The sequence below is a fragment of the Pezoporus occidentalis genome, unplaced genomic scaffold (assembly GCF_034315485.1).
Source record: "Pezoporus occidentalis ecotype Australia unplaced genomic scaffold, CSIRO_AGI_Poc_V1 ctg65, whole genome shotgun sequence".
Classification (NCBI taxonomy): Eukaryota; Metazoa; Chordata; class Aves; order Psittaciformes; family Psittacidae; genus Pezoporus; species Pezoporus occidentalis.
The window spans coordinates 118422-377995 of record NW_026915998.1 but is presented as its reverse complement, the minus strand read 5'-3'; the positions used below and the strand labels follow the sequence as shown (position 1 = coordinate 377995).

The window sequence follows — 259574 nt, the reverse complement described above, 5'->3', positions numbered from 1 at the left end:
ATATAAAAATATATATTTTATATATATATATATTTATATATATATTATATTTTATATATATATATATATAAACTTATATTGTGTTTAACTTGCAAATGGACTGGTCAAATGGAGGAGGAACTGCTGCTGGAACTTGCCACAAGTGAGTGCCTGCCATGCCACTTCCATGCCTGTTAGCTTACACAGCAAGGTTAGTGTGCAGAGCGTGGTTGGGCCTCTGATGCTGCTTGCTTCCAACATCCTCCTGCGTCTGTCTTGCCTTGACCCTGTATCAGGGATTTAACCCTATTTGTTTTGCAGCTACCTTACTGTGACTATCTTATCTCTACCTGTTTTCCTGAGGTCTCAGGGTTGGGTCCAGTGGTTTCAGAGCCCAGCTACCTTTCTGCTAATGAACTGTGTGATTTTTTTCTTTGTAGCTGCTTCCTACGTGCTTGTGAAGAGGGGCTTGGCAGAACCTCTGCCTTAGGGCTGCTGCACTGCAGAATAAGGCAGAGATTTCATCAGAATGTGTTAGTGCTCAGAGATCTGGAGCTAGGGGAGAAAGCTCAACTTGTCTATAAACAAAACATGAAGTGTGGGCCAATGGATACTTCTGCAGTCCCCACCAGGCAGGGCATGGATCCAGCTTCCATAGGTGGGGTTTTGTTCCTTCCAGGATTTCAAACTCCTGAACACCAGCAGAGGAATTGCATGCCTGCTTCAACGCTACTGCAGCCTTCAGGTGAAGACTGCATTGATCTGAGAACGTTGCTTTCACAGCTGGGGGGTTCTTTTGGCTTTTATGGTCCTTGCTTCTCAATGTACAATACCTTTCAGCTTGTGCTTAAATTTCTGGAGTCTCTGGGGTTTCTGCTTGCAGCCAGGTTACTTTTCTGCTGGAGTGGCCTGGCTTTCATGGCATTCCTTTGCTTGAATGTGTGGAGACTTAGGAGGCTTGCTGATTCTCCTGTTAGGTATATCCGTATTCAGTTTGTCTTTGAAGAAATGGAAGTGCAAAGCATTAAAGGCTGAACAATGCCCAAGTGAACATCCAGCCAAGTCATGGGTCTCTGAAAGTTAATAGTGGTTTAAGATGGACCTTCTCAGGCAGAATAAAGTGGGTATAGGGAAAAGTAAAGGAAAGAATGAGGATCCCTGCAAGAAGGGATATTGGGAGCTGCTGGAAGGGGTTGTACCTCTACCTTCTGTTGAGAATGCACTTACTGAGTAGTTTTCAATACGGCTTTCTGGTGAGCAGTGCTAGTTGGAAAATTACAAGCACCCATGATTGCTATTGTCTGTCGTGCATCATCTTTTAAAGCCAGGGTTGATCTTTAATCATCAAGATTGACTGAAGGGTCAAGGGGATGTAGGATATACTGCTCTTGAGCTGGGAGGTTACAGTGAAGGCTGTCTATACCCCACATGGAGCAGTGCTGCCCTCCCATCCATCTTTGAAGCATCCTTGACTGCCTGAAGGAGAAGCATCTGCAAGTGAAGGCCTTGGCTGGGGCAATGTAACTTCTCAGTGGCCCTCACCCAGCCAGGCAGCAGCTGTATTGCCAGAGGTGGCTGCTGTCAAGAAGCCCTGTTGTGGATTTGTGTTGGTTCCTTGTTGCAGTGTGCACCCACCTCTGGCTGCATCACTGCCCTCTTGCTTCCAGTGGGGGAAGTTTGCCCCTTGCTTCTTCACTGTGGTCATTCTCAGAAGGCTGCTGAACATGTAGAGAAAGGTCAGAGTGGGCAAATGGTCCTCTTGTTTGAGAGGTGTAGAAACTGAGGCACGTTTACAGGTCTCCCCTAAGCCTCCAGCCTCCATGAGGCAGTATCTAAGACCTGGGTCAAACACTTGAGTCTCAAACACTGGTTTGACAAAATGCTCCAGTATTGGAGCAAATGGGTGGTAATTCGCTTGCCTGATGACACCTGTTACCCTTTCTGCATGTGCTGCAGCTTACTCATGGATAGGGGCTGGGTGGTTTCTGACCTGTGTGTGAATCCCGTTTCTTTACTCTCCTGCTCTTATGGCTGCTCTGCTGCAGGACAGGCTGCGCCTCCTGATGCTTCCTGCTCCTTATGATTCTTCTCCTTCATAGAGAAACTTCTTCCTCCCTGTATTTATCAAATGGATCAAATCTTACTTATTATTTTAATCTGCTTTCAAGGAGGCAGCATGCTAATACTGTCATTTTAAACCTCCCATCCAGGGTCTCTTGGGAGCCGCGAGGTGTAGAGAAGAGCTCCTCTGGTCAGAGCTGTTTGCAGAGTGTTTTCAGCCCAAAGGAACTGATGCAAGTCTGCCTTGTTCCTATGTGTTTGCTGAACCAGCCCATGGAAAGACTGAAACTGAACAGTGGTCAGAGGGGCTGGGTCTGGTATCTCAGCCATCTGAGTGTGCTCCTGCCTGTGGAGGGCTGCAGTGGCACCGAGGAACTTCTTGTTAGACCTGTGCAGTGCTGACTGCGATCTGGGTACTGCTTGTGCACACATCAGGTGGAGTCAATGGCACCTTGTAGGTGTTTGTCCAACAAACCTCCAATTCGGGTGAGACTCGCTAGGCTGGGGGGAGAGGCGAGGGGCAAATTGTCCTCTGTGTGGTGCGGAAGAGCAGGGACAATGTATTTCAAGCTAGAAAACCACTTCCTTCCCAGCATGTGCTAACACATCACTAGACGTGTAGGCACAGCCACTGTGCTGGCAGCAGAGGTTGACCTGCTGGTGAGCAACATGGGGGACAGGGGTTGTGCACCCGTGGGCATGCTGCTTGAAAACTAGCTTCTGCCAAACTGTGAAGCAGAGCTAAAGGCTCATTTCAGCTGTGTCTGTCCCGCCCATAACACGTGTGCTGGTCTCCAAACCAACGTTTTGAGTGTCTTTTTCAAAACAAGGGTATTTTTGTGTAGTTGGAGTTTGTTTCTTGTGGGATGGCGGGGTGCTTCCTTGAAAAGCTGTCTGGTTTTGTGTCCTGGGCTAAATGAGCACTGGTGTAGTCTGGAAAGGCTGTATTTACCTCTAGCCTTACTGTTAGATGGAGCAGGGGAGAGGAGGAAGAAGGAGATCTTACTTCTGTCCTTTCTCCCCTGTTTCAAAGACCATAAAACAGGCTATCCAAACTCAGCGTGACTTTTTCCTACCCCAGCAGGGTTGTTTCTGCTTCCGCCAGAAGGCAGTTGTCCCCTTCTCTGCTTCTCATCCCCCTGCAGGACTGGACACGATGCTCTTGGACCCGACTTCCCTCTGTATTGGCCCCTCTCCCATTGGGTAGCATTGACCTGCCACTTGCTGTGCTCTGAGTTCCCGGCAAGGAGAGAGGTCAGTGCCAGGCAAACACACAAATGTCCTTGCTGTGAAAACCGCTGCACATATATCTCGTGTATCTCTCAATTCAAGGTTAGCTGGAGAGATAAGATGCTTTGTGGTTTGTTTGGATGTGCTGTGGCCCTTTTCCTTGCATCTCTCATGGCAAGCCTTGCTTTCCTTCTATGGAACTGACTGGGGCTGCCTACTGCATCTCTGTAGTGCCTGAAAAGCAAAGGCAGGACTAGGCAGTGTCTCAGCTGCAGAGGCTGCACAGGGTGAGTTTTAAATGCAGAGGTGAGCTGCAGCCCAAGAATTTGGGTTTGAAGGGTGAAGTGCTTGGGGCAACGTGCAGGAGGGAGAAATGACCTGAAAAAGCTTAGCTGAGAGTGAGGGGCCACAAAGCAGGGACACTGGTCAGAGCTGTGTTCAGCTAAAACAAACTGGTTGCCTCCCTGCCAGCTCTCCTCTGTGATAACGGCAAGGGTAGGAAGGGAAGGCTTCAAAGGGTATCCTACAAGTGACTGAAATTGGGAATTTTTACATGAACTACAGTCAAAGGGTGGAATTGGAGAAGGGCATGAACGGGGCAGTCTCATGTGCACCCATGCCTGTTGCGTAGCATCCCTGACTCAGCATTGCACCCCTGCCCTGCTGCTCCCAGGAGTGTACCCTGGGTGCCTCTCAGCAGGCAGCAGCTCTCACTGGCTTTGGACTCGAGGGTAGCACTCACTCTGGATTAAAATCCTACTGATACTCGGTGGTTTGGCCTCTGCTCACAGAGCTCTTGACCTGAACAAAACCTGAGGGGCAAATCCTGCAGCAGAAAAACACATTTGTGGGATGAGCAGGGGCAGGCATGAGGATGCTGCAAGGCTGTGACTGCTGGTTGCCCAGCCTGTTGCATATTGAGCTGGGAAGTGTCTCCTTGCTCCTTTTGTTGAATACGGGTGACTTTGGTCAGTGATGCACTGCAGACACGATTCCAAGTTATCTCGGATCACGTCCCTCCGTAACAGAGGGGCTGCGTGTTCCTTTTGCATGTGTCCTCTCATGGGAGCAGTAATGCCCAGCCTGCACTTGGAAAATAGGAGTGAGTCAAACGGAATACTCATCTGTGCTGCTTTATCGGGTGTAAAGTGAACAGAGGGAAGCAGGCGGGTGAATTTAGCAACCGGATTTCCACCTAAGAGTTTTCTTTTTCCTTTTTTAATCCTTTATGCATTGCCTATGAGGTTCTCTCCATTGAAGCTATCTCAGTTATGTGTTGGAATGCTTGGACACTTGCCTTTCAAACTTTATTGGACTGAAGAATAGGATTCTCTTCCCTGCTTATGGAAAACACTTGCACTCCTTAATGACTTTGATGCTTTTCTCAGAAAGCTTTGGCATCCCTTTCCAACCTGAAAGCTTTGGGTGGAAAACTTATATTTTGGGGTGAAAAGCCAAAATTTTCCTGTTATTTTAAACAATATGAATCCCCTCTGTGTGTGTGTGTGTGTAGGGGAACATTTTCCAGCCAGTTCTCATTCTTATGCTGTAGTTTCTCTCCCCTTTATGGATTGATTTTGAGAGTCGAGTTTCAAAGCTTTTTCCTTACACCAGCTACTAATATGTTATTGCATTAACTTGGTTAAAGCAAATGTCCTACTGAATGGTGAGCTGTTACATTGGTATTAGGGTATTTGGGCTCCTGAGATGAGAGCTGTTTTCAGACTCTACAAAACCCAGGCACTGAAACTCTCTGCTGTTGTGTTTTGGTCCTCGGGGCAACCTGATTTACTGTGGGAGGAGGGTAGACTAAGCTAGTGACAGTGTTTCTGGGAATAAACTGGCGAGTGTTGTGCAGAAGTCTCACTAGCATGGAGCACGAGTGTGAAATGAGATTTATCTGTGCCTTTATGGCACTTTTCAGCAGAGAATTCGGCAAATGAGCAAAGCGTGGCTGCTTCTCACCACCATCCTGCAAAGGAAGTGAATATTCCTGTTTTAGAGCTGGGAGCCTGTAGTGTTGGGGAAGGCAACAATGTGGATGAACAGCATCTATGTCATGAGCAGAATCCGTAAGTCTCACTCTCACCCTGTTGCTGTAGTACTGGCATCTCCCTCTGTTCCTGAGGCAGCAGCCATCATTGCTCCTGCCTGTCTGCTCTTCCAGCCCTCTGCTTTCAGCCCCTTGTACGATTAGACATTGCACTGACCACTGCTCCTGATGTTGGATTTAGGTCTAGTCCCTAAAGGGGAAGCCTGTAAGACCAAGCAAGGAGAGCGTTGCATGGGGACTGGTCTGTGGGGATGATGCTCGTGTTGCCATGCTTCACCCAGTTCCCATGCCCTGATGGGCTGGACTGCTGCAAGATCCAAACAGGGTCCTGATGTCCATCCTGCCCTCCTCCTTCCCCTCTCTCCTCCCTCCCTCCACCCCCAAGGAGGCTGTCCTAGTTGGTTCCCCCCCCCATTCCTTTCTCTCTCCTCCCTTCCCAATGTACTTATAACTCTTGATCTAGCTGGCCTTGTAACAAACGACAGCCTAGGAGGCACGGAACAGGACCCCCAGCAGCATGATAGCTCCAGGTATCTCAGCACTCATGCGCCCCTTGCTAAGTGGACTGAATGTGAGCAAGATTCGCTTTATTCATCTCTGTGGGGTGACTGAGCAGCATCGCACACCGCCTAAGCAGGGCTCGGAAAGAGGCTTCAGCTCCATGCAGAAGCTCCAGGATGCCCCTGGGGATTCGAGGTGAGTAAAATGCTGAACCCTGGCTCACTGCATCTGGAAGGGCCTTTCCAGGAGGGACACATGCTTACCTCTGCCTTGCCCCAGAAAAGGAGGGAGAGGGCCATGTGAAAGAAGCCCTGCAGGAGGTGGTGGTGGATGAAGATGCTGATGGGAGGAAGGTGATGCAGGGAACTGGTCTATGAGAGGTGCTTTTCCCTGCCTCTGGAGCTGTGGAGGCCACAGCTAGTGACCTGGATCCAGAGCGTGAAGATGACGACGTGGCACAAGAGTCTGTTAAGCAGCCTTTGAGGGACTGAGATGGTGTGCAAGGTGTGTTGGGCAGCTGGGTCAGAAGCCCTGATGTATTCCTGCTGTATGGAAGCTGGGATGGCCACTGGGTTGGTTGCCTTGGGAATTGCAAATTCTGGGATTCAAACTGGAAATCTAAGTGGAAATAAAGTGGAAATCGATCAGAAGCTTTTTAGAAATGCCTCTACATGCTAGGGTGGAGGAATCCCAGCTGGTCATCTGAAAGAACAGGCTTTGGCCTGTTTAGGGGCCTGGGTGCCAGAGTCCCTTGGGAAGCAGTCCTGGAGGGAAAGGAGTCTAGGTGGGCTGGGCATTCCTCAGCAAGGAAGGCTTAATGATGCAGGAGCAGCCGTCCCCCCGTGTTGGAAGGACAGGGCTGATGAGAGGCTGCCTGGCACAGTGCTCATCTGTATTCCTACAGCAGGATCTACTGCCAGTGTTTCCTCTCTGTTCCTTAGGGATAATTTGGAAGGAGATTGCATTTCTCTGAGCAAATAGAAGGAGTTTGTGCACCTCCTAGATTGGTGCGGTCTGGCTCAGACTGTAATCTGCTCGACATTGAGAAAAAGACCCATCCAACATCACAAAAAGTAAACCATTCTGCTATCTGACCTTAGAGCAAAGTTATGCTGATAACCCTGCTTGATGGGATTTATGAAGGCTCATTATCAGTGGGTTTTCTTTCCAATTGGTTTGTTCCTTCTGAAGTTATCTCTGGCCAAACTTGCAGGCATCTCGTTGTTTTGTATGGCCTTGGAAATACAAATCCCTTGCTTTTAGGGAAGAACACCAAAAGGGAAAGGACCCGCCTTCTTGGAACCCCTTCACCGCTTCCCTGTGTCACAGAAAGTCTGGGATTTAGTTATTTTTAATGGAATAATCAACTGGCAGATGCTGAACTGGTAGGGCTGAGCTTGTCGCATCTGGTGAGATCTTTCCAAAGCTCTGACGTGCGTCCTCCGGCAGTAACGTCATTGTAGAACAGGGCAGTCTAAATGCCGCAAAATAACTATGTAATTTGGGTTGTTTTCTTAACAAAATGTGAAATTAATTTTTTTCATAGCTTCAAAACCAACGGCAAACAAATGCAAAAGTAAATAGAAAGTAAAGGCTACAGCTTTTCTTTCCAGGCCCTCCTGAAGCGTTGGGTACCCAAAGCTGGTGGCCTCCAGAGGAGGCTTAAGCCTGGGACTGATCTGTGGGATATGAAGACAACAGCACCAGCAAGTGGTGCTGTGAGGGATGACTGAACTGAACAGTGAACACAGGGAGTAATCAGGCTGGGTTTATGCCCCCAACAGAGGCATCTATACGAAGAACACAGACAAACAGCTTAAATTTCCTCTACAGCCAGCAAAGAGAGGGAAGCTGCTTACAGGTGCTTTCTGTGCTGTGGTCAGGAGTGGTTGCCATCACCTTCTCGAGAGCAGGGATGAATTGTTGTACCCAGGCTTGTCCAGCATCATGCAGGGGGTCTGTGACAAGAGCATCTGTACTTCCTTGTATCTGACTGGGTGACCTGCGTGCTGCCCCTGGCTGCAGCTCAGCTGTCCCAGGGCCCATTTAGCTGACAGCAACAGTTCAAGCAGGGCTGTGTCCAGGAGGAACTGCAGGGATCTGAATTCCTGCGTTTGTAGGAGACTGCTATGGAGCTCTCCTGCGAGTGATGTGGGCTGAAGGTGCCTCAAAAGACAACACAGATGAAGCTTTTTGTCAATAAACACGCGTGTAGCATTGGCGATTGCTGGATCCAGTACTCTCTGCTTGCAGGCAGCCAGCTTGCGTTACCCTCTTGAAGAATGTAGTGAGCTACAGCTTTAAGTGGAGTCCTATGATTTTTGTGTAACAAATTATTTCACCCATAAGTGTAAAGCCAGCATTGCTTTAGGAATGGAAATAGGAATAGGAAACCTGCCTATTTGCCATAAAATGAACTATATGGGTGTAATCCATCAAAATATAGATGGGGTTGGGGTTTCTTTTTGCTTGACATTTGAGAACAAGTCTTTAAACTACTTGTTTACAGTGAAACGTCTGGGGGTGCCTCTGTGAAGGAGACTGTAATGTCTTAAAGATGTTCTTTGGCTGTTTGCTGTGGGAGAAAAGGGGATCTCTGACTGCAATGTGACCTTTCCACTCTGCATGTGGGAAATCTCCCCTCCGCAGCATGGTCCTGGTGCAAACTGCACAGCTGTTTTCCTAACCAGGGGACCCTGTTGTGGACTAATGGCCCAGGCATTGTTTTCTGTTGGAGCTTTCTGAAAAACAGGAAGCTGGGCTCCTCAGATGAAGGTACAGCGGCCCCTGTGTTCTGCTCCTGCTGCCTGAGTCGAGACCCAAACCAAAGGAGCAGAGAAGGCAGGCACAAAATGCTGTTTCGTCTCTCTTCTCCGCTTCCAAGTTTTAATGGAATGTGGGGATTGACTTTCCAAAACAGAGAGAATTGGTTGGGATTTTCTGCACCCGAAGTCTTGCTGATGATGTCTATGTGACAACGTTTTAAGAAACAGCATCCTTAATCGTTTTGAGACATACAGCAATGATTTGTCAGCAGGTAAATGGGATTAGATCTAGATGGTGGTTGTGGTTTACGTGAAGCTGAATGAACAAGACCTGCAAACTGGAAAGAGGAGAATTTCTTCCCCCTTTGCCATTCCAATTCCACAGGAATTCTTTCCTGTCTCCTATACATCCCCCGTACTCCACCTCTGCCTCTTGAAAGAGCAAAGGAAATTGTTTAAACTTGATCCTCATATATTTCTGTGCCTGATGTTAAAAGGAAACCAGCAGAGATTTCCAGATGCTTCATTTTCATCTGCCACAGAGCAGAGAGGGGTGAGCAGACACAATAAGTCCTTCCAGCTGCTGGTGTTGCTGTCGCAGGGGCAATTCCCATTTAACCAGCCTGTGACTTTCCAGGAGGATGGCTGGCACTGAGGAGCGCAGGTGTTTTCTCAGCTGGTAGGTTTGCTGTAACGTGTGACTGTGGGGCTGCGATAGCTTGTATGCAGTGTATATCGCAAATACATTGCAAGAAATCAGGAGATAATATTAGAAATGCTCAGAGCTCTGACACTTGCTGCTTGTTTCACTGGGCCCAGCTTCCAGGAGAAGTGTTACCAAGCTTTATAGCAAACAGCTCTTTTACTGGAAGAAGTTGGATGCTGCTTCACTCAGTCTTGTGTGAGTGAGATAAAACTAGGGGGTTGTGAGCACGGCCAGATCTCGCTATGAAATTCACTCTGCCTTCAAGGTTGTGATTCTTTCTTCCTATGCCAGAAATGGCAGCAGCAAAGCCATGGGGCAGCACTGATATTGCTGGTGCTTGGGAGTTTATCAAAGCAGTGGGAGACAGACGTGGGTCTTTCCAGAGATGTGGGAAAGTGTTGTGTGACAGGAGAGGGTGAACCCAGCTTCTGCCATTGGAGAATGAACTGTGCTTTGAGATGCTGGGCACTTGGAAAGTGCCACATTGAGAGGCACTGGGCAAAGCACCCACTGCCTCCAGCGTGCTGCCCTGTTTCAGCACAGGAGATGGGACCTCCAGCTTCTAAGTGACCATTTGGGGATGTGTGCTAAGGAAAAACACTCTTTGCTTGTGTGCTCCCCCTGGCAGATAGAACAGATTGTCTCAGAATGTTCTGTCTTGGTGGCAAATCCCTGACACCTCTGGTCAGGGTGGCAGCCTTCTACACACTAGTGGGGAAAGCCTGGTTTGCAGGAGGTGAAGTGGATGCTCTTTCCCTCTTTTTGTAGGTGATATATCTACAAGTCAGCACTCAGGAATGCTGGTGACCTTGCTCTTGACTCTTTACGAGGTGTAATCTTGCAGGCTGTCAGAATAACTAGCAGTTTCTCCTAAGCAAGGATCACAGCAGATCAGAGGAGGTTACTCAGCACAGTCACTCTGTAAGCTGGAGCTGAGCATGTCTCATCACAACAAGGCGCCCTGTGATTGAGTTCAGGGAAGGAGCGGGTGCTTCATGAAAGAACAAACAGCAGAAAAGCTAGAGTCACCAGGTAATCCTCTTGGGAATAAAATGTGGATCAAAACAGCCCTTGCTGCATATAATTAGTAGCTGATCCTGAGCACTTTTCTTGTTATTACTTCACTCCACCCTGTACTGCCATCTCAGGCCCAGGACGTTCAAATGCTTTGCCTGCCTACAAACGCTCCCTCCGCCAGCCAGCCCAAGCAGAGGCATTGGATGCAGACCATCTGCACTTGTTAATGTACAGCTCAACATTTATCCTGAGGGACGTTTGATAAAGTGGGGAATATTTTGGCTTGGCTCAGGTTTGCCTGCCTTTGAGAACTGACAGTGTGAATCTGTTCTGAGATGCACAGTGTAAGCCTCCTAGGAAGTGCTTGTGCACATTTCCTTCCAAGTACCATGTCTCTAGTGCTCAGGCAGCCGACCTCAGCAGTGGGCATATAGCAAAAGGTGGGCTCCTCTGATTCTTGCAAACTTGTCTTGTAGCTCTTCAGACCAGGTGACGGTGCATTTTATAAACCGGGATGGAGAGCGACTCACGGCCACAGCCAAAGAAGGGCAGAGTTTGCTGGAAGTGGTGGTCAATCAAAACCTGGCCATTGACGGATTTGGTAAGTGTTGCACAAGTGTATGTGCTCCTAGGACTGATGTGTCTGCTGTGACCAGTGGGTACCTGGGAACAGCGCAGCTGTACACATGTCACTGTCACTGGTGAGACAGTGAAGCAAGCTTATCTCCCAGCAGCTGCTCACTGAGCTGGTGGTGTGATTTCCACGATGTCGCCACTGGGATTCCAGTAGTATCAATACCTTTGCCTGATTCATAGAATCACAGAATGGTTTGGGTTGGAAAGGACCTTAAGATCATCCAGTTCCAACCCCCTTGCCATGGGCAGGGACACCTCACACTAAACCATCTCACCCAAGGCTCTGTCCAACCTGGCCTTGAACACTGCCAGGGATGGAGCATTCACAACCTCCCTGGGCAACCCATTCCAGTGCCTCACCACCCTCACAGGAAAGAACTTCTTCCTTATATCCAATCTGAACTTCCCCTGTCTAAGTTTGAACCCGTTAACCCTTGTCCTGTCACTACAGTCCCTAATGAAGAGTCCCTCCCCAGCATCCCTATCGCCCCCCTTCAGATACTGGAAGGCTGCTCTGAGGTCTCCAGGCTGAACAGCCCCAACTTTCTCAGCCTATAGATGTGAAAACTGATTGTGATCCTCACAGAGGAAAAGCAGGTGGAAACCTGCATCCATCCAAGGACTGCCTTTTCTGGGATCTCCTTTGACATGCTCCAGATCTGTTGAAGGACCTTTTCCCACGCTGTTTCTGAAGATCATCACTCATCAGCTAGTTTTGTACTGATTTGCTGTCATTCCCCCGTTTCTCCCCCAGGTGCATGTGAAGGGACATTAGCCTGCTCCACTTGTCACCTCATCTTTGAGAAGGACACCTTCCAAAAGCTGGATGCCATCTCGGATGAAGAGCTGGACATGCTGGACCTGGCGTATGGGCTCACAGAGACGTAAGCCTCCCTGCTGATCGCAGTACATTCCCAAGCCTCTGAGGCAGATTCCCAGCACCTGGCACCTCTTTCCAAGGGGTCAGGACTTATTCTGTATTAGTGTTGTGCCTCTAGAACTGCTTTCTCTAGGGGCATAAGACCTTTAACAGGAGCTTGAGTGAAAACCCAGCCTGGTCCAGATATCCCAATGTGGGTGGGGAATTTCTTCTTTCCCTATGGGAACAGATGAGCCTCACTTCATGTTTTCTTCTCAGATCTCGGCTTGGCTGCCAGGTGTGCGTTAAGAAGTCGATGGATGGTCTGACAGTGCGGGTCCCCATGGATGTATCAGACATGAGGAGGCAGCTGGAGGTTGGAAAGCAAAGCAAACAGTAACTGGAAACGGCTCCTGCACAGCTCCCATCCTCATTTTAGGCGTGGCAGGGTACTTTGCTTTTGACTAACGCTGTTGCTTTTTGTGGCTGGCTTGCAGTGGACCGTAGAGGTCTGATTCACTGTAAATGCCCATTTGGCAAATCTCTCCTTTAAACAAAGCTTAATTCTAGGGCCTTTGGTACATGTTTTAAGTGTCCTGCTGAATACAACTGGACTAAAGCACAACGGCTCTACGTTTTCCCTGGGAGGGTGGCAGTGAACATCTGCGCTGTATGTGACTCACCCTCTCCTTTGAAATTTAAGGAATTCTGCAATTCTAAGTAACTGCTGGGAATTTTGCAAGGCTTGGCTCTTTAACTGTAGAGCAGAATTTTCCCAGTTTGGGAAGCTTAAGAAGAGGTAGCTGTTCCGAATACAAGCCAGTGCGCCGATTGGCTTGATACAGGCAAAAGGAACTTTGTTAGCAAGAACATATTGATAACCATTTGAATGCTGACATTTCCTGTTAGAGGGAACCACCTTCAATAAATTCGAGATGTTAAATGAATTATGTGCCATGATCTGCTACTTTCTCCTAATATTGTGTTTTTCCATTGCTGTGTTACCACATATATCAAATAAAATTCTAATAATTGGACTTTTAGACCCATGTAGATGCACTTCTCTGGTAACATGAGCCTGGCTGGAACAATGTGAGTCTGATGGAAATTGAAGTATAATATCCTGCTGCCCCAGTTAAATAGACTGGATTTTTCCCTCATGTTTGAATGAATATGTCAAACTTGCCTTACAAATGTTGTAAAAGAGGGGGAGAGGAGGGTTTCAGATGTACACGTCCTTCTTAGATTTGGAATAAAAGCCAAAAACTCATGGTGCAAAGCGACTGGAAGGGACCTTTTAAAGGTCAGGATTATTACAAGTGCATTAATGGTTTTGTCTGGGGCCACCTTTAGGTCTGCCTCTTCCCTTTAGCCGCTGGGTTACTACGTTGGGTTTACAGCCTGGGATCCACATGGAAAAGAACATCACCTCCCAGCTCCGGTTTAGGTGCCAGCAGCAAGTGGTGAGTGGAGGCGACACGAGGTGGAGCTCTCGGAGCGCCCGCTTGCGCACAAGAGGAGCAGAGCGGGGGGATGCTGAGCCTCCCTCCCTTCCTCCCTTCCTTCCTCCTTCCCTGCCTCCCTCCCTTCCTCCCTTCCTTCCTCCTTCCCTTCCTCCCTCCCTTCCTCCCTCCCTTCCTCCCTCCCTTCCTCCCTTCCTTCCTCCTTCCCTTCCTCCCTTCTTTCCTCCCTTCCTTCCTCTAGAAGCTCTTGATTGGCACTTGTAAACCAGCGCAAGGCCAAACCAACAAGGTAGCCCTCGGAAGCCTCCCCCAACGTGTGCCTGTTTCTCGCAAACCTCCTCTCCTCCAGCTTGCCCCAGGTTTGTTATAATAAAGCAACGAGAATGAAAAGAGATCAAAAGAAAGCAGTAAAGACACCACCACCTTCGGTGCCACTTTGCGTCTGAGCCTGATGCTGCCGCTCTCTTGCAAAGCAGAGGTGACATGGAGCTTTGCAGTCCTGCTCCTCAGCCCCTCCTGTGTGTGTGTTTGAAGCTGGGCACAGGATGCTGCTGAAAGATGTCAGTTCTCTACACGCGGGTGCATTGCCACATGGAATCGTCGAATCAGCTAGGTAGGAAAAGACCTTTAAGATCATCAAATCTTGCCTTTATCCCAGGACTGCCAAGATAAGATCCATCACTAAACCCTAGCACTGTGGGCCGGCCTCATGTATACGTTTTGCATGCTGGTGGGATGGCAAGCTGCCTGCTTGAAAGAGCTGAGTGTTACGTTCCTCTTCAGAGTGTGGATGAGCTTTGAGGAAAAAGTTTCCAGGGCAAGCTGTCTGGATACGTAGGTAGCCAAAATAGCCCACACTACTCTTTGGCAAGGTTACCTGCCCTTCAAAGGTGCCATGGGGTAGCAGAAGGGAGTCTGTACCTGCAAACGATGGGGTAGAGTATGTCTTGGGAGACCGGCTTTCCTGACTCTGTTGGGATGACAGAAATAGGACTGAGACAGTGGAAACAAACTACAGCTGCCCTGGGCACTTCCATCGTGGTTTCCATCAGCCTGCAGCATAAGGGAACAAATCACACATGCCAAGCAGAAATGAGAAGAGGCTGAACTGAATGAGTCATTGTCTCTTCAAGGCAAATGAACTGGACTTGTCTGGCCTTGATCTGTACTGGGAGCAGGTCATGAAGGCTCCTCACTTCCCGGATGGCAAACTCACAACACGTCTTCCCGAGTGACTATCTAGCAGGGCACTGAGCAGGACATTCAGTATTTGAGAGACAACTTGAACTAAATCTCTGCTTTTGATCTGAAAAAGGGCAGAGAGAGAACAGAAATCTATTTGTGTCTGAAGGCTGTATATTAAGGGCAAATTTGGCCTCTCTGGGGCAGAAAGCCAACTGTCTGTATTTGGTATTTCTTATTATGAGCAAACTGGGTGCTGTGGGACTGCTTGGTGCCTTCCAAACACACGGCTGCATCTCAGGGAGCGACACATCCCACTTGGAGTTTTGAGAAAGGGATTTAAGTGGTAGCATCGCATGAGACACCTGCACTGGTGGGAGCACTGACAGCACATCTACGAGCTGCTGTGAGAGTGTGGAGTGAATCACAGCCCCGGGTGGCCTGGTGACCCACTGCTGGGTGTCTCCTGCCAGAGACTGACAACAAAGCAGGGGGCTCTTGCCAGAATTGTCAGATTTTTTTGGTGGTGGTGGTGGGTAATTTATACTTTTTATACTATTATACTATTGTTATACCATTTATACTTTTTATACTATTATTTATACTAAAATTTATACTTGTGGCCTTGAGTTTCCTGGGGCTAAAAGCAGCAGTTTGGCATGAAGCCAGGAGCTCCAGGACCTTTTTGTCTTTATGGCACAGTCCCAGGGGGCTGTGGCCAGGATTAGGGGGATTTGGAGGTGGGACTTTACATTAAGGCATTCACCTGTTCCTCGGTTACTGTATGGTGGCACAGCTCATAGGTATCCCAGCCTATCCCTGGGAAATCTATTACTGATTTGCTTTTGATGGCCTGGAAGAAAGTGTGGAACCTATCTGCTGACTTGGTGGGTGTAGGATTGGGTGCCAAAATGTGGGGAGCATCATTGCCTGGGATCATGGAAAAGGAGTGCTGCAGAGTTCCGACTCGGGCCTGGAGGCAGCAGGTAAGTGGGGTCTCCATGCCCTTGCAGAGGGGAAGTCTCCCTGTCTTGTGTAGCACCCTGCCTCTGCCGTGCATCACGTGCTCCAATGGGACCAGTGGTTTGTGCTACCTTTTCTGAGGAGTTTTGGTGGGTTTTGTTTTGCTTTAAATGAAGAAAATTTATTAATAGAGAGCGGGGTTAGAGCAGCTGCCCAGGGAAATGCGCCCTTATTAGGCAGCCCAGGATGAGGAGAGGAAAAAATGTGCCTTTTGCCCCGCCTCTCCCAGACTTTCTATAAACCGATCTCTTCAACTTGCTCATAATTCTTCTGGGTGACGCAAATCCTGAGCTCTTCCTCTGCATTTGCTCCAGGTCTTCCTCGTCTGAGCTGAGACCAGCGCAGCTCCTGAGTCAGTTTACAATCCATTAGCACGTTCAGAACACAGAATCATCTCTCTGCCAAGCGCAGGCACTTTTCTAATAGTCAATGCAGTTTCACCTCCCCAGAAAGACACAAATAAGAGCGGTGCCTGAGCCGACCTGCTGGCAGAAGGCTCAGCACGGCCAGGCTCTCGGATCTAGGGTCCGAAGCACGTGGCTCAACAGCACAGTTGGTGTTTTGCAAAGGCCACCACTCAAGCGCAGAAAAGAGGGAAGAGCGAGCAAGGGAACAAGAGGCGATCGGTGCACCCCAATGACAAACAAACACGTGTGTCTTTTATTGGAATAGTTACAACTGTAGCTCTGGAAGACAAAGACTGTGAATGCCACGTCAGTGTTCATGTGTGCGGGGAATCACGGTGGGGGGGTGTTGTATTACAACTATATACACCTTTCATCATACAAAGGTCACCAAGGTGGTTTGGGACAGAGAGTGCCGAATCTGACAGTTAAACACCCTGCATGGAGTTAATCAAACTATACACCTCGGAACGGTGGGCTCTGGGCTTCCCCCTCTCTCCCCTGTCCCAGCATTTGGCCACAGGCACTTGACAGATGAGCGGTGGCATCCGATACCTACTAGATCATTTTGCAGAGCTGGCTTCCCCCTCTGTGCAAGGACTGAACCACGGCAGGTGTCAAGCAACTCTAGATACAGCTATTTGCAGACACTCCGCAACTTGCAGGGGGCACTTACTCCGCAAAGGCGACCTTTCGATGGTTAGGATTCATGTATTTCTCTTGTCCTTCACCCATTCACTGTAAATTGAGTAAAAGGAGCAACTCTCTGAGAGAAACCACTTAAAAACTCTCACATAACTTTCAGATGAAATAGCCTGAACCTTTTAACCTCTGAGACTTTTCCCAACGTTTTCTTAATGCCTGTCAAACTAACGTGATGCTCTCAGCTTCTGTGTACCGCTCAGCTGGCAGCATCACAACCCTCTCAGCAAGTCCCATTATGACTGTGGCACTTCTGAGCACTGCTTTGAGTGGAATCACGGGGGTGCTCCAAGAGTCCACTGGCTGCATTTCTTTACTAGTGCAGCACTAGAAGCCTGCTTAGCACATCCCTGCCTGGCACTTCTCCAAACTTAATTCTCCTGGAACAACTCAGCCATGTGCTAAGCTGAGTGGGAATTCAATGCTTCTCTGAGACAGCATCAGCGCTGTTGAAGCCTGGACCATCTCAGCTTATGGACTGACAACTTTCTGGCCAGATGAGGCTTTGCTTCAGCATCCACTCGACAGCATTCTTGACAACTTCCACAACTCCTCTGACCTCGTGCTAGAGCCAAATACCGCTTAAGTCCCTCTCAGCATGACTAGGAATTTGATTAGTTGCCCCATCCATACTGCCTCTGGAAAGGGCTTTTTGACATGCTACCATCATTTACAGAAATATAATGTCACCTTTTACTAGGGGTAAAAGGCCCAACATTCCAGGTGTCCCAGAGGACACCAAAAAAGACAAATGTCATAGCTCTGCCAAAATGACAGTGCTAAAATCCTTTATAGTAACTGTGGCTCTGTCAAATACTAGCTTTAGGGGAGGTTTGAGAGAACCAATGCAAAATGAATTGGGAAAGGAAAAGCAATCTTGGGGTTAAAATATTACATATGCCATCTGTCAGTGAAAGCTGGGCTTTGGGCTCTGGGCTCCATCCATTTGGTGCCTCAAACAGTAACGGAGGCACACTGTGAGCTAGACCACCAGGGGCCAAATGATGAGCAGAGAGAAGCTGCAGTGATTTTTGGGATGGAGGTGAAGGGTCTTCCGTTGGGTGAGTGGTGATGAAAAGTGAATAGTGGAGGATTTTGTGCAAGCATAAGGATTTTTAACTAGTTCTGCTGGAGTATGAGCTGTCCCAGTTCTTCAGTCAGCCGCACGCATCAGCAGCTGACTGGAGAAAATAAAGCAGAGTTTCTCCTTTCCCACTTTACAAAGGAAGGGAGTCAGCCCCTGTACATGTCGGCTAATTCATGGACAGGGAGAGTCTGATGGCATTCAGCCCCCAAGACACCCAGCCAGTGATGCCTCTTCTGTAGAAAAAGGGCGTAAATTAAAAATCAAGAACACCCCCCCCCCCCCAATCCCAGCTAAAATGAATGTTAAACCCCAGCATTACGTACACATTAGTGTCACTTTACACTTACTGCCCCATGCAGCCTGCTAAATTCTTCACACCCCCATCATATCTTACACATTATTTTCTGCTGCACATACACAAAAAATACACTCAGTTCTCCCACATCCATCCTAGACAAAGGTCTCTTCTGCAAACGCCACTGTATCACGCTCCTCTGCGCCCACCTCTGCCAGTGGCTGGCTCCTGAGCCACTCCACCCTGCTCCGAAGGAGTTCATTCTCCACTGCTTCTGCCTCCGCTGCGGGACAGGTCTTGGTTTCGTCATGCTTGAAGTACTCCCTGATGGTGTTTCGAATGGAGGTGGGGAGGATGATACGGATGGTGTGGCTGAACGTGTTGAAGCCCTTGCTCTGGGTCGGCGCCTGCGCCATTTCCTCTGGCTTACTCTCCAGCTCCTCAGGAGTGGAGGCACTCTGGGGGCTCTCTTTGTGCTCTGCCTGTGGGGACGGGGTCACTGGTCCATGGTGGTAGCGCCTGGAGATGGACTGCAGGACAAGAGGGGTGTTCTGCCCATAGAAAACGGTCTGGGGGATATGGACTTTAACAGTCTGCAAGCTTTTGGACAGGCTTTGCTCACTGCTGCTGCTGGGCGAGTCGCTGCTGCTGGTGTTTGCCAGGGATCCCTCCTCTTCCTCTTCCACTGGAGACCTACAAGGACTTCCTTTATTTGGGGCCACGTAAAAGGTTATCTTGGTGCGCTTCAGGCTTTCCTGGCTTGGAGGGCAGGCATCAACGCTTTTCACTTCTATGTTCTTCACTGCCTTCTCCCTGTGCTGCTGGTGGCTGCTCTGCGGGCACTTCTCGCCGGCCGGGCTGGCAGCTGGGAGCTCAGGGGTTTGTTCAAACTCTTTGGTACAACCCTGGCTCCTGAGCCCGGGGCCAGGGGCCCCTCCACAACTCAGCTGTCTCTCCTCTTCCTCCCAGTCAATGTCAGTTAATGGGCTTCCCACAGCAGCTCTGCTGACGGGAGGAAAACCTTTCTTCTCTCCAGAGCAATGATTGCTCTCTGCAGCCTTGGGTTCATACTCATGGAAACTGTCCAGATCACATGGATGTAAAGGCACAGGAGACCTGAGGGACTTGTGCCACTCTTTCGGGGACCTCTGGGCAATCCTGGGGGACACAGCATGGAGCCTGGCAGACGTACCGAACATGAATGGTAGGGATGAGACGTCTGTGGGACTAATGGCTGATGACTCTGAGCAGTAGGAGAAAGCACTGTCTAAGGAGCTGAGTGAGGAGGCAGACGGGGAGGTGGTAGTGGAGGACAGGCTGGAGAAGCTGGACCTGTTGGACAGGCTGGATTTCTGAAAGCTGAGCTTCTTCACCGTAGAGCTGGTCCGAGGTGACTGCCACAAGTTTTGCCTGGCCTTATTAACCCCAGCGCTTAGGCCTTCATCAATCAACTTTTGGCTCTCTACCTGCAGCTGCTTGAGCCTGTGGATGTAGTCTGTATGGCTGTGCATGATGGTGGCATCACAGCTGGACTGGCGGGCCACCGGCTCATGGCTCTGAGCAGGGAGCTGGGAGCTGAGGCAGACGCTGGGCTCCGATGAGCACCGGTCCCTGGCCGGGCTGAGTGAGCGTATCGAGCCGATGGAGCAGAAGGAGCCATCCTCTTCCAGGAGGTCATAGCTGTCTGCACTGGCGTTCTTCCGGGCTTTGCTTTGGTAGCAGGCTGTGATCTCACTGAACAAGTCCCAGTCCTCCGGATCCTCATCGAGTAACAGGCTGCTGGATGGCTCAAAAATGGCATCTGCTTCAGGTACCAGGTGATGCTTTGATCCTTCTGGGTCGCAAGCAGAAAATTCCAGCTCATCAGAGGAATCGTCATGCTGAGCCAAGCCTATGCCCAGGGCAGAGAACACGAATTAATTTGTGGCTTGTGTCTCCTAACCTTACAACCAAGGCAGGGAAATACGCTCATGGAAAAGCAAAGTTGATCCGCTGTTTGCACAGGGACCAGAGCAGGACTGGGAATGATATCAAAAATGTTGGCTTGATGACCTGAGCTTTCACCACTGGCCTGTATTCATGGAGACAAATCAGCCTGTTTCCATTCAACCATTTGGTCTAGCTTCACAAAACTAATCTGGAAGAAAAGATTGCTGGGACATGGCATTGCTAAGGCTACACTAAATTCTTGTGATGGCTGGAATAGGTTGAACAGCATCCAAAGAGAAAGGCAACCAGGGACATTTCAAGAGATGCACCTCAGCCCTCTGCTTTGCCCTCTCTTCCTGCCTATGCCTTACAAAGGGAAAACCAAACTCAACTGTTTTCCAATGCTTTTCCTTGGAAGAGACACGAAGGGAAAGCAAACTCTTTAGCATGAGGAGTTTAACTGCTAGAAGACTTTAAATGTGTCTGGAAGACACAGTGCCAGCGACTTACCCAGAGATCCCTCTGAGGTTTTGGACTTTTTGTCTGGTCTTTGAAACAAGGAAGCAATGTCACCTCCAAAAATCTCTCCGGAGTTCTCAATCAGGAACTGCACTAACAAGGCCACCTGCCAAAGACATGAATTTACAGACTCAGTTTCATGAACATACAGCCAGCTGTATAAAGCAAGTCAAATCAGTCCTGGAATCTTCCTTTTCCTTCCACAAAGATGGAATTTCCTACAGAACCTTTTACCCAAGAAGCTGTTAAGGACATGGCAATGTGTCTGTACAGACTATAGCTGGAACAAGAATGTGAGCTCTGTGAACTGGTACAGTGAGCCAGGTACAGTATGTTCTACAATTTTCCTCACTATTGATAACACTTCATAAGCTACAAGCAAGCATTCCTCCCCTGCTGCACCATCATATTCATTGCTTACTTTGTCTCTGCAAAATGGCTTTAAATCCAGCTGAAGTGGCAGTGTCTAACTTCAGTTGCTCCGTCTTTTAGCTGCTGGACATGGTTTGCTTGACCATATAGAAGTTCATTTGCTAAAGCAACCATGGCTTGCCTTTACATCCTGGATAAACTGAGTGGTTAAATTCCCCTGCCAGCATGGCCACAACTGCACAAGGGAAAGGACAAAGGCTGGATGCCACTCAGCCAGCACTGTCACTAATCCTATGCCTTCCCTTAGTCTACAAAATACAGTGCCCATAAAAAGCAGTAAAAGGGGAAGACAAGCATGAGGCCAAACCCACAAAAGATTACCTTCTTTGTAGACCTGCTCTCCTCCTCAGGCCCAGTGGGACTTGGTAGCCACAGCATATTGGGTGCTATGCAAAGAGCCAGATTAAAGGCATTCATCTGATTCACGCCGGAATTCTGCTCAATATGATGGAGGACTCCAAAGAGGTGTCTGAGTAAAATGAGGTTGGCCTCTGGAAGCTGGTTGACTAGACTATTCAGGAGTGGAAACAAAGGAAAACAATGCTGTTCACAAACATCTGCTCTTCAAGTATCAGGAGTAGTCCCAAACCTTTTGCCCCCTTCTGCCCTTTTGCAACCACTTTGAGACTTTCACATTGGATAATGAAGTAAGCCCTTGTCACTCCCCTCCACCAGCTTTTGTGGGAGCAACAACTTTACATCCATGTCGCCTACCCACTCTGCTCACAGAGCTGGAGGGACCAAGGGACTTGTGTCCAGAACATGTGGTAGAAGCCTGTAAGGCCCTAACAAAACAATGCTTGCCCAAAAGCAACACGTACAGCTCGAGGCCAGCAGCACATGAGACAAAGCCATTGCCTGTGTCTCACGCTATAGAGACAATGGAGGAAGGAGGCCCAGGCCAAACAGTAAGGTTCAAAAACTGAGCCGAGCCACCGACAGGAAGAGGTTTGATATACTGCATATCCTACAGGATGCTGATAGACGGTTCTTGCTCAGGGCAGCAGCTTCAAGGCAGTAAAGCCATTTCCCAGTCACCACCTTGGTGGGGGTATTTCTTCTAATGGCCAATAAGATAATCAGCTTTGTTTTGTGCACGTAAGAAAAAAGTTACCATTGCTAAGGATCTAATTCCACTGACATTTGGCGTGCTCCTGGTGGCTGAATTACCGTGCCTGTTCAGTGCGCTGGTTCTGGTAACTTGAACTGGTAATCAGAAAAGAATTTCTAATGACATTTTTGGGGGGGTCAGAAATGTTCACAATGTTCATAAAAGACTCTTGAAAGTTAAATGTTCTGACCATTGACACCAGCAATCAGAACAGCTCTACTGTGGCCTGGAGCATTGCCAAAGCGTCTCCCAGAAGATGAAGTCTATGCTTAGGGCTGTGTGCTCTCCCTTCTCCCACCTAAAGAAGCTTTTACAAAGGCTTTTACAAACCTTTTGATAGCTTCAATCTTATGTGCCCGATTTTCTGTGTCCACAGCTTCCATCCACAGTCCGTGCATGTCTGAGGATAGAACACTGTCAGGTATATTTCGGAGAAAATCCTGAATTAAATATATATATGCAGAGCAGTCTGGTCAGTTTTGAAATCCTTACTTTGTTTTCATGATGCATATAGTCATTGTTCATTCATATTAAGCACAAGATAAAACAAGGCATGACACAAATACATTTCTCCTCCCCTCCCCACTTCACCAAGCTGTCCTCCTCAGGGCTCTTCCACTGCAGCGCTGCAGGACTGTGTTGCAGCCCTTGTGCCCTGTCCCTTCTCCAGGACAGGACTCATCTCCACTGCAGCAGGCAGAGGACTCATCCCTGTGGCTGTGCATAGTTCTGTTTGAAAGATTTCTCAGCTATGATTATTGCTGTTTTTTTTCCCTCAGGTGACTATTTAACAACTTAACGTATGTCTTGCATTGGAAAGGGTCTGAACATCCTCCCAGTCGACTGGTTTTTGTATTAGGCCATCAAGAGCAAGAGATGGGCATGGTTTTTGATACTCTAGGTGCCTGAATTTTTCTGACCAGATTTAATTGCAAAAGATAGGCTTTTTCTTACTAAAACTTAAATGGCATGAGTCCTCTCATATCTCCCTGCAGTCTCTTCTGTGTGTCCAGAAAGGACTGAGAGCATCTGTGCTGCCGCCAAAGGGTTTCCTGTTAGTGCAGCATCTGAATTGCTGACTCCAGACTCTGGCATGTTATTTGGCACTGTATAGATACCACGGTTGTCTTGGAGGTAGATGTTACTATATCACCTGCTGAAGGCTGTTTTGTACAGAGAGGTGTAAAATGAAACACTGGCCTGAAGGCCACTGCATGTATCTGCATGTGAAAGCAAGCACCACTCAGTCAGACAGATACCTTTGAGCACATAGATAGTCCAAGCCATCAAATGAGAATGTCTCTTGCTGGGAAAATGCTTTCTATACCTTCCCCAAACTTTCCTACCCATAAAGACTCATGTTGCTTCCTTAAAGAAGGAAGTTTCTATTAGCCCAGACAGCTGAGTTACTTGGCCAAACGTACCGTGATGACTGCTGCAGCCACAAAGACTGACTCTCCATCCACCTGGACATCATCTCCGGAGTTCAGCTTCTCTTTCAACTCCTTGCAAGTCTTGGCATTGGCAGAACGTCTGAAAATGCCCCTAGTAGAGGGACCTTCATGGTACAGCAGGAGCAGCATATCCTAAGAAAAAGCCCAATTGTACTTAAGAGCCTAACACTTTACCCTGTAGTTTGTGTATATTATATCTCACATAATTATAACAAGACCTAGTCAGTACAGGAAGAGGACAGACACACAAGAGATTTGTCGTGATTTAACCAGGGACAAGAGCCTGTCAGCTAAGTTGCCAGTACAGTTGATGTGGGTACGCTTATCCTGGGGCAAGTGTGAGTCCATTGGACTCTTTTAGTGAGTGAGGTCTAAGCTATGTAGCGTATGGACTATGGCATCGTCCACTGACATTGCCCCATGGCAACTTGTGATGACCTGGTTGGAGACACTCACTGAAATGGGATGGACATCTTTGCACGAAGCAATATGGATTACACAGGAGAGGGATGCTTTTACTCTTGTAACTGAGCTCGATCTGCATCACAAGCAAATGATGGTCTTTGTCATCCAACCCTCATAAATGCCACAAGTGGCTAAACACATAAAGTTTATGTCAGGACAACCAGTCCAGGCTGCTCCTTACCATGATTGGCTTGGGAAGGATCCCATCAGGACAGACAGAAGACAGAGACAGGCCAAAGAGCTTCCGTGGGGTGGTAGGTGACTGCGAAGGAGGGCTGCCTGTGGGGGTGCTGGTGCTGCGGCGCAGGGCCCAGTCAATCAAGGACTTTTTCCTCTTGGTGTGTTTCTGCAGTGACTCTGAAAGCAAACACAGACCTCCATTACACATCTGTCTGTCCTTCTACTGGCCAGTGAGTGATCCACAGTGGGGCAGAGTTCCCGGCTGAGCAAGGGGACCATCACTTGTTTAATAACTACACTGTAAATGGGGACGGTCAGGTAATACACAGCAGTGAAAACACTTGTTCATCGCCCAGCCATCAGCAAAACTTCTCTTCAATCACTGTTCTTCAGTGAACGTTGCTGCCTGTGCAGTGTAAGAATGGCTTGCAATTGAAAGCTAATCTAGGACTGAAAGCCAATTCTGAATATTTTCACAAACAAATTTAGCTGCTCTGCAATCTCTTCCTCTACGCATACATTCAGGTATGAGAATGACTCTGGGATATGTGTACAAAGTTAGGAAGAGTTTGGCATTGCCATGGAATGCAGCTGTCTCTGCTGGGTTGCAATGCACTCCTGCAGCCCCTACCTCTCCTCAGCTGCATTGGAGCTTGGGGCTTGGGTTTCAGAACAAACTGACACTGTTTTTCCTTTGGGAGCTGATCAAGGAAGGAAGCTTCTGTCCCATCAGCCAGAAGGGTGTTGTTGTTGATTCCTTGTTGCTGGTCAGCAGAGTCCCGGATACAGCTCAATGCGATGCTGAAAGGATGCTCATGCCCTGTGGAGCAGAGAGGTGTATAAAGAGCAAGAAAAGATGCAGAGCTACGTGAAAACAGCTCTAAATCTGGGCAGGAGGATGCAACCACATCCAACGGCTCCTACTGCAGCTGGGCCTCTAAGCAGTGTTGTTCAAAACCTCCACCTGTGGCCTAAAGAGGACAGGGCACACCTATGCGTACATATGATCATTGATTTACAAGTAAGTTCATCCAGTTAAACCTGGCCAGCCACTCTTCATTAGCAGCTCTCCAGCACATCATGCAACAAAGCACATAAATTGGGTTTATGCTTTTATTAATAGGCTTATGGGCCCCACTGCACTAACAAAATACTCTAAGCATTGCTCTGTGTAGGAGTTGGCTTATTATAACAGTTTAGTATGCATTGGACGGATACAAAAACTAAGCATGTGTCATGATGAGTTGGAAAACATCAAAACCCACCCAAAAATAAATGTGAAGTCTAAAGAGTCCCAGAATACAGTCTTATTATGAGAACATGGTCTTTGGAGCAAGATCTTGTTAATAAACCGACATGTATAAACATCCTGGGAGAGCCTGGGGATTTATTTATTGGGTTATCACTGAAAACCTAACAACATAACACAGAGTTAATGCAGAGATTACTCATTCAGCATAACTAAGCACTATGTTATAAGGCAAAGCAGTCGGAGCAATGGCTGCACCCTCTGTCAGAGAAGCAAGCAGCAGTTTAAACGCTTACCAATGAGAGGGTAAGCAGGGTCATCTTTTCCTGAGATCACCCAGAGGTGGTGTTCACTTGTCCTGCCCTGGAGGTGGAGGAACAGAGAAGAGAAAAACATTAGGTAAAGAGGGCCAGGGTGAGAGTCCATGAGGTTGCACTCAGAAAGCAACACACAGCAACAAAGGGCTGAACAGACCAAGGAGCCAGATGTACACAGCTATCTGTTACACGCTGTAATGGGCACTGCAATGGGCAAGGCTCATCTGATAACATCACTGCTTTGTTCAGTGTATCATTTCATTAATAAGCCTTTGACAAGCTTGACTCAATCCTAATGCTGGATTGCAAGCATGAAGTCCTCTGAAATCCAATGGACTTCCCTATACATGGTTTGAATTTAATGCAGGCGTATAAGCATGTCTGTGTTTCTGATACTTGGCACTCGCACAAACAGATTGCTTCATCTTGTAGTCCAGAGAGTATTAATGCCTGACTGGTTAGCTACAGCACATCGCCACATCTGCACTGTCCTGTCAACTGGATGTTGCCAGCTTCCTTAGCTAAGACCTGGCAGACTGTGCAACTGGCACTTACAGGGAGTCCAAGCTGTTCAAGGGTCTTCTTCATCACACCCTCTGCGGTTTCCACATTGGACACATTGACTGTGGTAGTCTAGAAAAGGAAACAAAGAAAACAGAGGAAGCTAATAAGAAGGGATGAAGTTTGGTTGTGGTTTCTTGTAGCTTGAAAGTTTGGGGGAAATGTCACTTATCTGTTTATTGACTGTCTTTACTACATGTTCATGGTTAGAAGAGTTGTACTGGAATCACTGTTAAGGGTGATGGCTACACATTGTGAAAACTGTTCTCCACTATTTCTTATATCATGGGTTTATTATACCATCCAAAGACCTAGTCGAGTAGAAATCACAGCATGAGGGTGGTGTTCAGATGCTGTATTTGATCACATCAGTATTTGACTGAGTGTAGTGCCACTGTTGCTCCAAAAGGTGAACACGGCACCACGCTAATAAACCACAAGCATCAGGGTTGCCCTCTGAGGGAAGAGTACCCAGGAAGTAAATGGCACTGGCTTGAAGCCTAGAAATGTATGCTATTAATATGAAGAGACTGGGGCACATTCCAGTCTAAATTAATTCAGAACACACCAGCGACTCTTTCATGATCGATTTCCTCATCTTATTGCACTGAAAATAGGAATGGCTGGACACTCAACCACAGACTTAACCACAGTTACCAAGTGAAGCAGAAGGAAAAGAGTAAAAAAGCAGGAGGCCAAGAATAATCTTAAGAATTAAATGCTTTTGGTAAGGGTCTGGCTACCTCCTCATTTCCTAAGCCAAAACTGAAGCCCATTCCAGGGGGAAGGATGCAGCTGCCCAGAGGCACACCCTCTAAAACCTTTTCATGGGACTTGAATTTCAAACAGAGGTGGCAGCAGCAGCCCCACAGCCCTGCCTTCCCACCCCTACCCCGCAGACCTCCATGTAGCGCTGGTCTAAAGAGCAGGTTCTTAGTTCTACTTACAGAAGAACAGCTGTCAGTATCCAGCACAAAGATCTGAAGCGATAGATTCTTCGGATATTCATTCTGTTTTACCTCATTGATATGCCTGGAAGTCAAAGAAAAGGGGAGGGAATATAACTTCCAAACCAAACTTGAGAAGGACCCTAAGAAGGATCCTAGAGATCCAAGGGACCTGCTCCTTGGCACTGTGATAAATACAGTTTAATTACAGCAGTAACAATAATGTACAATGCTCATAGTGTGGTCACATGCTCTTCATGGCTTATTTATTTGAGGTCCAAGACTAGTAAAACCCCACATGACAGCACTTTAATGCGGACAGATGTGTCTAGCGCAACACCTTCCAGCATCCTTAAGACCATTACTATTCCCCACGAACCAAGAGGCTTCTTCCCCTCTTTGTATCCATGTAAACATTTCTGCCTGGAGATGTTAGTGGAAACAGCATATAAAAACCTAACATGAAAAAGAGATAACTGTGGCCTCCAGATGCCACCAAATACAATCTTGAATCAAAAAAAAAGCCAACCCAACATTTGAAGTATCAGTAGCACTTGTGCCATTTCCATAGCAAAGTCAGCCTCCAGCTCCAAAGGAAAAAAGGTGCTCCATCAACGTTATCTTCTAGTGGTTTTCATCTTTTCTGGGCTGTTAACACCAATTTTGCTTTCAAGCAGGGCTTCTACATTCAGGTTTCAAAGGTGGACTTTTCGGACAGGAGCTAGACACCTCATGTACTGAAAATCAGAGGGCAACTTGACACCTAGCGTGACAAATGTCTCTGGGGACTGTAGAGGAACCACCCAGGAGGAGGATGAAAGGAGGGTCACTTACCACAGTAATGCTGACAGCCATCGCTCCTTCACGTCAGCTGAGCTGAAGATAAAAAGGGAGGCAGATGATCAAACAAGTGCTGAGCGGGTAACAGCCTTTGGAAACTCTACCCAGTTTCATTTATATATAGCTGCAAGTCAAAGTTCCTTCCTGCACAGCCCTGGAACAAAAGCACAGTCCTTTCCTGCCTCCGTCCTATTTTAACAAGTAACAAAAGTAATAATAACAAAAAAATTCCAGGAACAACCTGGACTGCATTTCCTGCCCAGGCTGGTGAGTGTTGGGATGAGGGACAAATGTCTTTCTGTGATGCTGGAGTTAACTCATCTTGTAGGCCCTTATTATTTTTGCAGTGACCTTTAGTTGCTATTTTCTTTCTCCTATTATTTCCTTCCCAGTGTCTGCCATTCCTAGAAGCTTCTGCTGCCAACATGGGTTACCCAGGTCTCAGTGACGTGAAGGAAATGGAACTGCTGTTGAGTTGGGACTAAGATACAAATGGCAAGTTGCATGTCAAGAGGATGAATCCTAACTGGGAATGCATCACCCGGGAGAGTCCATCCTGACCCCTGTAAACGATGAGACAGCATGTATGAAACCATGGGACGGTTCCCATTTCTTTTTTCCACCAAGGCAGCTGCCCCACAGAAGGGAAAGCATCTAGTGGGGCACAACTTCCTACGGGTGCCAGCATCCCTGAGGACGGGGTGACCCTGAAGATCGCTGACCTCTCTGCTTTGCAGAAGAGAGTATGAAGTGGAGATGCCTGAGCCAGCTGAGCTCCCTGTGGGTACGCCAGCTCTAGATTCAGCTTAGCCATGCTCCAGGTAAGAAAAAACTCATCTGCTTTTTGGTGAGCCTTATTAGCTCAGGCACAGCACAGGGACAGCCTTTGAGATGGAACTTGGATACGAAGGGCCTGTTCTTTAGCCTGCTCCATGCTCCACTGCATTTCTAGTTTTGGGGTTAGCAAGGGCTAAGTGAGCTCTGGACTGTGCAGCTTGTGTGCAGACCCATCCTGAAGAACCTTCCTAGTTTTACAGTTAGTTTGTTGTGTGGGCTTGGAAGGCCCTGGCAGATAGCGCAGAAGGAAGGTTTGCCCATGGCACACAAGGAGAGGATAAAGGTTTTAATCCTGGCACAAGGCAGTCCGGCATTTTCACTGACATAACTAACCTGTCCTTCGTAATGAAAATCTCTCAAACTAGGGCTAAGCTCCTACAGAAATGGCTGCTGGCAGGTGCTGAAACAACATGCTTGTAAGTTATGTGATGGGACAAGCTGGTTTGCTACGGCAGATTTGGTGGTGATGTTTCAGATGCTCTGCAGCAGGCTTAGCCATTCCTGTAACAACACTTGCAAGACCCATTGGTCCTCTAAAAGGCTCCCAGGGACCAACCTGCAGGTACCTTTCTAAGATGACCGACTCCCAGTGTCCAGGTCATTACCACACTGTCTAATGGGGGTGGAAGTCCTCTACTCAATGGGGAGAAGGGCTGTAGTAGAGTTTAGGGCCCTGCAGCCTCCGTCATCATTTCACTTAACAGGCTGCAGAGGGAGGTCTGGTGTCTGATGAGGTACCTGAAGGTGACAACATAGTTGGTGATAGGCCAGCCGATGACAAACGAATTCTCAGGACCCATCTTTTTCTCTGTCACTTCGCTGAGGCAGGTACCGGTCCACACTTCACTCAGATGCACCTGCTTTTTCAGCTTCAGGCTGGAGGAGGACCTGCAAGGCAAACGATGGATTTCTTAGGCCAGATCGTAACCTTTCAGTCAGGAGATGCAATGACAGCAGCAAGCCTCCCCAGAACTAAATGTCGGGGCATGTGGAGGGAATACAGGAGATGCAAATGGATTTTGGGGTTGGTGGCTGCAGTGGGACAGCTTAGGGCAATGTGATTCACTGCAGCCACACGGAGGTAGATGGTGATTTAGGCTAATTGCTGTACATGCTAATAGCTGGAGTTACCTAGGCTCTTAATTTATGTGTGGCAGAAGTAGCCAGGCCAGGAATCAATTGTCTGCCCTTACTGCTCATGCCCTCATACTGCTTTTTCCAGAAGCCACATGAGGGAAAGGGCAAAACCAATCAGACAACCTTTTCCTTCAGGAAAATAAAGGGAAGCATTAATACCAGGAAGACTTTCCAGAGGGGGAAAGGGGAAGCGCCGCATTTTAGACCCACATTTGTAAAGAAGAGTTGTTTTGATGCCCGCTCCACAAATAGCTCAGAGCCTAACATTAACAGCGCATACTGGGGCAGAGGAGCAAGTGTGAATTCCTCTTACTTGGACTTGGCGATGACCAGCACATCACTGAACAAGATCAGATGTCTTTCTTGGGTCTGCAGGCCCACAGTTAGCTGTACGCGCTCATCCAGGACGAAAGTGGAGCCTGGGCTGCTGAACACCCCACTTGGCAGCCCATTGTCTGAATGGGAAGAGGGAAGGGTAGATTCCCTAAGGAAGGAAGAAAAATCATCAGACTTTGTCAGAAGCTTTTCTCATACAGGTTCATGATTGAAGACAGGTTTGGAAGAGCCTCAGAGCCCCGTGCTTCTCCCAGCACTGCCTCTATATTGCTCTCCCTTCTGAACTGCATTTGCCTGCCTCTGCCCAATTAATTTTATCAGCCTCAGACAGATGGAAAACTGCCTAACTGCCCACACCAAACCTGGGGAGGCTGAGCTGCTGACGCATTCCTTTTTGAGTTATTTCTCACTCAGGTAAAACACTTACTTCCCACACGCGCATGTGAGCTATGACTCACGGAAAACCCATGGCTCGTGGCACTGCTCAGCCTGCTGTGAGGAGGGGCTACCATCTCTGCACATGTTTTCCATCCATTCTGAACTGCTTGTCAGTGCTAGGGCTGCAGCACAGAGAAAACAAACTGCATGTACCCATCTAATTCCATCCGTCTGATTGCCTGGCTGAAATCCAGCATCTTGTTTCTCCTAAGAAAGATAAAGGTGCTGACCACTTCCCCAAAACCACAGGGGTTTTTGCATGCTGACTGCAATCAATAAGTCATCATCGGAATTGAACCAGATCCTTTCCCTATGCTCTCCCCAGCTGGAATAGCTCTGCCAAATGCTAATCTCCCTGTTTGCCTCTCAGCACCCTCCTCTGCGCTGCTCCTGGCTCTGGTTGGCAGCGGCTAGCAGTACGACAGGTCCCATAGTTATTTCCTGCTTCTATCCTGGCTCTACAGGTGGGTTTGTGCTGAATGAACAAGAAACATTTCTTTGCTGAGCCTTGTTCAGAGCCGGTGTTTGCGTGCCCGACCCTACTGAATTAGTTAATCTCTAAGACATAGAAAACCCCTCACAACACAAATCGTCCTGTCTCTACACATAGACAAAGCCATGTATCTTGCTTTGGATGACACATGTGGAAGAGATACTTATCTTCCCTCCACCCCTCACAATACTCTAGTGTGAGGGCAGTCTCTACACATACAAAAAAACACATGAGCTTTAAGGGATAGTATTTTTGACACGGTTAGTCACAACTCAGCTTCCACTGCCCTCATAACTGGGGAGTGATCCCATGATTTCATGGGAGTGAGTTTAAAGCTCGCCAGCGTCTGCTTTTTAAAGTCATCCCACAGCCACAGGAACACCCTCACTGCTGAAGGGAGAAATTCCCTCTTCCTTCCTCACCTCTCCACAGCCACTAACAGGAGAATTCTTGGCTTATGCATCTGTTGCCTTTAAAAGTGAGAAGCTAAATCACCTTTAAACTTGGTATTAAAAGCTTTCCACGTGCGTCAATTGAGCAGTGGGAGCCACACCACCTCACAGTCTCAGCAGTGTGTTTCCTAAAGCTGGAGGGGTCACACAGCTCTGTAAGCACAACAGCAGGACAGCCAAAAAATCTCACCAATACTCTGGTGGCCTAAGCAGAGATGGCATTGTACCAGCTCCCTCCGTAGCAATCCGTCATGAGAAGTGTTTAAAGCCTCCCTCCCTCAGGAGGATATTCTCCAGCCAAATAAAGTCAAGAATTTGTTTCTCTTTGCTTCTTTTTTTTAGTGCAATTTAGAAAGGGGTGGGGGTGATGACAAAGAAGCCCAATAACTTGGTCAGGAAACAACCAAGCAAAAACCACTCCTGCCCTTTATAATCCTATGAGGCTGACCTCACGGAGACAGGTCCGTGGGGATGATGCTCATATTACCATGCTGCACCCAATTCCCATGCCCTGATGGGCTGCAATGCAGCAAGATGAATGTCTGGCATGTCTGTACCTGGCTCTACCTGCTGACTCTCCTGGTGCTTTACACCTGCAGGAGCAAAGCATCAGTAGAGCACTGGATGGCTCCGGAGTGGCAGGCAAGAGAGGGAGCTTTTCACCACCGAAGTTGGTAAGTTAGGGAAAGCTGCTGTCATCCGACAGGGATGTGACTGTCCTGGAGGATGGCTGGTACTGATGGCTCTCCCACCAAACATCCTGAGCTTATGCCACCCTACACAGCACAGGCAGGATGTCAGCAGAAAGGTGGAAAAAGGAGTCAGAAAGGTATTTCTTCTACCTGGAATGGCACTTTGACTTGCCAAGGGCTTTCGTAATGGCAGAAGGGGTAGATCGTCTTCTTTGGACTATGGGCTTCATCTTCTGCAAGACAAAAAGACATTCCAGTTAGCCTGGCCACCCTGGAAGCAGATCTGCTCACTGCACTCTACAAGGTCACTTTTTATCTAGTTAACACTCATGAAACCTCAGCACTGAAAGCTGTGATCTGTGTTTTCAGACACCTCCCTCCCCTTCCTTACTATTAAAGCTCTTGTCAACTCTCACTTTTATGTGGGACACTTAAAACTTTCCTAACTTGAAATGCTTCCAGTTTTCACAGCCAAAGCTCAAAGTTATGACATGAAATTAGGCAGAGAAAAAATCCCCACAGGCCAGGAAAAACTTCCTTATACTCATGCCATGGGACAGTTTGTTAAGGTAAGGTATAGAAATCCAACTTAAGACTGGACAAAGCTATATGAACAGTATATACATAGGGAGCCATATTATATAGGCTTAAGGAATGGATGAGGTTGTTTAGTAGTTACATTTCCAGATTCAGCAAATAGACTGTTAGTAGGCCACTCTCCACGTAATGTAACCTCAAGACACCTGTATCTTTTTGAGCAGCCGCAGCCACCAAGTCTTGTATAACACACAAATGATGTGACTGTAACGGTGACACTTGTGAGTTAGACATGATAACCATCCCAGTCAACACATACACATGAAGGTCTTCTTCTATTCACTATGATGAATTTTCTGCTGTAGAAAAATGAGAGGTTTCAATGTGGAAGAAAAATCCTTACATTGGTGGCTCTTGCTTAATAAACATGGGAAAAATTGGTTGCACAGCTCATTTCTGATTTCAGCATTTGCCTGTAGTAGAGCTTTGAGTATCAGGAAGTCTACAGTATGCTGAGAATTCCTGATCTTTTGATTTCTGAATGCATCAAAATATGGAATACCCAAAGAATAAAGGCAACCAGAGCTGCTGTTTGAAAAGAGGTCCTACAGAGAAAGCACGTTCCATTTATTAACCATATCTTTGTCAAACTCTGTGCTGAATGCAGAAATATTCATTAGTCCCATCTCTCACTACACAACGCTATTACAGCTCAGTATCTCATAACCACATTAACATGATGTTAGAGCAAGGTATTATCCTCATTTCACTGGTGGAAAGGTGAAGAACCAAGTCATCACAGTGAACTTGGATGCCTACTGTTCAACACATCAGACCTGAGTTTTCTGAGCAGCCAGAAAAGTTGGCTTAGGGGGTTGGTTTGAAGCACTGTTCATGCTCACTCTCACTGGAGCTACATGGGCTCAGCATGGCTACAAGTCTGGCTTCAGGGATTTATGGGAGGAATCCCAGAAATTAAGAACAGGGCATTAGACCACTTCAAAAGTCGGTGGACGTGATTTACCACACTTCAGATCATGTAACTCAAAGCTGGAGTGGGACTGCAAGCACAGTTTAATACAGTAATTTCCTAACATACTAATATTTAGCTTTGCAACATCCATAGTGCCCTCTAAGTAGATTCCTTCTGTACATGTATATAGTTGACAGCGACAGATGGGCAGCAATTTCTCTCTCATTCCCTGATATGACATTGCCAAGCAAAGATCTGTGCTTGGAAGTTTCACAGAGCGAACGGAATAAAAATAACATCAGCTCAAAACTGTTTGTTTTTAAAAAAGAAAGTCCTTCCTCACACAGAACATCTGGCTTCCAGAGGTGCCTTAATAGGATAAAATGTTCCTACAGAACATAGCACAGCATCAGTCATGCAATATCTCAGGGCAGGAAGAAGGCACGGGTGTGGTGGGAAAGCCCTGTCAGGCTATCAGCTGCAAAGGCCACTTGAATGAATACAGCAAGCACACAGGGCGATCGGATGCATCTTTGTGCCAGGGGTTCTGCATTAACATCTTGAATGGTATTGTAACAAAACCTTGCACATGGGTAGTATCTTCCTTGCCAAAGAATCCTATGGCACATAATAACCTTACTGTAGGTAAACCAATCGTTTTGGCCACCCCAAAACTAGCCTACCCTGTGGTACAATGTGGTAAAGAGCACCAATGACATAATGATGTGAGTGTAGTGTAGGAGGACAATTTACTCAGAATGTATTTCAGGGGAGATACCAGAGTCAGCACTGGTGGATTTCTTCTCCTGACCAATAGGAACGGTTTCAGATTGTATCTGACTGGTGGCAGCAATGTGTCCCAAGAAGCCTTGTCTTTGCCCACGCATCGCACTTCTCCAGAGGAATCGGAGGACCAGCACCACTTCCAGCAGGCACTGGACTACCTGTGGAAGTCTCACAACGACAGAACCAGTGAAATGCCGTGACTGCAGGGAATAAGGTATTCCCCATACTTGCTATCTCCAAACAAAACGCTGAGATCATCAGTTTCTCAGAGGTCCAATCGCCTGATCCCAAACAGACTGTAAGCAAACCAGAAAACTGCCTTCCAAGCCCCCACCTAAAGTCTCTTTGGCTCTAGCCAGTCAAGTACCCTTGCCGGGACATCCCTGAGATGATAGTCACAAAACCATGCAAGTGGCACCTTACTGAGGGAACGGGACACAAGCAATGGGCATATTTTCACAGATAACTGCTTTTTCTTGCAAAAGAAAACCCTCTCATCTCACTACACAGAAGAAACACCACGCAGGAGCTTCCTGCCCAATGGTTGTGCTTGAGCAAAGCTGGTACCGCACGGAGGGGGCAGCTGCTGCTCCACACCCTGGGGCTCCTTCATCCTTTTGGATGAAGAGGAGGACTTCACTGTGCTCCTCCATGTCAGAGCCAGGGAGTGCTTTTGCTGGAAGTCAGCTCTGCTCACACTAACCAGGCACTGGAATCAGAGAACCGCCAAAGGGACACCGCGTAATCTCTGCGCTGTTTTGATGCCATGGAAACAGATACTCGTTTACCCAACATACTCTGGAAGTGCTTGAACACTTGCAACACTCTGGACCATGTTTGTGCATTACTCATCTCCGAGCTGCCAATTTTAGCTGTGTATTTCTTGGCACTGGGCAGGTTGTGAGTCTAATGCCCCTCATTCCAAACCCATGTATGGCCTACACTATCGGCTCAGCTGGCCAGCAGGAGAGGGATTTTTTCGCCCACTGACCTCTGCACTTGAATGTTTTTCTTCAGACAGTTAAGGTGGGATGGAGATGAAATATAAGGGCACCTGCTTAGAACAGTGTGGATCTTCCTTCTGTCACTAGCTGGTTGGCTGCAGCGTCTGTGGCATGGGAATGCTGCTGTTTGGTTCAGGTCACATTCAGAAACCAAAATATGATATTTTTAATAGGGCAATTTTTCTGCAAAACAGAAGTTGAAGTATTTGTTTGAGAAACACTGATGTACTGTGTTTCAAAGCCACCACCTGCTTGCTTTAACCCTAGAATCTACTGAGAGATGACAAGACTCATGCTCATAGCTCGCGGCAGCGGGAAGCTGCCTGATCGGGGCAAAGCAGCAGGGAAACATGTCTCCGTCACTCACAAGCTGCCGATGCTATGGGAGACTGTAGGTTATGATGGCATGGACCAGAGACCCCGATGCTTCCAGACCCAAAGTAGGAGGAAAACATCACCAAGGAGCTGGTTGTGACATCTACAGGACTCCGAATTTCTGGCTTAATCCATATAATAGGGATGCTGCAAAGCTGCAAACCATGGGGCTGGGTGCATAAGCTGGCATGAATCAAGGGCAGTTTGCAGTGGGAAACTGTATGGCAGGAAGCTTTAAGATCCTGTGTGGCAGGAAGTTTTCCTTCAGAGACCTCACTTCATTTTACCAGAAGGCTCTTCCAAAGCAGGGTTTTCAATAAAATGTTTGTTTCCAATTCATCTGCATGTTCCAGGGTAAAACCATACACAAGAAGGCTCCTGGATAGTTCTGCTTTGGTTATTAGGTTGTCATCACTGAAAGAGAGATTAAAAAGCCAGTCTGAAAACAACTGGCAGTGTAGGGTGAAGCTCTGCAGAGGCTCTGCCAGGAAATGGGGCTAGCTAACATGTTTCAAACTAGCCAGGCACGTCCATACTGCCCTGCAGTCCATAGTGGAGATGTCCTTCATGAGGACTGAACACACAGCAAGGAAGATTTGTCAGTCAGTCTGTTTCAACCCCATATGCTCTCTGCTGAGCCAAGGAACGACAGTCATCTTTTCCCTTCTCTTTGGACGAGGGGGGGAATTGTGCACTGATTTTATTACTGTTGTCCCTTGCTAGATGGAGATGGACATCGTCTAGAAATCAAGACATGACTCCGGATCTGGGACATTCACCCATCACTGTCTAATGTGTGGTGAAGGAAAAGCCCAGCTGCCCCAATGAGCTCTGAATTTAGCTTGAGCCTTTCCCCTTCCATTCTCTCCAATGTGGTTGTTCAACAAGCCCCTGCACTTACTCTTGTGGCCATCACAAACAGGATTTAAGGAAGTCTGAAGCTGCTTTTTATTACAAACCATCACATGGAAATGAGATCAGCTTCACACTGCAGACCTGACACTGGCTTCCCTGTAACCAGGGAGGGTTAAAAGCAGTAAGATCAAATATATAGAGAGGGTTAATTTAGGTCTACCCCTATTCTCAGCCTGCTGATGTTTCTCCAGGAGTTCTTTGAGTGCTACTGAATGGAGCGACCCTACCAACACGTTGCAAGTATGGCTGCACAGATCCAGCTCACACTTCCAAGGGAAATCTTCTTTTCCCATTATTCCTAGCTGCCACATTCTGTTACTCTTGCTTGTGGAACATTTTGCTGTTGCTGTTGTTCCCCCCATGTTAGACACAGTGCACCTTCTAGCTGTGAAGATGGTGAAAGGGTATCATATACTCTCTAAAAAACCCCAAATCATACAAGTGGACTCAGTTCCATGCTGCCATTCAGATCAGCTATGGAGGCTTATGTTGCTCAAGGCACAGCCAGAAAGAATAAAACACAGGCCATGATGTCTATTTGGAGCACCATAGATTGTTCAGAGCCAGTAACACCAACAGGGATGGATCTTGTGAAACACTCTCTTCCTATGAATGCTCTCATCACAGTATTGGTATATTGTCCCAGAGCAGAGAGCTGATCACTGCTATTAATCAAGTGAACCCAGTAAAGGCACCTTTTTCAGTGGCCTAGTGGGACGGAGCAGAAGTTCCTGTATAAATGTAGCACATGGTTACTGAGCTCTCAGGCAACATTCAAAACACCACTTAAGAATCCAGTTAAGAGTACAGAAACAATTACCAATCGCTTGGCCTTGGATCCATCCCTGTGAAAACAACTGCTGCTGCTCTTCCATCCAGTAATGAGTTTATGTTAGCAGTAGCAGCAGCATTCCTACAGAAGTATCTCAATGAGATAATGTGAGATGCTTCTGCCTCTTGCTCTGGTACGTCTCTTGCTTACTGAGTGCAGGATGCTCTTACAAAGTGCCTGTGTAAGACTACAGTTGCATTTCTAGTTAGAAAGCCCAACTAGAGGGAGTCAAAGCAAGAGAAGGGGAAATTGTTCACTGGACAAAAGGAAATCAGGCATTTAGGTTACACCAACTGAAATCAGCTGGGCCTGCCATGTTGTGTTGTTTTGCACTTCAAATGAGTTTAAGGGAGAAGTGCACTTTTTGCATTGGCTGCTGTTTCCTCCTCCCTTGCTCCCAGACTTCATCTGCCATTTGGGGAACTGTACAAACCTGAGCCTGACCCCACACTCAGGAGCAGTTTCAGCAGGGGCTCCAAAAGCTGCTGCCTTGCAGTCATTCCCCTTTGCTGCCAAATGGGGAAATCCATTGCAGGGGCTCAGTGTCACCTTACTGGGAGGCAGCCACAGCCTGATGTGCTGGGCAGTCTCTGTCAGCCTGATGTTGGGTGATACTGGCTTGAAAAGCTACACTCCTTCCTACATCATGCCACCAGCTCCTTGGAAGATGACTTGTTTTCTTCTCAGCCTTGATTCCCTGCCCAGCTTGCCACCCGGAATAAGATAAAAACCTCTCCAGTTCTCCTCCAAGTATCCCTTAAAAGGTGAGCATTTGAAGTTCTAGACAAAAGCCTGGGCTGTGGCTTGGTTGCCACACTGGTTTCCCCATCTTTGCCCAGTTCCCAGCTAGGGGAAGATGCTATATATAGCAGAGATCTGTTGTTGTGATGGTGATCATGATTAGGCATTGCTAATCAGCTTCCTTCCAGCTCACTGCCAGGCAAGCAGGCCAGCATGACTTGACAGGGAGAAGGCTCCACAAACATGCTCTGTATGAACGAGTTTCCAAGAGAAGCAGCTCCTTCCCATCGGACCCCCAGACCTCCTCTGCCTCCCTCTGCTCTGGCCACCCAGCACTAAGGTAACTCCACCAGTGGTGCCAGGGGAACCTGACCTTGAGGGATGGGCTGCAAACACCCCCAGCTCTGATGCTCGCAGTGAGGAAGGTTCGAGGGGCATCTCAAGGGAAGATGGGAGGACAGGAGCCTGTCACAAACCTTGCCAAGTACCACTAGTACTGAGCAGAGTCCAGCAAAGACAACTGGATCCTCAGCTAGGGTAAATCAATGTTGATCCACTATGGTCAGTAGCTTTATACTCATGCAATGTGGGAAATGAGCCAGGCCAAGGTCACTGAACTCTCAGGAGAAGTTGTATACACTGCTTGTATAGCAACATAATGAATTTAGCTAGGATTGCAGCATGAAATACCTGCACAACGAACTAATTTAGGAAAGAGCCTTCTGTCTCTGCTACTAGAGTAATAGCAATAATTAACCTGCTGGAGCACTAGTCTGAAAGGTTTGACAAGTAACAGAGCTATTCAAGCATTAGATGCCTTTAGGAGACATACACAAATCATGCCATGCCTAAAAATTTAATCTCTAGAAGTGCAGTGCCTATTGACTTTAGACAACAGGAATGATGTGAGCAGACGCACTTGTAGTGCCTGTGCCGTGTGCTGTAAGGCATGTAATGAGGGAGTGAGCCTGCAGATGTAGTCAGAGCGAGACACTCAGGAGATGAAGACATTCTTGAGAGGACTGACTAGAGGAAGGGGGAGCAGGTTTCCTATGGGATCTCCCATGTCTGTCCTGTGCTTAGTTTCCTGCGAATCAGAGCGCATAAGATGACCATGAGTATAAGCACTGCAGGGTCTGGCTTTGCCAGAGGGCACATGAAATCTCATGTAGGGTAGAGGGCTGGACGTGTTGCTTTTCCTGTGCAATTTGGAGTATTTCCTGTAACAACCTCACCACTAGTGAACTGCTTGAGGTGGAAGTGTGTTAAATGCATCATTACCTGGCCAGCTGGAATCTCTGCCTGGGTCTGCAAGGCAGCACACCCAAACCTTCCTCCTCGGGACTTGGACTGCACAAGGAGCTGGATCCAGCTTTTAAAGCTGTGAGATATTCCACACCAGGACATCAGATGGGTCTTTTCCCACTACATGGAATGGCCAGGAGAAATTGAAGCAGCCTATGGCATGCAGCCGCAGTGCCGCCAGGTTTCTCATCCCAGGGACAGGAATGTTTTCGGCAGCTGTAGGAGCAGCTCTCATGTTGTACTGCGACACCACCCCATTCCCAGCTCCCAAACAGCTGCCACGTGAATACCCCTGTGGTACGTGAGGCCCTTGTGGCTGCTCTAGAGACATCTCAGGGCAGGGGAATAACGCAAGAGAAGCAAACCCTATGTGTCTAGAGGAATGCCCACCGCTGCATGTGCCCACACAGATGACTCACCCCACTTAATAAGGAGCAGTATTAACTGCTAATGCAGCCCAATTAATGCCACACTAACTGCCCTATGCCTTCTGCTGCCCCAAGACTCTGGCAGTCCATCCCGTTTTCTGACTAATGCAACCCTATTCCGATCCATCCAGGCTTGTTTTTCCATATTCCTTCATGGTTAGGTAAGGACACGTGTGTCTGTCCATTTATATTTTATAGTTCGTGTTACTTCACTTTGCAGAGGGTGAAAATTCAGCGTCCAGAAGAGAAGATTAAAAATGCAGCTGTTTTATGAGCTCCTTGGGGTGAAGTTCGGCAGCACACACATATGATAAAGCATTAACATTCCCTTCTGAATGCTAGGGAGAATCTTTAACTGCCCTGCCACCACTTTAACCCCTTCAATTCCTTACGATCCACAATCAGCCTAATTAATCAGAGAAGGCAGTGCAAAACGATGTCGGGTGGCCACAGCCCAGTGTTTTACTTGCGGATGTGAGTCCCTTCGGAGTGACAGGGCAGAGCTTAATGTGAACTCAGAGCTAGGAAAGCTGGGTGTAAATATTTATCTGAGCCATTTCACACACATTCGCTTTCCCGTGTTGTTTCACTGCTGTTTCCCTCTCCCTTACTGCTAAAACACGGCTCCAACCAAACTCAAACGTTTCCTCATATACGCAGAGCCTGATGGCAGTGAATCAGTTTGCAAGGACCCGATCTGAAGCATTTCCTTCTCCTTCCAAGAAATGGAGCCCTGCTGCTTTGTTTTATAATGCCCCATATAAGGGGGACTGGGAGAAACAATTCTCAGCGGCTGCCAAAGGCCAAGTGGGTTTTCCATTCAGAGGTGGCTGAGGACTACTTTGACTCACACTCATCTGTTCCAGGTCACTTTTTCCCCTGCTCCCATAGATTACTTGTGCCTGCAGGGCTTGCCTTCCTCTGGAGCCTGGAATAGCACCCACAGCGGATGGTAATGAGAGAGGATGTCCTGCAAAGCATGGAGGGGACTGCTGTCTCCTGGAGCACCAGAGTTCTTTTCTACTGAAGCAAGTCCTGAACAGCTGATGTAATGGTCTTAAACGACACTGGCCTGGACCTCAAACCAGGAAGCCTGGATTTGTCAAGGCTTGGGTCTGTGTTTCCAGCTACTGAGCACAGACTTGCCCACATGGCACTGTCCTCCACCAGGGCTCTCCATGCCTGGGAATGGGCACAAGGGTTTGGTGCCCTGATGCAGCTCTACCTGGGGTCCTAAACCAAAGTTAACTGTCACTCAGACAGCTGGAGAGGTACCTAAAACGGGGCCCAAAAGCTTTAAGAAGGGAGGTATAGCCACAGCTCCTGTTCTTCAGTTGTTCCTCTATAAACACAAGCATAAAAAATGAATACAAAAATAAAACCCCTCTGCTATTTCCAAGCCTCAGCCCAGTGGCACAGCGCTGGTGGACAGAATCTGCGAGAACTATGGGCAACTGCTACTGAATTCATCCACGGGTGGTCTTTTCCCTGCTAATCTGAAGGTTCAGCAGGAGGGGGGTGTCCATGTATCCTGGGACAACAACTGATAGAGAAGTACAGGATCAGGCTCTGAGCATCTGAAGCGTGCACTTGGACAAAGTCTTTGATGCATTGCTATAATCTGAGAAGCTTTGAGTGATACAAACGCAAGTCTCTTCTCTGTAGCCAGCACAGCAAATTGCCAACTGATGGCAACCAAAGCGATCAATAAGTATTGATGTTGATTTAGAAACGCTTCTGCACTTTGCGCTTCTGCCCTGGCGTGAAACTAAGAGCTGGCAGTGGAAGCACTTCCCGTCCCCCTTCTAGTGCTAGCACAGGAGGCCAAAAGTGGTGGGAAAAGTGAAACCTCGTTTTGTAAAACTTCTTCACCTTTTCTTGGAGGTTCCCCCTCCGTTTGGTTTCAATTCTGACATCCAGGGCTGAGCAAATCTGCAATACCTTAGATTCAGTGCATTAGAACAAACAGCTGCCACCTATTGGGATTTCCCTGCAATGTTTATTCCCGTGGTGAAAACCCACCGCAAGAGATTCCCCCTGTATGCATTGACAGGACTCTTTCCTCATCCCTTTCCTTCCTTTGAACCAATGCTGAAAGCTACCCCAGGAACCTCTCATGAGGAATCCTTGCCGCTATAGCTCTAAAGAAAACCTCTGCATAAATCTGCACACACAGATGGTCTCTAGCATCCAGCTGTGGTATGGTCTGATCATAAGCATAGCATCAAACATTTATGGGGTGACAAACGATAAGACTCATGGGGGAAATCAGTGGGGACACACTTATATAAAGCCCTTTAAACTGTTTAATTCAGGCTGGTACTTTGGGGTAGAAGTTTCTGTTGTAAAGTTGGATGTATATATAACATTGGAAGGGAACTTGCTGGGTTTCACAGTATAAGAATTCAACACTGAGGCCAAAGTAAATGAAGAATCATGCTCTTTCTTTAAAAATGCAAATAAATAGTTCACTGAATTGAGCTTTGGCAAAACGAAGAACTTGCAGAGCAGCCAAACCTGAGGAACAGAAAAATGTAACACATTCCTTCGTGTCTTTAAAATAATCCTGTTCTCTTCCTCTCTCTTGGTTCAAAACTACTCCTCCTGCCATATTAAATATTAAAAACTCATAGACAGTTGGGTCTGCCCAGCTACAGAATTACTCCAGCCTTTCCAAAGTAGGGTCTCTGAACTTGAGTGCGTTGGTCCAGCCCCTCCTAGGGCCCAGATAACAATCAGTGCAAAACATGCACAGTACCCACGCTCGGTGTGTGATATAGGAAGATATAAATTGTACAAGGAAGAGAAAATGTAAACTACAACCAGATTACGAGGCAGTGACTCTCCAAGTCCATTAAGCAGGCAGCCAATCGCTACTTGAACGCTGTGGTATGAATCCTCACCTCTCCCTGGACACACATCCAGTGCAAGCTGCCAAGTTGCTAGTGCTCCACCAACACACCCCTGACACCCACCACCTTGGCTTTCTATCTTAGGGAAGGAGGAGGCTTGTTTCCAAGCTAGCTTCCCCCAGCCCTAATGCAAACACATGCAGGAACTGTGCTCCCCAAGAAAGGTCTCAAGTTCCCACCTTACAAATGATGTTGTTGCGGGCAGAGGGTCAATGGGTGACCACGTCCAGGTAACTACCAGCAGCCCTTGGTGCCTGTGAGTGTAAGTACCTAGTGCATACTGCAGGTCTGGTGTTTCTCATCTATTTACACTGATTAAATAACTACATGCAGCTTGCCCATGGAAAAGATCTTGAAAAGAGACAGCTCTGTGCATCTGGACTTCATTAGAGCTGAACATTAATCCCTTTATGCCTTATAAGCATCCTGTTAGCATTATACAGACTTAGGGTTGTTAAATGGCATTCTCAGAGCTGGCTGGCTGAAGAATGGGTTAATCAACAGCACCTCTGCTAGTATACACACCATGAAATGCATTTTCCTTTTTCTGTTGCTTGCTCCTCTGCCTGGCAGCATCAGGACGGGTATCATACTTATTAAAACATTCACTGCCAAACTCCTCCTCAGAACTCATGATAGGTTTGTGCTGTGTAGGATTTAATCCTACAGAATTCTGCAGTCAATGGCAATGACAAATAGGCAGCCCAGCCTCAAATGAAGATGCAAACATCATGAGTTTCAGTGGAGCTGCAAGTTCCATGAGCTGGGAAAATGAAAGTAGGCTTTGGCTTAAACAGTTACACTTTTTTGACAGCTTTTGGAGTTGCAGAAAGACATAAAGGGTTGAGCAGTGACAGAGGCTGAGAGAGAGACACGGCTGAGCAGCTGAGCAAAGGTCAAGAATGGAAAGGCAAGGAGGGACCAGCATTATGTGAGCTGAGCCCAGGTGAAAAAGACACTGTGAAGGAGAGGTCTGAAAACCTGAAGAGCTGCCAATGGACTGAGAAAGGGAAGGAGAGCAGCTAATCATGGAGGCTGAAGAGCTCAGAGATCAAATCACCTGGAGGGCAGAGGGTAGTTTGCCAAATGATGCTAGCAAAGAAATATGCACATCCTTCTAGTAAAAAGCTCCTGCTATGAACTAATGCAAGTCATGTCGTTTTAAAGAACATGTCCCAGCTCTTTGATGTCACATGAGGCTGAAAAAGATAAGCAGTGGAATCAAACTGTTCACATGAGGTTCCTTCCATGAGGCTGTTATAATTACAGGAACAATTGCTGCAAGCTACCGCAGAAACTCATAGATGAGCCAAAGAGAGGAAACAAGGCAGAAAATGTCTCATTCCACTGAAGTTAATGATAAAATGCCAGTGCTTTGCAGAGGCTCAGATTTAAGAGTGGGCACAGCACCTCCAATTACCCAAAGGCTAGATAGTGCAATGACTCTTCATATCCCATGCAAGGGCACAGGCTGGGGTCAGGCAAGTGTTTTAACCCTGGGGACAAAGGGGTAGAAAGAAGGCACTATGGGACAGAGGTTGCATCTTCTCCTGGGAGCATCCAACCTGTGCTGGCAGTGGGGACAGCAAGCGGCCAAAGGGCTTTTCAGAGATGCTCCTCTCCTCTCTGTGCCTCTTTCTGCTGCAGCCTGAAGGGACAGGCAGTGGAAAACTCCGAGAGATGTTCTATTTAAAGGCACTTATTCTGATTCATACATGAGTCCCCGCCCTCATTTCTCCCAGTATTTCCTTTTATTTTTGCCTTAACCCCTTCAGGAGCTAGTGTGAAAACTGAAACTAGGCCAAACACAGGACACTTTATGTGGTACAGATGGTCCCAAAAGCTTCCTAAGCTGCCCTTTATGCCTCATTTCCCATTACTTCAGTTTAGAACACATTCATGTGTAAACTATTATCTCCAGTCAGGAGCATTTTTGTGGGTCTTTGATAAATACTCTATCATTTGATAGAATCTTTCCTATTTTGAGGTGTTCAGAGCAGAAAACAATTGTCCGGCAAGATGAACAGAAGAAGGACATAGATAGAACTCATATTTTTCATTTCTTAGCTGTCAGTCTCTATTGGTCTCATTAATTTTCAGGTAGAAAACCGTCCTGAGGCTGAATAGCAGCCTCTTCAGTTGCTCTCCCCATGCGAACACGTGCATGCACATCTGCATATACACACATACATGCACAAAGCTCTTTGACTGGTACATTTCCCAGTAAGCACAGCAGGTAACTTCCAAACCAAACCAAACCAAACCAAACCAAACCAAACCAAACCAAGCCCTTCAATAGGAATGATGAAAAATACGTTTTAAATCACAAAAACATCCTGTTTTGCTTCAGTTTCTCTCTCACACGCCACAAGCTGGGCTCCACCCTACCTGTTTTCAGAGGGGCTAACTATGGGCACCAGGTTTTGGAAACTTTCATGCCCTTATCTGCCCTGCCATTTGCTCTCAGGGGAACATGACGAGGGCAGCACTGTGGAGACAAAGAAGAGGGGTTGATCCCCTACTCCCATGTGCACCCATCCCTACGCCAGATCCCACAGGAGAAAGCGTGGAGAAGTGGAAGATGAACATAAGTGGGGTCTATTGGTTTTCTGTTTGTTTTTTAAATCACAGTGACTGCCACAGTCTCAACATCTGGCTGAAATATGCTGTTAAGCAGACTTGCTATTAACTCTACTCTGCATAAGGACTCATACTGATGACACTTTCACAGACAGGTCAAAGAGAGCATCCCCAGGTCCCTAACCAGAAGCACATGGAGAGGTGGGGAGCTGGCAAGGCAGATTTCCTGTCTTAGTTGAGAAACCAGCTGTGCAGATCAGATGTGTGCAGTATTTTAGTACCACCTCCATGTGACCCCTGCACGTCAGCTTACAGGCACAGGATACAGGCTGTCTCTTGAGCAGCATTGCCAAAGGGCTACTGATGGACTGCACCCTCTCAGATTCATTCGAGGTGGTGCAGTCTGATGTAGGTGTGACTGTACACAGCTGTAAGCAGGATACAGGAGCGTAACAGCGTGAGTGGCTGAGTGGTGCTGTAGGTGTCGTTGGAGATTTGGATCTGTTAGAGATTTAGATCTGATTTTGACTTGCTGTCATGGTGGCACTGGTGAGGGTTGAGGAGTGAGTAATGTGTGGATGAAGGTGAACTGAACAAATACGGTTGGAGTCTGGGAGTGTTTGTGATGGTGCTGGTGTGACACAGGGTGAAACATCAGAGGGGTGGTGAACCTGTGGCAGGCAGAAAGCTGGAGTCTGGCATGCTGGTGCAATGCTGTCCATAAGGGACTAGGAAAGAATCCACAAGAAGGATATCTACATCAGAGCTGCAAATCAGCATCTTCCATATTACAACCGGAGAGGACCTGAGATCCCTCATGGCTAGTCATAAAAACAAACATCCACTACATCTTCAGGCTAATTGAGAGAAACCATACCAATGGTACATTCCTGAACATCTCCCACTCTTATGAAGTAAAACCAGTCTGACTGCACAGATGCTCAAGTTGCATCCCTTGGGGTGCAATCTAAGGGAGTGATAGCCCCTGGAGCTAGCTCCTCTGCAAAGACATGGTCATACACTTCCCATTTCTGGAGCCAGACTAGCTGAATTAGAATGAACAAAGGTGAAGCATCAAGAAACATAAATGGTCCCTTCTGTGAACGCCAAGCTCACCTAGACCAGAGCCACATTAAGCAATCTACATGTGGGTTCAGCCAAAACCTAAAGTGCAGCAGTACTTAAAGGCAAGTCAAGAGAAAGCAGTCCAGTGCTGTTGATGGAAAGACCTTCACTGAGCACCCCTGAGAGTCTGCAAAGGAGGCAGAAACTATAATTAAGGCTAGAGATACCTGACCAAAATCAGGTTGTGCACCCTTCCAAAGCGTGCTACTGTGTTTGATAGGGATTCCCTCAAGCTGCTTTCAGAAAACGTCATCTTTTCAAACCAATAAACTGAAATACTCGTTTTCCTCCTGCAAAGAATCAATGTCAAGTTGTAAACCGTCACCAGAGGGCGTTAAATCAATGACCTTCCCAATCAAGCCAACTGCCTCTATGGGAAGTGAGATCCCGGAGAACTCTTCGCTGCAAACCTTGAGGGGAAGGTTTAAAAGGTCTACACGTATCAAAACGGCCTCCTGACAACTTCCTCTCTGGCTCACGAACTAAATGCTTTACTTCTCTTCAGGCGTGCCCTGAAGAGTATCAGCCCAGGGGCCCACGAAATGCACCCAGAACTGGCCTGCAGCTGGGCGTGAGCTGCACCAGGTCTCAGCAAGTTCCTAGAGCTGCCCCATGACCAGGAACACTGTCATTTATACATATCCCATCAAGTACCAACTGCTTAATGATGTTGAAGTCATGCTGGACAAACTGATGACCAGGTCCTTGAAGAAATCACTGGGAAGTATGAGGTGCAGTGCCTGGTGGTGCTCTATGCATCCCAGAGAACACAGTCCATGTAGGAGCTCCATGCTCCTGTGGAATCAGGTGTCTGTGACCCTACTGCTCCAGCTGCTGAAGCTGGCAACTGGCCACAATGCTGGGGGAAAGAACATACTGCTAAAGGCCCTCATATTCCATCTCTGCAGGTTATATGGAGTTAGGACATCACAGCAATGCTTTGTCTGGGTTACACAGAAGAATCAGCAGAGAGGTCTAGTTAGAAAAAAAGTTAAGGAATGTTCTAAATATAGAACAAGATGGGAAGTTTCTATGATTCTATGAAAGATTCTATGGTCCTGTGATAAGTTAAAGGGAAAACCAGACATCTGTCACAGGTAGGGCCCACAGGTAAAAACTGCGGGTGTCCCTCCAGAACTGGCAGCAAAAGCTGCAATAAAACATCGCTCTGGACCATAAGGATCTCTCTGGCTGTGGGCACCCTCCAGCCCCTGGCAAGCACTGTGAGCATTACAACTGCTTGCAGATTTTTTTTTTTTAATTTTTTGAACAGAACTTGCTATTTATTCCAGTGGAAACTCCCTGCAAAGAAAACAGCCCCGCTCAGCTACTGTTTGTCTTGGATGATCTGCTTGAGAATTTCAAACTGGCATTTTGAATGATGTTTACAGTTTTCTCCCCTCATTTTCCATTCTTTCAGGCCAACCCCATGCTAATACGACATTCTGTTCTTTGTTCTGTTGCGTTTAAAAAAAGTCACCACGGGCCGCTGCCGTTCAGCACAGACTGAGCATCTCTTCCCCACCAGCATCCTCCCTCCTCGGCTAGACTGAGCGCCACGACGCCGTACCAGAAGGACAGCTTTGCCTGCCACCGTGACCGGACAGGAACGCCGAGTACCGCGCACTTGACAGGTCTCCTGCAGTGACAGCGGGCTGCAGAAGCGCCGCGATTCTGCCACCGCTCTGGAAAAGCCACTCCGTGAACACGCCTCGAGCAAAGGAGCTCTGGGAACCCCTCGCCGCGGAGATCTCCAGGTTATTCCCTTCCTCACCCGTCCCAAAGCCAAGCTGCTTCCCCGCTCCTCTCCCACCGCCCCCCGCTTCCCGTCCCTCCCGTAGCCGTTCTGAGCAACCGGACGCCCTCGCCCCCTCCCATACTGGCGGTGCTCCCTCCCCAGCGCCACCCGACCCGGCTCCGCAGACCCTCCGGACACCTCCGGACACGCGCAGGAGCCCCGGCACATGCGGGCAGCTGCGGGCATGGGTCCGAACAGACACCGCGGTGCCCCAGAGACCCCGCTCCGCAGCCCCCGCCGGGAAGGGCAGCCCCGGCCCCAGCGCGGTACTTGCCTGGCTCCTCGCGGAGCCCGCGGCGCAGCTCGGGGCTCGGCCGCCTTGTCATGGCCGCGGCCGAGGCGCGGCACGGAGCATGGTCGGCGGCGGGGGCTCCGCGGTCGGTCCCGGCGCGGCGGCGGCGGCGGCCACCGAGTGGCGGGAGGCGGGGAGGAGAGGGGCGGAGCGATCAGGATGGACCCGCCGACCATTGGCTGAGGGCAGGGAGGGGCGGGGCTGGAAGGGACGGTCCCTCAGGCCATTGGCTGAGGGCGGGCCGGTGTAGGGCGGTGGCGCCCCCTCCCGGCGCGGGGCGGTGGCCACGGGCACGGAGCGGCGGTGGCTGCGCCGGGGCAGCGCATCCCGCCCGGCCGGAGCTGGAGGAGGAGGGAGACCGGGAGGAGGGACCCGTGGGTGCCCGCGCAGCCCCGTGGGGATGAATGCCTTGCGGAGCAGCCCGGTCCGTAGCTCCATCCCGAGAGACCCCGCAAAGTCACAACCCAGGCTCATCCAGCCTCTCCCGCTCGCCCAGAGTCCTGAGAGCGTTGCGCGGAAAGGACACGGAGCGTGGCTTTTCCTGGGAGAAGGGCAGGAACTGTTCGTTGGAAATCAGCGTTTCTGTGCGAGGTTGGGCATGCTGGGGAACCGAGAATCAAAGCGAAGCAAACCCGGCACGAAAGGATTCAGTAGATCCAGTCCCTGCTCCTGGTAGTGCAGAACCTCACTTCCAGGAAGGGTATTGCCAAAGAGCAGAGTGAGGAGCTAAGTATGGGGAAAGAGCCACCCAGAAACTGATGCTGAAAGATAGGTTTTCTGGGCAAGCTTGGTGGAAGAGCCAGGATGGGGACCTGAGACTGTCATTCTCTTGTTCTGGAAAGCAGCTGTTCCTGAACGGCAGGGTACCTGAGCAAGAGGGCATGAAAGTAACTTTGCAAGGTGTCAGACACAGTTCCCAACCTGCTTCCTTCCTTCACCTGGACCTCCAGACCTCCTGCCCCAGCTATCAACAGCGTATGTGCCCACCCAGTTTTCCAACTTCTCCTAAAAGCAGTCGGCTTCCCACTTTGCCTCATCCTATCTGTGTCATTCCTTACACCAATTTCCACAGAAAGCCCCCTCAAATCTTGTCCAATTTAGTGTTCCATCTGTTCCTTTGGGAGGAAGACTTGGGTTACAACTGAGTGGTATGCATGAGGGTATTTGGCCATTTCCTCGCCATGCTGTGATCTTTTCCTGATAGTCACTCTTCCTCCTTCCAGCTTTCTCACTTTGTTTCAAACTTCTCCCTTTTCCTGCATCTTTTCACCAAATAGACCACACTCGTTGGGAGAGAAACCACAACCGACTGGGAATTCTGACTACAGGCTATTGCGAGTACAAACACAAAAATAATGGTGAGAAATTTTCCATGGAATTTTCTTCTTCCAGTGGAAAGAGCTGAACGGTTCACATTTGGGGAAAAGCTGTTCCTTCTGGCAACTGCAACGGAACTCTGGCAAATGCAATGGAACTCAGGCCACAGGAAGGCCTTGGCATGGGCTGGTTTGCTGCCAACGCAGCTCAGCTTCTCAGATGAAAACTGTGTTTTTTGAGAGCTTATGATTACAGGCCAGGCTGTTATCTGGGGGCTGGTCAGATGCTGGAGGCTCTGCGAGTGTGGCTCCCACTGTCAAGGAAGACATTTGATGTCTGGCATCTAGGTTGGAAGGCTAAAGGTCTGTGACAAGCACGTCTCCAAGAGGGGTGTAAGAAGTGCAAGGGCTCCTTCGTGACTTACAGAAATGGACATAAATGCTGCCAGAGCCACTGCTGCCAGGTTAACCAAGTACTCCTGCTGTTCTTTGTCTTTGGTTTCCTGGCCAGGTAGAAAATCTGGACATTAAATCCACAATTCTACCATGATTGCTATGCAGTAACTACCATGGAAAGTAACTAAAGCATGCACTGACTAGGTACATACCTCTGAAATTATTCCTACAACTGTAGTGATGAGACCCATGTATTGATGAGACCCATGATTGAAGCACACTTCAGGGGATTGCAAACAACCTCCTGTGGCAGTCACCCAACTTTCCACTCTTCCGTGCCTTCCACAGAGAACTTGGTACCCATTTGCCCTTCTCTGCTATGTGAAGAAAATGCATGTTCTGTGTTCACAACGCTGTGATAAAGCTGATGGAAAAGAAACAGAGTGGATCTTAAAGGAAATGTTAGTAAAAGAGAAAAGACATTTAGTAATGCAGGTTCTTGTTTTGGAAAGATTTCCAGATTAGCCTATTGCCTTTTCCTTTCTAATTAGTATGAGGTGAATGTTTGTGGGAAGCCATCATCTATCACCAGTTTTGCTAGGTCTTTTTGTGTGCCCTGACATAGACTGTATCATTCCCCTTTCTATTCCTTTTCTCTTATTAAATATCTGCTTTGAACGTTTTGGCACTCCCTTACTATGAGCTTTCACCTGTATCATAGATCATCCCCTGCAACGTGTGGCCCTGGGAGGGGAGTCACTGTCTTGTTTTGGGAAAGACTTGCTTACCATCCTTACTGTATTTGTTTGACCTTTTCCTTGATCTTTCTGCAAGGAAGCCAGTTAATGGCAATTGTGCTAATAGATTTTATCTTGAAGTTATTTGTTAGTGTTGCTATGATGTACACGGCTGAAATTTTGTGAAGAAACCCCCTAAGTTGGGGCTTGGGTCCCACTGCAAGTTAAGAGTAACCGGGCAGCTAAAGGCAGTGGCACTCTGTAGTGTTCTCACTCCAGGATTTTTAACGTTCCTGCCACGGGAATGTTCTGGCATTGGGAACAGAGTTGAGAAGTATGTAAATTCCCCCAGAGACTAGCCCGGAGTCCTTGCTGTCCCCCATTACTGGCGCTGCTTGAAGTGGGATCTGCCTGGGTGGCTGTCTCGGAGGCTGAAGTATCTGGGAGCATTTATTATTGGGAAGACAGGAAAAGCAATAGGGGCCAAGTGTGTTCCCTCCTGCTCCCCCTCCTTTATTTGTTGTTGTTGTGTAGGAAGTTTCCTTTAGAAGGTTTTCTATCTGCACAGCGGGGAGATTTTGCCTCTGTGGGGAAGTCTGTTTGTGTGGAGAAAGAAGGCTCTTGAGAGGCTATTCCAAGGTAAACATGTACCAAGGGTGGATACTTTCACAGTTCTGTCACTTTGACAAATATCCGTGCTATAAAATCCTCTCTGGAGATGTGCTGAAAAGAATACATTACACAGGGAGAACGCACTCTAATCCACGCAATGATGTTTTCCTCTTTCACATCCTCGGTTCAGTCCTGCAAACAAACGCTTAAAGCATTAAATAAACAAAGTGTTTAAAAACCAAAAGAGCATCACATCTCAGTGACACCGCTGAAGTCAAATGATCATTTGAAACGGTAGACAAACACAAGGAATGCTTTATTTGACACCTGGCACACTGTGGTCTGGTCCTTGTTTTCTCTATGTATACAAGATTTGAGAAGTTGCAACCTTTTGGTTATGACATCTCCCCTGTCTCTAAACATCCCTTACAAATATCTTTGACACGTAAGAGAGACTTTTGGAAAAGGAAATGGCCACTCACCCACCCCCTCGTACCCTAAAGGTCTGTGTGGTTTGTCTTTAAAAAGACAAAATTAAAGCAGCCAGCCTCCCCCCAGCACACATTTGTGGCGTATTGCAAACCATGCAGACCCTCCCCATCAGCTCCCGTTCTCCTGGGAAATACCTCCGGAGGCATTTCCTGCAAGAGAAAAGGTACAAGTGGGCCAGAAAACGTTCAGATTGCAAACAACGCTAGTGCTTATGAGTGCTTTTCATTCACATTTTCTGTGTCTGGGGAAGTGGATCCACAATCCTCATTACAGCAGCAATACCTTAAGTACAATGGCACAGCCTTTTCCAAAGGAGCTCCCCAGATCAAGTTTCTTGAGCTTTTCTTTCCAAAGTACCTTATCCTCATCTAGTGAGCAGAAAGTTTCCTTTGCAGTTGCAAGTTCCTGTGAATTCTGAATTTAATAACACTCACTGTACTAATTAGAAATGCTTTAGAGCCTCTAGGCTTACTACACTCCCATTTGTAGCTTGATGAAATTCAGCTGTGGCTCTTTATCTCCACTGCATGGGCACAAGGCTTCAGGATACTTGTGTTTTATAGATCAGCAAAATGCATCAATAACCACGAGAACATTTCTCCTACATTTCTGAGCAACCTTAGACAGAAGATCCTCTTCCCTCCCCTTTGCCTTCTGCCCAGCAGACATCCATGAATGATTGACCATTTTCTGAGGAGCAGTTAATCTTCATAAGAAGAGGCTCAGAAACAGGCTGCTGTTTCCTCAAGCTGGTTTATGGTGTCCCAAGAGTCATATGGAGGATGGAAACAGTTGTATCATGCTAAGTAAGGTACAAGTGCTGGGTCATTTTCTCTGTTAGTGATAGAGAATTTAGGATGGTCATCTCTGCTTGGGTTGTCTTTGCTTGTGACTTTGTTGCTCCACTCTATCATCTGCCTTTCTGAATCACTCTGCAATGTTGCTGGTGTTTTCATTTTCCTGTTTTGAAATGCGAATATGCATCAAGATGGGATTTTTTTAAAGACACAACTGCTCCACGCCAACCAAATTGGCTGCAAGCCTGGATATTATAGGGAGGAATTCAGCCTTGGAAATTGGACAGCATCAACGGTTTTTATGTCCCTGGTGTCTTTCAGAGGGGCACAGGATGTCAGTGCTTCACCGAAGCAGCCTTTTCTGGCAAAGAAACCCATTTGCAAACAGATGAAACCCAACTTGTTCCAACTGTAGCCTTTAGAGTAACTTTTAAAAGAGTTATTCCAAATCATTGTGCTCTGGAATGAGGCAAACTGCTCATTATCACATGGGAGGCATCTCACATGGACTCCATTCCACACCTTTGGCCCATCTACATTAGAAAATAAAGAATCAGCCAAGGGATTCCGCTCCAGCACAGTTGTTTTCTTTGCTGCTTATGGATTCATTTCAAAATGTAGTGCAGTCCAGTCCTCATCTTCTTGTGCAGGCAGGGAAGAGCTTGGAAGGCTTCCTTTGTTCAAGGGCATGGCTGAAAACCTTGCTCAGCTGCTGTCAGGTCTCCTCAACACTGTTGCTTGAGCACCAATGAGGTCTCTGATGGGAGCAACCCAGAGACAGGCCAGTGCTGAACAGAAGATAATTGCTCCACAGATAGGAATACTTCATTTTAACTTTTTTGGAGGTCTTTTTTGGTAGAGCAGAGGAACTATTAGAAAGAGTTTCCAATGCACAGGAATAAGTTCACTGTGCTCCTGGGTTTGCTTTCCACACTACAGTGCTGCAGAAATGCTACATTTCTCACCATTTGCCACACCGTTGACACTGCTGCCTGCATGTGTAACGCACTGATGTCCAGTGGTCCTAATTAGATTTGTATTGAACAAATGCAGGGATCACCCAAGAAACTTTTCCATGTCTAGCAATGCACTGTCAGTGAGCTGAAACCCTGGGAAATTCCCTCTTCCCTTCAATCTTTAAGTCATAGGCCATGGCTGAGAGCAGGAAATTGGGTTAGCTGGGGCATGGATTAGATCTGTACAAAAGTCTGTATTCCTGTGCTGTGAATTTTGGTGATAACCTTTGATGTGTGAAGGCTAGTTCATCACATCCTCCCTACTCAGTGTCAGGCTGGATCTTGTTCTCAAGCTAAAGGTTGAGCTGGCCCCTGCTATAGAAAGAATACATCCTATAGGCATTGTGTACTCCTCTCCCTGATTTACATCGTGTTTCCTTTAGTAAGGCTTGCTGGCATCCTGTTTGCCTGGTTCCTTTGTCTGCTGTAGCTTCGTTCTGGGCTGAAAATACCATAAGGATGTCTGTACAATGATTTGACGTGTCTGAAGAGCATGGAGGCTACTAAAAGGAATATGTTTCCCAATGGCAGATACTCCTTTTTCTTTCCTTCCTCAGGGCAAGAAGTCAGTTTTATAACAGCCCTTGCCGCAGTTCTCTTAACCACCACTTCAGGTATGCATTTCCCATGCAGTTTCCGGTCATTGCCCTTTCTTACCCTCAGCCTGATGAGCCTTACCTCTCATGAATGACTTGCTGCCTTGTGAAAGGCTTTTTGCCCAATTAGCACAGGTCCCTTTGCTGCTTGGCTGGTACTCATTAAAGTGGAGCATCACACATTTTTGCTGCCAGGCCAGGAGAAAAATGTGTTCACAACGTATGTAATGTTCTCCCACAGGTACACCACCCCTACCCCTTCCTAGCATGCACGCAAACAGACAATACAGAGATCTTTGAAAGCCACCTCTAACTCGGAGTTGTGGTTGCAGTACAAACACACAGTGTGTCTTGCCATGCCATTAATCCAGCAAACAGCGTTAGAAAACACCTCACTTGTGCTATTTGGCCAAGGTGGTGTTGCTTTTGGAATCTCATCTTTTGTATTTCCTTGCACACTAGATTAGCCAGATTCAGTGTGGTTAAACCTCCATTTAGCCATAGGAGTAGCTGGAAATACCCATGCAAAAATCCACAACCTGCTGAAATCAGTGGGTTAACTCCTTGCTTGCTCCCTGCTCCTCTGTTTCAACGAAACATTAATCACATGAGTAAACCCAGTGAGATTTAGTCTATCATTTTAAGCAACATGATTAATTAGGTTTTGCCTTGCTTCTATTTCATAGACCCCTGCAGACTGAGAGGAGCAAGCCACTAGATTAGAAAAGCTGTGTTTTCTAAACAGTTTTGCAGAGATATAGAAGAGACTGGAAAGAACTGGAGAACAGGCCTTTAGATCTTTAACAGTGATGGCATGAGGAAGGCTCTCATCCCATGCCCGTTCTTGTTATTGCCTGTCTGGAAATAGCTTGACACAAAGCTGGTTTGAAAAGGCAGGAATATGACTATTTACATTGGGACTGTTTTATCTCAGGTAGAATAAAAGACGATAACTCAGAGCTGGATTCCCATCTGAAATGAGCATCTCTCCATCACTCTGTTCTCACACACTGTTGCTTGTTGAATGCAGCTCAATGTAGGAGTTATCTAGATGCTGGGAGACCTGTGGCTTTCTTTGATTCCTGAATAAAGAAAGGTCTTGTGAGGATTCTGCTTTGTGAAGCTGACGTTGAAGTCCTCTTCATGCAAACTATCCCAGCAGAAACCCTGAAGCAGCAATGACTTGGCCCCCGAGATGGAGGAGTGGAAGCTCTGTCAAGGTCCATTACAGAACTCTAACACATGCCCCAAAGCACACTCAGGGGGAATTTTCAAGCACTGGTAATAATTCCACTTCAGGTTCCACCCTCCTCCTGTCTCAGCACACATCACAGCCAGGGATTTAGTGGCCTTGGATTAAGTCCTCTTTCCAGACCTGGTCCTGAGCACTGCCTTTCATCTCTCCTTGCTGGAGGCCTATTGGAAAGCGTGCAGCCTCGATGTTTTCACAGAGGGGAGCCCCGCACACTGGGGGTTCGGGTTTGTTTCTTTTCACTTTCCTTGAACTTGAAAATACCGACTGGGATTTTGTTCCCAGTTTCAAAACAAAACAACCTCTCTTAAGAGAGACCAAGCATGGGAAATGGGAGGTCAAACGCTCAATGGAAGCATCCTAAGCAAACTCAGGATGACACTGGATGGTTTTGTGCAACCCTACATTGTGGTGGCTGGTATCTGCTGTAATAGCACACTCAAATGTGTGTCAATCACTTAGAGAGAAATCATGCTGAATGCCAGAAAGCTTTACAACGCTCACAGTGCACCAGAGCTTTCGAAAAATCACTTTAACAGGTTATTAAAGCTATACATTTTCTAAGATAGTTTAGAAAGGAGTTGCTATCATTGTTAGTAAGTATGCTGGTATGGTCCTTGCAGGTGGCTTGTTTAATTTGGGGTATACCATCACACACTGCTGGTGCCCAAGAGGGGCTGGAGTCGGAGGTGTGCCCTGCTCAGTCTGGACGTGAATGTCCCTGAAGGGAGGAGTTTCTGCAAACCTCCATGTGCTAAAAGGGGTCTCTAAATTGACCACCAGTGAATTACTCCCTGATACTTTCCCAAGCTGTTCTCATCTCACGATGAGCATGGTGCTGCCTGTCCCTGGTAGGGGAGCTTAACCTACCTCCAGCAGCGATGGCTGTGGTTTGGTTGCTCCATGTCCTTTGAGTTACATGGGGAAGGTGGAAGTCTCAAGCCCTGCGTGCTGGCTGCAGTGCCCAAGCACCATCTGTGTGTATTTCAGTGGCTGAAGCCACCTAGGATTTTATCCTGCGGTCCAAGCATGTCACAGATCTGCTCCCTCATCATTAATGAACAGAGCTCCTCCCTGTGCCCGTATCAGTTCATGGTGACTGGTTCTTAGTGACTGGCCATTTATGGGAAAATATGTGCTTTTGAGACTATGAACTTTTACCATGGTAGCACCCTGCCCACGCAGGCAGGGCTGTCCTTGCCAGCTTCCAGCCTTGGTCCTGCGTGCATGATTTAACCTTTGGAAAAGAAGAGGTCGGCGCATCCTGTGTGTGTTGAGGAATTCACAGCAGCTTGTGAAAATGACTTATTGCATGTGTTGAGCACCAAGAATGTGCAGGACCGAGGGCTCCCTGTGGGATCAGCCTGTGCTTTCCTCGCAGTCGTTCCTGGGAGCATTTCTGAGCAACCACCACCAAGTAGTCAGGGCTGTGAGGAGCACAGTAGTCACAAAACCCTGAGGATTTCCATTCTTTTGCTTCCCCTCTTTGTCAGCTTCTAGGATCAGATTCTTCTCATCTGAGCTGTGTGTTGGGGGACCTGTATGGTAAAATAGCGCTGACAGGTTGACTATGACTGCAGACCCCATATCTTCTGTGAGGAGCGTACATGAGTTTATGTGAGACACACGTGTGTTTGCAACTGTATGCAGCATGTGTTTTTGGATGGGTGTGTTTACAGATGGTTTTGGCCCACTTAAGACATCTTTGGCAAGAGGCAGTTCTGTGAATCTGAACCAAGCCAAACACATCTCTGAGGTCGTTCCTGCCATGAGATCACCACGTAGGCAGAATGCTCGGGACCTTTGAAGACTCCTTTTGTAGGTTCCTCTTAACATTTTCCTTCCTATTTGAAGCTGATCCAGAGCAATTGCAGTGCACCAAGGGAACAAGCAGAAACACTTTGCAAAGCAGAGCTTAACTGCTAGGCATGGAGATCGCATGCAGGGGCTAAAATAAAGTGTGTTGCTGTGCTCTGTTTTTTCGCAAGGGCTCCAGGCTCCTGAAGTCAGTATGACTGCCATTACCATGATCCTCTGGAATTTCGAGTACAGCCTTCTCCTAGGTCACTATTTCAATGTTTGCATAGAAGCAGTCTCTGCAGAACATTTATGAAGCTTGAGTTTTCTCTTCTATTTTGGCTTCACATGAGTTAATTTGACTTGTCAATCTACTTGGCACACACCAATTGTTGTTCAGGAACCCGGCTTAGAGAGGGATCCAATCATATATGTCAGATATGTTAGCACCCCTGGGTGTTGGGGGTCCAAGCCGTGTGGGCTGGGGCAGTTCCCAAGCCAAGTCAATGTCTGGGGCTTGTTTTGGAAACCAGAAGAAAAGAAGCCTTGAACTGCAAAGTGTGAGAATCGTATGGAAGAGCACGGTTGGAAGGTTACTGCAGTGAAGGAGGGAGCTTTTGATTTCCCTGTGGTAGCAGTGATGCCTGTGTATACATTTGGTTAGAAGAAGATGGCTTATGGGCTCCAAAAACAGGAGGCACTTTTCTGGGGTGTCGTTCTGCAATGATCATCAAACCAGAGCACTGCAGCAGCTCTGAAGTCTCTCTGTTCGCCCAAGGGAGCTTTGAGAAGATGCGATGTTTATTTGTTTGAAGGGGTGGACAGCTCTTGCTGAACCTTGGCACCCTCCCCAGGCTGGAATACTACAACTTTTCTGCTTCAGAAATGACACTGGATATATAGTGTTAACAGGGTAAAATAACTGTGTAGTCCGTGGGACTGGAAAAGGCGGTCAGAGCATCCGGGATGGGGTGTTCTGTTTGGCAGCATGGTGCAGACGCTGCATCCATCTCTGCGCCACCCACAGACATCCTGCCTCCCTCACATCTCCTCTTTGCAATCCTCTCACACACACCCTCATCCCCCAGTCCTCTTCAAGCGGACTCTCTCTTTACAGCCATACGCAGCCCCTTTTGTCCTGTTCCACTCCCTTGCCACCACCCACCCACTCTCTCTCAATTACTTTCTTCTCTGGTCTTCATGCAGACGCCTTCCCTCCATCCCCTGTCTCGCACAACATCCCCTCTTGCCCGACACACAGACACCCTCCCTCTCCAGAGCATATGCAGAGCAGAGGCATTTCCTTTTATTGTCCATACAGCCCCTGCAACCCCACCCATCTCCCGTTTATTCACTGCAGTAACACATTTGGAGTGGAAGTAGTCCTGCTGAGAGCAGCCACACAGGCAATGCAGGAGAGCCAAGTCTTCACCCAAAATTGCTCCCACTTGTAGACTACTGCTTCCTGCCTGCACACCCGGAGGAAGAGGCACGCTCAGGCTTGGGAGATGCGGTGGAGAGATGTCCTTTGCTGCTCAAAGACTCTGAATATGTTTGCAGAGCCCCTCTCTTCTCTGCCAAAACAAATCTGGCACGGGCAGCTTCAACAATGAGCTTCCCAGCGCACGCTTTCCTGTGACATCCACCTTGCCTGGGAAAACCACGAGCACGGAGGGGAACAGAGCAACATGGGACTGTGGATGGCAAAAGGTTGGAGAGGACCAGTGGTGAGACCACCAGCTTATGTTACACGGGTCACGGGCAGAACAGCTCCAAGTGCAGTCAAAGAAGTAACAGCAGCTTGTGCAAGCTGACCCCAGAAAGCAAATCTTCATGGGGCTAGATGATAAAAACAACCCCAGAAATGCAATCAGCAGGACACTGCCCATGTATTCTCTCTTCCTTAGAAAAGCAGATTTGAAGGTATGGAGCGTTTATGTGTTATGATAAGGTGCAGCCTACAGGACCATACTGGACTAAAACTGATTTCTATTAGTTCTTTCTTTCCTCAGGACCCCTCCATGAATTGCTCCTGTGCCAGTTATCACTTTTGGCTCTGCACCACTGCCCGCTCATGAGCAGCCAAACACAAACTGGGGACCACTACTTACAACAGAGCTCCTCAGCCCTCTCACAGCAGATCCACATTTCCCCTTACTTCTCCTCATTCCTAACAGCTCCAGACCTTGCACTGCGATGGCAGCTCCACACAGAGCCCAAGTGAATGTGTTACAAAGCCCTTAACACCTACTGGTACGAAGCGCTTAAGACTACAGGCTTTACCTGTAATGTTAGTGCATTTTATTAGCAAAGTGCACCTTGCCATTGAAGGATCAGTGATGCTGTACAGGGTCCAGGAACCCTCTGAAATCAATGATCCATCATGTTAGGGGCTGTATGCAGTCTATACATGGTATACATTTATACATACATATAAATATATAGATCACTTAGTCCCTGTCCCAGGTCCCTCAGACTCTAGCGTGGTAAGACGAAGGAACGGTAGCATAGTCACTGTGAGGTGGCTTACACATGTAATATATATTTATAATTTATATATATGGTTTTTTGGTGAGTTAATTCGAGCTGGGATAAGATCCCCCACTGGGAGCACCCTGACAGCCCTGCCAAGGGCTGCTTCTTCTGGTGCTGAAGCCAGCTTATGGCTTTTTAAAGAGACAATGAAAATGCAGGCAAAGTGTAGGACAGGACCCTCTGATGGTCAGTGTCAAGGTTAGGAGCGTAACAGCCCTTGCTGCTAACTCCTCATCCAGGGCCATAGTCACTCACTGAAGCTGGCTATAGAGATACAGAGGAAAAATAGCTGCAGCAGGGAAGCCGCAGAATGTGAAGACACAGCACGTCTGTCTCACCAACCTCTTCCTCTCCTCATTTGCCTTAGTACATTTGTCTAGGGATTAACTGCCAGATGAGATAAAGAAAGATGCACCCCCACCCCTTCATCTTCCCTTCATTGTTTACAGCCCTTCCTGAACCTGGGGACAGCAGCAGCAAGAGGAAAAGGCACGGAATGAAACCAGCCCCAGTCTTTGATATGCCTGAGAGTGATGAGGACAGAAAGCATGTGGATGAGGACAGTAGGCATATGGCAAACCTAATTGCTGCGCAGAGATGGTTTTAATAGAGAGACTTGGCGTCAGGACCAGTTCTGGGACATTAACATCACTGTGAGCTCCTACAGCAATGAAACATGAAAAGGGGCTGGTGGGTGGTGGGGAGGGCAGGAGGAAAAGGAGGAGTGGGTGTGAACTTTGAGGGATGCTCGGTGCTGTGTTCTGGAAATGCCTGACAGCCCCAGTCCTGTTTGGACTGCTGACTCTCTTTGCCATGGACCGCCACTGCCAGAACTTTGTTCGAAGTTTAATTGGTTAGGAGCTTAACTCCTTTTGGGCTACATGTTAAAAGAAACCCTGTTAGCAAGGGCCTTTCCCACACAGGCAGATGAGAAACCAACGTTTATCCAGCCAAAACTAATGAATCTGATGAAAACTCATGAAAATTCTCAAGGACTCAGATGTAAAACCTCCCAGTTTTAGACCTGATTTCAACTTCAGGCTTGCCAGATGTGGTCCACAACACTTTCCTTCCTGCTCTATTATCTGAGGGGTGAATAAATGTAGCTCTGAGCAAAGAAAATGTTCAGAAAAGTTGCTCTTGCAACATTTCCAGCCGTAGACCCAAAACTTCAAGAACTCACAGCAGAGCTTTTGACTCTCAGGAGCTTTTTTGTCCAGTTCTTCACAATCACATCTTTGTGTAGGGCTGGAGTTGATGATAGAGTAGCTCCATCTTCAGAGAAAGCTCCCTCTGGCCCTGAGGGGGCTTTTGGTTTGTACCTTATCTAGGAGGACCTCTCAGCTTTGAAGAGAGCTGTTCCACTTTGAATAAATCTTGAGATGCTTGTTAAAGTGGGGACTTCTGTGTTCATTTTTTTATGTCATCTTTGGTATTAAAAATGTAACTACAAAAGGCCACAGGAATTTTCTTTTTAAGTGTGAAGAAATGCAAGTCCTTGGAGTCTCACTGGGTATAATTCCACTAAAATGTATTAAAAGCACCATTTTCAGCTGACTTAGAACTTTCTGTTTTGTGTTGTAGTGGAATCGTGTGGTTTTCATGCTCAGAACAGGCAGATTTATCTCTTTATAGCTTCTCCCATCTCACATAAAGATATATTTAGGCTTTTTGGTAAAGTACTTTGCAATTCTTGAGTGAAAAGTTCAAAATACCAGGTACCACCCTGCTAATATTATCAGTCTGGTCCCCTGACAAGGACGTTGCGATATGCCTATTTGAGTGGGTAATCTTATCATAAGGATGAACTGGTCTCAATCTTTTCTTTTGGTGTGTTTGACTCCAGACTTCCCTTCTACATCTGACATATGGGTTTTATTATTCAACTGACTTTCTTCTTGTACAAACATCCTGACTGAAGCACGTGCAAAGGGAGGGCGGGAGACATTCTTCTCCGTATATGTTGGAGTTTCTCTGTTTTCTTGCTATGTGGTCCCAGGAACACATGGAGGACCCTGCCTACTTATAAGCTCTTCGTTTCCCCATTTCCAGAGCCAGCCTATCACATTCTGATGTTTTGTGGCACTTTTACCTTTAGGCCCTGAACTTGTTACAGACTGTGCCCTTACCATAGCTGTGGGCAGCTGAGGAATGTCTTACTAGTTACTGCTTTGGTAATAGGGCGAGGTGCACCAAAACTAAAGGAAGAACAGACCTTGGCAAGGTACTTTTCTTGCACTAACCTGCCACAGAATACTTTCCTAGTCGTCTGTGCATGAGATGGGGTAACATACACCTTGGTAACAGTCATGGCAAGGCTAATGGATTTGTTGTCTAAGGTCAAGGTCGTTGGACTGCACCTACGTTCACAGCTGCCTCCCACTGGATGTTGCACTTGGCTCTTTGTGCCCTTGTTAGCTAAAGAAATTGTCAGATGTTCCCGTCTGGTTTTGACATCACCTTTATTATTAATGACCTTATTACCAATTAGATTGTTATAATACCACAGTGATCAATTTTATATAAGCAAAAAGCAGGAGATGGTCCCTCATCATCTCATGCAAGACAAAGAGAAGGAGAAGAGGCAGAGTTCATTCATTTCATGGAGAATCCTCTTCTCCTCACTTTGGAAAAGTTGCTGCAAACTGTATATGATGAAGAACATGAGTTTGGCTGGAGTATATGAAACGATGAGGTTTCTGCTAATGTGAAGGAAGTAGGAGAAGGTACCCACTTGTCAACACAACGTCTTCAAGGTCTTGTCTGAGATTGTAAAGTATTGTTATAAACACTTTCTTTTTTTTTAAGAGGACAATAGGAGCCATGATCCACAGGGTAAGAGAATTCTTGTTTCTCTTTCAGTCACAATCTGCTGTGTTTTCTATCATGTCAAATCAGGGGTGAAGTGGGTTACATCTTTTTCTGAAACGAAATCAGCGTTAAGATCCCCCTGTTCAAGCCAGGTCCTCATGTTGTTAAAACCTGTAGAACTTCATTACGTTACAATGACAAATCTGAACAGGCTGAAACTTTTCCAAAGCTTAATTAAAAATTAACGTATTTGGGTTTATAGTAAAAGCTTTGTTTTACTACAAAACAAAGCTAAGAATACATTTGAGGTCTCTAAGGAACAATGAACTAGATCCCCTTTACCACTCAAAAAAGACAAAATCTGTGGGATGTCTTTTAGGTGTCTCTGCATGAAATAGTTCTCTGCTGATTTCTTTCATCTGGGTCTTATTGAAATTCCCCTAGGAGTAAGACCCATGGAGAGAGAATACTCACTTTATAGTTTTTGGCTATGGTTTATGATGTATTACAATTTCAGAGCACTTACTCTCCAGAAGAAGCCTGATCTTCTTTACTGTCCAAGTGCTCCAAGAGAGGACACTATATAGGCTGTGCAACTGTAGGTATGGTGAAACTGATGCATCTTTGCAAGTGCAGTCAATTCCACAGTTATTGCTGATGTGGCTTAGTTAGTCTGGGTCTGTATTTATGCTCATCACAGCTGGGTTGCAACAAAAAACCCAAGCACAAGAACTGAAACCACTCAAACCCTGGTGAAAAGACAGCATGTGCAGACTTAAGTCACCTTCTTCCTACTATCTTACTCTTACTGCTGCCATGAGACACAGGTCTACATAAACTGATGGGTGGGAAGGCCAGTGCTGACACTGGTGATCAGTTACCTGAGAAAAAGCTATACAGTCCTCAAACCTGGACCTGGTGTGGATGCATCACCAGAGATAAGCAAACCGTTCTGAAATGGCAGAGAGCTAGTGAGCTTATTTACATTGCAAATGGCACTTTTCCATATTCAAATTCAGGGACAGATAAAGATCATGAAGTTCTCTTCACTGAGCAGATATAAAGGCAGCACTTTCTAGAGATTGCTACTTGGCTTGTACCTGTGATACAGGTAGTGTGGCATTTGTTTGATATGATCTGGATGATTGGTCTAAGTTTTCAAAGGGAATTTGTGTTCTATATATAAATCTTGTAATCTTATATATATACACTTGGAATCTATATATAAATCTGTCTATAAAACTATATATATGTATATGTATATATATACACACATATATATGTATATAAACCTATACATAAACTTGTAATCTACATAAGTTCTGAAGATGTTAAGGCTTTTCCTGGCACCCATGTAGCAATTAAAGTGGAAGGATATGTTAGGACATATCTTCTCATGTATTGAAGACTGAAGATGTGGACTATGGAACAAATTTGACTGAGATTAACAATCATGCCCCCATCTACCAGAGGGCTAAGATCTTGGGATATGTATTTTTCTCCTTTTGAGTTCTTCTGCCCCCATGAAGGAGCACAATGAGATTCAATACTATTCGTATCCAAGCTTAAAAACAAAATTAGAAGGAAACAGTGCTGCTGAAAACTAATCATTAAAAATGCTCAGAGTCTTAATGTTTTGGCAAAAGCCTTTCTTCCTGTTCATTTGCCACTTAGGCTGCTGAAAAAGTTGTCCTGGAAATGAACGTGCTCACTATTAGCAGCAGTAAGTGCTTAATAGGCATTCTTTGTATCTCCCAATAGTCAGCGTTGTTTTTTCCAGCTGGGAAAGTTCACCCTGCTGGTGAATGATTCTCAGAATACAGATGCAATGGCACAGAGTGCTCTTGGAGTGACACCATTGATGGTCTTTGCCTTTCATGTGGTGCAGATGTTTTGCGACATCAGACCGCTGCTAGTAATGACTGGGGTACTGCAGGAGCTTTTCCAGGAACATCGTAAGAGCTAGTGCCTAATGACTTGCAATGTGTGCTGCAATGCCTGTAACACCTCACATGTATGACCCCCTAAAGATGGTCTCTGAAGCCCAACTCCACCACCTTTTGAATGTCAGCTGGCCAGCTACATCCTGCCCTTGCATGTGCAGATTCATCACATGGCCCTACTGACTGAGCCATCGCTAGCCGGCACAGTCGTGACAAATTCATCAAGCCCGGATTTCAAGCAGTAACAGTATGGAACATCAGACCATGGCAACAGGGCTGCTGATCTGCAAGCTGTGTACCGGGCTACAGCAGATTCTATAATCAAGTCTAGCCTGTGAGATGGAAAGAGACATACGTGTCCGTTTGGGTCACTAAATGGTGATTCCTTATTGCAAGGACTCTCCTGTACCTTCCACATGGTAAAAGCCCTGATTGTTCCTTGCTCAAGAGCCAAAAATCACATCCTTTTTTGGATACTTTCTGCGGTGTCACTGAGATGGACCGTTTCTGTTCTGCACCTGCAGAGCAAACTGTGCAACCCCACAAACAGGCAGGGAGGCGTTGGGAAGTGCACGATGCGAGAGGTACGTAGCATGGTGCCTGGTGGTGGTTGCTCCTGTTGTTGTTCTAGCTCAGACCTGGGCTGTGTTCCCTGATCCTCTTGCTCTAAGCAGCGAGCAGTTTATTTCCATGATTTGTCATTGATTCCAGATGAAAACCTGCTGGCACAGTGGCCCATGGAAAAGTAATTTCACAGCTGCCCAGCAGACTCTTCCAGGAGAGGGAGGTAAGCGATGGCTGGGATAAAAAGCATCTCTTAACTCTGTGAATTCAGCCAGCTTACATTCTAGAGGGTTAATGAGTTGAGAAGGCTTAAATGATGTTTTTATGGCCATGTCAAATGGCTGGAATGCAACAATATTCTCGTGGAAAACAGCGCTGTTGAAGCAAAAAGCACAAGTGCAGCGAGTCAGAACGAAGCCAATTATTTGAATTACATTTGTGGCACACGCCTTTGGCCTTGCGAAGGGATACCCTTGCAAGTCCTAGGGCAGCTGCAGCATCAGTGCCTTTGGTGACAGCTTGTTGATACAGACTGGTTCTACAGTCCTTGCCCTGGGAATCCAACCCAGTACAGAGCAGCGCTTCCTCCCAGAGCTGAGCTAAGGCATGAAGCCACTGCACACTTTATCTGGTCTGTTCCTCTCAGCTCAATGCTTTTAACTGGTGGGTAAAAGGGGTCCTGCACAGTTGTTTTTCATTTCCCAGCTGCTGGAAGAATTACTGAACCCTGAGTACTCCTGCACTGTGCATTTTTGGACAGTTTTAAGTCCTGATATAGATTCATATTTCTAGTATTGCCAAGGGTTGTTGTTTTTTTTTTTTTTGAGATGACAAGGAAGCATGAAAAAGCATCAAGAAGGTTTAATAGCAGAGAGGGGAAATATTCTGATCCTGTGCCAGCTCCATATGATTAATGGATTCTTCTAGAATGGCTTTCCAAGATCTGTTTTGCTACAGGAGTGGTGGGGATGGATTCTTAGAATCATAGAATAGTCAGGGTTGGAAAGGACCTTAAGATCATCTGGTTCCAACCCCCTGCCATAGGCAGGGACACCTCACACTAAACCGTGGCACCCAAGGCTCTGTCCAACCTGGCCTTGAACATCGCCAGGGATGGAGCATCCATTTGCCATCCTTTATTCTTTCACTCATTCTTGCAGGAATAAATGCCAAGTAATTATCAAAACATCGCCTATTGTCATTTTTAGGTACTATTTGTACAGTATGTTTCACCAAACATTTGAGAAGGAGGCAAGAACTGTCCCCCATCCTTCACAGAGCAGAGCATGGCTAAGGCTCAGGGAGCTGAAATCCTGGAGGGGTGGTTGCAAAAGAAGCACTGCTTCCCATGGGCTGCAGGGAAGTCACCCCAGACATGTGCTGAGCCGTGGTCCTCAGGACACACGCACCCATGCGTGCACGCTGCAGTCTGCTAGTGGCCCGGGTGCCCAGTCCTCCCTGAAAGAGCTTATTTAACATCCAGGCAGGAGAGGACAGAGAAGCCGTGGAAGCGAATCCAGGGAAGCCAGGCTTTCAGCTTTCCACCCTTTAAAGGATGAACACATAAGGGAAGGTGTCAGAAGTCAATTTGCTTTGGCAGAGAGAGGGGGGAAAAAAACCCACCCTGCGGCCTGGCTGGGAGCCAGAGGATTTGTGCTGGCTGCAGCCAGGATGACGCCGTGGACCAAGGAACAGAAAAACACTTGTGCGTGGTCCCAGTGACCTGGCTCTCGGTGCGGTGGGGGAGGCTGAAGGTGATGCTGGTGCAGGGCCATGGTGGGAGAGGGATGCACCAGCCTGTGGTGTCACCGGAGGTCCTGGCCCGTGTCCTGCCATCCGGCTGCATAGGGAATTCCTTTCCTCTTGCTTCAGGATGCGTGTGTGTGCCAAACTCTGTGTGTGTGTGAGTGTTGGGGGGGGAGAGATGGGGGTGGAGGAGAAAAAAAGAAGCCATTCAGTTAAATAACCTCCTCGGCATTAACCTGTACATTCCCGGCTTTTTCTGGACAAAGGAGCTTTCTGAGGGATGGGTAAGGGAAAATCCCATTCTCCCGTGCAGGGAAGCACACGGATCCCTTTGAATGGAAGCTCTTAGCAAGCCCTCAGCCCTGCTTTCTCTGTTTGTGCCCACCCCCTGCTTATGAATTTCCACATTCTGGATAGCCCTGAGCACCAGACCCGAGGGGACAGTCAAGGTTTTCATCCAAACCGGCAGTGAACGGTGCATCTGTCCAGGCTCCTTAATCAGTAAAATATGATCATCGTGTTGAGAGTTCAGTCCATGCCAACCCCTCCCTACCCCAAACCTCTAGCAAGAATTCCACCTCTGCTCACTGACATATCTGTCTTCAGCTGATTTTATTTTGGTGAGGTGGCACAGACCAGGATAGAAAACAGGATAGACCTTATTTTAGAGGAGATGGAAATCCTGCTGTCATCTAGCAAGCTGGAGAAGGCATCTCCTGACCTGCAGTTCTTGCTTTTGGGTCCTACATATGGAAATTGTTACTGTGAGTTATTACAAATCATTACTTAGTGACACTGGAATTCCTCAGCAGGGTATCACACCCATGTTAACGCTCCTTCCACCGTGCTGCACCGAGCTGGTTGCATTGAGGACATCACTGGGGCATGACCAGTCTCCTGTCGCAAGGTTTCGTCTGCTGTCTGCAGCCTGTGATTGCTGCTAGGAGGAAATGGGCTGTATGCAGGAGGGTTAGTCACAGGGCTTTGAACTGGGTGGAGGAGCTTTGCAAACCTGTCTCAGAAGCATCACGAGGACTGGATTGGCCAAAGTGGGATCAAAGTGTTTCCCTCAACTGGCTCCTGCCTTGGATGGTCATTTATTGGGGTGGTGAAACCCCCTCATAGGAAAATGACCGATGTGTGGAAACAGTCCTGATCTCCCTCCAACAACCTGCTGATTTGCCTGTGACCTCACTCACCCTGTGAAAGAGCATGGAAGAGTTCCCAGATTCTAATCTCCCCCTCTATCCCCATTGTCCTGCGCGCTTCCATAGGTGGAGTAGCACTGGGAGCTCCCCAGGAAACCGGGGATGCCCAAAAGGTTTCTGCAAAGACTGCCAACATCCCTCCTTGAACAGTGAGGCCCATTGCACTCTCTGTGCAAGTCCATCTCTGTGCAAGCCTTGGGGTACTGCGAGGCACGGAACATGCTCCTCAGAGAGATAAAGCACTAATGAGCAGTGTGAGTCTGTGGCAAGATGCTTGTGTTGACACCCTTCCATCACATTGGCATTTGGGTAGAAGGATCAATTCTCCTGCTGTCCATATTCCCAAGGATTTTATGGGATCACTGTGGGACACTCTAAGGTTAACAGATATTAGTTGGGAATGAAACAATCTCAGCAATGGATTTTTTGTGGCTCCTATGAGAAATGAACAAAACCAATAACATATTTGTTTTTGTTTTCTTACTTTTTTGCATCAAGGCCAAATCTTTCCAGAAATGTAGCAAAATGAGAGGAAACCAAGCCAAACAAATTTGCTTTCCCTTCTGGTTTGTTCACAGTTAAAAGCAAACAAACAAAAAACCCCACTCATGTGCTTCGATTGCCTTCAAATTAACCTTAGGTAGCTTGACGTTAAGCAATTAAAAGCCAAAAAATGACCGTCTTTTGACTTCTCTCAGTTTTCAGGTTTTCTGGATAAATAAATTGGATTCAGATGGCTTTGATTGCTGGAAATATTGGGGGCATTTGGTCTGAACAAGCCTTCCTAGCTTGCTCAGGATTGCTGATGCCTTCTGCCTGTCTTCACTGGCAAACTGAGGTTTGCTGATAAAAGGAGGAAAAGAGAGGATGAAAGAGAAATAAACTCTTTGGCTTCCATGAGGACTTTAGGACTCAGCACCTTGGCACATCCAATGCTTGGAAAGAAATGGTGAGGAAGGGGACAGTAAAGCCCAGGAGCTGAGCTGAGCCATTTGTTTAAGGGACAAGATGACATGAGAATCTCTCTGGAACCCCCCCACCCTCCATCCCTGAGTCAATGGGCATGGGAAGAAAGACATCTGACTGCAGCGTGTGCATGGGTGTGGGGGCACTGGGGAGGGGGAAGCTTCTGAGGAGAAGCAAATGTTTATTCTGTTCTGTTGTTTAAAGCCCATCCATCGGTTCACACTGAAGGGCCAAGGCTGCCTACGAGGCTGGGAATGGAGACAGCACTGCCCAAGGAGCTGCTGAAGAACAATGGAAGGAAATACAGATTTGGAGAATGACATGGATGGATGGGGGCTGTGGGTGTGGTGGGAGGATGTGAGCAGAGCAATGTTGGGGGAGCGGATGTGGGAAACTGCTGGACCCAATCCTCCTGGTTTTGCTCTCCCAACAACTTCCAGGAGGATTACGAGGGCCACATTCAGGCCCTGTCCTTGCAGAGAGCTCCTGGTGAGGCTTATGCACAGAGGGGTTCCCCTCCCTGGTGACCCATCCTGCAGTTGTGCTGTCAGCATTGGTATGTCTCTGCAGACAAGGCACCCACTCTCTGGGACAGCAGTTCTTCACGTTCTCCAAAGTATGAGCGAGCAACGTGTTTTACTGGAGCCAGTTCTGCAAAGTCCTCCTGAAGAAACTGTTTCAGCCTGCCTGGGCCTGCTGCTGATGTGCTCATGTTAAGGATGGCACAAAGCCTGAGAGGGCAAGGCTTCGAGCAGCAGATGCACAAGGCACGCATCGTGCTGCCTTCTACTCACTCACTGGTCGCCTGGGAGAGGCGGGCGTCTGGATGCTCCCCCAGCTCCTGCCTATGATTTGCACCTGACCATGGGGAAGGCACCCATCTGCCTGTTTATTTCCTCACCTGCCTGCTTGAAGGATGATTCACATCACTGTCAGTCTCAGAAAATGAGATAGGAGATTATTCATTGCTTCATCTGGAAGAAGGGACTATGGCCACCAGTCTGTAGGCAGCCAGCACATCCATTCTCTACTGTTCACTCTGCAGACTTTGTTATCAGGAAGCACCCAGTGATGCAAGGTTTCCTGGGCTTGGAGCATGGTGGGAGCATCTCCAGGAAAAGATGCAGTCTGCAAATGCTGCAGGCTCTTCTCCAGCTGAATCAATCCTTTTCCAATATGATTCCATTCATGAAAACATAAAGAAACAGAAAAGGATAATAAAAACACCTCAGAAATGGGAGAATGCAATAGCAGCCATGATTCTGGATTGTCTTCCTGATGGAAAGGCTTATGTTAACAGGTTAAGGTAGAAGTTGAACATATGCTTAGAGTTGATCCAGTTTTAACATCTCAGTGAAAAACTTTCTTCTGGAGCCCAGAGCAATCTGGTCAGATTAGGGATTGCTGCTGCGTCTCTAGGAAGTGCAAAGGGGAATGAATAAATCTTCAGCACTTGAAAGCACATGCAAGCGTGGTATAAAATATAAAGAATATCAACCCAGCGTTAATTGCATGAGGACTGCCAAAATGTTTATAAATTTCTAGTGAAGTGACACAAATCTTGCTGGAGAAGCTTCAGATTCTCCTCTATGCATAATAAAGACGTGTTAGGCTAAACAAATCAGGGAAGAGGGCACAGACAATGTTAAACAGACTCAATATGTATGCTCCTGGCTGCAGCCACTCTTGGGCTTGTTTATTGCTTCTCATGCACCTGAATAGTTGGGTGTCAGGGTTGCACTGAACTGTAGTCCCATGAGTCCTGCTTTATTCCTGTTCATTCCTTCCTGCAAAATGTCCATGGAAGGAGATGCCAGACTTGGAGAATCTGGGAGAAGACAAAGTTTATTCTCAGATGATATAAAACCTGCCCCCATCAGGCAAATTCATCTAACTTCACTCTACAGTGTTTTAGCACCCGTCATCAACAGCAGACCCAAGCAGAACTGAATAATTGCTTCTGCTGTCCCACTCGTGTTTGGTGAGGGAGCAAAAAGCAACAGACTTCCTTTAGTGGTGTTTTAAAAGTATTTTCTCAGAAGCATTGCAGCATTTTTGCATTTTATTTGCATGCATGCAAATAGTGTTTGATTTTCCAAATTAAATGGCACTTTTCATTTGCAGATCACAGCCCTTAACAAAGAACGAGTACATCTCAGTTTGCATTGCACAAGCAGGAAGCTGGACAAGTGCCCTGTCTTGAGAAAAAAAGATGAATGAGGGCGTCTTTGAGGGCTCCAAAAGTCTTCCCCTGAAAGGTAAAACTTTCCAAGGGCTCTCCACCAGAGCCACTTAACTTATCCATGCTCTGGCTGCAGCCCTGACTGCGCTCACGGCCCTGTTTAACACCATCTCAGCATTAAGCCCCACTGATGAAAGTGGTCCTGGTCAACAGTGCTGCAGTCCCAAGTCCTGGCTCACCTGCTCTCCTCAACTGTGGCACTTAACTACTGCTCTGTTTTGAGGTCCAGCCCCAGCACTTCTGCCAACACACCTCGTTCCAGAGGTACAGTGCTAACTTTTATCCACCATGCCAAATTAAAGAGTGGCTAAATGCCCTGAGTAAGCTTTCCACAAACACCAAGATGAGACCTACATTATGCATTGAACTTGAACAAAACAACTACTGAAGAGGAGCTTGTGCTATGGTTACTAACCTCTTGGCATTCTTTCTAGTACTAAAAACTGTACTTGTGATCAAAGATAAAACAGATGCCAAAGTGACTGACAGGTCAGGAGCATACAGGGTATTACAGCCCATGAAAAGCTCCTACAGCACACTAAGGAAGGCAAACCGCATAAGAGGGTATGCTGTGTCCTGTGCTTAGGAGACTTCCATCAATCCATTTCACCATTTCTTCATATCATCACTTTTCTATACTGAAAAAGCAGTCATCTGACCAGGGAGGGTCTAGAAAGGACAAAAATGCTGATTGGGGATTTTAAGGGAAAAACTTATGTGAAGGAATAAAAACAGATGGCAATGGGACCTCCCAATATACATAATCTCATCCTCTGCCTAGCTCCTGCAGCACACGTTATTGTTTCCTGGAAGGAGTTGGTAGAAGCTTCATCACATAGGAAATCTAAAACTTTCCTCAAGCAGACAATGCAAACAGTCACGCAGGGACCCATTCTGTGCTAAGCAAAACAGATCAGACCTATCAGCAGGTCTACCCTATATATAATTTCTGCGATATGTTTATGGAATGCTGCCCATGTGCCAAACCACAGGGAAATCTTTACACATTCCGAATTTAAAGAGTCCTTGCTGCAAACCCCAAAAGTCTCGAGCTGTCCAATTTAGATTCCAGCAGCAACACAGGCTTTGCTCAGTGTTGAAAACTCTTGGCTCCACGATTATTTTCCATTCAAATGCATCCTTGCTTGAGTAAAAAATCCCATATGGCAGTACAGTTTGGAGAGAAAATGGGCGTTAGCTTTCATGGATTGCCTTCCACAGGGCAGGTGAAACCTGGTTAAAGGCCGAGAGAAGAAAATTGACAGGTACCTCATGCACACATAGAAAATAGATAGCTCAGTTTCCCTTGCGGAACTTTCTTCCTTTATTACTCAAGGACTGCAGTTATTCATGAAACCGCCTGTGAATAAGCCAGAACCTGAAAATTACAAAGGGCTAAAGCATTCCAAGGAAATCAAAGTCTCATAATGGGCAATTAACTCATCATTAAAGGAAGCTGGGGGAGGGTGATGATTAGAGCGGTCTGATTTTGTCAAACTCCCTGAGCGTATTAAAGTTGATAAACTGCTTCAACAATTTGCATATAAGCTCAAGAGAAGGTAGAGTGGAGCTCTGTGGCCATCCCGGACCAAACTAAAGCCCTTTTCACTGTTTTTGTCTTCTTGTGTGTTTTCCCTTCATGCTGGGCACGCGTGTGTGTAAGCACGAGCATGGATCACTTCTCTAAGACCACTGCTTCCAACCCTGACAAAAAATTATACACTACACCTCTATTTTGAACCTTTTGCCTCTGATGGTGTTTTAATCAGTTTTAGTACAAATATCCTCTGAGAATACTCTCCAGGGACTCATTGAGCACAGGCCTGAAGGTCCTGAGAGATGGATTTTAAATTGAATAGTGGTTGCAATGGTGTGAAAAATGCACAGGTAAAATATAAAGGCTTTTGCTATTTCTCTTGGGACCTTATATCTCATTATAAGGATGTTTTACCTATTAGGTTACTAGTTAGCCTAGTGTCCCCTTTGCACAATCCTCATTTTCCTCTCAGCTGTAGACTTCCAATCAAAATATGTAATTCCTTCCCAGTCTTCATATCTCCAAGCGCGTGCCTGTGCTGCCTCCCTGGTTACTCTGCGTGCAGGGGCTGCACGGGGTGCATCTCAGTGTAGGAGTCAGCCACGTCATTTTATTTCCTGCGTTAGGATCTATAAAAAGTCACATTCCTGGAATCAGCTCCCAAGCCCATCCTGTGCCCAGTGCGACACAGATGCCTTGCTGTAAGGAAGCTCCTCCGCCCTCCTTCTCTAAGATCAGTAACAACAGTGTGGGAGTCCAAGAGGCCATGTTAAAAATAAATGACAAGTCCTAAATGGAGCGGTTTCCCTGTCCCAGAGCAGGGGACTTCGCTGCTGTGAGAATTTCTTATTTCCACTGCTCATCTCTTTCACTCTTGCTGGATCCTGACATGGACCCTGCAAGTGGCCCAGCAGCAGAGTAGCCTGAAACCTAATTGGGTTTCAGGGACCATACACCTCTCCCTTCCTCCTATTCCCTTTCCTCTCCTCATCTAGGCAGAGATGTGTGCTCAGGGGGTCCCAAAGAGACAAACTTCTCCTTGCTTTACTTTGACCTGGCTCCATGTGCCCAGTGCCTTGACAATCTGTCCCTCCCCAAGGGCAGAGGGGAGCTGGGGGAAGCCACCTGCCCATCACCCCCAGCAGGAGGAAGAGGTCGCCTCTGTCTCTGTCGCCGTCTCTGTTCATTTGAATAGCCACGTTCACCTTGGGAACTGTAGGAAAACCCAACAGTTCTTGCTTTTCGTGTCAGGGGCCACATTTTTACTGTCTCAAAGAAAGCGTGCTGTTTGCATTGGCGCATGCCTGTCACAGCCTGCAGGGAAGCTCACTGGGGACCTGGAGGAAAAGAGGGGACATCGCTGGGTCACGGCCACAGCGCAGCACTGACATCACACTGCAGATGCAGACATCTCTCGTCCTTCTTTCCTCACACTTTAACTTTGATCATTAAACCTTTGCAGAAGAGTAAAGATGCTCCTCTTGCATCTTGTCTGTTTTTTACAGTGGGTGCATTACGTGGAGCTGGATGGTGGCACCACGCACACAGGCGAAGGCGTAGATCTGTGCAGGGTTAAGGTAAAACTTAGGTGTTGATAAGCTCTGCTGAGTTTCATCTCTCATTGCCCCAGGCTTGCTAGCATTATCTTCTGTGACAGCGCCTCAGTGGCTTTGTAGATCTGCACAGTGGAAACCATTTCAGGCTCTTGAGTGGCTGATGCATGTACAACACTTGCTGGCATGGGTTTCTTGTCCTTAGAATCATAGAATAGTTAGGGTTGGAAAGGACCTTAAGATCATCTAGTTCCTTAAAAGGCATTGTTTTGAAATGCTATTGAAAATTATCTTGATTTTTGAAGAAGTTTGAGGACCCCCATCCTGTGCCATTGGTTATTTGGGGAGGAAAGAAGTAAAACAGCAGCTCAAACTATTCACTTTCTCTTGAGAAGCCTTACACATCCCAGTGCCCTTTTGCAGAGCTTTGGGCCTTGGTGTGTGTCAGAGCTATGAAGAGGACCTGAGATCTGGAGGAGGTCCTCAGGGCCTAGAAACATGGTTTGGTGAACTACAATCCTTCCTTTTCACACCCTGTTCCATCCAAACACATTCAGCACCTTGGTTTGCCCTGGTCAAGACACTAGCCTCATGGCTCACACACAGAAGCCAGTCGTACACAGAAAAGTAAACCAGTACATCTCTCACAGAAGGCAGAGCTGTAATACAGCTCTTCATGTATTATCTTTTATTCTAAACAATGGAATAGTTTCCACTGTTTGCTGTGATGAGCAATTGCACTTACCTAACCCGCTCCTGAATTTACTCAGCATCAAAGGCTCAGAGAACCTGCTTATCTTCCAAACTTTTAGCACCCCTTGGTGAAGGGGACTCTGTATCCTAAGCCACTCTTTCTCGCCTTGTGAATGGGGAAAACTGACTAGTGGGGATAGAGGACACAGGCAGCAAGAGGATGGGTGACAACATCCATCACTGGGTATACAAGAGCAGCCAAAGAGCTGTCAGGGCGTTAAGATGGTTTTGTGAGGGAGTGTATGAAGGTGGTTTCAAAAGACAAACCATACTGAGCTTTGCGCTCCCTTTTCACTGGCTAGTTCAATCCATCGGGGACTCACCGAAGGGGGCAAAAAAGAGATTTGATCCTTTGAAGGAATTAAGGAAGCAGAATTCCTCCTGAGCTTTACCCAACACTTCACTGACCTCCTGCTCTAGCACATCCCTCATTAAGATTGCTGGTCTTAGGTCAAAGGCCTTGACACCGGCGACAAGCTCTGCACAGACAGAGGTGTCCCTCCTCATTGCAGGACTGGGGCTCAACTGTTGTAAGATGACATTTCTGCGAGCTGTTGTGCTGCTGATGCTCCCCCTTCTGTGAAATGGGAGTTGAGAGACATTGTGTAACATCTGCCCTTTGATTTGCATGAAGTATGCATTGCAGGCAGACTCCCACCCGGACCCAGAAGTACACACAGCCCTCCAGGCACAACCGGACCTGCAGTGTTCCATTAAGAATTCATGCCCTAAGGCTTTTTAAACTGTTTTCATTTTCTGTGGGTTTCCCCCCTCCCATCTTGCACCAGTGCCACGCACTTCCTAGGGCAGGAATGAGCAGGAGGAAAAAAAGGATGATGGAGCCAGACGAGCAGAAACATCTGCCAGCCAAATGGTCTCAAGCCTGAAGCTCCAATTTTCAGTCTATGAACGGCACTTTTTGTCTCCTGCCAGAGGGTGAACCTGGATGGGTGCCCAGGAGTCAAACAAGATCTGAGCAGAGAAAGCATCAGCACAGCCAGTAATACAGGAAAAAGTGGAATTTTTGTGGAATCTTCACTCTTTCCTGCTGGTTTCCTGCTTACTACATGTGAGCAACAGAGACAGCTTTTGTATTGGAAACTGAAGCACAGCAGTTAATCTGGAATGACCAGATTGAGAAAAATAGCCCGTGGATACCCCACTTCAGCCTTCGTTGTGATGTACGGCTCTACGGTTCAGCCAACAACTGTTCTGACTTCCAGCAGTCTCATCAAAGTTCGCATTTGATTCCTTTTTATTTCTCTTGTTGCTTTGGTATAAGCCTGTCGGCCATCAAGCATCGGGGAGGATGGGCATGCTGGAAGTCAACGCCGTCACCAGATCTCACATACATGCACCCCAGAAGCTCTGCCTGCATGGTTTTTCCCCCTCGTGGTCCTAAGAGTTTCTGCTTATTGATGTATGTTGATTTATACGGTCTATTAATTCAGGAAAACCTTTACCTGGACCTCTCACAAGCTTTTGTTTTTCGGTGCGAGGACTTTCACTTCAGTCCTTCTGAAGGGAAATATTGAATTATTTCACTTCAGCTACTGAAGAACAAAAATTAAGATGCACATTCACCAAGATGTTTCTTCCATTCTGTTTTAGACTTGGTATGTCAGTGAGGGGGTGTGATTTCGGGCTGACGCTACACCCAGCACCAGGCTGCTGTATACTAAGTGTGTGTTTTTATAAAGAGATTACATTTATCTCCAAGCCAGAAGGCTGGTGGGGGAACTTTCCCAGGATCCTGACAGCATTTTGCATAGAAAGGAGGAAAAAAACCCATACAAAACCTTGCAAAAAATACATCACACTGCAGTTTTGGAATGGCTTACACTGCACAGGCCTCTCAAAGCAGAGAATAAAACTCAATCAGACTAAATGAGTCTGCTTCTTTTGAAAGAAAAGCTTGCTTTCTTTTGAAAGAAAACAGTCCATGCCCCATCCCAAGAAATTGGCCTATGAGCAACTGCCAGAGGGATGGGAGGCTTGAGAGATAATTCCTAACCAACACTTTGTTATCATTATGGCTCAAATGTAATTAATTCCAGTGGAATTTGTTGTAATAATATTAGTCCTGGTGATCTCATATGTTATACATGTTGCTGCCATTAGGACTCCAATGTGTTACCTAAAAGATACGGAACTCTCAGCCATCTGTGCTGTACATCTGGAGCTGTGAGGACATCTGGATCTCCTCATCTGCAATTGCAGCCCAATTCTTCCCCCTTGGCAGCTGAAGCTGTCAAAGGAAAACCACTGGCAGTGGTTTGGGGTTCAGGAATGGCCCAGTGTCTGTCCCAGCATGTTTAAACTTTGTTTTGCTGCTCCTACACTCACTGAGAAATCCCTGCTTTGTTTAATTTGTCTTTGCTGAGTCTTTGCATTCACTTTTTTGTCATCTTTCATCACCCTGGTCAAATCTCTGCTGTTTATCCATCTTCTTATTTCTCTTTCCTGACAGATATTGGCATCTGCTGATCTGGACTGTTCCTTCTGTCCACAGCATGACTCTCATCTGAACTTGAGTATTAAAAGAAGCAGGCAAGATTAAATCAGTTTAAAACTCTCTTTTGTTTGACAAATATATATGGGATGATCACAGCTACTGTCAGAGGTTGCTGGACTCTGATCTTCTACCCAGGGTTTAGAATAGTAACATATTTTCAATGAAGGGATCAGTACAATTCCCTCTATGCTGATTAACTTTCAGACAATTAAACAAAGTTTGACTTAGAGTCAGATTAATGTACTTTACCAGAGTCTGAGCCCTGCTCCTGAAAGTTGACCACTTGATGTGTACATCCAGCAAGGCAGAAGGTCCAGAAGATTCCCATGTGGATGCCCAGTGCTGGAGAAGACCTTCTGACTGTGCAGTGGCAGGTCTTGGGGCTGCTTGGTGCTTCACAAGATCTAGACACACACCCTGTAGTCTCATACCTTGGTTCCTGTGCACACCCTGCAGGTCTGCACTATAAGGCATATGGATACTGGCTTCACACAGTTATAAAACTTCTTCGGTGTCTGCACCATGAGATATATTATTAACAATCAATTATTTGTCCTCTCAAGGACATCTTGTTCTGTTCCCTGCTTGTGTCCTGCAAACATGAGTTCATGCATTTCCCTTGGCTTCATTTCATGTTGTTCTTTTTAATTTTTGCTTGTATCTGAAACCAATGGCGTGAAACTGTGCAAAAGGACATTTAAGATTGAAACCCGGTTAGAAAAATGATCTACCAGCTGCAACTGTAAAGCAGTGGCAGCATTTCCCAAGGTGAGGGGATGGAATCCTTGCCACTTCAATCACGCTAGTCTGGGCTGGGTATACATCTGGAACATGCTGTAGAAACCCAACTTACGCTGGGCCAAAGTGCTTTTCCACTCTACTAATATTCCCACCCCAGATGTGAGGCTTGGAAGAGATGCCATGGGGGGCAGACAACCCTTTGTAGTCTCCCTTTCTGAAAATAAAACAGCTTGATTTTCTTCCGAGCTCACTTTCCACCAACAGTTCCTGGAAGAATGGTCTGGTAGAAATACCTAAGAAAACATGAACTGATGGCAAAGCTTGCTGAGAACAAATAATAACTAGAGAACAGCAGTAGAGAAGGCAGTCTCCTGGTAATGGCCATCTCATTGGGAATGGATTCACCCGCTATGAGCCAGGTCTGTGCACCAGGAAGGTCATGTCCTGACACCAGGAAGGACGTGTTCACATCTGAGCTGGGAGCTGCCTGTGAGGTGACTGCACATGGAGGGTGTGTTCTGAGACTGGAACAAACAAATAGTTTTAAATAGAGAGTCAAATAGAGAAAATAAGGAGGGGGTGGTTGTCAGAACAGAGAGCTTGGGTGATCTGTATTGAATAAAGTACTGTCTATGAGTAATTCCTGCTGTGCTCAACAGAAGAAAATGAGCTGTTTAAAAGATTCTAATGTCCTGCAAAACACATTAAAAGTCTTTGTTCTTAAATGCTTTTTTCTTTTAACTACTTTTCCACTAAATGTGGACCACCCTGCATTTTAGGAATAATCAGCAATGATTCCTTCCCAGTCCCAAGAATGCTTCCATGGTGTTTGTGATCCCTACTAACAGTGGCAGCAAAGTACCTTGCTGGGCATTTGAAGAAGAACCAAGGCAGCCCTTCAAAACCATTTCATGATCCTGTGCAGCCCTGATCCCAGCTGTGTTATATTCACAATACCTGAGCATAGCACCACTGATGCTACCTGTGATGCTCAAACGTGTCACTCTCCTTGGAGAAAAGCCTCCTCCTGCTCTCCAGGTGGCAATCCCGTTTGCTGCAGACCTAGCATGTCCACCACATCCCATTCCTGCCTGAACTGCTCACTCATGCTCGTGCTCTTCCGCATCAAAACAACCTTCATGCTGGAGCTGATTTTGTGATGCTTTAGACCAAGGCAATGTGCCATTTACAGGCACCAGTTACAGGCACGGGCGAAGCCTTTTACCTTACTAAAAGTACCTCTCAGGCCCAAGTGGGTAATGTCTCTTCTTAGGCTCCAAGGGCAGATTCAATCACTCCTGCATTAGCAGCTACACTCAGATCAACATTTCACCCTTAAATTGTTCAAAACCAGTCTCAGATCTGCACTTCATTAATACTGCCACAAACAGGCAGGGATTCGTCCCAGATCTGGACATGGCCATCACTTGCTGCATGTATCTGACAGTGACTTCCTTCTCCTCTGGCAGAGCTTCCCCTGCGTTTTCCTTCCAGACATCATCTATTAAAACCAACATCATAAAGTTTGACCAAGTGTGAGAGGAGAGAGATGAGGTATCACCAGGAAACAGGACCTCTTTAAAGCTCTTCTATTGCACTAGCATCCAATGGCACTTTCCAATTCCTAGGAGGTCTCCCTTAAGCTACAACCAAGACCACGACCAGCAGGTTCCAGCTCAAAGAGAAAGTAACAACTATCAGAAAAGGAGATTTTAGCTGCTCAAGGAAATGCAAGTGCAAAGCCAGCTCCCTGCTGCCCAGCTCCTATTGCCCTTCACAGGAAGAGCTGTACAGTTACAGGCATGCACATCATTCCCTTGCTTCCCCACTCAGAAAGAGTTGGTCCTTGCAGCGCAGCCCAACAAACATGCAACTGGCCCACAGCATTCCCTGGGTGTCAGAGGAAGTGATCAGCAGGTCGAAGACTAGCTGGGTTTCAAAACCTTTTTAAAAAGCTCCAAGTGATGGAGCAACTTTCAGCACAAGGAAACCAGCCCAGGGAGGAGCTAAAGGGCTGCAAACACAAACCAGCGCCAGCCTGCCAGCGAGACCAAGCCTATCAATACCTATTTGAAAGGGTGATTTTCTAGAGAAGACCTGACGTTTCACATCCTCCCTTTTACTCCTCTGTATGTTAATGAAACATGGTGGTGTTTGAAAGGAGACTCTTTCTCATTGAACAGCAACCTCCCCTCTGTCAGGTTAAAGCTGTTCACCCTTGTCCTGTCCCTCCATTCCCTTGTGAAAAGCCTCTCTCCAGGTTTCTCAGGCTCTCTCAGCCTGCCTCCAGAGCTCTCACAGCATCTCCGTGGCCTCCTCCAGACTCGCTCCAACAGCTCCATGTCCCTCTTACGCTGCTGCCCCAGAGCAGGACACAGGACTGCAGGGGTTGTCTCCCCAGAGCATAGCAGAGGGGTAGAATCCCCTCCCTCGACCTGGTGCTCACACTCTGGGGGTGCAGCAAGGCCCCAGCAAGGCCAGTTGTATCTGTTGAAATCAACTGCAGTGGTGCCTGCAACAGGAAGATTTAAATTGGGAAAGGGTGCTGCCTCTCTAAAAGCTGGATTTTGCACAGTGCTGAACCCCTCTGCTCCCTGTGGACTCGGGCAGACTAATTCTGTGCACAAGGCTACGTGGAAACTGTGTGATCTGAAAATCCCAGGCAGGAAACAGCAATGACACTCGGAGAGGAAAAGAAGTAAGACAGAAGAGTGGAAGAACTGCCTTCTATCATTTTCCATACCCTGCTGAGCTGAACACAGTGTCACCTCTGCAACATCAAACTCCATAAAATTTATTATTAGAGAAAATACAGGTTTGCATCAAAACAGTCGTAAAAACCACAACTAAACAAAAGTACTTAGTGCAGGGAATTCAACACACAGATGTTACACACATCCATGGAGACTGCCATCCCCAAACGCTACTGCATCTCTTCCTCCCGCTGGGCCCTGTACTCCTTCATGCTCCTCTGCAAACAAGAGCAAAGGACAAACGTTAACAGCATATACCTGAGCGACTCATGCATCCCATGCCACCACTCTGCTCTGTGCTATGACTCCTCTGTCCAGTGCAGAGGACCCTGAGCAGCTCTGACAGAGCTCCAGGTACCTTCAGAAGTGACTGAGCTTTACATTCACTCTAAGGAAAAGGAACCCAGGCCATGCCGCAGGTCAGGCAGAGAAGGTCTGAGGTAACTATAGGTTCTTTATGCCTGCAATACAGCCGTCAGCCCCTTCCTCTCGCCTCTGAGACCAAGAGACAGAAAAGCCCCCTGAACTCTTCAGGAATAGTCTCACCTCAAAGGTGTTGAGCACATGTTGACAAACACCCATCAGGTCATTCAGCCCCTTCCGGAACGGCTCAACAGCAGGAAGGGCCCCTTTGGGAAAGAAGATGGGTCAGTGGTTTCCAAAGGGGTTGGTGGCCCTCTCCCTCACTGCTCTGGGCAGTGTGGTTGCTCCCCTGTGATGGGAACAGGCTCTCACACCAGGCACATGCCACACACTTCCCTCTTACCAGCCCACCATCAGCACCCCAAGAGCTGAGCTCAGACCCAGGCTATGGTGCAGGAAGAGCAGAGCCAAACCCTGCAGGTAGCCCCACAGGGAAGGGGTTCCCTTGGCAAGAACAGCCTCAGCACTACTCATTTTTAGGAAATTAAACAGTCAGCAAGCACAAACTAGATACTCAGGGGAACAGCCCCATAAGGAATGAAATAACACTGTTCTCCTGGGGCAGCACACAAAGCTGTGGAGCCTAGATGGAGGGCAGTGGGCTGAGCTGAAGGGGTTGGTGTGCATGGAGGCGTGAGTGATGGCCAGAGGCTCAGAGTTGTCAGTGCTACCTATTAACAGGGAACACAGACCCCTTTGGGAGGCACATCAAAACACAGCACAGACTGATGTGGCTTTTCAAGACAGCTTTGATTCACAGTCTGATGACCAAAGCTGCCAGACAGCCAAGAAGAAAATGCAGAAGCAAATTATCTCATTGCAGCTATGTATGTCAGCACACTTTGGGGTGGCTTTCCAAAACCTCTGCTAATTTAGGCGAAGATGAAGCACACATCATATCTGACAGGATGTAGTAGATCTACCTTACCCCAGCACTACAGTACAGTGCCTGCTGCCAGCCAATCTGACCAGGCACAGCAGTTGCAGGCAGCTTGCAGAGAAGAGGGAGAAGAGTGGTTTTCTTTAAGGAAATGACTGATGGTGGAAACCTGACATGCACAGAGGGGATTCCACAAAAGAAGGGCCCTGAACATGAAAGCAATGCACATCTCATACCTCTGGTCTGGATCCGGAAGTTGATCTTGCTTTCAGAGGGGTGTGTGATGCAGTAGCCACAGAACTCCACATCAGGGCTGCAGGAGGGACAAGAGAAGAGAGCAGTGAAACACAGGCCAATCCACAGCAAATCTCAGGGAAGTCAGAGGCTTGGGCCACCCCAGATGTGCTGGGGCTCAGGATGTTTCTAACATGACTGAGGGTCTTATGGGAGGGGTATGCCAAAAGGACATTACCCGTGTACCCTTATTCACACACCTCCATCTATTTCTGAGCTGCAGCTGGAGCTTTGTAGGGGAAAGACCTGGCTGGCACTCTGTTCAAACAGGGCATGCTGGGTGCTTGGAAACCTCCCTCCACACAAACCTGTTGCAATTCTGCTGCGCAAAGGAGGCAGAGGGGTCTCGGGCAACACAAGATGTTTGCAGACTGCATGACATCTGCCTTCACAAGCCGAGGTGGTTGGTAGAACATTTGTGCACGCAGCAGAAAGCACAGCCCCTCACAAGAAGGCTGCTCTTTTTCTTGTCATGATTATCTATCAGAGGAATTCACATGACATTTGCAATGCAACTGTCGTTTGAGATGATGGATTGAACTTCCTGCTGGAATTCTTCTGAGGCTTACCAGTGAGTCTTCACAAACCCCCAGTGCCTCCCAGCTTGATAAAATCAGCATGAAGCCGTTTGTATATATTAATGGGGCAGCAGGATAATTAATTTCCAGCATCAATTCCTGCATCTTGATGGAAGCATTAAAGATGATTAATTTGCTTAATACTGCCTGTTCCTACCCTCTTTTCTGACAACACTTGCCCAAGAAGGTGACATAGATACTGCCTGACCACCTGTACTTACACAGAGTTGCACATCATTTTACCCAGAGCCACATAAGACATTCAGAAGTCTGCTACATGTCAAGCATTACATTTCCTCTGTAACTAACCATCAGAGCAGTGAGGGTTGGCTGTTCCGTAAGGGCTGGGGAGCTGGAAGCATGAACTGTAAGCCAGTCAATAGGGCAGAGGACTCACTGGCCAGCCCTGTCCCACAGCACCCAAGCAAGGGAGTAAGGTGGGTGCAAAGGTGGTAGCCAGGGCCAGCCAAGGGTCCAGGTCACCAGGCAGGTTTGTGGGGGTGAAATAGGTCCAAGGCCAGGCCAGGAAGACAATGTGCAGGCCAGGTGAGGGTAACGAGGGTCAGACAAAACCTATGACCACCAAGCAGGTGTACAATGTACAACAATGAGGAGAGGCTGATGTCAGGTCAGGAAGTCAGTCTATGGGTCAGCATGCAACAGCCCAGTATAGGCTGAGCTGAAGACCCATATTCATACAACACAGCTCAGGAGGTACTAAAAACCCTGAGCTGAGCTTAAATGGGGCTCCTGAGCCTGTGGGTAGGGTGTGTGTGGAGGCCCCAGGTGAGGCTGTTTAGACCCATCAAGGCCTATTAGAGCTCTCAGGGGTTAACAGCTCAAGGAGAAAGTTAATCCTGTGAAGAGAGGGAGTAGGTAAGCAGCCTTTAGCACCAGGTCTGATATAAATACTCCAGCAGGCATACACAGAGGTAGTATTGTCTTGTTCTAGCAGCAACTGAGATACAACTCAGTAAGGAGAAGGGAACAGTAAGAGACAGAGGAGCCCCCAGTGGTACCAGGGCCTGTGGGTTCTCCACTTACTTCTTCATGACCATGTATCGCAGGGCATTGCCAAGCGTGTGGTCCTCGTCGTGCAACACAAACGTGACGCAGTTTCCATCCGTCCCGTCTGCCTGGACCTGCCATGAATGGGGAGAGAAGAGATGCTGTAAGGTTCTCTGAACACCAGCCCCAGGGTGAAAAATCAGTGGTTGTGCTCAGCTTCACCACAGGCACCGGGAAGACGTGTAGCCCTGGCTGGGCCATCACTGCTGCTCATGTCTCAAGTGCTGGAGTGTGACCAAGAGCAACTTCACGGAGGAGGGAAAGTGGCAAAATGATCGACCTCAGAGAAAGCTCTCCCTGGTTATCAAAGTGCCTGTGCACCCTTGCTCCTCATAGGAGAGAAGAGGAGCCCAAAGAAAGCTGCAGCTTCAGGACGCATGGTGGAAAGAAGCTGGGAGTGACTGTTGAGGTTGGTGTGATTCCAGGTCCTGCTCCCAGCCCGGGGCTAGACAGCAATGCGAGGGGCAGTCAAAAACTACCCAGGGAAGCGTGCTGCCTGTCAGCAGGGAAAGCTTACCCACCTCAGAACCAGCTATAAGCCTGGATTCACACACTTAGGAGAAGCCTGGGGAAGCTACTGGCGAGCCTCAGGCTGCTGAGCCCACGTGTGATGAACCCCACAAGGCCAAGAACCAGCCCCTAGTGTGGGAGACCACTTGCCCGCCCCGGAGCTCAGCTCTCCCCCGTTCCCAGAGACAGACGGGGCAGGGAGCTCCCGATGCTCCCGTGCCAGCTCTCCCTGCCGCTGTGACCTAGTGAAGCGCCAGCGGAGCCCGCAGCAGTCTTCCTGCAGGGCAGTGCCATCTAGTGCTTGCTGCGGCTGCGGCCCTGGAGCGGGGCTCAGCGGCCTGAATGAATCGGGTGAAAGAGAGGAGACGAAACCGCTGCGGGCAAAGCCACCCAAAGGGCTGACGTTACACAGTGCTGAGCGATACGGACGGGGGGAGACTGAGATGAGCTCTTGGGCAGAAGCTCTTCCCTGTGAGGGTGCTGAGGCGCTGGCACAGGGTGCCCAGAGAAGCTGTGGCTGCCTCATCCCTGGCAGTGTTCAAGGCCAGGTTGGACACAGGGGCTTGGAGCAACCTGCTCTAGTGGAAGGTGTCCCTGCCTGTGGCAGGGCTTGGAAATGGGTGAGCTTTAAGGTTGCACTTCGCTTGGATCTACCCTCACTATCGCGATTTATCCAGACGCCGGCACACTCCTCCTTAGCGGGCCCGGCCCAGGGAGGCTGCGGCTACCGCTGCGGGGGGGAAAGCAGCTCCCGCCGGCTGAACAGAGCCGTCCCGTCCCGTCGCCCGGTCGCCACACTCCCTCCGGCCCCACTCACCGTCTCCAGCACCGCCTTCCGCTCGTCCTCCTCCGCCATGGCCTCCGGACTACAACTCCCAACAGCCAGCGCGGCGCGGTCCCACCGGAAACAACGTTCCGGTGACCCGGGGTAGGCGCGGAGGTGGAGGCGGGGGGGGCTGCTCCCGAGCGCGGCGGGCGGTGGTGCCCAGGGAACGGCCCCTCCTGTCGCGGCGGCCGGTGAGCGGGGACGGGGCCCGCGGGGCGGGGGGGGGACCGGGGCCTGCGGCAGAGCCGCCTGGTGCCCTCACAGCGTGCGGGTCTGCCCCTGCCTCCCCCGGCGGCGGCAGGCCGCGGCGGGGCCGGCACTGACTGGGCCCGGGAGGCCGGGAGCCGTGGCGGTCGGGGGGTGGCTGGGTGCTGCCGGGGTCGGAGGCCTCGTTCTGTGTCAGCGGGGTTTGGGGAGCTCGGGGAGCGGCTGCTGGCGTGCGGGGAAGGCAGTGTGTGGTTGGGGGTAAAGGCCGTTGGTGCCGCGGTTGGCCCCGGTGCGCCGTGTGGCGGAGCTCGGAGCCCCGGGCACCCGGGGAGCTGAAGGACCGGACCGCGATAACCGCCTGCGGTTACCCCCGGGGGTGTCGGCATGCTGGGGGCGCACCCGCTGCCTCCATGGAGAGCCGCTTGTACAGCGGGTCCTGTTTCCCTGCCCCTCTCCAAAACACGGTTCATTGCCCTCCGGAACGGGTGAGGGGCCTGGAACAGAAACCGGATTGATCCTGGGATCTGTTCCCGAAGGGATGAAGTGGGGCATCTGCACTGAGCTCTGCGAACAGGGAGGGTGCTAAACTTTAACTTGGTACCTGAATGAGGGGGCTGGAGCGGCTCTGCTCTGCAGGCAGGCTGAGAGAGCTGGGCTGGGTCAGCCTGGAGAAGAGAAGGCTCCTGAAGGGGAGGCCTTAGAGCAGCTCCAGTGCCTGAAGGGGCTGCAGGAAACCTGGAGAGGGGCTTGGGACAAGGGATGTAGGGACAGGACAAGGGGAATGGCTTTAACCTGCCAGAGGGGAGACTGAGATGAGCTCTTAGGCAGAAGCTCTTCCCTGTGAGTGTGCTGAGGCGCTGGCACAGGGTGCCCTGAGAAGCTGTGGCTGCCCCATCCCTGGCAGTGTTCAAGGCCAGGTTGGACACAGGGGCTTGGAGCACCCTGCTCTAGTGGAAGGTGTCCCTGCCTGTGGCGGGGGGTTGGAACTGGGTGAGCTTTGAGGTCCCTTTCCAACACAAAGCAGCCCAGGATTCTATGAATGTTGTGCTTCTCAGACTTAAAATGAGCAAATAAACTACAGGGCTCAGTGTTGGAATGTCCTTTAAGGAAATAATAACTTATTGCAATGCCAGGGGAAGGTTAAAGGGAAGTCGAGGCTACTTGCTGCTGGAGTCACTAGAAATGACCTTATTGCAGTGGGGCTGTTTGCAATTTGCAGGGTTGCAACACGCTCGTTTCATGGTCGGAACCAGTTGGAGTAGGATGCCCTGTGCTTTCTGTAAGGAGGCTTTCTGGAAATGTAAGCAGTGACCTCCTCTGGTACTAGCTGGCTCTGAGGCTGTCAATCTCCTGGTGGAGAACAAGAGGGGCAGTGCTGCTGATAAAGGTTGGGTGCAGGTTTCTGGGCTCCCTTGTCCCAGCTCTCTTAACCGTCAGATAGGTTACGGGAGATCTTCAGTGAGGTCACAGCAACAAACAAGTTGGTTTGTGTCTCACTTGAAAATCATCAGCCATCCCTAGTGAAGTGTTAAATGTCCTGTTGAAGACAACCTGTGTTTTAGCTGCTGTGCAGGGTTTTTGGTGCCCTTCTCTCCGGTACCATGGGAGACCATGCAGACAGCAGAGCATGACTTGCCATGAGTAAATCGCCATACAAATGCAGTGCTTGACCCACCTTTGTGCTTCGTCTCCCTGGGCTGCCAGATGCTTCTGGCACTGCTTATGGAGTTCATTGGATCCGTGGTGTTTATTGGGTGTCTGGTGTCTCCAAGTTGAGTTTTTCTTTTAGGATGGTTTGGTCTTGGCTACTTCCAGCCATTCAGTATTGTAAGTTTAGACAGAAACCAGCTGTGATCTCTAGGTTATACAAAGGGGTTGATTTTAATGGATATCGTTCCTGAGTCTTGTAACTTCTGAGCAGAGATATTCTCTAACAGTTAATAGATGTGTGTTGCATGAGTTTCACAGGACTGCATGAGGCGCTGCTTACAGAGAGAAACATACTCCATCTTAAGCTGTTTTACTTCATTTAATCCATCCTGCTTAAAGCTGGGGGCAGGTGTCATTGCCAAGGATGTGGTTTCTGTCTCAGAAGTAAAGCTGGGAGCTGTGGGTCCAGTGAGTTGATGTCCTTGCTGTGCAGGACTGTGGGGTCCTACAGTGGCAGTGAGTGTCACCTTACTTGTGGTGCTACTCAGTGCTACTTACTCTCTCCTCGCTAATATGAGACCTGAAAATACCCAGTGTTAAAAGAGGCTTTTAGGGGTTGTCTGAACCACTTTATAATGCGCAGTTTGAACCTGGAGTTCTGCTACTCTGGGATTAAGGTGTCTCTTTGACTGTGGGCCTTGTTCTGAGGTTGGTCACTTGATGCTTTGCACACTGCTGATCTCCTGCAGTGTGTGTGGTAGGGAAGGGTTTTGCTCAAGAGGTTTAGTTGTTTGTGTGTCCCTGGCTGTGCCCTGGTGTTGTACCATGCACTGACATAGGTCTGGTTCCATTTCTGGACTGGCCAAAACATTGCAGACAACTGTATCGTGGTGGATCTCAAGGAACATGGTTGTATAATCAATTCCTCCTGGTTTAGTCCAGTGTGCTGTGGTAATGCTCACAAGTTCTTTGATTTGTTAGGGAAATGAGGGTTGGCAGCACCTGAAGAGATCCAGTATGGAGTGAGTAGAGAAGAGAATAAAGTGCAGCTTGTGTGGTTTGCATCTTCTGGCTAAATTAGAGCTAAGGTGTGGGACACAGGGAGCCTGAGCTTGTAGAGAGTCACTTTTGAAGGTCTGGGCAGTTGAAATGGGTCTATCTATCTCTCTATCTATCTGTATTTCCCCACAGGTATTACTTTTTTGCCTGGACAATCTATGCTCTCCCTGTAGCTGTGTCAGGAGTGAGCTGCTGTCTCTTTAACCAGGAGAAACGAGGAGCAGTTGCATGGCTGTTAATCATTACTTTATACAAGATCAGGATCAGCTCTGTGCTGCCCTGGTCTCTGGTGTGATAAGCTTTTAACTGATGTAATCCAAGGCCTGGCTTTGTTTCAGCTTTGTGGACTTGTTGGGTCTGGGTTTTGGTTTGGCTTCTCTTCTGTTACAGCTTCTTCAGGTGGAGGTAATGGCTCCAGTGGGAAGGCTCTAAGGAATTTCTTTTTCCTTTATGTTTTAACTCTGAATAATCTCTACTTCTGCTCAATGCCAGGTCCAAATGCTCCCACCTTAACAATGCTGTGGGCAGCAGGCTGAATAAAGCTTTTGGCCTCTTCAGGTCTGGGGAGGTGCGACTTGTGATTAGTAATTTACTCATGTTTAACTAGAGGTAGGTGAGCCTTGGAGTATTAGAGTCTTGCTTAGAGACCCTCAGACTTCCATGTCTGTAGCACTGTGCTTTGAAGAGCTGATAGGTTTTTTGTAAGGTCAGAGGCAGCAAAATATCACTGGAGTCTGTGTACTTTTCCTGCTCTAATGCCATCAGTGAGTGGTTGATGCAGTATTTTAAAGCTGGCTTAGAAAGAAGCCAAACTTACGTGTTGGCTGCTGAAGTCTTCTGGTGAGTGTGCACAAGCTCGAGTGTGGATGCAGGTGATCAGCCTGAGAGCTCTTCTGGTACAGCTTTCTGGAAGGAAGATGGACTTCTCTGTGGTGGGGCAGCTCAGATGCTGTGAGATGTGATCCGGCAGAATGCTTCGGTGGTGCTGGAGGGAGAAAGTTGTGGTCGGGCTTCTAAGCAGCTTTCTAAATGACGTGGCTCTCTGCTTGTCACATGAGGTTCCTGGTAGTTGAAGTGTTGCAAGGGATAGTGGGACACCCTGGAAGGATGTTTTGAAACTCTAAACTGGGACGTTGCCTTTGTGCAACTCTGAACTGTAGAAGAGCAGAGTGGGGAGCAAGAGCAGCCCTAAAGCTCAAGTACTGTGAGAGTTGTAACCTCGGCTGGGGCTGGACCGTGGGGCACCTCCTTGCTGCTTGAAGCTATTACCTGCTCTTTGTGGTGTTTCTCGCTGGGGATGAAAAAGCCCTGAACTTCTGTGGCATTACAAATGGCAGCACTCGGCCAGACCAAGGTGGGCCTGGCTCAGTGGGATGCCTTGAGGAGTGGAAGGGCAGAAGGAGCTTGTGATAAACTCTTATGCTCCAGTGAGTGGCTGCTTGGGTGACAGTTAATAGTGATTCTTGCCCTCTGTAACCTTGTAATGTGAACTCTTTTCCTCCATGATAGCATGTGGGAACATGCCTCAGAGGACATGGTGTGAAGACCTTCTTCCTTCTGCTGGGACCTGCTCTTGAGCTTTCTTTTCTTTTTTGTGTTACAGATAGTGAGTAATCACGGCTTCCTTCTCTGCTTTATGCTCTTCCTCCTCTGTTTGTGCTGAGGAGTTTCCTTAGAAAGTGTGTGAGAGCAAAAAGCTGTTACCCTTGCTTTTCCATGTGCTGTGACTTCCACAGTCACCTTCAGGTGGACATTGGTGGTGCTTCATTGACCCTAATAAGCACCACCTGTCCTTGTGTTTAAAGATCTCCTCTTAGATGTAAATGAATTTGGGGGGGTATTCTCTGTGATGCTGACAGCCTCAGTGTCAGAGGGCAGTTGTGAGCCTGCAAGCCAGCATACCTGTGACTGTGGGACAAAACAAACCCAAACCTGGCTGTTTGTCACCTCTTTGTAGCCACGGTTTTAGGTGAGCTGGAGCTTGCTTGCTTCAGAATTGGAGGGGGACAGGGCAGAGGGTCTGTTAGTTTGGGCACTCTTCACCTTCCTTTTTCTTAGCAGATTTTGTGCAAGCTGGGTGTAAATCCTGTTCAAGTCCCAGAGCCGTGTCCAGATGAGATTGGCACCAGATGGGAGTGGTGGGAGGGAAACAAGTGATGTGGAACACTTGGTGAGTGAGGACAAGGGAAGCTGCTATCTCAGAGCAGCAATGCAACAAGTTGCCTTTGTTCTGACCACAGATCTTGCTCTGAGACAGGGTGAAGAAGCAGCGAGTGGTGCAGAGCAGCACAGGGGGGTTTCCCTGTGCCCTTGGCAGAGGGAAGGGGCACGTGTCTGGTCGGAGGAGAGGCAGCTTTAGCCCAGGAGGAAGTGAAAGCGGTAGATCTGTTTGGGCGGGCTGCTTCTGAGTGGTCTGGGGCTTCCACCCCCTTCAGTTGCTGATGCCCTTTGGTTGTGTTACTGGCCAGGAGGAGCAAAGGAGAATTGGCCTGTTTGGGAACTCACATGTGCACGGTGTGAGGCTTCATCTGGCATGTTCTCCTGTCTCCTTTGCTGGCACTGTGACCCCTCTCAGGCTTTCTAGAGCACACTTGGCTGGGTGCTCTGCTCCAGAGCAGTGTCCTTCAAGTCCTCTCACCGTTCTGCTTCCTGCTTTGCTTGCTGTGGCCTCTTGTCAGACTCACCCTTTTCCTTCTGCTTCCTTCAGCAGTGCTGGCTCTGAACACCTCAGTTGTGTGTGGTTGTGTTGAGACAGATGTGTGAGCTTTCCAGCCACAACAGAGGTTTGTAGGTACAAACCAAGAGAGGCAACGTGAGAGCGGACAAGTGCAAAGTGAAAAATAAGATTTTGGGGGTTTTGCAGGGTCAAAAGTCTTCCTAAGTCTTTCCTAAGCAGAAAAGAGGCTTATGGAGGTACTGGATCAGCTGAGTAGATGTCACAGCTGTGGTCTGGCATGTGGTTTCACATGTTAAATCTTGGCTCTGACAGTAGATTAACAGGATGATACTTCAGCTGATTGTGTCCCGTTATATGACAGCAGACATGTTCTTCCAGCTCTGGAGACTTCACAGAGGGCTGGCCCTCGAACACTGTAACCTGCCTGGTTCGATACGTTGGCTTTAGAACTGGTGTGCTCCTGAGGATGGTCAGCTTGCAAAGGTGCTGTCTTGCTTTGAGACAGGGTTGGGTGCTTTTATAGCAGTCTTGGGACAGCAGGCACCCAGTGAGTGTCTCCAGACCATGAAAAGGGGATGTGTGTGGGGTGATTCCACACAGTGGCAGTTTTTCTACTTGAATTTGATAGCAATCAAAGGCAAGGCCTCGCCCCTGAGCAGTCATGCGTTAGGGATGGGGGCTGCTGTTAGTGTAGCTGCGAGATTGTGACTTCCTTTCTGAACTGGAGCTCGCTGGCTGCAGGCAAAAACCTTGTTTTTCTCAACAAGCAAGAAAAAAACCCAGGGTCAGTTAAAGAGCAAAGAAATGTACTAATAATCACTGGAAACCTAAGTGGAACCAAGGTCAGTAGAATTCATTATGGGGCCACTGACTGTAGGATGCCTGGGAGCTGCAGTGAGAAGAATCTTCTAGAGGTTGTTGTAGCCTTGGTGGTGTTCTGAACAGAAACTGAAAGGAAATGAGAGAAGCTTTCTGGTAGTGGCATCCTGTCCAAGTACTGAACAAGCTTCTGCCTCCCTCCTGGTGAGGGCTCAGGGAGTCCTCAAGGTGATGCTGCTTCCTCTGGCAGAGCACACGAGTGTGATCTTTGCGGTGTTTTGTTCCAGGTGAAGCCATGGCTATCCTGTTCGCTGTTGTGGCGAGGGGCACAACCATCCTTGCCAAACATGCCTGGTGTGGAGGGAACTTCCTGGAGGTGACAGAGCAGATCCTGGCGAAAATCCCTTCTGAAAACAACAAACTGACCTATTCACATGGGAAGTGAGTAATGCTGCTCCGCTGGGTACAGGGAGAGGCTGGTGAATGTGCATGGGGACTGGAATAAATGGAGTGTAGCCAGGTTTGGATGTGTATGTATGCCCATGGAATGTGCTGTCAGCTCAACAGCTGCTTCTTTTCCTCCAGAACTTTGCAGCATGACCAGGATTTGAATTTAGCTTAAGCAGTAAGTACCAAGGCAGTTGATACAAACCCAGGTTATCTACTTTTATGCAGCTCCAGAGGGATTTGGAGGGTGCTCAACTGTGGAAATTAAGCTGTTGGAGTCCGGTGTTTGCCAGTTTGCTGGCTTTGCTGAGGCTAGGTAATGGCTTTGGGTAAGAGCATCACGCTTCTCAGCTGGATCACTTGTGGCTCCTGGTTGCTTTAAGATAAGTCATGCTGACAGACTCCACAGGTCATCCTGACCTACCACAGACCCAGTCTGTGGGATGGAAGGATTCTTCCCAGGCTTGCACAGAGCTCTGAACAGCCCTGGGTCAGTGCTGATAGGATGGAGGGATTAGATGCTGCATCACCTGAGCCTGTGCTGACTCACTGCACATGTGTAGTAGGTAAGTCAATGTGCTGGTGTGCAAACTAAAGAACAGACTGTGGAGAAAGCACATTTAGACACATTGGGCCTCACTCCAGCTCTGTTTGTGGAACTGGCAGCGTGGCTGCATTCACAGAGCTGCCTGAGCTGCTGTGTTGAAGCTGTTATGGCTGCCTGAGCATTCAAGAGATAAGAATCAAGGTAGTTTCCCCACATCCTTCCCTGGTTTGGGAGCCCTAAAAGTCCCTGGGCAGAGCTTTCTGGGGAAGCTGCCTGCCCTGTGGTGTAACATACTTCAGATGCTGAATCTTTGCTGTTGTCATTTTATAGTAGTTCTTTTCTTTTGTATCATCTTTTCCTTGAGTGCTGTTCAACCAACTACAAAGCCAAGTTTCAGGATCACCACAGTGTGTTTTATAGGTGAAAACTTGAATTGTGCTAGAGATTGGCATGAGCCTAAAATGACAGCTTGGCTTAATTGTGGTAGGAAATAATGCTTTGAGCTGGTTTGCACTGTTTTTCAGGGTACTGAGGGTTGCCTTTAACTAATGTCTGTGTTTGCTCAGCACCACATCTTTACATGAATGGTTAACCTGGATGATGAATTCAAGCCTGATTACTGTTCTAATTCGCTTTGTGCTGGGGTTGCTTTGTCCATTAGCCTTTGTGCTGAAAACCAAATGGCACAGCCTGGTGGTCACACAGACAAGGTTATAGAAGCAAGTCACTGTGCAATAGAGGCTCACTAAGGGGTTCTCTTCCTGATCACCCCAGTTAACTGCAGCTCTTACCACATGTGAGCTGGTGAATGGATGCTTTTGTGCACACTGGTTAGGATTAGACACGAATCTTACCCCTGGGTATCCTGTCAAGGTTTTGCTTTTACAAGGAAGTAGCTGGAAGGACGTGGACCTGAAGTTGTTTGGCAACTAAATGACCCGCAGCATTATTGCTAAGCAGGGAGTGCTGTGCAGTACCTGAGGCCAGTGATCCTTTAACACATAGGTGGTCTCTGATTCCCTGTAGCTTATAGGAGTGGAAACATTTACCTAAACAAAGAGAGCTGGGATATGTTGGCATCTGTCTGAGTTCTTGTAGAGCCACTGGAACTTGCTGCCCTCCTTCTCCAGCCCTCGAGGGCCCTGCAGGCAGAAGTGTGTTCTAGAAGGTTAGTCCCGTGGTAGCTCCAAATGACCTTCTTTTTCTTCTTCTTTGCAGTTACCTGTTTCACTACATCTGCCAAGACAGGATTATATACCTCTGCATCACAGATGATGTAAGTGGCTTGGTTACAGCTGTTGCCCAGACAGGCTCTTTGCAGGTTTTGGCTTTTCTTGTATTTATATGTCAAGGAAATTCAATAGTGGGTGCTGATCTGAGGTGCCTTTTTTCCATTGGAGCTGCTGCTTATGTTCCCACTCACATCGGTTACAACTTTGAAGTGTAAGCCTGGAACTCAAATGCATGTGAATAATTAGTTTTGAGGTGAAGTTCTTGCTTTTGCCTTAGCAGCCCCAGTGCAGAAGAGTCTAGATACAGAGCCTTGAATTGTCAGTGCAATTGGGAGTGTTATAGCAAAACCTTCTCCCTCACTGCAAAAAAGTACCAGGCACAGAATTAGAGCTATGGATTCCCTGGTAAAGTCTGCTGCCATCCCACACCCAGGAGCTGAGACTGGAATATGGCTGCTGCTGAATCCCAAGATAACCAGTCAGATCCCGTCACGTTACGTGCAGCATGAACTGATAATTACAGTTTCTCTACCTGCCCCATGTACTTTGTTATTCCTTGGCACAGCTCTGGATGTGGTCTCCTTTCTTCCTTGCAGGACTTTGAACGATCCAGAGCCTTCAACTTCCTGAATGAAATCAAGAAGAGGTTTCAGACCACGTATGGCTCGAGAGCACAGACAGCTCTTCCCTATGCAATGAACAGCGAGTTCTCCAGCGTCTTGGCTGCGCAGCTGGTGAGATCTGTTGCTAAATGGGGTTCCCCAAACTTCTCCCTAGAAATCCTCCTTGCGTTTGCTCCCTTGGAGCTGAAGCACTGCGTTGAGCCTGAGTTTAAAGCTGGGGAGCTGGCTGTTCTCTCCACTCTCACCCTGCTGCTGGGGTGCTTTGGCGTAAAAATGGGTTTTAATGGGCATTAGCTGGTCACTGCACTGGAAACTAGATCTTAATGGCAGCATTTGAAATGTCCAGTGTAGTTCCAGTGACCATCCAGTGCAGGCTGATGTCACCAAGAGCAGGACAAACACACAGTTTCTGTTAAACCAAAGTTCAGAACTTGAGTACCTGGTAATCCTGAACCACTCTCGCTTCTCCCACCTTTACTGCACAGTGTGACAGGGTGTTTGCTTCCGGCGCTGTGTCCTTTTCAGGAGGAAAGAGAACTGGGCTTGGGTTACAGCCAAGGGCTGTACACAGAACCACGATAGGCTCTCCAGCTGGCTGGCACAGGGGCTCCGAGGATTTCCATTCCCAGGACAGGTAGAAGGTTAAAGAGAGGATAAACAGCTTGTAAAACCTCCCGCGTTCCCTGAGTTGAGGTTTTCCTTGCACTCGTCCAGCCTCAAGATTCAAAGTGTGAGGGTGTTACAAAAGTGAGGGGAGTATCTGCTTTACCCTGAGCTTGCCCTTTCCAGCTGAGGCCATGGTGCGTTCAGGATGATGCTGGATTCCAAGCCTGGGACTAGGCATTGTAGGCTTTGCAAGGCAAGTCACTCCACTGGTATGATTCCAGCTAGGAGAGAAGATGAAGCCCACGTCAGTGGGGTCTGGGTAGGTGCTGAGCATATGAAGGGCTGTGGGACAGAGCCCTGGCACAAAGCGATGTGTTTCCTAGAGTACTTTGTCTTATGGAGCATTGACTTGATGTGTGACCCTGCCCTGCTGCAGAGGGGGTTTTGTGAGGGAGAGCAGGAAGAAAAGCAGGGAGCAGATGCTCCAGGTGTGGGGTTGGGCTGCTCTAAAAACCAGAGCTGTTAATGTTGTGGGAATGCTGCAGTTCCCACCCTCCCTGGTGCTGGTCTGCAGAGGTGAGCTTCCAGCACAGACCTGCTGCTAGATGTAATTTCAAATGAAATGAGTGAAGGCAGATGGAAAACATAGAAGGAATAAATGACTCTCCTGTGACTCGTGATCAATAGCCTTAATAGTGCACAGAACCTCAGGCTACAGGGGAAAATGGTTTGAATCTTCTGCTGAAGACTCTGAAGATTCCCTAATTGACTGCAGACAACTCCATAACCTGGGCAGTGTTGGCTTGGGGTGAGGTTTAGTTTGCTTTTGGGTTTGGTTTTGAGGCTTCCCTTGAGTTAAAGATAAAATATCCTTGGAATATTGGGGTTCAGAGCTTGTACACAATCAGTACCTGGGGGAGCTACAGGTGGTGGTACAGGAGGTTCTCAGTCTGCTGTGGCTGGTTAGTGCTGGTGCTGTTCTCCATGAAGGACTTGGCTTTTTCCCTGCTGATTACTGGAAGCGCCCAGTTTGGTGATCCTGCAGTGCAGGAGGAGGGGTCCTTTGCTGCTGAGCCATGAGCATAACTCCTGCCTGTAAATGTAGACACTGGGTGGGTTTTACAACCCTCTGCAGCAGCAATAGCTGCATGTTGAGGTGGAGGGTGAAGCCAGGGCACTGAGGTAGGTGAAGTGAGGATTTGCACTGCTGCTGCCTGCCATTTGTACTGGAGTTTGTGAGGAGCTGTTTGTGGTGTGTCCTCAGTCACTGCCAGAGGCCATGTGGAGCACAGACTTGCACATAGTTCACTGCAGAAACTGTGCTTTGGGTTATGCAGCAGATAGAAAGCCCTGAATGGTAATGCCAGTGTGGCACTGTGTATAATAAATCAGACTAATTTCTGTCTGGGGTGGGACCGAGTTCTTCTTTTCCACCAGGCTTTGATACGTGGAGATGGGAGCTATGTAGGTGATGTCAGCCACAAATGGCTCTAAAGCTTCCTGAACCCAGAGCCCTACTGATCCAATGCTGCATGTAGTGCAAGAGCAGGACTGTTACAGGTGATTCCTGTGACTGCAGACATTTGGTGTGAGGCTGAGGCTGGAGGAGAAGATCAGGGCAGGGCAGAACTCGAGTCCAGCACACAGGTAACACTGGAGAGGGAGGCTGCACTTCCAGTACAACCAGTGGGCAGCCTTGGTGGCAGGCCAGTCCTGCCCCTTTGCCTAAGAACCAGAACTCTGAGGAGAAGGTTCAAAGCAGCTGTTGCACTCGGTGCTGTTACTGTTGATGATGTCTCTGATAACTTGAAACCGCACATCCCTGCCTGGGCTGTCCTGAGGGTCCCTGTGCTCACCGACTCCTCCTTTGTTCCAGAAATACCACTCAGAGAGCAAGAACACTGACCAGGTGGCAGAGACACAAGCTCAGATCGATGAACTCAAAGGAATCATGGTCCGAAACATAGGTACCCGCTTCCCTCAGTGCCCGGCATTCCCAGGATCCCTGCAGGGAGTTACCAGAGTGCAGCTCATGTGGGGTGGCTTCTCTTGGCAGAGTGAATGGATGAAGAAGGAGCCGGGGGAGCCTGGAGTTTGCTCTGTTACTTGCTTTGCCCATGGCTGAGGGTGGCAGATGGGTGTGAGGAGCATGCTGAGATGAGCTTGCACGGGCTGTGGTGGGGTGAAGAGTGCTCTGGATTCAGACTGCTTGTCATGAGGCTTTGCTGCAGCTGCTCAAGGTGCTCCTTGGTAGCTTCCATATCCTTTGTGTGTGTGTGTGTGTGGCAGACTCTGGTTTGGGTTTTAACAAGTCTCACCACTTAAAATGGAGTCTTAGGTCTGGAACTGACCAAAATTGAGTCAGGTCAGTCCCTAAACATAGCCTATGTGCTGTGAAACTGCTCCTTAAGTACTCCTGCCTCCAAAAAGCTGGGAAGTGCTTTGTGCCAAGAGCTCCAGGATGGCAGCAGAGCTGGGGTGTGGGATGCAGCATTTCCCACTGGGATTCTACCTGCAGCTTTGGATTTTTGTCTCTTTCTCCAGACCTTGTGGCACAAAGAGGAGAGAAACTGGAGCTGCTCATCGATAAAACAGAGAATCTTGTGGATTCGGTAAGTCTGGGGAAGGACTTAGAAATGGGGAATGGTGTCAGTGCATCATTGGGGAGGAGTGGGGGTGATGATCAGTATCTTGAGCTGCTTTTAAAGAGACTGAAGCATCATCGCTTTGGAGAGGGGCTTTGGACAGTGGCCTGTAGGGACAGGCCAAGGGGAATGGCTTTAACCTGCCAGAGGGGAGATGGAGATGAGCTCTTAGGCAGAAGCTCTTCCCTGTGAGGGTGCTGAGGCGCTGGCACAGGGTGCCCAGAGAAGCTGTGGCTGCCCCATCCCTGGCAGTGTTCAAGGCCAGGTTGGACACAGGGGCTTGGAGCAAGCTGCTCTAGTGGAAGGTGTCCCTGCCTGTGGCAGGGGTTGGAACTGGGTGAGCTTTAAGGTCTCTTCAACCCAAACCAGTCTGGGATTCTATGATAAGATATCTACAGATCCTTTCCTGTGTCACACACAAGTTGTGTCTTATCCCCCCACTCCTGGTAGCTGTTTGACAAGCTGCACCCCAGCCCTGCTGCTCCATGAGGGAATGAGGACACCCTGTGTTTTCTTTGGAGTTGTGGGTGACTCAGTTGCCCCAGTCCTGAGGAGCAGCTGCCCCTCCTGTATAGGAAGCAATAGGGAAGCTGAAGATCATAATGAAACCTTCTCTTGCAGCCTGGACTCAAGTCAGCTTGATCCATACAGACTGGAAGCCTGTAGAGTTGGCCTAGTGTGTCAAAAGGGGAGGTGCAGCTGATTTAAACAAAACCCCACCACTAATAAACCCAAATTGTTCTCCGAAGTAGCCTGGAAAAAACTGTGGAGGTTCATGGGGTGTTTCAAAGTGAGAAAAGACTGACACCCCCTCTCCCCCCCCTAGCTTAATGTAGTCACAGAGCATTATGTTATCTAGTAGAGCACTGTGCACTTTGGAAGCCTTTCCCCTGGGGATCTCTGGAGGAGGTGATTGCTTTGGGTTATTAGGGAGACAGTAGCTGGGAAAAGCGTGTGGTTCTTGGGCTGCAGCTTCAGGAATGAATGGGCTGTTTTACTTTCTCTTGTAGTCAGTCACTTTCAAAACTACCAGCAGGAACCTTGCTAGAGCCATGTGTATGAAGAACCTCAAGCTTACCATCGTCATCATCATAGTATCAATTGTAAGTATGGAGCACAATAACCTTTAACTCTGAAGTCAGGTTCAGCTGTGGAACATGCCCCCGGCACGTTGCTGTGTTCTCAGCTCTGTGCCTGGCAGGGTCTCAGCTGTAAACCCAGCATGGCGATGGTGGGGTTTGCTAATGTTGGCTTTCTAAGTGCTGGGTGCCAGGCTGAAGCAGCACTGGGCTGTGGCTGTGGAGGGGCAGTTCTTGCCTGAAGTGCCTGTTTTCTCTCTCCAGGTCATCATCTACATCATCCTCTCGGCTGTCTGTGGGGGCCTTGCCTGGCCGAGCTGTGTGCAGAAGTAACTGGGGGCAGCTGGTGCTGGTCACTTGGAGATGAGAATCACAGGAGTGTGGAGAAGCAACCTACAGGATAACTGAGTCTTTCACTACTGACGCCTCCTCATTCTTCCATCCCTCCAGGACTTCAGACGTTTTTGCCTTATCACCCCAAACAGGCCTAGCTGGTCACTGCTCCAGTGCAGTGTTAGCCTCAAGCATGGGCTGGTTTCAATTACTTGAAGGGATTATTACTATTATTTGTTTCTTTTCCTGTCCCAACTCCAACCTCCCCAGCTGGGCGGGTGCTGCGTCCAGCTCCGGGGGGTTACGTGCATGCTCACCCCGTGTCCATGTAGCTTTGCACTTACCTGTGAGCGTGCAAGTGGAGAACAGGACTGCTGGCAACTGTCCGGCTGCAGGGATGGGGCTGGGGGTGGTTTGGAGCTCACCTGATGGGGCAGGGACAAGGAGAGGTTGTGTGTGAATTCCCACTTCCTACAAGTATCAGAGATCCAGGTGCCTCTCCCTGCACATCTGGCCTCACGTGGTTCTGGAGTGTTTTAGCACGTGGAGGTTGTGAGGGTGATGGTGGGAGTAACGAGAACAGCTTTGGGCACTGCAGGATGTGGGTGCTGCTGCCACTGTGTGGAGCCTTCCTTTTCCTGGAGGTCTTTGTGCAGGTGGTAGGAGAGGGTGCTGGACCACCTCAGCCTTTTGAAATGGCAATGGCTGCCTCTTCATCCTCACTTCTTCCTCATCTCCCCCCCCCTTAGTGTGTGCTAAACCAATACAGTAAAGGAGGCAGTTGCATATAGTTAAGGTTGCAATAATGTCTCTGCTTTCTCACATGTTGTTTCTCCTGTTGTTCTTTTGAGGGTGGACTAAAACGAGTACTAATGTCCCTCACAGGTGAAACTGGGGGCCAATCTGCTGATCTGATGGATGAGGTGCCAGGTATCTGCTGCTTGTGCTTCTGCTCTGCAGGCGACCGCTGTGAGGACAGAGAAGGGTAGGAGGTTGGAGCTGATGGATGGTGACTTTCTGTAGGGGCCGGGGAAGAAAAGCTCTCTCAGAGGATGTAGTAACGTGTATTCCTCTGAGAAGAAAATAAACCCAAACCCAAGGCTAATAACCAAATGTCAGGCCAGGTACACTGCTGCTGTGCTGCTGTCAGGGGACAGGGGCTGCTCTGCCAGATGTTGGCAGCTGTGAGCGTTGCATTTCTGCCCCAGCCAGCCCTCAAGTCATGGGCCCTGGCCCAGCTGACCAAAGCTGCTGTTGCGTGGGCTAGGGCTGCAGGGCTGAAGGCTTGGATCTCACAGGGGAAGGAACAGAACTGAAAGCTCACAGAAGCATCAGATGGGTGATGAAGGAAGCTGCATCTTTCTGGCCCAGGAAAGTGGCTTCTCGAGGTGGGAGGAAGTTGTTGAGGTGGGGAAGGGGAAGCTCGATTTGGTGATGAAGCTTGAGCCCTGGGTTGGTGGTGTGGGGTTCGTGGTGCCCTGCAACACAGGCTGGGCACAGGCAGGGTGACCACGAGGAGGAACTGCTGCCTTGAGGCCTGTCACACTGACCGGAGAGCTCCAGGAGAGTTCTCCTGTCAGCTTGTACACTTAACATGGGATTCATCTACGAGGCTGAAACCTGACTGAGGGTTATCAGGTCTCCATTCCCAGGAAGCGCCACTGGTTCTGCTCAGCACTGGGGTCTGTTCCTGAAACTGAATCCAATGTGAAGCTTAGAGACAAGATTTCCTTCCTCCTGCCCCGCACAGCGCAGCGCGGGCTCTGCATGTTCTAGGGGTTGTTGATGTTCCCGTGTTCATTTCTATGATCTGTTGTCTTCTGTACAAATACTTTTTAAAGCAAATCCTTCCTTCCCTTTTAAAGGATGCACCGAGGCATTAGTGTAAAATTAAAGTAACTTGGTTTCAATAAAAGTCCTGTACAGAAAGCACATTTCCTTAGTTTCGTGAAAGGTGGGTGCAGCACTGAGCGTAGGGACTGCTCTGTGTAACCACTGAGTAACGGGGGGGGGGCATCACCTGTGGGGCTGCCTGGGGAGGTCACACTTGGAAGTGTGGCTGTGAAAACCTCCCTGTGCCAGGGGGATTCTGACTTGTGTTGATGCAGGTGCCTGAGCCCGTTCTGACCTGACAGGGGCTGATGTCTGGTGGTGGAAAGAAGCCACGTTGTGAACCTGGGGCACGTGTGAGTGCCCCAGGCTGAGGCTGGGATGGGGTGGAGGGGAGGAGGACACAATATAAATACCTGAAGTGGGACAGCTCTCCAGGAGCTGGGAATATGGGACTTTTAAATGGCTGTGAATCCAAGCAGAATGAGGCCCTGCTCACCTCTTTGCTGCTCCTCTTAAGCCTCTGGTCTGCCTAGAAATATGTAACAGGGTCAGTATTGCTGACAGTAGACATCAGTTCCTTGGTTCTTCAGAGCAGCTGTGTCACAGCCTGATGCACTTCAGCTGGGAGACAACCTTAGATTAGTTAAACACTGCACTCTTCCAAGGAGATTTTGGTCTTTATCTAGCATTAAATAGATGTTCAGTAGCCATTAAGTAGCGGGAGCTGTTTCAACTCAGGAGCCTGCAGGGAAATGCTGGTTTGCTCTTTATGGGGGCTGTAGCCCAAAGGTAAGACAGAAGAGAACTCAACAGAAAGATCAACCCCCTGAGCTCTGCTGCTCTTTGTTCTGTACAGGGGGGAGGTAAATAAGTAAGTTCCCTATGACCGAGGTTCCAGCTTTACCACCTGGCCGGGTTCTGGAAAAGAACCTTCTCCATAAAGGAGAAGCCTGAACAGGGCAGTGCTGTAAACCTGCAGAGCTTTAGCAGGGGTACGGAGAAACCTATTGGTGTACAGTTGTCTGTGACACTCACATGTGGCAAAGAGGGGTTTGTGCTCTGAGAATGAGCTGCTGTAAAGCTTCCTCTTTGCCAGCGGTGTTTCCCGTACTTTGTTGTGCTTGGGCCACTTGTGGATGTTCTTCTAGGAAACCCATGAAGCCAGGGCTGTGAATGGAGTTTTCCTTTGCTACCCCCACCTCATCCTGATGAAATCCAAGGAGATTAAAGGTAAATATCAGCACTTGCAGCATGTGAGGCTTCCTCTGAGCCCTGTTTACCCCTGCAGAGAGTTAGAGGTGGAGTGCAGAAGCCAACTCCTGCAGGCTGGGAGCTGCTGCTCATTCCTAGCACAAAACCAGCCCACAGTCAGGCTCAGTTTGAATAAAACAGATCTATTTCAGCACCATAACGTTTTATTAAACTACACTATCAAAATCACATTGATGGCAGGGAGAACATTGCTATCAGTGCATGTTTCCTGTACTAAGACTGCATTCAGAGCATCCAGCACTTGCTGAGGAAGAAGACACTGGAACAGAATCCTTCATAACCAAAGAGACAGTAGAAAACTGCTACAAAACCCAGGGCAGGTGGGAGCTGGGTGGAAGAGGAAACACTTCCATTCAGATCAGGCAGGGAGGGTTATTGTTAAGAAGTTCACTTTTAACTGGTAGTCAACTTTTCATCTGAGTTCAGATGCTGCTGAACAGCAGGTTTTAAAGAGCAGCCTCTGTCCCTGCAACTGCCTGTTCACAAACCCACACAAATATTGTGTACTGCTCCTTCACTTGTGAACGGTGACGCACGTTGACCACAACAGCTTGAAGTGTTACTACAGTTATAAAACCCTGCTTTGTCTTCTAGAACAAACAATAAAAAGGAGCAGGAACACATTCTATACAGAAGTAAAAACCAAAAAATCGAACCAAAAAACGTGAGTTTCAGACAGAGTCGAGAACACGAGGCTGAGTTTGGAAAGTCACTTCTAACATCTCTATACCTAGTTCTAGTCTCCCCGAGCTGCTGCTGATGCTGTGGAACAACACAGCGACAGCTCCAAGCTGCGCCCCGGACCCCAGCAGCCTGCTGAAGCCAGCACCCTCCAGAGCAGGTCCCAGAGTGCTGCTGTGACAAACCTTCCCAAGGGCTGCAGTGGAGGTTTGAAGGAGATAAGGCTATTTGCAGTCTTCCTGTGAAGACTTGTGTTGCAGTTAACGTTTACAGCAGTGGGAACACAGCAAAGGAGTTGTCTGTTCTGCTGCTGTGAGGTCGGGCTCTCGGCAGGTGACAGGGTGAGGACAGTCTGTGTCAAGAGGAGGGGAGCTATATACATCAGTCTGCAATGTGATGGGTCTCTGGAGTTCCATTGCATGCCCAGCCAGCTGGGGTCTGCTTCACAGGGGTGTTGGGTTGTCAGTAGCACCCATCCTTCCAGGAATCGTCCTCTGTGGTCTGTGCTGACTGTAGAAACCTGGGTTGAGAGACAAATGGGAAAAGGGCACTAACAAACAGCTGCAAGAAGGAGGAAGATCCCAGAAACCTGCTGAGCACAGGGAATGCTTGTTTGAGGCTTCACATCTACTGATGCTAACATCTGGCGGCCTTCAGCAACCTGCTGCAGCCTCACATGTGCCAGAGGAACAGATGCAGCAGCACCAGTTCCAGGCAGTGCAGGGACATCAAGTGACATTTATCCTGCTCTGCTGTTAACACTGTTATAGGGTTTTTCCTGTGACTGAGTCCAGGAGAAGTATTTTCCCTGCAAATACAACTGAACACCTGAAAAATACCCAGGTTTTGTCAATGTATTACTGCAAAGACACTGATTTTAAATTAATATTCAGATGGGAGGTTTTAAATAGATACATTTCAATTGAAGGCTACAATGGGACATTAAAAATCAACAAGCACTTACTGTGTATTAGCCTGATACCACATCACCTTCATTTTCCTCAATCATAAAAGTTCATGGTACAGCTGTGCCAAAAAGAGCTGTAAAAACCCAGCTTTTGGCAATTTATCACACAGTGAAGCACAGCAGATGCCTCAGGATGATGGGATGAGCATGCTTGCTCCAGTGCACAAAGCAGGCATGCAGGTATGCGTTAACATGTCTTAGAGGCCTTATTCTTTAAAGGGATTTAATAGGTTCTAACTAAACACCTGCTTCTTTAAGACTATCTACAAGCTTCAGGTATCCACAGTGTAAGTATTTAGGAAGCTAACTGTAAAAGCCAGAAATAAAATGTCACAAAAAGCAAAGTCCAACCCGCTCTCGCACCTTTCTGGATTAAGATGTGGTCCCTAAATCAGTTCAGACTCATGAAACAAGAACAAGAATTGTAAGTTACTGAAGCCCTTTTCTATGCTCTGCTTTCCCCTGTTGTAGAAAGTTACTGCAGGGATATAGAATCATTCTACAGACAAGCCTTGGTAATTTGTCCTACTTTCCAAACCCTTTAGAAACTCACCTGGAGTCCTAACCAAAGACTAAAGAAGACAAAAAACCACAGTAACCTTATTCTACCAGTAACAAAATTAAGAAGCACCAAAGTAGGTCATCTGGGAAGATTATTATATGAACAGCAAAGAGTTATTGGTCTTTTGGAAGTTTTTCCCCTTCCCACTGAGTAAGTATGTGCCATAATGTTCATTTCTTACAGAAAGAAGTTTGACCCTGGGGCTTTTCACTTTCTGGGATAATCAGCTTGGTTTTAATAACACACTTTTTAAAGCAGATGGAACACTGAAATACTGAGTGGTTTGGTCACTGCTGATGTGGTAAAAAGGGGCATCTCGCCCAGAAGCTGCTGAGTCCCAGCCAGGCAGTTCCCAAAGACATCCACAGAAGGGGACTGCAACCCTGTAATGTCCATCTCCCAGCTAAGTACTGCTCTTTCTTCAAAGGCTCTCCAGCCACAACCCCACATCTACAGTTAGTCAGTAGTTGTGACCCAACTCCATACCCACGTCATGCTTTTAAGATTGGAGATGAACATAACTTTTTAACCAAGTGGTTTAACGTGTGAACCAAAAGGCAGATGTTAAAGTCTGTGAGGTTTGGAGCCTCATGCTTACCTCCTGGATGGCGGTGTTGGCTTGTTCTTGGGCACCGAGATCCCCCCAACAGACGTGCGGGCTTTGATGGGGGAGTTTTTTGCCACAGTGACCATGTTGCTGCTTCTGGTAGTGCAAGTGCTGCTGGAAGAGCCTGCGTGGAGCTGTGAAGATGCCTGTGGCTTTCGAACTCCACTGACAGGGCCTGTGTAACTGCAGGCTTTCACTGGCTGCCTGGGTGTGAGGAGAGAGTTTGTGCATGACCCTGCCTTCATCGGCTGTCGCACTGTCAAGGGAGACTGCCCAGCACTGGAGGAATACCTGAGCTTACTGGGAGCCAGACCTAGGAAGAGAGCAACAAAAGGAAGAACAACCCAGTTGGCAAAGGTAGTTTAAGAACAATTCAGGATACCAGGCCTCTTAGGGTGTCCTTAGGGTTAGTTAGACAGACAGAGGGGAATCAGCTGCAGGGGTGCACAGAGAACACCTCACACCGACCTGCTGACCGCTGCTGGGTTCTGGGAATTCGGCTGCTTGGCACCTGCAGATCTGACTCCAAGCTCCGACTGCTCCTTACAGACTCCAAGGAGCGGAGGCTGGTCCTGGCCAGGTTGGGCATGCTGTGCCTCATCTCCTCTGAAACCAAGAGCAAATTCTCCGTTGCTGCTTCTGGTAGCAATGGGGATGTGTAAAGGGTTAGGCCCTCTCTTGAAAAACATACATGCTTAAAAACAGACAAGTATCACAGAACACTGGATTGGAACCCGAGGATCATCTGGTCCAACCTTTAACCATTAGTGTATAACTAATCCTAGAATCCCGGACTGGTTTGTGTTGGAAGGAACCTTAAAGCTCATCCAATTCCAACCCCCTGCCACGGGCAGGGACACCTTCCACTAGAGCAGGGTGCTCCAAGCCCCTGTGTCCAACCTGGCCTTGAACACTGCCAGGGATGGGGCAGCCACAGCTTCTCTGGGCACCCTGTGCCAGCGCCTCAGCACCCTCACAGGGAAGAGCTTCTGCCTAAGAGCTCATCTCAGTCTCCCCTCTGGCAGGTTAAAGCCATTCCCCTTGTCCTGTCCTTACAGGCCCTTGTCCAAAGCCCCTCTCTGGGTTTCCTGTAGCCCCTTTAGGCACTTGGAGCTGCTCTAAGGTCTCCCCTTCAGGAGCCTTCTCTTCTCCAGGCTGACCCAGCCCAGCTCTCTCAGCCTGCCTGCAGAGCAGAGCTGCTCCAGCCCTTGCAGCATCTCCGTGGCCTCCTCTGGAACCATTCCAACAGCTCCACGTCCCTCTTGTGTTGTTGCCCCAGAGCTGGACACAGTACTCCAAGTGTGGTCTCACAAGAGCAGAGTACCCTCCCTTGACCTGCTTCATTCTTTGTTTCCATTAAATAACAGCTCTTTTGAAACGTGTATGTCAAAATTACTTGCACTGGCTCACATCAAAGCTCAGCCCCAGCTTACCCTCACTGTTGGCATACTTGAGCCGGTCCTGCATGGGACTTTGCACAGATCTCCTTGGGGGACGGATCCGGGATGTGGATGACCTGCTGTAATCTGCACTGGAGGAAGGGGACTGACATCGGGGTGAACTGAGCGGAGAGGGTGAGTATCTGTGCGCGCTGCGGTACGACAGGGAGCAGTCGTAGTCATCCTCATCCTCCAGGCTGTACGTGTCGAACTCCTGGTCGCTGTAGGTCCCTCTGCGCAGGGAGTGAAGGGAGGCGCTGGAGCTGCGCCGGGACACAGATGCAGAGCTGGAGGCACAATCCTGACGGAGGCCTGGAGACAGAGGCAACCTGGATCAGAGGCAGGTTTTAAATAGGAATCTCTTACCCAGATGCAACACAATTCAGAAGCAACCCTTTATTAGTGATTTCACCTTGGGGGGAGAGTCAAGTTAAGAACTTGCTTCGCTGGAGACACTCACAGCTTATGGAACACCTAAAGTGGAACAGTGTCACCCAGATCTGCACTGTTAATAGAGCTAATATTCAAATTGACCTGAATTACTCCCTATGTCACAGACACAAGCAGCTGTGACTGTGGACTAGATACTGCCACACGAGCATCGTGAGGTTAACTAGATGGAGGAGTTCAATTCACAGTATGAATGTTTTAGTTCAATTAATTACTCACCCACCGACATTTCAACTGGTTGAAACAAAGATCTGAACTCCTGTGTCCAAGGGAAAACACAGCCGATTCTTACAGACACCTCCAGTGCACATGTGTATTTACAGGTCCCCCCCACTTGCACCTTTAGTTCATCTTCTTGCCTAACAAAATACCAGCAATTTCCTACCAAGAACTAATTCAGCAAGCTGACAGAAAGGGCTTTTGAGAAAGGCACCACTTAAAGCTCTGAAAAAGCCTCTTCCTAGTGCAGGGATTAAATAAAGGAAGTGTTGCCCACTCCTCTCCCTTCACAATGCAACATGAAAAGCTTCCATCTTTCCGAGGATGAAGCACTTTTCATATTGCACTGGAACCTTTGTAATGTGACAGGATTTTTATCACAAAGCATAAGAAAATATTCAAGTTTAGAAAGGAAAAGGCTGTTATTTGCTTTATTCACTTTAATACAACTTCTCCTGAGCTGCAAAAAAGTGATTGCAGATCTTGTGTCTTTTGCCCGGTTCTTAGATCATAGTGGTTTTAAAAGGATAAATGCACATTTCTAAAGTCAGTGAATGTTCTCCAAACCAGAGAACTTCATTCTCCATTTCCTGTAAATCAAATTAAGGATTCATTTGCACAGAAAAACAGATCCAACCACTTTGTTCCACCTTCAATTAGGAACTCATCCAAATCCCACTGAAGTCAATGCAAAGTTTACCAATGATTTAATGGGAATTGGATCCAGGCCCCAAAATCCCCCCACTGGGACATGAACTTGTTTCATTGTTAAGTTAAATCCACCGAGTTGCTTCTGAATGGTTTACCAGAGCAAAACTTAAACTGTAACTCCATCTCTTCAGGTTTAGCACTCCTGAACTCCTGGGTTTACTCAGTAGAGCGGTGAAATAGTACATGCATCTTCTGTGCCATAAACAACTTGTAAAACCCAGCCCTGCAGACAGCTGCTAACAGGGCTCCAGGCTGCAGCCACTGCTCAGAAAAACACACGTTTACAAGGAGAAAAACTGCTGGGTTATTATTTCAGCTGGATCAGTTCCCAAAGCAATCCACAGGGAATGTCCTGCTTGTGTTTGCTCAAGTGAGGGGGCTGCAACCAGGTGGGAACTGTGAGCTGCTGCTGTTCGAACTGCCATGACAATGAAACAGTCTCTCATGAAACGACACCTATACTTCAGAGACAACATGGGATGAAGGAGTTCTGAGTATTAAAGAGTGCTTATGTATTTAACAGTGGGGTGTGGGATAATACTTTCAACACTATCCTCTGCTTTAAGAGGTGTGATCTTGAGAATGTTCTACAATTGCTAAGTTTCAGTGGCAGTTCGGGCCTGTACAATATTAAAGGAAGCCCCTGCAAATCACAGACGTGTGAAATGATCTTTTCAGTTATTCTTTTGTTGTTAGGGAAAGGGGAAGAGAACTCCAGTTGGAATCCATCTACGTTATCTCTACAGTGCTAAAACTACCACTCAAAGAAGATGGCCATCACCCACTTTCTTCCTGAAGGCGTGCCATGACCTGGACATCAGTCAAGTCCTGCAGTTTATATCCCATAGAGATGGAGTCATCAGATGTACTCAGCTCGCTGTCCACAGATGACTGAGAGCTCAGTGCAGAGTGCATGCTCAGATAACCTTCAGGAGGGAAGAGGAGCACAAAAAGCATTCAGACATCCACATACAAACCAAGAACAAGCAGCAGAGCAGGTATTCTGATAATAAAGCCAGTGCAGTTGTGAAGTTGAGGAATGGTTGCTAGAAATAATTAAGTAGTTAGAAATAACTGAGAACACAACACTCAGTGTTTTGACCTGCAGTTTTCAGGAGGCAGAGTTGTACCTGTGCAGGGAACAAGCTGTGGAGAAGGTAATTTTGAGCTTAGAACCATTAGAGTATCAGTATTATTTCTCCCTATTTTGAGAAAAGGGCAACTATTGATCTAGATACATACTTGTATTAAAAAAAAAAACCCAACCAAACCAACCCAAACCTCACACAACAGAAAAACACCCCCTAGGGAAACACAAAAAATGACCAGAGAAATTTCTGGGAGAGCAGAAGGATCAGTGAATGTGAAACCTCTACATGGCAAATACGCTCATCTATGCCACATGCTCCCAGTGTAACTAACCCCTGGACACAGACACATCAGACCACGTAACTCACAGAGCTATTTTAGGAGAAAATACATCATTATCTTAAATTAATTCCAAGACAAGTTTGCAATTAGTAGTGTATAGATTTAGACCCCCCACTCTGACAGCAGATTGCATGAAGCAGGTAGATATGCAAGAGCCTGAGAGCACTTAACATCACTTTCAGCTAAAGTAGGCTTAAGAGATACAAATCCTGCTCAAGCAGGGATTTGATATCATCTCTTAAATAAAAAGCAACAAGCAGGCTGAGGCACACCAGCAGACACATCCAGAGTGGAAGTCAGCCTCCCAGAGCATCCATGGGATGTCATTCACCACAGACTTCCGCTTCAGCTTCAGGCTTGGCCTGCTGTGTTCTGAGGGGTCTTCACGGCAGCACATTGATGGAGTAATTCTCAACAAGGGTGCCAGCAATACAACATTTTGCCTGCTCTCAGCAAAACATCTAAAAGCCATTTCTGAGCAGCCCTTTGAACAATGGTCAACTCCAGGCAGGCAGGAAAAAGCAGCAGTTTCCCAATATTATTTCTTCAACCAGTTTTGAAGAGCAGTAACCGATGACATGGAAAAGACACATTTAAAGTCCATGTGTAAAATAAATAATAAATTGAGAAAACTGCTTTGTACCAGTAAGCCTCCAACTCCTCATCTGCAAAAGCCAGCTTCAAGATGCAACACGAGAGAAGTGTGACTGTAGTGTAAGGACTGTGTCTGTGCACATGTGTGCCGCACAAATACATACTCCAAATCAAGACCCTCCAGTATTATAACTGTACAACACAATCCTGTTTTTCCTTCTGTCGTCAGGAAAAGACATTGGAGGCAACATGAGCGTAGGGACTGCACCTGCGGGATGCAGGATAAGGAATAAGCAGTTTTCCCATACTAAAAGCTGTATTTTTAATGCAGCTGTATCCTGAATGCAGCTGTTTAAGAAGTTCCCACTCAGTTGTACGTGGTTAGTTTGGTTGTTGCATTCTGAACTGCAGGTGTGTTTTAAAATGGTCAAGGAAAGAAGAAGGAAAACATTCACATTCTTTCATGAGTAAAAAGCGCTGTGGGCTCAACACTGCAAGATGGGGTGACTGTGATTTTCATTACAGAACCTTCACATCTGGATTTTGTCACAGGCTCTTTGTTTAGTTTTTCAGGGCAGTTACTGTTAAAGAGTTTTCAGGGTAGGGAAGCTCCAATCTTCTCAGAAATAACATTAGATTTGAGTCACTCAAATTGCTGGTGAACTTTAAACTCATGTTAGCACTTCCTCAAGGGACAAGCCACCACACACGCAAAGTGAACTCTCATGTATAATCCCATTTAGATAAAGCCTGTTCTATACCTGCCTTTTCATGTGGCACCCATGACAGCCTTTGATTTGCAGGGTGAATGAAGAAGCCTTAGAAGTTCCACAGACACTTTGGTTTTACACATCAGTTACTGTTTCTGTGTGAAAAGGTGGGTAGAATCTAGATCGCCAACCAACCTCATGTTAAAAACGAGATTGATTTAGAAACTTTTCCCTGCAGAATCCAGCTTGCAAAGCTGGCAGCCCTACATGCAGCCTTTGTTTGCAAACAGAGATCAGTGTTCACTTCTATTTACAGCAGAAACCCAGCAGCTCTCAAGAGCATACCTGCACCTGTGGAAACATCCATATCAACCCTTTTTTAATCCTTAAAATAGAGGCTCATCCAATAGCAAGCTTCAAGCCAGGACCGTTAAATATGCTTTATGTTTTTAAACATGCAAATTAGGACATAGCAATTTCCAGGAAAATAAACAAAGAAAGAAATCAAGGAAGATTCCTTTGATCATAAAGCCAAAGGGCAAAGTCTTTGTGCTCGGAAGCTGAGCACAACCTGCATCCAGGATAAACGAGGCTCCTGGAAGAGCCCACATGGACTCCTTAGGCAGCAGCTTTATATGCAAAGGCAGACTTGAGGCTCAGAAGCTTCATTATCATTCCTACAAATATGGGTTTCCAACAGGAATTGTGTGGAAATGGCCTCTAAGGTAGGAAATCTTACTCCAAACGCAATAATATCTGACAAAACTTCTGTTATATTGTGTTCACCTGCCCACTTGTCCTATCTAAAAGCTTCTCCTGGAGGTTACACCTTTTACCTTAAAGCACAAGGCTCCTTTCTGTTGCCTACACTAATCAGGATTTACAAAAGAAACTCTCAAGCCAGCAAACTGAATCCAAGGAATTTCATAAAGTTAACACCTACAGAGGATACCATTATTCAAGAGCAGTATTTTCTTTGCCCCACCAGCTGTTTTCTACCTGAAGTCACTTAAAATTAGTACAATTTATAAATATATAAATTTATAAAAACAGAAACCATGAAATAAATACAAAACATTTAGAATGCAAGGAGGTTTTCTCTAATGAAACAGACGAGACCTGGGTCAGTCAGCAAGCAAAATAAAAAGAGAAAATCGCCATGAGTGAACTTGCATCTCTTAGTAACTTTTCCCTGTGTCAGTTAGTAAAACTCCTTGCATTTTAAACACTGGAGGTTTGCACTGCTCTATTGACATGCCATACCTGAGCTGCCACAGGTTAGTAGTGCTTTGTTAGTCGATTTGAGATGCCCGGGAGAGTTTAGTGCATTGCTACAGGAGCCTGGCTCTGTATTCAGATTATGGGTGCTTGGTGATGCCAGCGGACTGCAATACAGGTTTTTCCATCTACTGGCTAGAAGGAAAAATACAAAAAAAGCCATCAAGGTTATCAAGTTATTTTGAAAACCAAAGAGCATAAGATAAAGCAAGGCAACAGATCAAACAAGATTCAATACTGGAACAGATGTACTTCAAATGAGACATTTTGACAGTGTCGGTTACCACTGTAGGAAGCAAAGCGGTGCCTGCCTCTTGCTTGCTCTCCCCTTTAACTTGTTCTGTCACTTCTGAAGAATTCCAGGAATAACTGCTGACAAACTGGGCTTTAACAAGCCACACGCTTTGAAAGGGCTGGTCTTCAGACATGGCTGTTTTCATGGGTATCTGTCATTTCTACACCCATCTTCCCTCTCAAGAACTCCACTGACCTGCATATCTTTACACATCTGTTATTTTGACTTTATCCTGATGGATTCAAACCAGCGTTACACTGCAAAGCTGTGCCTTGGGACTGAACTGAGAGCAGATCAGTATGGTAAAACAGCCATTCTGAAATCCTCATTCAGCACAAAGACTCATATATGAGTTAGTGAAACAGTCAAAAGTAAGCCAGGTAGCAGAATTAGTGCATCCACACTTGTGAAGTGGGAAATGAGCACCTAAGGAATGACTTCATCTGTAACTTGTATATATTCAAGGGGCTGCTGGACTGCCCATAAGCCATTACCACTGAGAGAACAGTAGCTAAGAAAACAATGAAGATTCACTATATAAATAAGTTTTGTTGTTTATTCCCCCCTGCCAAGTATAAGGTCAGACTATTTGAGTTTGGAGCGATGCCGTACAATAAAAGCTGATATATTTCAGGCAGAAAGCAAAGAGTTAATGGAATGAACCTTCATTCGAGTTTTTCAGAGCAGATGGTTTATGAAAGTAAATGAAGTTTGGTCTCAAACAACATTCAGTTATCTCAAATGAGGAATTTCAAGGCTAAACTCAAAATAAGCCTGACCACAAGCACTGCCAAAACACTGGAAGAATGTAAACTTAAACCCAACAACAAATCATAACCCAAACAATGAGAAAAGCCACCCAAACCCCTCCCAACAAAACAGCATCCTCTCAGACTTCAAATCCCTGAAGTCAAATTACTGCCCAAACTGAAGTCAGGATTCTTGCATTCACACAGAAGACAAAGCCAGTTCAAACAAGGCAGACAGCAACTTCTGCACCAAGCTGGGGACTGGATTTCAGCAGTTAAGAACATCCCTGAACTTCACACCATTAATTCTGTTGGAAACTGCACTGTTTCAAACACTAACCCTACTTTTGTGTTTAGATGTTGGCGAGTCAAACCAGACAGATGAAGGTGCAACAGCTCCTGCTCTGTGATGATTTTCCGTGAGGAGCTCTTAGAGGAACATACTAAAACTGGTCACTCCTCCAGCTGCAGGGTAAATGCCAGCTGCCTACAGAGGAAAGCTGTATGCTACAGAAAGCTGTACAGTATAGAGCAGGATTACTTATTCACTGCAAACCCCTCAGTGGTTTGGTTACCAGCAATTCAGCCCATTTCCCATTCTAACCCAGAGTACATTGGAAAAGACGTGGTTAGGATATCCAGCACATGGATTCCAGGTGATATACTACAGGTATGCAGAAACAGAACTTTCTCAGTTTTGGAATGAAGTAACATCTGCAGCTATTCTAAAAGCTCTTACATCAGTGAAAGGCTAATGTGGTATTGATCATCTGGTGCTCTGAAAACGCACAAACCTACAACCCCAGAATACTACTGAACAGAAGGCTCCGTAGCATTTCATTTCAGGCAGATTGATTACGGGATTTTCCTTCCGTGGTGAAGTAATGCAGCTAAAAGCAACCACAAACTGCTTGTTGGGGAAGATAAAACTGGAATTAAAACTAGGTTTCCACGTGACTCCATTTCTTCAGCTTAGGGATTTTAATGTTTTATGATTGTAAGCTTTGAGCAGCAGACAACTACATTACCAGGTAATGCTACTAATGGTACGATACTGTAAGAATCATCACTATTAGAAACACTTACCACCAGAACTTTTGATATAGAGAAGAAGCTGCAATAAGAGTTTTGTGTGAGTCTCTCCCCCATTCCCCTGAAGCATATTACTCCCTCTACGTATTTGTACACTGAAGATGTTTAAATACTGAAAAATAATATCAAGAACCAGCAAACACTAAAATATGTTTTAGAGTTTTGGCTCTGAACATAATCAAAAGCAGAAAACAAGGTGGTCAATCTGGCTGTTAAATTGAAATGCCTCTATTTGCTTCTTAACAAATACATAGAGGTGAAAGACCACAGTTCCACTTGTTTGGTCTGTTCCTTGCCATCAGTGCAATTTTGTTGCTGTTTACAGACTGATCTCCTACCTTCATAGCCGAGGCATGACCAGCGTAACCAAAAGCAGGGAGGTTTCTACACACCACCACACAGGGCTGCACAAACATGCACAAATCTGAGCCAGTATGTGAAGTGCTGTGTCTGCAGACACTCTCCACCCTGCAACTGCACCCTTCAGTTCTCCTCTGCTTCACCACTTCTCACGGATGTCAAGTACACAAGTGGATATGAGAGACACTTGAGGCAGCAATGTCCCAGCTTACATACCTTGATCAAGTCTGCTCAGCAGAGTCCGACAGGCCACCTCTGTCTCGGGGCTGGGGTTATCCAGCACCTGCCGGCACCATTTTAAAGGTGAGGCTGTTTTCTGATCCACAGATTTCCTCGGGGATACGTAGAGCCTTTGCAAAGATGGAAAGGAGACAGCAAAAAATGCCCATTAACTCAAAGCATACCGCCAACGAAACAGCATTTACTAAAGTGCATTTAACAGGAGTTAATAGAGAAGTTACCCACATGAAAAACAGGGGAGGAAGATTTAGATTAGACATTAGGCAGTTCTTCCCTGTGAGGGTGCTGAGGCGCTGGCACAGGGTGCCCAGAGAAGCTGTGGCTGCCCCATACCTGGCAGTGTGAAGGTAAGTTCTAGTATCTGAGCATGAAACGATGATGAGGATGGTTTTAAGACCTCAAGGAAAGTCTGCATGTGGTTCACTGGCCTCCTACACTCTTGAGCAATAACTTTTGACACTCCTGCAGTGAGACACATCAAGTCTTTCTGCTCCAGTTACTCATTCTCACTCAGGCACCTTGTATTCAATTCATAAAACATAGCTTTCCACAACAAAACCAATACAAATCAACAGATAATTATCCCATTACTTTCTAAAACCTCTCATGTTTAAAAGGCACAGAAACATACTATGGGGGTCTCAGGTGCCTATCCATGTTTGGCCAAGGTAAAAGAGACAACTGGGATATTTAAAATACTGGCATCAAAATGTCCATCTCAGCTATCACCCTGCCTTCTGTCCTGACTCCAGGTAAGGATAAGCACAGAAACAATCAATCCCAAAGCCATACTGATGCAGAACGCTGTCCTGGACTCCCTCAGCCTGGCAATCTGGGAGTGTCAGATGGAGCACTTATCAAAATCACATTTTTTAGTGAAGTATCTACATCTAAGCCCATTTTTTACTTCCTACCTGCTTCTAGCACCCACAGCACCCTACTGCAGCAAGTCCTGCCATGCCCCAGCGTCCAGGGTGAAGAACCACCTCCATCCATTCACCTGCCCTGAAAATGTCACCTGTTCTTTACACTTATATTCCTCTTGTCTGGCTCTTGAGGGGTGGGTACAGATGGAAGGTCATTATTCCCCATTGTCTCTTGACACGCTACTCATGGGTTCATAGATCCTAATAATATCCCTGCCCCTGGCCAGACCCATCTTTTGCTCTCCCGAAGAAGCTTTTTCATACCAAGCTTTACAGGCAAATACCAAAATCCAAAAGCTAATTTGCTATTGACAAAATAAATGCTGAGAAACACGAACACTATTATTCCTGCAGCTGCACTATCCCTACAAGCACGTCTTGCTGTGCTCCTGCATGGGTAAATGAGCATTGCAGCCACTCAGATCCAATAAATCAGAGAGAGCCAATTGCTCTCTCTCTGGATTTACTTTACAGTTGAGACAAAAAAAGCAACAATAAAACCATCAAACAAAAAAGAGGCCAATGGCCTCCTTAGGGCAGATCACGTTGTTCTTCACGTATTTTAGGTTAAGGGAGGAAATCCTGCTCTACTTCAGGAAGCAGTAGCTCTACCCAGCTCCTTCCACACCGCTAATCATGCTTCTATGTAATCAGACGTATGGTAACACTTGTTTGATTGCCAGAACTGTTTCCACATGGAACAGGGTGTTGGAGTCCACTGTAGTCTGGCAGAGGACTCTCATTTCCCAGCTGACAAGTCTATTGGTAAGAGATGGTCTCACTTAAATTTCATACAATCATAAGATCAATCACAGACTGGTTTGGATTGGAAAGAACCTTAAAGCTCACCCAGTTCCAACCCCCTGCCACGGGCAGGGACACCTTCCACTAGAGCACCTTGCTCCAAGCCCCATCCAACCTGGCCTTGAACACTGTCAGGGATGGGGCAGCCACAGCTTCTCTGGGTTCCCTGTGTCTGTGTCTCACCACCCTCACAGGGAAGAGATTTCACCAAACTCAAGGAAGAAAGCTCAACTCAGAGCACTGACAGCTTAACTGAACAAGAGGCGAATTCTGGTTTTGATCCCACAGCATCTGCCTTAGTAAATTTCCTTTTCAAGAAGCTCTGGGTAAGGCTTCAATGTACCAACTTCTCAGGTACCCTGGCATCATGTATGCAGTGTTTCTGGTACAAATATGCTCAGGCGTGCCATGAAGCATGCACACAACCGTCAGTTAACCAGTCAGCCAAAGTCCTTTGGCTTTAACAAATACCTGATTCCTCAGTAAGCTTTACCCTGCAGTTTGCTCCCTCAACTCAGCAGCTGGGGTGTGAAGCGTGCGCTGTTTAAATGCCAAAAGGTTATGCTTTGAATGTTTTCTGTGCTCAAATTGCAAATGACAATTTAGAACCTATCTGAGTAGTTACAAAGCCTAGCACAAAATTCAGAAAGTAAACATCAGGGGCATATATCCTAAATGTGATGTACTGGGGTTTGCTGTGGAACTGATTAAATATAAATGAGGTTTTCTTCAGATTCTGTGAGGAAACCCTTAGATAAAACATCTTTACTTTCTGCTTAGTAGTGTTTCACTTTCCCATATCAAGAATGCTATGAAATGCAGCTCTGGTAAGTGCCAGGTAGTTCCAGTTGTGCACCAATGATGACAACTTTCCAACCTGCACACTGCATTGAAGAAAAAGCATCTTCACAATTCAGGACACATCAGATGAGTTGTAAGTGTGCAAGCCTGTACTGCCTGAGACGTTAAGATCCTAATCAGATAAGATATTTGCACTAGTAAATCTATAGGTCTTAAGAGGAGACTTCAGGCTGCAGAAAGCTCTATAACTCGTGCATTAAGGCATTAAACTGAGTAAATTGAACTGCAGTTTTTAAGACATGATGGTTTATTACATGCCTTCCACAGCACTTAGCACAAGTTGCTACCACAGCACTAAACGTGAGCTACATGCATCAGAGCAAGAAGAAAGAGATTGGAGGTAGCTAAATATATTTAGAACGATTTAGGTTTACAGGATATACTTCCAGAAAGTGCTCAGAAGGCAGCTAAATTCTTCTGTAAAGGTGTATTTCAAACAGGTAATGCATCCATTTTCCTTTCCTTCACACATCAGACTTGAGAAAGTTGATTTTAACATTTTTTTCTGTGCTTTATGTTGTTCTAGTCTCAAATCTAAACACTATTGTTGAACAGAACAGCTCAACAATAGAGTGTTGTGGAACAACAGTGAAACAACATTGGGCAGGTCTTGTAATGATAGAAGCTAAGGGAAAAAGGAGGAAAATACTCCACACGAAGACATTCCAGTATTAGCCCAAGTAGAGGTCTGAGACTTTCTTACCCAGAAACTGGGAAAAGAGGAATAAAATGATACTGCAAAGCCCTGAAAAGGCGCTGCTTTTCCTGCCTATCTAGTGACTAATCCTGCTCAACAAAATCCCCAAATCTAGGCACTAAATCCCAGAAGCTCTAAACACACATTAGCTTAAGCTCATGACACAGCCAATAGTCTGTAAGATGATCAAAAGGCACCTTGTGGGACAACTCACGAGCTGCATTATACGAACATGGCACAAGGCTGCTGAGCTGCGTGTGAAAAAGATTTCCCGCTCTGCTCTGGCAGTGGGACCAAGCATATCCCTGCTCACACCTCACCCTAAGGAAAAGAGCAGGAGCCAACACCTCGAGCCTTTCACTAAGCAAGCAGTTGACTATATCAAGTTAAAAATACCTCTGGAAGGTTTTCATCAGGTGACCAGCCTGAGAAACTAAGACCTTGTGAATTGCTTTTCATAGAGTGGTTTGGGTTGAAGGGACCTCAAAGCTTATCCAGTTCCAACCCCTGCCATGGGCAGGGACACCTTCCATTAGAGCAGCTTGCTCCAAGCCCCTGTGTCCAACCTGGCCTTGAACACTGCCAGGGATGGGGCAGCCACAGCTTCTCTGAGCAGCCTTGCCTGTGCCTCACCACTAAACAATAAACTAAAAGCAGAGAAAACCACAACTTAATTCTTTGGGGGAGCACCTACAAGTGGCAATCACCGAGGAAGACAAACAAGGTCAGGCTCCTGCAAACACGGCTGGTTTGATCCCTTCTGTGCAGGGAACAGCCTTTCTGCAAACTACTCTGGAGCTGACCTGCACTGAGATGTAGCTTAAAGGAGCTCACCCATTAGCAGTGAGCAGCACTCCAGTCTGAATGTGGCTGAGCTGTGCTCACCCAGCAGCACAAAACACTGACTTCCACTTGATCAGGTCTAGGGGATATTTACAATTGTGAACAGCTATTTGAGAAAGGGACCTAAGCAAGCAAGTCAAAGGAGAGGCACCAAGGAGGTAGAGAGTTACAGCTGCAGCGTGGGATGCGGCACCTCACGTTTCCGAGTTCAGTGACTGCAGGGTTGTTGTTATAAACACAAACCCTGCTGAAGCTGAGGGAAGCTGCACAGAATCATGTGCAAGTTTGATCTAAATAAACCTAATAATTTCAAAGTAGCGCAGAAACTAAGCCTCTGTCTGCACCTGCAAAATAAGCCCCCTGCCGCATGCCTTTGTGCTTCCGCCTTCCCCTCCTGGGGCCATGGGCTTTGCTGTTATCACATCAGCCCAAGGGCAGACTGCACCAGAGGCTTCAAACCTGATGAGAAGTTATGATGCATAAGAACAATATCACCACAGAAATCACCCTGAAGTTTGGACCTGTTCTTAGAACTAGAATGACACGAACATCTAAGAACCAAAGCCTCATTTTTTGAAAGCTTCTCACTCCCAATCCCCTGTTTTAAACACCTTCATATTTTAAAGACTACAAACTAAATTCTTTATTCTTTAAGGTATAAAGCATCACCCCCTCTAGTAGGTGATATTAAAGATAAGGTCAGCAGACCAAGAGGACCAGGCTGTTAACTGAACAGACAGAAGCAATGCAACATGATCAAAGATGATTTATGACAATAGTACTTGCACAAGTGCTCTGTAATACCACAGCTCCTTGGGGAACCTCTTTTTAATATGTTTGCCTGTATGAGACAAATCTGACAAGAAAACAGAGGTATCAACAACAGGAAGATCATGGTCTAGTGAGAAGATCACCTGGCAAAGAACAACCTCATGAGTCACCAGCTCAAGGGAAGGTGAAGACACAGCTGCTGGGAGCAGAATCAGTCTTGATGGCACCAACACCATCCATTGCCCACGTGATCTCAGACTCCCTCTGGTTCCTTCACCCAATCAATGCAATTTGAAGAATCTCATGAAAATGAACATAAAACTGATTGCTTTCATTAACACAGAAGTAATGAAGCCTGTCTTCCAAATTTAACTGGTTAAATATATTCTTTTTAAAGAGATCTGCTCCAAATGCTGTTTAGGTATCCTAAGGAGTTTCAGTGATTGAGTTAGAACCATTATATAGGTTTTAAAAGAAAGCTTGCAAAGAAAAAAACAACCAACAATCATGTTTTTAATATAACCTCAAATTTAGACTTGAGCCGAGTGAGCTCCATTCCATTAACAAAAGTTTACCTTCACTTACATCGGCTGAAATTTCAAGTCGCAGCTACTGCATGAGTTGGAATTAGCCTCAAACTTTACCTAGCTTTGGAAGGGCAAAGGGAAATTAATCTGCTGATTTATACAAGAAGTTCTAAACAAGGCTGGTGAAGCAGAGAGGCCTACACAGTGAGCTTGGCTGAGGATTACATCACTGATCTGTTTCACTTCATGTCTCCAAACAAAAGAAACAGGTTAACTGTGAAGAAACGGTATTCAGGAAATGAAAATTGTTTGTTGTCTTAGATACCAGCAAAAGCCACAAATTCCAGGCAGCCTGAGGTCTCACTTTGCATTTTACAACACTCTCATTTGTACATAACTATTAAATAACGTATTTAAAGTTTAAAAACTAAATTATACATTTACCTGCATGTGTTACACAAAAACCGGCAGGGAAGGGAAGGGAAGTTTTCTGTGCTTGCTACAGCAGTGTCAGGAAGAAAGGGGGAAAGACAAAGCCTTCAACTGATTCAAGAAATAATAATAATGCTCTGGCAAAATGGTCTTAAAAATAAGACCAGTCAATAACAGGAACCACATTCCTGCTGCTAGCAACCGAAGCACTGTATAGAAATCACTTTATATCCTTAAAAATCACTGCACACCTAAAACCAAACTCCCAACTGCAGCAGGAGTTCCAGATATCACTGAGGGTTTGAAATACCTACCAGCAGTCTTCTTCTTCGTTGCAGTTTTCAAGTTCTAACACTTTGACTTCATCCAGATCCATGTCATTGGACAGACTTTCTGATTCTCTGCATTTCTGACTGGGATTTTGTTCGTTTGTTTTAACTGAGGAATCAATACCAGCAAGGACCACGTTTCCCATCAGCTCTGTACTATCACTCGTGGCTGTACGTGAGGAACACCTCATGTCACCATCATCCTTCACTTCCACCTTACACACGCTGGAAGACAATTCCTCAGTGGCACTGCTGCTACTATACTGCATTTGGGCATCTATATCTTTTGTGAAGCAGTTGTTATCTCCTGCCTCTTTCCTTATCTTGCTTAGTTGGCTGCGCAGATCCGCCATGATTTGCAATTCCTGCTTCTCGGTGATGGCATTGATGCTGTTATTAATCTCCATCCCATTAAGACCAGAGCCATGGTTATCCACAACAGTATGGAGCTCACTCTGCACTGTCCCAAGCACACTCCTGCTGCTCTTGGTCCTGGGGTGCTGGTTCTCTATCTCCAGCCTCCTCACCAGCTCCCTCAGCTTCCGCACCTCCGCCAGCTCCGCACCCACCTCCTGGGGTGCCGGTGCCGTGGCAGGGCCCATGGCTGAGTTCTCCATGGAGTCTCGTCCTAAGGCTGGCTCGAAAGCATGATCCTGCTGTATGACCGGCACATTTCCAGGCACCACCATCATCCAAAACACACAGTGGCACTGCAAGACATGAGAAACATCTAAAAGCTCCATGAAGATGCACCGTATTTTTAAGCCAACTGGCATTAAACCCCCCAAAATCTCATTTTTATAAACACAATTACATTGGGTACAAGGACATTTAAACAAAACCTATTGAAAGATAACAACTGAAATTAATAGGAAACTTTTCAACAAACACAGAATACTCATTTGAAACAGTGAGGATGTGTGACTTGTGCTACAAAGTGGCTGTATAAAAGGAAGCTGATTTAATCACAGTTTCCATCTGTTTACTAACAAAATATGTGAGAAAAGCACTGCCTGAGCAAAGCCAGGAAACATCATTAGCAGGTGCTGACGTCAGGCAAGGACAGCACGAAGAAAATGCTAAAAACATCCTTTGTTCATTACCAGGTTTACCCTGGAAAAGCAGAAAAGGGACTGGAGAAGGTTTCTGGATCAACTCACAGCAAAGACTAATGACAAGAACCACAGTTACAGTGGGAGGTGAAAATAAGCATTATTTGTGTCTTAACTAGCATCTTTTCCAGTTACAAGTGCAAAGGGAGAGGCAAGCTCTTTGAGGCCAACATAGCAAAAACCAGAACAAAAAGAGAGATAAATACACCCCACCATAGATGACATATTGCAGTAAGTTTCATAAACCAAAGCCTTCTACTTGGTTTTGTTTGTTAAATGCTACTGTTCACCCTGTGGCTGCCGACCAGGGTGAATAGCAGCAGAGCACCATCACTCTGGCAGCTTTACACTGCCCAAGTTTCCAGGCTTCCCAAAAATTCACATGCATTTAACAACCAGCTTTCCACCACTTACAGATAAGAAGCAAACACTGGTTTTCCCCTGCACTAGTGATTTACATGAGTTTTCCATTTCAACATGGGATTCATTTCTGAACTGACTCTTCACTGAAGAGCCCCTAATACAAGATTAATGCTCCACAGAAGGAGTAAAAGGGAGTCCCTTCAAAAATATAAATCCTATTTCAGAGAAGGAGAGCAAACAGACGGACAGATGAGGAAAGTCAGAAACAACCACGCTGAAGTTTAATAGAAGATGTGATGCAGACATCACAATTTCACTTGGACCCTGGTTTTCTGTGGCTATAGATGTTCTTCCCCCTCCATTTGTTGCCTCAAAGTTTCCCCTGTTTTCAAGGCCTAACTGCCAGCAGGTGAGAGGAAAACACAAAAATTCAGTGTCACACAAAGGGCACGAAGCCAGCAAGGTTAAAAATACACCAACACCCCCTCAGCATCTCGCTGTTACTTCAATCACTTGTAACTGCAGCACCTGAGTGTGTTTCCTACAAAACACATTTTGTTTTGGGTTTTTAACTTGTCAGTTGGTGGTTTTATTTAGGTCCTGTACAGAAAAGATGAAAGTTTCAGGCTTACATTTGAATTAGTAATGAAGACAAACAGCTCCTGTGAAGAGCTGACTGCAGTGCGCTTTGAACACCACTCTCAAAATGACGCCTCTAAGGAGCATTCCTGAAGTCGTTTTGACCTGGGAATGAGAAATTTAACGTGGGGCTCCCAGAAAATCAGATTCCTACTCATACGTCCACTTGGAAAACCTCCTTGTGGCATCACCCGCTCTCTCCATGAGTAACGAAGCATGGATGATGTCCAAAGGAACACGGAGGATTCCCAAAGGCAGCTCAAAGCTCCTGCTCAGGAACTTGCTGAGGATGCACCAGTGGGGAGTTTAAGCGTCCTACTGTCAAAGCAAAACACCACAGCCCAAGGGGGGAGCAACGAGATCTGTCACCCAACAAATCCCTTCCCCTCTAAGGCTGAGGAGCAGCAAAACCTCCTTTTTCATTCACAGACAGGGAATAAACAGATTAAAACCATTCCGCTTTTTCCCACGACCAGTAAGCCTAAATAAAGGAGCAGGGATGCAGGAGGGCAAAATGTGCATCTGAAAAACTTGATTTCATTGTATACAGGGCTCAAAAGGCGGGGGAAAGAGAAGGGAAGGGAAGAGGCGGCCCCATCTGAAGCCCTTGCTGTGCCGGAGACAATCATTCGGAGTTTCCCATCAAGACATCCGGGTTTCTAACGAGGGTTAACGGGATCCCCTCACCACAGAGGGCAGGATGAGGCCGGGGAGCGGGGCAACGGACACCACCCCCTCCCAGCCCGCAGGTAACGGCCCCGGCCCCGGCCCCGCTCCGGGAGGAGGGTCCCGGCCGGGAGCCCCGCAGCGTGGACAGCTCCCGGTGCGCGGGCACGGCCTCTCCGAGGGAGGCACCGAGAGGAGGAGGAGGAGGGTAAGGGCGGGGAGAGGGTCGCAGGCAGCACCGGGTGCGGCGAGAGGCGGCGGCGACGGGGCCCTGCGGGAGGCGCGGGGCCGTGAGGGGCGAGGGCGCGACCCTAACGTGGGGCTCGGCCGGTCCGGTCCGGTCCGAGTGCTGCGGCCCCGCTGTGCCCATCTCCCCCCCCCCCCCGGTACCTGCCGCCGGTGCTCGGTGCCCGCCGCTCCCGCTCCGCCTTTCTCCGGCGCCGCCGCGCGCCCCGCTCGCAAACGGCGGGAGGGACGCGCCGCGCGCGCACTCGGGGCCCGCCCCCTCTGTGAGGGGAGGGCGCGGATCTGCGCCTGCGCCGCCGCCGCCTCAGGGCCGCGGCCCCGGGTCCTGGTCGGAGCCCGCAGGAGGCAGGGGGCTGCCCGCGCTCACACAGCGCTGTGCCGCCGGCTCGGCTGGGCTCGGACACGGCTCTGTCCAGCCGCTAGCATCGCCCACCCGTTATGTACAGTCATGGAGCCATGGGGTGACATTAGGGACACCTTCCACTAGAGCAGTTTGCTCCAAGCCCCTGTGTCCAACCCGGCCTTGAGCACTGCCAGGGATGGGGCAGCCACAGCTTCTCTGGGCACCCTGTGCCAGCGCCTCAGCACCCTCACAGGGAAGAGCTTCTGCCTAAGAGCTCATCTCAGTCTGCCCTCTGCCAGGTTAAAGCCATTCCCCTTGGCCTGTCCTTGCCGAAAGCCCCTCTCCAGGTTTCTTGTCCAGGTACTGGGGAAGCTGAGGAATTTTTCACTGGAAAACAACACAAAGGGTTGGATCAAAGGGCAGGGGCAGGCAGGTGTTACGCAGCGACACAGCAGACAAAGATGCACGTGAGCAAAGGCTGTTTATTGGAGCTGTATACCGAGGTGAAGCCATTGCTACAGGGAAACAGTGCTGAGGAGAGATGGTGCTAAACACACAGCGGGCAGATCCTCTTCCCTGCAAGGCCACGTACCCATCAGGAGCTCTGGAGCCAGCAAATACGTTATTGCTGTAGATACCGCCTCAAGTGCAGCTGTAGTCACAGGCCCATCTGATCTTGTGCTTTAAACAATCCCCCTTGAAACACAGAACAGCTGCTGTAGCCATCATTGCCCACTGGTGGTACAAGTCCCAGCAAGGAGTGACTTGGGGAGACGATACGCTCCGTGACCGCCTTCTGTTCAGAACTATCTCTGTAACACCTTGATAACTTAAAGAAACTTCACCAAAATCAGTAGTCTGTTTTGAAAACCCCACCTTGGTGCCTCCTGAGTTGTTCCTGCTGCTCCAGCTCCAACTGGAGCTGCCCAATGCCCCTTTTCTAGGACATGGCTTTAAGGTCTCAACCTGGAGCTGTTACTGCTTTCAGCTGGAGTTCCCTCATGGAGTTGCTCCTGAGGTCGTGCCTATAGCTCAGTTAAATAACCTAGAAAAGCAAAGTGGCATTTGTGCTGTGAGCCCCTCACTCACTAAGCTGTTGCATCCATGCCAGCTTCCCTCACTGAGAATTATTCAGCAAACAAGAGTCTAGACTAGAGCTTTTGCCATCACCTATTTCCATGTGAGAGCTGCTACAGAACTGACTCAAGTGCTCTACAGACACTCCTGATGCTTTCAAAGAGAAAACACAAACTCTCTGGCCACATTTGGGGCTGTACTTGTAAGGCATGGAGATCAACAAGGTTTCATTATTCACCTTTCTCAAGCTCTCAGCTTCTGAACTAAGGGCTAAAATGACATGATTCTGGCTCTAATGAGCACAGCATCTGCTAGAAGTTCAATTTTGACTCCGACCACCAGAGGACAAGTTAAACTACCAGGTGAAAGAGTGTTATCTTCCCAACCACGCAGCAGGGACACATGCTGCTGCAGCATTCCACTGGGGAGTAGGCAGGAAAGGGAAATTAAAGCTGACACACAATTAAAGTGAGTCTACAAAGTGCTCCTGAAAGCCCATGGAAAGCAAATGGGAATGAGGCAGAAGCTATTTCTAGGCAGAATTTGGGGGTGAGAGCATAAAAATAGGCTTTTGCTCAAAACTAAATTCAAACCCTCCGAAGAACCCAAATTTAGTGTTTAACACCTCCCGTATCTTGCTTCGTGGCAGCTCACACACACCAAGCTGCAAGCCTGGTTGCAGAAATGAAAGGAAAACAGAATCAGGAAAGGTTTCCCATGATTAGCTTGGACAGACATAAGGAGCTCTGCCCAGCTTCCAGCACAGGGAGCACTCTGCAATCCTAATGGAGTTAAAACAGGCAGAGGGGCTCAGCACCTTTGGAATATCAGCCCACTTATCTCTGCAGGTGGCACTGCCTTATCTCATTCGCATCAGCACTTGTCCTGGTGCAGCTGCAGTGGATGTGAAACTCTTCATCATGACGAGGCAGCGAGAGGGAAAATAACTTGAGGAAAGGGGGGAGCAGGAATTCTGCTCTTAGCCAGTCAGGAACTGCTAGATACATTCTGATAGGTGCTGCTGAGGCCTTCCCACTGGCTGCCTTCTCCAGCAGTGCAAAACCCTGCAAGCACACAAAGAGCAGGTGAGGACAGGAGCTGAGTACCACACACAACACTGCATTAGAGAGGGCAGTGGAGCAGGATGAAAAGGGCTGGCTGGTCACTGCAGTAAGAGGCAAACAAAGCCACTGCACATACAGTGAGGTAGAAGCCCCTCTTACTCCTCTCCACCACAAAGCCTCTTTTACAACCCCAGTACAGCAGTAGCATTTCTGGTTGCTACTGTGTTGGCTCCTGCCCCATACAGGTAAGCAAACCTACATCCCACCTACTCCCTTGCTGATCTGTCAGCAGAGCATACAACTCTGGTTTTCCCAGTGAGTTTCATCTCAAAGGATTTTTATGTAAAGGAGTAACTGCATCTGGTGCTGCCTTCTTGCTGGAGGAATGTTCTGGCTGCAAAAAGCACCCAGCCTGCTCCAGGTTAGCTCAGGATGGAGGAGGAACCTCTTATTACCTTCTGAGAGGACCCTCCATCTCTGAGGAACATCTCTCTCATCACTGGAGCCTTCTCTCTGCTTGTCTCCCCACATGAACCTAACACAGCCTGTTTACTACATGATGTCTGGAGATCCCTGAGAAACTAAGGCCCCTGGATCAGATCTACCATGTTTCCAGCTAACTCTGTAACAGCAGTCACTGCTTCCCATTGAAAAGCCACAGGAAAATCCCTGTATGGGTCACTCAGTAACTGTAGGAGTTAAATGCTCTTCAGTCAGAGAACTCCACGAGCTTGCTCATCCAGCCGTGTATGCTGACACTGCACAAGGCACTCACCTAGAAGAGCTTCTCATAGCACTTGTCACAGTGGACAATGTCCCTGTGGATGAATATTTTATCCAGAAGATCTCCCATTGCTCTGTGGCAAATTCCACACTGCCAAAAGGAAAAGCAGGTGGTCAGACAGTAACCAAAGCACTGTGCAGAAATGACAGCACAAGGGGGCAGAGGAATGGTCTCTATATCACCTTATAAAGGTGTGAGGATGGCAAAGCAGTGGCATCTCAGGCCTGACTTCTCTAAGGCAGACTAATTCCACTGCAGGCTTCCTCCTCCCACACTCACCATTTCCACCAACTTGTAAACCCTGCAAGGTTTGAGATGCAGCAAGACCTGTGCTGGGGCACAAAGGCCACAAAGCAGCACACAAGGTCAGCTGCATGAGGAAAAATGGTAAGGGGTGCTGCTGCTCCTTCAGAGGATGATAATTCTCCTTGTTCTAGTACACAGTTGTGTGAGGAACTGTAAAACTTTTGGGGACACAACCAATACAACATGCCTTTTTTTGTCCCAGTGTGGATGCAAGCATTTGACACACACTATATGTACATGACTCAAAGTCTGAGGACAGAAGTTAACAGACAGATTCCAACCCCCACCACTCCATTTCACAGCAGCACACAGAAGGCAACCAGTAGTTAAGGGGTGTTTTTACCCTGAAGCAGTATTCATGGCAGTAGATGTTAAGATGCTCTATTATGATCTTAGGGCAGTCTCGGATCTCACGGCTGCAGTAGCTGCAAACAGGTTCACTGGACCTGTGAGGGAACAGAAGTGTGAATTCCTCTGCCACACAAGCTGGTTCCAGGCCCAGCACTGATAGCAGAGGCTCCTTTCCTACCACCAACACCACTCCCCATGAGCTGCCTGCTCCTACCTGTGTCTGACTGCATCCAGTGATAGAGGAACATGTGTTATCCCAGGGACAAAACCAGGGCAATAAAGATCTTAACGTCACTATATTTTCCAAACATCATTTACACTTCATCCTGCTATTCCACCAAACCCATACTGATACTCTAACACAGCAAAACCTTAAAGTCATTTGTGTTTAAGAGTTTGCTGAAACCCCCAAGGTAGTGTCCTACCTCTGGAGGGGAGCACTGGACAAGTAATGGTGGTGGCTGTAGGTTGCTCTCTCCAAATCACTCATATCCACAAGGCTGCCACTGGAGACAGAAGGAAGTATCAGCACTTGGCAGTGATAGATAGGAAAAGCATCTCAGATGGAGTCATTAATCATTAATCTAAAGCTCTAACTGCAACATCCCAGCTGCCTGCTCTTTGCAGAGGAGGTTGGTCCTTCCTAGAAGGCTTTTACCTAATAGAGAGGGAGTGGGTCTGTCAGCAGTAGCATCTCCACCTTTGCTGGTTTCATGCTGCTCTTCAGAGCACTGGGAGATGCATTTGGCTGCTGCTGTCCCCTTGGAGAGAGGCAGGATATGGGTAGCATGGCTGGGAAATGGGATGCACCCTGAAATCAGTGCCTTCAAGCCTGAGGCCAAGGGAGGTGGCACAGCAGCATGCTCTTCAGGGTGTCCCACCCTGTCACACTCCCTGCCAGGAGCAGGGACATCAGGGAGTCAGTGCTGAGAGTCCTACACAAGGGTCTGTCAAATGCAACTCAGAGGGGGCCGAGAAGCTCTGACAGCCATGCCAGTGCAAAGGGAAAGATACTGCTCCCTCCTGCTTTCCACTGGTAACATGAGATGAGGTTGACAAAATCCTGCTCTGGCTGCTGGGTGGGCAGCCTGTGAAATCCTGCCTCTGATTTCCACTCATCAGGGAAACTTCTCTGGCCTCACCAGGGTCCTGATGTTTACATATGGACCCTACAAACAGCAGCTATTTGATTGCTTACCACACTCCCAAATCCTGACCTACTATGCAGGAAAAGGCACAAAACACACCCTCAGTCTCACCCAGCTGAGTGTTCCCTCTCTATTCTGTCTGCCTGTGGCGTTTCAGGCACTGCAGCAACACACTGATCTTTGGCTGCTGACATCTGCTTTACCAGCCTACAGAAAAGGCTGGAGATTTATGGAGCCTGTCATCAGCTACCACAGTAATGCCAGCATAGCACTGCGAGGACAAATGCCAGCAGGGAGGCATCAAGCTGGTGGTTAACTGCCTGCCACGTCAGGGTAAGCCTGAGGTACACACAGCCCCATTCTGCTCTTGGTCACTTTGGTGTTAATCTGGAGTAGCTTTACTTACTTATCTTCGAGCAGAATACAAACGACTGAATATTTAAGCTTGAAAATGACATCTTTTAACTTGTTCTAACTCATAAATAACTTTTTTTTGAGTGTCAACCCTCCACCTCCACATTTTTCTCAGCAATTCCAACCATTTGCTTATGTGTATAAACGCACAGTGATGCCTGACAGTGCCAAATATGCAGCCTAAAACACTGCAGTGTGGTGTTTTCATCCTGCCATCCACCTTAGAGGCTGGCTCACTTGGATGGGGGGTTATCCCTCCACTTGGAGTTGGGAGGCAGACATCCTCCCGTCTCCACAACAGGATTGACAGCAAGGTGAGGTCCCCAGAGCAGCATTCCCTGCCCACTCCATGCAATGATCCATCCAAGGCTAATCCACTCATGCTGACACAGCACTAACTGTGAGCTTGCTCAATGTGCGGGAGCTGGCAAAGCCACATGCTGTTGCTCTGCACACATACGTCGAGATGTGACTGTGTGTGGACACTCTCATACCTGCAATAGCGTGGGGAGGCCGATAACTCACTGCTGTTCGTGTACTCCTTCACGAAGAGGACCCCTTTTCTAGGAAGGGGTGGAAGCACAAGGAGAAACATTTGCATTAGAAAAGACTGGGGCTAATGAATCAGAGAAAGGAACCACATGTGTGCCCTTGGACACGTCACGTGCTTGAAAAGACACAGGGAGAGAAGCTGTTGTTCTTGAATAAATACTAAATATCAAGCATTGTTGCTAAATAACACATAGTAGAACCCAGTAATTAACCCACTGAAACAAATCAAGTTAATTACAAAGAATGGGATGGATAATACAACCCTTTCATCCAGTTATCCCTGGTTTTGCAAGGATAAGTCTTTTCCAACCATGTCAGGATTACGCAGACAATAAGTATTTAGAGAGCTCATGGTTCTGCCTGTTAACAGGAAAGCTCTGCTGGCACAGCACTGCTCACTGTGGCTGTAATTGGAGTATCTCCAGCGTTGTCATCCATTCTCAATAGCTGCTGGCTAGCTTTGGGAATGGTTTTGCTTACAGAGCTGCCCTTTCTTGCATATTTCCCCCTCTTTACAATTCTGATTTCAAAATTACATGCCCCCATCTGTCTGTCTGTGGCTCTGTTGCAGATCGAGGGGAGACTCAGTGCCGACCGGCTCTTCCTCCGGCCATAAAATGAACTAATCAGCCTCTTTATCCATGGTGCATTTTGGTTGTTCCCTATAAGCTATGATTAATCCTCTCTCCTTACATGAGCAAACTAAGCCCATGGCACAGCTAAAGAAAGGAAAGAAAAGCTGTTTTGTAACTTAGTGTAGACACTTCCCATATAAAGTGTTTCAGATGAGTCTTCTGCTCAGATCGGTGCTGCAATATGTGGCTGCAGCAAGGCTGCAGGACCCAAATATTCTCCACCAAAGCCTCTACTGACCTCTCACTGCTTTGAAACCCCTCTCTAAAATGCAGAAAACTGGATGGCGGTTTTCACCTCTGAGGAGGAGCCTGTGGAGACCACGAATCCCAGAACACAGCTCTGAGCTGACAGTTGTGCTGTGCTGGGACACTAAGACACCACAGATCAGGGTCCTGCACCCACCCCACTGAATTCCATAGCTATATTTGCTGTAGATTGCTCACAACACAGCAAAGAGTCTTGTGAGAGCCCCACACCTGTGATGAGCATATATGGCATGAGGAGCTCCATCACATCCTTCCAGCTACAATGTGTTATGGAGGATCTGTGATTTTGCCATGCTAAAAAGACATAACTCACACAGTGAGCTACATCCTGGTCTCTATAAAAGGGCACCTGGAGAAAAGCACTCAGCCCATCTCTCCCTTTTAGGTGGCTCTGTCTATGCTCTTATAGCCAGAAGTGGCTAAGTGTCCTGTGGCCCAGAGCAGCAAAGCCTGGCTGGTCTTCAAACAGGATGGCCATGAACAAAACCCCTACTGCAGAAGGGGGATCACAACCCACTGACCCTTACCCAGTAGTGCTGGAGTCAGGCTGGTACCCTGAGGCCAATGCTGGGCTGTTGTGTGGTGAGGCAGTGTTTGAAGTGCAGATCCTCTCACTGGAACTGGAGAGAAGCCTGCAAGAGCGAGGAAAGTCTGTGGGCACTGGGGACACGAGCTGTGACATGATCCCAGCTGGTAGCCAAGGAAAGACTGACCACTAGGGGAGCAGGTTGGAAAGATGCAATATGATGGCCCTTAATCACATAGATGGATTCATCTCTATCACTGACCAAAAATACTCCTTTCTCTTTATAAAGCTACATAACAGGACTGATTCCCTGGAGAAGTGACTTGGAAAAGTCACTTTACAGGGCTGTGGGAGAAAAGATCAAACAAGATCTTCAAACAGGTACAGACCTTAAGTGAATGATGAAGTCTGAAGGGGAGCAGCTACAGAGGGAAACAGCACACAACAGTTGCAGGAGAGAAGAAGATGGGGATGAACTGGCCACAGTCCAGTATAATTATCCCCAGCATAACCATCTCCAATTTAGTGATCTCAAAAGCTGCAGAAGGGAGAAGGTGGCTACTAAAATGTCTTTGGAAAACAGCTCTGTCTGTCTACTCAGGGAGACCTGTTGAGTTTGAACTTGCAGGGGTGAAGCTGATCCTGCATCTCCTGCTCACACCCCACAACCATACTCTGCTTTACAGATCCAACCTCAAAGCTATGCTGGTGCCTCCATACAGTGTCAGATGCATGAGGATGGATTGACACTGCCATGAAGGAGTGCAGAAAGCCCAGGGTAATGGTACTCTGTACTGGATACCTCCTACCTGTTCTAACACCCATGTTCTGTGACCAGTTCAGTCAGTTATTGACATCCTGCAGATAGTGATCCTCTGTCTTGATATCCCTCTTTTTTTTGCGCAGCCTTTGCAAAGGCCAGTTTCTGGTCAAGGGAGAGCAGCCAGGAACAGCTCTTCATTCTCCTGTCCCCTTGTTCTGGCACCTCACATGGTGAAAAATCTCCAGAGATGGATGTATCACAGACCCTGTGCTGGGTGGCTTTTACTAGGAACAGTTTAAGAGTAGTTCTGTGCCTCCAGATCACACATCCACTGCCTGGAAACCACTCCTCTCTCTCTCAGCTCTTGGCTTGGCTTCCTAGCTTCTTTTCCACCACTGTTTCATGGAGGTTTGCCTCACAACCGTGAAGACTGCCCGTTTACCTGGTGCTGTTACAGTTTAAGCTGTCCATGTAGAATGGCACCCTGTGGCTTCTCTGGGAAATGGACACGGTGGTGTCTCCGGGAAGGGAGTCGTAGCTATGAAAGGAAGTGACACAATCTCAAGCACTGAACTTGAGCACGTGTGGGATTCTCACAAGAGAATCTTGGCTAAATGTCTCCCTGCTTAGCATCAAAATCACCCCCGCACCACAGCCATCCACACAAACAGCTCCTCACTGCATATGCTTAGATCCAAGGAATGAGTAAGAGGTGGGATGGGACACTCAGATGGTGAGTGAATGTAGTAGTGGGGTGTTCTTTGTGTTAACAAACCTGGATCCCCCCCCTCTTTGCCCTCTTACCGCCCAGCCATGGGGCTGAAGTCACAGAGCCCTCTGGCACTGGTGCTGTCATATCTGCTGTTCCTTGGGCTGCTGCTCCCATCATAACATCTCCCTTCATAATCCGGGGTAGGTCTGGCAAGGAAGCACAAAGATCTGCTTACCACTGTACTCCCTGGAGTCCCCACAGCGCCCAAGTAGTGTTTGCCCCAGCAGTCACCACCATGGTGCATCCTCCCCCTGCTTTGCCCATTTCATCAGTGCTGGTTCTGCAACTGGAGGATACACACAAAGCTCTGGGGCTAAGAAAGGCTCAAAACCTAACCCCTGCACCACCCACATGTGTGAGGTGCTGACAGCTGGCCCATCCAGTATCAGACCTGCATGTTTTCCCTTTTCCAAGGCAGAAATCATCAGGGGAATGGCTTTAACCTGTAGGCAGAGCTCAGGCTCTTTCAGCAGAGAAAATGAGCTTAGAGCTTACGGTCATTCTTTTTTTGCAAGTGCCCTGGGGCACAGATTATGTTTATATTGTATATCAGCAATTTGATCCTGATCAAAGCTTCAGGCAACTGTATAACTTAATGTTCAACAATGCTGAAACCCCCTGAAAATCAATGCTGCATGAAAGAGAGAAAGAGGGACAGGCTGAGATCATCGTAAGATGAGAAAACCCTGCTTTGGGCAAGAAAAGCATTTGATTTCTGATATAAACCTGAGGGCAGGAGTGAAGTGCGAGGTTCCTGCTCTGCAGAGACATGTCAGCATCACACAGTGCCAAGGGTGACATCAGGCTATGAAATACAATAAAGATCTGTCCTGGTTTTTCTACTCCCAGCCTGCAAATGCCTCCAAAAGCAAGTGAGAGCCTTGGGACACCAACTAAAAAATGCTGGAAGAGGTGTTGGTGGCATTCACAACATATGAATGTAGATATCAATATAAATAGTAGTTCTAAGTGTACAACTTGTCTCTTACGTCATTGAGGGTCATGAGAAATAACAATCACACTGCTTCTGAATCCTCATCTCTGCAGTTACAGAGGAGAAGCAGATGTGGTTTCTACACACCTGTGAGGTTTCTGTGCCCTGGGTAGGTGATCTGAGCACAACCTGCCAAGAACTCTCTGGTGTTACAGAGCAATTATCAGCTCGGATCTCCTGAATCCTTCTTCAGCCCATCAGGTGCAAGAATGATCCTGTTCCATGTGTTGTGAGACCTGCCAATACTGTTGCTCCCTCTGGGAACAAAATCATGCAACCTGGACCAGAGTTTCTGGCACATATTTCTGTGCCAGCAGCTTTCCCTGTCTCTGCACCTCGTGCCCTTACCTTCTGGTGCTGAAGGCTTGGCTGTCCACATAGGATGGTATCCTGTGACTGGGTGCTGACATGCTGGTGCTAAAGGGCTGGCGGTCCATGTACAGTGGCACAGGCTGCTGGGTCTCACTGCCACTGAGCGCACTATCTGAGCTGAAGTTGGACCTGCTGAAGAGTTAGAACCAATTTGACCATAAAGCCAACAACTGTATTTGCTACAACAGCTCACACAAGTGTTCAGAATTTGCTGAGGCTGGTTCATGCCTCTTTTCACTGGCAACAAGGAAAACCTGGGACATAATGCTGCTGGAGGTGCTTAAGGCCAAGGGAAACAGAGATCTGTCTTACTTCCCCTCACCTACATGAGCTGAATTCCCAGCACAATGAAATGCTGCAAGATTCAGCAGTCATCCAAGTTAATTTGTCATCTGAAATGAAATATGAACAACTGGATGTGCATGGAATCCTAAACCCAACATTCCTTTTGTCAGCATCATTTGATTAGTATATGCTGGGCAAATTTACACAGCCCCAGGGCTTCAGCTAGGTTTGTATCAAGACTGGGAATGGTGAAGGATGAGGATTTGAGAGCCACTGATGGGGAGAAACAAAGGAATGGTCCCACAGTACCTGGCTGCCAGATCAGGCTCATTGTGCCTCCAGTCTCCTGGGCTCTCATGGCGATTGTCTGTGGTGGGGCAGGTTTGTTCTTCCCAAGCTGGAGCGATCCTGGTCAGGGAAGAAGAAGCCTGTTAGAAGCTTTAGCACTTGTGTCTCAACCTGTCCACTGTGGTGAGCAAACACAGGAACACACATGGTTGTACTGGTTTCTGAACTCTCCAGCCAAGAACTGAGCAGAGCAGAGCAAGAGGGAGAGCACAAGATGCAGGAGAAGCCATAAAGCATGCCTGATCCCTGAACTCCGTACCTTTCCCAGTGTGGGTCAGGTTCATTTCCACGTGGGGTCTCTGGAGCTGTGATGCTGCTTTCTCTAGGCAGAGAGCTGAGCCTGCCAAGACAGGAGATCATTAGAGCCTGGAGGAGTGCCACTGGGCATAGTTACTGTAGGATGCAGCTGCAGCCTCTGGTGAATCCCCTGCCCTCCAGGAAAGCACAATATCCCTGCATAGGAATATGCTGGATAATCCAAAGAGGTGTGAAAAAAGGAGGGAAAATACAGATGCCTTAAAAAAAAAAAAAAGGTGAAAAATAAAGCTCCTGATGAGCATCATCTACCTGTTCATTCTTTCCAACTTGACAGTTTAATTCTGGTCATTTAGCTATGACCATTATGGGTTATCCTGTACCTCTGTGTTACATTTCACACTGCTAAGAGCATGACCTGGCCTCACTTGGGTACCACCACAGAAGTGTATCCACTAGATAACCACAGTGCAGAGCCACTGTGGACATGCCCACATTAATCCAGGGACAAGTTTGATTGATTTTTCTATCTGGTTTTTTACGTTTATGCACACCAACCCCTCTGGGACTACTGATGCCCTGTAGCAAATCTGGCACTGGCTTGGATTCCTGCATTAAAATTGCATTTAACTACCTGATTCCTTACCTAGTCATGCTGGGTTCATGGTCAGTGTGTTCCCTCGACCTGGGAGGCTCCATGTGGACAGTGTGGGCAGGAGGTTCTTGTTCCTTCTCAATATGGTTGGTTGAGTCTGAAAACCTAAAATAAAGATTTCTGCTTAAGGCACTGGAGATAAAACATGGGTGGACATCCATTCCCTAGGCAGGAGCCATCAGGCAGGGAGCAGGAGACACAGTTTGGCTAGACCTATTGCCATACTGCCCAAATAGCAGATCAGATGGGAATCATGCTTACGAATCCCATTCTAGCTTGCAGGTTGCAGCTAAAGGCCGAGATTGTTGCAGAAGGAAAACATCAGACACAGGGAAAAGCACTTGTGTGAGAATTCTCTGGGCTGCCAGATGCTTCTGACACCTCAGCACACACTCATGCTTGATTCTGAAGCATTCCTAAATGCTTGGATAGTACTTGCTGAGATCTCTGGGCAGTTGGTCTCAGTTCCATCAGGAACAGATGAAGACATGAAGAATTATGAAGTGTGGGTGAGTCCTGATGACCACTCACCCCTCTTGGATCAGCTCTGGTTTGTGGTCATCCAAGGCCCTCATGCTCTTGTGCCCCCTTTCCCTAGGGGTGTTCCCCTCTTGGAAATCTTGGGAAGACCTGGCAAAGGGAAGGAAACCCCATTTGTGGCTGCCAGGCACAAACACCTGAAAGTGCAGTTTTCAGTGCACCCTCAGAAGAAAGAAAGTCATGAGGCTTTGGTGGAGGACATTGCAAGGGCTAAGCTGTAACCAGTACAGACTTCAGCACAGCACGAAGCTCTGCTTAACTGCTTGGGATTCAGCGGAAGGGTCAAGCAGCAACATTTTCACATGCTGAAATTAGCTCTTTAAAATACCAGCCCAAACTATGTTTCCTTCTTGCGGAGTAACAGATTATTTACTGTGGCTTCATCATACATCAGGAGGTGTTTGCCATGCCAGGCATCACATCTGGTACAGTCTGATAGTGAGTCAGCCTCAGGTACCGAGTGTATCCAGTGATACCCCTCCACACAGCTTCACCTCCCCTTGCAGCCCAGGTCCTTACATTGCTTCATTCCAGTATGGTTTGCTGTATGCTGGGGCCTCAGGACCCGTGTATCTGCTCTCTTGGGTGCTGCTGCTTCTCTCCTCATAGCCCAGGACAGATCTGATAAGCAAAGAAAGGCCCATGGCACCTTTAACAGCTGACACATAAATACTCACACTACGTACTCACCAGGCAAGGCCTGTGTCAGTCTGTACCATTCAGTGTCCCCCACCAGGATTTGTCTCTAGGAACCATATTTAGACTATAGTTGCATTTCAGTGCCTTTCAGTTGCCTTTCAGCTCCCTGCTGCCCCTGCAGCATCACTGTAGCACTTTAGTGGATTATCACTGAATGAGGAGGTACCAACTGAACCCAGCCAAGTACAAACACCAAGACGAGAGAAAAAGCTAGAGTGGGGCTGCTTGGTTTCTATCAGAGAAGATGGAGGAGGGATACAACACAAACCTCTTGGTTTGTTTTGCAAGCTGTGCTTTAAGTATCAGCTGCCTTCACCCTTGGGACAAAAGCTGTAAAAAGAAGCCTCTTTCTGTGCCTGCCCATTCAGACGTCTGTTAATCCTTATGTGTGTATCCCACTCGTACCTTTTGAAGGAATATTCCGTGTCCTCCAGGTGCACAGGGGCTCTCTCAGTAGGAGGAATTGGGACATCAGAATGCAAGTTAGACCTGTCAAAAAAATGGAAGGAATCTACAGCTTGCCAAAGGCTTCCAGGGCACTTGTGTGAAATCACAACACTGCACTTCATGTGAGACCAGAAAATAGGAAGTGTTTTCTCAGAGAACTGGTTTTCCCTCAGAAAAAACACATTTTCACTGTCTCTGATTAAGGAGAATAGAGGCTGTTGGTGGAACTAATACAGTTTGTAGGCTTCAGTTCACATACATCTTGGCTGGATACAGGACTTTTCCAGCCTGCCACAGGATCATGCAGCTGGGATGAAGTACAATAGGGATGACTTCAGGGAAGATGTTCCTACATTACTAGCAGCAGCTCTAGGTCTTGGGATTTACCCTAGTGGGAGCCCTGTGATCCTGCTCACCTCAGCTAGGAGGTCTGAAGATATCATTTGCTCATCTCAGGTCTTTTGGTAAGCAAATACATGGAGCCAAGTCCCAAAATAATGGACGTGCGACAGTGACCACTCAGAATTTTCTGCCTCCCCTTGCTTTGGTGCCCAGCTTGGAATCTAGTTCCAGCTCTATTCCAAACAAGTTACATATTCATACCCCACCCCCTCCCCCCCACCATCTTCCCTCTGTGAGCAGCCCTGTGAGTACCAGCAGCAGGCCCTGACCTTGCAGGTTCAGACTCAGCATCATCTAGGTGGTCAGAGGTCTCATATGCGTGGTGCAGCTTGTCTGTAGCATCTGCAGCAATGTCTCTGCAACCAGAGTTGGACCTGGCAAGAGAAGAGAGTCATGGGTCACAGAAGGAAGCTTGGCATGTTGGAGAACAGAGCAAGGAGCAAAAATACCAAACATAAGATTTTCCTGTCTCAAACACAACCCCTTTTCCTCCTTCCTGCTTAGCTTGGTAAAGCTCCTGCAGCAGACCTGAAGGACAGAGACATAAATCCAACCAATTCATGCTAGTACAAGCAAAAGAGCTGGAAAAATCTCAGCCCATTTTGAGCTTGTGGAACAGGTCCAGTCCACTTTGCAAGTGCTGCTCCCAGAACAGGGAGTTCCTGTTAGGGAGTACTGGGTCAGCAGAAGACCCTTCTCACCCCAAAAGTGAGAAGGAAAGGTTATTTTTACACTGTTAGTAGGTTTACACTTACTTTGGTGGGTAAAATCCATTGTTGGCTTCTGTGTGTTCAGGATAACTGAAATGGAGAGACACCAACTTTAGGAAACAACTTTAGGAAGCATCTTTGATTTGGTTTGCGATGTTCTACTATGATTTTCTTCTGCATTTTATTAAAGAGAGGAGAGGAAAAACCTAAAACTTCCCAGAGGTGGTCCTCAGTGGATTTCTACAGGTCAAATGGCAAGAAACTCTGGGGAAATGCAAGTCAACGATGGAATTTCACCCCAGCTCTACCTTCCATTCTTGGATACCACGGTTGCTCTGGGAGCCTGTTCATCCCATGGGAATGGCTCAGACTTTTCCTTCAGAGGTTTGTCACTAGAAAAAAGAAAATGCCAGTGAGAGATGCCCTGGCAGCATTTATACTGTATCACCCTAGAAGAGTCTACTAACAGGAGCACAAACTGGGGCTAACAATACATCAGGATGGGAAGGGCTAACCTTCTGAGTACCCTGACCACTGCTCATGGGTTACTCACAGATGGGCTGCTCCCTGCAGTGAGAGTCTACTCACCCCTTTGCTAAGGTGAGACTAAGTACCCTACAACAGTTGTTCTCTCTCTGCTCATGGTCAGAAAGGGCAGGCAGGCCCTACACCCATCTTTCACTCCCCAGACCTCTCAAGCTGTGCACCCATCTCCTTCCTTCCCTCAGTTACTCCCTCTCCAGTTTTAAGTGGCTTAAGTAATGAGGCAGCCTCTAATTTTTGCCTCACAATTAGGAGCAGCTATGTGACCCAAGTGACCCCGAGCACAGTCAGTGCCTTGTCATCAGCCTGTCCCTGCAATGACATCCACAGATATATTTACAGGCCTCAGCTACATGACCATGAAAACAGTCCAGCCTCTACCTTTTCCCAAGCACTCCAGACTTTGCTTCAGCTGTTGACACCAGTTTGGGGACATTTCTAGCTTTATCTTCACTGATGGAGGTGGAGAGCAATTAACTGTATAGGCTACAGATAATCATTTGGTCAATCTAAGCCTTCTGCAGCTGCTTAAGCACAACAGAGCAAAAGGTGAGGCCACACATACAACTGCCTGCTTCAGTCTAGAGGCAGCCAAGCATTCAGGGTGGTAACACTGAGAACAAAAGAGGCCTGTGAGTATGGGGTATATTTTATATATCTGAAATGACCCAAAGTACAGACCAGAGGACAAAGACCACTAGACATAAGTGTACAAGGAGGGAGTGATCTCTCAGGGGAATCAGAAGCTTCCCTGCCATCAACTTCAAGTCAGAGCTCTGCCCCTTAACATGCCCATCACCTGCATCCATGACTTTAGCTTCCTAGTCATTTTCTTCCTCAAGTTTTCCTCCATACAACACCTCTTTCTACACTTCCCCACTACTCAGCCACCCCTTCAGATTTTCTACAGGGTGCAGAGGACTAGAACCAATGTCATCAGGAGCCACCAGCAACCAAAGTTCAACACATGCCCTGTAGGAGGAAGAAGTTCCCCAGGGAACAGTAGTGGGGAGGCAATTGGAGCAGTAATAAAAAGAATGAATGCATGAGGTAGACTCTTTAGGGTCTGAGCCAGAGAGGAGAATCCTTGAGGGACATGAAGGAAGAGTAAACTGACAAGTTGCAGCTTAGCCAGCAGATGATGCTCTTGAAGTGCAGCCCAGGACCATGACTGGGGAGATCCCATAAGTGCAGCCCAGGACCATGACTGGGGAGATCCCATCTGCTTGAGACCACTAGCAGGTAAATGCCATGTCTGAGCGAAAAGCAGGGTTACACCTTATGTTCAGCAGCACAGATCAGCCTTTCTCAACTGCTTACCCATCCCCATGATGTGACTCGGTTTCAGATGAGGATTTCCCATTAGGGGCCTGTCCATTTTCCCCATTTCTGCAAGGGAAACAGCAAGAAGTTAGGTAGGGAGAGGAGGGGACACAACGTGAGGCATAGCATAGGAGCTATATGGCAAGGTGCTCGTTGGAACTGTGCTACCTACAGTGCAGAGATTGGATTAAAATGAAATCCTGATCAGTTTAGGAGATAGAAACCTCTGCTATTTCTGGGTATCATAAAGAATTGGATAATGTTCAAGCTGTGGGAGGCCTGCAGCTTCCATATGGGTGTATTTCCTCCCAGGCTGCTGAGGCTTTTGTAAAAGCTCCTTTCCCAGATTCCCAGTCCTATGGTACTTATTTTTCCAGGACTGCACTGTTTCCAGAGTAATCATGTGTAGTAGGAAACCACCAAGTGCAGCACGTCCCTCATTATCCTTAGCAGAGCATTAGGCTGATACAAGACCAACAGACTGACCTGATTTCAGCAGAAGTGGAGATTCTCTCTGAAGTTTCCTTCAAGGATGTAGTTGTTTGGCTCTTGGTGCCTGTTTCAGGGCTGCAAGAGAAGTCAAAGACAGAAGCTGTCATTACTGAAGGAGCTAGCTCCCCACTGCAGCTGCCCAAAGCTTCCCTGCATCCAAGTGTGAATGAATAAAATGGAAAACACACATCACTGTTTTCAATACCTTCACTTACAAAATTGTCTTATCAGAAGCAATTTCTACCTTAAAACACTGACATTGCCAGGAATAGCTGCCTTCTGCCAACCACACACACACAGAATAAACCCAACAGAACCAGGTCAGTAAGCAAAGTGATCTTTGCAGTGCTGTGGAAAACCAGGTCAACATTTTTTATCCCCCCAGTCATGAATTCAACCAACCAAAGTTAAAAGCAACTGAAAATCATCCCCCTACACACATTTTGTAAAGAAAACTTTGGCAAGTTTGGATCTTTTCCTTTCAGGTTTTGAACACTTCTATCAGGGTGTTGTCAGCTCCTTGCAGCACCTTCCTTAAACCTTCCTTAAAACAGCTGCCTGCATCTAAGAAAAGTCTCCCATGTACAAGGCTGACAAATGTGCTTCATTTCACCCCCCCCAGAGGGGTGCCCACAGGATCCTCTGACCTACACAGCTACCTGTGGGCTGATACAGCTGCAGATGATGTCCGAGATCTCCTGGCTGTGCTGCAACACTCACCTGGAGGGAGATGATGCTGTTGTCTTTGGCTCATTCCAGGAAGATCCAGCAGTGACTTTTCTTAGCCCATTAGTACTGACAATAAAACAGCCAAGTAACAAAGCATTAAAACCAGAAGGATTTTTAAGTGCTTTCTGTGTGGGGGACACCTCCTTGTCTGGCCCACAGCTCTGGTGCCTGCTTCCTGGCCAATGAGGCCAAACCCTGCTGTGCTGCTGTCCCCATGCCCTGCTGCACTGACGTGACCAGAATCTGCCTTTCTGCTGAAATACTCTGTCTTTAGAAACTGGCTTTTCCTATTTAACACTCTGGAGCTGTTTCTAGCCGCAGTGTTTGAGTCTGCTCTAAACCCCAACTTCCCCAAACAGATTAAAGCTCAGTGCATCCACAAAATTGATTGTGCTATGTGTGTGTAACATGTGAGGGAAGGAGGAAAACTGCTTCCAAGCCCTGCCTTAAACCTGCACCACAGTGGCACAGAATTGCTACCAACATTCATAAGGCAGCTCCTTCATCCTGAAAACAAAGTGTTTCAGGCTGAAAAGCCTCATTTATTGGGCTCCCTGCTGGGCCCACTAAGGACCAAAGTGGTAGAGAAGCCAATAATGCTGCTGCCTGGCATTGAGCCACCCCTCAGAGCAGGAACACAGAGCTGAATCCCAAATTAAACAGATCTGTTTGAAAACACAGGAGAATCCCATGAGGATTCTTCTCTGAATCCTTCCATGAGGACAGACTGAGAATTGGGGTTATTCAGCCTGGTGAAGAGAAGGCTCAGGGAAGACCAACACTGTTGTGTTCCAGTATCTAAAGAGGGCCAAGTTGGATGGGTCTTGGAGCAACCTAAAGATGTCCCTGCCCGTGGCAGGGGGTTGTAACTGGGTGAGCTTTAAGGTCCCTTCAACCCAAAGCAGTCTGGGATTCTACGATTCTCCCTCCTAGGGCGAACATCTCCATTTTAGCCAAGCATTTCTGCATCTCACTGCTGCCCCACACCATGTGCGGCTGTTCCAACCAATGTGGGCTAAGGGACAGTGTCACTGCTGCCCCTTTAGACCAGAGGCAGCCTGTCCCCAGGTCTCACATACCATAGAAAGTATGCTCCACCTTGCCTGTCACTGCTCCTGCATATATCTGGGCTTCACAGTAGCCTGAGAAAACGGCTGGAGACTTGAAACCAGGCTAAACATTTCCCATCGAAGCAAAGATCAATTTAAAGATAATGAACCTTTCAAACCTCTCTGCTCACACCTCCCTGCTGCCATCAGAGCAGAATAATTAAATCTAACTCTAAGGAAAGCAGAGAGCTGGCTCAGGGGACTGCAAATAGTGAGGCATTGAGTATTTCATGTCTAGGTGATGAGGTCAGGTCACACAGCCAGTTTGGGAGTAAAGGAAGATCATCACTATCTGATGGCTGCTCCAACTCCTTCAGAAGCTGTCTCTCCAGAAGTGCCACCAGGCTCATTCCTGTGGTGTGAGCTCCTTGTGAAGTCAGGAGTGTGATCAGCAGAGGAGCTCAGTGGCAGGTCGACCCACATTACAGTTGGCCTGTAGTTAAATGCAGCTTGTCACCCCCAGGACTGTCAGTTGGGCACTTGATGCCTCTCCCTACGTCTGCCCATTTGTTCCACTAACCCTGTGTCATTTTCATTTTGGATTTTCTGAGCAGCCCCTTTGAAAAGCCCCATCTCTCGTTGTGTTCAGTCAGCTGCTACCTTCAGACAAATACAGTTATCTGTGAAGATGGCAAATCAGGGTGCTCTGAAACCAGAGATAGCCAACCCGATACTCCAGGATGAGGTAAATACCTATTGTCATCTGGTGTGAACCTGCAGGAACCAGTTAAACTCCTCCTCTGCTGTGCCTCCTCTTCTATCTCAACTCTTCCAAAGGCAAAAAGAGAGACAAATATCACTGCTTCATATTCCCACTGCTAACTCAGGCAGCTTATCCTTGTTTCCCATAAACTAGGTTTTCCCCGTTTCCCCCCGAGGCAGATTTTCCTGCTCCTCATGCTCCCTGCGTTCTGCCATGGGTGAGCACCTCAGATGAAGTAAGATCAGTGGCATTCTGCTGACACAGTTGCTTTACAAATAGCATCATCTGAATGCTGAAAACCCAGAGAGTGCCCAAGGCATCGTTCCCCATCCCACCCACTGCTTTAGAAGCTAAATGCTAGAAGAGCATTCACCCTGCTAGTTGGAGCCTGAAGAAGGGCAATGAAGAGTTTCTCCTTGTTTCAGGTTGCCACAACACAAAGCATCGTCAGCTCTGTATTCTCAGTGTTTCCAACACTTTGGGCTCTCAAAAGCCAGCGTGAGACAACCCAGAGCATCCTTTTCAAGGGAAGTGTCCCTCCTGTGCTTTGAAACACCCAAGATCTCCTGTCCCAGCACTTAACAGCAGCCATGGCACAGCACAGACACACAACCCCGGCAGTGCTTCAGAGGGCCAGTGACCTACCTCTTGGCAAACAAGGGTGGAAATTCTTGTGTTGGGCTGCTGTAAAGGAAGCATAAAGGCAAGAGTTAGAAGTTTGGAGGTAAAGACACACTTCGGGCAGGGCAATGCCCACAGACTCTTTGACCCATACTGACCCAGATGGTGCAAGGCATTATGGGGTCATGTAACACCATTTGGGCAGTGACCATGCATGTTAAACGTCTGCAAATTACAGAGTAGAGGGAATAAAAACAGGAGGAGCAGCTATCTACAATATGTGAAGAAGCTCCCCCAGAGGGCCTCTTTAATTTCATACCTTCCTGATGGCTGTTTTTCTTCCTGCATACAAACCTGCCTCCCAGAGGAACTAACAGTCAGTGCAAACACCCTTAATGGCCTCACAGATCCCAGAGAATGCCAGGCTGTTTTGGGTTGGAAGAGACCTCAAAGCTCCTCCAGTTCCAAGCCCCTGCCACGGGCAGGGACACCTTCCACTAGAGCCTCAGCATCAGCCTCAGGACCCTCACAGGGAAGCACTTCTGCCTAAGAGCTCATCTCAATCTCCCCTCTGGCAGGTTAAAGCTGTTCCCCTTGTCCTGTCCCTACAGACCCTTGTCCAAAGCCTCTCTCCAGGTTTCTTGCAGCACCATCCAAACGCTTCTCCCACCCTGGGCACAGCTGAGCACTGCTGGCCATCCTCTCCCTGCTTCCTCCTGCCCTTGCAACCTTCCTGTGCCTCATTGTGTCACCCTGAGTTATGTCAAGAGGAAAACGGTTCACAGTGAAAGCAAGCTGCAAAAGTCACTTGCCATGATGGGCTCCTAGGGGGGTCAGAGTCCTTGGAAATCTGCTTTATTTTACCCTTCCCAGGAAAGAGATGGGCAAAAAAGCCCTGAACACCAGTAGCTCCCACACAACTTCACACTCCTGTTACGTACCCACACCACTGTTAGGTTCTTTTATCCACATAGAACTATTCTGAAGCTAATCGGGATCTTATAACTCTTATCATCCAAAACCAGTGTAAAGGCAAACTGTGGCAAAAAGCTGATCAACAGTGGATGCAGTTTGTATTTGCTCTGATTTTCCCCTGCATGCAACCAACTGCAGAGAGCAGAAGAACTGAGTCTGAACACTGAAGTCTTGATTGCAGGCCTCCAAATGCCTGGTGCACCAAGTGCAGGCACCCCTGGCATTCCTGGAGAGACGGCAGCTCTGTCATCTCCTCTCATTGGAAAGGAACCCATCCCCTTCAGAGAAGCCTGGCTCAGGCCACCACCCCGTGAGTCCCCTCTGCAGCCCCTGCCCTGCTCCTGCCCCATGCCGCACACTCACCCACTGCTCTTCTTGGCTGCAGAGAGGACATAAGCACGTTCCCTGCTGGCACTGTGCCTCAGGACACTGTTGGCTGCCTCTGTCCTGGAGGAGAGGGAAGAGATGGGGTCACCTTCTGCTCATGCCTGTAGCCTTGAAGAGACATGAGGTGAACAAGCCACGTGCCAGCCCTGCAGAGCTCCTGTGCTCTGGGAGCAGAAATCCAGCCAGAGCTGAAAGGGGTAAGTAACAACATCTAATCTTTTTCTTTAGCATCACTGATGCTGGGTCACAGCACTTGCACATGTAAAGTATAAGGGAAAAGAAAAACCCTTCCTCTTCCAGGTGGGCAGAGGGAGTTCTCCTTTTGAAGACCTGGACTGTTAATATTGCACACCATGGGACCAAAAACTGGGGAGCAGGAGTTGAGGCTGACATGCTACATGAACTGCATGTGTCTTACAGACATCAGCACCACCAGATGTACCAAGGGAGAGGTGCAGATCCATGAAAGGACTTTTGCTGTGGGCAAATAACCAAGTTGTCATTTGTAAAAGCCTTGTATCTGAACAAAAGCATCTTCAGAAACTTGACCAAAAGCAACAGGGACTCTGGCTGCATTGATGCAGGTCCACCATATAGACAAATCACATTCTACTCCTGGTATGAGAACAAGAGACTCATTTGGATCTGCACTGAGGTGCAAGTCCCCCTGTGGTCCAGACTCAGTTGCACACATGCAGGCTGTGGGAGGTGGTTCTTCCCCTCACTGCCAGGCCGGTTGTAGTCTCTATCTTTCCACATAGACACGATGCAGCTAATGGGTTCCACAACCTGCTTCCAGCTGCCAGATTAATTGGGGTATGCTGTCAGGCTGAATCATGTCAGGCTTTTAATTATATGTGGTTGGGAGTGCAGTCACCCATGGGCATAGATGTGCTCTGAGTAGAAATATCTGCTTATCATTATCTTACTGCAATGAGCCCTAATGGCTCAGCTGCAAACATCAAACTGACCCTCCCAGTAACAGTTAAACTGAAGTGCACTTGTCACTGCCGCTGCAAGCAGAAGGTGGTTAACTCAGGACATACCTCTTTTTGTGCTCATCTGGAGTGAAAGGCACATCCTCCTCGTCCAAGTCCACTGATTTTTGCTTAACATTATACGGAGCTCTGAAACAGAAAGGGGAGAGCCAAGGTAAGGGAGCTGCCTCTGTAGAGGCAGCACAATCAAAACCCAGGGTAAATCCAAGGGCATGTGGCAGTGGGTTCAGGCCCTGGAAGCACGGCACACAAGTATGGAGGGCACTTGTATTTTTCATGCATGTGTCCCCACATGACTTAGTCAAGGGGTTAAGCCTAGAGGCTGGTTCATCATAAATGCTCAGCTGCATTCCAGATTAGAGCCATGGTCTTTGACAGGAAAAGCTGTATAGGAAACATCAGCAGTGCTGCTCTGTCCCTCTTTTCCCCTGGTTGCAGAAAGGTCTGCAATACTGCAAGTCCCCAGGCTGCATCCTCCAGCTTCTGCCTTATCTACTACCTAGTGATAGAATTCACCCTGCACAAAGGCCATTACCACTTTGAGGGACCCCTGATGCCCACTCAGGCCTGGAGGGAGCACTGGGAACTGCTGCAGTTTCTAGCAAAGCTCTGCAGTGCGTGGCTGATGAAGCCATGCCTGGATGTCCTGCACACAGGCATCCACATGCAGATGGCCTCACCACTGAGGCTCAGGTGCTGCTGAGCCTGGCACGGGCAGAAGTGCTGCTCCCCTTGGCACACTCACAGCTTCTTGTAGTCCTCAGTGGTCATCCTGTAGCCAGAGGAGGAGCGGCACAGGCTGTGTCGCTTCGTGGTGGTGCTGCAGATGCACAAACCACATGTTAGCATGACCCTCCCCAGCTCTCACCCTTCACCTTCCCTTCCCCAGATAAGCCCATGCTCCGTGTGACAGGGGAAACAGGGTGATCCCATATATCCACTTTCTGAACTTGGGGAATCCTGTTTAACCAAAGCGCAGCATTTGCCTCCTTTGCACAGGCTTGGACTAGGATTTGAGGTCTGCTTTGCTTCCCCAGGGCCACTGTGAGTTGTCAGTATGGGCAAACCCTCTGTGGGATGGTGCTGCTCCAAGACACACATGTACCTTTTTTGTGCTTCATTAGAAGGTGAAGAATCTGGCACAGAAGGGGTCTTATCAATGGTTTTTGTGAACACCCCTCTGGGGAGAAAAGAGACATGTTAGGAACTCAAATTAAGAGACTTGCAGCCATTCCATGGCCTAACAGTGTCTGTGTGTCCTGTCAGCAGGAAGGTGCTGATCAGTGCATCATACAGAGGAGATCTGAGACTCTGTTAACAGCACCATCAAACTACCTGTTAAAGGAAACACTCTCTCTTCACCAAGATATTCCCTGAGCATTGTAATGTTCCTAATAGAAGAACCCAAGACATAGTAATATTTTTCATGCTTGCTGCTCCTGATCTAGTTCTCCTTCCCCTGCAGACCAAATACATCCCACTTTATACTGACCTGATGAGATAACCGGATTGAGGCTTGGGGGGAGCAGACCTGTGCAAAGAAGACATCAGTGAGTAGAGAAACATGGGGAAAACAGCAGCAGCAGCACCAGGATTAAAGGGTCCATGTGGCCATCAAGCTAAAAATCCAGCTAACTGGGCTGTGATACCTCAGCTCTGCACACACATTATATTGAACAATGCAGGCTCTCCTCAGGGGCTATTTTTCATCAGGCACAGCAGTAAGGGGCTATGAGGAGATGAAGAAAGAGCTCAGGTTTATGAAGAACCAGTGAAAGTGTGCACTGACCCCATGAGATAATACAGAAAGGAAGCAAAAGGATGTGTCCCCAGAATTACCTGTCACTCTGGGGAGCACTGGGTGCTGGGGATCTCCCACTGCCATGGCCAGATCTGAGTAAAGAGAAAATACAATGACATAATTAACTTCTGATCTTGCTGAGCTGCCTCACTGAACATGGCAATGGTGTTGAACATCAGCGGATTGGGGGAATGGCTTTAATCTGCCAGAGGGGAGACTGAGATGAGCTCTTAGGCAGAAGTTCTTCCCTGTGAGGGTGCTGAGGCGCTGGCACAGCGTGCCCAGAGAAGCTGTGGCTGCCCCATCCCTGGCAGTCTTCAAGGCCAGGTTGGAGACAGGGGCTTGGAGCAACCTGCTCTAGTGGGAGGTGCTCCTGCCCGTGGCAGGGGTTGGAACTGGGTGAGCTTTAAGGTCCCTGCAATGCAAACCAGTCTGTAATTCTGTGTTTTTTGGAGAGAGCTGCTGAGAGTAAACCAATTTGGGCTTGGATTTGTTTCTAATCTAAGAGGAGCTGGTGCAGGTTGTGGTGTTCCCTGGTACAAGGGTTGCTGTGTTACACAGCCCTGTGAGCTGCAGGGGAAGATGCAGACCTGGCTGTTTTATCACTTAAACTCCCTCCCATCAAGGTCTGCTCCTGCCTTTGTCACCCTGGAGATGGTGAAACACAATCTGACTTCAAAGAACTTTAGAGTTCTCCCAAAGACTTGAAACCTGCCTATGCTGCTGGATTCCAGCTCTCAGGAAAGGGCATTTCTCAGAGCTTCCCCCCAGCCTGTATTTATCAGAAATATGCAGGAGCACCACTTCCCTCTGGAAGTGACAATTCCTGGCATCATGGGGACCCCAAAATATGCTAGCACCAAGTGTGCTGCTTCTGCAGGCAGTACTCAGGGGAGGCTGATGAGGTAAAGAAGAGGAGCATTCCTCATTGGCCACACTTACAGCGTGCTGCTGCTCTTCTCATCCTCAGAGTCTGAGTTGTGGTGGTGGATCCAGCTCTTATCTCCTTTCAGGGTGGTGCGAACCTTCATCTGCTTAATGATCCTCCTGCGGTCTTCATCCGTGGGAGGAAGGGCACCTCCTGGGAGAGGCAGAGAGAAAGGGAGGAATGAGAAGGGTTGCTGAGAGAAGGCAAGGATTATCACTATCAGCAGGTGAGCTGAGGCACATTAACAAGTCATTTTTTCTCAGGATGATCAAAGACAACTGAAAATTAAATTTATTGCTAATGGAAATAAGGCATTTCCACTCCTCTCCCTGTCACTGTTACAGCTTACCTCTGGATTTGGGAACATCATCCCATCTATTCACATCTAAGTCCTGTGAGCATGTTGCTTAAAACTAAACCTGAGTTGAGTCTGCCACAGAGTTCTGCAGGGTTGGGATGTTCCTGGGACCACTCAGAACAGTCTGGCAGCCCCAATATGATTTGTTTCACATTCCTCTGATGATAAAACATTATTAGGAGTTTATCAGCAATAAAGACAGTGTTCTCATTGCTGTCTGGCTATTGCACACTGCAGAAGCATGGTCTCAGCTGAAAATCTCAGCCAGGTTCTAAGCTCGCCAGCTCTCTCTGCCTTCATGGCTACTGAAATAACAGCTAAATGCATGACATGTTGGAGCTCAGGTTGGAGCAGGTCCCAGCTAAGGAAGAGGTGTCCCCTCCCTTGAACACACTGCACTGAGGGAGTTGAGCAGAGACAGATACAACCAAGCAAAGCCATCCCCGCAGCTGGGATAGGGAAAAGAATTACCTTTGGTGACACCCAGGGACATCATGGTTCTCAGAAGCACCTTCCCCTTTAGTCACTGCTTGAAGACAACAAGCCCCTGGAAGAAATGGAAAAGGGGAAAAGCTACAAAAACCTGTGGATTTCTGTAGAAGGGAGAGCATCACAACAGCGGCACAGCCACAGAGCCTGGAGGGGGGTGAGCCTCCGGTATATAAACCAAAGTTGAGATCTCTCCCCATGTCATGTACCTTCAGCATCAAAATCAAACACATGGGACTTTTTACTTTGCGAGCAAATGAAAGGAAGCAAAACTCCTCAAAATGGACACATTGTTTTCAGATTAGTAGAACCTTTATCCAGAATGTTTCTTTTTCACTCCACAGTGTTTCATGTAAAATGGGATAAGTCCTTGTTTCAGAGGAGAAAATCCAGGGCAACTTCCAGCTTCTCCAACCCTTCCTTGCCAAAACTCTCTGCTGAACCTGAATTCCTAAGTGCCTATGCTATTCATTAATGAAAACACCCAGCCCTGTTTGGGAGCCTGTTAATCTAAAATTAGGCTGTTGTTATCTCCTGGTGGGCTTGTCCCTGCAGTCCTGCCACGAAGCCACACGCCCATGAGGAATGCTGAGCGCTGAGCTCACAGCACTGCTTCTTGGCAAACTTGGCTCCTCTGCCTTGTCTAAGCTGCAGATCTACCCACTGCAACATCCACTCACTCCTCATCCAGTTTGCACTGATGGTGAACAAGCTCTCTGCTATTACCCCAAGGCTCCCTCTCTTCTGAAACGCTCCCAAACATTAATTCAGCTTTCTCCAGCAGTAGGCAGCCCACCTCATTCTTTATCCTTCCCAGATCCCCCTTGCCATGCAGATTTAACCAACCCTGCTAGAAGGGTGGTAGGACATCGGCACAGGGTGCCCAGAGAAGCTGTGGCTGCCCCATCCCTGGCAGTCTTCAAGGCCAGATTGGAGACAGGGGCTTGGAGCAACCTGCTCTAGTGGAAGGTGTCCCTGGCCGTGGCAGGGGTTGGAACTGGATGAGCTTTAAGGTCCCTTCCAACACAAACCAGTCTGGGATTCTATGATCTACAGATGCCAAGGGAATAGCTGCGATGAAGAAACAAGAACAAGAGAGATTCATGGGACCCACTAACCCAAACCACAGACAGACAGAACAGCAAACTACTAGCAGGAATAACACTTCATCTTCCTCCTTAACTGCATTTGCCCAAGTTTCATTTTGTCCATGGAAGTGTTTCTTCAAAAATATGCTTTTATGCTACCAGAACCTCCATGTGTGATGTTAAGTTACAAGGGGGAAAATGGTTTTGTTGGTACAGCTTCTTTGGGAATTATTAGTACAGCCATAATAGGATACAATTTCCTCTATTGGTACAGAAACAATGTGCTCCACTTTCCTGGAGCCAGAGCTGGCTGCAGCTGATCCCAACAGCAGTTCCTCAGCTCTGGGCACCTCCAGACTTCAGATAAAACAAATACTTTCTCTCCCAGTGGGTTAAGTCCAGGCTTCACTGGAGTGGGCAGGATTTCTGCAAGGTTTAGGATCCAAAAGCAGCTTCCACCTTATGAGAGTCATTCAGAAGCTGGGAGCAGGGCCTGTGAGTTTGGGAGCCAGAAAAAGCCTCCTTCTGGCAGCACTGTGGGGTACGTGGAACCCCTGGAGCTGGCTCTGACACAGGGTCTAGCTGTACACCACTGCAGCTATGTTTGCAGGACAGCTCCTCAAAGAGCCCCAGAAGAAACACTTTCCTTTGCCCAAGATGCCAGAGACATGGTGTTCCCTTGCCAACACGACTCAAATATTAACCCAGGCACCTGGCACTTGTGGTACAATCAGATAAAAGGGGAAAACACAGTTCAAATAACTTACCATGGCCTAAAAATGATGCTTCAGGACAGGAAACACAGCAATGGATCCCTCTGTATTTTGTGCAATCCAAGTCCCCATTGTCAACACCATCCTGGTGCTGATACAGAGCACCTCTCTTGTAGACCAAAACCTCTTTCTTCTGTGTAAACCTAGATCCATCTCTTGCCTTATAGTGGGAGAATAAGCTCTGCCATGCTGAATACACCTTTCTGTATTCTGTTTGTTCACTGCCTCACAGAAAATGCTTATTCTGTGCGAGTGGGAACATCTCTATTAAAAAGGACATGCAGCAAGTCCCCAAGTCACTGGTTTAGATACCAGAGCTGGTCAAGAAAATACACTGTCTCCCAAACATTCACTACAAATATAAAATCTGAGACTAAACAAAAATCCCTATTCCCCATTTATACAGCAGGTTTCCTCCAGATGCTCAGTGGGAGCCTTCAGAGCCAAGTGCCTCCTATTAAGCATCTGCACAACACCATCACCAGGCCCTTGATCCTAATTGGCACCCTTGGGTGCCCTTTTTATGTGAATGAGCAATAGTCCTCTGCTCCTGATCCCAACAGCTCCTGCAGGCTCTCTTGCACCGTTAGGTATTGGCCAGTTTGCTCTGAAACACTGGGCTTTGGAGAACAATTCCCTTTGTACACTTTCCCTGGACAACCTCACAGAGCCACCTTAGGCTCCATGTGTGCAAAGTGTCCTGAGATGCTGAAATAAATCTGAGATTGGGTTGTGTGAGCCCAGCTCTGAGAGGTGATCCCCTGCTGACAGCAGCCATAGAAAAGAAGGAATTGCAGCTGGCTGCGGACAGAGAGCCATGTATTTCCTTTGCTGCTGAATAGCTTGAAGCTGCCCCTGTGGCACCTGTCCAGGTCTGGGCTCCAGCCATATCCTGTCAGGGTGCCTTACTAAAATAAAGGCAGTGCAGGCTTTTCTTGCCAGTTACATACTGATTTCCATGTGGACAGAGCCCTGGCACTCAGGCTTCAGGAGGCCATGGTGTACTACAGTTAAGTCTTTTACCCAGGACTGACATAAAGTTGTCAGCATGACCTGCTAAAGAGACACCAAACAAGCAATAAACCCCCCAAGTGACCATGGTGGAGCAGCTCCTTCCCTCAGCAGGGACAGCCAGGCATTGCCACAGGTAATACTTCAGACACAGCTATGTCCATCCATGATCTACCTGTCAAATACAAAGCTAGGGATACTTCCTAGGTAGCACAATGGACAGAATTCACTTCCTCTTGCATCCTGCACCTTCTTACAGACTTCTGGGCTAAAATAATTTGGATTTCATCTGTTTTAAAAGGTCTGTGACTCACAGAGCCATGTGTACTGCCCATGCAGACTATGTCTGGGTGCAAATTCAAATACCATACCCCAGAGCTGGATGAGGACCACAGGGGGGATCCCCAGAGTGCAGTAGAGGGGGAGAATCCCCTCCCTCAACCTGCTGCTCACACTGTGGGGGTGCAGCTCAGCACACTGGGGGGGTTTGGGCTTTAGTGCACACTGAAGCCTGGTCACAGGGAGCTTCTCCTCACCCAGCACCCCAAGTCCTTCTCCTCCGGGCTGCTCCATCCAGACTCACCCACCCTGATGAAGACACTAACTCTGGAGATCCTCACCACGTGAATGAGAGCAATTACAAGATATTTAATAAGGAAAGCAGAGCTGAAACTGTGTTTAGATTCAGCCCACAAGGCACATCTGCCTGTGGGCAGGCACCAGCTTCCCTTTGGCATGTTCCAGGGTGCAGTGGTCTCAGCCCAACCCGGGTGTCTCAATGCACTTTGAGTTCATAAAGCAGCTCCCAGCTATGGAGTGCTGTAATGAGCGTCTCTCTTTGCAGTGCTTCAGAGAGCAGCTCCTGGTGAAACCTGCCACCCTGCCAGGCAAACAGCTGAGCTGCTTTTTAGATGCCCAGGGACCACACCAGTGGGCATCAACAGCAGTGGTACCAGCAGAGGAGATGGCTGGGAGTGATCTCAGCAGGGAGTGATCCCTACAGATCACAGCCTGTGCACTGCTTCTAGCCCTGGGCAGTGGGCAGAGTGTGATACATCCTTACCCACTCAGCCCTCTGCACAGGAACTGATGGACAGCCAGGCCAGCCCTCTTTGCTAATAAATTCTTCAAGTGCCTGAAATCAGCAGCCCATCACTTAATTGGGAATGATTCTTCTTTCCATGTAAGCCACTTAAAAAAAGATGTAATTACACCCCAGGAGATGAAACACTCACTGTTCTTTAAAAGCTGACTGTAGCTCCTATTACCTGCAAGCACAGAAGAAAAACCTGCCAGCATCCTCCTTTGTGACAAGCCCAACTGCAGCTTTACTATGTTAATAACCATTTTTAGCCTGCTGTTGTCAGGAGTTTGCAGGGCATTTACAGTAACAGCCCTTAATGGGCACTTTGCCATCCAGTCATCCCGGTGATGAGCTGGATCTGACACTGGACCCAGTTCAGAGGACTGAATGAATGCCCTAGGAAAGGAAGCAGAGCTGCTTTGATCCTGTGAATATAGCGTTCCTGGAGAGTGCCACAGGCTGCCTTTAAACTCCTCATCTGTCCACACAGCCCAGGCCAGGCATCAGTTCATGTTACAGCACTCCTGTTCCCCGTGCCTTCCTCCCTGCTCACAGGACAGGATCTCCCTTTGATGTCCAGGGCACCAGGATCCCTTTATTATGCTGATCTCTGCAAGAACTGCACGGTGAGATGCTCTGTGCTGCATCAGCCAGCCCCCCCTTCAGCTGACCCATGTTAACTGAGTTAAACTCTTGTGGCCTCAACACAAAGGTCATTAACAGGCGACAAACTGTCCTAAACCGGTCCTTTCCTTCAACCCAAAGCCCTTGTGGCATTACTTATGTGACCAACAGCAAATCAGTCCTGTCTCACCAACTGTGACCCAGGACCTGCAGCTAGCAAAGCCCAACCGTGCCACCACACTGCTTTCCAAGGAGCTCTCACATGCTCCTCCTGGCCCTGGGTTGAAGCACAAAACCCACTTCAGCAACAAGGAACTTGAGTGCTAATGGAGGACTTGGCCAGTGACCTGAATGCTGGACCTCAGCACCAGCAGGACTGAGCTCAGTCATGCGGAAGATCCCAGTTTAATTGAGGCCTATTCTGACCTTCACAGTCCTCAAATTAAAATGTATTTAGAGCTTGCAAAAGGTTTGACCCTTCTTCATTTGAACCTCCTAAACTCCGCTGAAAATCTTGTCACCTGGACCTAAACCAAGGCCCAAATCCCTCTCTGAGCCCATGTGGTGAGAGGTAGGATCCTGCTTTAGCACTCAACACATCCAACCCAGCTCCTGCCTGCAGGAGGCAGAGCCAGGCTGCAGGGCTGCTGATCCTGACTGCCCTGGGTTAGGCGTGAGCACATACTCACATTGCTCTAGCATTAGCCAGAGCACACAATGCAAACTTTGTGCCTGTGTTATGCTTTTGCCTAGCTGCTACCTGATCTGCTGTGAAGGCTGCAGCCTGGCTAGACTGCGCCTGACCCAGCTAAGCCCTGCGAGGGCACACTTAACCCTTTCTATTGATTTCACCAAGTTTGAACTGGTAAAGGAAGTTTACCCTGGAACTGTGCCCAGTGGCTGTGACAGTTTGGAGCAAACATACTTAAAACTAGATTTAATTCTGAGCTCTGACCTGAGTGACATCCCATGCCTGGGAAGGATGGGTGCTTCCATCCCACTGCCTGCGCTTGAGGAAACCAGTGGCAACAGGGATTACACTTCAGGCTTCACAATGGGAGCCCACAACCTCCAATTTAGGATCTCATCGCACACTGAATGTGTCTGAAGTGGGAGGCTGTCAGTCAGTCTCTGAAAGGGCAGACCACAGCCTGAGGGCATGGTCCTGGGCTTGGACTGAGTCTCAGTGGCAAATAACATTTATTGCCCCCATTGGCTCAGTATTAGGAGCAACTGGACGGCTGTGGGCTTTCAAATGGAGATAAACTCATGCATAAGTACCTCTGAACAGTTAAAGCCCAGCTGGATGGTCATCTGTACAGGCAGGGTGGTGGGTCCTCACATTTTAGGCAATGTTTAACTTCTCTGAAGGACCAGCTTTACTCTTGCCTTTCCCCTTTACCATGCAGTGACTATTTAATACTGTTCCAATGGTGATTTTTAAGAAGCACCAGGAGATGCCCCATCCTTGGCAGTGTTCAGGACCAGGATGGATGGGGCTTGGAACAACCTCATCTAGTGGAAGGTGTCCCTGCCTATGGCAGGGGGTTGGAACTGGGTGAACTTTAAGGTCCTTTCCAACCCAAACCATTCTATGATTCGATGATCTCTCAAGTCAAACCTGTGAACAATCAGCAATGCAATAGTTGAAGCAGTCCAGACAACCTTAAATCAGTCCTTCTAGGCTCATCCAATACACCAGCTCATCCCTATCTTCTTCAGTGCATGCAGAGATGCTCTAAGGAGCAGCTAGGCTGCAAAAGGAGGGAAAGTAGAGATGAAACCCTGTAAATGCACTGGGGAAGCTTGCACAGAACTCATTCACCTGAGCAGCACAGACACATTTCAGCCATGTCAGGGACAGCAGCTGTAAACCTGCAAATGCACAATAACCATTTCTTGTCATTCACTTGCAACCACATACCCCACAAGAAAACAAGGATTCAGTCTGACCAGATGGAGTTGGCAAAGATGTGAGCTACTGGAGTAAGGAACACGTGGCATACACTGACTGAGAGCAGCACCCAAACCTGCCTGTCCCAGGAGATCAACCTGGGGCTCTGCTGTACAAACTTCTGCAGCATGACCCCCCAAAACCCAAACCTTGCTGCTGTTACTGTCCAAAACTACATTTTTCCCTATCCTGGCTATACAGATTCATTACTGTAATTACAAGGCATTAATTCCTAATTGCTCAACTAATTTCTGTATTTGAAAAGGAAGAAGGATGTGGAGGGTGTTTACCACACCCACATGCCCTTGACCTTAAGCCTTGATGTCTACAGATGAAAGCAAGGCAGAAGGAAAAGTTCCTTCTGCTTTCAAAGGCAGAGCTCTGTGTTTGTGTCCCACAAACAGAGCAGGGCAGAAAACCTCATGGAAGCTTCATTGCAGAGAAGGTACCAAGTTTTGCCAAGAAAAAACATTAGTGGAAATGGGACTTCCAATTAAAACCTGATAAATCTGGGGAATCAACTTGGATGAGTGGTTAAAATAAACCAGTCTAACATCCTGATCAGTCTGATGGGGGGACACCTCTGCTCCCTAGCAGGTGGAGCAACCTGTGCAGCTGAATCCAGCTCATCCTCCTGCAAGGGGTTTGTCCTGGAGCAGCCCAGGGCTGAGCAGAGGGGTGTGGATGGAGAAACAGAGGCAGCTTCACCAAGCTGGGATGAAGCAAGGGCTAAGGGAGGTGCTCATCTCCTCCTCACCAGCTGTACCACTCCTTTCCAGGGTGCTGATTTCATCCTTATTCAGGGAGAGCAAAACAAGGCAGAGAGAGCAAAATATCTCTGCCTGCACCTACCTCTGTCCCATGCAAGTGCTGGTAAGGGGATGGAGAGGCAGAAAGAGGCACACACAGCTCACCCCACACATCCCAAGAGGTTGTCAAGGGTCACAGGCTCACATTAACTGATGTTGTCCAGGCACTGCTAGCTCCTGCCCACATACAGACTGTCTCCAGTTAGCTCACACCATGCCCCTGCTGTACCAGGTAAATTAAGAGGGGGACAGGTTTTGGAAAGACGTGTGGCAATGGGCAAAGGAGGGAATTTCGATCAGACAGGGGTAAGCAACAAAGAGCCATACTCAAACCTCCCCTCTTCAGCCTCATGGGTGTACTTGTGCTAACACCATCCCTGCAGTACTCATGTACCATTTTAGAGCCACTCTTGGAATCAACACGCTAAAGACCTTCACTTCCCCTTGCAGGAGGAGGATTGAAGGTACTGGTTCAAGCCTCCCCCACGCCCCAGATCCCTGCAGGTCAGGAAAAGACAGCCGTCCTCTTCGCCTCCCCACCCAGAGAGAGCACAAGGAGAGAAGCAGCACTCAGAAACACCAGAAGCAGCACCTCTGCAGGGCTCAGAGGACTAACCCCCCTGCCCAGCCCTACCTGCAAAGGCTCCTTCAGCTGCGGTGTCCCCCCAAAGATGAATGTGCAGCAGCCTGCAAACAACCTCCAGGCACTTCAGCCCCCCCCAGGCTGGCAGCGGGTACCTCGGATGGCAGCAGGGGCGGCTGTGGGTGAGGCTGAGTGTTACCTGCCAGGGCTGAGAGGGCTGGCTCTGGAAGCCAAGCCTTGTTTTGAGGAGGAGACTTGGGTGTGTTTTGCCCTTCAGGGAAATCAAACAGGTTTCTCCTTACAGGTCTCCCCTCCCTGTGAGCTCGCCTCTACATTCCTCACATTCTCCAGGAAATGCCACGTTCCCCAGCCCTGTGCTGGGATGGGGCAGCACACAGCAGTCCCCCAGCTCTCACCCCACTGAATTTCATCCCAGGCCAAGCACTCCCAGCCCTGAAAGAAGGGGGCAGCCGCCACCCTATGCCTACCAGGTACCAGCAAGCCCATGAGTCTCAGAGCCGCTTGCAGCGGTGGTACCCAGGTAGCAAGAGGGACTGGTGTAATTGGCACCCAGCAGTGATTGTCTAGTTGTAACTAATTAAATGAGGTGCACAGGTGTGAATATCACTATTCACTGCAGAGGAAATTGCCAGTTACTCTGCTCCTCCTCAGTTCAGTTCCCCTTCTAATTGCTGTGGTCACACAAGATCCCTGAGGCCCAGCTTTAGTGAGTCTCTGAATGGACAAAACAGGACCCTGGGACACACATTTTGCCAGTTCCTAAAGACTGGTGGTTGGAGACATGAATTTAGAACACTTGTGAGAAGCCAGGGCTTCAGCCCAGCACTGCTGCACATGAGAAGGTGATGAAGCCCCAGCTAAGCATCTCTCAGGTCCTCTTCCCACCTCAACACACACTTTCTCCTGCTCCATGTACCAACCAGAAGTAATATCATGCCTGCAGTAGATGGGCTGCTGGAGAGAAAGGCTCCAGTCCTCTCCTTGCAGCAATGTGATGGATCTGCTGTACAACAGTGGGCAAATCCCAGCAGGCCAGGCTGGGATGTGCTGTAACAGGGATAATAACCCATCCCTGGCTCCCAGCAGCACAGGGAAGATAAGGTCTGAAAAGCCCTGATGTCAACGTTGTTACTCTGATCCCAGATCTTTCCCTCTGATGTATTCAGGCTGAAACACCACAACCTCAGCTGAGCTTCCTTCCCCAGAGGCTGCTGGTGATCCCAACTCAGATAAGGGAAGGAGAGCAGATGTAATATCCACAGATCCACACCCTGAGCTGGGAGTGGGCACAGCAGGGTATCCAGCCCAGGAAAACACGAGGTGTTTGAAGTGGGCTGTTTAAAACACGGCTGAGACCCTACCTCTGTGAAGCATCCTCTGCTTCAGGGCTCCAGCTGACAGTGCAGCTTTATTTTCAGTAACCCCTGAGTCATCCCATCGTTTGCTGAAGGTTTGTTCAGGTTCTTTCCTGAAGTAAGAGTGACTAACAGCCTGGCCAGCCTCTCGGGTGCAGGAGGTGCTCTGCCAAGCGAACAGAAGGGACACCCCAAGCTCTAAGGACTACGCTTGTTTTCCAGTCTGAACACACTGTTCCACAATGAACATTCAAACAAACAAAAAAGCACCTATCATGAGCACCTTGATGTTAAAACACCAAAAGAAATGGATGAGGAGATGCTAAAACAATACACACAGAAGCTGAGTGTTGTTTTACTACATGCAGACTAGTCTGTTGAACTGGCACCCACAGAGGCTAAAACATCAGCTGTCTATCAGCACTCAGAGGAAAGGAGAACACCAGGAACTGCTGTTCTAATTAACTAAGAGGAGATAGGTGCAGCATGAAGTAACATTTTAGCTTGAAGACATGGGCCCAAGCACATGTACAAAACCTCCTAAGACAGGTCACGGTCAGGGGTATGGTGACAAGGGAGAGTAGCCGAGAACCTATTTCCAAGCTGGCAGCTCCATCACAACAGCTTGGGTGAGCGAGTTGTTAGTGAAAGACACGCAGCACAGCACGTAGCCTGGTGAGATACACAGACAAGACTCTTCTCCTCCATGTGAACCACCATTCAGACCTTGTCAGATCAACTCTCTACAAAGTTTCCTCACTCTCCAGCCTCCTGATGCCACCCAAAGCCCCGCTGATCTAGCACTGACCTGGCACGCACGGCCTTCCTCTGCTTCAGGAATCTGCTCCTTTGCTGCTCCAGTCTGAAACCTGTATCAGTCCCACAGGGGGTTCTCCATACTGCCCTTATCCTGCAGCAATGCTCCTGAGAGAGGGGGCAAAAGGAGGCATTTTAGTTCACTTCATGTACCCACAGCTTTCTGGTGCGAATGCTACCTGGGTCATTTCAGCTGCTGGCTAACACAGCAAGGCTGTTGCACAGCAGCACTTGTGTGAAGGACATCACCCGACTACTCACTGCTGTACATCACACCAGCCACATTCAGCTCCTTGGGAGTAAAGCAAGAGGAGAGTTAAAGCTTCCCTGGGAAAGACAAGGGAGAATTATGACACTGCTGCAACTGCCACACATGGACAGTTTACGCTAGAATAAAAGGGATTTTATTCTGCTATATCCACTCCCCTCTCAGCTTATTTCCCATTTCAACGAGGTACATTTAAGAAGCCATGATCCAGTTGTTAATGAAGCCCTGGGGAAGGGCAGCAGCACAGCTTCTTCCCCTTACATGCACGGTCCTTCAGTGCAGACGTACCCTTGTCTCCTGGCAGCGCACTGCTCCACTGTGGCAATGCCTGCGCTTCAGCTGCTGCCTTGCATGGAATGTACCAGCTTATCCTTGTGGCTAAATCCAAGACCTACCCAGCAGTTGTCTCTCTCCTGTCTGTTTCGAAGCAGTGTCACCCTCCATCTCAGGGGAGCTGCTTTCATTTGCAGCAATATAATTGCCAGAAGAATCAAGCTCACGCATCTCAGAGACTCAAGGTTGGCACAGGAGGATCACCAACAACACATCCCTCAAACACTGCACCCTTGTCACCATTTAGCAGATGGCTGCCAAACACTGCTTCTACAGAAAGAGTAAAGCTGGGAAGCTCTTCCAGCCATAGGTGCTGCCAAAGAGGAGCAGAAGTGGACATTCCAAGGACAGAATGAATGTCACAGACCTCTCAGGGATTGGGTGTCCCAGGGGAGAGCACTTCAAAAAGCCTGGAAAGAAGCCTCAAGAGCAGCTGTCTTCCAGGACTGGCAGAACACAGAAAGGGACCTTCTATCTTCCTCACATGGACTAGGACAACACCAGAGAGTCAGGGACAGTAGATAACAAAGGATACACAGTATATATGTATATGCATGTCAGTACACAAGTAAACCACAGCTTTGCCTTATTTCCCAGTGAGGAGAGCAGAACAGGAACACACCTTCCTTTTCTCTTTTTCTTTTTTTCTCCCTCAGTAGAAAAGGTTTTTCATAAGCTTTGCTCAGCTGACAACCACCACAGCCAACCATGCAGACAGCTTACCTTGAACTGGAGCTGCCGTGTCACCACAGTTCGCAGTCCTCCCATTCTGCAAACAGAGCTCAGCAAAAACATATCTGGTGCACAGCAGCTTGAGCAGTTCAAGACAATCGGTCCCAAACAAGCCTTTGTGGGTTTATCCCAATTAAGCTCTTAGATAAACCACTCTTTCCAAACTATAGCTGAATGTCACTCACACCAGCAGGCACAGAAACCCTGATGGGTGGTTTGCTTCCTCCTAATTACAGGAGCATGTTCAGGTTTTAATGACATGGCGTTTCAAACCCACAGCAGTGGCCAGAGGCAGGAGGGTTTTGGCAGCAAGCAGCAGGCCTGGGGGACACCTGAGAGAGCCCCACACCACACAGCCACCAAAACACAGCACCATCAGGTACCTCCAGAGCAAAGGTAAAGGTGACATCCAGTCAGTCTGTAGGGGAAGTCAGCTCACTTTAGGCACTTAACTGAGACAACCAGATCAGGAGCATCATCTCTCTCAGCTTCCAGAAGAGGCTTGAGATAAAGACTCCAGATTTATGTTCATGTTGGAGAAGAGAAGGCTCCTTAAGCGGAGACATTAGAGCAGCTCCCAGTGCCTAAAGGGGCTACAAGAAAACCAGAGAGGAGCTTTGGACAAGGCCCTGTAGGTACAGGAAAGGGGAATGGCTTTAACCTGCCAGAGTGGAGATGGAGATGAGCTCTTAGGCAGAAGCTCTTCCCTGTGAGGTTGCTGAGGCGCTGGCACAGGGTGCCCAGAGAAGCTCTGGCTGCCCCATCCCTGGCAGTGTTCAAGGCCAGGTTGGACACAGGGGCTTGGAACAACCTGCTTTAGTGGAAGGTGTCCCTGCCCATGGCAGGGAGTGGAGCTGGAGGAGTTTTAAGGTCCCTTCAACCCAAACCAGTCCGGGATTCTATGAATCCATTCAATACACAGTGTGTGTGTAGGTGTGTGTATAGTGGGAGTGAAACTGGGCCTTTCTGCTACAGTTTGATACCACTCTGAAGTTAGCAAAACTGTAACTCTTACCACGGCAAGAAGTAGCAGCTTTTCCCGGTTAAACAGTGGCAAAATTAACCATGCTTCAGGAAAAAGCCACCAAACTCAGTCTCCCTGGCAAGACCAGCCTCATCAGGAGATACCACAGCCAACCTGCACACCTCTGGAGCAAACCCTTGACTTCCTCAGTGCAGGAGCAGAATCCAAGAGGGGCATTTGCTTCATCTGCACCAGGTTAAAAGGTCTGGCTTGAACCACCCAAGTAGACCTGGCCTCCTACCCCCGCCATGAGCCTGGAGTACCAGACTTCACCAGGAAATGGATTCTCCCTGAACCTCCTTCACAAGAAAAGCACAAGCACCTCATAAAGCTGTTTCACCATCAGCACTGCTTGATGCTTGTTTCACTGCTGTTTGTCTCTTACATTCTTAGTGCAGTGCAAAGCAGATCATCTGGGATCAGTAAGACATGTGAATTGCATCACGCAAGGAAGCTGCAGCCACAGAAACCACTTGCTGGTAGGAGAGAAGGTGGAACAGCAAACGGCTTAAAGGGCCCTGTTTAGGTACATAAATAAGAAACAGAAGTGACTTCACCACAAGAACTGCCCAGGAGAGATCATGGCAAGTATGAGGAGTACTTGCATCAAGAAATAAACAGAAAAATGGAGGACTAACCTGCAAATCAGACACTTTCCTTCAAGAGTTTCTGTTTGAGGCTGGGGTTTGTCTGAACACTGCTCTAAACACCTTGGAGTCCAGAGGCTGTCCCAGAGGGAATCCCTCACAGCCCAGCAGAAGCAGGTCAGGCTGGCTGTGAGCTGCAGTCATGCCTGTAGTCTCTTCTTGCTGGGTACAGCAGCCTGCTCTGAGCTCTCTTCTGCCACAGACCCACTGCTATCGCTTCCAGAGCAGCCCATTTAAAACCAGCCTGTGTAACTCTGCAGTTACCTTCCTCTCCAGGGGGGCAGTGCACATACCTTTACAAACAGTGATGTCTGCGAGGTAGGAACCTGCTCAACCCCCAGGCCAGGCAGTCAATGTCAGGGGAAGGTGGCTGTACTGAGTAGCACAGCAATTCTTGTCATTCCTACCACAGAGGCACAGAGCCTCCCTGACCAGCTCGGATTCAGTTACTACTATCTCTACACTTTTGTTACTATCTTCTAGTCATGAGCAGTTGATCACCACCCTCCAGAGCACTAAGCTCCACTGGCATGTTTCCTGTTTGTTCAATAACATGTTCTCATGTGTAACTCTGTCCCCCATCCTTGTGCTGAAGGTGGAAGGAAGGTGACTAATCTATCAATGCTGTGGGCCTTTGCCAAGGTGACAGAAAACTAAAGCTCCAGTAGAGACTGAGCAGAGCTGTGATGAGTAGAAGGGTGTAAAACCACTACACCCATTTGTTACAAGGGAATCAAACTGGTTTTTCATGAGGTGTCATTACGAAGTATGCCAGACCTCACCTTCCTAATAGCAGGTAGCAGAACAGAATCATAGATCCTGGACTATTTAGGGCTAGAATACACTAATCTCACCCATGGTCATGAAGACACACCTGCATAGGAGGTCAGGAGCTCTCAGCACCGAGACAAAAACAGCTTGTCAGCAGAGGCAGGGCAGAAGAGCAGCCACGGCTCAGTGCCAGGCTGATGGCATTGCAAAGGCAGGAAAGCAACATGTGCAATCAGGTAGCAGAAACACCACAAACATGCCCTGCTACAAGCAGTGAGATGCTTATTTATTTCTCATCACCAGCTCAGCAAGCTTCCTCCAGGCTCCCAGGCAAACAACTTGCTTTCCTTCTCCCATAATAAGCACTGAGTTGCACCATCACTTACATCTGTGGAGCTGGCACTTGCCAAAGGCTTGCCCAAGCCTTAGTGAAACTCAGTAAACGGAGCAGGGCCCGGCCCACTTGTGCCATGTTTGGCTCTGCAGTGCTGAAGGGTGTGGAAGCTCCTACTGGTGCTTGGGGATCACCACATCAGCACAGCTGAGTAACCTATGTGAGGATCTGCTGAGCCAAAGGGGCCCTTTCCACAGCTTCAGAGGGCTGTCTGAGCAGCAGTCATGCTGGAAGTCACTGGAGATGCTGAGCTTCCACAGTGTAACATCACACACATGGACTGGTTTGTGTTGGAAGGGACCATAAAGCTCATCCAGTTCCAATCCCCTGCTACGGGCAGGGACACCTTCCACTAGAGCAGGCTGTTCCAAGCCCCATCCAACCTGGCTTTTATCCTCCACCTGAACCCTCCTACTTATCTACCTCAGGCTTGACTTAAGTCAGTCCCTCTGTAAGGGGGAATGTGGGCTTCTTGGTTACTTTAACTCCACCTAAAAAAGCACTTTCATTCCTCTCTTCCCTTTCTCTACGGTAAGCAATAGAAGATATCTTCTTTATCTCTCCCACTGCTTGTCAAACCAAAACCAGTCTCAGGTCAGCAAAACTAGGAGCTGCAGGAGGAAGCAGCCTGGAAAGCAAAGTGAGAGATAAGAAGTTTGTCAAGAGCACTATAGGGAAGTGTTTGAAGTCTTCAGCAGCTCCTGCTGAGCATTACTAGAACAACAGACTGCATCTGCCCCTAGGTATTTGGAAGGAGATGTCGATAATGGCAGTTTTGCTCTGCAGCTCCTGCTCACTTGCCTGCTCACACACACACACAGAAGACAGAGGTTGTGAAGAGGTGGCAAGATGAATAAATCACAGGCAGGAAAGTGCAGAACAATCTCTTTGGCTTGCACAGAAAACACAAGATGGGACTTATGCAGGTGCTTATTAGGATGAGAACATGAGTTGAAAGAAGGAGGCTGGACCAGGGATAGAGGAAGCTGTGGATAAAGCAAGGCACCTTCTATTTTGTGGCCAGGGAATACAGGCAGAGCACAGCCAGACTCCACCACAGCAACAAGGCCTGTTTACTCCTGGTTTGGAAAACAGAAGCCAGTGAGCCTGCCAGAAGAAATTCTGGGAACTGACCTAATTACATAGGGAGTACCAAGTCAAACAGACTTCAGCATGATGCAATGCCCCCTCCCATGCCCAGCTCTGGGAACTGCTTGCCCCTATGCAAGCAAAACCTCTGGTTTACCCTTCTTGGATGAACCAGACATGTGAGGGAAACCATGGTGCTCCATATCAGCAGACCTGCCCTTCCAGTGCCTCTTGTTTCCGTGGCGCCTTCTGGTTGATACCTTCACCTCTTACCTTGACAGTCCTCCAAAGATGAGGGGAGATGAGTAACTTGCCACTGCAACTGTGTCCAAGGACTGATACAGGCATTTTTGGGCCTGACTGAAGCTATATGGCAGATCTAACTGGGAAATGCCATCTAGAGGTCAGAATGTGCTTTTACCTGTTTTTGTATGATCGACTTCAAGCAGTGGTAGCATTTGCTCCTCCCGCTTCAGCATAACCTTATTCTCTCATCATCTCTGTGTGAGGGCAGCATTGTACCTGCTTCACAGACGAGGAGCTGAAGTTCTCTGCTGTGCACCATGAGCCCCAACAGTTCTTTTCCTATGTCACTATATATATATATAGATGGAGCACCAGTACACACTTAGAGAACCAGCGAGGGAAGAAAGGGTCCTTCCACTGACACTGAATTTGTGCTGGCACATGGATGGATCACAGAGGTTAACACAGCTTAGGTCTTTGAAAGCAGCAGCTGTGTCCCACTGAAATGGGATGTGAGATGACACAAGCAGATTCCAGAAATGTAGCAACCAGAGGGCTTGTTCTCTGAACTCCAGAATTCAAGCTTTAACAATCTAACTCTAGAGGCTTGGACAGAGGGGAAGGAACAAAGAAAAGGCCAAGTGAGTGACCAGTGCAAACCAGAACTGTGTGATTTGGATGGCATTCACTTTAAGATCCAGCAAGGCAAAGGTTAGTAAGACTGGTTACCTGGTAAAGCAGCAGGTAAGTGTCTAGAAGGAAAACAGCCCAACATAAAACTCCCCAGAGAGCAGCCAGAAGTCAAAATAAAGCTCTTTTTTTGAGGACACCAGAAGCATATTCAGCTTCCAGTTGAGGTTAAGGCTCATTGAGTGAGGCACTTCCCATAGTTCTGAAATCTGAAACACCCAAACTCCTAGGGAGGCAGAACTGGCACAGAGACAAGTTCCAACTCTAACCTAGACTGTTCATCTAAAAACAAAACTGAAGCACTTAAAAAGATTACAGGGTGAAGTACACTTAATATACATGTCAAACTAAGCAGCTCAGTGAACACAGTATTATGAGAACCATCTTCTTGTGGAAATCAGCTTCTTTTGATATACTAAGTGGTCAAAGCAACAAACCCCACCATTACCAGCAATAGCATGTCAGACAAGAGGAGAACTTTGTGCAGGAGGATCTTCCACCCAATGCAGCTCTTGTGGGAAGCGAGCGATGGTGCAATACTGCAAGCTGACTGATGACAGCCGCAGCAAAGTTTTCTGCCCCCTTCCAAAGGGAATGACTGAAAACCTATCTGTGCTGAGATGATCAGAATGGGATCTGCCCTTTCAAAGACAGAACACAAACTTAGGAGTTGATGCCTTCTTGATTTATTTGGGTCTTTTTGAATAGAAACAGGCTCCTGCAGAAAGAAAGGCAAATGCTTCCTCACAAAGACAGGACCCATATGCCTGTTCTCAGGTTTCCTCATGATATCTTAGTAAGAAGTCAAATCACCCATCAGTCCCGGAGGGAATAACAAAATTAGCTTCAGTGATTTAAGAGGTGGTGGCAGGACTCCTTTTTGGTGGCCTCTCTTTCATTGCTCTTATATAGGAAAAAGCCAAACCACAGAAGAACCAGCGGTGGGAAGTATTTCATTGAGAAGAGGTGGCTGTGATCACCAGAGCAACAAAACAGAGGACAAGGGTGGAGAGAGGAATGCTGATGTGCTGGGTTGGGATTGAAGAGGGCACAGCAGAGTGTTTATTCATAGTCCAGAGGGTTCAGCTTCTTGTTTCAAAACAAGAAGTCACATCAAAGAACTGTTAGAACAGCTCCTACAGGAGCTTTCATTTCAACCCAGATAAGAGCCATCTTGGTAACAGCGAGAGGGAAGAAGGACTTCTCTGGACTCTGTTCCAGAGAATTAGTGAGACTTGGCTTATTGTTCATGTTAAGATGTCAAAGCAATTCTGAAAATCAAGTAGAAAAGAATCCCTGTAGGGCTCCTCAGGCCTTGGCCCGGCGTAGATGAGGGTAGCTCTGCACAGTCCTCTCTATTGCTTCATCCAGGCTCACCACTGGTGTGTAGCCCATGGCTCTTTTAGCCCGGTCACAGCTGTAGTAGTGGAAGGTTCCAGCTAATGCCACTCGCATAGGGGTGAACGTGGCCTTAATGGTGACCAGTGGACTCAGCAGCCACAGCACCAGAGACAGGACCAGGGCCAGGTAATATGCCAGCCAGTAGGGAATGTGGTACTTGGGAGCATCGTAGTTCAAGCCAGTCAAGATACGGGACATGAAAGCCCAGAAAGGAATTGGTTCATCATTTGTGATATGAAATGCCTGGAAGAGAGGAAGACAAAAAGCCAAGTGATAAAATCATTGTGGTTTTCACAAACTGGTCTCTGTGATGGCCCATCTCATGTTCATGCTGAGGAGAACTGACATCCCTGACTTGACTGAGACCATGAGAAACTGCTTTGTGCTCACCACCTCTGTACGGAAAGCGATGAAGCCCTCCTTGGCTAAGGAAGGCAGCTACTGCTGACACTCCAGAGGTCAGGATCACTTGTAAAAGGTCAAACTGAATGACACAGCACAATGCAAACACATTAAAGTACATAGACCAGAGCATGGCAGTGCCATAGAGATCTAGAAAAGTTTCTCCTGCTTTGAACTCTATTGTAAAAACTAAATAACTATGTTTATCATGCACACATCTTGGCTGCCCACAATTCTGCCTGTATTTCCTTTCACAAGGAGTTTTATAGCATAAAATTAAAGTATAGACCTACATCTTAGCCCATGTGGTTGAATGCAATGGTCACCACATGGACAACCATTCATTATAGCCATAGACAGAAAAACCCTGACCCATTTGCGCACTGGTTCCACTCATCTCCACAACAGAGGTTCAGGACAAACAGTGCCATGAATTACAGAACAGACGCATAAAGCCAGTACCTGGCTTGCAATGAAGGTTGTCTGAGGGGCACCCGCTCCCCTCCCCAGGTCCTTCCTTACCTTCCCACACAGGGGAGAGCCCTTCTGAAGATTTTCTGCAGCCAGGATGTGTCCATGGACCACATTCTCCACATAGGTGAAGTCTACCAAGTTCTTTCCATCCCTGCACAGACAAAAGGAAAAAGATTAGCCCCAAGGCAAGTTAGGCTGAAAGTCTGCCAAAGGAAGGACTTCCTCACAAGGTATATTTGTTCCAAGTTTCTTCTCCCACTTTCTTATGCTGCAACTTCAGGCCATACCATGTCAGAGAGATGAAATCACTGCATATGGTTTTAGAGATAGGAAAGGCTGTTATCGGCTCAGCTCTTGTCTCCAACTTCATGTTCCTGTAACAGTACCAGCTCTAAACCTCACAAGTTAACCGGGTTTTTAGGTATTGCAGATCCTACAGGGTCGGAGTGATTCAAAGAAGCAGAACAAATAGAAACAGAGAGCAGAGAACAGAAACCAGCACAGACAGAGTCACTTAAGGACAAGCTTTCAATTATGAAATCCTTGGCTCGGGAAGTTCTCCCTCACTCCCTCAATGAGCCAACTTCAGCCCTGGCTGAAAGAGATTCAAACCACTGTGTTTCTACCCAGGTACAGAAAGTGAATCTGCACATCACTTTCAAGAGCCTAGCTAAATCAAACCAATAGTCTGTTACAAAACCACTACTCATTTGGCCATAAACCAGTATTGCTGCAATCCAGCATTTTGAGAAAGAGTGATTTTCATTTCCTGCATTCATGGATAAATAACTATTTTATTTGCTTTCTTAGAAGGGATGTACAGGCTGTAGCTGTAGGAATATTCAGATGAGGAATGCAGGTTTGAGCTGGAAGAGAATGCAGACTTGCAAAAAGTGGAAACCTTGAGTTTGTGTAGGTTTGCTTCTCTCAGAGCAATCTAAGAGATCAATTCAGATTCGAGCTGTGAGGAAGACTGAGAACCAAACACCTCCTAGAATCCAACACCAAAACCCACACAACCCTATTCCCTTCTTTTCACCCCAAGCACGTATTCATGGCTGCACATATACACACAAACTAGCTTCTTTCATGGATTACAAGTCTATTATAGATTAAAGAGCATATTTCTTCTCAAGAGCATAATACAATCAATAAAAATATCCTCAGTAGTAGCTTGAACTATTTCTTGCTCTAAACTTTCAGCTAGAAGCTCTGCCAGGCTTAATAACAAGGCAAATACCTTTGATCTTACAAGCAGAGATATTCAAACACTGCCATAGAGGCCTTTTAATTGCTAACAGAAGGGTGTATTAATTAAATTAACAGCAACTAATCTGAGCTCTCTCATATTTAAAAGGACAGCTCAAAGACAATACAAAGCAGCTCAAGCTACATCAGCTGTCCCCACTGGTAGTCTTTTTGCACTATGAAGCAAAAGGATTGTTTAAAAGAGAATCCTGAATCACAACTGATAAATCAACTCCAACCCCCCCATCGACTCCTTTCCATGCCACAACAGCAGCTTTAATTGAATAACAGATTTAATATTATTCCTTTCCAAAAAGGCTTTGTAGGTTGAGCATTAGTTTTAACAAAAGCTATTAAAGGACTGAGCCTTCCTCACCCAATGATGAACTTCATCTTGCCACTCTTAGCTGCTTCAACGAGGATGGGAACCAGCTGAGGGTCTCTAGGACCAAATATCCCATGGGGACGAATAGCAGTAGTGAGGAAGTCATTGTCTGGGTCATTTGCACTGAGCACTTCCTGTAGGAAAAAAAGAGAAAACCAGATCAGGAGAGAAAGGCTGAGAAGAAAAATACAGCTTCATAATACATTCCCAGATCATCACTAAGGGGTGGGTGCTCCCCCATCTCCTTGAAAAGGCATCAGTGGAAGAAACAGTCTGTCCATCTCTTTATAAGTGATCCTTCCTTTGTTCCCATTTCTTCTCCCAATCCTCTTGAATGAGAAAAACAGACAAAAATCTGTCCTCATTACTGAACACTTCATGAATTGACAGACAAAGGAAGGGGACTCCTCACCTCTCTCATTTAACACCACAGAAATCAGGGGAGCTTTGAAAGTTCCTTCTCTCCACTCGAGAAGAGAAGGACACTGAGGAATTCCATCTCTCTCTCATCCATCAATGGATGATTTCCACCAGAGGCCTCCTCAACCCAATTCAGAAGGGGTGTGATCACACCTTCCTGCAGCACCAAGTGCTAAGGACATTTAGCCAGGCATCCTTGAAGATGATTTAATTCTACTGGGAGTTTGCAAATGCTGTGCTCTACTTATTTTTAACAGCTGCTGCATTTTCCATTAAAAATCCAAGAACAACCCAAATAAACACTAACGCTTTCAGTGTTTCACCCCAAAGATGTCATTACTACTTTTAGAAGGGCAGTTTTAATCATTGTGAAGAACAGTGTTGTTTGTATTATGACAAATACCTTCTCCTGGAGGATCTTCGTCTCTGTGTAATAGTCGATGGGTTTTTTTGCATATGGGAGATCTTCTGACCCATTTTTTATGTCTGTGCCCTCGAAAACAACACTGGCACTGCTGGTTAACACCAGCCTCTGCAAGAGATGCAAGAAAACAGCTGTTTAAAGCCCAAGAAAAAAGGGTACTTATTTACAAAGGCTGAGTAAAGACAGTAAGATGTTTAATCAACTGAGATAGTACTAAGTGCAGAAGAACATGGACTTGCAGGAGATAATCTGAAACTGCAGGAAAGAAAACTGCCACTCTTTCAATCGAATTACTTAGTGCTACTTAAAGGAGATTGAAGCATTTCAACTAGCACCCAAGACATCTCCAGGAAATCACAGCACCCACTTGGCACATTTCAGCCCTTAACATGAGTGTTTTTAAGGTATATTCACTCATCTTGATGGTAACAATAGTGCAGAGATTAAACCAGAAAAGAATTCTTATCTTGGATGTTTTTGTACACCAGGGGATTCAAACCAGAATGTCAGTGATGTCTTGGAGTAATCAGAAACATGTGGGTTTAAACAGGATTTACATTGTAATAGAAAGAAGACCAGATCCAACAAAGTTCCAACAGGATGGAACTCCTCACTCTGACAGAATCCAGACTAAGCCTGAAGGAAAACACCCCATGGCCCATTTGCTACAACAGCTCATTGCATGAGGGGGGAAACCACCCCAGCAAATAACAGACTCTGGGCTGGGAGGCCTGGGTGATATACACCAGTTAATTGTAGACATTAGCACTGCTGCATTTGCACTGGTTTTCCCTGGCTCTTTCTTTCATTGGCAAATGACTTTCTAAACCAAATTAGACTGGTTTATGGCACAAGTGTGTTTCTTCTCATTATATGTTAAAGAATTCATGTAGGTAATAGATATCATGAACACTTCCAGTGCTGGAAAAGCTCTCTTCAGAACCATCCCCTTATGACAGCATGAGGGAACACCCTTGTGGGTGATCTCCTGTGGGTGATTCCCAGATGTCTGGTAGGACAAATTTTAATGAATGCTTTTCCTGCAGTCAGGAATATTGCCATGAGTGGGTTTTCTGTGGCAAACATGGCCTGAGCTTACACCAGACGCTAAGCAGGAGACCGAGTTTCTTCTACTAATTTCCACACAACAAGACGGTATTTGCTATCTCAGAGACCTCTATCCCTCTCTCAAACTAGACTGAAATTGGTCCATGCTGCAACTGTTATAAAGTCACATCAGCAGCTTATAGTCTCTATATGCTTTTCTTTCCTTACCTGCACTCCAGCTTCTTTGCAGGCTTCAATGACAGCTTTGGTTCCCATAAAGTTCACCTTATAAAACAGTTCCCTGTTGTCACTTGAAGGTGCTGGCGATGCACAGTGAAATGCCACCGACACACCTTGTAGAGCTGGGAGCAAAGCCTGGAGGAGACATCACATGAGACAGCAGTGAAGCAACAGCAGCACCACTCAGAAAGAGGAAGAAAATAAAACATGAATCCTTTTCTTATGGAAAAAAACATCACTAAATTTCAACACATGTTCCCTCCATAAAGATGAGCACCTGGAACAGGATCAGCACCCAGGATCTCCACTATGTCCTCTCCTTCTTGCTAGGCAAAACCACACTATGTATTTCCTTCCCAGGGAAGAACCTGGGAATTTTCTAAGACCTAGAGGCTACCTTGACTTAACAACCTGCAGTAGTCTCAGCACAGGTATGAGACTCCAAATTACCTGGAGACAGGAGCTAGAAAACCCAGCAAGCAGCAGGTTTAGCAGCACCAGTACCCCATGGCACTGTCTGCATTGGTGATGACTGGCATAGAGCTCTGAGCCATGGCTCTTTACCTTTCTGGGGAGATGCCTGTTCACATCATATACAAATGTTATGCCAAGGCTCAAAGCATGGCTGAGCTAAGGCAGAAGGTCTCAGCTGACTGTTAGAAGTGATGCACTATGCTGTTCTCACCCAGCTGGGGTTAGCCAGGAGAGCACCCACACACCATTACCAACAGGGACTGTAATTACACTGTAAGCCTGAGCTAAAAGTAATGCAAATCATGATACAGAAACAAGTTCTGCTCTTTTCTGCTGCAAGAAGACCTCAAGTGAATTCCTTTAAATGTTCTAGATGAAGGTTTGAAAACTGCTTTGGCTACTGGCTTCCCAGGGCATGGCTGGGGGCCATATCCACACACCCTTTACAACCTGTGCAATGCCTTCAGGTGTTTCGGTGCCTGAGGCAAGGCTCAGTAAGCTGCTCAAGGGAACATTTATTTAAACACACATCCCTTCCCTCTGCCATGCCATGTACTGTCTGTCATTAGTCTGTACCTCTTTGTCACAGAGGTCTCCCAGGAAGAACCTCACTCTGTCATTGTCAAACCTCTTCTGAATATCAAACACGTTGACTGCATAACCCTTCTCCAGGAGCTGCTCCACCATGTGCTGGCCTAAGAACCCAGACCCGCCGATCACGGTACATTTCTTACCAGCCTGTGGAGACAGGGAGAAAAGCGCCTTAACATGCAGGCATACACCAAAGTGCACAAGTAAACTGCTCTGAGAAATTAATATGCTGGAATTTTGCACTCATCAGTGTGTAGTTTAATTACAGGAGTCTATATTTAGGTATCAAAAGACTCTTCAATCAGTCTGTGCTTAAAAGTTCAGATACATCAATGGTCCACATGGCTCACGTGCTGGTTTGTTTCAGCAGTGGCCAAAACCAAGTGGCCAACCAAGTGGCCGCCATAGTAGTGAAGAAAAAGAGGAATGGCTCCCACAAACTCTGCCCTGTGGCAAAGCAAACAATCTGCTTCAGCCAAATGGCACAGATACTTCAGAACATTCAAAACTATCATCATTACCAAGGACAAAATCATTTTCAGACGATGTGAAACTTCAAGTTTCTCCAAGCTGGGAAAGCACAGGTCAAGGCAAGGATTGTCCTTTTCAGTCAGCCATTGGTTCTTCCTTCCTTTCAAGCTTGTTCAAATAAATGGCTATAGTCACTAATAGATTCCAGTCTGGTCACTCATGTAACTGAACTGAGACTAAGACCTCACCATCAACACAAAACATGCAAGCAATGAGTCTGAGGAAGCTTTCATACAAAGAATGCTCTGTCCTGGTTGGAAATAGGTTTGCTCCTTATTGTTGCTATACAAAGCCCCACCTCTGCAGTTACACTATCAGGCTGAAGGGATTTTTAACCCAGTGAGACCACAGAAAAACAAGTTACTCAGAAGTTTCCAAGTGCTACATCCTTAAACAAAGGTTCTACTGCAAAGTGTCAATTACACACACCAGAAATTAGAGGAGCGCAGCACTGCTGCTCAGTCACATTAAAGCATAACCAGTTATTTAGAATGGTGCATGCAAAGTACAATACGATTCAAATAATTAAAATAAAGCTCTAACGGGTTGGCCAAATCTGTGTGGGTTTGATAGTTGTAAGAAAACAGACAGAGAAAGCATATGCGAGTTTAAGGACCCTCTGCAGCTCACTCTCCGACTACATCAGTTTTGCACATGCTTTGCTCTTCAGCTCCCTGATTCTCTAAAGTCAGTCACACTCCGCTGCAGTGTCCTCTCCCCAGGTGTACCTTCTTCAGAGGCAGCCACTCCATTCCATCAGTATTTCTACTTGCCCCGCCCTGTGTCCTTTCTTCTAAGGGTCCTTCCAACCCAAACCAGTCCAATCCTATGATTCCAGCTCATTCTTCATCAACTGACAGCATCTCAGCTGTGCATCACACTTGAATGTGCTGAACAGTGCTCGACCGTGGCAGAACAACGCCCTCTAGCCCTAATTATCAGAATCATTTTTTGCCAGCACAGATGAGACCATCCAGGTGCTTCTGAATGATAGTTTTCCACTCCCTCAGCTACACTAGCAGTATTCTAAATGGTGATGAACAGCAGGGTATTTAGATAACCTTTAGTGCACTTTTAAGACACACAGTCTAGTGCACACCTCTTGGAAAGGGACCAAATGAACCAACTCCATGACCAGAGTCAGTGTAACTGCAGCTAAGGTGGTTGCACCTGGATTCATGAGCAGGTAGAAAGCCAGGCTAACCAGGATTATACTGGGTTTAGGATATGAATTACTACCTAACTAGTGTTGTGCTGTGAAGATATGACAGCTTGCTCACACTCCACCAGGATACTACATTGGGTTTTCTGTTTCTTTGTTTCCTAACTATCAGAGATTCACTGGTCCTCAGTAAGCTTCACATGGATTCGTAAGAAAATAGTTCACTAGGTAGAAATGTCTCTATAAACAACAGCCACAGGTAATGCAACAGAATAGTTGAGTAAATTGTACTCCTAAGAGCAATATCCAAACACCTTTCTGAGCTAGGCAAAATGTTACTCTTTCCATGTTCTAACTTCCTGTACTCAATGCAGCAACCATAGAGATGTTACAATGGCGTGGTAGATCTCAGGGACCTCAGCTGGGCCTTTATAACAAAGAATACGTTATAAAGCATGTAGAAATGCTCCTGGAGTAGCTAAACTTCCAGCCCTATTGATCTGGCACTGACAAAGCTGCTGGTGTACTTTGGGGGCTGGAGCATTCCAGGAGGTCTTTGGAACTAACAACAGCAAATGATTCCTTAGAAAAATCCCATTTTCCTTGCCAGTATCTCTACTAATGCAGGAACAGTCTCACATCTTCCAACACTCAGAAGTATTTATGAAAATGTTTCTGCAAGACAAATCTTCATAGAGCATCATTTAAATCCTCAACTCACTGATCTGAGGCGTGTGGCCATTTCCCAGGTGATTCACTCTCAACCCAATTCCTTTAAGAAAGAAGAGAATTATTTCATTACAATACTTTTTAACATGTTTATAGTTATAGAAATCCAGGTTGGAAGCCATTGCACTAAAGCAGAAGCATGAGAAGGGGTAATTCTCCCTGCCCTACCAAACAAAATAAGCAGTACAAGAGTAACAGTGACATGAAGCAGCTTTCTCAAAGGCATACTTTTAATATCATAAAATACCTTTATAACAAAGGCAACATCTTATTTTAAATGCTTGTGTTAACTTCACAGACTTCCTTTAAGTCTTAATATTTACATCCCAAACAACATGAACACAACTTCAGGTTGTGGCAACGTCCTCTTCAAATATACAGTTGTTCAAGAACAAAATAAACTCGAGTTCAAGCATTTCAGCAGCACCAAGCCCGCCTGTTCCAAAGCAACAGGCACAGCACATCCAGCTTCTCCCACCCCGGCTTCCTTCACCCCTTCCTCACCCCTCAGCCCCTACTCCCAGCACCTCAGGCCCCAGCTGCCCACTCCACACACCCACAAGCTACCCTTTTACCCTCATCGCCTCACACAACCCCCACCTTCTCTGCCCCCAGCTTGCCCCTTCCACACACCCCTCACCCTTCTCTAAGCTCCAGCCCTCTTCACAGCCCTGCAGCCCTCCTCAGCTTCCCTCCCCACACACCCGACGCCATGTTTCCTTCAGCCCCCTCAGCCCCTTCAGCCCCCTTAGATCCACGGTCCCCACAACCTATCCCTATATCTCTGTCCCTGCCCCGTTCTCTCTATCCCTGCCCCGTTCCCTCCATCCCGCCCCTCTGCAGCCCCCAGGCCCTCCGCAGCCCTTCCAGGCCCCCTCACACCGACCCTGCCCCACTCACCACACCGGCGCCCCTCACACACTCCACCACCCGCCCTCACGCCCGGTCCGGCTCCGCCCATCTCTTCACGCCCACCAATCAGCGCAGACGCTTCCAGCAGACCCCGCCCACTCCGCCGGCTCCCGCCACTTCTGCTCCCCCGCGCTCTGGGCTGAGCATCGCGTTAGGTGCCTGTCGCTCGCTGATTGGCCAGTGGCCTCTTCCCTAAGACCAATCGCGTTGACAGAAGAGGGACAGGCTCTTCCCCCCCTCACGTCAGTCACCTCTTGGACCCGCCTCAGTCACCTGTTGGCCAATAGCAATTGTCCAAGCATCTCCCAATAGGAGCAAGGGTTGCCATGGCAGCGGCGTGGGGCCATTAGCCAATGAGAAAGCGCAACTGCCAGGACCGGAGCCGCCGCCGGGCAGCGGCCACAGGGATGGCGAGTGCGGCCCGGCCCGGGGGCGGCCTCAAGGCCTGCCCTGCTCCGCTCCGCTCCCGCTTCCCGGTGCCGCGGCCACGCTGGGGGCTGAGGCTGCCGCTGCCGCTGCCCTGCGGGTCTCACCCACCCTTCACGGGGCGACGCGGCCTGATCCTCTTTGCTCTTGTGTTGCTGCGCCAAGGCCTCCAGCTTGCCGAGGCCCTCGCAGGGAGGCGCGACCCAGGGGAAGAAAGCGAACCCCAAGCTGGAGCTCACCTAGGAGGAGAAGCGGGATATCCGAGAGGCTTTCGACCTGTTTGACACGGACGGCACTGGGTACGTGGATGTTAAGGAGCTAAAGGTAAGACTGTGCCTAGTGCTGAAAGCACAGTTCTACTGAGGGTATGAATAATAGGGGCATAAACACCTAAACGTCCTTAAACGGGAGAGATCCCCCCCCCGGCTTAAAACGCTGTTGTCAACAGGTCCATTTGTCTCTCATTGTAGCTCTGTCCTGCTGCTACCACGTGTCTCCAGGGCTGGGCTGGCCAAAGTACATGGATAGTTCTGTATTCCTGTACCATCACCTCCTCTGTTACTAAAACCTCAAAAAAGGTGCCTATTAAAAATGTGGGATTTTTTCCCTGCTTGTGTGTTGCTGAGGACTGCTGCTTTGCAAATGGGGTTATCCGAGCTATGGAACACACCGGTGGGATTTGTTTTCATGCTTTTATTTATTGCAAAACGTTTTCAGTCCCTCCCCACCCCTGTCCTGTTGGAAGAATAGTAACCAATAAATCAGGAGTTACTTTGCTTTCAGAATTTGCCTTTCCTCTTTGCAGCTGGATATCTGTGTACTTGAGACCATGGAAACAGAGAGAGCCGATTCCAACTTGCCACTTGTGCCTTTATCAGAGGAACTAAGACTAAAGCATGTAGGTGAGCACTGGTCACCAAGTGAAGGCATCCTCTGGTGCTCTGCTTATAGGACTGTTGTCAAAGGCACAGAGTGTTTGAGCTGTGTTTTCCCAACATCCATTGGAAAACATTTTTGTCACTAGAATAAAAAAAGTCAACTGATTGAAGTTCCCTGAGGTCTCTCATCTTCAAACCTCCCACGTTTGTGCCATCAGATCTGCTTGTTAGAGTCCAGCAGAGCTGCAGGTGTGATGGAAGCTTCTTTCATAGTCACTTGGCTTGAAGTTGGTTGAGACACTTCTGGGTGTCCCATTTGTCATCTTGCTTACAATAGGCCCTGAAATAAGCTTTATTATCACTACTGCTATTCCTCAGTGTCTTGTTCCTCATTGCAAAGGGAACACTGGTAGCAATTCCCCTGACAGGAATGGCATAACATTCAGTTTTCCAGCAGCCTTGGAAATTGCTCTCCACAGTCCTCTGCGACAGTCTGGGATTTTTCCTTCAGCGTAAGAATGGCAGTGGCACTCTCTGAGTGCCCATCACAAGAATTTTACAAAGCACTTACCAAAATAGGCTTTTGTAAGAAAAAATCCACATTTTATCACAGAAAACACTTCTCCAATGCTCTGTTACAGAGCTTTGTCCTCCAGAGTCTCACCAGTTCTGAGCTGGGGGTGGGGGATATGTTTTTTCTGGGGACATAAGACTTGGGTTTCAACGTGATGAAGTTCAACTTTCCCCCCTTTCTCCTGTGGTTCTGTTTAGAGTTTTCTATGATTTATAATCGTTTTTCGTCTTTACAGATGGCCATGAGAGCACTTGGGTATGAACCTAGAAGAGAAGAGATCAAGAAAATGGTATCAGATATAGATAAGGAAGGAACAGGAAAAATCAGCTTCAGTGGCTTCTTAAGAGTGATAACACAGAAAATGGTATGTGACTTTAAAAAGCACTTCTGAGAGTGGTGGGGCACTTCTTGAAACATACTGAATAAAACCAGATATTTGACAGTAGAAGATCCCAAATCTGAAATCCCAGGGACATCTGGCCAGCTATGAAAGAAAAAGCATCCCCTGAAGCCCTGGTTCAGGAACCCTTCACCTTTTCTACATGTGCTTCCTTCTGGCTGGGCTTGGTTAAATTTGCTCTTCAGAGAGTTTCTTAGTCTAATGCTTGTCTTTATATTGAGTGTTACCTACCACATAACCACTACTTATTCTTCCTTAAGGTTGAAAAAGATTCCAAAGAGGAGATTCTCAAAGTCTTCAAACTCTTTGATGATGATGAAACTGGTAAAATCTCTTTCAAAAACCTCAAACGTGTCACCAGAGAGCTGGGGGAGAATCTCACGGATGAGGAGCTGCAGGTTTGTTTGAATGGGAATTACCTCAGTGAGTGAGGGAAGCTCAGGGTCAGCTTCCAGGCAGAGGCAGCAGCCACTCAGATTTAGCTGCTGTCCTCTAAAGGAATTGTTAGGAAAATCTGCCCTTCCTGGCAGGAATGGAAGAGCTCCTGTTAGGCAGGGATTTGGGATCGCTGATCTTCATGAGGGCTGGAGCACCTCTGCTGTGGAGACAGTCTGAGAGAGCTGGGCTGGTTCAGCCTGGAGAAGAAAAGGCTCCAGGGAGACTGTAGAGCAGCTCCAGTGTCTAAAGGGGCTACAGGAAACCTGAAGAAGGGCTTTGGACAAGGTCCTATAGGGTCAGGACAAAGGGGAACGGCTTTAACCTGCCAGAGGGGAGATGGAGATCAGGTATTAGGAAGAAGTCAACGTTTTGTCACATAACAGGTCTGGCGTTGTACCACTGTCCCTTCCAATGCAATGTACTAAAAAGTTGTTCTAATTCTGAATTAATCTGCTAATCCTAATCCAGTCTAACCTGGCATTGATTCCTGAACACAAATATCTTCCAGGAAATGATCGATGAAGCAGACAGAGACAGGGATGGGCAAGTGAACGAGCAGGAATTCCTGAGCATCATGAATGAGACCAGCGTTTACTGAAACAGTTTCACCTCTGTTTTGCACATATGTGTAAACATTTAATAGGCACCTCACTTTTTTACAGCCTTTATTTCTTTTCAGACAGCAAAAAATGTGGGTCAGTGTTCTTGACGTGAATGTTCTTACACTTGTGTTTGTGAGCAGTTACCAGCTGCAAACCTATTTAGGTGTAACAATGTGGCTGCTCCTTCGTGCTCATAAGATCTTTACACTCTGTGTATAGATCACATTTGTCAGTGCCGGTGTTCACACCCTTCTCTGATTAAAACCCATGTGTCAAGTGATTATGGTTTGGCAAAGAGAGGACTCAAAACCTGATAGTGCAAAGCTGTTATTCAGCAGTTGATGGTTTTAATTCAGTGCCTTGGTTTGGGTGCAGCTGCAGTGACCTATTTATATGACATATATGCAGGGATCAGCACTTTATACTCTGTTTGACAGTGATTACCCTCCTCCCCATTTTTAGTATGTTCTTTAAAAATAAAGTAATAAGTAAATAGACTGCTGCAACTTATGGTACTGCTGCTCAGTACCCACCTTCAAAGAAATCTCTTTGCAGCAGGAGAGGAAAGTGGCCAGAGCTGCTGCTGCAAACTCTAGACAGTTGCAGGAATATTCAGTGGCTTCACATATAAGATTGTATTTAAACTAAAGTGTCTTATTTTAAGCCATCAGAGTTGTGGAATGAAGCACACAAATGGCACAGCAGGCCCTCTGATCTGCTGCCAGAGAAACACCTGACTCTTTGCTTGCCCTGATTTACCCTCATGAAACCCAACACAGCTTCATTGCTTCTTTCATAGAATCCCAGACTGGTATGGGTTGGGAGGGACCCTAAAGCTCATCCAGCTCCAGCCCCCTGCCACGGGCAGGGACACCTTCCACTAGAGCAGCTTGCTCCAAGCCCCATCCAACCTGGCCTTGAACACTGCCAGGGATGGGGCAGCCACAGCTTCTCTGGGCACCCTGTGCCAGCGCCTCAGCACCCTCACAGGGAAGAGCTTCTGTCTAAGATCTAATTACCTTTACATGTGTATGGGTTCTGGAGAAGAAAACCTGCCAAGATTAAGAACCTGTGGCCACAGTGAGCTTTTAGGAGGTGAAGTTGTCCCACCACTCTCACCCACTTTCCTACCCTGTGAACTTCCTCTTGTCACGTTTTCATGAGCACACCAGGATAACATTAATCTAGAAAGGTTGGACCAGGTGACCCTTGAGGTCTCTTTCAACCTGGGATTCTATGATTTTCTTAGCACAAAAGAAGAATGTAACCTCTTCCCATTAGACCTGTATGCTAACATGGGTTTGATTCTGCTTTCATCAGTGTCACATTCATGCCCAAGTCTGGGTTCTAACAAATCCCAGCAAAACAAGTGGGTTTTGCTGCTGGTGATTTCTTCCTGTATCATTTTCCCACTCACTGGCCAACAAGTAGCACATGGAACATATCTTAATCCCAAGTAAAAGGCAAAAATGAAGCAGAATTCAGCCTATGTAAAGTGTCAGTTTTTATTCAGTAGCCCAACTGCGTTCCTGCCTTTTGCCACTAACCCATCTGTGAGGTGGAGGTGTGGAGCAGCCTTGCAGTGCTGGCAAAAATGGATGAGGAGTCTGAGACACAGACTATTCCTGTTGACACATGGCATGCTCATGTTGGGTCAGCCCAGTCACACTGACATGACCTAGGCAACCCCTCAGCCACTCTGAACCAAGGACAGTGGCTGTGCTTGAGCCCCGGGGAGACCTGGGTTTTGCATGCCAGCTCCATGCGTGCCCACACTCCAGTTCCTACCAAGCTTGCTGTCACTAAGGGCTCTGTCCTTGGCAGAACACGACAGCACTTGTATTCCTCTGGAGTTCTGCCTCCTCAGCAGCACCAGTGGCCCGATGGGGGGGAAGAACTCCATCTGAGCAGCTGTCTGCCTGCTGAGATGTGGATGTGAGAGGGGAAGAACGTTATCTGCACTCCAGAGGAGATGGATTCTGTAGCTTTGTGGCATTCAGGCAAGTCTGACCACTTCTTTGACCATCTTTCCAATGCCATCGTAGATGTCGTGGATGGGGGCGTTGCACATGAAGGCACTGGTGGTCACCAGCTTGTTCTTCACATCCACGTGGATTTCGGTGACGTGTTTGTTCACATGCTTACAACCAAGTTCCTTCATGGTCTCTGCAGTCTTGGCATAAGGCCATCTACAAGAAAAAAAGAGAATGAACCCTGGGTGGGAAGTTGTCATTGCACAGACTGACTGATGAAGCCAGGAATAAAAGTCTGGATTACAGGGAGATGGATGGTCCCTCCAGAAAGCCAGCTCAATAGGATCCAAATGTTCTCCTGTCAGAGGAGTTTCTCTGGGACTACAGAACCAGGAAAACCTCCACATTACAGTGACATAGTAAAACAATTCTCCCAGGTACTTGAAAGGTTTCAACTTTTAACTGTTAAGTCCCCCCAAGGGCCCTGGTTACTAAATGCTTCACTCCAAAGGCAGCAGCTATAGCACAGTTTGCCTTTGAAGTGGTGTCTCAAAGTAAGAGCGTAACCAAAGGGTGGCTTTTGCCATGTGTTGGAGGGAAACAAGCTCCCTCCTGTTACTTCTCTTTGTTTCACTGATCCCTCTGGCATCCTCCTTCCCTACTCCTAGTAAAGGGGAGGACAGATTCCTCCTGTCCAGGAATCTTAACATTGTCCTTACTCAGACTCTTATTCCTGTATGATTCTTGCAGTGTCTTGTACCCCACATGTTAAAACACTCCCATTGCAGAAAACTGTCCAAATAAAATCAGATTTCTACTTTAACAGGAGGAACATGTAAATTACAAAGGGGGGCATTAAAAATGCTGAGTATTTGGTTTATCAGCCAGGTTAATGCATGACATGGATCATTCTCAGAAATAATGTTCAGCTCATCACAAGACTTTCGCTATCAGGACACGACAGGTGGGACAAGGTGCTCTATACAGCAGGGGGGCATTGCTGATTCCATGACATTCCTGGTGGGATTTCCTCTGGGCACACTGAGGTTACTCACTTCTCACACTCTGTGTCATGACCCACTGTCAGCTCACAGCCTGGGAAGATCTTGGCTGCCAGCACTGGGGAAATGCAGCACAGGCCAATGGGCTTCCTGGCAGCATGGAATGCCTTCAGGACATCCTCCACCGCTTTGGAGATGACGCAGTTCTTGCCTTGGGTAGCCCAAGTACTCAGGTTTTTAGCCACTCCAAAGCCACCTGGGAGAAGAGAAACAGATTAGACTGGAAAATCAGTACTCCAGGGCAGGATTTTCCCAGGTATTACTTGGTAGGATGCTAAAATGGATTGTGTGCATGGCAGCATTTGCTCAGTGGGATAAAGGAATTAAGACCAGACAAGCTGAACGTCTGTGAGCTGACTGCCAGGAGATGAGGCATCACAGCACCTTGCTTCCCTCCAGGACTGAAGGAGAGTTATAAACGCTCTGATGGGTGCTGTGTTTCACAAATAAATTCTTTTTTTTTTCACCCATGGATTAGGGTGGAACATAGAATCATTGAGTCAGAATCAGCTAGGCTGGAAAAGACCTTTAAGATCATCAAGTCCTGACAAGTTTTCCCTTGTCCCTTAATCCTTGCCCCAGGCCTAATCAATCCCCACTGAACTGCACGGTCCTGATAAGGAGGTAGCATGTTGGAAAGGGAGACAGTGGGTTTGCATCCAGTGAAAGCAAAGCTCGGGAGATGGCAGGATGCTGTCCTACCTGGTATGATGAGGGCATCCAGCCCCTTGACATCCAGCTTGGCTAGGTCCTTGATGTTGCCTCGGGCTATCCTGGCACTTTCAACCAGCACATTGCGCTTCTCCTGAGTTGGCTGCCCTTTCACATGGTCCACCACATGCATCTGGTCAACATCAGGAGCATAAACCTCTGCCTGGAGAAAGAGGGGAAAAGTCTGTTATCCTTTAGCCTTGTATCCTAAGTGTGTTAAAGATGACAGGTAGTGAATGAAAACGCTTGAGTTACTTCATTAGGAAAGAAATCTATTTTCCACTCTCTATTATATTCCATTCCATTCCGTTCTGTCCTACTCTATCCTACTCTATCCTATCCTACTCTATCCTATCCTATCCTACCCTATCATTTGCTTTTCTTCCTTAGACCAGCATGACCGAGAAATGAAAGCAAGGGGTTGAACTAACACCTGAGCTTCCTCCACTAGAGGCCTCTGCTCATCCAGGGATGAGGCAGGACTCTGCTCCCAGCTGCCAGCCTAGGGAACAGCAAGAGGGAACCGAGTGCAGCAGCTCTAGCAGGGAAGAGGCAAAATTACACAGGCAGTGAACGAAAGGTCTGGACGAGTCTCAGCTTTAAGCCGAAGAGAGAATTCCTGCTTTGAAGGCTTTGGGATTGGGTGCTCTGGCTCCGCAGCACGGGTCCATCACTACCGTGCCGTTGCATTCCCATTCCCAGGAAAAGAGCTGAGGGTGACGTTACACAGGGCTTCCCTCCCTCCTCTGCCAGGCTCGCACAAACGGCACATTGGAACAGCTGCCTGAGGGTTGCCTCTTTTACCCCTATTCAAGTTAATCTAACAAGAACTTGCCTGGTTTCAGTTCTGATCTTCCAGGGGGTCAAAAAGATGACTTTCAAACAGGCCAAACAAGCAGTAATCTTTTAGCAGAAGCAGAGGAAAGGGAGTGCAAGCCAAGAAGAACTGAGAACATGCTTAGGAAAGTTTGTTTCAGGGTTTGGAAACGCTCCACGCAGAGCTCCAAGCCCTCATATAACAAAGCTGTGAGGGCAGAGCAGAGCCCAGGGAGTTCTCCACGCTGGCTGCAGCATCCCCTTCACTGTGCTGTTCACTCTGACTCCAGTCACTTACACTTGGCAAACCCCATGGCAGCAATGGGGAGCTCGGGGTTTGTCCAGCAAAGCTCCATTGAGATAAGCAGCTTTGGCAAAAGAGAGGGGTTGGGAAGTAGAGCAGGACGAAAGGAGCCGGAGATGGGGTTGGTGCTGCTGGGGTGCCTCTTACCTGTGCCCCTTCCCTGCTGAGATGCACCAGCACGGCCGAGGACTCGTGGATCTCACTCCCATCGTACACCCCGCAGCCAGCCAGCACCACGGCCACTCGCTTTCCCATGGTCACAGCCGGAGCAGGAGGATTCCCAGGAGAGCCCGGACTCGCTGTGAGTCTCTGTTCAGCGCCCGGAGTCTTTTATAGCCCGATCCCTCCCCCTGGAGCAGGTGGGGCTGGGAGGGTTGGGCTCAGACTCTTCCTGGCAGGAAGGTTTTATTTCCAGTACCACAGGCAGGGCATGTCAATATTATTTGTTTCCTCAATTGGCTGCTGCTTTGCAGATCTTCTTCCCAGCACGTTGTGTCCAGAGCATCCCCAGCTGACGTGACCCGCGCAATAGAGCAGCAGTGTTTTTCCTTCCCAGCCCTCCATTTTCCATTTCAGACCAAAGAACCAAAGTCTTTGCACATAGGATGGTACCAAAGTGAGCCTGCTCAGAGCAAGTATTCAAGCCAGTGTGGTCCTCTCTGTGTCCTGGTTTTTAAACCCTGCTCTCAAGCCTCAGCTTTTTAACACCAAGATTTGCCTTTCTGACCTGAATGTTCTCATCTTCATATCCCATCTCTCGAGAGCAGACGTTTTGCACTCAATTGTAGCTGTTTCCTGGCCTTTGGGTCCCAAGGTTAGAAGTGAATAACTTGATTTGTCATCAACAGCACATTAACAACATCTTTCCATGTGTCAGGAAAGTGGGAGCAGGAATTGGCAGAGCCCTGACCTCTGCAGGGGCAGATGGCAGCAAGATACACAGCGTGTGATGGGGAAAATCCCCTCCTCACCCAGACTTGCTCTTCCTTGTGCTTGCTGTGCTCTTATCTGAGATGATTATGTACCTCTCTACTTCACCTTTGCACTGTTGAAGTAACTGTGGCCCCTTGGGGCTGTCTTGCCATCCTCAGAGAACAAAAAACTTCATACAGCACACTGAGGAGTGCTCTTCAGGGGTTATTTATGAGACGTTTTCCTTGGGTCTCCACCATATTTGCAGGAGACATGAAGTATATGTATATAATGTATGTAGACAGTTATATAGACTGGAATGGGTTGCCCAAGGAATTTGTGAATGCTCCATCCCTGGCAGTGTTCAAGGCCAGGTTGGACAGAGCCTTGGGTGACAATGGTTTAGTGTGAGGTGTCCCTGCCCTTGGCAGGGGGGTTGGAACCACATGATCTTTAAGGTCCTTTCCAACCCAAACTATTCAATGATTCTATATAATAAAGTTATACTTCATTTAGTGGTTAGTTATAGCAGGCAAGAGGAAGATCCTCATTGCTGATGCAGGTGACTTGATTTATTCCATGCACTTAAAACTAGTGAACCCAGGCACCAAGTACCCCTAGTTGCTACCTACACAAGCAGGAGCAAACAGCACGTGAGAAAGGACCTGCAGTCCAGCTAATCTAACACAGGCTTTGCCTTTCAGTTACTTTTATTACCCAGAACAGGAATTAAACCATGAGATCTGTGTGGAAAACACCCAAAGCCTTTTCACTGCTTTTTGTTTTCTATTATCCAAGGTGTTCTAACTGTATTTTAGAGACGTATCATTTCCTCTTGCTTGGAAAAGCAGGTGAATCATGCTGCAACTTGAAGATAGATTCTTCCTCCTTCAGCTGGTTAGGGAGCAGTCCCATTAATGATGGAACAGAGATAGCCAGAGGTGATGATTAAAACCAACTTCATTTAGTCCTGCCTGTTGCAAACTGACTGAGCAGGTTTGCGTTACCAGTATAATTCCCCTTACCAGGTTAGGTGTAACTGGACACACTAGGCTGGTTCCAGTGCCTGCTTCCTCGTGTAATAATATCTATCTCAATCAACATATTGTACCTGAAAATCTAGCTGCCATAAACATATTCTTCGTAACAGTTTTCAGCTGAGTTATTCCATTCTGTGTAGGAATGTCAGCACAAATTTATTATGGCAAAGACACCGGGCTTTAATATTAACACCTTGCTTTTAACCTGCAGTTATATTCTACTGACGATGAGTGTGGAGCAACCTTGTTGCCTCAAAGCTCTCCTGGAAGGGTGAGCACAGTTAAAGATGACTGTCCTCCAAAGCACTGAAGAAATCAGTGGAGGCATTGTAGGGATGATGCCACACAATGGGAATGTGCCATCATGCTCCAGTGGGCTGCCTAGAAGAACATCACAGCTTGCTGCTGTAGGGCCTCTGCAGAGCCACCCTTGACCACCCAGTCATAGGAGTGGGAAACTCCACAATGTTCTACATCTGTCATCTTATCAAGAGGCTGAGAGTGGAATTTGCTGTAACTGGGGCTGATGGGGCCATAAGCTGGGTCCTGCATGGGAACAGTCCCCACACTGGCCCATTGCTCACCAATAAAATGATGGGGGAATGTACCCAAATCCAGGCAGGTGTTGTCCCTCTTTTCCATCAGAGCTCTGTCAGCTCCCACAGAACAGTTCCCTGCCTAATTCCCACTGGATCCTGAGTCCAGTGTCCACTGCTTTCCACTGGTAAACACCTCAATGCCCTGATCCCATATTCTCCATGGGAAGCAGTAGAAAGCTGTGAATAGGTCCATCGTGTCTCCTTTGGGATACAGCAGTGACCATGGCACTGCCTGGTATTCACTTGTTGCCTGTATAGCTCTGGAAAGCCAGGAAAGCTCCTCTGAATTCATCCTCACACCGGTGGACTCCAGACTGCATCTTTGCATGTGCACCTCAGTCATGAGAGCCACTTCGGGGGAGTTCTCCATGAGGGTGTGCAGAGAGGCTGGATTAGATGGATGTGGAGTGACACACGGACAAAAGTCACCTTTAAGGGAATGCCACTGCCTCTGCCCTGGGTTTGCCCAGCACAGGACGGTGCTGCCAGACATTCAGAGCTGTGACAGGGACAAACAGCAGGACCATGGCCAGTGTTAGGAGAAATAACTGGTCCCGAGGGAGCTCTTGGGCTTGCAAAGGGCTTGTTTGCTCCAGCAAGATGGATTTGTTGCAAACCCCCCTCCATTTTAACCACTGCAATTTCCTCACTGGCAGCAGCAAAAAGGCAGCGACAGGAATAAAGCCTTGGCCTTGGTTTTCAAGTGGCCTTTTTAACAAGGGCTAATCAACAGTAAAATTAAGAGGCCCCCGGAGGGAGCTACCAGCGGCCCCGGCTGACTCACAGCGAGAAATTTATTGCGGCACGGAACTCATCTGCATTTCCTCCCGCAGGCGGAAAGGAGCGAACAGGAGATGTTTGTAGGGAAAAGGGGTGGAGAGCAGGGAGGAACGCGGGCCAGAGGAGCTGCTTTGGTTATAAAGAGCTAGGGAAGCAGGAGAGCAGCACTTCAGCCGCTGCTGGGTCCGCAGCGGGCTCTGCGATGGCAGACAGGAAACCTGAGTCACTGCATTCCTCCATAGGGCTCTTGGGCATTTCCGCAGGTAGGGATTGAGTCTTCTTGGCATGGGAGGATGAGGTTGGGATTAGCTTGCCTGGACAACCCCCTTTCCAAAGGGGGCTAAAGAGCCTGTTTAGTCGGAATCTTCTCTGCCTGGGTAATAGCTTTTAGATCCGGAGATCCCGGTGCCTGTTCCAGCAGCCAACAAAATATTTGTCTTGGCTTTCAAGTGCTGGCCTGAAGCTTTGGACTCGATCCATCCTGGGTGGGAAGCAAACCAAAACTTTTTGGTAGTCATTTTCATAAATGCTTTTGATTTGTATGCACTTTCCTTTCCTTTCCTAGCTGTTTTCTCTGCAGCCGTTTTCATAGAGTCAGAGAATCCCAGACTGGTTTGGGTTGAAGGCACCTTAAAGCCCATCCAGTTCCAACCCCTGCCATGGGCAGGGACACCTTCCACTAGAGCAGCTTGCTCCAAGCCCCGTCCGACCTATTCTGTGCTCACTGCCTTTCATTGGCTCCTTTTCTGTGTTTCATCTCTCTGAGTGCTGCCCCTTCTCATTTTGGGCTTGTTTTCTGTCAGCACCATGTTTATGTGACCATCTGCAGTGTGTGTGTGTCCCTCCCTCCCTGTCTGTGTCTGTGAGCTGAGTTTTACCTTGTCCTGACAACGGGGGAGCACTTTCAAACGTGATTAAATTCAAGTTTCTTAAAGCTGAGCACTCAGAAAGAGGTGAGACCTTGTACACAAACCGAGTTACAAGACACCCTTCTGCTCCCCTTAGGTTTCACTGTGTGCAGGTCTTGCACTGTTGTTTGTTCCTGCTCCCTGCGCTTGCCACTCTGGTTCTCTCCTGGTTTTGGGGACAAATTTACAAGCTCTTCTTCTCTCCCCCTCCCTTGTCACTCACAGGAGCACTCTTACTGGCGGTGCATTTCTACAGCTTGCCCCGAGCAGCCCCTCTGATCCCCAGCACAGCTCTGGGCGTCCTTCTGTTGGTTTTGTCATCTCTTTTGGCATATGCAGGTAAGACTCAGGGGGTGGCCAGCTTCAAGGCCTCCCCCTGCTGTAGCTTTGCATGTACTTGGTCTTGTCACAACCCCGATTCATTCTGCTAGCGGGGTGTGTCAGCACAGCAGATTTTTCTTCCATAGACAACCAAAGGAATCCATGTTAGTTCTGACCAAATGCTTTACCAGCATCTCCAAGAGTTTTAACAGACTGAATACATGTTTTCTCTAAAAACAGTTCCCAGGCTTCCATGGATTGAACTGGCAAACGTGCAAATGCCAAAAGAACTACTTATGTGAGAGAAAAAATCACTGGCTACAACAAAGTCCACTCTTCAGAATGAATGCTGAGTTGTTTCTCCCCGTGAACTTGGAGTGATGAGCTCCCCTCAGGCATTCTCATGAACACAAAGTGTTGTGCTGGTGGAGTCTTTACAGTCATGTCTACACAGTGTAATGGTGCAGACCTACCCAAACTCATGATAGCTCTGTCTAGCATCATGCAGGACCTGTGCAGTTCCATGTTAGCATAGTGATGGTGCTTCCAACAGACCATGTGCCTATAGCATAGCTTACTGTCTCAAAATCACAGTCTGTCTCCATTATTGTTTGTTTTACAGGAATTTGGAGAAGCCTAAGAAATGCCTCCCTGCTCCTGTCCCTCTGCCTGACCATCTCAGTGTTCTGGTGTGGCTATGGAGTGGTCTTCATCCTGGAAGGGCAAGGAGTTTTGAAGGACACTGGCAGTTTCCGCAATGCCGTGGTGCCTGGCCTGGTCACCTTTACTTTGGCTCTCCTCATTATTGCAGCAGTGGGTTTCCTGTGCAGAGAGGTCATCCTAGCTATGATTGCTTCTGCTGTCTCATTTGCCAGTGCTCATGAAGTTGCCATGCATTACAGCCCAGCTTTCGGTTCCTCTGCTGTGGCTTGCAATTACATGGTTGTCTGCTTGGTTGGTGGCTACTTTGCTCTGGGCAGGATTCTCTATTTCCTAACCAAAGAGAAAGCTGCCCTCCCTGGCACAGATCTGGCCAAGAAAAAGAGCCATGAACAGATCCAGCCCTCCAGTGGCAGCATGAATCCCTTTGTAGTCACGGGTCTCATCCTGAACATGCTGCCTGCCAGTGTCTTTGGCTGCAGGCTCCTGGGTGTCACTGGCAAACTCTTTATTGGTCAAGTGCCCTGGCTGTGGGCAGCTGGGATCTACCAGATCGGCATCTGCATCTTATCATACCGTGCCATGGATGTGCTTATGGCTACATTCTTTGGTTTCACTTCCATCCTGAAACTGGCTGGGGGCTATTGCCTTCTGTACCCAACCTGGCAGCCAGAGGAGCCGTCTTTCCCTACTCCAGTCCTGGTGGTTTTTGCAATTCTTTTTGCTGTCCTGGCTCTTTTCCTCACTCTGAAGAGCCCAGTGGATGGCCTCTATTTGCTGGTTTACATGGCTTACTGCATTGCGTTAGCTTGCTGCCCCAAGGGGTTCTTTGAAGGTGGACCCCAAGGCGTGGATGTGGCCATCTTTGTGGCCTCAGCCTTGATGACTCTCATTCACCTGTACAATGCGAAAGCAAGTGCCAAGATCCCAACAGGGAAGGGGGCTGTGAAGGCCCTGCTTGCTCGCAGCTCTTTCCTGAAGCTTCGTGAAGGGCCAGACCTTCATGCTCCCTACCTAGGGTATTCCAAATATGCGGACGCAGAAGTACTTGGCTATGCATGCAGTGTCCTTGCTTCTTTTGCTATCACAATGACAGGGGACCCACAGGCTCCGCTTGCTACTGTTGTAATTCCATGGGTAGTGGTAGCTGGTGGGATCCTGAAGCTCCTAGGTGGCTCAGTGGCCTTTGCCCGGGGTAAAACCCTGGAGAGCACTGCCTTCATTCTCTATGCTGTCATGTGGATCGTCTGGGGCTTGACAAGATATGCCGGCCTCTATGGCACTACCAGAAGCTTCCACACAGCAGTAGGCATCATTGCTTTCATGCTCTTCAATGGCTTCATTGTCTTCTGCACACTCTTCTTAAACATCACCTGGTTCTTTTACTCCCTCACCTTCTTCCTCATCACCATCAGCTTCTTGCTGGATGCCATCCATGCTCTTCCAGCTGGCTATGACATTGCTGCCACTCTCATCTTTGGTCTGATCAGCTTTTACTGCTTCCTGTCTGCCCTTTGCAACAGCATCTTTGAGGGCTCCTGCTTACCAATGGGTAGACCCATTGTGCAGCTTAGTGGTGTAGGGGGAGGAATGACCAAGTGCCTTCACCTGCCTGCCAGGAAAGCTTCCTCAGTCAAGAGAATTGCAGGTAAGAGAAATACATAGGGCGTAATGTGGGGTGGAGGGTAAATTCTGGGAGGTTCTGTAGCAGGACATTGTTCAATCCAGATGTGGAAACCATGATAATCTGATGACATTTTGATGAAGTGGGCCAAGTTACCAAAGTCATTAGAAGCTAAAGACACCAGGGGAGAGATAGGATCAATTCCTTTGTAGGAGCTGGGTTTAGCAGTGGATTTTCTGCTGGCTGTCCTGTATCACGAGGGTGCTGAGGCGCTGGCACAGGGTGCCCAGAGAAGCTGTGGCTGCCCCATCCCTGGCAGTGTTCAAGGCCAGGTTGGACACAGGGGCTTGGAGCAAGCTGCTCTAGTGGAAGGTGTCTCTGCCTGTGGCAGGGGGTTGGGACTGGGTGAGCTTTAAGGTCCCTTCCAACACAAACCAGTCTGGGATTCCATTATTCTACTATCATATCCCTGTCTGCTCATCCAACATGAGATACATGAAGCCACAGGAAGCTTTGTACAGAGAAAACAGGGCAAACGCATGGTGCTTGCTCTCTCCACAGGGCTGAATTTCTTCTGGCCCTGATGAACGTGGCCCAGAACTCCCCTAAGTGCCAGCTCTCCTCTTGGATGAATGCTAGAAAATGCACTGTCAGAGGAAAAGCTTTGTTAGTTGGGAACAGGAGATGAGAGCACCGAATTGGCTGTATTGTCTGTGACAGCTCTTCCGTGAATTACAGCCCTTCACTTCTAGTCACTCAAGGGGTTCTGCCCTGTTCACATGCCAACAGATATCCTGAAGAATGGAGGGACTTGCGGCATCCCCACAGATACTGTCTATGTGCTTGTGGCAGCCTGTAACCGCCCTGATGCCGTGGAGAAAGCTCACCAGTAAGTACTTGTCTTGCTGCCCCAGTGAGGGCTTCCCTGGGTTGTCTAAAGAAGCCTCTAAGGCTTAGAGCTGCTGCTGAGTAGTGGCTACAGCAGCCATCAAGATACAAGATGCACAGCTTACCCTTCATGGGAACAACAAGGTGAGGAGCCTGAGGGAGAAGATGTGAATGAGGAAAGGAGACAATTGAGCTGCAGTTGTCTTCTAGGAGACTGAGGCAGGTGATGGAGCTGGGTAGCTTGGATATCACAAGGAAACCCCAAAAAGTGGCAAATATGCCTATTCGTAGGTATAAATGGTCACAAGCAAAACACCTCTCATGTTAAACGAATGCCTCTGGCTGTGCTTCTGTAAGCAGACAGGACCCCTTGTATTGGTGCACTTTACTTAGAACTTGAGCAGTTGGAGCTGCTATCCATCACTGTGTAAGAAGCTTAAGCCTTGAACTGGAGCAGGCATCCCAGGTTGGCAATAGTCACTGATGTCCTTTCCTGTCAGGTCATCCATTGAACAGTCCTACTTTTACTACAGACTGGTGACCTGGGGCAGAGCCTACACACCTTGTCTTTACACAGTTTCCTTTCCAGCTTGAAAATCAATCCCCATCTTACTCCCAGGCTCATTTCTCTCACCTCCTTTCCAGGTCCAAGCGCCAGGCTCAGGATCGTCCCATGTCACTCTGGATTTCTAGCCTAAAGCAACTGGAACCTGCAAAGCATTTGTTCAGTCCCCTCCTCTGGGACTTCATGGAGGCTGCCTGGCCATCTCCTATTAGCTTGGTGGTTCCCAGAGGTGAGGAAATGCTGTGACTTCCAAGCTGTCCTGGAGAGCTTTGGCTTTGAAACTCCAACTGGAGCTGCATCCCTGCAGTGCCACATGCTCCGTGGTGATATTTCTGGCACGATCTTTGTGGTTGCACCGATGTACGTCCGTAAGTGTGGTGACTCTTCCTCATGCAGGTGAATGGGTGGACTTCCTGGGGATGAAGGACTCTGCTAAATACGTGGGTACCCCTCAGAGTGTCGCCATCCGCATCCCCGACTGCTCTGTCACCACACACCTCATCGACCTGGTGAGTGGCCAAAACATGCTCATCCAGCAGCACTGGACCAGACCTTGCCCTTCCACTGCCCAGGGAGCAGGCTTGGTGTCAGTCACCAGCACCCAGGCCTGCTGGAAGGGAGGTTAGTGAGAGACTGGAGCACCCTGACAGACCTAATGGCATGTCCGGCTCCTCTCTTGCTGCTTTTCTCAATGAAGAGAGATTCCTAACATGTCCAGCCTTGTTTTGGGATTGAAAAGTGCTAGAATGAGTAAATCCCACAAGAAAAATATCACTAAGAAAGAGTGGGGAATGCAGGCAGCTGGTAGCTGATTTTATTGCAGAAAAGTGGCTAGAAGGCTTAACCACCAGGTCAGAAAGCCAGAAAAGATGCAGTTCACAGAACCCTTTGAGTTCCTACATAGAACACTTCTGTCATAAGCATGCGCCAGAGTAGCTGGTCTAGAACCTGGCCAGAGGAACTGTGATCCTCCGATGTTTCGATCATCTCTAGGAGAGACACTGTAGGTCTTTGGCAGTTGCTATTGCTGGAAAACAGAATATTCTTTCCTAAGCAACACCAGTAAACCCCAATTCAGCAGGGTGTTAGTCACCCATACACAGATTTGGTGGGACCTATGGAGAAGATGTCTCTACCTGTGAGTCACACTGAGTTCTCTTTAGTCACAGGGACTCATGAGTGAACTTCAGAGCTCAAGTAATCTGTTTTAAACAGCAGAACCTGCTCAGAGCTTTTATTCCCGTGTTTCTGTCACCAGGTTGGTCCCATTGTGGTCACATCAGCTAACCCAACAGGAGAGGCAGACACAACGCACCACAACCAAGTGTACGCCAAGCTGGGAGATAAGGTAACTGGGGCTCTGTGTCTCTTTATTCCAGCTGGGCCCAGAAGATGTGGGATGGAACAATACAACCACTTTGTTTCCAGCAGACAAATCAATAGGGGATACAAAGCATCTGGGAAAGCATCTCATTAAAAACCTCTTAAGGACACTTCCTCATATTGGTGTCAGTGAGAAAGTGTCAAAGAGAGAACTTGATTCTTGGTCTGGGAGACCAAACCAAAATTCTTCTGATTGATACAGCCTAGTTATGGCTTGGCAAAGTGAGTTTGTTCATCTTCAGCTCAGAATGATATAGGCAACAAAAAAAAGTCTACTTTGCTTACAAGCAATAAAACCAGTGATGCCTGAATGTGCCTGTGCTCTGATTGGTTTCGAGATATCAGAACACAGCGGATTCCCATCTAAAGGTGAACCTGGTCTAAAACTGGTGCCAAAACCCCAGAATATTCCTGTCTTTTAGAATTTTCTTAAGTTCTGGAAGTACAATGATCGGGCCATTGAAATGGCTCCTTCACATCACTGCTAAACCCTGAGCATACCACATTTCCTGTGTTCATGGCAGCTTATGTGAGGGCAGTTTTAAACAAAAGGCAGCAGAAATCTTCCACCTCTAACTCCTTTAAAATCTGATTTTCTACACATTTCCTGTGTGGATGGGACTTCGCAAGAGCCCCTCAGCTGATGTAGACCTGCCTTTACTGTCCTGCTGATCCCACAGGGAGCTTTCTCTCTCTCTCTGCTTTTGTTAAGTTCATTCATCCCAAATTCATCCCTCAGTGTCAATACAGTGGGGCAGGAAGTAGTAGATTTGGCTTTGATAATAACTACCTGCTGCTGAGAGGGGGAAACTGACCTCTCTTTTCCAAGGGGAACTTGGTGTGAACATCTGCTGCTCTTTAGGTGGATGCAGTTCTTTGTGATGGGCCTTCTCCAGAGAACATTGCCTCCACAGTCGTGGACTGCACCAAAATCGACAATGGAAACATAGGGTTCTTCAGAGTTGGCATCATCCCCAAGTCTCAGGTAAAATTAATCTTGACTCTATTTCTGCTCCCTTTCTCCATCTCCGTTAAGTGGGTTTCAGACTGGGGGGTTCTTGGTTCCATAAGGAGGTGAAGAAATCTGTGGTAGCATGAGGAGTTATCATAGGGTGGTGTGAAAGAGCAGAAAAACAGAGCTCCCTGTTGCCTGTGTCCTGATCCTGCCTCTGCACCACCATTACACCTCTCTGTGTGAGGTGAGACTGATCCATTTGTGTAATGAGGTCTGAGATCCAAGGTCGTGGGCATCCATGGGGCAGGCTATCCACTGGAAGAGAATAGGGCATTATTTCAGTAGCTGGAGAAGAAATCACTGCTTTCCCCTAATTACTGACCCACTCACAACAGAGTTTACTACTTCCAGGTACTGCAGATACTGGAGCAGGTGCAGAAGAAACACGCTTTGGTTCCTAACAGTGGCCCTTGCACCACAAAAGGCCATGCAGAGCATGGGAATCGTGGCCATGCTGTGCACAATGGGGTGGGCTCGGCCGCCTTGGAAGAAGCAGCGCCGGTACAGCCCCGCGACGATGGCTGCGAGAATCACACTCGCCTCTGACTCTGTGCAGCTCAAGCAGTTATGTGCTCAGGAGGGAATTGTGTGCTGGAAAATGACATACAGGTCACATGTGGGGAATGGGAGAGGTTTCCCAGCTGTGGGGTGACTTACTCATCTTCCTATACTGCTAAAATATCCCAGTGCAGCGCTGACTGACACACCGCAGTCACCCAGACGTACAATTCACTTACAGAGACTTTCACTGAAGATCAGACACAACCAAAGGAAGTGTTATACCAGTGACAGACTGGCCTTAGAGTATCAGAGCTTTGTTCCTCCCAGGATGATTTAATACCTTCGGTTTGGGGCACAGAGTAACGTGAAGTGTTTCATGATTATGTGTTGGTGGAAAAACTGCATGAAACTTGACGTGGGAGAAGGGAAGATGTATTCAGGTGCTATGCTGTGAATACAGTAGATGTTCTGAAATAGATGAGGCAAAGCATCGCCTCAGGAGATGTGCTATCTTCTGATACATCTTCTCAAATGGAGCTCACAGAACCCAACACTAATAAGAAATGTCATTAGTTGAGGTGCCTTTTTCTGTATTTCAATCAGTGTGAGGGTGTAATGAGTCCAATAATATCTCCTTAGAAGTGCTAGAGCATCATGGAAGACCCTTCCTTCCCACGTTATCTTAGAGTATGAATTTCAGGAGACTCATCTGCACTGCATTTGAGGGTGCTAGAAGCTGGTCTCTTGCCCTACAGCACAACTGTACACATCTCATCATACGTTTCCTCCAGAGTGCAGATTTAGTGCAGAGTGGTAGCTGCTGACCAGGAGGAGGCAAAAAGAAGTTTCAGACTAACAGGAAGAGTTTTCCTTGGCAAACACTGCGTGGCTGCGCAGGTAATGGTGCATTTAGCCTCTGAGAACTGTTGATCTTATTCTTACCTGACTCAGGTGCAAGGTGCTGATCAAATTTTGGATGAAACCAATGAAACCAACACCCCATCCCTGGCAGTGCTCAAGGCCAGGTTGGATGGGGCTTGGAGCAACCTGGTTTAGGGGAAGGTGTCCCTGCCCGTGGCAGGGGTTGGAACTGGGTGAGCTTTAAGGTCCCTTCCGACCCAAACCAGGCTGGGATTCTATGAATTGATTCATTGATTTCACCTGAAATTCTGCTGGAACTTAACCATAAATGCTGTGCAGTCAGAGGAGCTCAGCCTCTACGAGCTACAGCAACACCAGGTCTTCCCAGCTTGTTCTTACAGAACTGGCTCTCTTCCTGCAGAGAAAGAAAATGCCAGATAATCGAGTTTCTTGAAGAATTTTGCTGGTCTGTTTACTGTATCTCTTTGGAATTTATTAAAACTGATTTTTAGAAACCAATAAAATATTTTGAAACCAATAAAATAAGTATTTTAGAAACCAATAAAATAAAAAACCTGGGGGTCAGAGGGTTTGGGATGTCAGGATGTTATTCGGGATCCTGGCCAGGCATGAAGGATCTTGCAAGGGAATCAAGCTGCATCCCTTTCCATGGTGGGGAAGAGGGCAAGAGAAGGTAACTCTTAACATCACCCCCCTGGTGACAGCTCCCGTGCTGAGGAGTGCTCATGAACTCTTTTCACCCCCGAATGAGCTGAATTCATGAGCTGAGTTCACCCCTTTCTTTTACTCAGTTATCAACCCCAACCATAAACACTGAAATCTGAGGGAGAGGGATAAGGAGAACTAATCTGGAGAGATGCTGAAGCATCACAAAGCCTTTTGCAGGAAAAGAGCCCTGGATTAAATACAGCAAGGATGCTGCTGCCCTGTGCTGCAAATAATGGCACATTTCAGTGTGCTACGAGTCCAAAGTGATTTTAAAAGGTGGATTCCTCACAAGGTGCCTCGCCTGGCTCCATCCTTCCTCTTTCACTGTCTCCATGGTGCTTGTTTCTCACCTACAGAAGGTTTTGGTCGCAGTATCAGGACACTGGGAGAACGTGGGGAGGAAACAGTTCTCACTTTGCTGAGTGAGGTGCAAGACAGGGAGATATTTCAGTTCAGTTCAATCCTTGTTTCACCCCACCCACACCTCTCCTGTGCACGAACAAACTGGAAAGAAATAGTGGAGGGAGGAGGAGATACAAAAGAGATATTTCAGTTAAATGAAGGCAAAAAGAATTCCTAATATTTCCAGAGTTTCCCCAGCATTCAGCATGAAGCCAAGCATTTTTAAAGGGGAGTGGGAGAGAGAAACAAGAGCTGCCGTTTCACGTGGCAAATCCAAAACACTTCAGCCAGACAATGTTGAGATAAACATTTGGACGCTGCTGAAAAGTCGCAGATCAAATCCATGTGGAGCTACTGACAATATCTATCAAACATTTTCATCACTAAAAATGGAGGGTTTGGTCAAAAAAGTTGCCCAGGCTTCCTCAGAGGAGACTTACTGAGTCCTCCTGGTGATGTTCCTCTCCTGTCTTGCTTAACAGGAAGGAATTGCTCCATTGCGGTGTACCAGAGGAGAGGAACAGAAGAGGACTTGCGGTCCTCAGACCCCCATCCCAGGAAGTCGGAAGTAGCTGAGGAAAACCAGACTTCTGCAAAAGGCCAATTCTGGTTGCATTGTCAATGACTCGGAGGCCTTTAGGCCTCAAAGGTCACCCTGGGAGACAAAATAATGTCATGAATGGGCTTCTTTGTGAAAACCCCAACATTTCAATCCCACTGGGATTGGAAATAACCCAGAAAGAAGGGCTGTCCCACGTTGATTTTGCCCTTTGTGGAGTCTAGACACACGTTTCAATGGAAAGAAAAAAAGTGGAAAATAGGGTAGTGTATTTTCCAGTGGCAGGAAAAAGCCAGCTCACCCTCCTGAGAATAGAGCTGTGCCATAGGAACAGGATCTGACTCAGCGACATCTTCAAGGATGCATGTTGGTATAGAGGGTGGACCTGATACTAGAGTGGGCAGAGTGGTTCAGAGAGGAAGGGTGTCATCACAACCACCTTTGAGTGAAACCAGCTGAGCAGAAGCCTTGAGACATGGGCAAAGTTGGGAATGTCCTTTGACCGACTCCAACTTGGGGAAGCACCAGAAGGTGGGAGCTCTGCAGGGACAGGATCCTCCCCTCTTTGGCCTCTGCTCCTGAGATAGTCAAAGTCTACCTATAGCTTGGGATGGGACATGGGTCGGTGGAAAAGGCAGAAGCAAAGGCCTGGTTAATTGGGTGTCAATCAGCCAAAGCAAAACCCTTTCATCTTGGTGCTTTTGAGAGCACAGCATCTGAAAACACAACCTGCAGTTACTGTCACACTCACCTTGCTGCATTCTTCCTGGTACTCCTCCCAGGTACACCAAGGGCTTGGGGTTATTAGTACACAGCCACCAGATAATCTGGTTTATTGCTTTGGGGGGAAATACCAAGAACAACAAAGAAACATCATGTTTTGAAATCCTGGGCTGGATCCTCAGCTGCTCCACAAAGCACAGCATGGGCCTGATGGCCAAGGCGTGGTACCCAGACAAGAGCTGGACAGCAGGTTGCCCAGAGAGGTGGTGGATGCAGCATCCCTGGAGACATTAAAGGCCAGGCTGGGTGTGGTTCTGGGCACCCTGATCTGGTTGAAGGTGTCCCTGCTCATTGCAGGGGGGTTGGACTGGATGAGCTTTGCAGGTTCCTTCCAACCCAAGCTGTTCTATGGCTCTATGAACCTCTCATGGTCAAGAGCCACATGGAGCCCCTGGTGTTTGTGCCAGCTGAAATGCTGAATTTACAGAAGAGCTCTGAGCTGAGACTCGGAATAAGTCAGGACAGAGCGAGCTGGGTGACAGCAGCTGGGCACTTCACCAGAGCAGAAGTTGACTGTTATCTTTTGCTGCGTGTCTCCCTTGTAATTCATGGTGCACCTGAAGTTGTTGGTTAGGAGCAGCGGTAGGAATTTGTCTACCTAGGAAATGAAATCAACTGTGGGAAAACTCTTATAGGGAAAAGCAGCCATCTGGAAATGGAGCTTCTTGAATCATAACACGAATTAACAGGATTAACTTGTGACTCCATCATATTCTTCCTTTCTTCCCCAACTAGAAAAGCATCTGATGGCTTCAGGACCTTCACTTCCTCTTTATGGCACTGTCATAGCTGGGGCTGAGAGAGGAAGGGCTGCATCTTCGGGCAGGGGTGGTGGCTTTCTCAGATCACTGTATCCCCCCAGCTCCATTTCCATGGTTGCTGGCATCTCACTACCACTGGGGTTTGGTTTATAACTGACCATGTGTGTGAGGGCTTGGTGACTCCATGGTGTGTGTGTGTGTGTGCGGTTTCTGATGGAGGTGATCGTGCACCTCTGGCTCTGTCGGTGTAGATGCTGAACCCATCAGCTCTCTGTTCACACTCAGCATGCATTGGTGGGGTGTGGACATTCACAAAGACAGGATCCAGCCCCCCACATTGGTCCTCTCTCTACTCAAAGGATCCCACAGCAGCACAGCCTTGGGTCCCCCCAACTTCTCGCCCTACATACTGTATGGAGGATGATAAGCAGATGGTGCTGCAGAGCAGCATGACCAAGGGGTCATGTTGGGGGCTGGATGGGGAGGTCTGTCCTGTACATCCAGTTCAGAGCTGCCTCCAGCCATGGTTCAGTAGCTCTAATAAATACCTCCCCTGAAAGCCCACGGTGAAAGGTTCAGAAGTGTTAGTTTGTGTGAGAATCGTGTTTTCATTCCTGCCTGGAAAACACAAAGAGAAGATCTCACTCGTGTCATTATCTCTAGATACCAAGAAAACAGGAATTTCAGCAAATTCTTCTGCTCTGGCCATGGGACAGATGCCGGTGTTTAGACAGTTATCCTGAGATAGATATGCCTGTCTCTGGAGCTGCGGGACAGAGACACTGCAGTCCCTGCAGGGCCATGCCCAGGTGTCCTTGAGGAACCTCCGATTCTCCACGTTCTGCTGCAGAAGCAGAAAGCCTGTCTCACAAAGCAGCCTCTTTTGGCTCTGTGCAGCTCCCAGAGGAGCAGGACTTGTAGGCTCCCATCCCAAACACTCTCTACCTGAGCTCCTCCATTCTCAGACCCTGTTTTCATATTACCCACCCAGCAGGAAGTAGCATGGGCCTTTCATGAGATGTTTATTGGTGAGTTTCAGTAAACAGCTCTGAATTCCTTCTCTGGAATCAATTACAGGAGCAACCTTCCTCCTTTGGCCTGACTGCCAGTTCACACCAAACAATCGCTCTCTATTCGCTGATCCATGTAACCAGTTTCTCACCGTTACGTGTTTCACTGTGACCTTATGCAGTCAGTGACAGCACCCTGCATTAGGAGGATGTGCCCAGATTGCCTTTCTGTGCACCGTTCTTGGGAACCTGAAGAATGGGTAAGTCCCAGCAGTGCTGACTGCCCCTGGCCAAGCTCACCGTATCTCCCCAGTGCCCCTAACCACTGCGGCACCCTTTCCCCTAAGGCGCCTGTGCTCCCACACTAGGTTATCAGATCTTACATGACCCAAGGGGGACCACAGACCCCGTCCTCCTTCTTACCACCCCCTACACTTGCTCCAGGCCCTCCTTGCCTGCTGCTGCCAGCAGCTTCGCTCCCATGCAAAACAAACCAAGTCCTAAATGGTAACACAGGAGTCTCCTGTGGCCATAGGGGTGGAGGAGGAATAAGGAAGGAGCAGACATAGCACCTTGCTATGGTTCTGGGTGTGAAGAAGAAACCAAATCCAGAAGGCAGCATTGGCCATGATGGCTGGGACACGGGATACAGGCTTGCTTCTCCTTGTGGTGGGGTTTCCATAGACATAATTCATAGAATCTTTGAGTCTCAGGTCAGAAGGAACCTCAAGGATCGTCTGGTCCAGCCTTTCTTGGCAAAACATGACCTATACTAGATGTCCCAGCATCCTGTCCAGCCAGACCTTAAAACTGTCCAGTGCTGGGGAGGCCACCACTTCCCTGAGGAGATGATTCCAGTGGTTGACTGATGGTCCAATTGATGTAGATTATGTTCTCCATCTCGCTTCCAAGCTCTAGCTCTCCAAAGACACAACGAAGTGTGAGCCAAAGGAAGCTAACGGCCTTGTCCGTATCTCTTCAGAGCTAAACTGGTATTAAACAGAGCCACTTTGGGGGTTCATAACTGAAGACCAGCTTTACGCAGCAGCTGGTGGATCCATTGAGGTTGCCTTGGCTGTGATGCTACAGGTTTTGGTGACTTTTTAACTTTCTGGGTGTGCTTTGCCCTGAACAGCACCATTCATTCCATCTCTTGAGGAAGTGAGTCCCAGCAGGTCTCTGGCAAAGGGTAAGAGTGGGGTAAGGGGGGTGCAGCGAACACAGGAGACAGGTTCCTTTTCCTGCTACTTTGCACAAAATTACATTTAAACCATGCATTGATAAGATGCAATTTGGTGGAGTGATGACCTCTCCACTTGTTGGAGATGCCCTTTCCTCACTGATAAGATTATCAGAGAGATAAAATGAAATAATCAAGCAGTGGAAAAAAAACAAGAAGGCAGGAGCTCAACTGACTTCTGAGCAAGTGCCAGGAAGGGAGGTGGGGGCAAAATGAGGAAACCCACCCACGGGAGAGATCTAGGGACAAAGATGATGTGGTTCACATCCTTCACCCCTAGCTCAGTTAGAAACTAAAGGTGTGGTTGCTCATTGCTGATTCCAAGTTGGAAATGAGCCTTCAGCAGTATATAGCATCTTGTAACAGGAAACACAGCAAGAGGTGTTAAATATTAGCAATAGCCCTAATGAAAGGACCTTGTGTTTCAAGAGCTTGAATAAAGGAATTGAAGGCTCTCGCTGTTGATCTAAGGGACGTGTGTTTCTTTCCCTCTAACCCTGCCCAAGCAGACCCAGGGCAGTGCAGACCCAGGGAGTTGGGGAATTCCCTGGGAAGAACTGTGGAAACACGATAAGGGAGATATTGCTGCAGGTCCCCACCTTCTTGTGCTGGGTTTACGGGAAACAAAGACCTGTTATGGAGCCTCAACACGGTGCTGCTTGTTCACATGGGGTTGGTGACTGAACAGTTTCCCTTGTCATTATAACTGTTCAACACCCAGTGAAAATCCTGTCTTGTATTTGGCTAAACATGATGTACACACCGAAATCCCAAGGGATCCCTGGAAATCTGACAGCCAATGCTGATGCATTGGGCAGGATCTCGTCACATGCGCTTGGGATTTAGAGTTGTTGCTATAGGGAATACAATGAAATTATATCAAGTCATATCAGAATGGTTTGGGTTGGAAGGGACCTTAAGGATCAACAAATTAAACCCTCGTGGGGGCAGCTATGGATGACTACCTTGGGAAATCTGGACTTTCCTTTGGCATTTGTTGAGGATATCGGCTGGGCATCAGCTCCCAAGGCAGATACGTTGCCTTCAATTGGTTTTACAGTTCCTCCATTCCCATGGTCTTGCACATGCAATTGGGTATTTCTGACCAACATGACTGGAGGTTATGGAACAACAGGCTTGCTTGTCAAGAGGAGAATCATGATAAATTCCAGGCAAGCCACCAAAACCTTTATGTTATCGTACAATAATTCTAATTCACAGCATTTGAACAAAAAGGCTTTGTCATAACGGGGATTCACCCCAATACATTTGGTAAAGCAGCACCGAGACAACACAAAGCTAATTTATTTCCTTGTTTGTGGCAGAGAGACATGTGCTTGTTCCCAGCACGAACTGGGGGAAGAGGAAGGAGATTGTGTGGTTTATTGTGTTAGATAAAAACATTTACTTCCTTTTTATCACGCCACACCTGATGCTGGAAAACATGTACAGTGCAACCACCTCTCTCTAATCACTTCTTGTAAGTCATCAGAGCACATGAGATGATGAGTATCAAGGTAAGAAGCCCAAATATAGTGAATGGTTTTGTGTAATACCATTTGTTTCCTTTGTTTACCATACAAAATCAATGCATGAGCCCCCATCTTTACATCTCTGGCCTACACCTTGCCCATAGGTGCAGATGGTTTATTGATTTAATTGTGCTCTGCCAGTAATCCTTTGCCTGTTGTCAACAGAAACCACCGTTCATGGTCCTCCGTCATCTGAAGCCAAGAGGCTCCTGTAATTTTCTCATCTTGTTCTATTTATAACGTAAATTATAGATTTGTCCACAGCTCTGAATCTACAAAATACTTTCTATTTCAACCCCTGTTTTCCCAATCACCACAATGCTCTCAAGTGCTTTCCTCAGGGGCTGAGACATCCCAGTCTTGCTTTACCTGCTACATAGCAGCAGTGCATGCTTAGCGTGCAAGGTCCCAGGAGCCCACAGCCCTCATGGGTGACTTTTCCAACTGGACAAAGCCTGCCTTGATTTACCCAGCCCTGGTCTGTTTGGTGTGTGCATGGGCCACAGCCGATGGGGAACTCCACGTCCTTCCCCTGAGCTGAAATGTCCTGTGTCACCACCATGGCGAGGGTCTAACACAGGCGTGCAGTTGCAGAGGTGACAAGTCAAGAAGGAACTTTCTGGCTTTATTTGTACCAAGATTTTATGGCCAGTATTAAAAAATCCAAACTGATTTGCTTGGAGAGGTCAAGTAGTTTTTCAAGTATTAAAGTATTAAAGCATGAGAGAAGTCCCATGTTGTGGGACTTCACCACATCCTTAAAGTTAAGTCTCTGCTGGGTGGCGGTGGACCTCAGTGGGCACTTAAATGTGTTTATTGAATAAGGGCTTATCATAGAATCCTAGAATGGTTTGGGTTGGAAGGGACTTTAAAGCTCATCCAGTTCCAACCCCCTGCCACGGGCAGGGACACCTTCCACTAGAGCAGTCTGTTTGGCTGCCATAAGGTATGTGCAGGGAGGACAGCATGACTTCATTCTGCTTACAGATGCTGGCACAGGCTGGGAAACCACAGGAGGTTGGGAATGCCCGTCTGTGCCCGAGTGGAGTGAACAGGGGCTCTTCAGCCCAGGAGCAGAGGGTACCGGTGGGTTTGCAGGGTCAGAGGGCTGTAGGGTGAAGGGGAGCCTGTGTTCAGACCCAAGGAACAGCCTCCAAGGAGTTTTAACCAGGGGTTTGGGGAGCTGCTTGAATGAAACAACATCCGTCACCTGGAGCCGCAGCAAAAGCTGCTATTTATGGTGACTCCTGAGTGCAAACTAAATAGCAGGCTGCACCTCGTGGAGGATCAGATGGACAACAACCCTGGTGCCAAAGCAAGCTGAGCACGGTTAAAACCGGAGTTACTGTTTACATGTTAGTAACGAAGCGTAGGAGGAATCCAGCCCCAAAAAGCTCCCAGGTTTGGCTGCTCAGGTCCCAGAGCCGTGTCGGGTGAGCAGGGAGGGAGCAAGCTCCTGCCCATGGGTGTAAGGGGGGATGTGATTTGAGAGAGAAGCCCATGCACAAGACAGAACAATGCTCTAAAATGATAATTAAGAGAAGGGAAGAAGCTCGTCCCGTGGCTGGTGGGAGGTGGCACCATGGCTGTGCCAAGGGAACAACCTCCCTGCCCAAAGCAGGAGGGAGGAGAAGGAACAACTGTAGGGAACTGGCAGAGATCTGCTGCTTGGACACTGCCTCCAGTACAGGAAAAAACATTACAGAAACCCTCCAAATCTGTAATGCACATCCCAGCGCTTTGGGGCCAGTGTCCTGCCTTCAGGTCCTAACTCATTGTTTCCTTGGTTGGGGTTTGCCTTTATTAAGCCTGAATTTCCCTCATCCTTGGCTCCCCTGGGTCTTATTTGTTTTGGGGGAGAGGAAAGTTCTGTCCTCTGCTCTTGGCAGAAAGCTCCCTCCCCGCCATGCTATGTTGCACAGGTCCATGTGCTTGGGGCTTGGCCACAGACCCACATCGCCCTCTGTACATTGTGAGGAGCTGAGTGCCCTGAGACCAGCTGGGGACTCACCTGGGCCAAGCAGGGAACGGCTGGGGAGATGCCAGAGGATGACAGGGAATGACTTACTCTCTGAGAGCCCTCTGTTAGAATCCTGCCTTCCAATATTTATTCCTTCCTCTAGCGTTCAGCCATGGAGCTTGCAATAGCTTGGTGGAAAAATCGAATGAAACTTTATGTTCCAAAAAGAGGATTTATTTAATGGATTTTAGCAGTTTAAAATACACAGATCCGAGTGCTATGGAAGGGGATATACAAGCAGGGATGGACTTCACAGTTCAAGGCATTTAGGAAACAGACGCTCTGGGAATTCCTGCAGTGAGGCATCAGCTCCCGGTCCTGCCGCACTCTGTGGGCAGGTCCTGGTGGTTTCAGGCACTTACTGGAGAAAACAATAAATAACCACAGAAAGCTCCCAGGAGAGAGGCTGGGTGCAGAAATGCTGCTGCTTCCCACGGAGGTGGGGGCTTGATTCTAGAGAAGGTATGGCTTTCACAGCGCCACGTCCTCCAGTGAGGCTTGGGATGCTTTGTGTCCTTCAGCGAGAGCAGGCGCTGCTCCTTTGCTCAGGGGCCGTTTCCTTCAGTTCAGACTGCTCTATTCTTCACTCTTTCAAATATCTGCATCACTTTGCCTGCTGGTATGCAGCCTTCTCTCACGATGGTGATGCCACCTTCCCAGAAGAAGAAAGAAGTCAGGATAATCCCCAAAGGATGGAAGAGATGGGATATAAAGGAATATCTTGGACCAGGAAAGCCATCCAAGTGCTCAGGACAACCAAATAATAAAGTTGTGTAGCAAGAGGACCAGAAAACTTGTTGCAAAGCAAACCCACCTCCTGACACTGACCCTACACTCTGTTCAAGGGTTTAGTTTTCCACCAGTGAACCCCTCTCAGATGACAACCCACATCCAGCTAACGACACCTCAGCTTGTGCTGTTATGTCATTGTGGATGAGCTTCATTCTGGTGGGCTGCAAGGAGCATCCACCCTTCCTCTCAGAAGCATCCACCCTCCCACTTGAAGCATTTTTGCTGTTACAAGGCAGGTTTTGCTTGCACAACCGTGTTTCTCCTCACTGCCTTGTTCTCTGTCAACACAGAGGTCTTCCAAGGACATCTTTTGTTTGTTCCTCTTCATCAACATGTTTGGAAATGTCCAGGCACCAGAGAACTGTTACTTTTGGAGCATGCTGTGCTGCCAGATTGATACTACTGAAAGGGTTGGAAACCTCCCAGGAAAATGCACTTGCTGACATAGAAAGGGTGGTTCTTATACTCACTTTCATCAATCTTTGTGCAGTTGACCACAGTGGATGCCACCACCTCATCAGATTCTCCATCACACAGGACACCCTCCAGCTTATGGCCAAGACGCCTGTAGGGGGAAAAAAAGCAACAACACTGCACAGTACTTCATATTAGATCGTGCCAAAGGTACCCTCCATGCAAGGCATCAAATCGTGGTCTATACACCACCCAGATGTGCTGGCCACCCTTTAACAGTGGCTTGCACTGCAACAGGAGTGCTGGTGAGCAGGGTACTCACGAGATGACCATGTCATGGTGTGTGCTGTCAACCTCCCCACTGGGATTAGCAGACGTGATCGCCAAGGGCCCTGTCATGTCAATGAGGTGCACCAGGACAGTCAGGTCAGGCACTCTGATCATGATGCTGTCTTGAGTTCCCACTCTGCTGTAGCCTGCTCCAACCCCTTGAAAGAAAGACAGGGAACGTTGGCAGAGGCAAGACTTGGCACAATGCCTGGTGTAGCATCAGAGGGATACCTACTGCTTCCTTTGCAAGTGGCCCTGCTCCATACTCCAATTCTGATCAGATTTCTTATCAGAAATCCATGAGAGCAGCTGTAAGATCTGGGGACTAGCTGGGTTAAAAGGAAAAGACTGATGTCTGGAAATCAGCACAGCTTTTTTCACAGACATAGGATCATAGAATCATGGAATGGGTTGGGTTGGGAGGGACCTTAGAGATCATCTGGTTCCAATCCTCTGCAGAGCAGGGACACCTTCCATTAGGGTCTGACTTCTTGTGATCATTGTCTACCCTCCCACTCCTGTCACACTCCTCTCCCTGTTATGCACCCTTCACTCCTGCTGTCTTCAGCCTGTAATATTGTCATTGATTCCCAGAAGCCAGGTTTGAGTGAGACATACACTGCTCACAGTGTTGTGACTTTGTCCATAGGATGGGAAGGAAGAGGCAATGAGAAGTGGTGCACATAGGAACCTTGTCCCCGTTGGGACTGCTCATCCATCTGATGCTCCACCCAGGGTTTGCTCATTCCCAGCTAACAGTTATGGGCTTGAAGGAGGTGACCCTCCCAGGCTGATGAACCTCCCTTGCTTCAAGTCTGCCTGAGTTAAAGAAATCATGCTGCTGGCTCACATGTTCACGAGTCATTGCAGTGCTTTAACAGCCTCTTTAACATTCACCCAAGCATACAACAGCTTCAGAGATGATTTCTGGGGATAAAATGAGCATAATTTCTCCCCATTGACATCCAGAAAGTTTTGTGGATGGCAGACCTGCTGTGCTGAAAACATGAAAGCGGGAGAGAAGAGCTGTGCTGTTCATCTCACCTAACTTCTTCAGCCACTCTCCTTTCTTGATGATGCAGCCGATGCCACCAGGGTAAACGTTTTCCATGAATTCCCAAAGCAATGGGCTGATGGGGGGAGCAGCTGCTCGCAGCTGTTCCAGGTTTGAAATAAAGATGCAGATGGGCTTCTCCTGAGGCCTGTCCTGCAAAAAACAGGAATAGAGGAAGGGAAGAAATAGATGAAGACAGAGTTTGCATTGAGAAGATGGAAGCCCACAGGAACCCTGGTTTATGTGCTTCCCAGGGTCCAGGAGCTCCAAGGAAGTAAGATGTCATCTCTACTCCAAATGCTGAGCACAGGAGGGGGCTGGATGCTGTGACTGATGCCTCAGCTCAGATCTGCATGTGCAAACTGAATAAGAGAGAGAACAGTGGCCTGCTCTTGGGATCTTGGTGAGATGCATCCAAATCCTCTGCTGTAGACACAACCAACACAGGACCACTGACGCTCTGCTCTTTATCAGTGCTTTTAATACCTTCTACACCAGGGCCCTGATCCTCTTCTAACTTACACTGGTACAAATCAAGGTCAAACCCACCAATTAATGACAGGATAATGGAAGGGAGAGCCTAACCCCTGCAAACCAACACCTACACAACCACTTCATCAGTGCCTTGAAATAAGCTTGCTGTAAAATGAACAGTGATACGGAGGGAACATAAAAAGAGCTCACAAAGCAGTGTCCTTTCAGTCCTCAACTGACATTAGTTTCAGTAGGGCCAAATGACTAAGGAACTGAGCATGTATTTACATTCTGTTTATATTATCTCATCGAGAGGGAAGGTTAGCATTGGCATCAAAGCAGGACAGAAAAGACTGCCTTTGTTGCTGATGTTCACACTAAGTGCCAGCTGAGATAGTCTGTTATGCTTATTTCTCCAGGCTAGCCAGGAAATTGCCTCATGGAGAATAGACAGGGCCAGGCTGCAAAAGTTGTATTGAAGCTGCAAAGTTTGGGTCTGATTCCAGCACTGAATGTCTCCAAAAGTCTGGGGGAATTTAGAGCTGGGATTCTTATTCAGCACTTCGTAAGACAGAGAGGACAAATAGAGGTTTGGATCCACTGGTGATAAGCATCGGGGTGGTTCCAGTTTGGGTTTGTGCTTTACCCCCCAGTGAAGCAGGATGTAGATGTCTTATCCCCACTGCCCCACACCCAGAGCAGAGGGTGCTTCACCCCATGTTGCTCAGCTCAGGAAATGGGCCCTGACTTTTTGGTTTGGCTGCTCATAAACTCCATCTATAGTCAAATTCTGAGGCTTAGAACAACTTGAAATAAGGGGCTCCCCTTTCTGTTCCTGTACATAACTCATCTATAGGACATAAACAGAAGCCAAGTAACAAGAGGACAGCCTTGTATTCACACCTTGATTCTGTAGACCTTCTCGATGGCTTGAGGGTGTTTGCAGGAGGCTGCCAAAGCATACACAGTGTCTGTTGGTACCCCACATACCGCCCCTGTGTTCAGCAAGTCAGCAATGGTCCTCAAGCCACTTGTACAGTGGGACCTGGGGCAGATGCAGGGTGGAGGATCCTTGGTGTCCTTCTTGGAGCTTTCAATCTGGCAATAAGCAGGAGGCAACAAATCCATTACAGTGGGAATAAGGAAAGATGAGACAGAGAGTAGGATACAGTCCACCCAAATGCAGGTACCTCACTGTGCTATGCTGCCTTGATAGCCAAAACGCATAAGCAGCACTTCTAAGGATGTTCCACCTCAAGTAGGTGAGATGAATTACAAGGCAGAAGTGATTACTTCTGTCCCAGTAATAAAGACAAAGCTCAGGTGAGGATTCAGAGGAAGAGAAATTCCATGGAAATCTGAAATCCCTTAGGTAAGATCGAAGAACTTGGGTTATCCCTCCTGACCAGGGAAGCTACACCATCATGCAAAAGTGTCTTACTGTGAACAGTGGGGTTCCCATCATCATGAGATCCTTCCCAAACATGTTGTTTGCAAGTGATGCTGTGGCTCCGTAGAAGCAGATGATGCTGAAGATGCTCAGCATCACAACTGGGAAAGAAAAAACAGAGTCAAAGGCAGGAAGGGTTTTATTTTCTTCTCTATCTCATCACTTCCCAGCATTGCAAACTTACTTCAGTCTTTCCTGTCATGCACCATTTTCAGTCCAGCATACTTGTAGGTCTAAAATTCCAAGGCATTTCCAGCCTTGCCTACCTGTGCATATTTTGCCATATGGCTTTGGGTTTTTGTTCTGGTGGAAAAGCTTTTACAAAGCATCTTGCTAAAGCACTTAACGTCATTACAAATGGAACTGTCACTTGCAGCAAAGCCAAAGTTTCAACAGAACTACAGCCTTTCACACCAGTGGCACATTTAGCTCATCCCAAGCCTTAGCTCACAGAACAGCTGCTAGCAAGAAGGTCTGTACAGAACCTCAGGAGGTTGACTTCATCCAGCACTATCAGCCACATCTAAATGCTTATTAGGAAGCTCAAGGACCTGTGGATGATATGAGGAAAGGTTTCCTCCTCCAATCATGGAGCTGAGAGGCCAGTCTTGTAGGGAAAGATGACACACTCTTCCACTTGTGTTTTCCCATGCTGAGCTTATGCAGAGAGTTGTTCCTCAACCAGGGACCCACTCACTGCACTCTATGGGTGAAGTTTTGATGATCAAGTTCACCCAAAACTCACTTTCAAATGGCAAAGGGAGTTTCTCCAACGTAAAGAGCAGAAAACAAATGGTCAAGAGCTCCATTGCAAGGGTCATGCAGAGAAGCACCACGTTAAAAGTAGACGCTGTGAAAAGAAATGGAAACAAGAGGGAACCACATCAGAGAATGGACCATAAAAATGTATGTGAAACAGCAGAAGAGTTCCTAAATCAACTTAATCTTATCTGATTAAACCGAGCAGTGTGTGGCCTGACTTCCCTGTTCATGGAGGAAGAAAGGCTTGGCTACGGCTCATTCAGCCTTCAGCTTTCAAGAGACAAGCTGCCAAACCCTTAACCTGCCAGTACACTGTGCTCACATGGAAAACACTTCCTGGGCAGCCAAGACTCTGATTTACAGCAGCTGGACCATGGATAAATGCCAAGGGCCCAGTCCATCTGACACTTTCACCTCACTTGAACCGTTTATTTTCTTTGAAATGTTCTTCCGTTCCATTATGACTGGTTCTTCTAAGCTCAAGTCAGCTTCTGTTACTTGCTGTGGGCAAAACACTTGAGTTCTTCCTTAATCGGTGTGACAGAGAGATCTGAGACTCTTGTGCGTCTCCACCACAGAACAAACATGATGGGATTAATGCTCTGACCCAATTATCCTGCAGCAAACAATCACACATGGCTCTGAGACTTACCTAGAACAATTAGAAAAGCATTGAGCACCAAAAAGGCAACGGAACCTGCAGTGAATCCTTCGCTGTTCCCTGCACTGATGTTCACCAAGTGGCCTGAAATAGGACCAGAAGATTGGGTTGTGAGCAAACCATCATGTGCAGCATAACAGAAGAATGACATATCTGCAGCTGGACTGACCACAGTCAGTCATCTCAACTCAAAACAGTTGATGGTGGCCACTATAAAGAAAATCATCCACATCCAAACCCATTGCTTCTGAAATGCAAAACATTTTAGGTATTAACTGCAGGACTGAGGGTGGTTATCCAGAAAAGGTGATGATTTTGCCTCCAGCTTGTAATAAACAGGGTCTGGCTGAAAACATTAACAGCTTCTTGCCATTACCTCTTAAGCAATAGCTTTAACTTTCCCCACAGGTGCTCATTTTAATAGGACTTGGCATTGAGATTCTATGAACATGCTGCCCACCTGGAGCCAAATAAGGCTTTTTAAAGCCCAGGCTCAGCATTCCGAGCTCTTCTTTCATGGCTATGAGTAACTGAGTTCCTCTAGGCTTCTGAAGGATAAATCCATGAACTTGGAGCCTGCCACTGCCTGAAAAGCATCTCCCGAATTGTTATTCTGGGATAACGGTGCAGAAACAGTCTGAGTGCTGTCTCACAACAGCTTAGCAGGAACATTTTGACCTCTGTTGGGTTGAAGGCACAGCTTGGACTCCTGTAGCTGTGAGAGTACCAAGTGACAGCAGCAATGGCAATCGATTGCTTGAGTACAAGCTGGGATGTGCAGTCATTATCTATTTACAAGGAGAAATGCTGGTAAACCTGGTGTCATTGAATCTCCTGGGAGAAGGAATTATGTTAAAGAAAGTAGCCTGTAATTTCCTAAAAACACCCCTTTTTTTGAGAAGGCAAAGTAATCATCCTGACCTTGCATTACCTGCAAACCGAAGCCAGGTCCATGCTCCCCAGAAGGCAGAGTAGCAGAACGGAAGAACACAACCGAACCGTCTCCCTCTTTGAACCTGGATCCTGCAGATGTAGAGCTGCATTATGGCTCCTGGGATGAGCACGGATGGTATGGAGAGTTGCTGCCTGCTGGGCTCACTGAAGCTACCCTGGATGGCAGAGACTGCAGCCAGGCCATTGCAGATGTAGAACAATGCATCTGGCACTTCAGCATTGGTGCCACTTGGGAAGTTCTTGGACCTTGTGAGGTAGGTTTTGGCAGCCATCAGCGTGGTTTGCAGAGCTGAGCTGGACATAGCCTGCATGCCAACTGGAATCAAGACCTTCTCCCCGATGGAGTTGATAAGGGTGGCAAAAGTGGCATACAGTGAGAGAGCAGTGCAAAGGCTGCAGGCAGCCCCCAGGAACAGGTAAGCACCTGGCATCGGGATCTGATGGATGGAGGCTGCTGTGAGGATGATGAATGAGGCGTTTTGCAGCATCTCCAGGGTATCTTTGTGGGTCGACATCAGAAAGAGCATGCAGGCAATGGCCAGGAAGAACCACCCTCCAAACATTCCTAGCCTGCTTTCCTCAGCTTTGGACAGCCCGAGGAAGGTGTTGACTATAAACTCTTCCCATGACATCACCAGCCAGTAGATGCTGTGGACACCAAGCTTGGTCGTGTGGTAGACATCACCTCTTAGATAGCTGTAGAAGCTGGAGAGCAGCTGGCAGCTGGAGATGATGGATATCCACGCTGCTCCCACACAGAAGGTCTTCATGTACCCAAAGAAGTAAAAGGCAAACATAAAGGCAGAGATGGTATCGCAGATGTTGCCTAGGGCCATGGGCTCGGCATACTTTGTATTCTTCTTCTTTTCTTCCCCAATGGCCTTGGAAGAGCTCCTCTGTGCTGACCCCAGTAGCAAGACATTGAAGAGAGGATGCCCAAAGCCTGGAAGGACGTACCGTTGTGTGATGCCCTTCAACAGGAGAGCCACGGCTCCATACAACCCACAGATGACGATGACAATCTCAATGACACCAGATACTACCAGGGCCCACTGGCCAAACAGGGCAACCGCTTCAAACACCAGAGCGAGTGCGATGGCCCCAAATACGAAGGGCATGATGTAGTTCACTGTGGCTGAGCAGAAGGACAGGATGAAGGAAATGGAAATGTAGGCCACCAGCCCAGCCACCACGCTTTGGCTAGAAGAGAGCTGGTCCATGTCAGTGAGCAGGAGGTGGCTGGCATTCCCCGAGGGCAGTGTTACGTTCTGCAAGGAGGGGTACGCGGCCACAATGATGCGTGTAGCCCCATAGCTACTCCAGAGAGCAGAGAAGGTGAAAAAGGCTGTGCCTCCAAGGTGGTCATACTTCCGGAAGGTAAGAAATCCTGCCAGGAGCTGGACAAAGCCTCCAGTCAGGATGAGGTGGACACCTGAGAGACACAATGAAGAGGTCAGGTAGAGTTAGAGGTTAGGCTAAGAGAGAGTTATACTGTTGAGGTGAGTACAGATGACACTAAGATGCTCCGAGAGCTGAAGCACCTCCACTGTGGAGACATGCTGAGAGCTGGGCTGGTTCAGCCTGGAGAAGAGAAGGCTTCAGGGAGACCTTAGAGCAGCTCCAGTGCCTAAAGGGGCTACAGGAAACCTGGAGAGGGGCTTTGGACAAGGGCCTGTAGGGACAGGCCAAGGGGAACGGCTTTAACCTGCCAGAGGGGAGATGGAGATGAGCTCTTAGGCAGAAGCTCTTCTCAGTGAGGGTGCTGAGGCACTGGCACAGGGTGCCCAGAGAAGCTGTGGCTGCCCCATCCCTGGCAGTGTTCAAGGCCAGGTTGGACACAGGGGCTTGGAGCAAGCTGCTCTAGTGGAAGGTGTCCCTGCCCATGGCAGGGGGTTGGAGCTGAGTGAGCTTTAAGGTCCCTTCAACCCAAACCAGCCTGGGATTCTATGAATCGATTCAATATACAGCACATATGTGCATGTGTGTGTGTGTAGTGGGAGTGAAACTGGGTCTTTCTGCTAATATACACAGCACCTACAGTCCAATACTATGAAGCAGTGCTCTCAGGCCAAGTTCACCTCTGGTACCCCCCCTGAGCATCATCACCCACCTGCGAGGATGTCCTCTGCACCCTGTGGCTTGATGCCGGTGTGCACCACAGTGAGGTTCTGCAGGCAGAGCAGGAAGGCGCTGACCACGTTCGCCAGGAGCCCCAGCACTGCCGGCTCGCTGTAGAAGACAGCGGCGAAACCCGCGGTGCTCGCCATGGCCCCTGCAGACACAACAGGAGCGCCGGCGGTCACCCCACCGCCTCACCGTCCCCGGCGTCTAGACCAGCGCTGCCTCGGCGCGGGCACTCGGCCAGCCTTCAGAGCCGTGCCCCTGCTCCAAGCAGGGAGGAACTGGTGACAGGCTCAGGTGTTTCCACCGCGCCTCCCGGCTCGTTGCTCCAGACAAAGGCTCGATTCAAAGCACAGCTTTAGGTGTCTACTTTCCGGAGTCCTATCCAGAAAAAACACACACAACCTATTTAGGCTACGAGGATTTCTGGCAAAAACATGTTTAGGTGCCCCAAAGCGCTGCAGGTGTTGGTGATGGTTCCTGTCCCCTCTCCTCCAAGCTGCTGGAGATGGAGAGCGATGAATAGCCTAACACAAGTGAACAAACATTCAGACAAAACCCACAAGGTATTTTTGAGCCATTCCAGGACGTTTCTTATCCACTGTTACAGACAAACAGGCAGGCACAGCGCACGCATACACAGTCTCCCTTCCAGATGGAATTTTCCAGCTCCATCCCTTTCTTGAAACCCCAGTGACTAAACAGTTTATTTTCAAACCCTTCATATTTCTACCATTAACTCGTCTATTTGCAGGCAGCCCCCACATTTCCATTCCTCTGCACTCCTGGGTACCATGAGCTGGAGTTTTCTCTCTGGAGGTTTTTGTTAGGAAACAAAGATGAAAATAAAACAGCAATGTTCTTGTTATTTTGGTATTTTTGGCACACCAGATGACCTAAAGGAGCTGGAAAAGGAGAAAGTGATGTAGTCTGTTCTCAGCCATTCCAAAAAGCAAGGGAAGCATGCAGCACTGCTATTGACATGGGAAGTGAGGAGTGGAGGAGCACCACCCGGAGAACAGAGAGTTTTGTGAATATTAATCAACCCAAATCCCAGTGTCTGCTCTTAAACACGTAGTATTCATCAGCAGATGCACAGTTTGCAAACACCACAGGCCTCTGGACTGTTGTTCCACTAAACCCCCATGTTTTCCTTTTCTCCACTGATTCTGAAGGATGTGATTTCTCCAGAATGAGGAATGAAGGATAAATTGGCTCCTAATAGCTCTGAACTGATTCAGTGACTTAAACTTCATGAAATGTGGAAATGGTAAAAAACAATCAAGTGAGCCTTGGGGAGGGCAATTCATTAATTCAATTATTTGATTGTGCTAAAGGTTAGGGTTTTTTGGTTCAGAGATATGCTCCAAATCACAGTTCTGCAGGAGGCACAAGCATCTCTATAAAGTACTGACCTGAGGAAGGCCCTAAGACTGCACCTTAGGAAGAGCCGAGCAGTACCTGTGCTGTCCATGATGCTGTCATGCCACATGGCATTCAGATATAAAGAAGCCGTTTGGTTTACATGTTTATACTTGGAAGTGGGCCATGATCTTTACTTCCTCCAGATGTTTTGCTCTGAAATAGATCAGACGGTGGCTTTCTAGGTATGCTGCAACAAGCCCCTGTTTTGAGTCAGTCTCTGGAGGAGGATGAGATGGGTTTCTGGAGGAAGATGGGCTGGCCAGGTGTCTCCCTGGCTTGCAGAAGTGCTTTTCAATTTGCCACAGCTCATATTGGCAGTTCCTGCATAACTAGTGGTTTTAGAGCCTGCAACACACAGCTTGGTTCTGTGAAGGATGTAGGGACACAACTCATAGGGGTGTTTCTCTCTTCTTGCAGTGCAGCCCTTCAAATGATGTCTGGGAATATGCCATATCATGCTACAGAGGTGTAAAGGGAGAGGATGTGAGAGGATTTAGACCAAGATATGGAAAAGGAGGAGGATGAAGGAACTTCATTTGGGAAGAGAAGGGCTTGGGGTTGGAAACTGCTGCAGACCTACTCACAGCATCCCCCACTCTCTGGAAACACAAACTGTGCATTGCTTCCCCCTCTATTTCATGCAGCATAGAGACACATCAAATAACGAATCCCCTCCCGTTGTTGTCTCAGGGGTAGCAGCACTAGTGATGATGTGGGCTGCAGCAAGAAATGAGGCTTCTGCATGGTAACAGGGGTGTTTTCTGTTCAAAGCCTTGTTTGTCCATAGAATAAAACCCCTCATCACTGTTGTCACTTATCTGTTTTGTGCAGCTGCTGCCTCTGGCACTTTGGTAGGACCTGTTTCTCTACATGCGCTAGTGAAAACCAAGCGTGACACCTCTCTGCTCCATGAAACACAGCAAGGAGGCATCTCCCACCAAGCCTTTCCTTTGTCCTCAAGCCTGCAAGCTGGGTGTCCTCAGCTGAGACTGATGCAAAGCAGCTGTTTGGATATTCTGCAAGCAACACAGGGCAGTGTGGAGGCAGAGGAGCAAACCTCTTTCTACCATGTGGGGTTAGCAGCTCTCTGCAGACATGGGGTACCAGCCAGCACAGCCACTGTCCAGGAAACCACAAGGATGGAGATGTCCTCACAGTGAGGAGGACCTGGGGCACTGCCAAGCCTGGCGGATGATGGGGCAGCCTGGGGCGATCCTTCTTTTGCACAAATTCCTCATGCAGCAAGGGCAAAGCCAAAGCCATCCCTTTCCTCAGCCAACCTCCTCCATCTTCTTTCCTTTTTTCCTGCTTGCCCCTGACATTCATCAGCTTGGGGTTTGCAGAAATGGCTTGTGCTGTCCTCCCTCCGTCCTGGCTCTTGTCCCCGCAGCATGAGCCATGCCCATGTGGGCTGCTCGCTGCAGCCTCTGATCACCTTTTTCTTGCCTTTCTTGCAATAATTCCCTTTCCAGAATAGGTCACATTCTTCTGCACCCCTCTTCCACCTCACTGCTATACCTGGGCTTTGCAGACACTGCTGTGTGCATCTGCTTTGCACTGTCGTTTGTGCTTCACCTTGACTTACACTAATGGGAATATTCTGATGTGTGGACATTGCCTCCAAAGGGGGTTGGAACAAAGCTTAGCATGCCATGGGACACATATATAAACACCAATATGTTACATTTATCAGACACTTATTCCCACGTGGCATTTTACTATTAGTTTTCCATCCCACCTTATTAATGATAACAACTGTTTACACAGCTCAAAGGAAACACTGCTTCTCTCCAGATAAACATGTTAAGAAAATGAAATGAAACTGGTTTTGGCTAAGCACATATAGCAAGATTAACAGTGCACAACAATGCCATGCAGCTGGGTTAAATACCCCAACCCTGACTCTCCTCTGATGAAAACCAGCACCAAGTTGCCTGAGGTGCATTGCTGCATCAACAGTGATTAAGGATCTGCCATAGTATTTAGTAGAAGATTCTGGTTTTAAATGCAACCAGGTACCACACCAGGTTGCTGTTCTGTACTGAAGAACCTGCAGCATGTTGAATGGCCCCAGGTTTCACTCTTGGACCGAGCAAAGAGCTATGGCATCCCCCCAAAGTCCAAACATCCACTTGGGAATGAAAAGTCCCAAAGTCTCCTGGCAGCAGCAGCATCCACCTCTGCACTAACCCTTTAGTGAACCCACAGCCCATGGCAGGCAGCATCACAGAGCTGACTATTTAGAAGGAGGAGAGCTATGAAAAGATTCAGCCAAATGACAAAACACTGAATGTATTCAAGAAAAGCACCAAAGAAAACCACCACTGCCTCGCTTCTCCCTCTGTAGCTTGGATTACCTGGTTTGGTGACACTTCAGCTCAATGGGAGGATGCTCTTGTCCCTCTCATTTCCTGGTCAGTACCAGTTTTATAGTCCTCCTCTGTAGGAGGAGCCTGGGGCCAGTTGCTTCACATACTGGCACCTGTAGCATTCGGAGACAGCAATTTCCTTGAACTTTGTCAGTTATTGTCCTAAATCTTTTTTATTTCCTGAAACCAGGGGGGGTTTCCCTTGTGTTCGTCAGAGAAAAACCACCCCTCCTCATCTATTCCCCCCACCCTCTCCGTCCCCAGAGGCTGATGTCATCCCACTTGAAATTCATTTGCAAAAAAACAAAAAGCAAATTGCCTTTCAGAAGCATATATAAACCCTGACACCAAAGCACCTTGCAGACAGACACCTCTCCCATCCCTCGAATAGCGCAGAGCTGGGCACTAGGCAGTGGTAACAGCCACCAGCATGGTCTACTTAACCTTACAGGTAACTGCTATTTGATGTACAAACCCTATCCGTCTCTGATCTTTCCTTCTTCACTTTAAAGAGGCAATGTCATTTTCCGGGCAGCTCCTCAACTGGCCGAAATCACCGTGACATGAAGTGGGAACCTGCCCCAGTACTAACAAAATCAGAAGGTTTTCGCAGACACTTTATTTACTAACCTGTTCCTTTCATGCCTGTTCCTTTTTACGCATCCCACATGGGTTTATATAGCGCCATGGCAGGGGGGTTGTTGTTGTTGGGACGTGTTGTGTGGTGTTTTACTCCTTGTGTTCACCCTGAGCTGGTGCTGCTCGCAGCTGGAACGGGATTATTCCATGGTAGGTCTGCAAAGGCTGTGCTGTCCCTTCTACTGTACTGCTTTATTTCCCTGGCTAGTCTTGGCATCCCTGCTGGACTGAGCCTTGGAAAATGTTTTTCTCCTTTAAATATGTAGCCAGTTTTATCCGCCTGTTTGATCTGTGAGTGTCTCACAGTGCCATGTTAGAGGCACAACCAGAGTAAAGTGGCTTTGAAGGAGTTCAAGCGGCTTTGGTGACAAATGCTCTCTCTGTCTTTAGATATCCCAGAAGTTCTTGGCAAGCTCCCAGCAAGTTCACAAAACTGCTGCTCACGGTGTGTACCTCTCTGCAGAACAGCATTCCCTGTCCTTCTTTAAAGAGTATACAAATAACCATGTTACTGCTTTAGAAACAGGTTCTGGGCTGCTCGCGCTGAGATAAACCGCTCAAATCCTCGGAAGATAAACGTGTTTGGGGGCTCTTGGTGTGATTATTGCCTGTGGTTGCTAAAGAACAAGGAGAAAAGTAACAAATGATAAAAATGCTGATTGTTAAACCTGTGCTAAACCAGAAACTTTAACTGATTTAGAACCAGACTTTCCAAATTCTTACTCTTTGGCCATAAATGTGAGATCTTTAAGTTGGAGCTGTCATCGGCTTGCTCAGATCCTTAACTCCTCCGTCTGTCGCCACTTCTTTATTACATCTGATCTGGCCATTAGCACTGCTTGAAGCGACGCAGGGGTCATTCCCTGTGTCTCACAGCAGAGGAGCTTCTGCACAGATACAGCTTCTTGCTTCAGGCAAATTAAGCAGGACTTTGCTGTGTAGCCACTTGGTCTCTCATAAGTTTGTCTATTAAGTGATTTTAAAATGTGTTATTAATATAAAAAATGCAATGAATTCTGCTTAACCAACACTCGAGAAAAGAGTATTAATAATAATCCACATAGATCTATTTGGTCTTGGATGGGGTATTTTGGGTTTTAATGAAGTTCTGCAGCACCATTACCGTACCCAGACAGAAACACTGGAGTCATGAAATGCTTTTAATGGAGGGTTAAAAAATATCTCTGCCTACTGAAGTGACAAAGAGCCTTTGATGACAGGAAGGAAGCAATCCAGATTTTATGGCTGTGGTGTGATTCAAGCAGATTTTCCTCCAGCCTCTCCAGTCCAGTTTGTTCCTTCTCCTTGAGGGCGGAGGTTTGTGGGACACTGAGGATGCTCCGGGTACACAGAGAGGACACAGATTTTTGTCAGCAGAAGCTTTTCCGAAGTGCTGAGTGCTACAGATTCCTATAGCGATGTATTTCATGGAGCCGCTGCAAGGGGAGAATGTTATCCCCGTGAGTCACAGCCGTGATGACATTCTCAGCTGTGTTTACAAATGGATTTTAGGCTCTGAGGCTCTAGGTGAGTCCAAATACACTTGCAAGCAAACTGTGAGTCAGTAGGCATGACATTTAAGGATGAATACAAGCTGCTGAAATTAGGGAATGGTCATTTTTTTTTAATTGGGATGTTTTCTGGTTGAAAAATAAAGTGTCATCATCTGCTGATTCTCATGAGGTTTCCTGTAAGAGGTTGAAGCAAAGTGTTTTTACTTGGTTGCTTCACTCATCCTGACGTTTTCATGTCATTAGTTTCATTCGGACATTAATGCCAGCTTTGATCTATGTGCATGCGTGTGTATTCCCCCATCGTGCATACCTATATGCGGATTTGCAATCATGCATATGTTAGCTATATTGAATTTTATAATTCTTCTGCTCTTGTACACTCTCAAAATTATCTTATAAATTATAATGGGTATAAGAATGATCATTCTATGAATTATAAATTCATCAAAACCATTTTGTCCCAAACTGGGTATTTTCCACTGAATTTTAATGCCACCAAAGATTTGGAAATGGTGACTTCCAAGCCCAAAAGTGCCAGGAGTTTGTGCTGTCTGCCCAGCTCTGCCTTTGAGGTCACAAATACAAGCACCAGCTTTGCCTTGGGAAGCTTGATATGTTGCTTTTTGTCTGCCAGCAAAGATGTTCTCAGAGACAGGGAAAGCTCTCCTTCAAATACCAACCTCAGGAGATCGTCTGTTTAATCCCCATCTGAAGCATAGGCTGGATCCTCTGATAAGCTGAGCTCAACTATGAAAGAACACAAAAAGATTTGTTTTAAGCACTAGCATCCTTTTGAGTACATAGGGCTTGAGGGCTTTGTGGTTGAGTCAAGAAACCTCAGTGACTTGTAGGACCCAACTTCTGGATAAATCCAGGCTTTGGGTGTAGTCCTACACTGGTAATGTAGCAGGGCTTCTGCTCTGCCTGTTCTCCAGATAAAGGGACATAATTTGTCTTGACCATCAGCCCATGGCCCACACGTCTTTATCCCCTCTCCTCTCTCTTGGTGCTGCAGTGGTGGCCAGGAGTGCTCCGGAGGAGACAGTGACCAGCAGCTTTGCCTCCTTCATCCATGCAGTTCGACCCGAGCACTTGTCCAAGACTGTCCGTCACAGAAGCAAGAGGATGATCCTCGACAGCATCGGGGTTGGCCTCGTGGGTAGCACAACGCATGTGTTTGACATCGCTCTGCAGTACTGCCGGGTAGGAATGGTCCCATATTCCCGTGTAGTTAATGTGGTCCTGACACCACCACCACATCCAAATCCTGCTTTCATGGCTGACACAGGACTTTGCCTTGCAGTAAAGGAGTGTTCTGGCATCACAGTCACTGCTTCACGCAAGGTCCTCACCTGAATCTCCCTCCCTTTCACAGGAGCTGTACTCTTCAGTTGCTGTGAGCTCTGTCTATGGCAAGCCAGGGGTAAAGCTCTCCCCCACGCTGGCTGCGTTCACCAACGGAGTTGCGGTAAGGGGGGCTCTTCCAGGAGCAGAGCTGCTCTGTGGGACCTTCAGAGGCACTAGTTATGATTACAGGAAGCAGGGGGTTGGAACTGGATGAACATTAAGGTCCCCCATAAACCATTCTATAATTCTATGGGAACTACTGAGTGGATGCTGTTACAGATGCAGCTTCATCAGCAAGGACCTATAGCTTCCTCAGTTTCCAGCCCCCCCACACCAGCATGTCCTTATCTCCTTTTCTCTGGCAGACTCACTCCATGGACTTTGACGATACCTGGCACCCTGCTACTCATCCATCAGGGGCTGTGCTGCCAGCTCTTCTGGCAGCTTCCCAGATGCTACCTCCAAGCACCAAACCCAATGGCATGGATTTCCTGCTGGCATTTAATGTGGGCCTGGAAGTGCAAGGAAGGCTCATGCATTTCTCCACTGAGGCTCACAACATTCCTAAAAGGTAAACCTCCTTTCCTTCACCAAGTAGGAAGAGGGCTGGTCAGTGTTAACAGTGCTACTCAGGGTTTCAGTATGTCAGTTTAAGTCCGGCTGAACTCAGGATCAGGGTAAGGACCTACCGAGAGCCAAATGCCAGTTCTCCCCAAGCTGATGAGTCACCACATATTCATTTGGTGACCTCCAGTGATCTTCCCTCAAAACTAACCATCAACAGGACTAGCACTGAGTCTACAGCATTATCACCTAAACTAGCCAGGACAAGATCACAGGACAGGTAGTGTCCACAGCCATTCAGACAGCTTAATTGTGGCCACAGTCCCAGGCAGTACCCTGGTGTGTTCCAAGGGATGGCATGACCAGGAGCTGTTACCCTTGAGCATGGTGGATGAGGCCACCTTATCCGTCTGGGGGAAGAAAGTTTAGCTGTATGGACACAAACCATGCCACCTACCCTTAGGGAAAACTACAAATGGCTTTCTGGAGATGCTGAGCTCACTCTGTTGTCTCCAGTGAAGTTTCAAGAAGACAGATTGTAGATGGCTATGTTTTGAGTTAGGTAAATCACACCTGCATCAGAGCTATGAGGGTAGCTGGCAGTTCACCCCAGTCCCAGGCAGGTCCGGTGGATGAAGTTCTTGGGTATTCCCTGTGCCAAGCAGGCAGGATGCTCATATCTGCAATTTCCCCCCGTATCTGCAGGTTCCACCCTCCCTCGGTGGTCGGTACCATGGGCAGTGCTGCAGCCACAGCGAAACTGCTGTCCCTCAGCGCGGCCCAGTGCGCACATGCTTTGGGCATTGCTGCATCGCTTGCAGGGGCACCCATGGCCAATGCTGCCACCCAAGCCAAGCCATTGCACATTGGAAATGCCACCCGCCTGGGCTTTGAAGCAGCGCTGCTGGCTGCTCGAGGGATGGAGGCCAACCCCTTGATTCTGGATGAGATCCCTGGTTGCTCTGGATTCAGTGCTTTCTACAGTGTCTATCAACCCAAACCACTCTCCACGCCAAGTGACCGCCATGAGTTCCTCTTGGAGAAGCAGGATATTGCTTTCAAGAGATTCCCAGCCCACCTGGGGATGCACTGGGTGGTGGATGCTGCCTTGTCTGTTCGGAACCTCTTCATCAACTACGCAGGGTCCTTCTCTCCCTCTTTGATCCGCACCATTGTGCTGAAGATCCCAGTGTCAAAGTACATCAATCGGCCTTTCCCCAGCTCTGAACACCAGGCTAGACACTCCTTCCAATTCAATGCCTGTACTGCCCTGTTGGATGGGGAAGTGGGCCTGAGCTCCTTTGCAGAGAGCAACATCCAGCGGCAGGAGCTGAGGGAGCTGCTGGACAAAGTGGTGGTGGAGCACCCTGAAGATAATGTGGCCAACTTTGACAAGATGTACGGAGAGGTGGCACTGCTCCTGCACAGCGGGGACGTCCTCACAGGCAAATGTGACACTTTCTATGGGCACTGGAGGAAGCCTCTGAGCAAAGAATCGCTCCTGAAGAAGTTTCGCTCCAACGCCTCCCATGTGCTTCCAGAAGAAAAAATAGAAACCATCATCACTACGGTAGACAACCTGGAGAACCTGTCAGACAGCTCCCAGCTGGCCTGCAGCCTGTGAGGGAACAGCAAGCAGGGTTTAGATACGGGACTTTTCCCAGAGAAACTCTGATTCCTCTCTTCATTGGTGCTTTACTTTTGTTTTTCCAGTGACAGGAAAATTCCCACCCCTTGAAGTCAAAGTAGACGCTTTAAGACCAAAGGAGCCCACGAGGCAGGAGGTGTGCCTGTGTCACTGATCGGGACACAGATTGAATCCCAACACATAGTTGGCTGCAAGGCCATCACAAATAATGAAACTCCCATGGAAATCTGTGAGAATCCTGGGGTATCACCTGGAAGCCGGCTCCCCAGAAGGAACTGTGTCTAGATCTTTTTTCAAGCTGCACTCCAAGTTTTTTCTGCGCAGGATGCCTGACTGCTGAGTCTGGGAAGGAGAGGAGGCTCAGCTGCAAGCTGTGTGCTTTTCTTAGCGCTCTTCTGGGCACTTTTGTGATCACGGTTAGTTAGTCATGATGGCCAGCTGAAAAACCTATCAGTTACTGTAAACAGCCCTGCCTGCAAAACCCTCGGGCAGAGATGGATTATTTCCTTTTCCAGTAAAAGCCTCCCATTTCTGCAGTACTGGGGAAGTGTTTTTCACTTCTCTGTGTACAAGGGATGGTTCAAGGAACTTTAAAACCTGTATTTCTTTTCTGAAAGGAAGGCAGTTTGAAGGTGAGGAGCCCGAAACCACTCCTACGCCTGATCCTATGCCTCCTGCAAGATGATCCCTGCCAGTTCTCTGTCTGCCACAGCATCCCTCCCAGCTTTGCCCTACTCAGAGCTGTCTCACCAGAGGTGGTCTTTATAGTCTCTGCAGAGATGGACCCCTCTGGATGGTGACCTGGGCACATACACACCATGACTCACATTGGGAAATTCCTGTTTCTCCCCCCTCAGAGGAGGGAAAGCTCAATGAGACTCAGTCCTTAACTCATCTTTCCAGCTGGGATGAGATCAGCACTTGTGCTCCTGTGCAGCCGTTCACTGAAAGGCTTCTGACCCTGCGTCCTTTGTGAGCAGTGAGATGGAGAACTGTGCAATAATCCCCTGTACATGAAACAGATACTGCGACTGCTGATCCAAAGGAGTGGCCTCCAAGCATGACATAGGTACAGAATCCATTGCAGAAGTGAAGGTGCCTTCTGCAAGGCACAGAGAGATGGGACTAGGCAAGCAAGAAGGCGTGTGGGCTGGTTCCTTTTCAGCTTGCCAGTAGTGGTCTTTGCAGAGAACTTCCCAGTCAGAGCAGAACTGTTTGCCCACCTGTAATTCCCCTCTCTCATACTGTCTTGCATATTCCCACTGAATCTTTCTGAACAAAAAACTGAAGTAAACTTATTTTCTGTGTGAAGATTTAATGCTACTTTATGTGGACCATCAGGTTTTGTTTTAATCTGAATATATTCAGTACAGAGGCTTTTCCAATAGGTGGGGGACCCAGCAGATAGCTAGAAGGCTGGCCTGTGCCCAGGGATTTCTCCAGACTCATATATTTACCTTGAGCCCTGCAGGCTGTTTTTCCTGAGGAAGACAATAGCCCCTAGGCAGCAAAGCCTGGCTGTGGTTAAACATGGTCTCTCATCAAAGAGAAGTTACACACTGTTTCCTCACTAAGCAACTGATTTCAAATATTTGTCAGGTTTCCATGCCAAGCTTCTGGTTTCCCTTGGTTGGAGTCACACCTTTTACCAGCTTTTCATCTGAGTTTCAGGCTGCATTTTGTCCCCATGATCCAGAAACCTCACTCATGCCTTGGCTGTCCCATCAGGTGTAATCCTGACACCTTTCAGCAGATACTGTGTAAAATTAGGAAGGGAAGGCACAGGAAAGCTGGTAGGGCCCAACTCCCCTTTCATCAGGCCTCTTATCAATTGAAGCAGTAAGAGGCTTTTCCAGAGGACCCAAAGACATAGACAAGGTTCTTTCATGATGTTTCCTCTAAAAGCCAAGAAACCTGAAAACACCTCCAGTATCCCAGTCCAGGAAAGTGTCTCACTTGTTGTTTTCACTTTAACACAACAAATGCTTCATCTTCTTAACTAATTCAGAGGCCCAAAGCCCTGACAAGGGAAGCAAGACCTTGGAATAGCCAAGGAAACAAATGACCTATGAAAATTACAGACCAGCTTGTGTGATGCTGAGGGTGTTCAGCGATTAATATGGTGCTACCAAAATCCCCAACTTCTCTCAGGCTGAATAAGAAAAGAGCCATTTTCCTTCTTTCTACTGCTGTTCCAAGAAAAATGACACTTAAGAAAAGAACACATTTCTCCACAAACATATTTATGGTAGCAAGCTCAGTGACTGAAAGGACACTCTCAGTGCAGAGACAGGCAGGATCTGTGTTGGCAATCAATCAATAACTACAGCCCCACACCAGAAATTAATAGGGCTCTGCTGGCACAAGCACTTGGCTGGGGAGAACCCTGGGCCAGTGCAGAGTGGGGAAAGCTGTAGAAGGGCTAATGGGAGCAGGATGCCACCATCAGCCCTTTCCCGTGGACAGGACCCATCCGTGGGGTCCCGTAGGCAGGTCCCACTCTTGCTCAGGACCTACCCATGGGCAGGAGGCACCCGGGCGGAGCCGGCCGCCGCCGCGCTCAGCACCCTGGAGAGCAGCCTCCGCTCGGGGCGCGGGCGCTAGGACCGCGCGGGCTCCAGTGTGCGGGGGTCCCTCCTGGGGTCCTCCCCGGTCCCCGTTCTCAGGATAAGGCTGTGAGGTGTCTGCGGCTCCCTCCCAGGGCAGCTCTTGTCCTTGGCTCCCACAGTGGCTCAGCTGGAGCTGGGAGAACCCTCGGCCCCATCTGTGACCATCCGCAGCTCTGCAGTTCTTAGGGACTTGTATTTTTGCATGGAGGAATTTGGATTTCCAGTGAAATGCCAGCAGAAAAAAAAAAAAAAAAAAACAAAATAACACCGTTCAGGGATTATTTCAATTTCAGAGACGATTTTGGCTGTAGAGGTCAGAAGAGGCCTCTCAGCTTTCCAGCAGTGATGGTAACATTGCTACCTCAGTGTGGCCAGCTGGGGAACTGCTCTCCTTGGTATCCCCCAAGTCCTTCCTTACTGTTTTATGCTTTTTAAATGATTGAGGGGCTGCTTTTTAAATAATTAACTTGAGCCTTGTCCTAGGTTTGCAAAATAAAAGCTTGAGCCTGTAAACTGGCCACCAAAAGCCTGGCCTCTGCATCCTGCAGACTGCTGGGATGCAGGCACAAAACAGGCTGTGGTCAGGGTTCTCCTCCGTGGGTTGCAGTCACATCTGGGCAGTACCGGGAAACCTCGATCAGGTTCTCATCAGGGTCTCGGAAGTAGATGGATGTTATTGGACCCATGGCACCAGTTCTGGCCACGGGACCTTCTTCAATAACCACCCTACAGGCCTGGGAAGAGACAAACAGGGGTTTAATGCTTAAGGTCACTCTTCCCCCAGCCTTGAAAACATGGGCTGACAATTCTGACATTCCCCAACCCAGAGACCCTCAAAGTGTCACTTGGGAAGCTCTAGTTTCATATCTCCCAAGGTCCCGCTGTGGATACTCGTTGCCTTTTTCACCTTCAGATGATCCTGCAGCTGGTCCAGGGGTACCTCTGTGATAAGGCAGAGATCTGCAGAGCCAGGGATGGGGCACCGAGCCTTTGGTTCAAACTCCTTCCCAGCCTCGTGAAGGTTAAACTTCTGGTTGCCGAAACGTAAAGCTTTGCGAGTTCCCTGTCCCCAGAGAAAGGAATCAATGTGCAGTGAGACTTCCTGAGCTGGAAGCCTTCAGCATCCACTCACCTGTGTAGTCCTAAAAGTGCTGGGGACCTGGCTGTAGTCCTGCTAACTCTGAACATCCATCCCTGTCAGAACCTGTCAGAGATCCACAAAGCCCAGCCACTGGCCCAGAACTGCAGCTCCCCTAGACCCAAGCCAAGCCTGTGCCCCATGTTACCTGGAAAGTCACCACCTCCATGCCCAGGACTTTGGAGTAAAAGGCCACTTTTACTCCTCAATGCTCTTCACAGTCAACACAAGGTGGTCCAAGCGCTGGATGAAACATGAGGGTGAACTCATGCACTCCTCCTTCCAGGACATTATCTCAGGGCTGGGAAGCAGCATGAAAAACCACAAAACATGCAAGTTTGGTGGGAACAGGGAAATGGTCCAGGCAGCTCTGAAGTGACCTGTGAACAGATTTGCTTTTGGGCTGTTGGTGGCACAAGTACAAGGTAGCAATAAATCCTCCCCCTTGGAAGGGCCCCAGACCTCTGCTTTACTCTGGTGGGACCTGAGCTTGCCAGAGCCCCTGGCTTTGGCCAGATTCAGAGGACCTCGCTGATGTTACAGAGATGCTGATCTCTCAATGCACCAACCCCTTTGTGCACCAAGGATGGACCATGTGCGTGATTCTCCCCTCCAACCCTCTCTTGGGTTCTCCCAACCTCCAGGAAGAGACAGAATCTCTTCTGGTCCCTATATAATGTAGATGGAAAACATGGACCATAGGGTAAGGGATGTGGCCTTTACCAGTGCCAAGAGGATGGGAACTTGTCACCAATGTAACTGCACTGTGGGACTGAGCCCAGGGGGCAAATGGCTGAGGGGACAAACCCCTGATGATCCTGCTCTGATGAGCCTCTGATGATCCCTGGTCATTGCCCTTCTGCAGTCCCTGGGAAATGTCTGGCAAGGAGAGATCTCAATGCCCCACTGGCACAGGAGCAAGGTCAGCATAAAGCAACCTGCTCTAGTGGAAGGTGTCCCTGCCCATGGCAGGAGATTGGACCTGGATGAGCTTTAAGATCCCTTCAACCCAAACCAGGCTGGGATTCTATGAAGAGAGGCTGGTTTGGAGCCCTGGTTTCCCCCATCCCAAGCTGGGACTGCAGCACTGCCCGGACTGTGCCCAGTGACTGCACCAGTTGTGGAGGGAGATGTTAATGGAGACAATGAAAATCCCTGCTCCTCCTTGCTGCAGACGGCGTTTGGTGTTGAACACCCTCACCTCTGCCAGCCTGGGCTCTGCAAAGTCTGTTCCACCCAGGAAGCCCTCCTGGGTGCTCCCAAGCTGGGGGGCCCTCATGTCACAGCCTGCATCTCCCTGCTCCTGCCCAGCAAACCTTGCCAGGACAACCCTCCTCTCCCATGCGAGCCCTCCAGCAAAGAGCAACAAGGAAACTGGACTGCAAAACCAGGCCAGGTACCTGCGAGAGAGGACGGTCTCTGGGCAAGCCGGTGCCAGCTGGCTCCCTTAGGACCATCCTCTTCCTGCTGCCTGGAGCTGAGCTCTGTGAGCTGACACGTCACAGGAGAATGGGGGGAAAACCCAATTAAACAGGAGCTGTGACTTTGTCATACCACAGAGGTGTACTTTGACCCAAAGGACCTGGAAGTTCAACTACATCGAGTTGCTTAAAATATCCCGGAAAAAAAGCCTGGATATTTCAGCCACGTATCTTCCCCTCTGCATGGGAAAAATGTGTTAATGTGCTATATAATGTGCTATATTAGGTTGAACTTGGTGCTCAGTCTGGGGTAACTTACTGTTAAGAAGCAAAGATATTCCTAGACAAGAGGAGCTGTGGCAAGCAGCTGCAGTGGGCTTCCTGCTTTCCCACCTTCCCACCTTCCCACCTCCCCTGTGCCTTTCCACCTCTTTGCCCCCAAGATTATTTCCTTGCATCATGCTGAGGTTTTATCCCCCTGTGAGGCCCTTGCTGTCCCTGGGAAGAAGCTCCTACTAGTAAAAGATGTACAGGTTGTAGGTACTGAGCTAACAGCCAGTATGCAGCAATGAGCAATAGAAAAGCAGCCTCAGGGTGATGCGCACAGCTTTGGGCACCTTTTCGGACCCCTGCAAGCAGACACATCCAAAGGGGCTCCCTGACCTGTGCCTGAGTTACAGATTTTATTTTCCTTCTTCTACAAAACCCAAATCTGTCAAAAATCAAATGGAGTTTTGGAAGCCCTCAAGCTGTCTGCACAGTCGGCTTTGGAGGAGCGAGTAGTTCATTGCAAGATATGCAGGAGGTGATTCCTTCTGCCCTGCCCACTCCAGATCAAGGGGTTCAACAGCCACACATTGGGGATGGCAGAAGGTGGGCCTCCCAAAACTCATTTTCTTGGGAAAAACACTAATACCTTTTCTTTGCTAACACTCCCAAAGTTCTTCCCACAGGTGTAACAGGACAATTCACATCTAACAGGGCTTTGAGGGCACTAACTGGCCCTAATAGCCCCGACCAGCCTCACCTGGAGGCTCCAACCCACATCCATGGGTCCTGGAGCATATTTAAGCCCTTCCTGGGGGCTTTCACTCCTTGCCTGAGATTTGGGGTAGGGGTGTTGCTCTCTAGTCTAGGCCTAGATGTGCCTCTACCTGGCCAATGGCCCTGAAGGTCTGGACATCAGTTTGTAGGCTGATATTCTGGTCCTTAACCTGGTGTCACCATTATGGACCTGTTTGGTATTTTGTACTGAACCAGAGTTTAGGATCTTCGGGGGTTTTAGAGAGAAGGTTACAATGGGCAGCATTAGCCCCATGCCTGTCATCACAAGGTAAGAAGCTGTGTTTTAAAGAAGAAAAATATATTAGCAAGCTGAGCAAGTTGGGGCTGTTCGGCCTCGAGAAGAGAAGGCTGCTTGGAGACCTCATAGGAGCCTTCCAGTATCTGAAGGGGACCTATAAGGATGCTGGGGAGGGACTCTTCATTAGGGACTGCAGTGACAGGACAAGAGGTAATGGGTTAAAACTTAAACAGGGGAAGTTTAGATTGGATATAAGGAAGAAGTTCTTTACTGTGAGGGTGGTGAGGCACTGGAATGGGTTGCCCAGGGAAGTTGTGAATACTCCATCCCTGGCACTGTTCAAGGCCAGGCTGGACAGAGCCTTGGGTGACATGGTTTAGCGTGAGGTGTCCCCCCCCATGGCAGGGGGCTGGAACTGGATGATCTTAAGGTCCTTTCCAACCCTGACTATTCTATGATTCTAAACTGTGATGTTGCCATAGATGCATCAGCAGAAAATGAGGTAAGAAGGGGCAGCTCCCTGAGAGACCACTTTGGATCTCTAGAACTGAAGCATTTGCTAAAGTTTATATGCAAATAAACCCTTTCTTAACTAAAAACAATAAACCTTCTTATATTCATAACTCTGAACTTCCATCTGTCTCTGATGAAGAGCTAATGGAGCAATGGTGTGTGTTCTGATAGCTGGATATAGTAACACTACATGCATATGGGTGTCTTAGTGTGTTGTAAACCTCCTGTTTTATTACAGGTTTGCTGTGAAACCAAAGCGCAGATAGAAAGGGGAGAGTTCCTGGAGAGAAGATGCTTTTCAGTGTTCAGCTGCAGTGAGAGGTGCTCTGCTGACGAGGTGCAGTGCTGGCACTTGCTTTGGCAGTAATCTGAGGTTTGGTATGTTCCTTTGCTAACTGCATGATGATTTCTTGGAGTTGGGAAGCTGCGGTTTGGGTTTGAGATCTCCACATCCCCAAGGGAGATTGAGCCTAAGAATGACAAGTCAGAGGCATCCTGGTGTTAAGCTCAGGGTGGGAGCCCCGTATATCACCCTTCAGTTTGGGAAGGGTTTTGTGCTTAGGTCCTTAAAGGTGTAGCTGCGAACAAGGGCTCCCTCTACATGCTGGACAGAGTGATGGAGCTGAAGTAGCTCAGCAAGTCCTCCACGGTGAAGTCCATGGCAATCCCTGACCCTGAGTAACAGCGCTGGATGAGTTCCTCAAACTCTTGGTACTGATGTATGAGCTCCTGCTCCATAGCGTGCCACACCACCTAGGAAAAACCAGACCATCAGCTCCCTTCATCACCCTGTGACAGCTATAAATGCGTTGGGGTCATCAACCCCCAAACATCACAGCATCACACATAGACCACACTCCAGTTACCGGCAAAAGGTTTTCCTCAGGGGAGAGATCCTTGTGGATTTTCCTGTAGAGGGTCTCAAGGGCTCTTTTCACTTCCTTGCCAGGGTATTTGTCAATGACCTTCCTCAGTTCCTGCTTGCTGTAGGCCAGTTGGAAGCTGACCTCTTCTTCCTTCACCCCTTGAGCCACACGGGCTTTCACCCCTTCAAAGAAGTTCTGGAAAGATAAGGAGACATTCAGTGGTGAGCTGCCCTAAGGTGGACTCCTGCATCGGGGCTGAAATCCGTTTCAGTTCCCTTCCCATGTCTAATTAAGTGGAAATGAGGCATTGGAGGTTGTTTGCCCTCCAGGAAAGCAGGGCATAGGGAACTTCACCAGTTCTCTTCCCTCCCTGCTCAGCAAGCAGCATCTCTAAGGGTTGCAGCACCATGGAGCAATGGGACTGCTGGGAAAATCACATGTGTTCCTTTGTGCTTCACAGAGCTTTGCTCACTACAAAGCGCTTGGGGCCAGACGTGGAGCTGGGGAATTCCAGAGTCTGCTGAAGTCTAAAGCAAAACTCAGTTTCTCTTTGTTCCGCCAGGATATTGTGTGAAAGCAGGACAGGCTGTTCTGCAGCGAGGAGCACATCACACCCCAGGGATGGCTGCTGCTTGAGAGCTCAAGGCTATGCCAATCCCTAGGGATACGGACCTCAGCTAGCTTTCAGGAGAGTGCCAGGAGCAGTGCAGCTCCGGGGGAAGCTCAATGCTGACAAACATCTTCCTGCGTGAGCTTTTCGGGCACAGACTCTGTCAGGCTGGAAGGGGCTACAGGAGGTCTCTAGCGCAACCTCCTGCTCAAAGCAGCTTCAACACTGGATTCAAAGGTGGATACCTGGGGGCACTTCTCAAGGTAGGTTTTAAAAACCTTTGAGGATAGAGACTGTGCATCCTCTCTGGGCAGGCTGTTTCAGTGCTCTATTATCCTTCCAGTCATTCCTGCCTTCTATCCATCTGGAACCTTCCTTCTTATGTTTTCTGATGGCTGTCTCGTTCTGCTGGGCACCTCAGTAAGCTTCTAGTTTGGCTTGGAAGGAACCTTAAAACTCATCCAGTTCCAGCCCCCTACTGCAGGCAGGGACACCTTCTGCTAGAGCAGGTTGCTCCAAGCCTTGTCCAACCTGGCCTTGAGCACTGCCAGGGATGGGGCAGCCACAGCTTCTCTGGGCACCCTGTGCGAGCTTTAAGTATTGGAAGGCTGTACTTGTATTGTACTTGTATACAATCCAAGTATCCTTGTATGTTGCTTGCTTTCCTTTGTTGTGAGCAATGAAATGCTACTTTCCCTCGCAGAGGAAGAATTTGAAGCCATTAGCATAGCAGGGCTGCAGGTAGCATGAGACACAGAGCTGATCTTCCAGTCGAACCTACAAGATGTTTGACAGCAAAGCCTTGGAAACAAATTGAAAGTAACAGGCCCTATAAATAATTCAAGCTGATCTCAGTCTCTGAGACATCTTGTGCTGGTGAGAAGAGAGAAGGAGGGGAGCAAGGAGGGGTCTTGGGAGTACCCATCATCCCTAGGAAGAAGGGGATGTCTGTTTGAGTTAGCAAAGCCAGATGCTCTGAGCTCCGCTAACAAAGCAGCCTCTTGGGAAGTGTGAAACTGTATTAGACTGATTAGCCCAGGCAGCTGTGAGAGAGGAAACTACCAGATGCAGGCACGCAACTGGGAGTGGGGCCTGAGCAAGTCCTTATGCTGCTGCTGGGATGCAGGACTGGTACCAGCACCTGATGCTGCTGAGCCCTGTTCTTGCTGGGGCTGCGATGGAAACCCAACACTAAGTGGTCAGAGGAGGTGTGGGAGCATTGGGCAAGTTATAATGAGCTAGCATAATCCCAGAGTGGATCTAGGGAAGGGTGATCTGGGCACCAGTTACTTTGGGAAGTGCCCTTTGAGACCCATTTTACCCTGTACTTACACTGAGCTTCTCCAGTGGCTGGCCCAGGTATGTGATGACATACTTCTTCATGTGCTCGCTATATCTTTGTTTGGCTTCTATCTTCTTGTCCTCCAGGCAGTGGATCATCTTTTGGCACAGGAAGCAATGAATGTGGTGGAAATTTTCCATCATCACCATATCTGTGTTCACCTTCAGGTTTGCTGAGGACAGGCTATTGACTTAAAAGAAAGGAATAAATCTCAATCTCCCCTCTATCAATTTAAAGCCATTCCCCCTTGTGCCATCACTGCTTGCTCTTATAGAAAACCCCTCTCCAGCTTTCTTGTCAGATCCCTTTAGGTACTGGAAGCTGCTCTAAGGTCTCCTGGAGCAGCTGCCTGCCTTGCTCTCCCAACCCTTCTCTTCCTACCAATACACCTAGGAGTTTTGAGGGAAGTTGTTCTTTGTCTGCTTCTGCTGCTCCCAAGACCTCTGAGCTTGTAAGAAGAGCAGTGTGTTCTGTAGGGAGGAGCTTCTCCATAGTGGGAAAGGAGAGGCTGACATTAGTTTCAAAGCTAAGCACATGCTTCAGCCCTGTCACAGCTGGGACCATCCTTGTGCATCAGATGCCGTGCAACTGGCATGCCACACTGAAGGTGTCTGCTGCTCCCAGGTGAAGGCAGTTTCAGCTCCATACGGTCCCCAGGAGGCTGGCAGCCTGCACATACCCTGCTCAGCTGATGCTGGTAGCTCCTGAAGCTGCAGCTATACATTAGATCTTGGGCAGAAGCTCTTCCCTGTGAGGGTGCTGAGGCGCTGGCACAGGGTGCCCAGAGAAGCTGTGGCTGCCCCATCCCTGGCAGTGTTCAAGGCCAGGTTGGACACAGGGGCTTGGAGCAACCTGCCCTAGTGGAAGGTGTCCCTGCCTGTGGCAGGGGTTGGAGCTCGATGAGCTTTAAGGTCCCTTTCAGGCCAAACCAGTGTACTCACTGCTGCTGAAGACACTGCTGGCCAGCCTGAGGTGTGCTTTGTCCAGCTCCCCTCTCCGCTGAGCTGTCCTGAACACCTCCTCTGAGAAGCTCACAAACTCCTCGAAGCGGCTCACGGAGGGCAGGATCCCACCTTTCAGCTTGCTGGGCACCCTTGTCTCCTCAATCTCTTTGCACAAGGTCCCCTGGAAACAGCACACAAGACATGGCACTGTCAGATCTAGTGTGGCCCCAGCCTCATTTCAGAGGCACAGGCTGGACTTTCTCCATTTACAGTATTCCCTATGGGGAGACACATGAGCCTCTTTGAGGCAGGATGTGAAGCTGTGCACGCTGCTCTCCTGGACCTGGTGTACCTGATCTCCCAGGCTGTGTAGGTCTTTGCTCAGACACAGTGCTGCAATCTCCCCATCCAGACACCCACAGCTCCTAGGGCAGAGGTTTTCATCACTGCCCCTTCTCACACTTCTCAGGCTGGTTTATGAGCAGATTTGCTGCTCCAGGTCTTGGCACAGGCACAGTTGATGTCAACATGTGGCTTCCCTTGACCTCAGTGGGCTTGGGGCCAGGTTCCTTGGCCAGTTCTGATGGAGAGCTTGTCTCCAGCCATCTGGCATGCTGCCCTCGCTCTCACAGCCTCCTGGCACTCTATATGAGGGAAACCCTTTGGTTTGAGCACCCTTGTAAGATGAGGTGCAGACGGTCCTTAGGTTTGTCCCACCTCCCTTGGACACAGTCTGTGATGCAATGGGGCTCTAGTCCTCCCAAACCCAAAAGAGCAAGATCCCTGCCTCACATATGGTTTATGTGTTATGTTATGTGCATTTCTTTCAGTCATGTTAGAAGTTTGGAAGATTCTGGAGGAGGTCAAACATCATTCTGATCTACTTGGGTTTATTCCTATTGATACTCACAATGCACTTGTTGAAGCTGTTCTTGGCCAGCAGCAGCATATTGCCCAGGATGGTGTTGAGGAAGGATGAGGGGAGAGCTGAGGAAGAGTCCCACATCTCAAAGATGGAGTCATTCAAGGTAACCAGGACTTGCAAGCAGCCAAATGGGTGAATCTCATTGCAGATATCTAGAAACCCCCTCAGCTCTGGTTCCAGGCAACTGAAGATCTCGCTCAGCAGCCGGGTTGTAGGTTCTTCCAGTCTGGAAAACAAAAGGTAAGCAATTAAATGGAGAGGGCACTGGCCCTGTGGCCAGCTGCAGAGGCAAGGGCAAAGCTAAAGGAAGAATCAGAAGCCTTCTGTGTCACAGAGGAGGCTATTGATGCTTGGGTCATAAACTCTCCACTGTCCCTGCTTGCAGGAGGACACTGAGATATCCCTGTTCTGCCAGCCAAATGAAAAATTCCAGTGTTTTTATGCTGCTATTTTTATAAGTTTTCTATTCCATAGTATATTTTCACTTTATGACATTGCTAATAAGGAAATAAAACTGATCATGATTTCCATGAAACACAAGCCTCGCTTTCTGATCCCCCTGCAGCAGAGCTGCTGCAGAGAGGCAAGATGAGCAGGCTCTACTCAGCCTTTCTGTGTACCCAGGTATGATGCTGGCCCAGGGTCCAAATCTGAGGCCACTTAGCAGACATCAGGATAGTCAAGAAGGAAATATCCCTCCATCAGTTCCTCTGGCTGTCCCTGCAGGACACTCCAGACTATCTCATCACCCACGTACTGGCTCCGGGGCTTGGTGCATGGAGGGTCCTCAGGAGATGCCGTGCTCTTTTCTCCCTTAGTGGCAGATGTCTGGAAGAAGGAATGGAATGGGAGTCATGATTTGTCTGCCCTCCCTCAGAGAGGAAAGCTGGAGATCTGGGTTTCAGTTCTGCTGTCTCATATTGGACTCCTGTGTTTGATAATAGAGGTCCTGTGATTTTGCTGGAGCTGTCAGTCATGTTCAACTGGGACTAGAGATGGCCTCAGGGTGCACCAAGGGATGTTTAGATTGGATACCATGAAAAACTTGTCCTCCAAAAGAGTTATCAAGCATTGGAACAGGTTTTTCTGACCCAAATGATTCTATGATCAGGAGCCTTAAGCTTCTCCACTACTGACACCACGAGAGGACAAGAGCTCAGGTATCTGATAGAGGTAGGCAGCCACCCCCTCTGCCCGCTGTGACAAGCTCAGGGAAGGACTGGCTAATGGGACTGGAGAGGACACAATCCTCACACTTACCTCCAGGTCTGTAGCATCATGGCTTAGCTGGAAGAATTTCTCAATGAACTGCTGCTCTGTGGTGCAAAGGGGTTGTAGCTCTCTCAGTACCTGCTCCAGTATCTGCTTAGAAACCATTGAGCATGTTAGAAAACCCTTGGAGAGCACACTGAGGACCCTGGAGTAGATGTCTATGTCTGCCTGATGTGACATCTAAGCCAGATCAACAGAGCATCTCTGCTACTGCTCCAGGTACACAGCACTGGAGGGAGGACTAGGTTACAGCACTGAACCCTTTAGAAAACCTCAGTTCCTTACCATGATGATGTTTCCTTTGTCCGATGTGTGTTCCTGGCCCTCTCTGCTCCCAGGGAGACTCCATCGGAACTGCTGCCTGCTTCCCATCGGCTTCTCTAAGCTTTCCTGAAGACCTGCATATCGGTAGGTGGTGAGACATCTCCATCCCTTTTGCCCTTTCCATCTCCTTTGATCATTTTAGCAGATTTAAATGTCTCTTTTATGTCTGATCTTATGCGTGAATTGGCCTTTACCTGTTGGAATCAAATATAGGGGGGAAGAAGGTTTTGCTCTTGGCTTTTTATCTCCCTTCACATCTGTTTCTCTCTTTTTCATCAGTTCTTTTTCTTTCACTGTCTATGATGCTTAGCCCTTTGCTTAGTCCTAACTCTGGAGGACTGGGGAATTAAAAGTCTTAGATGATAAGAGCATAAATCAGCAGCAATGCCTGCAAGAGCTTCAGGAAAAATGTTTGTTGCTTAGGTTTGATGGTAAATTGCTCTGCAATAATATCCAGGCAGGGAAGAGGGCTGGCTTTTCTCAAGAAATAGCCTTTTAAACTGAGAAACACTCACCTGGAAATGAGTGCGCTTCTCAAACATTACCAGGTTTTTTCCATAGTGTTTTCACTGGCTGCTTGGCTGAAGTGGAAAAGCTGACAGATTTCTTTGAAATGTGTATTAAAAAATACTATTACACTCACTGAAAGAAATCAGTGGGGAAACATCCAGATTATTTTCTAATTCATTCTAAAAACTGGCATCATTCACCTTACAGAGGTCCAGGGTGAGTCAGGCCAGCACTCCATTCCTCATAACATCCAAAATACCCTTATGTGAGCCACTACTGCCTTTCCAAAGGGTTTTACCTTTGGCAAGGATTTGTTAGATGCCCTACATGCTGAATGGGATGAGGGATGACAGAAAGCCCTGCTTGCGACCTCAGCCTTGTTAAAACCACAGAGAAAACTAATGAGCTGCTTCATCATCTCTTTCCCACCTTTCTGCACTGGGTGATGATAATTTCACATCCTGGGAAGTGGCAAAAACCAGGAAATAGGAAAGAATTCCATGAGCCTATAAATGTTAGTGTGGAAAAGAGAATGGGAAAATGAGGAGAAAAGACTTAATTATTGGCTCATGATTAATTAAACATAGCCTGGGGTTTGCCTTTGAAACTCCTCGTACTGAAGGTAATAAATCATCAGGTGATGTATTTAGAAGCAATGGACATAAATAATCCTTTATGAGGGCAGGGAATCAACCCTCGGAACTCACTGCCAAGGTAATTGGGAGAAAAAAGAGGCAGGGAGAGCGAGCCTGGGATATTTCAAAGCAGGGATGAGGGATGTTATCAGGCGAGTGGCCTCGCAGCCTGGGCTGTCATCCACGCAGCCGCTCACCCCAACGAGCCGCAGAGCAGCTCAAACGTGGGGAAAGACCTTGGATGAGGCTCCCGCAGAACTTCATCAAAGCCAAACCTGCACAAACAGCCTGAGAACTGCCCGTTCTGCAGGAAGATATTCCAGCTGGAGTCTCTGAAGGTCCCCAGGAGCTGGGGGTGACCAGGATCACATCAGTGCCCATTGCTGCACAGCTCCTTCTGCAAAAGGACATGTGCCTGCATTGCCAGGGTGCTGCTGACCCTGCAGTAGGTCCTTGAGCCACAAAGAAGTCAGCTTCCAAAGGGAGGTGATGCAGAAGGAGATGGGATGCTCTCCCTTCTGCTTTGTACTTAGAGTCCCAGAGGTGGGCAGGCAAACATCATCTGGTATCATCACAAGCCTTGGGAAAGGTGCCTTGGGGCTGAGCATCCCCAACCAAGCCTGGAGCTCACCCCAGGGAGCAAAGCAAAGTGCCAGCACATCCCAGCACCTGCAAAGCTAATCTCACCTCATCCCATGGCCATGGGGAAAAAACCCAGCAAGAGGCAGACACCTCTGGGTGATTTATGGCAGCGCAGCAGCAGGCGTGTAGCCATCAAGGTGTCCTCCTACCGCTGCAATGGATTTCACGGACACTGGATTCTGTCCTGGGATTTTAATTACTCCCATTTCACGAGGCTCACATAGGCATTAAAGATAGACAAAGCACTGGAAGGAGACCACTGGTTTAACAGTTACAAAAGGGGATCAGGCAAACCTGGCTGCAACACGTGCCCTACCCCATCTTTCTCTTTATTCAATAAGTCTGTTTTCATCAAGGGCCTCTTTAAGTGCATTTCTCTCCCCTTGCAATGCCTCCCATTTTAACAGCTTTCTGAGCAGACCCAGCTGTCCTGAGGAGACAAACTTGTGTGAGACAAACATTTCCTATCGCCCAGCAGAATTCAAGTCCCTTGCTTGGAGCCCATCAGTCACTTTGCAAATAGGAACCAGCGCCTCTTTATCCTACCCGTAATCTTTGTTATTTCCTTCTGTTTAAATAGAAGCAATCACCCTTCTTCAGGAAATGCTGCTTGATCACATTATCTTATAAACCACATATCGGTGCTTGCTTCCCCACTGCTAATTCCCCAGGCTTGCTGCCAGTGTGTTCATTACCTCTTATCTGGAGCTCCAAGTTTTAAGTAAGAAAGAGCACGTTTTCCCAGGAAAAGCTGTGTCCAGGAGTGGAGAGAGGGGGGTGTGAGAGGAGCGTTATCTTTTAACTATTTCTTTTACCCAATGTATCTGGTGAGGCAAACCTCTCTGCTGCACTGAATGCAAGAGCTGTGTGGTGAGGGAGGAGAGGACAGCAAAACACCCACATGTTCACCCTGCCCTTTATGACCAACTCTGAAACTGTGGTAGATGGCCCTGGAAAGCTACAGAAGTGGAAATTGCCTGCAATGGTCTGATCCTGCAGCCTGGTGAGATTCCAGATAGCTCTCTCCAGATGCTCATGGCTGGGACTCTCTAACCACCCTTTGTATCCCACCAGAATGGCATGGTCTTCACCCCAGAAGACAAAGGATGGGTGAATATCAAGGCAGTGGGTTAGCTGGATGAGGGATGTACAATCATTGCTGCAAGTGCAGGAAGGCAGAACCGTTCCCCAGGATCCTTCAGCCATCAGCTTGCTTCCCTAGACTTCAATCTCTGGCTCCAGGGTCTAGACACCAGTGATGAAGTAGGTGCAGAACTGGAAGAAGTCAGGAGAGTGCTATGATAGACTAAACACACTGTGCAAACTGGTTTTTGACATTCAAGTAGTTCCAAGCTGGCATGGAACTTTCCATTACAGTGCTTTGTTTTGCTGAAGGAAAATATGACTTCTGCAATAAAAAACTTCCAGAGGAGATAGATCAGTTTCTCTTTTTATCTTCAGAAACACCTGACTGGAATATTTTAGGTCAGATGCAGTGATTTCAGTTGAAATGATCACCTTGGGACAACACAGACCCACAGTCAGCTCACTATGAAATCATTCTGCTCTCACAAATAGCGCTATGAATACACTCATGTCTCCAGGGACAGACTTGGTGCCATCTCTTTACAGGGAAACAGCGTATGAGGAGTCTGTGACCAGCTCTGCTTGCATGAAACGTGGACCAGGCATTAGCCAAGCAGTCCCATGTACCCATTTTTCACAGCTATCGCATCATTTCCGAATCCTACAAAGGGAAGGTGGATAAAAGCCACAGCTTGGAGAAGCAGTTAAACAAAACTGGGTAACCCACAGAGCCAGTGCTCTCACAAATACTGCCTGGTGTAAAGCAAAGTGAGCTTCATCATACGCTGCCAATTGTAGAGCTAGTCCATGGAGGAGGAAGTAAATTAATAGCACAAAACCTGGGGAGAAACCTGCAATAGGGGATGATTCCCTACTTGCAAACAAATCACTGCTCAGCAGTGTAAGGGTTGTATTTACAAATCACTCACTTCCTTTTCTTCTTCCTAACAAGAAGGTTTTGGCTTGTTCAAAAAAGGCTTTGATTTCCCGGTCGTAGAGTCTGCTGAGGTTCTGGGCATAGACCTGGGAAGGAGAGAAATGACCAAATGAAAGCAAAATGACCAAATTTCAGCATTTCAGACCTTTCCTTCCAACACAACATCTCCCACCGAGTCCCAGACTGCTTTCTGTCAAGAACAGAGAGGTCCAACCTCATGTGCACAAGTTGGCCTGACGCTCTCCTAGAAGGGCCAGCTGCTGGAAGCTTGTGGGTTGTCTGGGTTAGGTGAAACCAAGATTTCATCATGAATTACCCACTTTGACTAATCTGTTCCCTGTGGATGGTATGAAATATTTGTTAAGGATTCCAGCCATACCTTGGGGAGATCACAGAACAGAACTGGGTTTGCGTTCCTCAGCCAGGCCATGAGCGGGGTGTAGGGCACCAGTTCCTCATGGTGGAGTGCATGGCTTGGTGCAGATGGCTTGTCTATGGGCTGAGCGAGAGCAGGGACCTGAGCATTGCCCTGAAGCAACAGAAACAGCAGTAGGAGTGAAACAGAGCATAGCCTTGAAAAGCTCTGTAAAGTATTTGCTTTATAATCACCCTGAATTTACAGTCCTGAATATGTTTGAGAAGCAAATTCAAAGGGTGAAGCAGAGCATCTGTGGTCACTTTGAGCTCCATATTTAGTCCCATATCCTGGGAACAATTCTGCACCCAGAGGAATGCCCAGGGTCTGGCAGTGCTGGGACTTGGCACCCACAGACTCAGAGTCATGTAGGTGAGACAGGAGCTCAGCAGGTTCAAAGCAGGTCCTGGTGGAGCAGCTTGCTCAGGGATGTGTCCAGTCAAGGTCTGAGAATCCCCGTGGCTGGAGATCCCAGAGCTCCCTGACATCACATCCCTTTCCAGTGTCAGTGCTTGAAAATATGTGAAACAACCTCTTTGGGGAGGCTCCTGGAGTCCCATCTCCGGGATGTTTCATCCCCTACACCACTGGTGCTATTCCACCACAACATTCAACTGTCCCAGAATTATGAGCTGCCATGTGAGGAGTGAAGCTCACCTGGAGCTCGAAGATGTTTGTAATGTGACTGATGAAAGAGCTCTCAAAGTTCTGCTTGAGTGTTTCAAACATGATCAGCTGCTCAGCCACAGACTGCAGCTTCCGATAACCTTAAGGGGAAAAAGAAGAGAGCATCACGGTATTGAGCAGCATGAGTGGTTGTGGCTGCAGACCAACATCGCTCAGCACACTGGCAAATAAGACAGGTCTTCAAGGAGGAAGTTCTGGGATAAATACTACTGCCCAAAAGCGAACAGAGGAGAAAAGATTTGCTGTTGTGGCCAAGCAAAGCATCCATCAGTTCAACCATGGGCAAGGCCAAACATCCAGTCTCTTCTCAATACATGGGGTTTAATGCCAGGATGAAGTCCCTGTACACCAGCAGGTCTCCAACACCACTCACAGTGGATGCTACTACAATGAACGATTGTTTTTTTCCATGCTCAAGGCATAGGGTGCCCAGCAAAGCTGTGGCTGCTCCATCCCTGGCAGTGCTCAAGGCCAGGTTGGATGGGGAATTTAGAGAAATTGTAGAGATCTTGCCATAAGTTTGCCTCAGCTCTAACATATACTGGACCAGCCAGTGCCTGTCTCGAGGGAGGTGCCTGCAGTGCCTGGATGCATTTGAGCTAATTCCTGGCTACATCCCCTCCAGCTCAGGAGAGGGCCCCTGCAGAGGCTGGACAGCAGGGAATGGTGCTACGTGTGCAGTACAGGTTGTGGATGAGCCAGTGGCTCTGCTGTCTGCAGACAGGAATCTCAGCTCTCTACTCACCAGGATGGATCTGGGTGTTCATGCAGAGAGATAAAGCCTCTGCTGCAGCAATGCAGGCTTTCACCCTGCTGGGGCTGGAAAGGTCTGCCTGGCTCAGAGCATCGCAGTGCTCCCTGCTGAGGTTGAGGTGGGTCTGAAAACAAAGCCAGAAGAGAACAGGTACAAGGACAGTCAGCTTCTTATCCCATCCAGAAGGTGCTGGCTTGGAATAGCCGAGTGATGCCAGGCTGCATGTGTCCATCAAATCACCGTGCTGCTCTGTCCCCACCAAAAGCAAAGGTCTGCACAGTAACAACTGCAGTGGTGGCCATGGAAGCCCTGGCAAACATCAGCTTGAGTTTCCAAACTCTGGGACCTCTGGGGTCCTACTGCCAACAAAGTGGAGGGGAGGAGAAAGCAAAAGTGATGGATACTGCAGCTTGAGCTGCTCAGGAAAGAAAAGGTCAATGGCACCGAGGTCACTGTCAGCAGTGGAAGTGAGGATTAGCTGTGCTATTACAGCACGCTTCTTGCATTTATGGCATGTTATATTTGCAAATAATCTGCTTTCCCACATTCCCAGAGCTCATCAAGAGTCTTTCCACCGGCTGCGCTGTCCCCTGCGCCAGTGTCTCTGGCTAAGAGCTGCAGAACAAAGCTTCTCTGGATGCTGAGACAGGCTGATGTGCTCAAAGTCCACAGCTGATGGCAGACGTTGGCCTAACAGTGAAGCTACCTTCAAGGATGGAGGGAAAGAGGAGAGAAAAGGAATGGGGAAAATCCTATTAAGTGGGAAGGGAAGGAACAAGGTCTGTGGACAAACGTCCCCAAATGGTTCTCCCATGGCAGATGTACAGTTTTCGTCAGGATCCACCCAACATTCCCAAGGGTGAGCTTGCATACTCAGGCTCTAACTGCTGGTTAAGTGTTTGTCCATTTGTGGGTAATGATTATTGGCTATTGCATTGACTACTGATCATCTGCTAATGAGAGCTGGATTTCCGTAGGACAAAGATAGAAACTGAAAGCTACCAAGTGAGGGGAGGAGGAAAGCCCTCAGTGACCATTGTTTCCCACAGGAAACCCCACAATCCAGACATGCCTGGAGTTCCAAGGCTGGGAGCATCTCAATGCTTTGGGTGCAAGGCAGCTGCTGCAGCAGCCTCTCAGGAAGAAGATCCCAAAGCTGACAGTGAAAGGTGGGCTGCAGCATCACAAGCGGAAGGTTGCAGACCTGCATCTGGAAGGTCTTTGTCATTGCATCATTTGAGGCTAATCTTGCCCAGGAAAAGGACTTTCAGAGACCCTTCTTACAGCCCTGGACCACAGTGAGGGTACTGCACATCTCATGTCTGCTGCTGGTCTACCTGCAGTCCATCCCAGCTGCGTGGCCATCCTTACGTTATCAAGACAACAAAGTCCCTCATTTCTAGGCCAGAGAAGCTCAGCAGCCTTTGCAGACAGAGAATAGTTTTCAGAGTGTTTGAGGCTCGCTGGGAGCTTTTCCCAATGGATTCAACAGGCTGAAGGTTTATGTCTTTGCAAACCCACCTACCGTGAGGAAGAGGATCTCATCCATCAGCCTTGTCTTGTTGGAAACGATGCGATGTAGCAATGAGTTTTCCTGATGGATGTGGTCCATCTGCTGTTTCACACTTCCCAGTAACTCATCGTAGATCTGCAAGGTCTCCTCCACTCTGGCCACCTCTGCCAGTGCCTCATCAATGTTGCTCATCAGCTGTGTCACCTGCTTCTCAGAAGAGATAATGGCTCTAAGGTTTGCCTGTGAAATGGAGAAACAGAGGCCTTCAGCACTGTAGCAGGGACTGGGCACCACCACTGAGAGGCAAATACCCTGATGTTCACCCTCCCAAATCAAAGCAGAGATCTTCTCATTACAAAGTGCAAGATGCTGCTATAGTTGCATCAAGTGTCCTGCATCACTGCAACGTCAATGTCTTTGCACTTGACTAAACTCTACATCAGCAAGCATCTGCAGGTTCCAAGTGCTGTGGCATGACAAAACCCTTCCCTGAGCAAGGTGAACACTCAGGGGGCTTTCATCTGCCCCAGCAATGAGGTTACTGTGGAGTTGCTGTGTAAATCAGTCTTTGCAGCTTGGGAGAGGGTACCAAGCCCTGCTGGCTTCTGCACCACTAGGAAAGCCCTAGGTGGGCACTACATGGAGTCTCCAAACCTCAATCCCCACAACTGGTGAAGTCCCCTGAGGACCTGGGTATCCATCCCACAGTACTTGTAAGGAAACATGCTGGCTTTGAGGCACTGGCCATTCCTGCCTGGCCCCAACACTTTGATGCAGACCATGGCCATGCCAAGTGCCTGTCACAGCATGTTTAGCATGGCTCCCTGCATCGTCACTGCTGCCAGGGTGTTACTCAGCTGAGCTGCTCTGGCAGGGGATTAATAAACAGTGAAATCATGCATGAGACACACACATAGATGTCTCTAACACAGGAACTGAAGGCACAATTTGCCTAGGGAGGTCTCAGGCATTTGCTTTGACGGGTGGTGGGGATAGATCAGCGTGTTAATGGCTGCTGACAAGCTGCACTAGAGATTAACTGCTTCCAAATGTTAATTGTATGGTTTTCAAGGGCTGTGAACCACGCCAGGCATCAAAGAACACAATCAATAGACACGGGCCTGGGAGGCTTCCAGACTGCCATTTTTGTCTCCATTAATAAAGCTATTAAAGAAGTTTGTCTTTTCTGATATTTCAATTATCTGATGCCTTTTTCTTTAAATGAAGAGCAACAGCAGAAGCGTCTGCACCCCCCAGTACAGCCCATGCTCAGCTCGCTGGTGGGACATGGTCAGAGGAAGAGAAGCAAAGCCTTGTCAACTCAACTGTGGCTTGGACTGAGCCTGTGCTCAGAATTAGGAGTGTGCTGAAAGCACAGTAGATGCTGGACACCTACAACCCCTCAAGATCTACCTACATAGCTGTTGGGATAAAGATGAGCTGCAGCTCCAGCTCCGAAGGTGGAGGATAAGATGCTGGAGCAGTGCTAAGGTGCTTGTGAGATGCACAAGAGTCACTCTGCAGCACGTATCTGGACCAGGTAGGCTCGGTGTCACTGCAGAGCATCAGTTCCACTATCCTGTGACAAACACAGTGCACTCCTAGGAACGTGTGGGAGAAAGGACTGTGGGGAGCGGCTTCAGATGCAGGCAGATTCACAAAGCACCTGGCAAGGTTAAAGGAATTGTGTAGAAAAGCCTGATGTCACAGCAAACACAGCAAAGCATCTCTGTTGAAGCATAGAGATGAAACCACAACACTGCAAAGCGATGCAGCTTTCACAGGGAGCCCAGTGATGCCAGAGCAGGCTGAAGTTCACTTGCCAGCAGGCTCAGGGGTCAGATTTGAAGCAGGGTTTGCTAGCGCACACAGGTACTCATCTCTGAAAGCACCAGCGCTGCTAAGTGTGCTCCAACCGGCCGACAGAGGCTGGTGAGAGGGAGCTGGGAGGGAGCAAACCGCCCCGCTCCCGGACTGCTGCTTTCCAGCTGCACGCCAGGGACCTGGCCCCAGCTCCATGTTTTATTAACATGTTTTATTCCTAAGTCACAGCCATGAGCCTGTCGCTGCTGCACCTTCAGATTGTCTTGTTAGGGCTGAACAGACCCTTGGGGGGTGCCTGGAGCAAAGCATCACCGATGGCACTGGGAGGGCACTCCAGAGAACCACCGCATGGGAAAGGGTAATAGCTGCCCTGCTGCCAGCAGCACAGAGCTGCCAGGCGCTGCCTGGGTGCCGGGATCCTGCAGGGATGCAGGAATACCAATGTGGAAATCAGAGCTCGCGGCCTCCCAGGCGCTGGGGCTGTGCTCTCCCTCCCTCTGAAATGGATAAGCGCTTCCTTGCTGCCAGTGCAGTGTTTGCCATCCCCAGAAGGGATGGGTTAACAGAGGGTGATTAGTGTTGGAAGAGGAGGACAAGGTGTCATCACTGGGATGTGTGGAAAACCATGTGAATATATGCACACACTACTCTAACCTGCTGGTATTAATAACACTTAATATCATAGATTAAACCTTAGAAATAGAAACATCTCATTAATTAATCTGTATTAGCAATAAGTGACATTTATTCATTAGAGGGCATTAAAATAATGTATTCGGCAGTGCCTTTCATCTCAAATAACTTAATAGAGATTCATTAGTTGCTCTCATTGAGTATTTTACAGCTGGGAACAGTTGCAAAGTGTCTGTATGACTTGCCAGGAGCAAGCAGGAGCAGACCTCAGGAGTCTGGTTCTCCAGATTAACTGCTAGGATTCCAAGTGTAGCAACTAATATATAAATACAGATTGGGAACACAGCAAATACTGGAGGTAAAGGAGGTTGGATTTAGGGGGTTTTGGGTTCTTCTATGGTTTAGGATATTCCCTTTGGCTTCCTTTTACCCCTTTGTTCTTCAGTTACCTGCCCATAAAATCCTAATAGCAGATATATTAGCTTAAGATAAATGCTCAAAGCAGCTAGCCCATTATCTTGCTCCAGCACTCAAAGAATCAGGTTATCCTCTGCAGAAATGCAATAAAATATAGAAACTCTAATAAGTTAAATTAAGCTCTCCAGCCTGAAAATGATGTGTGCCTTCTCTGCTACGGTTTAGCTTTCGCTTTTTATCCTTTTCCAGCTCTGTTTCATTTCCCCCTCTTTTCTTTCTCTCTAATTGCTGCTTTTCCTTCTGTAGGGATCATTGCTGACCTTTTCCTTTCTTTCCAGACACCCCTATCTGTCAGACCACCCTGTCTGCTCTTCATCACCGCCCCCACTTTTTACATGCACTTTCATCCTCTCCTTCCCTACTCAGCAGCCTTTATCCTTCCTATCCAGATGAGGTTAAGGCTTTTTGGTTGAGTCACAGCCCTTGGTCCCCCCCCTTACCTCATCCAGCACATGGAGTTCATTGCTCAGCTGCTCTGCAAAGGCCACAGAGTTGTTCACAAGGGGCTCATACTCCTCCATCAGCTTCAACACATCAGCAGCTTCCTTCGGTGTCATCTCCTGGTACATGTCGAGCTCCTCTTGGCTCTCAGCCTCTGCAGGGTCCTTCCGGGCTTTTGGGGGTCTTCGTCTCCCTGCATGGGCAGGAGGAGATGGGGAGATGGCCAAAGCTTTCTATCTATGTCATTTTATTAGCCTTGCTAATATTAGCTCCATAGAGTCCAAGTGACACGAATCCAGTGGTCTCAGTTTGCTGTCAGTTTGAGTAAGATTATGTCATGAAGCAAAGAAAGATGTGTGTGGGATAGAGGATCAGCTTTGTAAGAGGGACAAAACGGACATCTGAAATGTAATCTGAGCTCTGACTGTGTTTTTACTTGCTCACCTCTCTAGGACTCTGCATTGAGGCATGTTGATGTGTTCCTTATACAAAGCTGAGACAAATTTCAGAGATGAACCGGCTTCTTCTGATCAAATACACTGACGGTCATGTGTTGTAGGGTAAAATACATTTTTACATCCATTTCTATCCCTATTTCTTGTCTGGGGAATGTCACCAGGCAGGCAGCCAGTCTCCCCCAGCCTGACATTACCAACACTTTACTGCTCACCTTCCCCATTCCAGACTGCAGATACCATCTCTGGAGATAAGATAAATTGTCCATCTATTTGTCTTCCCAACCTAGCACTGTCTCTCCATGGCAAGGGGTGGATAAATCAGGTGGCTGTGCCTCCAGATACACAAAACATAGATCCTCGGGCTTCCCTCCCACTGGTACCCACCTCAGCCTCCCCCATCATCCCCATTCACATTAAATGTATTCACCTCCCATATATGATAGTGATGATGCAAAAAAACCCCAAACCCTGTGACAAGGAAACTAATTACCTTCTGCTGCACAGGGGGGGACATTCACAAAGGCGATAGAGTCAGCCAGGTATTGGTGGCTCAGCATCCACAAGCATCTGATAAAGGTTTTCTTCTCATCTATGCTGCTGGTGGTCCACTTGTAAACCTTATCCAAGTGCAGATCAAAATCCAGGCTTGCCTAGATGTCAACAGTTCATTGCCACAACAATTAGACACCACTGAGCAGCTGGGTAGGATTAGAGAGTGCTCATGGCACTGAGCAAATAATCATAGGCATGATAAAAGCACTCAGTATAAGGATGCCCAGCAATTCTGACCCTGGACATGGACACCCACAATGGGTCAGACCAGTGATCAACCAGCCCCAGTATCCTAATCCAGCACACTGAGTTCTTTTCAGGTTATACAGCTCCCTCACCTTTTACTGCAGCTTGTGGGGATGAACACTGATGAATCTTGACAGTGGCCAGTGGCAGATGCATGGGAGAAAAGGATTCAAAGGGCAAGTTCAGAGTTACATTGCCTTCAGGATTCCCTGCCAGCTCCAGCAGCCCATGACCTGGCAGCTCGATGAGCCAGGGGTTGTATCTACAGCCCTGTGTTTAATACCCCTTGAAGGACCTCCTGTCCCTAATTTCCTCTAATGGCTTTTTGAACTTATTCATAGTGTTGGCTTCTACAGCATCCTGTGGCAATAAGCTCTGCAGTATAACAATGTGCTGAACGAGAAAGCTCCAATCAACTGGAGTTAAGCATTTGGGGTAAGCGCAGCATACACCCTGCCTTCCTCTGCTGACATTCCCCTCTGCAACCCTCATCCACCCTTAACCTCAAACCTCTCTTTACTCAAGACACCCAGAAAATCCCATAAACAGCCTGCCACAAGCTCAGTCCTGAAACCTTCACTTTCATCCTCCTGCAATGCTTCACATTACATCTCCCAGCAGCCCCATTTCCCGGCAGGGAAAGGTCACCTGAGCTAACGGGAGCATGAGCTGGAATAAAAGCATCTTTTGAATTCCCCATGTTGTTTTCATCTCTATAAATGTCAATATTCCTGCACCTACCTATGCCCAAAAGATGGAGTCTCATGGAGGGGGGAACCTGTCACAGGAGACTTTGGTTTTGCCACTATATGTGGTACATAGGTGGAGGTAATAAGGGAGGTTGCTGAATGAAGAACATCCCACAGAGAGAAACTCCTCCCTGCACCATCTCAGCAGCTCTGCAGCACATCCTCATCTAGTCTCTTGGAGAACTTTAAAGTCACACTTATAATTATTGATACTAATCATCATAACAGACGTAGCATTGATGAGGATGGACGCAGTCCTATGAACTTTAAAGGTTGTTTTCCAATCACCCTGAGGCAATCCATCACACCCCGCATTGCTGTGCAGGCTCAGTAGCAGCCCCTGCAATGCCACAGAGCAGTGATGTCTGGGGAGGAATTTATGTGCTCGTGGTTTATAGCACGTCTGAGGAGGAGCTATTAAGGCAGGGAGGCATCTGTTAATCGCTTCATAAATATTAATACTGGTTTGGTCAAGGGAGCTGAGGCTTTAAGCACTGCTGGGCTTGCAGTGTCAGTACTTTGCTGGTGCCAGGGAACCAAAGGGACCAAGCCCTTGCTGTGCGCGCTGAATATTGGCTCACTAGATGGGGTTTGGCTGTAGTCAATGCTATCTGCTAAGCAACAGAGGAGAGCTCTTGGTTTGATTGCCATGGACCTGCCAAGCCAACAGGGAGGGATTGTGCTGACTGGGTTGCACCGGGGAGCTTGCCTTGTGTAAGGTGTCCATGGTGGGACCCTGAGGGATGTCAACAGCCTGCTGCTTCAGCCTCTCCTCTGCCTGGGGGCCTTGTGCAGCAGCTCCAGCTGGTGAGTAGACCCCATTTCCATAGAGTGGTTTGAAAGGGACCTTAAAGCTCACAGAGTTCCAACCCCTGCCACGGGCAGGGACACCTTCCACTAGAGCAGCTTGCTCCAAGCCCTTGTGCCCAACCTGGCCTTGAACACTGCCAGGGATGGGGCAGCCACAGCTTCTCTGGGCACCCTGTGCCAGCGCCTCAGCACCCTCACAGGGAAGAGCTTCTGCCTAAGATCTTTTAGGAATATCTTTAAGTATATTTTAGGAATGGTATGGACGATCCTGGCTGCCTGCCTCCAAAAAAGACAAATTCAGAGTGGAAGAGGCAAGGGAGAGGGCTCCAGGCCTGATGAAGGGAAAAGAGAAATGAATACAGAAGAGGAGCCTGGAGGTCAGTCTGCTTATCCTGCCAGAAGGAAGCTTAATAGGGGAGGTTGCTGCAGTCTAAAAATGTATCTGCAAAAGAGAGGAGCTGCCTAACCTACAGGACAGCCATGGCACAGGTGCAAACAGGGACGATGCGGGCAGGATTGCAGGCTGGGAGTCATTAAAAGCCTTTAGGCATTGGGACAACCAAGTTCTCCATTTGCATCCCTGGAGGGGGGGTTCAAAAGTACACCAGACAGAGTGTGACCAGTTTATGGGATGGCAAATGGGGGGAAAGGACTGCAAATCCTGGAGGTATCTTCTAATCCTGACTCCAGAGGAGCCAAAGCCGTTTATAAGACTTGGTGTAGCCCGGCTTATCTGCTAGAAGAAAGGCCAGGCAGAATGAAAGCTTGTCCTTCTTTGTGTACAGGACGATGTAAGACAACAAGATATCAGTTCAGCTCTACCCATAGTGTGAAGATGCCCTGCACACCTGCAGTTGCGATTTTGCTTCCAGAAAGGCTGTGCAGATGTACTTTATTTGTCCTGGATGAAGAAGTGAAAAGCTGTTCTTTTCCTCATTTATTTCTATGCTTGTGCAAACCCAGGCACTTCGCCAGAGTCCCTGGAACATTCTCATTAGTAACAAAACTAATTATACCAACTTTAAAGATGCTCTGCCAGCCCCAGCGGCAGCAAGAGAGTGTCTTGTCCATGCTTTCTTTCCCCCCCAAAACCTTTGTGTCACCCTAAAAGCACAGCCTCACCCTAACTCCAGCCCCCCTATAATCCTCCTTTCAGTAGATGTCTCCATTTAAGCTGTAAATATCCCATGCAAATGTCTGTCAAGAAGCTTTGTCAACAGGGATCGACAGATGGGCCTGAATGTGCTCTGCAAATGCTGGAGACCTGACAAGAGCAGTGCTTTGCAGCCCGTCTCTCCAGCCTCTGAGGGCTGCTGCACAGAGCTCCAGGAGGTGCTCTGCCTGAGGAATACTGGGAGTTTGCCAACCACTGTTGATGGAAGCTGTGTCCAGGCAGTGGTCACCCACCCACTGCTCACCCTGGTCAGGTATTTGGCCAGTGTGCTGTTTCCTAGCTTAGAGAGGGATGGTGCAGGAGGAAGGCAGCCCTCAGCATCCTAGGCAGAGGCATCTTATCTTCATAACTGTATCTCTCCCACCCCCAAGATCAGTTAAGCCCTTTGCCACAGAAGGAAAATCGATCCTACCTCATCCAGAGTCTTGCCATCTACCAGCTTCAGCTCTGCTAAAGGCCACCTGTAGGCTTCCTTGTACTGCTCTCCTCGGTCTACCTTGACCTTCACCAGAAACAGCTGCATCGGGCTGCAGGTGCTCACTGAAGATGAGGGACAGGAGAAAAACAACAGAAACAACCCACAGTATTATTGTTAGCCCAGTACACAACAGCTCAGTGTGAGCAGGCAGGTACAGAGGGACACGCGGGCACTGAATTTGCATTGTGGCTGTATGGAAAGATACTGCAGGTTTCCTACTGACTTGTCTCTTCACTGAGTATTTACCTATGGGAAGTGCTCCCCAGGATTTAACCCAGAGCACTTTGAAATCTATGGATGGATTCCCAGTAATTTCAATGAGTTTTAAACCATTGTGCTCTGTACAAGGCACAAGAAATACTTCAGCAAGATCCAAATGTGAAGGGAAGAGGTCATCCTAGTGCAATAAGACACATGAGTTGCATACTATATTGCTGGCCCAAAGGGGTCCAAAACAACCCCACTGTGATACCTACACAGACATACCCCATCAAAAATCAGTTCCAATTCGCTTACAGTCACCTCTTGGTTAATCTGGAGGTGCTCACTGTACATCATTCTGGCTGTTATATCATTGCCCATATGAGCTAGATACCTCCAGAAAGCTGACACAGACTGTTCCAGGGGTAACTCTTGTGTTTTAGATGCTATTTATAGGCTACATCATCCCTTGGGCATATTTCTCCTGCCCTCCACTGATGACTAAGGAAGCTGAAGTGCATCATTTAGGTCAAACATGATGGGTAAGGCTGTAGAAATGAATCCTACAGTAGGTGACTACACTGTCTAGAAGGTCATCGGCAGGAAAGTCTCTGCCCCTGTAAGTTTGTCCAAAAAAATCCATGCTAACTGCTTCTCAGGAGTGACGGAGCAGCTAGAAAAGCATAGACCAAAGGAGATGGAAAATTCCCCAAACAACTTGCACTTTGGATCCTAATCAAATAAGATCCTGAAGTGTCTGAGTACTATTAAAACTCTCATCAAAGCAACAAAGACAGAATGAGGCTGTAATGCTGTGTCATGTTAGAATGGTTTGCTGCTGACTTCTAATGACAGATTCGATGTAAATGGTGAAAATTAATGACCTGACATTGATGGAAGCCTCAGCTCTCTCCAGTCAGCTAAAGATCGTCCAACATTCAAGAGGGAACTTATGCTTTTGTTGCCAGTTCTTGACATACTACAGTGCCATGGCACAGCTCCTCTCTTTGGATAAAGATTTCCTTCATTTAAAGTACAGCATTCCAGTAATGTCCTACCTCTTCTCCCAGATGAGGAAAAGAGCCATCAGAGACCAAGCCAGACAAGAGCTGCAAGAAACCTTCCTGAGTTTGCAACTAAACCCGCTGTGCAGTCCCCCTGGGGTTCTCACCCACAACACACAGAATGGACATCTTCTTCCTCTTCTCTGTCTTCCAGACACGAGCAGTTTCCAGCAGCCTCTCTTTCTGTGAGTGGAACACGCCTTGCTCCCGATAGCTCCAAAGAGAAGCCATGGTGGGACCTGAACACAAGTGGTACCCACGTGTGCCTCCTGCTGATGCTCGTGGTCACTGCAGGATGCGCAGCACCTCCTGTGAAACACAGACAGGCTGGAGAGGGGATCTGCAGGCAGTGGCACATCACTAAAATCAATCACCCCCACAGGGGTTTATCTCTGTTGTCTTGCAGACACTATGAGGGCTAAGTAACTGCTGTAGATTAGAGGTCAGAAGGGTCTGAATTCCTGCCCAGTAAGGCCGCAATCAACCTCACAGGTTTCACATGCTTGCAGACTCATTACCAAATCACTATTAAGAGCAAACAGCTAAACTCCCAAAGAGACCCTCTATCTCCTGCTCTTTTTAGCTTCCCTGGCTCCAAGCTAATCAGCTAATTAACCTGAGAAGGGAATAACACAGAGGAAAAGGGAAGCCCAAGGGTGGTCTCAGTTTCTGGGGCTGAGCCCTTCCTGCAGCTTGCCATGCTCATGGTCCCTGGCTATATGTGTGTCCCATGGAAATGTGTGTGCCCTCACAGCCAAGTTCTGCAGCCAGTGCAAGCTTTTGGTTTCATAGCTAAGAGGATGAGCTAAGAGGAAATGAACCCAAACTTCTTCTCCCCCTTGTTTGGCTTATGTAGCTGGATGTGCTTCTCTACAGCTTGAGAATGGCTGTGATGTGCAGGACTAAGTCACCAAAGGAAACATCAGCATCCAGCTTTAATCCTTTCCTATTTTGTGAGAGTACCATGACCTCCACTTCACAGAAGAGGAAAGAAAGCAACCTAATGAAGAGGATCTCTCCTTGCTGCCTCCTTACAGGCAATGCTCAAAGCATTTTGGGGTCTCAGTCCTGTCCCTGAGTCCAGCCCACACAGAGCAAGGGAGATCGCGAGTGCAGCCTCTTGATAGCTCAACAAGCTCAGCTCAGTGCTAGGCTGGAATGAGACAACCTTGAGGTATTAAAATACTGATTCAGATCAACCCAATCGAAGGACAGGGTTTAAGTCACCATAGCAGCAGCAGTGCTTTTAGCAAGAACAAAAAAAGTTTGCTTTGGTCACAAACTGTTCTTTTTAAAGCACAATATTCCCAATGGAAAGCTCTCACACAACTTCCTAGCCAGACCTAAAGACTCGTGGATGTGTTTAGGTAAGAGAAACCCAGCACTATCAGGGTGGAGATGGCAGTTCATGTCCTGTACATCATGTCTAAACACCCAGCAGTTTGCATCAGAGCCTTTAATGTAGGTGGCAAGGAAATGAGAAAGTGGCTATGAGTGAAACATCTAATGCAAGTATTTTAGTAAGAATTAGGGATAAATAAAAACACAGGCTGCAGGAAAATAATAACATTTAGAAGGGGCACTTAGAATGTTTGCAAATAGAGATGGATTGTTATTGAAATTTACTCCTTGCTCTGCAGTGAGCAGAGGCAAATGAAACCTTCAGCCGCTCCCTCCCTGCGGTGGTGGGGCTTTCAGCACAGCCATGTAGGTAATGAGCTTGAAATCACATCTGCAATTAGTTAAACTAATATTTAACTGTCTGTGACCAAGAAAACATAAATAAGAAGAGAAATTTACCGCTAAGAAGCCTCTGTCTCTGCAGCATCTCTTTGAGGGCAGTCCCTCACCGGGTTATCTTGGTTTCTCCATCCCTGTCAGCTTTTCAGTCCCTGATGGTATTCACCTCCAGAGGCAGGATGGCAGCCTGAAGCCCTGGCCATCTGCACTGCTCTTGCTTTTGAACCCACTAATTCATTTCTAATAGCACTTGAGCAACAGCTACAGGAAAATGATTGAAAGCCAAAGTAATAGAGGGCTCAGAGCTCCCTGAGAAGTTAATGCAGGAAGCACAATACTTCCCACAAATGTAATTGAAAAGCTGCCTGCAGTGGAGTCAGTAAACACACACACACACACACCATCTTCTAGAGACAACCTGTGAGACTTCAGGATCTCAGGGAAGCCTTCCTGAAGCTTTCCAAGGTGCCCATCACCCATGCAGGCAGCTGCCAGTGAGGATCAGAGCCTTAGTGAAAGGAAGAGCTTTCAAAGACTTTACCAAAGGAGTCTCGCTGAGGATAAATTGCAGGATTTCAGTCGCAAGAAGCCTTCGAACAGGAAGCTGTTGGTAAAATGAAGGCTTTAAGTGACAAACAGGAAGCCTGAAGGACCTGAGTGAAGCCTGTGGGCAGCCAGCTTGAGGTCAGGGCAGGAAATCCCTCGTGCAAACGCTGCAGAGATCAGGTGCAGCGCCAGAGCAGCAGGGGATGGAGTGGGGTTTGACTGAAAGTGAAGTAAAACTGCTCCCCATTTCCTCGTTGTTTTGTTAAAGAGTCAGAAGGGTGAGCAGAGAACAGCCGTGGTTCAGCCTCTAGCCAGATGTTATGTCCCTTTAACAAAGGGTCTCAGAAACCTCTAAGAGCTTTTAGGGTCTCACAGGATGCTAATGGCGCAGTATGTGCCCTCATTAAGCAAGATGCATAATCATGATGCATAAATTCATAGAATCACAGACCAGTTTGGGTTGGAAGGGACCTTGAAGCTCACCCAGTTCCAACCCCTGCCACAGATTGCGTCCAAGCCCGTGTTCCAGTGGGGCCACAACAGATCACTGGTTGGGTTGGTGAGGTGGGGGAGACTCCAAGTTAACCCCCTGGGGTCAGGTCTGGCTGCCAAACACATCTGAGTAAAGCTGTGCCTACATGCCTGCTATGTTTGGTGCCTTGGAACAGCAACTTGCTTAATTTGTGAGCTTCAAGGACATTACGTGCACTCTGGAGGGTAAATTAGATGGGACAAGCATTATGGAAGCAAGAAAAATAAGATCACTCTGCACAGCAGGACTGCATTAACGCAGTATCATTTACTGCAAGACAGTAAGGATGTGATGCCAGGGATTCCATTCATGATTTCATGTTATTTCAGTTAACTCGACCTTTTTAACCTCTTCTCACTCACAGAGCAGGTTTCCCTCTCCTCCAGCCAGCTGTGCCTGTCTTCATTATCATTCATGGGCATTGCAGGGAGCACAAGCAGGGAATATCTCCTTGCACAAAATACCTTGCGTGAACTCGGTTGATCTTGGTCCAGACGCCAGCCTGGCACACAAGCCCTGCTTCCACTGGGAGCAAGGAGGGGGTTTTAAGACCATCCTGCTTGGCTAATAGAAAAACTCAGGAATGACACAGGAAAAGAGGAGTTCCTATAAAATTTCTGGCTTTATTCTGGCATTCCCGGAGCCCACAGAATGCTTTGTAGTGCTGCAGTCTCAGCCACCAGCGCCCAGACAGATGATTTCCCTTGAGTCTTATGGCTGGTGTCAACAGTAAGGAGTCAAAGCTTGTATTCAAAGCAGAGCCTGGCCTTCGGAGGCCTGGGGAAGGAAAAATCCCAAGCAAGCCTTGAAAAAGGCAGCCTTTGCTGGCATGTTCCTCCCTGCATCTGCAACCAGAGTGAAGCAGCTGCAAGAGGGATGCAAACGACCCATTAATCTCAATTGCTGCAAGCTCATAATCCTAATGGATGACTTTTTCAAATACAGGGGTGTTTTCAGCAGTTCTCATGCAAAGGGAAATTAGGAAATCGGGTGTACAAATGAGCTAACAAAGAGAAGGGAAATACAAGCGTGGAAGTGCAGTGTGCCTCGCATTGATTTATCCACCCAGTTCCAAATGCGGTAATAACGGGAGTATTTTAACCTTCAGGCTGCAGGAATGAAACCCATATACAGTTTGGAGTCTGTGATTGCCATTCCCTGACTGAGATTAGCAATCTGCAGTAGTTTGCTTTTCTCTTCCTTCCCAAAACAGGGAACAGAAAACTGCTTTTGCCTCAGGCACAGCAGAGAATTTAAGCTATTTAATTTTCTGCCGCAGGGATTTATAGTCCTGATTTGATGTTGAATCTTATTTTTGGTGCTTAAACAGCCTGAATTCCCTAAATACCCAACCATTTCAGCGTTTAATGTCTGGCCTCTGCCATTCCAAGGAAAACAGGGGTGGCAACCAGGACTTCTCAGGAAGCACTTGCCCAGGACCATTAGGTGG

General features: G+C 48.0%; 14 protein-coding genes and 1 long non-coding RNA gene across 21 annotated transcripts; 6 read left to right on the top strand and 9 right to left on the bottom strand.

Moving 5' to 3' along the window:
- The first annotated feature begins 5773 nt into the window (after window positions 1-5773).
- On the top strand, window positions 5774-12847 carry LOC134175041 (adrenodoxin-like). Its single transcript, XM_062640472.1, has 4 exons — window positions 5774-6019; window positions 10789-10913; window positions 11703-11832; window positions 12087-12847. The coding sequence occupies exons 1-4, from the start codon at window positions 5841-5843 to the stop codon at window positions 12205-12207; spliced, it is 555 nt and encodes a 184-aa protein (XP_062496456.1). The 5' UTR covers window positions 5774-5840; the 3' UTR covers window positions 12208-12847.
- Window positions 12848-16112: 3265 nt separating this feature from the next.
- On the bottom strand, window positions 16113-32633 carry LOC134175040 (rho GTPase-activating protein 20-like). Its single transcript, XM_062640471.1, has 14 exons — window positions 32503-32633; window positions 30255-30425; window positions 29543-29692; window positions 27962-28003; window positions 27128-27212; window positions 26175-26252; window positions 25599-25665; window positions 24685-24873; window positions 24055-24230; window positions 23379-23540; window positions 22285-22394; window positions 21165-21354; window positions 20403-20517; window positions 16113-19854 (listed from the first exon to the last, which is right to left on the bottom strand). Exons 1-14 carry the CDS (start codon window positions 32580-32582, stop codon window positions 18119-18121), a joined length of 3351 nt encoding a protein of 1116 aa, XP_062496455.1. The 5' UTR covers window positions 32583-32633; the 3' UTR covers window positions 16113-18118.
- A 49222-nt stretch (window positions 32634-81855) lies between these two features.
- On the bottom strand, window positions 81856-86502 carry LOC134175030 (DNA-directed RNA polymerases I and III subunit RPAC2-like). Its single transcript, XM_062640456.1, has 5 exons — window positions 86404-86502; window positions 85053-85150; window positions 83373-83449; window positions 82380-82462; window positions 81856-82051 (listed from the first exon to the last, which is right to left on the bottom strand). Exons 1-5 carry the CDS (start codon window positions 86440-86442, stop codon window positions 82004-82006), a joined length of 345 nt encoding a protein of 114 aa, XP_062496440.1. The 5' UTR covers window positions 86443-86502; the 3' UTR covers window positions 81856-82003.
- A 26-nt stretch (window positions 86503-86528) lies between these two features.
- On the top strand, window positions 86529-102265 carry VAMP7 (vesicle associated membrane protein 7). 3 transcript variants are annotated; one of them, XM_062640454.1, is made up of 8 exons: window positions 86529-86603; window positions 93112-93265; window positions 95037-95094; window positions 95647-95784; window positions 98156-98246; window positions 98824-98891; window positions 99935-100027; window positions 100268-102265. In XM_062640454.1, exons 2-8 carry the CDS (start codon window positions 93120-93122, stop codon window positions 100334-100336), a joined length of 663 nt encoding a protein of 220 aa, XP_062496438.1. In that variant the 5' UTR covers window positions 86529-86603; window positions 93112-93119; the 3' UTR covers window positions 100337-102265. The 3 variants fall into 3 exon arrangements, 2 of the variants coding, with proteins under 2 accessions (XP_062496438.1, XP_062496439.1); XM_062640455.1 differs by lacking the exon at window positions 86529-86603 and adding an exon at window positions 90849-90934; XR_009968874.1 differs by lacking the exon at window positions 86529-86603 and having other exon boundaries at window positions 100268-101526; window positions 101557-102265.
- A 376-nt stretch (window positions 102266-102641) lies between these two features.
- Window positions 102642-103571, top strand: LOC134175055 (uncharacterized). The gene is made up of 2 exons (XR_009968880.1): window positions 102642-102883; window positions 102918-103571. It is a non-coding gene; the product is annotated as an uncharacterized LOC134175055 (long non-coding RNA).
- On the bottom strand, window positions 103544-124892 carry LOC134175054 (SLAIN motif-containing protein-like). Of its 2 annotated transcripts, XM_062640491.1 has the most exons (9): window positions 124124-124891; window positions 122002-122726; window positions 115803-115936; window positions 113076-113225; window positions 109863-110003; window positions 107692-108009; window positions 106727-106864; window positions 106250-106571; window positions 103544-104642 (listed from the first exon to the last, which is right to left on the bottom strand). In XM_062640491.1, the coding sequence occupies exons 2-9, from the start codon at window positions 122706-122708 to the stop codon at window positions 104585-104587; spliced, it is 1968 nt and encodes a 655-aa protein (XP_062496475.1). In that variant the 5' UTR covers window positions 122709-122726; window positions 124124-124891; the 3' UTR covers window positions 103544-104584. The 2 variants fall into 2 exon arrangements, with proteins under 2 accessions (XP_062496475.1, XP_062496476.1); XM_062640492.1 differs by lacking the exon at window positions 113076-113225 and having other exon boundaries at window positions 124124-124892.
- A 955-nt stretch (window positions 124893-125847) lies between these two features.
- Window positions 125848-159367, bottom strand: ZNF185 (zinc finger protein 185 with LIM domain). The gene is made up of 32 exons (XM_062640419.1): window positions 159185-159367; window positions 151190-151265; window positions 150375-150513; window positions 149471-149524; window positions 149124-149162; window positions 148737-148811; window positions 148377-148451; window positions 147680-147760; window positions 146610-146693; window positions 145296-145334; window positions 144641-144715; window positions 142830-142904; window positions 142104-142184; window positions 141615-141683; window positions 140060-140143; window positions 139797-139841; window positions 139311-139415; window positions 138598-138681; window positions 138013-138114; window positions 137485-137583; window positions 136945-137058; window positions 136303-136383; window positions 136005-136103; window positions 135387-135539; window positions 134077-134190; window positions 133715-133810; window positions 132511-132615; window positions 131024-131092; window positions 129393-129473; window positions 128960-129062; window positions 128302-128400; window positions 125848-127526 (listed from the first exon to the last, which is right to left on the bottom strand). Exons 2-31 carry the CDS (start codon window positions 151212-151214, stop codon window positions 128302-128304), a joined length of 2544 nt encoding a protein of 847 aa, XP_062496403.1. The 5' UTR covers window positions 151215-151265; window positions 159185-159367; the 3' UTR covers window positions 125848-127526.
- Window positions 159368-168189: 8822 nt separating this feature from the next.
- On the bottom strand, window positions 168190-177971 carry NSDHL (NAD(P) dependent steroid dehydrogenase-like). Of its 2 annotated transcripts, XM_062640397.1 has the most exons (8): window positions 177948-177971; window positions 177040-177090; window positions 174611-174772; window positions 173549-173695; window positions 172253-172381; window positions 171421-171563; window positions 169845-169947; window positions 168190-169163 (listed from the first exon to the last, which is right to left on the bottom strand). In XM_062640397.1, exons 2-8 carry the CDS (start codon window positions 177058-177060, stop codon window positions 168828-168830), a joined length of 1041 nt encoding a protein of 346 aa, XP_062496381.1. In that variant the 5' UTR covers window positions 177061-177090; window positions 177948-177971; the 3' UTR covers window positions 168190-168827. The 2 variants fall into 2 exon arrangements, with proteins under 2 accessions (XP_062496381.1, XP_062496382.1); XM_062640398.1 differs by lacking the exon at window positions 172253-172381.
- Window positions 177972-178394: 423 nt separating this feature from the next.
- LOC134174988 (centrin-2-like) lies at window positions 178395-181944 on the top strand. Of its 2 annotated transcripts, none has more exons than XM_062640394.1 (4): window positions 178395-178709; window positions 180073-180201; window positions 180498-180635; window positions 180768-180858. In XM_062640394.1, exons 2-4 carry the CDS (start codon window positions 180073-180075, stop codon window positions 180786-180788), a joined length of 288 nt encoding a protein of 95 aa, XP_062496378.1. In that variant the 5' UTR covers window positions 178395-178709; the 3' UTR covers window positions 180789-180858. The 2 variants fall into 2 exon arrangements, with proteins under 2 accessions (XP_062496378.1, XP_062496377.1); XM_062640393.1 differs by lacking the exon at window positions 180768-180858 and adding an exon at window positions 181184-181944 and having other exon boundaries at window positions 178402-178709.
- An 824-nt stretch (window positions 181945-182768) lies between these two features.
- LOC134174987 (glutamine amidotransferase-like class 1 domain-containing protein 3, mitochondrial) lies at window positions 182769-186461 on the bottom strand. The gene is made up of 4 exons (XM_062640392.1): window positions 186290-186461; window positions 185014-185185; window positions 184306-184507; window positions 182769-183466 (listed from the first exon to the last, which is right to left on the bottom strand). The coding sequence occupies exons 1-4, from the start codon at window positions 186395-186397 to the stop codon at window positions 183274-183276; spliced, it is 675 nt and encodes a 224-aa protein (XP_062496376.1). The 5' UTR covers window positions 186398-186461; the 3' UTR covers window positions 182769-183273.
- Window positions 186462-189031: 2570 nt separating this feature from the next.
- On the top strand, window positions 189032-198726 carry LOC134175034 (uncharacterized). The gene is made up of 9 exons (XM_062640464.1): window positions 189032-189736; window positions 190607-190720; window positions 191325-193010; window positions 193776-193875; window positions 194520-194668; window positions 194836-194948; window positions 195698-195787; window positions 196685-196807; window positions 197189-198726. Exons 1-9 carry the CDS (start codon window positions 189676-189678, stop codon window positions 197381-197383), a joined length of 2631 nt encoding a protein of 876 aa, XP_062496448.1. The 5' UTR covers window positions 189032-189675; the 3' UTR covers window positions 197384-198726.
- Window positions 198727-207387: 8661 nt separating this feature from the next.
- Window positions 207388-220116, bottom strand: LOC134175035 (uncharacterized). The gene is made up of 11 exons (XM_062640465.1): window positions 220030-220116; window positions 216237-216628; window positions 214104-215558; window positions 213164-213256; window positions 212495-212599; window positions 211741-211850; window positions 211203-211397; window positions 209816-209978; window positions 208764-208929; window positions 208498-208592; window positions 207388-207887 (listed from the first exon to the last, which is right to left on the bottom strand). The coding sequence occupies exons 2-11, from the start codon at window positions 216391-216393 to the stop codon at window positions 207802-207804; spliced, it is 2625 nt and encodes an 874-aa protein (XP_062496449.1). The 5' UTR covers window positions 216394-216628; window positions 220030-220116; the 3' UTR covers window positions 207388-207801.
- Window positions 220117-220413: 297 nt separating this feature from the next.
- LOC134175037 (cis-aconitate decarboxylase-like) lies at window positions 220414-227051 on the top strand. Its single transcript, XM_062640469.1, has 6 exons — window positions 220414-220492; window positions 221071-221125; window positions 223210-223397; window positions 223570-223662; window positions 223907-224112; window positions 224811-227051. Exons 1-6 carry the CDS (start codon window positions 220472-220474, stop codon window positions 225727-225729), a joined length of 1482 nt encoding a protein of 493 aa, XP_062496453.1. The 5' UTR covers window positions 220414-220471; the 3' UTR covers window positions 225730-227051.
- Window positions 227052-227979: 928 nt separating this feature from the next.
- Window positions 227980-230889, bottom strand: GLOD5 (glyoxalase domain containing 5). The gene is given in 5 exon segments (XM_062640470.1): window positions 227980-229096; window positions 229270-229425; window positions 229649-229699; window positions 229702-229801; window positions 230702-230889. Coding segments are annotated over 4 exon segments (450 nt in total). The 5' UTR covers window positions 229792-229801; window positions 230702-230889; the 3' UTR covers window positions 227980-228943.
- A 2442-nt stretch (window positions 230890-233331) lies between these two features.
- LOC134175036 (exocyst complex component 1-like) lies at window positions 233332-257728 on the bottom strand. 2 transcript variants are annotated; one of them, XM_062640466.1, is made up of 18 exons: window positions 257588-257728; window positions 255414-255615; window positions 253976-254103; window positions 250523-250682; window positions 249574-249767; window positions 246212-246439; window positions 244678-244810; window positions 243903-244012; window positions 243210-243359; window positions 242823-242916; window positions 238982-239094; window positions 238685-238789; window positions 238182-238252; window positions 237410-237650; window positions 236497-236680; window positions 235546-235745; window positions 233604-233798; window positions 233332-233490 (listed from the first exon to the last, which is right to left on the bottom strand). In XM_062640466.1, the coding sequence occupies exons 2-18, from the start codon at window positions 255535-255537 to the stop codon at window positions 233335-233337; spliced, it is 2586 nt and encodes an 861-aa protein (XP_062496450.1). In that variant the 5' UTR covers window positions 255538-255615; window positions 257588-257728; the 3' UTR covers window positions 233332-233334. The 2 variants fall into 2 exon arrangements, with proteins under 2 accessions (XP_062496450.1, XP_062496451.1); XM_062640467.1 differs by having other exon boundaries at window positions 238685-238786.
- Between the last annotated feature and the right edge of the window lie 1846 nt (window positions 257729-259574).

What these genes read in the sequence shown, in the direction of transcription:
- LOC134174988 (XM_062640393.1), top strand. Translation starts at nt 180,073, where the DNA reads ATGGCCATGAGAGCACTTGGGTATGAACCTAGAAGAGAAGAGATCAAG. An exon ending in GAGTGATAACACAGAAAATG is followed by an intron (nt 180,202 to 180,497) that starts GTATGTGACTTT and finishes TTCTTCCTTAAG; the next exon opens with GTTGAAAAAGATTCCAAAGA. An exon ending in TCACGGATGAGGAGCTGCAG is followed by an intron (nt 180,636 to 181,183) that starts GTTTGTTTGAAT and finishes AATATCTTCCAG; the next exon opens with GAAATGATCGATGAAGCAGA.
- LOC134175036 (XM_062640466.1), bottom strand. Translation starts at nt 255,537, where the DNA reads ATGGCTTCTCTTTGGAGCTATCGGGAGCAAGGCGTGTTCCACTCACAG. An exon ending in ATGGCAAGACTCTGGATGAG is followed by an intron (nt 250,683 to 253,975) that starts GTAGGATCGATT and finishes GTTGACATCTAG; the next exon opens with GCAAGCCTGGATTTTGATCT. An exon ending in TGTTCTGTGATCTCCCCAAG is followed by an intron (nt 242,917 to 243,209) that starts GTATGGCTGGAA and finishes TCTCCTTCCCAG; the next exon opens with GTCTATGCCCAGAACCTCAG.
- LOC134175034 (XM_062640464.1), top strand. Translation starts at nt 189,676, where the DNA reads ATGGCAGACAGGAAACCTGAGTCACTGCATTCCTCCATAGGGCTCTTG. An exon ending in TAGCTTGGTGGTTCCCAGAG is followed by an intron (nt 194,669 to 194,835) that starts GTGAGGAAATGC and finishes TTCCTCATGCAG; the next exon opens with GTGAATGGGTGGACTTCCTG. An exon ending in GCATCATCCCCAAGTCTCAG is followed by an intron (nt 196,808 to 197,188) that starts GTAAAATTAATC and finishes TACTACTTCCAG; the next exon opens with GTACTGCAGATACTGGAGCA.
- LOC134175037 (XM_062640469.1), top strand. Translation starts at nt 220,472, where the DNA reads ATGGTCTACTTAACCTTACAG. An exon ending in TCGCTCTGCAGTACTGCCGG is followed by an intron (nt 223,398 to 223,569) that starts GTAGGAATGGTC and finishes TCCCTTTCACAG; the next exon opens with GAGCTGTACTCTTCAGTTGC. An exon ending in CGTTCACCAACGGAGTTGCG is followed by an intron (nt 223,663 to 223,906) that starts GTAAGGGGGGCT and finishes TTTCTCTGGCAG; the next exon opens with ACTCACTCCATGGACTTTGA.
- LOC134175054 (XM_062640491.1), bottom strand. Translation starts at nt 122,708, where the DNA reads ATGATGGTGGTGCCTGGAAATGTGCCGGTCATACAGCAGGATCATGCT. An exon ending in GCTGAGCAGACTTGATCAAG is followed by an intron (nt 113,226 to 115,802) that starts GTATGTAAGCTG and finishes TTTTCCTTCTAG; the next exon opens with CCAGTAGATGGAAAAACCTG. An exon ending in CAAGTATGCCAACAGTGAGG is followed by an intron (nt 106,865 to 107,691) that starts GTAAGCTGGGGC and finishes TCTTGGTTTCAG; the next exon opens with AGGAGATGAGGCACAGCATG.
- LOC134175040 (XM_062640471.1), bottom strand. Translation starts at nt 32,582, where the DNA reads ATGAAGCCCATAGTCCAAAGAAGACGATCTACCCCTTCTGCCATTACG. An exon ending in ATACTGACAGCTGTTCTTCT is followed by an intron (nt 26,253 to 27,127) that starts GTAAGTAGAACT and finishes TTCCTTTTCTAG; the next exon opens with ACTACCACAGTCAATGTGTC. An exon ending in TTGAACAGCTTGGACTCCCT is followed by an intron (nt 25,666 to 26,174) that starts GTAAGTGCCAGT and finishes CTCCACCTCCAG; the next exon opens with GGCAGGACAAGTGAACACCA.
- LOC134175041 (XM_062640472.1), top strand. Translation starts at nt 5,841, where the DNA reads ATGATAGCTCCAGGTATCTCAGCACTCATGCGCCCCTTGCTAAGTGGA. An exon ending in GATGCCCCTGGGGATTCGAG is followed by an intron (nt 6,020 to 10,788) that starts GTGAGTAAAATG and finishes CTTGTCTTGTAG; the next exon opens with CTCTTCAGACCAGGTGACGG. An exon ending in CCTGGCCATTGACGGATTTG is followed by an intron (nt 10,914 to 11,702) that starts GTAAGTGTTGCA and finishes TTTCTCCCCCAG; the next exon opens with GTGCATGTGAAGGGACATTA.
- VAMP7 (XM_062640454.1), top strand. Translation starts at nt 93,120, where the DNA reads ATGGCTATCCTGTTCGCTGTTGTGGCGAGGGGCACAACCATCCTTGCC. An exon ending in CTGACCTATTCACATGGGAA is followed by an intron (nt 93,266 to 95,036) that starts GTGAGTAATGCT and finishes TCTTCTTTGCAG; the next exon opens with TTACCTGTTTCACTACATCT. An exon ending in AATCATGGTCCGAAACATAG is followed by an intron (nt 98,247 to 98,823) that starts GTACCCGCTTCC and finishes CTCTTTCTCCAG; the next exon opens with ACCTTGTGGCACAAAGAGGA.
- LOC134175035 (XM_062640465.1), bottom strand. Translation starts at nt 216,393, where the DNA reads ATGGCGAGCACCGCGGGTTTCGCCGCTGTCTTCTACAGCGAGCCGGCA. An exon ending in TGCAGAGGACATCCTCGCAG is followed by an intron (nt 215,559 to 216,236) that starts GTGGGTGATGAT and finishes TGTGTCTCTCAG; the next exon opens with GTGTCCACCTCATCCTGACT. An exon ending in TGGGAACCCCACTGTTCACA is followed by an intron (nt 211,398 to 211,740) that starts GTAAGACACTTT and finishes GCTTATTGCCAG; the next exon opens with ATTGAAAGCTCCAAGAAGGA.
- LOC134174987 (XM_062640392.1), bottom strand. Translation starts at nt 186,397, where the DNA reads ATGGGAAAGCGAGTGGCCGTGGTGCTGGCTGGCTGCGGGGTGTACGAT. An exon ending in TCAGCAGGGAAGGGGCACAG is followed by an intron (nt 185,186 to 186,289) that starts GTAAGAGGCACC and finishes CTCTTTCTCCAG; the next exon opens with GCAGAGGTTTATGCTCCTGA. An exon ending in GGATGCCCTCATCATACCAG is followed by an intron (nt 184,508 to 185,013) that starts GTAGGACAGCAT and finishes CTCTTCTCCCAG; the next exon opens with GTGGCTTTGGAGTGGCTAAA.
- NSDHL (XM_062640397.1), bottom strand. Translation starts at nt 177,060, where the DNA reads ATGGCCACACGCCTCAGATCA. An exon ending in TGGCCACACGCCTCAGATCA is followed by an intron (nt 174,773 to 177,039) that starts GTGAGTTGAGGA and finishes CTGTCTCCACAG; the next exon opens with GCTGGTAAGAAATGTACCGT. An exon ending in CGAAGATCCTCCAGGAGAAG is followed by an intron (nt 171,564 to 172,252) that starts GTATTTGTCATA and finishes TTTTTCCTACAG; the next exon opens with GAAGTGCTCAGTGCAAATGA.
- LOC134175030 (XM_062640456.1), bottom strand. Translation starts at nt 86,442, where the DNA reads ATGGCGGAGGAGGACGAGCGGAAGGCGGTGCTGGAGACG. An exon ending in CTTCCGGATCCAGACCAGAG is followed by an intron (nt 82,463 to 83,372) that starts GTATGAGATGTG and finishes TCTTTCCCAAAG; the next exon opens with GGGCCCTTCCTGCTGTTGAG. An exon ending in ATGTGCTCAACACCTTTGAG is followed by an intron (nt 82,052 to 82,379) that starts GTGAGACTATTC and finishes TCTTGTTTGCAG; the next exon opens with AGGAGCATGAAGGAGTACAG.
- ZNF185 (XM_062640419.1), bottom strand. Translation starts at nt 151,214, where the DNA reads ATGATGTCCCTGGGTGTCACCAAAG. An exon ending in CCACCCTTGTTTGCCAAGAG is followed by an intron (nt 144,716 to 145,295) that starts GTAGGTCACTGG and finishes TGCCTTTGGAAG; the next exon opens with AGTTGAGATAGAAGAGGAGG. An exon ending in TTAAACTGTAACAGCACCAG is followed by an intron (nt 132,616 to 133,714) that starts GTAAACGGGCAG and finishes TCGCTCTTGCAG; the next exon opens with GCTTCTCTCCAGTTCCAGTG.